Source organism: Nycticebus coucang, chromosome 3 (assembly GCF_027406575.1).
Source record: "Nycticebus coucang isolate mNycCou1 chromosome 3, mNycCou1.pri, whole genome shotgun sequence".
Classification (NCBI taxonomy): Eukaryota; Metazoa; Chordata; class Mammalia; order Primates; family Lorisidae; genus Nycticebus; species Nycticebus coucang.
Genome location: NC_069782.1, coordinates 64,748,909 through 64,963,703, shown reverse-complemented (window position 1 = coordinate 64,963,703; position 214,795 = coordinate 64,748,909). Strand labels below are relative to the sequence as shown.

Genomic DNA, 214,795 nt, shown 5'->3' with positions numbered 1-214,795 from the left:
AATTAAGAAAATTAAAAAGTATGTTAGATTCAGCCAACTGGTTCTTTTAAGAAATTTAATTGATCACAGTAAGGCATTCGGGCTATAAAAACCTTCTGTACAGTGGTTTATAAAGTGATTCCCATCCCCTAAAAGCCACCCATACATACAACACGGATATCATTACATCAATCCCCTGAAATGAGCAACATAGTCCAGTCCGTGCAAATGATCTTTGTACACAAAGACAGGGCATCTCAGAGACACTTACCCCTAGTGCAGTCACTGAGCAAATACAGCAACCAGGGTTTGCACAAATAAATAGTTTATGTATATACATACACACATAAGTGATAACAGTTCCAACAAATCTACAAAGTGCCAACATGACAGAAAGCCCCACTGTCATCTATATAGGGACTTGATTTACATGCTTCAGAAAGAGAAAGCCCCTCATAGCTTCCCACATGGTGGGGCATAGTGTTTCATCTTTATGTAGTGAACCATCGCCAGTCCCATCCAACATCTTTGTGCAGGAATCTCAGAGGGGCTGACCACTGCCTCTTGGTCATTTATGCGATCATCACACTTGTGGTGATTTCAGAAAGAAGTCTTGTTTTGGAAGAATCCCATTGAATGACCAAATGGGAGCTGCGCACCATCACCAGAAAGATGGGGAGATGAATGGCTAAGAGGTATTTGCATAGAAGTGGAAACACCAGCTGGGCAGACATAAAAAAACCAAAGTACAGGTCTAGGTAATCCATAGCCATGGCTTTGACCTAACTCCCTTCCTCCATGAGCATTGACTGATCTCGCTGTGTTCATCAACACAGGTTTTCCCTAGCTTAGGATCCTATCCCAGCCCGTACGACAGGAAACAGTACAAAGTAATAACACAAACACCAAATTCACACAATTACACAAGGTTCAACCCTGAACTTGATAAAGTGCAAGGAGCCAAAAGGAACAGAAGGGTCTGGGGTGGGAGTGGTGTGAGGCTGGGGCCCAGATGGCTACATGCTGGCTAGAAGAGGCTTTTAGAGGGTTCAGGCTGCTTATCCTCTCACACAAGGTAACCGGGTGTCTCAGGCACTTAATAAATATTAGGGGTGACTGGTGGTGGCTCAGGCTCTTTCTCCAGGCACTAGAACACTTTTAGCAAATGAATTGGTCTTGGTTGGTATCACCCCACCACCCTGGATTCAAGCAGATCAGAACCAGTGACACTATGAGTTCCTTTCTAGACTTAAGAAGGGCATAGACCTGGCTAGAAAGACACTGAGTGGCTCCTGATTGGGGGTGACAGGGCAGAGGCTAATGCAGGCTGAGAAGCAAGGCTCACAGGAAGAGGTAAACACGTGGCTCCTGAGTTTGAGGGTTTGGCCTGAAGACTGGCAGACACAGCAGTGCCCAGGGCCTGGCCTCTCTCTTGGTGTGACCGCCCTGTCCTTTTGTCTTCTATTCAAGGACTGGTGGCACAGAGAAGCTAAAATCTTCCCTGGAGAGAAACCAAGATGACACCCAGCTCCCTGGGCCTCTCCCTTCTCCTTCATACAGAAAGAAACCAAAATTCCAACCAAAACCCATTTCATGGGTGCTTTCAGAAGCCTATGTGGCCTCCCAGATGAATAAATATATAAAACAAAGTTCTGGTCAACAGACCTCAGGGCTTCGGCTGCTAGCAGTGCCTTGGTCTTGTCTTTTCTTGAATGAAATAGAAGGCCACTGTCATGGGGGCCTCAGGAAGGGTGTTAGGCAGTCCACGCAGGGTCTGGGGAGAAAGTGTTTTTCCTGCTCCTGAGTGGCAGCAGGTTCCAGGGACGGAAAGGACTTGAGGCCAATGTTCATGCCACATCATCCTCCAAGCTGACCATCTGTCTCTGTCAACAAAATGGTAAATACTGGAAACAGTCAGTCCCATATTCAGGAAACATCTTTTACCCTCCTGAACCAGACAGCTGCCTCCAATCTGGCACCTAGGCTGCCACCCTCACTACCACAGTCTGTTCCCTCATAGCCATCAGAGGGTGCCTCTGAGCTCCTAAGTCAGTCACTGCCCTCCCCTGCTCAAGAACCTTCCACAGCTCCCAACTCACTCAAGGTAAAAGTCAAAGTCCTCACCACTGGCTCCCAAGGCCCTGCCTGGTCACCTCCTCCCTCTTGCCCTCATTTCTCTCTCTGCTCCAGCCACACTGGCCTCCTCAAACACACCAACCATAGCTGAACCTCAGGGCCTTTACCTGGGCTATTTTCTTGGGAAAAAAACGCAGGACCACAGGGGGCAGAGGCTCATGCCTGTAATCCTAGCACTCAGGGAGGCCGAAGTGGGTGGATTGCCGGAACTCAGGAGTTTAAGACCAGCCTGAGTAAGAGTGAGACCACATCTCTAAAAAATGAAAACATTGTGGAGAACGCCTATAGTCCTAAGCTACTTGGGAGCCTGAGGCAAGAGAATCACTTGAGCCTGAGAGTTTGAGGTTGCTATGAGCTATGATGCCAGCACTCTACCCAGGGAACAAACTGAAACTCTGTCTCAAAAAAAACAAAGAAAAAAAAAAGGTAGAAGAGGCTCAATGCCTGTAGGTCAGTGAGTAGAGTGCCGGCCACATACACCAAGGCTGGAGGGTTCGATCACGGCCCAGACCTGCTAAAACAATGACAACTGCAACTAAAAATAGCCAGGCATTGTGGTGGGCACCTGGAGTCCCAGCTACTCAGGAGTCTGAAGCAAGAGAATTGCTTAAGCCCAAGAGTTTGAGGTCACAGTGAGCTGTGACGCCACGGCACTCTACAAGGGCAACATAGTGAGACTCTGTCTCAAAAAAAAAAAAAAGTAGAAGAGAAACCACACGGGGTGGTGCCTGTGGCTCAGTGAGTAGGGCGCCGGCCCCATATACCGAGGGTGGCGGGTTCAAACCCAGTCCTGGCCGAAATGCAACAAAAAAAATAGCCGGGCATTGTGGTGGGCACCTGTAGTCCCAGCTGCTCGGAAGGCTGAGGCAGGAGACTCGCAGAAGCCCAAGAGCTGGAGGTTGCTATGAGTCCTGTGACTTCATGGCACTCTACCAAGGGCGGTAAAGTGCGACCCTGTCTCTACAAAAAAAAAAAAAAGAGAGAAACCACACGACCCCAGCTGAGAAGCCTACCCCTACCACCTTATCTAAAATTAAATCCCCTTCCATCACCCACAGATCCTTCTCTGAAATCCTTCTGACTTCCCTTTGTCCCATCTCCATCTGATCTGACCTATGCTTATCTGATGTCCTTCATCCCCCACTAGGAGAATGTCCGCTGACATTCTGTGAGAGCACCCAGAAGCATCCACCCCGTGGACCCGCAGCTGTTGAGGATTTGACTCAGGCCTTGAGGTGGGCAGGACCCCCAGGGGAGCTCTCACCGAGGGGTAGGCGTAACCGTCCTGGCTGCGGCAGATGTGCACCTCATCCTCCGTGGTCTTCTGATACACAGGGTTGTCAAAGTTGATGCTATTAATGCTCTTCAGCCTCCAATTCTTCCAGACCAGGAAGGCCCCAAAGCAGAGCAGGACAAGGATTGCTGCAAGGAAAGACAGACCCAGTCACATGGCTGTCCCCACAACACGAGACCCTGCTCCATGGCCAGAGTGAGGCCAGCGGCACTGACATCATCTGATGGCTTGGACTTTTTTTGTTTTTTTTTTGAGACAGAGCCTCAAGCTGACGCCCTGGGTAGAGTGCTGTAGCGTCACAGCTCACAGCAACCTCCAACTCCTGGACTGAAGTAATTTTCCTGCCTCAGCCTCCCAAGTAGCTGGGACTACAGGCACCCGCCACAATGCCCAGCTATTTTTTGGTTGTAGTTGTCATTGTTGTTTGGCAGGCCCAGTCTGGACTCGAACCTGCCAGCTCTGGTATATGTGGCTGGCACCTTAGCCGTTTGAGCTATAGGCGCCAAGCCATGCTTGGACTTTTTTTTTTTTTTCTTTTTTTGCAGTTTTTGGCCAGGGCTGGGTTTGCAGTTTTTGGCCGGGGCTGGGTTTGAACCCGCCACCTCCGGCATATGGGGCCGGAGCCCTACTCCCTTGAGCCACAGGCGCCACCCCTATGCTTGGACTTTTTAAAAACTTTTTTTTTTTTTTTAATTTTTATAGAAGTCTTACTACGTTGCCCAGGCTGATCTCAAACTCCTGTCCTCAAGTGATCATCTTGCCTCAGCCTCCCAAAGCACTGGGATTACAGGCATGAGCCCCTACACCTCTTTTCAATGGATAATGTTTATGTTCTTGATTTAGAGCAGTGCTCACTCGTGGTAAAAACAAAATCTGTCTATACTCACATTAATAATAATAAATCTCTAACATGAAGCCCCAGGATCAGCCTCACTCCAGGTGGAGCTGACGATTGATTCTTCTAGGTTTCCATCTGGGATTAACTATGCATGGGAGGTCAGGTGTGGTGGCTCATGCCTGTAATCCTAACACTCTGGGAGGCCATGGTGGGTGGATTGCCTGAGCTCACAGGTTGGAGACCAGCCTGAGCCAGAGTGGTATTATGGCACCGCTAAAAATAGCCAGGTGTTATGGCAGCACCTGTAGTGCCAGCTACTTAGAGTGCTGAATAAAGAGAATCTCTTGAGCCCAAGAGTTTAAGTTTTCTGTGAGCTATGATGCCATGGCACTCTACCGAGGGTGACAAAGTGAGACTCTGTCTCAAAAAAAGAAAAATGCATGGGGCTGCAAAAGAATGTTTTTCTGTATACGGGTCACAATTCCCTCTTCTGTTTCAATGCTAATGGAGCCAGTTTGTTCTCTACATCAATAGTGAGCTTTAGCTGAGTACGATGGCCAACGCCCATATCCTGGCACTTTGGGAGGCCGAGGCAGGAAGATTGCTTGATGCTTGGAATTTGAGAACAGCCTGGACAGAATAGCAAGACCCCATCTAAAAAAAAAAAAAAAAGGCAACCCTCAATAGGGGTGATGATCACTGACCATCTCTTTGTACCCTCAATAAGGCAGCCCCAGCCATCTCTCAGGGTTCTTATTGGTGCTGACTTGGATCAACCCAGGGGCAGAGGGGTTTTTAACCATTTTTAGCCAGTGGTGGGTAGAGATTTGGGCTTCACCATCATAGGTGTCAACCTGTAGCCAGCTAACTGCAAGCCATCAGGGGATGCCTCCACAGGATGACCTCAGTAAAGGAAAAAGCAACATGGAGCTAACCAACCCAGGAGAAGCAGGGTGAGGGAAAAAAAGTGGAGCTCTCATACCTGTCCCCCTGCAAGAGAACTGATTTGTCAGGAGGTGCCCATGAATCCCTGGGTTCTGGCTGAGGCCTTCCCTAGACCAGGCACACAACCTGGCTCTAGGTCCCTCACCTGACACCTTCACTGCCTGACTTGACTTCTTGTCAGCCCCAGGGGTGTGAACCTTTGTTCACAGGTGTTTCCCCAGTTATTATGAGGAATAGGGCCACGGCCTCCAGGGCCAAACTGGCTGGGCATGAGGTTGCGCTGCTGGAGACCATGACCCAGGCAAAGCTGGAGGACAGGCTGGTGCTTACCGATGGGGAGGACAGTGGACAGAGCACCCACACTCCCAGGCTTCTCCTTATTCCCTCTGCCAGCAACGTCACCCAGGACTGTGGGGGAGAAGAGAAAAAGTTTTCTGAGTTCCACAGAAAACAGACCAGGTGTGCCACAACAGTCATGTGCAGGAAAATGCCTGACACATCTCCCTATCCTGGGAAGTTCAAGGACACTTAGAGAATCTCCCTAAGTGTGAGAGAGGCATCTCTCACTTATCTGGTAGTCACTGGGGTTTGGGGATTTACAAGCCAGGCACAGTGGCTCACTCCTATAATCTCAGCACTACTGGGATGCCAAGATGGGAAAATCACTTGAGCCCGGGAATTCAAGCCCAGCTGGACAGAAAAGCAAGATCCTTACTCTACAAAAACATTAAAAATTAGCCAGGCGTGGTGGTGAGTGCTGATAGTCCCAGATACTGGGGAGGCTAAGGCATGAGGATGCCTTGAGTCCAAGAGTTTGAGGTTGCTGTGAGCTATGATGATGTCATTATACTCTACCCAGGGTGAGAGAGTGAGACTTTGTCTCAAAAAATAAATGAATAGGGTGGTGCCTATGGCTCAGTGAGTAGGGTGTTAGCCCCATACACCAAGGGTGGCAGGATCAAACCCGGCCCTGGCCGAACTGCAACAACAACAACAAAAATAGCCGGGCGTTGTGGCGGGCACCTATAGTTCCAGCTACTCGGGAGGCTGAGGCAAGAGAATCGCTTAAGCCCAGGAGTTGGAGGTTGCTGTGAGCTGTGATGCCATATCACTCTACCCAGGGTGACAGCTTAAGGCTCTGTCTCAAAAAAAAAAAGTCTGGGTGGCCCACCTGTGACAGGACTTTTCTAGCAAGAAACTTCTTTTTTTTTTTTTTTTTTGTAGAGACAGAGTCTCACTTTACCGCCTTCAGTAGAGTGCCATGATGTCACAGGACTCACAGCAACCTCTAGCTCTTGGGCTTCCGCGATTCTCCTGCCTCAGCCTCCCGAGCAGCTGGGGTTACAGGCGCCCGCCACAACGCCCGGCTATTTTTTTGTTGCAGTTCAGCCGGGGCTGGGTTTGAACCCGCTACCCTCAGTATATGGGGCCGGCAGGCACCACCCTCTAGCAAGAAACTTCTAAGCAAGAAACTTTCTTGCCTCCCTCAAGTGTAACAATTTTGTGGCTCACTTGTGGCTGAACAAAAGCTTCAGCTGTTCTAGGGAAAAAAAAAAATCATGAAACTTGCTGGTGTGCTCTTTTTTTAATATATATATATATTTTTTATTGGTTTGGATTTATTGAGGGTACAAAGAATTAGGTTGCATCGATTGCATTTGTTAGAAAACTCATGTGTTCCTTTTGTCCTTGCTTGAAAAGTCCACAAGCCTGGCTCGGAGCCTTTGGCTCAAGTGGCTAAGGTGCCAGCCACATATACCTAAGTTGGCGGGTTCGAATCCAGCCCAGCCCACCAAACAACAACGACAGCTGCAACCAAAAAATAGCCAGGAGTTGTGGTGGGCGCCTGTAGTCCCAGCTACTTGGAAGGTGGAGGCAGGAGAATCACCTAAGCCCAGGCGTTGGAGGTTGCTGTGAGCTGTGATGTCACAGCACTCTACCCAGGGTGACAGCTTGAGGCTCTGTCTCAAAAAAGAAAAAATTCACAAGCCACATCTCTGGGCAGCTAATGTTGGGCTTGGCGCCCTCCAGTGGACAGATAAGGAACTGACCAGCCAGGCTCGGACAGCCCCCAAGCAGGACTGTGAGGACTGAAGTCGGGAGAGTGGAGCCCCAAAGTGAATGGGGTACCATAAAACTCAAGAATCCAATAATATTTTAATGTAAATATTAAAATAGCCAGGCATTGTGGTGGGCACCACTCGGGAGGCTGAGGCAAGAGAATCACCTAAGCCCAGGAGTTGAAGGTTGCTGTGAGCTGTTACACCACAGCACTCTACCATGGATGACATAGTGACTGTGTCTCAAAAAAAAAAAAAAAAAAAAAATCACATTGGCCAGGAGTGGGAGCTCATGCAGAACTCTGGGAGGCTAAGGCAGGTGGATTGCTTGAGCTCACAAGTTGGAGACCAGCCTGAGCAAGAATGAGACCCCATCTCTACTAAAAATGAAAAACTGAAGCAAGAGAATCACTTGAGCCAAGAGTTTGAGGTTACTGTGAGCTATGATGCCATGACAAAGGGTGACGAAGTGAGACTCTGTCTCAAAACAAACAAACAAAAAACTAGCATTTGGGAGGCCGAGGTGGGTGGTTTGCTTAAGCTCAGGAGTTGGAGACCAGCCTTAGCAAGAGTGAGACCTGTCTTTACTAAAATAAAAAAACTATCTGGGCGTTATGGTGGGCACCTGTAGTCCTAGCTACATGAGAGGCTGAGGCAAGAGGATCTCTTGAGCCCAAGAGTTTGAGGTTGCTGTGAGGTCTGATGATGCCACAGCACTCTACCCAGGGTGACTGCATGAGACTCTGTCTAAAAAAACCCCCCAAAACAAAAAGAATATATTCCTTGCCTCACCCTACTCTTAAAAATGAGGCAGAGAACAGGTTTCACTAAAATTTCAAGCTCTGGGTTCCTGTGCTTGGCCAACACTGAGGACCAGCACCCTGACGGGTTCAGGCCCTTTATACCAATGACCCCAACCTCTAGTCTGCAGACCGGTACTGGCCTGTGGACACCTTAGGAACCAGCCCACACAACAGGAGGTCAGCTTTATCTGTATTCACGGTTCTGCCTCTTTTCAGATCACCCCCTCCCATCTATGGAAGAATTGTGCACTGTGAAACCTGTCCCTGGTGCCAAAAAGGTTGGGGACCACAGCTTCACACATTTAGCTCACCTGATGTCTTGGAGGTGGAACACACCATTATTAGGCCCACATTGTAGGCATAGAAATGCTTCAGAAATACATGGGCCAAGTCAGAGATAGTCAGCAAGGGAGCCAGGACTCCTTTCACACCCCCTCTCATCACTGAAATGCTTGTGGCCTCTGAAGGGGCCCAGCCAGAGAGGGCCCAACTTTTACCTTGAAATGACATCGTCAGTGTCTCTGCTGTGGTGAGCCGAGAGGCATCAGGAGTAGGCCAGGTGGCTGTATGCTTTGGAGCCATAGTTTTAGAGGTGACCATAGGCCTGCCCATGGAGGTCCCCTGGGTGGTCACTAAAGACACAGCCTCTGAAAGAACAAATACACATTTCCTGAGTGCTGCATGCTACAAACTCTGTGCTTCTAATAATGGATCAAAAACAAGGGCCCGTGAAAATAACATCCATGGATATCTACATTATGATCATACTATTTTCTTTTTTTTTTTTTATTGTAGAGACAGAGTCTCACTGTACCGCCCTCGGGTAGAGTGCCGTGGCGTCACACGGCTCACAGCAACCTCCAACTCTTGGGCTTACGCGATTGTCTTGCCTCAGCCTCCCGAGCAGCTGGGACTACAGGCGCCCGCCACAGCGCCCGGCTATTTTCTTGTTGTTGCAGTTTGGCCGGGGCTGGGTTTGAACCCGCCACCCTCGGCATATGGGGCCGGCGCCCTACTCACTGAGCCACAGGCACCACCCGATCATACTATTTTTGTTCAAGAGAGACTTGCAAGTGCTAAGAAGGTGGTCTTGGCCAGGTGTGTTGCCTTATACCTATAATCCCAGCATTGTGGAGGCTGAGGCAGGATGGTTTTGCTTGAGGCCAGGAGTTCAAGATCAGACTGAGCAATATAGTGAGTCACCATCTCGCTCTCTTTTTTTTTTTTTTGAGACAGAGTCTCACTTTGTTGCCCTTGGTAGAGTGCAGTGGCATCACAGCTCATAGCAACCTCAAATTTTTGGGCTTAAGCGATTCTCTTGCCTTAGCCTCCCAAGTAGCTGGGACTACAGGTGCCCACCACAATGCCCAGGTATTTTTTGGCTGTAGTTGTCATTGTTGTTTGGCAGGCCTGCCTGTGTTCAAACCCACTAGCTTCTGTGTATGTGGCTGGTGCCCTAGCCACTGAGCAACAGGCGCCAAGCCAGAGACCCCATCTCTTAAATAAAAAAATAAAAATTATCCAGATGTGGTTGTGTGTGCCTATAGTCCTAGTTATTCAGGAAGCCATGGCAGGAGGATGGCTCAAGCCTAGGAGTTAGAGGCTGAACTGAGCTATGACCACACCATGGCACATAGCAAGACCCTGCCTGTCTCAAAAAACAAAAAAACAGGGTGGTGCCTATGGCTCAAGGAGTAGGGCGCAGGCCCCATATATCAGAGGTGGTGGGTTCAAACCCGGCCCTGGCCAAAAACTGCAAAAAAACAAAAAAGAGGCTTGGCGCCTGTGGCTTAAGCGGCTAAGGCACCAGCCACATACACCTTAGCTGGCGGGTTCGAATCCAGCCTGGGCCTGCCAAACAACAATGATAGCTCCAACTAAAATATACCCGGGTGTTGTGGCGGGCGCCTGTAGTCCCAGCTACTTGGGAGGCAGGGAGGCAAGAGAATCTCTTGAGCCCAGGAGTTGGAGTTGCTGTGAGTTGTGATGCTACACACTCTACCCAGGGAGTCAGCTTGAGGGTCTGTCTCAAAAAAAAACAAACAGGGCGGCGCCTGTGGCTCAAGGAGTAGGGCGCCGGTCCCATATGCCGGAGGTGGCGGGTTCAAACCCAGCCCCGGCCAAAAAAACAACAAAAAACCAAAAAAGAGGCTTGGCGCCTGTGGTTCAAGCAGCTAAGGTGCCAGCCACAATACTTCTGAGCTGGCAGGTTCCAATCCAGTCAGAGCCTGCCAAACAACAATGACAGCTCCAACCAAAAACTAGCCGGGCACTGTGGCGGGCACCTGTAGTCCCAGCTACTTGGGAGGCAGGGGCAGGAGAATCGCTTGAGCCCAGGAGTTGGAGGTTGCTGTGAGCTGTGATGCCATGGCACTCTACCCAGGGCAACAGCTTGAAGCTCTGTCTCAAAAAAAAAAAATGAAAAAACCAAAAAAGATGTTCTGGACCTGGACCTGTTGGCCTCAATTTGAGACTGTCTCAGATAAGAAGAATTCAAGAATGGGGTGTATTTCTTCTCTGTGTGCACCCATTAGAAGTCAGACCACTTCCTCAGGGGGCCAAGAAAGACAGAACTAGGCATCAAAGTGACCCTGGGTCTAAATGCCCAGCATGGTGTTAATTGCCCAGCATTAGAGAAAAGCAAAGTCCTTGTGACTTTTAAAGAACCCGTTTCACAGATGTGCATGGAGAGTCTTGGCAAGGGCCTCACAGGAGATAGAAACAAGGCCTGTACCCCTACCTGTGAGACAGCTCCTCATGTCCGTGGCTAACAACATGCCATCCGGGCAGGCACAGGTAAACTTGGGCGAGTGTGGGTTAATTTGTGGGGCCGGAAGACACAGGTACTGGCAGCCACCATTTCGGAGAGTGGGCCTCTCACACCAGTTTACCCCTAGGGCAGAAAGAGTGAGGAGTCAGAGTGAGAATGAGATGGCCAGACAATTCTAGAAAATTCCAAGAGAAGCCATGGGAAAGTCTCAAGGTAGGGGTACAGACAGCCACCCCAACCATACCTTTCGGCTGTGTGAAGTTGTGGAAGAGGACAATATCCTCAGGGGACAATAGGTTTTCAGCCACCAAATTAATGTCCGAGCCCGTGAGGCGATTGGCACTGAAAATGGCTTCATTGATGATGTCTGTCCAAAACACTTTGTCCTATGCGGGTAGTACGGAAGATGGCAGATCCCATTAGCCACTGAGAAAGGACACAGACCACTATCTCCACCACTATCAGGGTTTCATTTTGGTAAAATACACAAAACATAGTATGTACCACCCTAACGCTCCTTTTCTTTTTTGTAGAGATGGGGGGCTTCCTTTGTTGCACAGGCTAATCTAGGACTCCGGGCCTCAAGTGATCCTTCTGTCTTAGCCTCCCAAAGTGTTAGAATTGTAGGTGTGAGCCACTGCACTCGGGTACCATAACGCTTTATAAGTGCATAATTCTTTTTTTTTAAGAGACAGTCTCACTTTATCACTCTTGGTAGAGTGCCATGGCGTCACAGCTCAGAGCAACCTCCAAATCCTTGGGCTTGGGCGATTCTCTTGCTTCAGCCTCCAGAGTAGCTGGGACTACAGGCGCATGCCACAATGTGCAGCTATTTTTTTGTTGCAGTTTGGCTATGGCCAGGTTCAAACCCACCACCCTCGGTATATGGGGCCGGCGCCCTACTCACTGAGACCCAGGCACGGCCCTATAAAGTGCATAATTCTGTAGCATTAAGCACACTCACAATGCTGTACAACCATCACAACCATCCACCTCCAGAACTTTCTCTTCTTCCCAAACTGAAACTGTCCCCAGGAACCACTAACTCCTCCCCATCTGCCTCCCCAGCGCCTGACACCCACCATTCTCCTTTCTCTATGAATGTGATGACAAGAGGGACCTCCTATAAATAGGATCACATAGCATTTGTCCCTTTGTGACTGGTTATTTCACTGAGCATATTGTGTGTCAGACTTTCCTTCCTTTTTAAGGCTGAACCATATTCTACTGGATGAAATATTACTTAAATAATAAGTTAAAATAATATTTTATCATATGGACGGACCACTTCGTGTTTATCTGTAGGTTATGCCCCCTTTTGGCTGATATAAACAATGCAGCTGTGAACATGGAGGAATGAATATCAGGGCCTGCTAATGCTGTGGCTTGTGTGCTTAACAGCAGCCCTGGCCTCTACCCACTAGATGCTCATAGTAACCTCCACTCAGTTTTGGCAACCAAAAAATCTCCAGAAAATCGGGCGGCGCCTGTGGCTCAGTTGGTAAGGCGCCGGCCCCATATACCGAGGGTGGCGGGTTCAAACCCAGCCCCGGCCAAACTGCAAACAAAAAAATATCTGGGCATTGTGGTGGGCGCCTGTAGTCCCAGCTACTCGGGAGGCTGAGGCAAGAGAATGGCTTAAGCACAGGAGTTGGAGGTTGCTGTGAGCTGTGTGAGGCCACGACACTCTACCGAGGGCCATAAAGTGACACTCTGTCTCTACAAAAAGAAAAAAAAAAAATCTCCAGAAATTGCCATGTTACCCAAGGGGCAAAACTGCTTCCACATGACAACCATTGGTTTAGGCATGTTAAGATTCTTTTGGTAAAAAGAAAGAAAACAGAAATAATTACAGGTTTAAGACTCTTGCTGATACCAGTGGTTTTCTCTGCTTATACTGGCTTGAATGAATGAGACAGGTGTGTCACCCTGCCACTCGAGCACCCATATCTCATACATGAGTTGCTTCAGTAATTAACAGTCAGCCGTGGATTCACTCATGCTCCCAAGTCTCACCTCAAAGATGGCCAAGGAGAAGGGATGGGCCAGTCTCTTCTTGTCCTCCAACACTGTCTTCCGGTTGCCACCATTGACATCAATACTGGAGATGGAGTGGAGTTTGGAGTCAACCCAGTACAGGCGACCACTGGAAAGATCTAGAGTCCATAGGTAGAAGAGGAGAGGTCACATGCTGATGCAAAATTGCCAGAGGGGGTCTTTGGAGCAGAGAAACATACAGAAAAGCAGCTCTGAGCACATGTGAGCCTGAACCCCATGCTACGCCTGGTGGCATTCACCCTACTATCTCCTCCGTGGGGTAGGTAGGGACAATGTGGGTTAGAATCAGCTCAAGGAGCTCAGTGGGGCTGTTCAGGAGCATCCTGGCCTTTCACCCACCTCATCATACAGAGTGTGCCCAATGCCAGTGGGGACGGCCGTTCTGTGAACATACCCAGGGTGATGCCATTGGGCCATTGGATGCCTTCAGTCACCAGAGAGTACACATCCACACCATTCAGGCCCCCTTTTTTGATCTTAGCAGGGGTTCCCCAGTCAGTCCAGTACATGAAGCTGCGGGAAAACCGAGAGAGCAGATATAAGGCTGGATGTCGGGGCGGCGCCTGTGGCTCAGTCGGTAAGGCGCCAGCCCCATATACCGAGGGTGGCGGGTTCAAACCCAGCCCCGGCCAAACTGCAACCAAAAAATAGCTGGGCGTTGTGGCGGGCGCCTGTAGTCCCAGCTACTCGAGAGGCTGAGGCAAGAGAATCGCTTAAGCCCAGGAGTTGGAGGTTGCTGTGAGCTGTGTGAGGCCACAGCACTCTACCGAGGGCCATAAAGTGAGACTCTGTCTCTACAAAAAATAAAAATAAAAAATAAGGCTGGATGTCGTCGGTGGGGTGGTCCTGGCTAACACTGAAGAACAGATTCAGCCTTAAACGACCAGGCCTAGACTTAGGAACCAGCTTGGGGACTGTGAATTTGTTTTTTGCTTTAGTTCTTAAAAGACAGATACACTCGGGCGGCGCCTGTGGCTCAGTCGGTAAGACACCAGCCCCATATACCGAGGGTGGCGGGTTCAAACCCGGCCCTGGCTGAACTGCAACCAAAAAATAGCTGGGCGTTGTGGCGGGTACCTATAGTCCCAGCTACTCAGGAGGCTGAGGCAGGAGAATCGCCTAAGCCCAGGAGTTGGAGGTTGCTGTGAGCTGTGTGATGCCATGGCACTCTACCGAGGGCCATAAAGTGAGACTCTGTCTCTACAAAAAAAAAAAAAGAGACAGATACACTGCTAGGTCTTGAACTCCTGGCCGCAGCCACCCAAGTAGCTGGGACTACAGATACCCACTACTATGACATCTGGTTAACTGTTTCTATTTTTAGTAGAGATGGGGTCTCGCTCTTGCTCAGGCTGGTCTCAAACTCCTGAGCTCATGTCATCCTCCCGCCTCAGCCTCTCAGAATGCTAGGCAGACATGGTTCAAACCCAGCCCTGGCCAAAAAAAAAAAAACATTGCATGATTTCTACTGAGTACATGTCGCTTTCCCCACTATTGTAAAGTAAAAAAATTTAAAGCGGACCATTTGTGAGTATTGAATTCACAGTTGTTACTTTGTATGAAGTAAAGGGAGAAAAGGGAAAGTAACCTACATTTCTATGTACTGGGCACCAATTTAAAAAATCGTGCCCTTGGGGTTCAAACCCAGCCATGGCCAGAAACTGCAAAAAAAAATAAAAAATAGGGCGGCGCCTGTTGCTCAAGGAGTAGGGCGCCAGTCCCATATGCCAGGTGGCGGGTTCAAACCTAGCCCCAGCCAAAAACCAAAAATAAATAAATTAATTAATTAAATTAAATTAAAAATAAAAAATTATGCCCCTCCCAGTGGATAAACTCATTGTATAGTGTACAGGGAACTGAAAATGCAGCGAGCCAGGCAGCCAGCCATGCACAGCATGCTCCTTTGTGAATAATCAGAAACAGGCTTGGTGCAGCGGCTCACACCTGTAATCTGAGCACTCTGGGAGATTGAGGTGGGAGGATCCCTTGAGGCCAGGAGTTGAAGACCAGACTGAGCCAGAGGGAGACCCTGTGTCTAAAAAATAGCCAGGCGTGTGGCGGGCGCCTGTAGTCCCAGCTACTCGGGAGGCTGAGGCAGGAGGATCATTACAACTTAGGAGCTGGAGGTTGCTGTGACCTGTGACATCACAGCCTCTAGCCTGGGCAATAAAATGAGACTCTGCCCCCACACGCACACACACACACAAAAAGAACAGAATATAAACACACGCATATGATTTGTGTCTGAGTGGAGTGGATCTGAATGTCTCTGTCTCTGTCTGTGTCCTGGTAGTTGTGTAGCCACATGTCACCCTAACTAGTGCTCCTTGATACCAACAAGCATTTGTCTAACTCAATCAGGGCCTGCCAGCCCCAGCTTCAACTGAAAATCCTGTTCCATCTAAATGTACTCTCTTCCTTGCCCAATCTTCGGTTCCCTTCTGGATACCGTAGGAAGATGGCCACATTTGTCTTCTCCAATGTCCCCTCCCCCAGACAGACCTTCCACGGATTTTTGCCACCAGCAGGATGTACCTCATCCCAGGTTGTCAGTGCTCCTGGGAAATTGTGAAATCCTGCCTCTCATGTACCCAGATGGCAGATAGAGGCTGCTAGGTACAAAGCACACAGGGCAGGATGAGGCTTCCTGCCAGGGGCTGCACATGGTGGTGTCCTGCCCCCAGAGTTGCTGAGTCAGCACGATGCCTGCGTGGTGGTCAACCTGGGTGACACCTTCCTCTGTGTCCTATCCCCAAGCTTCACACATGCAGAAGACTACCCAAAACTAACTTAATGGAGGACCTTGGTATTTTTTTTATTTATTTTTTCAAGACAGAGTCTCACTATGTCACCCTGGGTAGAGTGCCGTGGCATCACAGTTCATAGCAACCTGTAACTCTTGTGCTTAAGAGATTCTCTTGCCTCAGTCTCCCAAGTAGCTGGGACTACAGGATCCCACCACAATGTCCAGCTAAGAACTTAGTATTTTTTTCTTCTATACTATGGCCTAAGGGACTCTCCCACAAAACACTAAATTTGTGCTTTTTTTTTTTGTAGAGACAGAGTCTCACTTTATCGCCCTCGGTAGAGTGCCCTGGCATCGCACAGCTCACAACAACCACCAACTCCTGGGCTTAGACAATCCCCTTGCCTCAGCATCCCCAATAGCTGGGACTACTGGTGCCCGCCACAAGGCCCAGCTATTTTTTTGCAGTTTGGTGGGGTCCGGGTTTGAACTCGCCACCCTCGGTATGTAGGGCTGGCGCCCTGCCCACTGAGCCACAGGCACGGCCCAAATTTGTGTTTTCATTTCTCATTCAACTTGTAGCACATGGCCAGGTATAGCAGGATGTGCTTATAGTTCCAGCTACTTGGGAGGTAGAAGGATCAATCACTTGAGCCCAGGAGTATAAGGTTGCAAGAAGCTATGATGATGTACTTTACCCAGGGTGACAGAAAGAAAAAAAAAACAACTAAAACACACACACAAAATGCCAAAACAATTTTTTTTTTTTTTTTTCACAAAATCCATTTTAATCACCCTCTCCAATCCACAACACTCTGTAATTACAAGTCTCTTACACTCAAGGACAAAAAATCTCACTGAGAAAGCAACATTAAGCTTGCAAGCGGAAACATGAAAATTCATGAAACGCACAATTAAGGATCCAATGACAATGTTAACTCTCCCCTTTGCCAGCCCAGGCACTGAGAATTACCAACAAATGGGCACTTCTAAAGCCTGAGGTTTCTGTCTCAGACGCTGGGAGCCCTGAGCACATCATGCCCATTCTCACCATGGATTCCTGTTTGCTGCTGCCAAAGGGTGTCCTGGAGTCCAGCAACTAGTATCCGAGCCCTAGCGCCAAAACAATTTTTTTGTTTTTTTTTTAGAGACAGAGTTTCACTTCATCACCCTTGGTAGAGTGCTATGGTGTCACACAGCTCATAGCAACCTCCAGCTCCTGGGCTTAGGCGATTCTCTTGCCTCAGCCTCCCGAGTAGCTGGGACTACAGGCGCCCGCCACAACGCCCAGCTATTTTTTTGTTGCAGTTTGGCCGGGGCTGGTTTGAACCTGCCACCCTCAGTTTATGGGGCCGGCGCCCTACCCACTGAGCCACAGGTGCCGCCCATGAACAAAACAATTTATAATGTTGGATTCACATTAAATTCTGATATGTATTAAAATTAGCATTTTAGGCCAGGTGCAGTGGTTCACGCCTATAATCCTAGCACTCTGGGAGGCCTGAAGTGGGTGGATCACCTGAGCTCAGGAGTTTAGACTAGCCTGAGCAAGAGTGAGACCCCGTCTCTACAAAAAAAATGAAAAACTGGGTGGCGCCTGTGGCTCAGTGGGTAGGGCACCAGCCCCATATACCAAGGGTGGCAGGTTCGAACCCAGCCCCAGCCAAACTGCAACGAAAAATAGCCAGGTATTGTGGCAGGCACCTGCAGTCCCAACTACTTGGGAGGCTGAGACAAGAGGATCGCCTAAGCCCAGGAGTTGGAGGTCGCTGTGAGCTAAGGATACCACCGTACTCTACTGAGGGTGAGAAAGTGAGACTCTGTCTCTAGAAGAAGAAAAAAAAAAAAAAAAAAAATATATATATATATATATATATGAAAAACTAAGGCAAGAGGATCAATTGAACCCAAGAGTTTAAGGTTGCTGTGAGCTATGATGCCATGGATTGTCTCAAAAATAAAATAAGGGCAGTGCCTGTGGCTCAGTGAGGAGGGCACTGGCCCCACATACCAAGGTTGGCGAGTTCAAACCTGGCCCTGGCCAAACTGCAACAGAAAAATAGCCGGGTGTTGTGGTGGGCGCCTGTAGTCCCAGCTTCTCGGGAGGCTGAGGCAAGATAATTGCCTAAGCCCAAGAGCTGGAGGTTGCTGTGAGCTGTGATGCCACAGCACCCTATGGAGGGTGATAAAGTGAGACTCTGTCTGTAAAAAATAATAATAAAAAACAAATAAAAATAAATAAAATAAAATAAGTAGTTTAGATTCCTATCTTTCCTTTCCTTCCTTCCTTCCTCACTACAGCCTTAAACTCCTACTCTCAAGCTATTCTCCTGCCTCAGTTTCCTGAGTAGCTGGGACCCAGCTACTCAGCTTGCTACCCAGCTTGGCTTTTTAAAGTTTTTTTGTAGAGATGGGGACCAGGCTAGTCTTGGACTCCTGGGTTCAAGTGATCCCCCTGCCTGGACTTCCCAAAGCACTGGGATTATAGATGTGAGCCACCTCACTCAGCCTAGTATTTTAGTCTTTGGTTTGAATTTTTCCCTGAGGTCTGTTTCTAGCTCAGGTAATATAACAGGCATCCAATAGGACCCCCCCCTCCCCCCACTAAGGCTTGTACTCCAGGCTGCTATTCCTTTCCTGATAGTGTGAGACTTTGATGCCAGGTCTTCCCTGAAGCTCAGGACACTCCATCACCTAACTTAATCTACCCGGGACACATAATATTCTTCCAAGTCCTAATCATCTCTTTCCTTTTTTTTTTTTTTTTTTTTTGAGACAGAGCCTCAAGCTGTCACCCTGGATAGAGTGCCATGGCATCACAGCTCACACCAACCTCCAACTCCTGGGCTCAAGCGATTCTCCTGCCTCCGCCTCCCAAGTAGCTGGGACTACAGGCACCCTCCACATCGCCGGGCTATATTTTGGTTGCAGTCGTCATTGCTGTTTGGTGGCCCAGGCTGGATTCAAACCTGCCATCTCAGGTGTATGTGGCTGGTGCCTTAGCCGCTTGAGCCACAGGTGCCAAGCTAGCTCTTTTCTTTTTAATAACTAATTGCAACCTTCAGCATTATAAATACATACCCATGAACAGGATCCACCACGATGGCCCTTGGCTTAGATCCTTTCTCCTTAAATAGTGTTTTCCTCTTCACACCCTTTGTATCAGCCACAGAGACAGTACCCAAAACAGAGTCGGTCCAATAGAGGTTCCCATGGACCCAATCCACAGCCAGCCCGTCAGGGGCCTGAAGGTCTCCACTGACGACGGTATCATAGGAAGAGAAGCCGTGGGCTCCATCAATCTGGGTGCTGAGGCACAAGGAGGGAAGAGTGAGAGTCAGGGCTGGGAGCCCTGTCACACCAGGGTGCCAGGGCCACATGCAGGGCTGACTGACTCTCACCTGTAAATCTTTCTCTGGGACAGGTCGGACCAGTAGATTCTGTTGCTGGCCACCTCCATGTCCAGAGCAACCACGTTCTTGAGGTTGGGGATGAGGCTGGTATACTCGCTCCTGTCTAGCGTCATCTTCCTTACCTCATGACGATTGGTGAAGAAGAGGTAGGCAATGGAACCTAGGGACACAAGAAGGGCAGTGAGAGGAGCTAAGGATGCAGCCTGCTGCAGGGGTGGTGGCTGAACCCACACATCTGTGCAGGATTACCCGTGTGTTTAGATGCTTTGTCATCTGGGGACATGCTGATGCTAAAGGGATTGGCCAAGAGTGGCCAATTCCTAGCCACTTTAAAGATTCATCTCATCTGCAAAGGGACCAGCCCATATACCTGTCACCTCTATTGGGCTGTCCCACTCCAGGCCATTATCCTTTTGCCCTAATTATCCCAGGGCCAGAAACCAGATAACCAGGGATAGCCCCAGGTCCTTAGAGCCTCCTAAATGATTCTCACAAGCCTGTATTTAACCCACCTCCACGGATGAAGGGAGTGAGGCTTAGGGGGGAAGTGACTGGCCGAAGATCACACATCAAGTGAGAGGCAGAGGTGGGAACTTTTTTTTTTTTTTTTGGCCGGGGCTAGGTTTGAACCTGCCACCTCAGGCATATGGGACCCGTGCCCTACTACTTGAGCCACAGGCGCCACCCCAGAGGTGGGATCTTAACTCAGGTCTCTCCAACTGCAGGGCTGTGCTCTCACCATAAAACCGACATTTAGCCAACCACTTCTGTGACTGGACCTCACTTCCTATAGGAATGGCACTTTTATAAACACCAATATGTATGAAATGGGTTCAAAAGTAAAATCTCAAAACCTAGAGTGTATTTCATGAATTTACTGAAGGCACCACATACATACTCCACCCCAGGAGAGACCAAAATACACATGAGGCTAAACAGAGGGAGGCCAGAGAGCTATCAAAGGGGATCATCTCAGAGGACAAGACTTAAAATGCCAAAAGAAAGCTAGGCGCAGTGACTGATACCTGCAATCTTAGCATTTTGAGAGGCCAAGGCAGGAGGATCACTTGAGCTCAGGAGTTTGAGACCAGCCTGACCAAAAACAAGACCCCATCTCCACTTAAAAAAAATAGAAAAACTAAGGCTGAGAGTGGTGACTCATGCCTGTAGTCCCTGCACTTGGAAGGCTGAGGCAGGTGGATTGCCTAAGCTCAAGAGCTCGAGGGTGGCGCCTGTGGCTCTGTAGGTAAGGACGCCAGCCCCCTATACTGAGGGTGGCGGGTTCAAACCCAGCCCCAGCCAAACTGCAACAAAAAAATAGCTGGGCTTTGTGGTGGGCGCCTGTAGTCCCAGCTACTCAGGAGGCTGAGGCAAGAGAATCTCCTAAGCCCAGGAGCTGGAGGTTGCTGTGAGCTGTGTGACACCACAGAAGTCTACCGAAGGCGATAAAGTGAGACTCTGTCTCGACAAAAAAAAAAAAAAGAGTTCGAAATCAGCCTGAGCAAGAGCAAGACCAGCTAAAAAATAGCCAAGGGTTGTGGTGGGCACCTGTAGTCCCAGCTACTTGGGAGGCTGAGGCAAGAGAATCACTTGAGCCCAAGAGTTTGAGGTTACTGTATGACACCACACACTCTACAGGGGGCAAGAAGGTGAGGCTCTGTCTTAAATAAATAAATAAACAAACAAACAAAATGCCATCAGAGACCCCTGAGGAAGAGGGTGACGCTCTAAAATATTTTTGCAGGAGGCGCCTGTGGCTCAAGGAGTAGGGCACACGCCCCATATACCTGAGGTGGTGGTTCAAACTCGGCCCTGGCCAAAAACTGCAAAAAAAAAATAAAATAAAATAAAATATTTTTGCAAAATGGATTCTCGTTGGGATAACATATTAAGGACATCTGTATGTTCAGACAATTCCCCTGGGTCAGTTACACATCTGGAAATACAGAATACTTTGACCTGGGAAATTCTAAGAATTGGTGCATGGCTCCAAGTACAATCTAAACTTTATTCATGATAGAAAAGAAATTCAACTGCTGGGCAGCACCTGTGGCTCAGTGAGTAGGGTGCTGGCCCCATATACCGAGGGTGGCAGGTTCGAACTCGGGTCTGGTCAAACTGCAACAAAAAATAGCCAGGCGTTGTGGCGCCTGTAGTCCCAGCTACTTGAGAGGCTGAGACAAGAGAATCACCTAAGCCCGAGAGCTGGAGGTTGCTATGAGCTGTGATGCCACCGCACTCTACCAAGGGCGACAAAGTGAAACTCTGTCTACAAAAAAAAAAAAAAGGATGGTGCCTATGGCTCAGTGGGTAGGGGCACTAGCCCCATATACCGAGGGTGGCGGGTTCGAGCATGGCCCCGGCCAAACTGCAACAAAAAATAGCCAGGCGGGGTGGCGCCTGTGACTCAGCGAGCAGGGCGCCGGCCCCATATAATGAGTGTGGCGGGTTCAAACCCAGCCCCGGCCAAACTGCAACAAAAAAATAGCTGAGCGTTGTGGTGGGCGCCTGTAATCTCAGCTCCTCGGGAGGCTGAGGCAGGAGAATCACCTAAGCCCAGGAGTTGGAGGTTGCTGTGAGCTGTGTGACGCCATGCCACTCTACCGAGGGCAATAAAGTGAAACTCTGTCTCTAAAAAAAAAAAAAAAAAAATAGTCAGGTGTGTGGCAGACGCCTGTGGTCCTAGCTACTTGGGAGGCTGAGGCAAGAGGATCGCCTAAACCCAGGAGTAGGAAGTGGCTGTGAGCTGTGATGCCAAAGCACTTTACCGAGGGTGATAAAGTGAGACTCTACAAAAAAAAAAAGAAAGACATTCAACTACTAATGTAATTTTGTTTCATACTATGTTTTTGTTATATTTTGGTCTGTTTTAAATGAATTTGCTTTTCTGGGTGTATGTCTCAGCATGAGGGGCTGTGGGCAGCTTGGGCTTTTCCATCTTTTGCCTTATGAAGTCACTCCCTAGGTTGTCCCAGACAGGAAGGCTGCTTCCTGCCCCCACTTGCAGGGCCAGGAACTCCTAAGGAATAGGACACATGTGGGCCAGCCCCTGACAAACCCAAGTCCTGCCCAGGCTGCATGTTCACCTGCCAGAGGTCTTAGGAGTAAACAGCCTCTTGGTCAGGGGACCTGAGTTTGTACAAAGTTCAGATGATGAAATTTCCTACTTCGCAGGCTTGTGAGGGTTGAGGCCACCTATTCTGGTCACCTCCCACACTCACCCACTGCTTTGCAGGCCTTGGTGTGGGGGTCCAGCTGGAAGCCGTCTTCACACTCGCACTTATAGCTGCCCTCCAGGTTCACACAGATCTGGCTGCAGGTGTCAGGGTCCTGACACTCGTCAATATCTGGGAGACAGAGAAAGGTTTTGGGTGATCATTGACAAAAGCTTCAGATAGAGCTGTGGGACCCAGACTAAGACCCGCAACTCACAAAGATGTGGGAGATAGCCCATCCCCTCTGAGGAACATTAAGGAAATGGCCAAGTGTCATTCTCAACAAAGAGGATCCCCAACTCATCATAGAGCTAGCTAAGAGAGTGAAGCCCCATCAGCCGAGATTTCTTTTTGTGTTGTCATTGTTGTTTTCTTCTTTGAGAAAGAACCTTACTCTGTTGCCCCAAACTAGAGTACTGTGGCATCAGCCTAGCTCATACCAGCTTCATACTCCTGGGTTCAAGTGATCCTCCTGCCTCAGCCTCCTGAGTAGCTAGGACTAAAGGTGCCTGCCACGACCCTTGACTAATTTTTCTCTTTTTGTAGTATAGACAGGGTCTGGCTCTTGCTTAGGCTGGTCTCGAACTCCTGAGCTCAAGTGATCCTCCCGCCCCATCCTCCCAGCGTGCAAAGATTTCAGGGGTGAGTCACTGCGCCCAGCCTGAAATTTCTTAATTATTAATCCCAAAAGGCAAAAATCTCTAAGAAACCAAGTGCTCTTGGGCCTGGGCTAAATATTTATGCCTATGGTGTCTCATATGTCCCTCCTGTAGAGTGGGGATTGCTTTCGTGCCCACTTAGCAGATGAGGAAACTGCGGCATCTGGAGTTCAGTCATCATGTCAGGGAGGGTACAGGAGATCCAGGGTTTGGCCCTGCTCAGGAATCACCTTCACATCTTCGCTGGTCCACCAGCCGGAAGCCGTCAGGACACAGACACTCGTAACCGATCTTGAGGTCATTGCAGATGTGGGAGCAGCCTCCATTGTTGTCCAAGCACTCGTTGGTGCCTATGCCAGGCAGGGGACACAGAGCAGTCACTCTCTGACCTGAAGATGCCCCTCCTTGCCACCCTGTGGCAAGACCTGAAGATGCCCCTCCTGAAATAGCCACCCTGTGCTATTTCACCATCTTTATCCCAAACACAATTATAAAATACACACACACAAAGAGAATGTATTTGTATATAAATATAGCTGAAATACAGCTGGGGAACTGAGGTAGGGCCGGGTTAAAAAAAAAGAAAGAAGGGCGGCGCCTGTGGCTCAAGGAGTAGGGCACTGGTCCCATATGCTGGAGTTGGCGGGTTCAAACCCAGCCCCGGCCAAAAAACACAAAAAAAAAAAAAAGAAAGAAAGAAAGTTCACTAGAAAGTGTATGGCTCAGAGTCCAAAACTTTTTCTCTCTGGCTTTTTATTTTATTATTTGTGGGAGGGTGGTTTATTTGTTTGTTTTGAGACAGAGTCTCACTTTGTCACCCTCAGTATAATGCTGTGATGTCACAGCTCACAGCAACCTCCCACTCCTGGGCTTAAGTGATTCTCTGACTCAGCCTCCCAAGTAGCTGGAACTATAGGAATCCACCACAACGCCCGGCTATTTTTTGGTTGTAGTTGTCATTGTTGTTTAGCTGGCCTGGGCTGGGTTTGAACCCGCCAGCCTGGGTATATGTGGCCAGCGCCCTACCCACTTGAGCTATAGGTGCTGCCTATTTTATTATTTTAAGAGACAAGGTCTTGCTTTGTTGCCCAGGCTGGGCTGCAGTGGTGTCATCACGGTTCACTGCAGGATCAAACTCCTGGGCTCAAGTGACCCTCCTGCCTCAGCTTCCTGAGTAGCTGGGTGCTGGCCACCATACCTGGCTGATTTTTTATTTTTGGTGGAGACAGGGCCTGCACTCTTGCTCAGGCTGGTCTCAAACTCCTGGCCTCCAGCACTCCTCCTGCTTCAACCTCCCAAAATGCTAGGATTACACGTGTCAGCCACCATGCTTGGCTTTCTCTTGTCCTTGACAGAGAAAATTCACAGCCCAGCTCTGTACTATACAATTATTCCTAATAAGGTCTTAACTACCCATCCCATGGCAGTCTGAGTAAAATGAAAAAAACCTCTCAGGAGAGAAACAGGAAACCAAAAAAAAGAATTCACATATCTTGTTTTCCTTAAGAGAAACCCTCCAAACAAAATACCTCTTAAATTGTCACTGCTATGGGTCAGAGTGCAGCAAACAATTTATCAGCTTCCCAGCCTCCCAATAGCTCTACAATGTGTGCACGACTGACTACCTTCACATCTGATGGATGTGAACGCTGAAGCAAAGAAGTAAAGCCACTTATCCCCAAACCTTCTCCACATCAGTCTTGTACCAGAGCCCAAACACCCTCTGCTCAATGAGGCGGGGCAGGGGTGTGGGGGGGATAGTCCTCAAAGCCTCAGTTTGATCACGTGTCAGTCCCATACTGCACCCTGAGGCTTACCACACTCTTTAATGGGCTCATCCGACCAATCCTGGCAGTCCCGTACCGAGTTGCACACTTTGTCAAGGGTTATACATTCACCACTGTGGCATTTGAACTTGTTGGGTCCTTCACAAAATGTCACTATGAGAGGGAAAGAGAGGAGGGTCAGGTATATATGAGGTGGAGGAATCTGCTTAGCACACTAATATGAGGGTTCATTCCCACAGGGATATATACAAACGTACTCATTACTAAAACATAATGATCTAATTTAACACCTAAGAAACCACTAATCAGCTTAAGAATTAGAGCAGGGGCTGGGAAACCATGTCCCATCCCTGACCCAAAACGGTTCAGATCGTTTATTTTTTATTTATTTATTTATTTATCTATTTATTTTAAAGACAGAGTTTCACTTTATTGCCCTCGGAAGAGTGCTGTGGTGTCACAGCTCACAGTAACCTCCAACTCCTGGGTTTAGGCAATTCTCTTGCCTTAGACTTCTGAGTAGCTGGGACCACAGGCGCCCACCACAACGCCCGGCTATTTTTTGTTGCCGTTTGGCCAGGGCCAGGTTTGAACCTGCCACCCTTGGTATATGGGGCTGGCACCCTACCCACTGAGCAACAGGTGCCGCCCTGGATTATTTATTTCAATAAAGTTTTATAGGCACAGAGCCACAGCCATTCATTTACATGGGTCTGTGGCTGCTGTCTCACTGAAAGACAAAAGTTAAAGTGTTGCAACAGGCTGGGTGAGGTGGCTCATGCCTATAATCCAAGCACTCTGGGAGGCCCAGGCAGGTGGATTGCTTAAACCCAGGAGTTCGAAACCAGCCCAAGCAAGAGCAATACCCCATCTCTACTAAAAATAGAAAAAAATCACCAGGTGTTGTGGCAAGCACCTATAGTCCCAGCTACTTGGGAGGCTGAGGCAAGAAGATTGCTCAAGCCCAGGAGTTTGAGGTTGCTCTGAGCTATGACACCATAGTACTCTATCCAGGGGAACAGAGTGGGACTTAGTCTCAAAAAAAAAAAAAAAGTTGTGGCTTGGTGCTTGTGGCTCAAGTGGCTAAGGTGTCACATACACCTGAGCTGGCAGGTTCAAATCCAGCCCAGGCCCGCCAAACAACAATGATGGCTGCAACCAAAAAAAAAGTAGCTGGGCATTGTGGCGGGTGCCTGTAGTCCCAGCTACTTGGGAGGCAGAGGCAGGAGAATCGCTTGAGCCCAGGAGTTTGAGGTGGTTGCTGTGAGCTGTGACGCCAAAAAACAAACAAACAAACAAACAAACAAAAACACATGTTAATAAAGAATGTATTATTTAATTTTGCTTGTTTTTCTGGCAGTCTCCTGCAACTTGGCTTCTTGGTCTCAATACTAAAATTATGAGTTTTTGCTATGTTGCGGCTAGTGGCTGTAGCTTCTTCTCCTGGCTGTCTGTGTCCCACTATGTTGCTCCCCACTGCTGACCTGCTGACCTCCATGCTCACAGCAGCAGGACTGAAGAGGCAGAAGCAACCCAAGTGTCCACATTAACAAAATGTGGTCCAACCATACAATGAAATATTATTTAAGTTTATATTAATTTCTTTTTTTTTTTTTTTTTTTTTTGTAGAGACAGAGTCTCACTTTATGGCCCTCGGTAGAGTGCCGTGGCCTCACACAGCTCACAGCAACCTCCAACTCCTGGGCTTAAGCGATTCTCTTGCCTCAGCCTCCCGAGTAGCTGGGACTACAGGCGCCCGCCACAACGCCCGGCAATTTTTTTTTTTGGTTGCAGTTTTGGCCGGGGCCTGGTTTGAACCCGCCACCCTCGGTATATGGGGCCGGCGCCTTACCCACTGAGCCACAGGCGCCGCCCTTAATTTCTTTTTTTTTTTTTTTTTTTGTGGTTTTTGGCCAGGGCTGGGTTTGAACCCGTCACCTCTGGCATATGGGGCTGGTGCCCTACCCCTTTGAGCCACAGGCACCACCCAATTAATTTCTACTAAAGTATTATTTAATGTTATTAAGTATAAAGTAATATTCCATACAATGGAATTGCTCAGCCTTAAAAAAGGAAGGAAATTATGATACATGGTACAAATGGAATAAACCTTGAGGACATTATGCTCAATTAAATAAGCCAGAAAGCATGATTCCACTCATAGGAGGTCCCTAGAGTTGTCCAATTTACAGAGACAGCAAGTACAAGGTGGGTGTCAGGGTCTGGGGAGGTGGTGTGGAGTTAGCATTTCAAAGGGCCAGAGTTTCAGTTTGGGAAGATGAGAAAGTTCTGGAGAGGAATGGTGGTAATGGTTACACATTAATGTGAATATACTTAATATTGATGAGTTGTGGGCGGCACCTGTGGCTCAGTCGGTAAGGCGCCGGCCCCATATACCGAGGGTGGCGGGTTCAAACCCGGCCCCGGCTGAACTGCAACCAAAAAATAGCTGGGCGTTGTGGCCTGTAGTCCCAGCTACTTGGGAGGCTGAGGCAAGAGAATCGCTTAAGCCCAGGAGCTGGAGGTTGCTGTGAGCTGTGTGACACCATGGCACTCTACCGAGGGCCATAAAGTGAGACTCTCTCTACCAAAAAAAAAAAAAAAATGGGCAGTGCCTGTGGCTCAATGAGTAGGGCGCCGGCCCCATATGCAGGAGGTGGTGGGTTCAAACCCAGCCCCAGCCAAAAAAAAACTGCAACAAAACAAACACAAAAAAAATTGACGAGTTGTTCACTTAAAAATGGTTAAGATGGTAGTTTTATGTTATGTGTATGTTGCTGTAAATACAAATTAAAAGGAAATCAATTTGACATTGATGTACCTTTGCTTAATTCTAGAGTTTTGCTGTTAGGTTTTGCTACTAGGTGTTGCTGTGCATGTTGCAAAGCCACCAGTCTCTGCTGCATGGGTACATCTGTCTCCTGAGTACATTCCCAGGAGTGCACTTTGGGAATTCAGTGATTTACATGGAATTGAATGGAGGATTCTACTACAAGCTCAAAGACATGTGCTCTGCCCACAGTGACCTTAAGAAATCTCACACCTGTGGCTCCGTCAGTAAGGCGCCGGCCCCATATAACGAGAGTGGCGGGTTCAAACCCAGCCCTGGCTGAACTGCAACCAAAAAATAGCCGGGCACTGTGGCAGGCGCCTGTAGTCCCAGCTACTTGGGAGGCTGAGGCAAGAGAATCGCTTAAGCCCAGGAGTTGGAGGTTGCTGTGAGCTGTATAATGCCATGGCACTCTACCAAGGGCCATAAAGTGAAATTTTGTCTCTACAAAAAAAAAAAAAAAAGAAATCTCAAAGTCCAGGCTGGGCAAGGTGGCTCACGCCTGTAATCCCAGCATTTGGGAGACCAAGATGAGTGGATTGCCTGAGCAAGAGCAAGACCCCGTCACAAAAAAGAAGAAAGAAAGAAATCTCAGTCCTGAATGTGAAGCTATCATTATGTGCATTTTTCACATAAGCAGAAACGAGGCTCAGAGAGTTATGTAACTTGCCCAAGGTCCCCAACCCGAGCACGCTGGAGCAAAGCTGTCCTGGAAACCACCCTCTGACTTTCCAGAACATTTGCAAACAGCAAGGCACTGGAGATGGGTAATGGGAAACCGGCAGCCTGAGCTCACCATTGATACAGCCATGTTCATCACTCATGTCCTTGCAGTCATATTCCTGGTCACACTGCCGGCTGCCATGGACACAGGTCCCGTCCAAGCACTGGAATTCGTCAGGGCGGCAGGTGGACACAGCTGGAAAAGACAGAGAGTGTTCATTAGGTTAAAAGGAAAATGATGAGCTTCCTGCCTACTCTGGGAAAAACCTCCCCAGATACACCTGTCCTAATATTTTCCATTTTAACACAGATGCATTTCAATGCAGGTTTTAGAAGATTTTCTTTTACCACAGGACTTTCTGAGGATCAATAAAGAATTGTGAAATTTAAAAGAAGAATCGTGGGACATTATAATTAAAATAACAGCATAGTGTGAAAAATAGGAAGAAGGCCAGGCGAGGTGGCTCACACCTGTAATCCTAGCATTCTGACAGGCCGAGGCGGGTGGATCGCCTGAGCTCACAAGTTCAAGAGCAGCCCAAGCAAACTCGAGACTGCGTCTCTACTAAAAATCGAAAATCTGAGAAAAGAGAATCACTTGAGGCCAAGAGTTAGAGGTTGCTGTGAGCTGATGATGCCACCGTACTCTACCCAGGGCAACAGCTTGAGACTCCGTCTCAATAAAAAAAAAAAATACTGTAGCTTACAGCTCATTTCCTTTATCAAAAAGAGACCAATGGGAGACTCCTGTGGCTCAGCAGGTAGGGCGCTGGCCCCATATACCGAGGGTGGTGGGTTCAAACCTGACCCCGGCCAAACTGCAACAACAACAACAAAATAGCCGGGCGTTGTGGCGGGCACCTGTAGTCCCAGCCACTCGGAAGGCTGAGGGAAGAGCATCACCTAAGCCCAGGAATTGGAGGTTGCTGTGATGTCACGGCACTCTACTGAGGATGATAAAGTGAGACTGTCTCTAAAAAAAAGAGAGAGAGAGCAACTAGGGGTTAAAGACAGAGGGTACTTTGGGGATTTACGTTCTCCTTAATGTGATCAGAAAGAGTGAAAGGAAAACAACATGGAACCAACTTTCTTGGCAAATGATTTAAAAGTGCTTAACTATTTATTTTCTATTACACACCTGTAGGAGGCTGAGAACGGAAGGGACCCCACTCCCCATACATACCACAGTTCTCCTCATCGGACTTGTCCTTGCAGTCAGGACCGCCGTCACAACGCCAGCTGGAGTGGATACACTCGCCGCTATGGCAGTGGAATTCGTGGGAGGAGCAGGGACCATTGTTCCCTTGGGTGGCTAATGTGTCTTGGCCCCCACAGCGGTCTGGCCACTCATCTGAGCCATCCTTGCAGTCAGGGTCACCATCACAAGCCCACAGATCAGGGATGCAGGTGGAATCGTTACACTGGAAGTTGGCAGGGCTACAGGTGGTCACGGGGCATGAGGCCTCATCTGTGCCATCTAAGCAGTCCCTGTCCGAGTCACATACAAACTGCTGGGAGATGCACTTGCCATCATGGCAGCGGAATTCATCTTGGGAGCATGTCTTGGCTGCTGTGGGGACAGATGGAGAGAGACCACCTTGTCACCTTGGATCCCCTCCCTCCCACAGACACCAGCCCCTTCTACAAGCAGAGGTGCTGTGCCCATAGAGGACAGACCCTGGTTAGCAGAGGCCTAGAGAGGTGGGCCAGGGAGTTTTCATGGCCTGAACTCTGAGCCACTGCCCTCTCTGTGCCTCAATTTCCTCATCTGTACATGCCCTCCTTGTATGGATGTGAGGACTAGCATATTCCTAGGTGTAAAGCTCTGAAGCTGGGTCCCACAATGTGGTCACACTACCTATAGGATCACTATCATTATTATGGGTTGAGTATCCTCATCTGAAATGCTTGGCACCAGAAGTGTTTCGGATTTTGGAATATTTCCATTATCCTCACTGGATATTTTGAATATCTCAAATCCGAACATCTGAAATCCTAAATGCTGCAATGAGCATTTCCTTTGAGTGTCATTTTGGTGCTTGTACCAAGCCCCCAAGACACAGAGCCATTGCCATGCTGCCAACATGCAGCTCCTCTGACAACCACCCAAAGGCCCCAACACACTCATCAGCACAGGCGGGGCCAGCCACAGGGATACAGCCCGGGATGTGGGAGCTGTCAGGCAATACTCACGACAGCCTTGCTCATCCGAGCCATTTTCACAGTCCACTTGGCCATCACATCTCCAGAACTGAGGGATGCAGCGATTGACATGGCCCCCACAGCTGAAGTCCACTAATTTGCAGGTAACAGACACTATAGGAGAAATAGGACAGAGCCTTCATTCAAATGGCAAGACCAGTCAGCCTCACTAGTCCCATTGTTGCAAAGTGAAAATCCCAAGATGTTTAAGAGAGCCTCAGTCCCACCCTTAAAAAAATTAACTAGGCCGGGCTTGGTGGCTCACACCTATAATCCCAGCACTTAAAGAGACTGAGGCGGGTGGATTGCCTGAGCTCACAGGTTCAAGAGCAACCTCAGCAAAAGCAAGACTGCATCTCTAAAAAATAGCCGGGCATTGTGGTGGGTGCCTATAGTCCCAGCTACTTGGGAGGCTGAGACAAGAGAATCACTCGAGCACAGGTTTGAGGTTGCTGTGAGCTAAGACCAAATCACTTCTGGGCTCAGGATATCTTCCTTCTATGGCTTTCTGAGTGGCTATGCAACCATGCTCAGCTGGGATTACAGGTGCATTCCACCATCCCTAGCCAATGCCATCCTTTATGGGTCAAAACAAAGGGCGTATAATGGAGAATAATAAAAATTATGGGTGGTGCCTGTGGCTCAGTGGGTAGGGCACCGGCCCCATATACTGAGGGTGGTGGGTTTAAACCCAGCCCCGACAACACTGCAACAAAAAAATAGCCATGCGTTGTGGCAGGTGCCTGTAATCCCAGCTACTTGGGAGGCTGAGGCAAGAGAATCACCTAAGCCCAGGAGTTGGAGGTTGCTGTGAGCTGTGACACCACAGCACTCTACTGAAGGCGACAAAGTGAGACTCTGTCTCTACAAAAAAAAAAAAAAAAAAATTGGATGATTAGTGCTCCCTTCTGCAGCACATATACTAAAATTGGAACAATACAGAGAAGATTAGCATGGCCCTGCACAGGATTACACACAAATTTGTGAAGCGTTCCATATTAAAAAAAAAAAAAAAATTGGATAATTAGGTGACGAAAAGGTTTTGTGATGAGATAGAAGTAGTGGCCATATAGTATTCTGAATTAGTTAATGCCAGTGAGCTGGTTAATTTCATACTAAGTGGGCGGCGCCTGTGGCTCAGTGAGTAGGGCGCCGGCCCCATATGCCGAGGGTGGCGGGTTCAAACCCAGCCCCGGCCAAACTGCAACAAAAAATAAAAATAGCCGGGCGTTGTGGCGGGCGCCTGTAGTCCCAGCTACTCAGGAGGCTGAGACAAGAGAATCACGTAAGCCCAAGAGTTAGAGGTTGCTGTGAGCCGTGTGACGCCACGGCACTCTACCCGAGGGTGGTACAGTGAGACTCTGTCTCTACAAAAAAAAAAAAAAAAAATTTCATACTAAGTAAGCTTTACCTCAATTGAAAAAAAAAAGTTATTTAATAGCTTTAAGGAAAGCTCCAATAAGTTCTCTCCTCACCTCCCAATTCACTCCAGCCACCATCATCAAAAATGGTTAGGATTAAAATGAATATAATAAATGATTAAAATAGATACAATAAAAAGGTTAGGAGGTGATTTCCTCCCAAAGGGGACTCACTGCAGGTCTGCGGGAATTCATCAGAGCCATCAGGGCACTCGGGGCTGCCATCACAAACCCACTTGTAGGAGATGCATTTCCCATCTTGACATTGGAACTCATTCCTCTCACATCTGTCTTCCTCTAAGAGAGAAGAAAAGGGGAAGGGAGTTCTTTTTTTTTTTTTTTGGCCAGGGCTGGGTTTGAACCCACTGCCTCCAGCATATGGGGCCAGCGCCCTACCCCGTTGAGCCACAGGAGCCACCTCGGAAGGGAGTTCTTAAATTCCAGAATCAGAAACTGGACATACCTCTGTGTCTACTTCGCCAACTCAAGAATGAACCAGAAATGTAATTCTATCAGGAACAGACGGAATCCCACGAAATTAAACATGCACCACAAATAAAATTTCATGAACTCTAAAGTATAGTGAAGGATGCAGAGAATAAACCCCAAGGAGGGAATTAGCAACAAAGATGTTGACATGATGTTGCTGGTTACAAAATATGAACCCCATTTGGAATAAAATATTAGAACTTTCCTGGACGCTAATAAAGAAATGAAAAGTACTTGGCAGATTAAAAGGCTGTATTGAAAACAGTCATGAGGAAAATTGACACAGCAAAATCATTAAGGTGGAAGAGAACTTCAGGAGCTGTCTCCAGTGGGTAGAAAGGAAACATAAAGAGATAAAGAATTATAAGAAATTATAAATATAGGCTGGGGGCAGTGGCTCATGCCTGCAATCCAGCACTCTGGGAGGCTGAGATGGGATGATCGCTTGAGCTCAGGAGTTTGAGTTTCTATGAGCAAGGCTGGAGCAACAGAGTGCCATTTGGTCTCAAACAAACAAAAAAACCTCTTGGGCTCAAGTAATCCTCTTACCTCGGCCCCCAACATAGCTGGGACTACAGGTGCCAACCACAATGCTGGGCTAATTTTCCTATTTTTTAGTAGAGATGGTGGGGGAGGGTCTCACTCTGGCTCAGGCTAGTCTCGAACTCTTGAGCTTAAGTGATCCACCCGCCTCAATCTCCCCCCAAAGTGCTAGGATTACAGACGTGAGCCACCAGCTAAATCAATTAATGTTTTGTTTCGTTTTTTGAGACAGAGTCTCGCTTTGTCACCCTTGGTAGAGTGCCGTAGTGTCATAGCTCACAGCAATCTCAAACTCCTGGGCTTAAGTGATCCTCTTGCCTCAGCCTCCCAAGTAGCTGGGACTACAAACACCCACCACAACACCCGTCTATTTTTAGAGATGAGGTCTTGCTCTGGCTTAGGCTGATGAGCTCAGGCAATCCACCTGCCTCAGCCTCCTGAGTGTAGGATTACAGGCATGAGCCACTTTGCCCGGCCTAAATCAATTAATTTTTAATGTTAGCCATAACAGAAAAAAAAAAAATCGTTTACTGGCTTATGCAAATTTAGCCATTAGCTCATTTTGCACAAAGGTAATTAATAAAGGCATTGTACTTGAAGCAGAAACTACCTCTCCAGAAAGTTACTCCATTCTTGGGAGAATCTTCAAGACAAAAAAGGACAAAGTAGAAGGGAAGAGGAGAGAGGGGGAGGGAGGGGGGATATGGGAGGAGGGAGAGTATTTGGGGGGACCTCACCTAATGTGCATGATGCAATGGTACATTTCAAAACTATTAAGAAATGAGTATAATTGTGATGGATGTGTTACTTAGTTCAATGTAAGCCTTTCACATTGTATATCGAAGCAGTACCCTGAACCCCATAAATGCATCAATGTACAAAGTTATGGTTTAATAAAAAATAATTGATTAAAAAAAAAAAAAGACGGGCGGCTCCTGTGGCTCAGTCGGTATGCCGGCCCCATATACCAAGGGTGGCGGGTTCAAACCCGGCCCGGCTGAACTGCAACCAAAAAAAAAAAATAGCCGGGCGGGCGCCTGTAGTCCCAGCTACTCGGCTGAGGCCAAGAGAATCTCTTAAGCCCAGGAGTTGGAGGTTGCTGTGAGCTGTGTGAGGCCACGGCACTCTACCGAGGGCTATAAAGTGAGACTCTGTCTCTACAAAAAAAGAAAACAGAAAAAAAAAAAAGACAGGCTCGGTGCCTGTGGCTCAAGTGGCTAAGGCGCCAGCCACACACACCTGAGCTGGTGGGTTCAAAGTCTGCCTGGGCCCGCCAAACAACAATGACGGCTACAACCAAAAAATAGCCAGGCATTGTGGCAGGTGCCTATAGCCCCAACTACTTGGGAAGCGGAGGCAGGAGACTCGCTTGAGCCCAGGAGTTGGAGGTTGCTGTGAGCCTGTGAGCTGTGATGTCACGGCACTCCACCCAGGGCAACAGCTTGAGGCTCTGTCTCAAAAAAAAGACAACAAAAGGAGAGAGTAAACTTTTTTTTTTTTTTTTTGTAAAGATAGAGTCTCACTTTATGGCCCTTGGTAGAGTGCCGTGGCATCACACAGCTCACAGCAGCCTCCAACTCCTGGGCTTAAGCGATTCTCTTGCCTCAGCCTCCCGAGTAGCTGGGACTACAGGCACCCGCCACAACGCCCAGCTATTTTTTGGTTGCAGTTCAGCCGGGGCCGGGTTTGAACCTGCCACCCTCGGTATATGGGGCCAGCACCTTACCGACTGAGCCACAGGCGCCGCCCTAAACTTTTTTTTTTTTTTGAGACAGAGTCTCACTTTGTCACCCTCAGTAGAGTGCAGTAGCATCATAGCTCACAACCTCAAACTCTTGTGATCCTCTTGCCTCGGCCTCCCAGGTTGCTGGGACTACAGGTGCCCACCATAATACCTGGCTATTTTTAGAGACAGGTTTTGCTATTGCTCTGGCTGGTCTCTGGCAATGTTACTGAGAGTGAACATTTTAATGATTCTTCTACTTTGCCCATGAGAAAAACCTCTCCTGCTTCTATCTGGATTGTGAAGGAAGAACCAAGATCTTTCACTCATTGTGTCATTTAGAGTTTTTTATATGTATGTATTTAGGTGATTCATTTTCCCTTTCATATTTTCTTTAAACATCCACGATTTGTTTTGATCCAAGGTGGAATTGCCTAGGACACACAAACAATCTGAACTTGCTGGTTTTTAAAAGGCTTCAAGGTAGAACATTAAATATAGAACACATCACTTTCTTAAAGTGAACAAGAAAGCTTCAAAGATTTATGGAGCATCTTCGGGAGTAAAAAGGAGATGTAAGATGGCACAGAGAGCTGATCACATGTGAAGGTGGTTCACAGACAGTAGAGAGAAGAGAAAACACAAGATCCTTCCCACCCATGGCTTCTTCCTTCTGTCCTATTTCCTCTTGATACACATATCTGCAGACACCTGTTTCTCTTATGAAAGGCCTGAAACCCCTTCGAAGAGTGAAGAAGAGAGTGTCCTTGAGGTCACAAAAAAATTTTTTTTGAGCCAGAGTCCACTATGTCACCCTCAGTAGAATGCTGTAGCATCACAGCTCACAGCAACTTCAAACTCTTGGGCTTACGTGATTCTCTTGCCTCTGCCTCCCGAGTAGCTGGGACTACAGGCACCGGCCAAAACGCCCGGCTATTTTTTTGTTGCAGTTGTCATTGCTGTTTTGCTGGCCTAGGCTGGGTTCGAACCCGCCAACTTCAGTATGTGGGAGGCACCCTACTCACTGTGCTATGGGTGCTGAGCCAAGGTCACAAAACATTATCAACTGTCCCCAAACTCTCAGCAATGAGAATTACATTGCTGTTCCAAGAAAGGAAAGATTTCCTTTCTTGGAACTACATGTGATACAACACACCTTCATCTTGGTACATAATGTGTCCCTGCACGGGATCCTGTAAACACGACCTCAGACAACACATCCCTGCAGTCCCCTTCTGATGCCCATCCCTTGGCTCAAACTATCACTATTAGTTCTCAGTTCAGTTTTGATGCTGATCTTCAAAAAATCTGGATTAGGCACCTTTATAAGCTCCTAAAATGCTCCTTTCTTGCCCCTACCAATGTATATCAAAATGGCCTGTTGGCTCAGCACCCATAGCACAGTGGTTACAGCACCAGCCACATGCACCCAAGCTGGCGGGCTCAGACCTGGCCCGGGCCTACTAAACAACAGTGACAACTGCAACAACAACAACAAAAAATAGCCGGGCATTGTGGCAGGCACCTGTAGTCCCAGTTACTTGGGAGGCTGAGGCAAGAGAATCACTTAAGCCCAAGAGTTTGAGGTTGCCGTGAGCTGTGACACTACAGCACTCTAGTAAGGGCGACAAAGTGAGACTCTGTCTCAAAAAAGACCTGTTTACTTATGTATCTTCTAGCCTAGATATAAACTCCTTGAGGAAAGGGGATGTCTTTTTCATCCTTGCAACATGACGTAGTCTCACCCTAATGCCTGACATAGTCATAAGCATTTTGATTATTAGGTGTACCAAAAATCAGGGCGTAGCCCATCACCTGGTCAGGGAAAGGGATGCTGTTCTGCTGTACATCTTTAAGGAGGCAAACAGGACCAAACTTATTTATTTATTTTTTTTAAGACAGAGTCTCACTTTGTTGCACTTGGTAGAGCACTGTGGCATCATAGCTCACAGCAACATCAAATTCTTGAGCTCAAGTAATCCTGAGGAGGCCTCTTGCCTCAGCCTCCCAAGTAGCTGGGACTATAGACACCAGCCACAATGCTGGGCTAGTTTTTCTATTTTTAGTAGAGATGGGGTCTTGCTTTTGTTCAGGCTGGTTTCAAACTCCTTGAGATCAGGCAATCCACCCATCTTGGTTTCCTATAGTGCTAGGATTACAGGCATGAGCCACCACTCCTGGCCTACAATATCTGACAAAATTTAAAGTTCAAAGTCCACCCTGTACACCAGTGTTAAGTTCAAGAAGTCCAACAAATAAGACACCTAAAATCCTAGCATTCCGGGAGGTCAAGGCCAGAGGAACCCTTGAGCTGAAGATTTTGAGAACAGTATGAGTAAGAGTGAGACCCCTATCTCCACAAAAAATAGAAAAATTAGCCAGGCATCAATAGTCTCAGCTACTTAGGAGGCTGAGGCAGGAGAATCGCTTGAGCCTGGAAGTATGAGGTTGCCGTGAGCTAGGCTCAGCCCACAGCACTCTAGCCTGAGCAACAGAGACCCTGTCTCAAAAAAGAAAAAAAAATCCAAGCTGGGCAAAATGTTAGCTGGATGTGGTGGCAGAGCCCTATAGTCCCAGCCATTTGAGAGACTGAACTGGGAGCATTGCTTGAGCCCAGGAGTCAGAGGTTGCAGTAAGCTATGATTGTGTCACTGAACCCCAGCCTGGGCAACAGAACAAAACCCTGTCCTTTATTTATTTATTTATTTATTTATTTATTTTGAGATAGAATCTCACTTTGTCACCCTCAGTAGAGTGCTGTGGTGTCAAAGCTCACAGCAATCTCCAACCTTTGGGCTCAAGCGATTGTCTTGCCCTAGCCTCCCGAGTAGCTGGGACTACAGGCACCCGCCACAACGCCTGCCTATTTTTAGAGACAGGGTCTCACTCTGGCTCAGGCTGGTCTCAAACCCATGAGCTCAGGCAATCCACCCGCCTCGGCCTTACAGAGTGCTGGGATTATAGGCGTGAGTCACTGTGACTAGCCTAAGACCCTGTCCTTTAAAAAAAAAAGAAAGAAAGAAAGAAAAAATAATAATAAAATAAAAAAATAAAAAGAAGAAGAAGAAGGGCAGCACCTGTAGCTCAGTGGGTAGGGTGCCGGCCCCATATACCGAGGGTGGCGGGTTCAAACCCAGCCCTGGCCGAACTGCAACAACAACAACAAAAAAAATAGCCGGTCATTGTGGCAGGCGCCTGTAGTCCCAGCTACTCAGGAAGCTGACGCAAGAGAATCGCCTAAGCCCAGGAGTTGGAGGTTGCATGAGCAGGGTGATGCTACGGCACTCTACCAAGGGTGACAAAGTAAGACTCTTTCTCTACAAAAAAAAAAAAGAAGAAGAAGAAGCAGGGCCCGGTGGCTCATGCCTGTAATCCTAGCATTTGGGGAGGCCAAGGTGGGTGGATTGCTTGAGCTCAGGAGTTTGAGGCTGCTGTGAGCTATAACGCCATGGCACTCTACCCAGGGTGACAGAGTGAGATGTCTATAAATAAATAAATAAATAAATAGGTCCAGCACCCAAAGCACTGTGGTTATGGCACCAGCCTCATACACCGAGGTTGGTGGGTTCGAACACGGCCGGGCCAGCTAAAGCAACAATGACAACTGCAACAACAACAACCAAAAAAGAAAAAAATAGCTGGACGTTGTGGTAGGGGGCTGTAGTTCCAGTTACTGGGGAGGCTAAGGCAAGAGAATCGCCTAAAGCCAGGAGTTTGAGGTTGCTGTGAGCTGTGACACCACTGCACCCTACCGAGGGCAACATAGCAAGACCCTACTTCAAATAAATAAATAAATAAATAAATGAAACTTTGGGTCTTCCAAGTTTAAGTCCAGTACCCCTATCAGAGAATAGGAACCAGCTAGTCAAGGCATAGGGCAGGGGGTGGAGGGCAAATGAGGATAGAGATGATAAAGATGGAGAAATACAGAGAGAATTTAGAAAATCAACAACTTGGTAACTGTGAATTATAGGGAGGCCATGTCTAAGGTGACCACAGAGTTGGGTCCCAGATGACAACGAGAATGTGTTAAAAATAGGGAAGAAAGGGGCGGCGCCTGTGGCTCAGTGAGTAGGGCGCCGGCCCCATATGCCGAGGGTGGTGGGTTCAAGCCCAGCCCCGGCCAAACTGCAACAAAAAAAAAAATAGCCGGGCGTTGTGGCGGGCGCCTGTAGTCCCAGCTGCTCGGGAGGCTGAGGCAAGAGAATCGCCTAAGCCCAAGAGTTAGAGGTTGCTGTGAGCTGTGTGATGCCACGGCACTCTACCGAGGGTGATAAAGTGAGACTCTGTCTCTACAAAAAAAAAAAAAAAAAAAAAAATAGGGAAGAAAGAAGTGAATGACTTGAACTTTGGAATCTGCTGCCCTCACAAGCACTGACAATTCTACTGCCCAACTACTGATCCGCACAGGATGTCCTCCTGGGTGGTACTGTGACAATACCTGCCACACCCCTCTAACTCAGAGCAGAATTGGGATTATGCTCAAAGGAGGAAATGACTCACTTCTCACTGCTTACACAGGGATTGGATAAAAAGCAATTCAGATTCCAAGCTACTCAGAAAAAATAAAAGGGAAGTCCAGGCAAGGGGGCCTTGGTAATAAAGATCTCAAGAGATGAGCTTCTATTACTCCACCAGTGACCATAGTTTTGGTGATCACTAGTGATCACTACTCCATTGATCTTATCTCCAACCTTTGTTTGCATAAAGACACATTTTACCAACAAAATGTGCTGCTGGAAAGGCCAGAAATGTTAATAACAGCTGAAGGCCCATAAAGTGGGGATAAGGAAAAAACCCTTCTATGGACATTAAGCTTTCCCCTGCCTATAATTCTCCAAACATTTGTCAGCTACAAGTAGCAACATGTATTATCAACTGCTTGCCTCTTCTCATTGCTGAGCAGTATTCCAATGGACGGTTATATCACCTGTGTGTCTGGCATTTATTCATTATGTCAGTATCTGGGCAAGGCCCCTGTTTTTGTTCTGTTCTTTAATTCTTACAATACTCTCTAGGAAATGGAGAAAGCTATTTCCCTCTATTTTTTTTTTTTTTTTTCCCGTAAAGATAGAGTCTCACTTTACTGCCCTCGGTAGAGTGCCGTGGCGTCACACGGCTCACAGCAACCTCCAGCTCTTGGGCTTATGTGATTCTCTTGCCTCAGCCTCCCGAGCAGCTGGGACTACAGGCGCCCGCCACAACACCCAGCTATTTTTTTGTTGCAGTTTGGCCGGGGATGAGTTTGAACCCGCCACCCTCGGTATATGGGGCCGGCGCCCTACTCACTGAGCCATAGGCACCGCCCTATTTCCCTCCATTTTATAAATTAGGAAACAGAGCTAAAAAAGTCAGTTTCCCCCATGTCATTCTAGTTAAATGGCCTGCAGAGCCATTTAAAGCCAAGCCATCTAACTACATTTCTATGCTACCTGTCAGGAAATCTACAGAAGTGTGTTCAAGACCACACTGATGGGAAGATACCACTACTACCTATTCCTGTTGAAACAGGTAATCTGGCTCAGCGCCTGTAGCTCAGCAGCTAGGGCACCAGCCACATACACCACCAGAGCTGGTGGGTTTGAATCCAGCCAGGGCCTGCCAAACACCAATGACAACTACAACCAAAAAATAGCTGGGCATTGTGGTGGGTGCCTGTAGTCCCAGCTACTTGGGAGGCTGAGGCAAGAGAATCCCTTAAGCCCAAGAGTTTGAGGTTCTGTGAGCTATGATGCCACAGCACTTTCTCCAGGGCAACATAGTGAGATTCTGTCTCAAAAAAATAAATAAATAACAGGTAATCTAATAGCCAACCAACCCTCCAGACAGTATTTTATTTATTTATTTTTTTATTTATTTATTTTTTTTTTTTTTGGAGACAGAGTCTCACTTGGTCACCCTTGGTAGAGTGCCAGGGCATCTTAGCTCACAACAACCTCAAACTCTTGGGTTCAAGTAATCCTCTTGCTTCAGCCTCCCAAGTAGCTGGGATTATAGGTGCTGGCCACAATACCTGGCTATTTTTTTTTTTTTGTTTGTTTGTTTTTTTGTAGAGACAGAGTCTCACTTTATGGCCCTCGGTAGAGTGCCGTGGCCTCACACAGCTCACAGCAACCTCCAACTCCTGGGCTTAAGCGATTCTCTTGCCTCAGCCTCCTGAGTAGCTGGGACTACAGGCGCCCACCACAACGCCCAGCTATTTTTTGGTTGCATTTCAGCCGGGGCCGTGTTTGAACCGGCCACCCTCGGTATATGGGGCCGGCGCCTTACCGACTGAGCCACAGGCGCCGCCCTATTTTTTTTTTTTTTTTGAGACAGGGTCTCACTTCTTGCTCAGGCTGGTTTCAAATTTGTGAGCTCAAGCAATCCACCTGCCTCGGCCTCCCCAGTGCTGGGACTACAGAGGTGAGCCACTGCGTCCAGCCTCTCCTCCAGACAGTATTTTTTTTTTGCAATTTTTGGCCAGGGCTGGGTTTGAACACGCCACCTCGGCATATGGGGCCCAGTGCCCTACTCCTTTGAGCCACAGGCGCTGCCCCTCCAGACGGTATTTTAACAGTAGATTTGGGGGCACCCATAGCTCAGTGGTTAGGGCACTAGCCACATGCTCCACAGCTGCAGGGTTTGAACCCGGCCTGGGCCTGCAAAATAAAAACAAAAACAAACAAAAAATATCAGCGGAGTGTTGTGGTGGGCACCTGTAGTCTCAGCTACTAGGGAGGCTGAGACAAGAGAATCACTTGAGCCCAAGAGTTTGAGGTTGGTGTGAGCTATGATGCTACAGCACTCTACCGAGGGTGACAAAGTGAGACACTGTCGCAATAAAAAAAAAAAAAGTAAATTTTACACTGGGCACAGTGACTCATGCCTGCAATCACAACACTCTGGGAGGCTGATACAGGCAGATAGCTTGAGCTCAGGAGTTCTAGACCATTCTGAGCAAAAGCAAGACCCTGTATCTACTAAAAAAAAAAGAACAAAAGAAAGAAAAAAAAATTAGCCAGGCATTATGGCAGATGCCTGTACTCTCAACTACTTGGAAGGCTGAGGCATGAGAATCACTTCTTTTTTTTTTTTTAAGAGACAGTCTCACTTTATCGCCCTTGGTAGAGTGCTATAGTGTCACAGCTCACAGCAACCCAGCAACCTCCAATTCCTGGACTTAGGAGATTCTCTTGCCTCAGCCTCCCGAGTAGCTGGGACTACAGGTGCCCGCCACAATGCCCAGCTAAGGATCACTTAAGCCCAGGAGTTTCAGGTTGCTGTGAGCTATGATGATGCCACAGCACTCTACCCAAGGTGACAGACTCTGTCTCACAAATAAATAAATAAATAAAAAGTAGATTTTGCTGCTACAAGCACACAGCCAGATAACAGCCTTCAAACTAAGCCCTCACAGCCCAGCAAGTGGGGAGACAAAGAGTGCCAAATGACAGCACACTGGGGTGTGTCCCCACAGAACAGCCTGAGCAAGAGGACAGATGTAGTTCTCCCTCAAACACCACGGCCCAAAGAAACCACACATCTTTCTAGTTCTTTCAAATAAGGTTTAGGTTTTTTTCACATTAGATCATCTGAATTTCAGCAAAAGCAAATCAGAGCACCAATCCTCAGATACCCCTGTGCTATGGTTGCCTGAAATGATAATAGGCACTGCACCCTCTCAGAAAAAAAACCCTATAAACTCTCAACCTTCTGATCTCTCGTGTCCTAAGTGACAAGTCAGGAACAAGGTTATCGAAACAGAAAAGGAGAATAATCATTTCTATTTTTTTCCCCAGCACACAAATGAGGTGGTAAATGCTTTCGATGTTTTCTTACCATACTAGTGTTGCTACACAGGGAAATCGAAATTGTAGCTAGAATCATTTCCTTATACATATATAAAAAAAAAATCCCCTGGCTGGAGAAAATAGACTCAGATAAAAATGAATGAGAAAGGAATTATGACTGCTCCTTCCCAAACGGGATGTGTATTTTCCCTAGGGTGACTCAGAGGTAGGTTGCGTTGCAGCTTCTTTGGAAGGGGCAGCCAACTCCTTTGCTCTTGGTTAGTTATTAATACTTCAGCAGTCCCTTAGCAACAAAAGGCCATTTGCTTGACAGCAGGATAGAGTGTAGATGCTATTAATGTACTTTACGTGGAATGCAAAGGAGACTTCAAAAGGTCCCTCTCAAAGCAAGGAGAAAGAAGCACCTAGATTTGGATTTTATGTGGAGGAATTCTATATAGAGAAAAGCAGAAATGAGGAACATAATACTACAGGTTTTCAATCTCAATGAAGCTCTTGTTATCTTTTTTCCCTTGAAAGAAAGATAATGAAAAAAGAATTCCCTGGGACTTGTAGCAAAAGCAGACACAACTCTCAACCCAATTGCTCTACTTTTTCTTTCATTTATTTATTTATTTTTTGAGACAGAGTCTCACTATGTCACCCTTGGTAGAGTGCCATGACATCACAGCTCACAGCAATCTCAATCTCCTGGGCTTAAAGGATTCTCCTGCCTCAGCCTCCCAAGTAGCTGGGACTACAGGCACCTGCCACACACCTGGCTATTTGTTGTTGTTATTGTTGCAGTTGTCATTGCTGTTTAGCTAGCCTGAACCGGGTTCAAACCCGCCAGCCTTGGCATATGTGGCCAGCACCCTACTCACTGAGCTACGGGCACTGACCTGCTCTACTTTTTTTTAAGTGTGGGTGAGCCCTGGACTCTTTGACACTCCACCTACCACTGTTTACTGATTTTTAACTGGCTAGGTGGTGAGGGTGTGCAGTTCAGATTTCAACTTCTATTCCTAGAGGAAACAGACAAGAAACTCCTCCAGGGGAAATTCCTTGAACCCAGAACTGCTAGGGCTTCTATAAACACTGATCCAGGAGCTCTCAGAAGTCTGGGGATATCAGAGCTCCTCTCTCCTGGAGAATAGAATAAACATCATATAGTCAGTCAATCGGTGGGAAGAAACTACATTAACGGGGTCTTTCGTAACACTTTACTTGCAACACCTTCTCTTAGGTAAGGAGTTGACCAGTGAGTGAAATACAAGTTAATCTAGTGCCCCTTGACCAAGCCACATCCCTTTGGCTTTATACTGGATGGCTGAATAATGGCAATAACAATCCTATTTCTCTGCATCCTCCCTCCCTTCCCTCCCAGAGGAAACTGGCATGTTACAGATTACAAGAGAGTTCAAAGCTCTCTCGGCTCAAAACGAACCACTTTCCGGGCGGCACCTGTAGCTCAGTCGGTAAGGCGCCGGCCCCATATACCGAGGGTGGCGGGTTCAAACCCGGCCCCTGCCAAACTGCAACCAAAAAAAAAAAAAAATAGCCGGTCGTTGTGGTGGGCGCCTGTAGTCCCAGCTACTCGGGAGGCTGAGGCAAGAGAATCGCTTAAGCCCAGGAGTTGGAGGTTGCTGTGAGCTGTGTGAGGCCACGGCACTCTACCGAGGGCCATAAAGTGAGACTCTGTCTCTACAAAAAAAAAAAAAAAAACGAACCACTTTCCAATGGAAAAAAATATATATTAAAAAAGCTTCCTACAATCCCAATCCTTTCACAGGTTGAGTGGTTCTGAGGAGGAGAGGAGCCTTTTAGTTATTGTCCAAGACAGGGCTCACTGCCTCTCCGCAGCTACTTTTTTTTTTTTTTAAAAAGCAGTGACTCAGGATCATGCACCTATTAGCCTCTTGTCGAAATCTAAATCCGATCCCACCGCCCCAAAACGAAAAATTGCCACTTTAGCAGCTCAAGCGAACCCATTTAGAACCTCAGAACAAATGCACCTTGGCCCGCGTCGGGCTCGTTGCCTCTGCCCCCAGCCCACCCTGGCTGAAGGTCTGGACCCAGGAGAGGCAGGAGAGATGCTAAAGCCACATTTTAGCCTCCGGAGGCACCGCGGCCTTGAGAACCTGTCTGTGAACTTGACCCGGGAGGGCGGCCCCCCAAGAGCAGGCAAGGACCAAGGTCCGCCCTCAGACTGCAGCGGAAACTGGGGCCTTGGCCGAGGGGACCCGAGTCTACGTTCGCTCACATAGGGGCCAGAAGTACCGTCGCCTTTGCGACAGGGAACTGTGACCTGACAGACTCCCGACCTCCCCAGCAGCCGCCTAGCCCAGAACCCGGTGGGTCGCGACTTCCGCGCAAGCCCCGCCCTTCAACGATTGCACCTCCGCCTGGGATGCCTGCCATTGGACGAGGGGAGTGGCTCGAGGCTCGCCTGTTCGGATGGCACCCAATGGAAGCTGTGGGGCAGGCCCAGAGGGCGGAGACAGGGCGGAGGGAGGCGGTCCGGAGATTGACGCTCCAGAGATACCCGAGAAGCAGCGCCAGGCTGCGGGAGGTGGCAGCGACCCCCGAGGTGCGCCAAGTTGATCTGGCCGCTGCGGTTACCCCGGCCGTGGGGACCCCCGCTCCAAGCTGGGAAACCGGTCCTCGACTCACCCTTGCCTCTAGAATAACTGACTGAGTTGAGGGGTGTCCCTCCTTTTAGGAATGGAGCCTCCCCCCACCTCTGAGGAAGAATGAAGAGGTCCCTCACCCTGCAGAGACTTGAGCGGAAGAGCCACGCCGCTTGTTCTCTGAGCCCGCCAGACTCCTTCCAACCCTCGCGCCCCCTCTAGCCGCCTGGAAAAGACCTCCTTCCTGCCATGTTCCTACATGTCTCCCAAGAATGGAGTGATTAATTTTTCCTCTCCCCTCGCCCCACAGTAAGAATTCCCAAAGGGCACGCACCAGCGCCTGGAGCAAACCCTACCTGCAATCCCCGCCGCGGCGAGGAGCAGGGCGACGGCCCAGCGCAGCCTCCAGCCACCGAGCCCCATTCTCGCAGCCTCTTCCCGTAACGTCCCGATCTGGATTACGACGCCGCGGTGTCTAAGCTGGGAACTCAAGCTTCGCACGGCTGCATGTGTACCCGAGTCATTCGCCGCAACATATCTAGGCGAGGTTTCCCGTGAGGGGAGGAGTTTTCAGTGGGGTGATTTTCAAAAGTCTTCACCTCACCGCGGGAGGAGGAGTTTCGAACCGCCGATGTGACTTCTGCTTCTTAACCCTTGAAGTCCTGGCTCGAATTCCAGTCCTCCCAAAGCGGCTCCAGGGCAGGCGGCTGAATTCCTTGCACAAGTACTAGGGTCTTGGGTCAAGAGCCGACCTACAAATCCAAAATGCGTCTCCTGAAACATTCGTATGAAATTACTCAACTTTTAACTGCCACCTTTCTGTTTGCTTCCAGAGGAAAGATAACAACTGTCCTTTCATATAGCCTAAGGATAATCTTCTCTCTGCCTTAAAAGGAAAAATTAAAAATATTAACACACACACACACTTCTACATTGCCTCATTTTCTAGGAATTGTATGAAGGTTTTTAGCTTAGTTTTTATTTTTATGTTGTTTTAGATGGTTATTCCAATTTGCCTTATGAACAGTGATCAATGAGAAATTTAAATTATTTATTTATTTATTATTTTTTTTTTTTTTTGTAGAGACAGAGTCTCACTTTATCGTCCTCGGTAGAGTGCCATGGCATCACACAGCTCACAGCAACCTCCAACTCCTGGGCTGAAGCGATTCTCTTGCCTCAGCCTCCCAAGCAGCTGGGACTACAGGCGCCTGGCACAACGCCCAGCCATTTTTTGGTTTGCAGTTCAGCCGAGGCCGGGCTCGAACCCGCCACCCTCGGTATATGGAGCCGGCGCCTCACTGACTGAGCCACAGGCGTCGCCCGAGAAATTTAAATTATTTAAACAAAAATTGTTTTGTGGGCAGAGCCTGTGGCTCAAAGGAGTAGGGCACTGGCCCCATATGCTGGAGGTGGTGGGTTCAAACCCAGCCCCAGACAAAACTGCAAAAAAATAAAAAATTGTTTTGTGGGATCCAGCACTTGGACAAATTATGAACAAACACATCTCAAAAATCAATTGACCCGATATTTGGGGTAAGGATATAAATATTGATTTATCCTTTTAGGAACAGTTGAACACACAAGGAGGGTGGCTTTCTCTTCCCAAAGCAAAAATCCAAACAAAACATAGTTTCACAGTTGAACTTGACTGCCTACATTACAGACAGCTGATGTGAAGAAAAACTTTTAGAACCAAGGAGTCTTTTTGGCGATTCATTGGGTTGCCAAAGGCCCCTTGCCAAAAAGGCAAATGTCAGAAACTTGCCTGAACCCCACAAAAGATTTAACAGTCTTACAGAGTTCCCCCAGGAATGAGCTGGAGTTCTCTGGGATTTTGAAAACTGAATTAATTAGCAGGCATCCTCAAACTTTTTTTTTTTTTTGTAGAGACAGAGTTTCACTTTATTGCCCTCAGTAGAGTGCCGTGGCATCACACAGCTCACAGCAACCTCCAACTCCTGGGCTTAGGAGATTCTCCTGCCCCAGCCTCCCGAGTAGCTGGAACTACAGGCGCCTGCCACAACACCCGGCTATTTTTTTGTTGCAGTTTGGCTGGGGCTGGGCCTGAACCCGCCACCCTCGGTATATGGGGCCAGTGCCCTGCTCACTGAGCCACAGGCGCCGCCCCATCCTCAAACTTTTTAAACAGGGGGCCAATTCACTGTCCCTTGCTGGACTATAGTTAAAAAAAAAACAAAACTATGAACAAATTGCTATGCACACTGCACATATCTTATTTTGAAGTAAAAAAAACAAAACAGGAACAAATACAATCACACAGCTTCATGTGGCCCGCGGGCCACAGTTTGAGGACCCCTGAATTAGAGAGTTCTAATGTCTCAGCAGGATTGTAAGAAAACCCAGGAGAAGGGCGGCACCTTGGCTCAGTTAGTAGGGCACCGGCCCCATATACCGAGGGTGGTCAGTTCAAACCCGACCCAGGCCAAACTACAACAAAAAATAGTCAGGCATTGTGGGGGGCAGCTGTAGTCTCAGCTACTCAGGAGGCTGAGGCAAGAGAATTGCCTAAGCCCAAGAGCTGGAGTTTGCTGAGAGCTGTGATGCTACGACACTCTACCAAGGGCGACAAAGTGAGACTCTGTCTCTAAAAAAAGAAAGAAAGAAAACCTAGGGGAAGAGGCAGAAAAGAGAAAAAGTTGACAATTCAAACTTCAGAAAGAAAAACAGTGATTAATCCAGAAGAAGAAATTTATAAGAACTGGGCAGTTGGGCGGCGCCTGTGGCTCAAAGGAGTAGGGCGCTGGCCTCATATGCCGCAGGTGGCGAGTTCAAACCCAGCCCTGGCCAAAAACTGCAAAATAAATAAATAAATAAATAAATAAATAAAAAGAACTGGGCAGTTAAGGACCCAAATGCAGAATCAGACAAAACATAAACAAATAAATTATCTTTCTCAGCCTGTAAAGGAGGCCATAATAGGGCGGCGCCTGTGGCTCAGTTGGTAAGGCGCCGGCCCCATATACCGAGGGTGGCGGGTTCAAGCCCAGCTCCGGCTGAACTGCAACCAAAAAATAGCTGGGCGTTGTGGCGGGTGCCTGTAGTCCCAGCTATTCGGGAGGCTGAGGCAAGAGAATCGCTTAAGCCCAGGAGTTGGAGGTTGCTGTGAGCTGTGTGATGCCATGGCACTCTACCGAGGGTGATAAAGTGAGACTCTGTCTCTTAAAAACAAACAAACAAACAAAAAAAAAAACAGGAGGCCATAATAATGCTTGTTTCAGCCAGGCAAGGTGGCTCATGCCTGTAATCCTAGCACTCTGGGAGGCAGAGGCAAGTGGATTGCCTGAGCTCACAGGACGGAGACCAGCCTGAGCCAGAGCCAGACCTAATCTCTAAAAATAGCCGAGCATTGTGGTGGGTGCCTGTAGACCCAGCACTTGGGAGGCTGAGGTAGCTGTGAGCTGTGACGCCATAGCACCTACCTAGGGCAACAAAGTGAAACTCTGTCTCAAAAAAAACAAAATGCTTGTTTCTCCTATTTGACAGGTTCAGTGTCAAGGCTGAATATAATTAGCAATTGTGAGGGAGAGTTTACAAAGATATGAAAGTGCTATGAATTGTTGCAGCATTGCTAAATGTGTCCCCATTAAATCCCATCACTTATGCTTTGGTTAAAAAAAAAAAATCAGGGGCGGCACCTGTGACTCAGTGAGTAGGGTGCCGGCCCCATATGCTGAGGGTGGTGGGTTCAAACCCAGCCCCGGCCAAACTGCAACAAAAAAATAGCCGGGCATTGTGGCGGGCACCTGTAGTCCCAGCTACTCGGGAGGCTGAGGCAGGAGAATCGCCTAAGCCCAGTTGGAGGTTGCTGTAAAGCCGTGTGACGCCACGGCACTCTACCGAGGGCAATAAAGTGAAACTCTGTCTCTACAAAAAAAAAAAATCAGGGGGCAGCGCCTGTGGCTCAGCTGGTAGGGTGCTGCCCCCATATACTGGTTCAAACCCAGCCCTGGCCGAACTGCAACAGGAAAATAGCTGGGCGTTGTGGTCAGTGACTGTCGTCCCAGCTACTTTGGTGGCTGAGGCAAGGGAATCACCTGAGCCCAGGAGTTGGAGGTTGCTGTGAGCTGTGACACCATACTGAGGGCAATAAAATGAGACTCAGTCTCTAAAAAAAAAAAAAACACTTAAAAAAAATCAGAATAACTTTTTTTTTGAGACAGAGTCTCACTTTGTCTCCTTCGGTAGAGTGCCATGGCATCATAGCTCATAGCAACCTCAACTCTTGGGCTCAAGTGATTCTCTTGCCTCAGCATCCGAAGTAGCTGGGAGTACAGGTACCTGCCTGGCTATATATGTGTGTGTATGTGTGTATGTATATATATATATATATATTTTTTTTTTTTTTTTTTTTTTAAAGAGACTGGGGTGGTGGGGAGGATTTCACTCTTGCTCAGGCTGGTCTTAAACCCCTGAGCTCAGGCAACCCACCTGCCTCAGCTTCCCAGAGTCCTAGGATTACAGGTGTGAGCCACTGTGCCCAGCCCAGAATACTTTCCATTGTTTTTTTGTTTGTTTGAGACAGAATCTTGCTATGTTGCCCAGGCTAGAATGCTATGGCCTCACATCTCACAGCAACCTCAAACTCCTGGGCTTAAGAGATCATCCTCTTGGGTGGCACTTGTGGCTCAGTGAGTAGGGTGCCAGCCCCATATACCGAGGGTGGCAAGTTCAAACCCAGCTGAATTGCAACAAAAAAATAGCCGGGTGTTGTGGTGGGCACCTGCAGTCCCAGCTGCTCAGGAGGCTGAGGCAGGAGAATCGTGGAAGCCCAAGAGCTGGAGGTTGCTGTGAGTCCTGTGACGTCATGGCACTCTACCGAGGGCGGTAAGTGAGACTCTGTCTCTACAAAAAAATAAGAGAGATCATCCTCTTGCCTCAGCCTCTCCAGTAGTGGGGATTATAGGTGCCCACCACAATGTACTGCTAGTTTTTCTATTTTAGTAGAGACAGGGTCTCACTCTTGCTCAGGCTAGTCTTTGACTCCTAAACTCAAGCAATCCACCCACTTCTGCCTCCCAAAGTGCTAGGACTGTAAGGTAAGCCATCACTTTCAGCCTTCTTTTTTCCCCTTTCTTTCTTTTTTTTTGAGACCGAGTCTCATTATGTCGCCCTCAGTAGAGTGCTGCGCTGTCACAGCTCACAGCAACCTCTAACTCTCTTGGGCCTTTTTTTTTTATAGCTGTGTACATTAATGTGATCATGGGGCATCATACACTGGTTTTATAGACCGTTTGACCCATTTTCATCACACTGGTTAACATAGCCTTCCTGGCATTTTCTTAGTTACTGTGTTAAGACATTTATATTCTACATTTACTAAATTTCACATGTACCCTTGTAAGATGCACCACGGGTGTAATCCCACCAATCACCCTCCCTCTGCCCATCCTCCCCCCTTCCTCCTCTCTTTCTCCCCCTTCCCCACATTCTTAGGTTATAACTGGGTTACAGCTTTCTTTTTTTTTTTTTTGTAGAGACAGAGTCTCACTTTATGGCCCTCGGTAGAGTGCCATGGCATCACACAGCTCACAGCAACCTCCAACTCCTGGGCTTAAGCGATTCTCTTGCCTCAGCCTCCCGAGTAGATGGGACTACAGGCGCCCGCCACAACGCCCAGCTATTTGGGTTACAGCTTTCATATGAAAGCCATAAATTAGTTTCATAGGAGGGCTGAGTACATTGGATACTTTTTCTTCCATTCTTGAGATACTTTACTAAGAAGAATATATTCCAGCTCCATCCATGTAAACATGAAAGAGGTAAAGTCTTCATCTTTCTTTAAGGCTGCCTAATATTCCATGGTGTATGTATACCACAATTTATTAATCCATTCGTGGATCGATAGGCACTTGGGCTTTTTCCATGACTTAGCAATTATGAATTGGGCTGCCTTCTGATACAAATATCTGTTATAATGTGATTTTTGGTCTTCTGGGTATATACCTAGTAGAGGAACTATAGGATTGAATGGCAGATCTATTTTTAGATCTCTAAGTGTTCTCCAAACATCTTTCCAAAAGGAATGTATTAATTTGCATTCCCACCAGCAATGTAGAAGTGTTCCCTTTTCTCCACATCCACGCCAACATCTCTGGTCTTGGGATCTTGTGATATGGGCTAATCTTACTGGAGTTAGATGATATCTCAAAGTAGTTTTGATTTGCATTTCTCTGATGATTAAAGATGATGAGCATTTTTTCATATGTCTGTAGGCCGTGCACCTGTCTTCTTCAGAGAAGTTTCTCTTCAAGTCCCTTGCCCAGCCTGCAATGGGATCACTTTTTCTTTTCTTGCTTATACGTTTGAGTTCTCTGTGGATTCTGGTTATTAAACCTTTGTCAGAGACATAACCTGCAAATATCTTCTCCCATTCTGAGGGCTGTTTGCTTTCTTTACTTACTGTGCTCTTGGCTGTGCAGAAGCTTTTTAGTTTGATCAGGTCCCAGTAGTGTATTTTTGAAGCTGCTTCGATTGCCCAGGGGGTCCTCCTCATAAAATACTCGCCCAGACCCATTTCTTCAAGGGTTTTCCCTGCACGCTCTTCTAGTATCTTTATAGTTTCATGTCTTAAGTTTAAATCTTTAATTCAGTGAGAGTCTATCTTAGTTAATGGTGAAAGGTATGGGTCCAGTTTCAGTCTTCTACGGTTGCCATCCAGTTCACCCAGCACCATTTGTTAAATAGGGAATCTTTTCCGCACTGAATGTTTTTAATTGGCTTGTCAAAGATCAAATAATGGTAAGTAGTTGGATTCATCTCTTGGTTCTCTATTTTGTTCCAGACATCTACTTCTCTGTTTTTGTGCCAGTACCATGCTATTTTGATCACTATCGATTTATAGTATAGTATGAGGTCGGGTAGCGTGAACTCTCTTGGGCTTAAGCAATTCTCTTGCCTCAGCCTCCCAAGTAGCTGGGACTATAAGAACCTGCCACAATGCCCTGGTACTTTTTGGTTGTAGTTGTCATTGTTGTTTGCCAGGCCCTAGGCCAGGTTCAAACCCACCAGGTCTGGTATATGTGGCTGACACCCTAGCCGCTGAGCTACAGAAATGGAGCCTTTTTTTGTTTGTTTGTTTTTTTTTTTTGAGACAGAGTCTTACTCCTTTCCCCAAGCTAGAGTCTAGAATGCCCTGGCATCAGCCTAGTTCATAGCAACCTCAAACTCCTGGGTTTAGGAGTTTGACTCATCCTCCTTGCCCAACAGAATATCCTGCTCATTTTTCTATTTTTATTAGAGACAGGGTCTCTTTCTTGCTCAGACCAGTCTCTAACTCCTGAGATCAAGGGATTCTGCTGCTTCAGCATCCCAGAGTGCTAGGATTACAAGTGTGAGCCACCACCTCCAGAAGTGATTTCCCTTTATTAAAATTAAAAGACATAAAAAGCTCAGTTTGGATTGTGTGTCTAGCTCTCTCTTTATCTACCCGGTGATAACACTTGCTCCCCAATAGGACTAGACAGAGTTACCAGAAAGGAACTCTCTTCCCAGAGGAGACTTGGTTTAAATTGTCCCTAGAGCTGCCCTGAAACAGCCACAAAAGATCTGAAAAGGGCATTCTTGGCTGGGTACAGAGATATAGCATTCTGGGAGCCTGAGGCGGATGGATTGCTTGAGGTCAGGAGTTCAAGACCAGCCTAAGCAAGAGTGAGACCCCATCCATGCTAAAAAAAAAAAAAAGGGTGGCACCTGTGGCTCAGTCGGTGAGGCGCCGGCCCCATATACCAAGGGTGGCGGGTTCAAACCCGGCCCCGGCTGAACTGCAACAAAAAAATAGCCGGGTGTTGTGGCGGGTGCCTATAGTCCCAGCTACTCAGGAGGCTGAGGCAAGAGAATCGCTTAAGCCCAGGAGTTGGAGGTTGCTGTGAGCTGTGTGATGCCACGGTGCTCTACCGAGGGCCATAAAGTGAAACTCTGTCTCTACAAAAAAAGAAAAAATAGAAAAAACTAATGGCTTGCTGGTGGGCATCCGTGGTCCCAGCTACTCAGGAGGCTGAGGCAAGAGGATCACTGGAGCCCAGGAGTTTGAGGTTGCTGTGAGCTATAATGACACCATGGCACTCTACCCAGGGTGACAGAGTGAGACTCAGTCTCAAAAACAAAAATAAAAAAGTGCATTTCCAGGGTGTCAAAACCTGGCCAAGGTTTGAAAGACGTATTTCTCTGCCTGTGACTTCCCCCTTGAAATGTCAAGATCTCTTCTCTCTCTGCCACGTATGGCCATGGTCATATATAGACCTGAGGACAATGTCTCTGTTTAATTTTTCTTTTCTTTTCTTTTTTTTTCTTTTAGAGACAGAGTCTCACTTTATTGCCCTCAGTAGAGTGGTGTGGTGTCACCTGCCTCAGCCTCCGGAACAGATGGGACTACAGGTGCTCATCAGAACGCCTGGCTATTTTTTTGTTGCCGTTTGGCTGGGGCCAGGTTCGAACCCACCACCCTCGGTATATGGGGCTGGCACCCTACCCACTGAGTCACAGGTGCTGCCCTTGGTTTAATTTTTCTATTTCTATTTCTTGAAACTTCCGTTCTCTCTCTTGTAACTAGCTCACAAAGGTTCTTGTGAAGATTAAGTAAGTTATTACACATAAAATGACTAGAAGCTAGGCAAGGTAGCTTGTGCCTGTAATTCCAGGAGTTCTAGACCAGCCTGAGCAAGACTAAGATCCCATCTCTACAAAAAAAATAGAAAAATTTATCTGGGTCTCTGGTGTGCCCCTGAAGTGCTAGCTATTTAGAAGGCTGAAGCAGGAGGATCACTGAAGCCCAGGAATGTGAGGTTGCTGTGACCTACACTCATGCCACTGCACTGTACACAGTACTACAGACAGTCTGACTCAAAAAAAAAAAAAAAATTGACTAGAGCCAAAATTGGTGCATAATAAACACCATGTATGGGTTTGCCTTTGCTTTTGCCTTTGGCTGCTTTTGTGTTACAATTGCATCATTTTTTTTTTTTTTTTAGACAGAGTCTTAAGCTGTCGCACTGGGTAGAGTGCTGTAGCATCATAGCTCACAGCAAACTCAAACTCTTGGGCTCAAGCAATCCTCTTGCCTCAGCCTCCCATGTAGCTGGGACTACAAGCACCTGCCACAACACCTGGCTATTTTTAGAGACGGGGTCTCGCTCTTGCTCAGGCTGGTCTCGAACCTGTAAGCTCAGGCAATCCACCTACCTCGGCCTCCCGGAGTGCGGGGACTATAGGCATAAGCCACCTAGCCAAGTTTCTGAATCTTACTTTTGTCATGGCTTTGGTAATTGGAAATTCAAATTTGTCCTAGGCTTCCAGTCCCTTCCTTACAAACAAAACACCTAGGCCAGGTGGTAAGCCTGTAATCCCAGCACTCTGGGAGGCCAAGGCAGGTGGATTGCTTGAGTTTAGGAGTTTGAGACCAGCCTGAGCAAGAGCAAGACCCCTTGGGCATTGTGGTGGTGCCTGTAGTTCCAGTTTCTGGAAGGTGAAAGCAAAGAGAATCACTTTGAGCCCAAGACTTTGAGGTTGCTGTGAGCTATCACACTCTACCCAGGGAAACAGAGTGAGACTGTCTCAAATCAATCAATCAATCAATCAAACAAACAAAACAGAACACCTAACTCAAAAGCAAACCTGTATCAAGAACCCAGAGAGTGTTGGTTTAGGGAGACTCAAAACACATACAGACACCACCTCATCTCAAGGACTTTAGGAGTGAGAACAGGGCAAGATATTTCTATAAACAGGATCACATGAAGTACAAAAAAATACATACTTCTTGTATCAGAAGTTGGGAGCCTACTAGACTTAAGTTTATTTTATTTATTTATTTTTATTTTATTTTATTATTATTATTATTATTTTTGTAGAGACAGAGGCTCACTATATTGCCCTTGGTAGAGTGCCGTGATGTCACAGCTCATAGCAACCTCAAACTCTTGGGTTTAGGCAATTCTTTTGCCTCAGCCTCCTGAGTAGCTGGGACTACAAGGCGCCCACCACAATGCCCAGCTAGCTGTCGTTGTTTAGCAGACTCGGGCTGGGTTCGAACTGGCCAGCTCTGGTGTATGTGGCTGATGCCCTAGCCACTGAGCTACAGGTGCTGAGCCTATTTAAGTTTATTTTATTTATTTATTTATTTTTGAGTACATTGTATACTTCTTTATTTTAAAATAAAAAGATTAAAACACTCTGTAGGGCTCTGATACAAAAAGAACACAGGACAGAAGATAAATACAAGGCCTCCACTTTAGGAATTATGTTGTTCAAAACAATGGTGAAATCGACAGACTACCATGGATACTACATTCACAAGCAGGTATTTTACATATATGCTATGTTAAGATTAATTTATTTAAGTTTATTTTGAGTAAGTGAAACATTCCATGGTTCAAAGATAAAAAGACTGCCTAATATCAGGAGTAAGACAAGGAATGCCCCCTTATTACCACTTCTGTTCAACATAGCATTCAAAGATCTAATGAGAGCAATTAGGCAAGAAAAGGAAATAAAAAGCATCTAGATTAGAAAAGAAGAAAGAAAATTATCACTGTTCACAGATGACATGCTCTGTGGGGTGACAGAGCTCCCCACATGAAGCACATGAAGTGAGCCTGGTAAGGGTTTATTGGCTTTTGCTAACACAGAAGCCATCTTTTCTGTGTGTAGTCAATTATTCCTGGGCCCATCAACATTGCAAGAGCGAGCTCACACCTGTAGCAAAGCTGCTGACTCTCTCGCGCCTCTGATCACGCAACATGCTCTTATATGTAGAAAACCTTAAAGATTCCACACACCCACCCCAAAGCCTGTTAGAACAAATAAATGAATTCAGCGAAGTTGCAAGATACAAAATCAATACACAGGGTGGTGCCTGTGGCTCAGTGAGTAGGGTGCCGGCCCCATATACCGAGGGTGGCGGGTTCAAACCCAGCCCCGGCTGAACTGCAACCAAAAAGAAAAAAAAACAAAATCAATACACAAATAATAGCTGCATTTCTAAATCTTGGCAAGAAACAATCCAAAAAATAATTTTATTATTTTTTTGAGACAGAGTCTCACTTTGTCACCCTTGCTAGAGTGCCATGATATCACAGCTCACAGCAGCCTCAAATTCTCGGGCTTAAGCAATTCTCTTGCCTCAGCCTCCCAAGTACCTGGGACTACTGGTGCCCACCACAGTGCCCGGCTATTTTTAGAGACAGGGTCTCAATCTTGCTCAGGCTGGTCTGCAACCTGTGAGCTCAGGGCAATCCACCAGCCTCAGCCTCCCAGAGTGCTAGGATTACAAGGCATGAGCCACCATATCAGTGCCCCCCAAAATAAATTAGCTGGGGTGCAGTGGCTATCCTAGCACTCTGGGAGCCCAAGGCAGGTGGATTACCTGAGCTCAGGAGTTCAAGACCAGCCTTGCAAAAGCAAGACCCCATCTCTACTGAAAATAGAAAAACTATCCGGGGATTGTGTCAGGCACCTATAGACCCAGCTACTCAGGAGGCCGAGGCAGGAGAATCACTCGAACCTAGAAATGTGAGGTTGCTGTGAGCTGTGATGCCATAGCACTCTACCCAAGGCGACAGAGTGAGACTCTGCCTCAAAACCCCCCCAAACAAATAAACAAGAAAGTCTGCTACTTGGACGTAGGCCAATGGAATAGAAGAGAGCTCAGAAATAAGAGGCATGAAATGGCTCCTGCCTATACTCCCAGCACTTTGGAAGGTCAAGGCAGGAGAGGAGGAACAGTCAGATGCTATGTCTATTTTGGCTGAGATTCCATGGGTGTTCCTAAGACCAAGATCAGGCTTCCATTGACCAAGAGTGTCTCCAGCCATGGGGCCTCCTAGGCATGGCAGACTCAGGCTTCAGTCTCCAAGCAGTGGGCACATCAGCTGTGCATCAGCTGGGAACAGACACATGTTATCTGGCATTTCCGTGGCTGGAAGATCCAAGGTTGAGAGAAAGACATTGGCAAGAACAAAGATGGGCTGGACTCCAGGACTGCAACTATCCAAGTAGCAAGCGGTTACATCTGGATCCATGCACCACTAGGTCCTGGTCTGTTCTGGAGGCAGGTAGGAAAAGTTGCTTTTCACTCTTTGCCTTTTGTAATGCTAGACTTCTTTACAAGGATGTCATAGTCACATACTCCTAGTGTGATTAATGAGTGCAAAGTGACATAAGCTAGTCATGAAAGGACAAATGCTGTGTGATTCCACTTACGAAAGGTCCCTAGAGTCATCACATTCATAGAGACAGAAAGTAGAATGGTGAATTTCAGGGGCTGGGGAGAGGGACAGGCAGTTATGTTCAAAGGAGACAGATTGGTGGGGCATGGTGGCTCACATCTGTAATCCTAGCACTCTGGGAGGCCGAGGCGTGTGAATTGCTTGAGCTCACGAGTTCAAGACCAGCCTGAGCAGAAAGCAAGACCTCAAGGTCTTTCTCTTAACCTTGGAGCTATGACACCACAGCATTCTATCCAGGGTGAGAGCTTGAGTCTTTCTCTCAAAATAAATAAATAAACTGGGCGGCGCCTGTGGCTCAGTGAGTAGGGCACCAGCCCCATATACCAAGGGTGGCGGGTTCAAACCCAGCCCCTGCCAAACTGCAACAAAAAAATAGCCGGGCGTTGTGGTGGGCGCCTGTGGTCCCGGCTGCTCGGGAGACTGAGGCAAGAGAATCACATAAGCCCAAGAGCTGGAGGTTGCTGTGAGCCGTGTGACGCCACAGCACTCTACCGAGGACAGTAAAGTGAGACTCTGCCTCTACAAAAAAAATAAATTAAATAAATAAATAAATAAATAGGGCGGTGCCTGTGGCTCAGCGGGTAGGGCGTCGGTCCCATATGCCGGAGGTGGCGGGTTCAAACCCAGCCCCGGCCAAATTAAAAAAAAAAAAAAGAAGGAAATCACCATAAAAAATAAATAAATAAATAAATAAATAAGAAAAGGAGATAGACTTTCAGTCTGGGAAGAGAAGAAAGTTCTGGAAGTGGAGGGTGGTGATGGCGACACAATAATGTGAATGTGTTTAAAGCCACTAAGCTGTGTACTGAAAAAGGGTTACAAAGGCGAATTTTATATTATGGGTATTTCACCACAATTAGAAAGGAAAAAATTAAAAAATAAGGAAGGAAAGGAAGGAGGGAAGAAAGGAAAAGAAATGGAAGGGAAGGGAAGTGAGGAAGGAAGGAAGGCGAAAGCTAAGAAAAGAAAAAGACAGGAGGGGGAGAGTGGGAGGGAGGGAAAGAAAAAGAAAGAAAAGAAAGCAACGTCCCTGAAGCCACATGGCCAACCTTGGCTTCTAGGGCTTCTCTGCGTCAGCAATGAGGAACCTCAACCCTTGAGTTCAATGTCATGTGTGGCAGAGCCTCACACATCTCCCTTTCAGTTTGACCTTACCCTGCTGCCAGGAGCCCACAGGAATCCAAGGAGAAAAAGCCAGTCAGAAATCCCAGCAGGGCCTTCCAGACCTTCTGCATCTTAGGTTTGATGCAGACCTGCCTGGAATTTGGCTCTGTCCTCTCGGTTGAAGTGACTGGAGCTCAGTCTTAGGGTGGGGAAGAGACATCATCTCTGTCTCAGGGTGCACAGAACACGGCTAGGTGCTTGCAATTAGAGCACTCTCCCTTCCTTTCTTTCTTTTTTTAATTTTAATTAATAATTTTTTTGAAACAGAGTCTCACTCTGTCCCCTGAGTAGAGTGTCTGGTGTCAGAGCTCACAGCAATTCATACTCTTGGGCTAGAGAGATCCTCTTACTCTAATAGCTGGAACTACAGGTGCCTGCCACAATGCCCCACTAGTTTTTCTATTTTTAGCAGAGATGGGGTCTCCCTCTTGCTCAGGCTGGTCTCTAACTCATGAGCTAAAGCAATCTACCCACCTCTGCCTCCCTGAGTGCTAGAATTATAGGTGTTACCCTACAGACTGTCTGGGAACATCATTTTCTAAAACTATGAACGATACTTAGGGCAGGTGTGATGGCTCAGGCCTGTAATCCTAGCACTCTGGGAGGCCGAGGTAGGTGGATTGCTTGAGCTCATGAGTTCAAGACCAGCCTGAGCAAGGATGAGACCCCTATCTCTAAAAAATAAAAATAGCGGGGTGGCGACTGTGGCTCAAGGAGTAGAGGCGCCAGTCCCATATGCCAGAGGTGGTGGGTTCAAACCCAGCCCTGGCCAAAAAAATAAATAAATAAATAAAAATAGCGGGGTGTTGTGGTGGGCACTTGTAATCCCAGATACTTGGGAGGCTGAGGCAAAAAAGTCACTTGAGCCCAAGAGTTTGAGTTTGCTGTGAGCTATGACACTAAGGCACTCTACCAAGGGTGACAAAGTGAGACTCTGTCTCAATTAAAAAAAAATTTACCTTAGCCGGGCGTTGTGGCGGGCGCCTGTGGTCCCAGCTGCTTGGGAGGCTGAGGCAGGAGAATCGCGTAAGCCCAAGAGTTAGAGGTTGCTGTGAGCCGTGTGACGCCATGGCACTCTACCGAGGGCCGTACAGTGAGACTCTGTCTCTACAAAAAAAAAAAAAAAAAAAAAAATTTACTTTTGTTTACTTAGTTTTAACTGTGGGAAAATACCCCCAATATAAAAATTTACTATCATAACCATGGTTTTTTTGAGACAGAGTCTCACTTTGTTGCCCTCAGTAGAGTTGTGGTGTCACAGCTCACAGCAACCTTAAACTCTTGGGCTCAAGAGATTCTCTTGCCTCAGCCTCCCTTGCTGGAACTATAGGCACCCATACCACCTGGCTACTTTTTTTTTAGAGTGTGCCGTGGCATCATAGCTCATAACAACCTCCAGCTCTTGGCTTAGGCGATTCTCTTGCCTCAGCCTCCCAAGTAGCTGGGACTACAGGCACCCACCACAACACCCGGCTATTTTTTTGTTGCAGTTTGGCCGGGGCTGGGTTTGAACCCACCACCCTTGGTATATAGGGCTGGCATCCTACTCACTGAGCCACAGGTTTTTTTTGTTTTGAATTGCAGCCATTCTAAGGAATGTGAGGTGGTATCTCATAGTGGTTTAGCCCAATTTGTTCTTTTATACTGAATTCCCTATATTTAATTTTTTTTTTTTTTTGCAGTTTTTTTTTTTTTTGGCCAGGGCTGGGTTTGAACCCACCACCTCTGGCATATGGGGCTGGTGCCCCACTCCGTTGAGCCACAGGTGCCGCCCATATATTGAATTTTTTTTATCTGCTTGTGGGCTCTATGGTCCTGAACATGTCCCAGTTGATGTGACAGGACTACTTGTGATTTGACTTGCCGTGCTCTAGGACAGAGGTCTTACATGCCATTAAAGCCCAGGCAGGTAAATCTGGCTGCAGAAGAGAGAATAGGGAACTCAAGGTACTGAGCCAGACAACAGTGTATGTGCCCAGATGGCTGTGGCTCTCGTTCAATGTTGCCGAAATGGAATTTGCCTAGTTCTGGTCTTGCCAGAAGTTAGGATTATTTGGAGTTGTGTTGTGCTATCTCTTGATCTTTATATCTTTTCTTTGTATACCATTATGTTCCTTTTCTTTTTTACATGTAGAATCCCAATCTTGTCTCTAGCTGTCACATGCCCAGTTAAAAATAGCTTCCCAGGAGGCTGAGGCAAGAGAATCACTTAAACCCAAGTGTTGGAGGTTGCTGTGAGCTAGATGCCATGGCATTCTACCAATGGCGACAAAGTTAGACTCTGTCTCAAAAAAAAAAAAATAGGTTCCAGACTCTCTGTTCCCAGTAGCCTTGTATATCAGTTCTAACTCATGAAAGAAGTGGAGATTTCTTCCCCAGAACAAATACAATCCCTGCAAAGAGAAATGCTCTGAGATTCGCCATTGGCCCTTGGGCCTTCTTCTCTTTCCTCCTCTCTAGATGTTATAGAGGTGCCTTGAATTGAGCTTTCTGCCCTCTCGCCTGCACAAACGTGAAAGCTAATACACTCAGGACTGTGGGGGGGGAAAGCACAAGAAGCCAGGGAGTGGCTAGGGTTAATGTCCCAGACTTCCTGCCACATTGCGTGCAAATAACAAACCCTACTTATTTAAATCAATTGTTCTGGGCGGCGCCTGTGGCTCAAGGAGTAGGGCGCCGGTCCCATATGCCGGATGTGGCGGGTTCAAACCCAGCCCCTGCCAAAAACCAAAAAAAAAAAAAAAGTTAAATCAATTGTTCTGGTGCCTGAACCGGAGCGGGCAGCCGCGGGTCCGGCCCAGTCCGCCCCTCGGAGCTGCCGGGCTGCCCGATGCTTCCGCCCGGCTACCGCGGGCCGGGCTGTGCGCTTAGTGCCGGGCTCAGGCCCCCCGGAAGCGCCGGCGGGGGCGACAGCGGTCTCGGCCCCGCGGAGATGGAGCGTCTGGAGGACGAGGCGGCGGCCTCGGGAAGGAGGATGGGGACTAACCAGCAGCTCAACGTGTACGACATGGTTGGACTGCTGTGGATCATTCCTTTTCTTCCATAAGTCTGCTACATATATGAAAATAAATATAGAACTTCCACAGTTGACCACCTCCCCACACTGATCATCTCCTTAAGGTGATGTAATGTTCGTAGACTGGATATGTACCACATGTACTCAATGGAAGACCACCTCTGTAAGTTGTATCTTGACTACTTGGACTGTGTAACAGACAATATTAATTTACCCTCTATAACTTGACCAGTTCAGTTCACTTTACACCAAGACGTAGAAACTGTGGACTTTGCCCCTTAGTTGCATTATTTTTTTCTTTAGTATAAGTTTGTTTTTTTTTTCATGTCGTATTACTACTGTATGTTAAATCAGGCCTAATGTCCTGCTGTTCATCATGTGTTGGGAAAGATTTTTCAATGTGAAGGCCTGATACATCCTGCAATTACTGAAAAATTTTATAGTTAATTGAGACATAATGGCCCAAAAGAAAGAACTCAAAGAGCTGACATTGAAGGAAAAGGTTGATCTTTTACATTTTCTGGAAAGCAGCAACCAGAGAAAGACAGCAGAACATTTTGGTGTTAGCAAGACCACAGTAAAAAAAAAAAAAAAAAGACCACAGGTAGCAACATCCAAAAATGTAAACATGAGTACTTAGAGAAATACAGTAAAGACAATGGAGACCCATAGCGGAAAAAGGGAAAACTTTGCTGGATGAAATCAATCAAGCCACATTAAGCTGGTTCAAGCAAATGAGGGCAGTTAATGCCCAGATCTCTGGGCCAATGATCCAAGAAGTGGTGAAGAAATTCGCACAGGAATTCAGGGTGGCTGATTTCCAAGCATCAAGTGGTTGGCTTGAAAAATTTAAACTACAAAACAAGATCTCCCAAAAAGTCTTGTGTGGTGAATCCAATGACATTTCAGTAGAAGTTGTGGAAGAGACTCCAAAGGAAGAGGATGTCAGGCATCTGATAATGCAGTTCAAGTAATTTGCTGCAGAAAAATGCCCAGGTATATTGAGTGCTGTGGCCAGCGTTGAGAGTGCTTTCTGCACTTACGTTTGTAATAAGAGATAGGTCAAGATTGACAAATTATTTTCTTCAGAAATAATTAAACCATGAGAAAACAGTAATTGTATTGATTTTATATAATACTGTCTGTATGATTTTACTGTTTTGATTATATATGATTTCATATGATATTCTCTAATAAATGTACAAGAAAATAAAGTACATGCATGTATCAGTATAGTAGCCTAGTTCCTTGTGTTGACCACCTCTATATGTTGACCAGTTTATTACAGTCCCTTGGGTGGTCAACTTATAGAGGTTCTACTATAATTGTATGGGGGTCACCTATATAAACTTCTTTCTTATGGAGGAATAGTATAATCCTCAAAAGGTTATTTAATTGTGCATGGTGCTCCTGAATTACTGCTTGCTGTCTTCTTAGTGATTATGTTTCTCTTTGTACATTGGGGTACTCTTTCCCCAATAAAACATATGGTGAAAGTTTAAATAAATAAATAAATAAATAGTTCTGTTACATGCAGCCAATTGCCGTCCTAACTGATATACGGGGAGGGTCTGAGGTCAAAGTGCTGCCTGCCCTTCTGGGACTTTGGATCTTGATTTTGTGGATAGTGGTTGACAACCACAAACCCTAGAGAACCAACCCTAGCAATGGCATTTAACAGGTGATGTTAGGCAAGTTCTTTTACCGTTCTGAGCCTCAATTTCCTACTTTAGTGGATGAACCCTATTCTTTTTTTTTTCTTAGACAGAGTTAATTGGTTATCAAAAAGCCTTCATGGTACCAGGCACAGTGGTCCATACCTATAATCCTGGCATTTTTTTTTTTTTTTTTTTTTTTTTTTTTTTCTTTTGGCCGGGGCTGGGCTTGAACCCGCCACCTCTGGCATATGGGACCGGCGCCCTACACGTTGAGCCACAGGCGCCGCCCTAATCCTGGCATTTTGGGAGGTGGATTGCTTGAGGTCAAGACCAGCCTGGGAAAGAAAGCAAGTCCCCATCTCTTTTTTTTTTTTTTTGTAGAGACAGAGTTTCACTTTATTGCCCTCGGTAGAGTGCCGTGGCGTCACACAGCTCACAGCAACCTCCAACTCCTGGGCTTAGGCGATTCTCCTGCCTCAGCCTCCCGAGTAGCTGGGACTACAGGCGCTCGCCACAACGCCCGGCTATTTTTTTTTTTAATTGCAGTTCGGCTGGGGCTGGGTTTGAACCCGCCACCCTTGGTATATGGGGCCGGCACCCTGCTCACTGAGCCACAGGCGCCACCCAAGTCCCCATCTCTTAAAAAGAAAGAAAAGGCCTAGCTGGGTGTTGTGGTGGGCACCTATAGTCCCAGTTACTCAGGAGACTGAGGCAAGAGAATTACTTAAGCCCAAGAGCTGGAGGTTGCTGTGAGCTACAGCACTCTACAAATGGCAACAAAGTGAGACTCTGTCTCTACAAAAAAAAAAAAAAGGAAAGAAAACTCCTTCATAGGTGTCATGGAAATACGCTTTGACAACAAACCTTTGTAGGATTCTCATAGGGAATGCCTAGTCATGTGGGGGGGGGGGTTCCAAGAAACCAAGGAGGTGGCTACAGTGGTCTGGAGCAGCACTGGCAGTGGGGCTGAAACAGGCAGGGCTGAGGATGGAGGGAGATGGGCAGATTGGATTGAGGAAATAAGAAGGAGAATGAGTGCAGTTGAGAGAAGGACTGGCTGGGAGGGCCTGAGGGAAGTGGATGGCAGCTGACTTGCCGTGCTTGGCAGCTAGTGGCCACCTGTGAGAAGAGGACATAGGAGCAGGATCAGATGTGGACGGACCCTGAGTTGGGCTGTGGATACTTCACTCATTAATATTCTGAAAGAAGGGCCAGCAGCAGTAGCTGATACCATCAATCCTAGCACTCTGGGAGGCCAAAGTGGGTGGATTGCCTGATTTCACAGGTTTGAGACCAGCCTGCGCAAGAGCAAGACCCCATCCTAAAAAATGCCAGGCATTGGCTTGGCGCCTGTAACTCAGTGGCTAGGGTGCCAGCCACATACACCAAAGCTGGCAGGTTCAAACCCAGCCCAGGGCTGCTAAATCACAATGAAAACTATAGCCAAAACAGCTGGGCGTTGTGGCAGGCGCTTATAATCCCAGCTACTTGGAAGGCTGAAGCATGAGAATCGTTTAAGCCTGAGAGTTTGAGGTTGCTGTGAGCAATGACCCCACAGCACTCTACTGAAGGCAACAAAGTGATACTCTGTGTCAAAAAAAAAAAAAAATCACTTGAACCCAAGAGTTCGAGGTTGCTGTGAGCTATGACCTTACAGCACTTTACTGAGGGCAACAAAGTGAAACTGTCTCAAAAAAAAAAAAAAAAAATCTGCAAGATAAGAACTTTCTTACTACAGTTGAAATTCATGACATAAACTAGAAACTAATTATTCTATTGATTTAAACACTGGTAAGGAATCAAGAAGTGATTTTTTTTTTTTTGAGACAAGATATTTTGAGTCTCAAGCTATTGCCCCGGGTAGACTGCCATGGTGTCATCCTAGCTCACAGCAACCTCCAACTCTTGGGCTCAAGCAATCCTCTTGCCTCAGTTTTCTTATTTTTAGTAAGATGGGGTCTTGTTCTAGCTCACGCTGGTCTTGAACTTGTGAGCTCAAGTAATCCACCAGCCTCAGACTCCCAGAGTGCTAGGATTATAAGCATGCACCACCGTGCCCAGCGTCAAGAAGTGGTTCTTAAAAGGGATAGGTAATGAGGAGTTAACCAGCTTGAGGAAGTGCCCAACATCATCTTCCCCTCCTCTACTGCCAGGGAAAATAGCAGTTTAAATGTCTTGTGTTGGCTTGGCGCCTGTTGCTCAAGCAGCTAAGGCGCCAGCCACATACACCTGAGCTGGCCGGTTAACAACGACAGGTGCAACCAAAAAATAGCCGGGTGCTGTGGCGGGCGCCTGTAATCCCAGCTACTTGGGAGGCGGAGACAGGAGACTCGCTTGAGCCCAGGAGTTTGAGATTGCTGTGAACTACGATTACACAGCACTCTACCCAGGGCAACAGCTTGAGGCTCTGTCTCAAAAAAAAAAAAAAGACATGTCTTGTGTTTAGGGTATGTTCTGACACATTTTTTTCTAAATATTGATGTAGAAGTGGTATCATCACAGTACATGTCTGAGATTCTGTATGTGCATCCCAAATGGCAACCTGCTGGACATTTCATTGTGCAGCTTGCTATTTTATCCTTTACAATGTTCTAAAGCTTTTTCCACGTTTGTTTAATTAGATCCCAATCGCTTAAAATTGTTTGATGTTCCAGTTGCTGTCACTGCATAATAAATCACCCTAATAGTTTAGTAGTGTAAAACAACAGTGGGTTGTGTCTCGTGGTTTCTGTGGGTCAGGAATGGGAGGAAGGGCTCAGTTGGGTGGTTTTGGCTAAGGGTCTCTGAGACAACGGTGACAGTGGAAGGCTAGGAGTAGAGCAGCTGGGGACTGATCAGCCATCTTTTTCACCTCATGTAGTCTTATAGCATAGATTTGGTTGGGCTTCCTTACAAAACGGTGGCCTCCAGGCAGTTGGGCTGTTAAATGGTCATTGATGATTCAAGACTAAGTATTCCAAGAGGTAATGTGGAAGCTGTGGTGACCCAGTAATCACCCAGTGCCAGTTCCATTGTACTCTGTTATTAGTGAGTCCAAGCCCACCCAAATACAAAGAAAGGAAAAGTAGATTCCATGATGTGGTGGGTAAGAGACCAGACTCTAAGAGAGCATGTGAGATGGGAGATGATATGGCCCTCTACCACATATGATATCCTCTCCCAGTCCAGGCTATGTTAGGGCACTCCAGGGAATCCCATCGTACCCTAACTATCTGGCATTTCTCTCAACATCTTTTTCAGAGTCTTACTTTGTTGCCCTTGGTAGAGTGCAGTAACGTCACAGTTCACAGCAACCTTCAGCTCTTGGGCTTAGGTGATTCTCTTGCCTCAGCCTCTCAAGTAGCTGGGACCATAGGCGCCTGCCACAACGCCCAGATATTTTTTATTGCAGTTGTCATTGTTGTTTAGCTGGCCTGGGCTGGGTTCGAACCTGCCAACCTTGGTATATGTGGCTGGCACCGTAACCACTGTGCTACGAGTCTGCATTTCTCTCAATATCTTTTTTTTTTGTAGAGACAGAGTCTCACTGTACCGCCCTCGGGTAGAGTGCCGTGGCGTCACACAGCTCACAGCAACCTCTAACTCTTGGGCTTACGTGATTCTCTTGCCTCAGCCTCCGGAGCAGCTGGGACTACAGGCGCCCACCACAACGCCCGGCTATTTTTTTTTTGGTACAGTTTGGCTGGAGCTGGTTTTGAACCCGCCACCCCCGGCATATGGGGCCGGCGCCCTACTCACTGAGCCACAGGTGCCGCCCTTCTCTCAACATCTTGATCACCCAAGTCTTGCAGAGACCTGTTGCCTACTGCTCAGTCCACCACCCTTTCCAGGGGGCCATTTCAACCTTCCAGACCCAGAGGTGACAGTCCTGAGGACTCTTGTGCCTCCCCAATCTGCAGATCTGTGTAGCCCTACACAAGTGGCTTGACCTCTCTGAGACCCACTGTGTCATGGGATTAAAGTCCCCAGCCCACGGACTTATTGGGAGAAAGTGGTGGAAAAGGTGCTGAGCAGCAGTGCTGAGATAGAGGGAAGGGCCATCCAGATAGGTGCTGAGAGCAAAGGTCAGGAGGGTTGGCAGCCAGCAAGCAGCTGTCACTAGGAGTTCCAGCTGGTGAAGGCCACTGTCCATACCAAGTCCAAGCTGGTTATAGGCTGAGGCCAAGCCCAGTGTGGTATAACCAGGGAAGATGTGATTACAAACCTGCCTACTCACTGCAGTCATAGCCCATGTTCTCTGTGACAGCCAGCTTGGCATATGTGGATGCTGAGCCAAACAAGCTGTTTGGTCCCTTCATTGTTTTCTCTTAAAACTTATTTTAGGGCAGCACCTGTGGCTCAGTGAGTAGGGCACTGGCCCCATATACTGAGGGTGGTGGGTTCAAACCCGGCCCTGGCCAAATTGCAACAAGAAAATAGCTGGGCTTTGTGGTGGGCACCTGTAGTCCCAGCTACTCGGGAGGCTGAGGCAAGAGAATTGCCTAAATCCAGGAGTTGGAGGTTGCTGTGAGCTGTGACGTCACAGCACTCTACTGAGGGCAATAAAGTGAGACTCTGTCTCTACAAAAAAAAAAAAACAACCCCAAAACTTATTTTAATTGTTATGGTAGCAAATAAAGATGTGTTTGAAGGAAGCAGACGTTTCCTGAGCATTATCAGGTTTCTTCCCCTCCCAGTGGGCTCAGGGAGGTGTAGAGAGTGGCCTAAGGTCACACAGCCTGTGGCAAGGCCAGGATTCGAGCCCCTAACCACTAATACGGGAAGGTGAGCAAGGACTAACTGCCAGGGCTGGCTCAGTGGCAAGACGTTTCTTTCTCTATGACTTAGTTGGCTCATCTGGGAACTGGAGATAACCCTTTAAGCAGGTAGCTAGCTTACATGCCATTTATGCCACCTATTGACTTCATAAGCTCCCTTTCCCAGAGGCTCCAGCACAGAGCTCCCCTCTTTCACAGCAAAACCCACAAGTTCAGCTGGGCCCATAAGCACCAGAAAAGAGGCTACCTCTCCCAGCTCTCTTTGCATCTAGGTGTGGTCATTTGACTAAGTTCTGCTCAATTGGCACATGAGAGTGATGTGTCAGTCACCTCCCTTTTTCCTCTACCTTATCTCCTGACAGCTGGAGTGTGGATTGGATAGATGGAACCAGCACAGCCACTTTTAAGCTATGAAGAGACACTGAATGTAGTGGTGGCACATAGTGAAGCTACACGACACAGGAGCTGGTTTCTTTTCTTTTCGTCTTTTTTTTGGTAGAAACAGTCTCACTTTGTCACCCTCAGTAGAGTGCTGAGGATCAGTGTGAGGCATCATAGCTCACAGCAACCTCCAGCTCTTGGGCTTAGGCGATTCTCTTGCCTCAGACTCCCCAGTAGCTGGGAACACAGGCGCCCGCTACGACGCCCGCTACGACGCCTGACTACTTTTTGTTGCAGTTTGGCCGGGGCCGGGTTTGAACCTGCCACCCTCAGTATATGGGGTCGGTGCCCTACTCACTGAACCACAGGTGCAGCCTGCCCTTCTTTTCTTTTTTTTGGCCGGGGCTAGGTTTGAACCCGCCACCTCTGGCATATGGGACTGGCGCCCTACTCCTTGAGCCACAGGCGCCTCCCTTCTTTTCTTTTTTTTTTTTTATTGCAGTTTTTGCCCGGGGCCGGGTTTGAACCCACCACATCTGGTATATGGGGCTGGCACCCTACTCCTTTGAGCCACAGGCACCACCCCATTCTTTTCTTTTTTTTTTTTTAATGCAAAAGGAGAGAGTTTATTAAAAGATAAAGAGAGGAAAGAGAAAGAGGGGGAATCTTCACAATGGAACAGGAGCCCAAGTGAGCAGCCCCAGAGAAACTGGTTTCTGATACTGTGAGGCACCAACCTCAGACTCTGACATTAGATAGGCAGTCATATCTCACATCTAATTTAACTCAACATTATCTTGGGTTTTGCTGTCATTTGTGAACAAATTATACCATCATGTATATACTTTTGCCATACTCTGGTTCCAAATGTACATTCTTCCTCTTTAAGGAACTTGTTTTTAAATAGGCTGCATCCTAAATATCATGAAATTATGTGTTTGGTGAGCTGTCTTTTGTAAACATTAAAATAAATTCAAACCTATTAAAACAAAGTCAAAGCTATAAAATAATTAATGTGGACTTCCAAAATGGTGAGTGGGGCGGCGCCTGTGCTCAGTGAGTAGGGCGCGGGCCCCATAGACCAAGGGTGGTGGGTTCGAACCCGGCCCTGGCCAAACTGCAACATAAAAATAGCCACATGGGGCGGCGCCTGTGGCTCAGTCGGTAAGGCGCTGGCCCCATATGCCGAGGGTGGCGGGTTCAAGCCCAGCCCCGGCCAAACTGCAACCAAAAAATAGCTGGGCGTTGTGGCGGGCGCCTGTAGTCCCAGCTGCTCGGGAGGCTGAGGCAGGAGAATCGCTTAAGCCCAGGAGTTGGAGGTTGCTGTGAGCCGTGTGAGGCCACGGCACTCTACCGAGGGCCATAAAGTGAGACTCTGTCTCTACAAAAAATAAAAATTAAAAAAAAAAAAAAAAAAGCCACATGTAGTGGCGAGTGCCTGTAGTCCCACCTACTTGGGAGGATGAGGCAAGAGAATTGCCTAAGCCCAAGAACTGGAGGTTGCTGTGAGCTGTGACACCATAGTGCTCTATTGAGGGCAACAAAGTGAGACTCTGTCTCTAAAAAAAAAAAAACCAAAATGATGAGTGGAGATCTCCCTAAAAGCAACAATAAAGCTAACAGAGTTGAACAAGGCTACTGTTTCAGACTCTGCAGGTTGATAAAGGCATTCAACAAATTCAGAAGTGTTTATTCAAGCCTGGACACAGAGGATCTCACCTGTATTTCCAACACTTTGAGATGCCAAGGTGTTTGAGACCAATCAGGACAACAGAGTGAAATCATCTCTATAAAAAGTAAAAATTGGCTTGGTGCCTGTGGCTCAAGCGGCTAAGGTGCCAGCCACATACACCTGAGCTGGCAGGTTTGAATCCAGCACAGGTCCCCCACACAACAATGACAGCTGCAACCAAAAAAGACAAACAAAAAAATAGCCGGGTGTTGTGGCGGGCTCCTATAGTCCCAGCTACTTGGGAGGTGGAGGCAGGAGAATCATTTGAGCCCAGGAGCTGGAGGTTGCTGTGAGCTGTGATGCTACAACACTCTATCCAGAGCAACAGCTTGAGGCTCTGTCTCAAAAAAAATAAAAATTAGGGTGGTGCCTGTGGCTCAGTGGGCAGGGCCCTGGCCCCATATACTGAGGGTGGTGGGTTCGAACCCCACCCCGGTCAAACTACAACAAAAAATAGCCGGGCATTGTGGCGGGCGCCTGTAGTCCCAGCTACTTGGGAGGCTGAGGCAGGAGAATCGCCTAAGCCCAGGAGTTGGAGGTTGCTATGAGCTGTGATGCCATGGCACTCTACCCAGGGTGACGTACTAAGTAAAAAGGAAAAATTAGTACTCTCCTTGCTGGAAGGAATGACTGATACAACTGATATGGAGCAAGAGCAACAGAACCTCAGGCCCTTGGACATTGTTGGAGACAGCAGGAATCTCAATGTGGAGTGAATGGGGAAGATCACAGCTTACCAGCTGACTTAAGGTTGGGATCCTGACTAAGATAAACTAGCCAGAAATGGAAAAGGAGGCCCAGAGAAGAGAGAGCCATAGCAGGCCCTACATAGCACTAAGGGTTTAGGTAGTAGTATGCAGACTCGTAGAGGGGGCCCGATTCACAGATCCCTGCTCAACGGAGGCCAAATATACACCCAGAGAAAAGCACAAGACGAACTACAGGCAGGAAGCAAAGGTTGGTCCAAACTGTTTGAACACAGAGTCTTTGGCACAGGGCCTCAGGGACTCAAAGGGTCTGAGCACAACCTCTGACCAATCACTGGCTTACTGCTCAGCTAGACTGACCCAGGGGCTTCCTTAAAAACAAAAACAAAAGGCTGGGTGTGGTAGCTTACCCTTGTAATCCTAGCACTCTGGAAGGTTGAAGTGGGAGGATCACTTAAACTCAGGAGTCTGAGATCAGCCAGAAGAGATCCTATTTCTACCAAAATAAAAAAAGAGGAAAAAAAAAAGAAAAACAAAAACTAAAAGGTAATAAAAATGTCAAGTGCCATGGCACAGGCCCATAGTCTCAGCTGATGGAGAGGCTGAGACAAGAAGATTGCAGGAGCCCAGGAGTTGGAGGCTTGCAGTTGGCTGGGTGAGAGAGTGAGACTTTCTTTCAAAAAAATAAGACAAGCATGATGACAATGACTCATTGTCAACAGATCATTTTTATTTTTATTTTTTTTTGAGACAGAGTTTTACTTTGTCACCCTCGGTAGAATGCCATGGTGTCATAGCTCACAGCAACCTCTAACTCTTGGGCTCAAGAGATTCTCTTGCCTCAGCCTCCCAAGTAGCTGGGACTACATGTACCCACCACAACACCTGGTTATTTCTAGAGATGAAGTCTTGCTCTGGCTCAGGCTGGTCTTGAACCTGTGAGCTCTACCCACCTCAGCCTCCCAGAGTGCTGGGATTACAAGGCCTGAGCCACTGCATCTAGACTTATCAACAGATCGTTTTTTTTTTTTTTTTGGCCAGGGCCAGGTGCTCTACTCCTTGAGCCATAGGCACACCCTTATCAACAGATCTTAATGAAGGCTCCTCGGCACCCATAACCACAGGCACATATACCAAGGCTGGAGGGTTCTATGGCAACTGCAATAAAAAATAGCCAGGTGTTGTGGTGGGCACCTATAGTCCCAGTTACTTGGGAGGCTGAGGCAAGAGAATTGCTTAAGCATAAGACTTGGAGGTTGCTGTGAGCTGTGATGCCACAGCACTCTACCCAGGGCGACATAGTGAGACTCTGTTTAAAAAAAAACAAACGAACAGATTTTAATGAAGAAACAAAAATGGCAAAAAACCCAAGGTGATTTCTGGACTTGGAAGCCCTCTATAACCACCTGGGAGCCCACCACACCTGGTACTTTCTGCATCATGACCAAGTGGTCTGTGTGGCGCCAGCCCATTTATGTGACAGTCTCCTCTGATCTAGTAGTGGTAGAAGGCAGTGAAGGGACTGACCACCTACCTCCTCTGCAGGACAAAGCCCAGCTGAGCAACTGCCAGAAACCTGCAGCAGCACATGGTAGGGACAAGTGCCTGCGCTGATGGCCAGCTGGCCTGTGGCCTGGACATGTCTTGCTCTTTTGCTGGGGCCTCAGTGTCCTATTTGTGGCCTGGACATGTCCTGCTCTTTTGCTGGGGCCTCAGTGTCCTATTCCGTGGAATGGGCCTCGTGAGACCTACTGCTGGTGGTGGGAGCCCCAGAAGCTGGGAATGAGTCTGTTAGTAAGAAACACTGTGAGTTTTGTCGTTGGCTTAATTTATTACTGTTTGACATCCAGTGACACTGACATACCCCACCCGCCAGGCCCCCGGCGAGTCTGACCTGTCTGTTAAAATACAGTACGAGGAGTGGACGGCTACACACATGCATCCACGGCTTAACTACAGTGATTCCAAACTGCGCTGCAACAGTACTGCCAGGAAAGGAAAAGAAAAACAAGTATCGTGTGTTCCCCAATTCATAATTCTCTCTTAAAACAGTTAATGCTGTTACAAACGCTACTGATGCCAGGACAAAGCCAGACACAAACAGTCCTATATCTTCTCTGCCGTATAAATATGGAAGATTTTTTTGTTTATGCAGTTTTATCCCAAGTCTGAAACTACGCCTGCTGCTATCCGTTACTGCTAAGGGGCTACCCCATCTCGGCTCTGGATCGAGGGGCTTGGGGTTGAGACTGGAATGTCGCAGCTCAGTCTTCCTCGCTGCCACTTCCTGAGCGGTCCTGAGGGGACAAGAGGAGAGAATGTGAGTCAGAGTCCCTTGCCAGGGGCCTAACTGGGCTTTAAACATGTATGTTTAATGAAACATCCACACAGGCAACAGGAGCCTGGCTGTCATGGCTGCTCCCCAACAACTTCATTTTTCTCCTGAGGATGTACCTGGAGGACACCTTGGGCCTTCTGCTATCCCAGGCTGTGCACGCCAAGCCCTGAGCCCTTGACCTATAGTTTCAGGACTAACTCGGCTCTTCCTGACCATGAAAGATCTTTGTTCTTCCATAAACTTTTCTTTTTTTGAGACAGAATCTCACCATATTGCCCTTGGTAGGGACAAGTGCCTGCGCTGTGTGGCCCTCACTGTGTGGCCCTTGGTAGAGTGTCGTAGTGTCACAGCAAATAGCAACCTCCAACTCTTGGGCTTAAGTAATTCTCTTGCCTCAGCTTCCTGAGGCAATGCCTGGCTTACCACAACCATTCCTTACCACTATGCCTGGCTATTTTTTAGTTGCAGTTGCCATTGTTTAGCAGGCCTGGGCTGGGCTCGAACCCGCCAGCCTCAGTGTATGTGGTCGGCGCCCTACTCAACTGAGCTACAAGTGCCGAGATGTAACTTTTTTTTTTTTTTTGCAATTTTTGGCCAGGGCTGGGTTTGAACCCTCCATCTACGGCATATGGGGCTGGCGTCCCACTCCTTTGAGCCAAAGGGGCCACCCTAAACTTTTTTTTTTTTTGGAGACAAAATGTTAATTCTGTCACCCAAGCTGGAGTAGGAGTACAGTGGGGCAATCACAGCTCACTGCAGCTTGAACTCCTGGGCTCAAGTGATCCTCCTGTCTCAGCCTCCTGAGTGGCTGGGACTGTAGGTGCCCGCCACCACGCCCAGCTTGTTTTTATTTTTGTTCTGAACCCACTAGTGCTGTCTGGAATTCCTTTCGCACAGGCCAAATTGGAAGAAGCAAAGAGGGCGGCACCCCAAGGGTAGCGGGTTTGAACCCAGCTCCAACCAAACTGCAACAAAAAATAGCCAGGCGTTGTGGCAGACGCCTGTAGTCCCAACTACTCAGGAAGCTGAGGCAAGAGAATCGCCTAAGCCCAAGAGCTGGAGGTTGCTGTGAGCTATGACATCACAGCACTCTACCAAGGGCGACAAAGTTTTTTAGAGACTCTGTCTCTAAAAAAACAAAAAAAAAAGGAAGAAGCAAAGAGCAGTGACCCAGAGCACAGTGTCTGTTATGTGGGGTAAGGAAACCCCTGAGGGGACTTATCTTCCATTCCAGCACAGGAGCACTGGTCTCCTGGGTGGTGATGGGGACAGTGGGCCACCCTGATGGCTATTGCCAGAAGGGTAAGGCCTCATCTGTTCTCCTCTAGCACCCAGATACCTACTCAAAGGTGCTGGCTCCAAGGTCACAAAGACGTAGGCTTGAGTGGCAGCTCTGTGAGGCACTGGCTATGCGACTGAGGACTAGCCACATGAGGCCGTGTCTCGGTTTCCCATGCTGCCACTCACAGAGCTGTCGTCCAGGGCCAGCCCTCACCTCCTCCTGCTCCTCCTCACTGTCATCGTCGCTCACTACTGGCTTGGCCCGGGACCCCCGGCTTGGCCGCCTCCGGCCCCCCTTCAGCCGGTCCTGTGCCTTCTCCTTCCGACCAAGCTTGATCTTCACTTTCACAGAGCGGGCTGTAGGGGCCAAGAAGAAAGGGGGGGGGGATGGAGATATGAGCTCTAGAAACACAGTGCCCTCAAGTCGGATGCCTGGGGGCACCTCTAGTAGCCATGAACCCCAGGCTCCACCCCCTCACCCAAGACTCACACTCAGACTCGGAACCTTCCTCCTCGCCTTCCTCCTCCTCCTCACTCTCTTCACCTTCACTGTCATCCTCTTTCTCAATCTTCTGCCTCACGCTGGTGAAGACTGACTGTAGGACGATGGAGTCTTCGTAGATCTAGGCAGAGAAACAAGGGGTTTGAGGGGGCCCAGCTGGAAGGCTACTCACTCGCTATCTGGTACAGCCTTCTGAGGACAAGGGCTACAGCCTAGCCAGGGCAGAGGGCCCTCTTGGCCACCTTCTCTCAGGATGCACAGAGAGCACCAAGTTCTGAAATGCTTCGGGACAAAAGGCCAGGGCCACTGGACTGGGAATGGCCACAGGTACCTCCCTCCCTTTGCAGAATCCCAGTGAGCACCCACTTTTAAAGGCTTTGAGAAGGTCCGTGGTAATGTTAGAAATGCAAGTTCCGTGCTAATGCCAGCATTTCTGCCTCAAGCTTATCAGAGCAAAACCCCTCAACTACTCAAGAGGATCTCTTGGGCCCATGAGTTTGAGGTTGCTGTAAGCTATGACGCCATAGCACTCTACCCATATTACAGAGTAAGATTGTGTCTCAAAAAACAAAACAAAAAAAAAGACAATTAAAATAAAATAAAATTCCAAACGTATACCCAAATGCTCTCAGAGCCATCCTGGCCGAGGGGCCTGTGCTTATCTTTACCTTCAGCAACACAAGGCACTTTTGTCTTCAGTAACACTCTACAAGTGGTGGGAACTTCTTGTTAGCCCATCAGTTCACAGAGACCCATGAGTGTGTGGGTTCAGGGCCAGCAGTGATGGTGAACCAGGCTGGGCACCCCCAGCTCCCATAGCCCCTGGCAATGACCCTCACCAGGGAGCCCTCCAGGTTGAAGGTCTGCGCATTCTGGCACAGGAGCATCACGTCCTTCTCCAGGTCATTGAGGCTGCGGTACTTGTGGTTGCGGATGCGCTCCTGAGGGAGATGGACAAAGCAGGCCTTACTCTAGGGCCCAACCCACCTGCCCTACTGTGTGCCTGGGACCCTACTGCCCATGAGGATGTGGCCAAAGCCTTGGGCCTCTTCTGTACAAACTCGGGAGCCCAGCTCACTGGAATTGAGAACTACACACTGAGGCTCAGGATTGTGGGTACGCTCCCAGGCACCCCTGGTACCAGCTGCCTGCTGACATCCCATCTGGGCCACTGGGATGTTTATAGCCACAAAGACCCCCAAAGCCCATGAATAAGGCCCCAGCCAGGTGGCCTGAGGTCCTACACAGGCCGTCCTGATCCTCCCTCCCACACATCATGGCTCTCAGATAGGGGTGGGTGCAGGGCACACACACGACGCCAAGGTTACCTTTATCTTCTTAAAGTCCACGGGCTTGCGGATAAGCTCGTAGTACTCAGGCAGCTCCTTGCGTGAGGGAAGCTGGATAAACACCTCGCTAAGCTGCCGTCCACTGCTGCTGCAAGGCAGGACATAGTGAACATTACTCCCAGGCCTGCCTGCCTGCCGGAAGCAGCCCCCACTCCTTGCCCAGCAGCTGCACAGGACCTGCATTGTTTGAGGACAGTTCTTTCTCACTCATGTGCTGTCTTGTGGCTTCTGACACATTTCCAACAGACAACCACATATAGAGATGCACTTACTAGTGTTCTGTCTAAACTACTCAGCTCAGAGGAAATTGCTGCCGTGCCCTGGGCCAGGTGTCACATGTGTGCAAGGGCCCCACAAACTGTGCTTATGAAAAATGTGCCCGCTTATGGTGGAAGCATTCACACAAATGTTTTCAGAATCTTTTTCCCAAGAGTTGTGTTGTGTGTCCCGTGACCTTCAGAAAATCTGACATGACCCTGAGGAAGACAGAAACCCCTTCTAGGAGGCTAAAGGAAGGTGAAAGCTGTCTTCCAGGCCTTTCCACTGACAAAGTGCTTGTTTCCTACACAGGAGCAGAGAAGAGAGCTAGTGGCCACAACATGCAACCAGGCCCTGTGCACCTGTCTTCTGGCTGTTACCAGGGTGTGCTGATGCCTGAGCCTTGATCAGAGGAAGGGGTGGGTGAGGACAGGAGCTGACCTGACAGCCTGGAGGAAGGGCACAGCCAGGGACACAGCCCTGAGAAGAGAGGGAGGGTGGGAGCTGATACTTGAACTAAATGGTCAATGGGAACCACGAGAGAAAAGGATTCTCACTTGCAGTTTCTCTTTCTGTCTTGGTTACCCTCATTCTGTCCTGAAGCACCAGTGTCCCCAGCTGGCCTGTCCCAGGTGCCCTGCTAGGTTGGGAGAGTTGAGTCTAACATGGCTTGGCCACACTCTGGCTATGGTTTCGTCCAAGCTGCTCTGCCTAAAAGCTGCACATGGTCCTGGCTCCCTTGGGCTGCTCCACAACTCAGGTTTTCGATACCAGAATCAGGAGACAGCTGGCAGTGCCATTCTGTCATTGACCACTCTGTCTTTTGTACCCACTGGCAAGAACAGACGCTTCTCAGAGATAGTTGATTGTGTCCTTGGTGCAGCCACTGAGCCCAGCCGGTGGGCCCTGACAGCCTTCTTTCCTCATGTTCATTTCAACAAAATTTCAGAGATCAGAGCAGCCCACCCAGTGCACCCCACTGTCTGCTGTCTGTTTGGGTGTCCTGTGAGCACCCTATTCTGATGTTTAATGTCCTAAAAGATAGGAGTGCAGATAAGGCAGCTTTCCCGGCACTCTCACGAGGAGGCTCTGGGCTTCTTGATGTCCTTCATGGGTGGGGCGGCTGGGACTGCCTCCCCAAGGCCACAGGCAACTGTGTTTCTATGTATCATGAAGGCCCTGATCCAGTCTCCAACACTGGAGCCTCCTGATATGCAGACGCCAGACGGGGACTGGAATCCTGCCCTTGCTCTTGACAACCATCATTCTGTTCATTCCATCCTTGTGCAGGGTCAAGCATACTTCACGCTCACCAAACTCTCAAGTACCAATGTCATGCCAGTTGTTCTGTGGAGGGAACTGAGGCACACCCAGCCTAGCCAGGATGTAGCCTGCCGCAAGCCTCTTTGCCTTCCAGACTTTTCTCTCCCTGCCTGGGTACATGGATTATGGGAGGTCTGGCACGTGCACAGAAAGTCCTTTTCCCCAAATTTGGCCACAGGTACAGAATTTTTAAAGCTAGTTTATAATCCAGGAACATGAGAACACACAGCCAAACGCTTACTGCCCTGCTTCCAGCAATACCTGGGCTGGGGAGAAAGACGCAGACTGTCCTGTGACCTGGGTAACATCAGTCCTGTTGCTCCAACAGAACTGGGGCCTGTACCGCACCTCCTCTCCCTCTCCCAAGCCTGGTCTACCTTCTACGTAAATTTTTAATTTTTTTTTCCCTTTCATTTATTTATTATTATTTTGAGATAGTCTCACTTTGTGGCCCTCAGTCCAGTGCCATGGTGTCACTGCTCACAGCAACCTCCAACTGTTGGGCTTAAGTGATTCTCTTGCCTCAGCCTCCCAAGTAGATAGGACTACAGGTGTCTGCCACAATACCCAGCTTTTTTTTTTGTACAGACGGGGTCTCACTCTGGTTCAGGCTGGTCTTGAACCTCTGAGCTCAGGGCAATCCACCTGCCTCAGCCTCCCACAGTGCTAGGATTATAGGAGTGAGCTGCCACGCCCAGCCAATTTTTTTTTTTTTTGAGACAAGAGTCTCACCTTGTTGCCTGTGGAAGAGTACAGTGGCATCATAGCTTACAACAACCTCAAACTCTTGGGCTCAAGCGATTCTCTTCCAAGCAGCTGGGACTACAGGTGCTCCCACCACAACGCCCGGCTTTTTTTTTTTTTTTTTGTAGAGACAGAGTCTCACTGTACCACCCTTGGGTAGAGTGCCGTGGCGTCACACGGCTCACAGCAACCTCTAACTCTTGGGCTTATGCGATTCTCTTGCCTCAGCCTCCCGAGCAGCCGGGACTACAGGCGCCCGCCACAACGCCTGGCTATTTTTTTGTTGCAGTTTGACCGGGGCTGGGTTTGAACCCGCCACCCTTGGCATATGGGGCTGGCGCCCTACTCACTGAGCCACAGGCGCCGCCCGGTTTTTTTTTTTTTTAAGAGATGAGGTCTCGTTCTTGCTCAGGCTGGTCTCAAACCTGTGAATTCAGGCGATCCACTCGCTTCGGCCTCCCAGAGTGCTAGGATTACAAGTGTATACCACCACGCCTGGCCCTTCTATGTAATTTTCTAAACAAAGAGCCCTTCTCCTTCCTCCCAATGGCAAGGTCTGCCCATGATACAGACACAGGCATGACCAATGCAAGTTCCCCAGCACAGGAGTCTCTCTTAGCAAGTGTATATGCTTTACATTTTCTCTTCTCCTTTTTTTTTCCTATGGCAGTTTTTGGCCGGGGCTGGGTTTGAACCCACTACCTCCGGCATATGGGGCTGGCGCCCTACTCCTTTGAGCCACAGGTGCCACCATCTTCTCCTTTTTAGACATGCTAGCTGTGAGCCGCTCAATTCACTTCACTGCCCACTAATGGTGCAGACTCCTGGGAAAAGTATGTCCTTGAGGAATAAAGCCCCCCAAGTTACTAGTCTCAGAGATGGGAGTGTGGATACCCTAGAACTGGGTATGTGTTGGGGAGGGGCAGGGTACCAAGACCATGTGGGACCTCCTGGAGGGCTGCTGCCATAAGCCTTTAGATATCAAAATGCTGAGATGCCTTTTTTAATCCTTTAAGTCTTCAGGAAGGTTCCCATCTCCACCCTCAAGGGTTGCTACATTGGGTTAGGTGCGACAGCCTCCCTGGTCATTCACTGACCTTCTCAGCTCTATACTAGAAGGGACGTATCACAGCCTCCCCTCACAAGGAATAAAACCCAGGTCCTCCCCGCCGTGGGCACCCCTAGCTCTGCCTCCCATGCCTACTCCAGAACCTTAGAGGGCTACTCCCTTTGGCCCCTGGAAACACGGCACCACCCTCCCTCAGTGCAAAGGTCACCTCCTACTCTAGTTCTCTAACCCTTAAGGCTACATCTCTAACACCAAGGCACCAAACCTGGGGACAGGCTCAGTCCTGCCCCCCAGGGGTGATTCTGGGCTCTAGCTAATCTATCTAACATCTGCTGCCACTTCCAGGCAGCAGGTCTGTGTCTGGGGTTGGATATTAGGAAGCCGTTGGCTGTGGACACTCCTGTACAAGTATGTGGTTTGCAGTTCTTTGGGGAATTGGTCTGGGAGGGAAAGCCTGGGTACTGGGAGGGGAAATGCTTAAGGGAAAGCCTGGGTACCGGGAGGGGAAATACTTAGCTGTGATAGAGACTAAGGGGCCAGCATTCCTCTTCCTCGTAGTCATCTGCGTCCTCTGTGGCTTTAACATTCACATGCTTGGTGCAATGAGGCCAATCACCATTTTCAGGGCTGTTGGGGGTTCACTAGCCTCCTTTAAGTAGTGCTCATTCCCACCTTTTGTTCATTTCCCCCTACAGAGTCCTTTGTTGGACATATTTATTGCAAATACCTCCTCTGTCTACAGTCTGCATTCTTGTTTTGTTTTTTTATTTATTTGGGACAGAGTTTTACTGTCTTGCCAAGGCTAGAATGCTGTGGAATTTGCCTAACTCATAGCAACCTCAAACTCCTGGGTAAGTGATCCTCCTGCCTAAACCTCCTGAGAAACTGGGACTACAGGTGCCCGAAACAACACCTGGCTAATTTTTTAATTTTTATTTATTTTGAGAAAGAGTCTATGTCACTCTTGGTACAGTGCTGTGGTGTCACAGCTCAAGCAACCTTGGGCTTCAGCGGTTCTCCTGCCTTAGCCTTCCAAGTAGCTGGGACTACAGGTGCCTGCCACAATGTTAGGCTATTTTTTTTTTTTTGTCATTGTAGTTGTCACTGTTGTTTGGCAGGCTGGTGGGGATTCAAACTCGCCAGCCCCAGTGTATGTGGCCGGCACCCTAGCCGCTGAGCTATAGGTGGCGAGCCAATTTTTTACTTTTTTTTTTTTTTTTTTGTAGAGACAGAGTCTCACTTTATGGCCCTCAGTAGAGTGCCGTGGCCTCACACAGCTCACAGCAACCTCCAACTCCTGGGCTTAAGTGATTCTCTTGCCTCAGCCTCCCGAGCAGCTGGGACTACAGGGGCCCGCCACAACGCCCGGCTATTTTTTTGTTGCAATTTGGCCAGGGCTGGGTTTGAACCCGCCACCCTCGGCATATGGGGCCGGCGCCCTACCGACTGAGCCACAGGCGCCGCCCCCAATTTTTTATTTTTAATTTTTTGAGACAGAGCCTCAAGCTATCACCCTGGGTAAAGTACTGTGACATCATATCATAGCTCACAGCGACCTCAAACTCCTGGGCTCAAGCGATTCTCAATTTTTTATTTTTATTTTTGCTTTTTTTTTTGGTAGAGACAGAGTTTCACTTTATTGCCCTCAGTAGAGTGCCGTGGCATCACACAGCTCACAGCAACCTCCAACTCCTGGGCTTAAGCGATTCTCCTGCTTCAGCCTCCTGAGTAGCTGGGACTACAGGCGCCCGCCACAACGCCCAGCTATTTTTTTGTTGCAGTTTGGCTGGGGCTGGGTTTGAATCCGCCACCCTCGGCATATGGGGCCGGCGCCCTACCGACTGAGCCACAGGCGCCGCCCCCAATTTTTTATTTTTAATTTTTTGAGACAGAGCCTCAAGCTATCACCCTGGGTAAAGTACTGTGACATCATATCATAGCTCACAGCGACCTCAAACTCCTGGGCTCAAGCGATTCTCAATTTTTTATTTTTATTTTTTTTTGGTAGAGACAGAGTTTCACTTTATTGCCCTCAGTAGAGTGCCGTGGCATCACACAGCTCACAGCAACCTCCAACTCCTGGGCTTAAGCGATTCTCCTGCTTCAGCCTCCTGAGTAGCTGGGACTACAGGCGCCCGCCACAACGCCCGGCTATTTTTTTGTTGCAGTTTGGCTGGGGCTGGGTTTGAACCCGCCACCCTCGGCATATGGGGCTGGCGCCCTGCTCACTGAGCCACAGGCGCCACCCTCAATTTTTTATTTTTAATAAAGACAGAGTCTCACTCTTGCTCAGGATGGTCTCAAACTCCTGAGCTCAAGGGATGCACTAAGCTTGGCCTCTCAGAGTGCTAGGATTATAGGCGTGAGCCACCAAACCTGGCTGTCTTTTTTGTTTATTTTGTTTGAGACAGTACCCCTTGGTAGAGTGCTGTGGCATCACAGCTCACAACAAACTTCAAACTCTTGGGCTAAAGTGATTCTCTTGCCTCAGCCTCCCAAGTAGCTGGGACTAGGTGTCTGTGACTATAACCAGCTATTTTTAGAGATGGGGTCTCATTCTTGCTCAGGCTGAGCAAGACTCCTTGCTCAAACTCCTGAGCTCAGACAATCCACCTACCTTGGCCTGCCAGAGTGCTAGGATTACAGGCATGAAACACCGCTCTGGCCGTCTTTTTGTTCTTTTTTGTAGAGACAGAGTCTCACTTTATGGCCCTCGGTAGAGTGCCATGGCATCACATAGCTCACAGCAACCTCCAACTCCTGGGCTTAAGCGAGTCTCTTGCCTCAGCCTCCCGAGTAGCTGGACTACAGGCGCCCACCACAACGCCTGGCTATTTGTTTTTTTGGTTGCAGTTCAGCTGGGGCCGGGTTTGAACCTGCCACGCTCGGTATATGGGGCCGGCGCCTTACCGACTGAGCCACAGGCGCCGCCCCGTCTTTTTGTTCTTAACGGTGTGCTTTGACAAATGGATCTTCTGTTGTAATTTAGTCCAATTTACCAATATTTCTTTTTAAACTTGGCAATTCTTCTGTTATGTTAAAGAAATCTTTGCCTATCCTGAGGTCCCTCAAGAGGGATTCTGTTTCCTTCTAGAAACTTTGCTATTTTCCCCTTTTCCATTATTAGAAGTGAGAAGTCACTGTGGTTGGCTTCCTTCATACCATTTGTCATTGTCCCCATCATGTCCTGTGTGTCTGCCTTCCCCATCTAGAACACAAGCTTCCGGGGTACAACACAACCTGGGTCTGATCATTTGCCACTCTGCCAATGGCATCCAGAGCAAAGCCTGGCACACAACAGGTGCAAGATAAACATAGTGATTAAAGGCAGAAATGAATGAAGGTGGCTCAGGATCGAAATTTCAGGGTCACACAGCAGGAGCTGAAACCTAGGTTTCCTCCTGACAGCCCCCTCTGAGGGATGTTACTGCCCCCACTCTGAGTCATCATTTATATACCACCCAGTCCCAAAAATGATCCCAGGAGCAACTACCAGGAGCCCCTGCATAGAAAGCAGGCTGGTGCTTCCATCAATGTCCTGTCTTCTTGAGACTTGCTCTGAAGAAAAGCTTCTGAAGACACAGAACTGCCCAGAAACCCATCTCATGGTTGCCAATGGTGGAAATTGGAATGAAAGATCCTGGAAGAATCTCAAGGTCATCAGGATCAGCCCCGTGAAGCCAAGTCAGACATGAAGGAAGGAAGCAACTGCTGCAGCACTACTGCCTTCCAGCTGGGCCTTCCTTTGGTTTGGTAGCACCAATGACAATCACACTGCTGCTATTATGCCACCTCTAGACATCAACTCCTGTAGCAGGGAGTCTGCCTACTTCACTTGCTACCCTGTCCCCATCACTGGAAAGGAACATGAACTATAGCAGGATCAACATAACCACCGCCTTGCCTGAAAAAACCCCCTCTTTCTCCTGAGTATAGCCCAGTGGTAGTTTCTTACTAAATACTGGTAGTGGTAAGTCTGACTATGCAGGTGGAGGACCTTCTCCTAGGAACCTGAGAAGGCTTTGGTTGGGGATCTTTAATATTTAACCTGCCCAGTGACGTCCTCTGTGTGGAATGCACCCTATTCCACACCAACAGAGGGGTTCCGGTGGAGACTTCCTGTCACCAAATCCAAATCCCTGCACCCAAGGCAAGGGCAATGACTCAGGTAGGACCAAACCAGACAGTAAGAGCTCTTCCCTGGGACTTTCTAACGGATAGGCAAAGCCAGATTTCTCAATCTTCTTGGATTGGGAGGTTCTGAGGATGGAGGCCCTAGGTGGCTCCATCATGGTCATGGTCGAGCCAAAATGACAACTCTGTATGGGAAAGGGAAAAGTGGCAGGAAGGCTCTAGCTCCAAAGGTTTTCATTTCTTTAAGACAGAGTCTCACTCTGTTGCACAGGCTGGAGTGCCATGGCATCATTGAGGCATCAGTACCTCACACTAACCTCAAACTCTTCAGCTTGAGTAATCCTCTTGCCTCAGCCTCCTTAGTAACTGGGACTACAGGAGTACAACACCACACCTCATTAGTGTTTCTATTTTTAGTAGACTGGGTCTCACTCTTGTTCAGGCTGGTCTCGAACTCCTGAGCTCAAGTGGTCCACCTGCCTTGGCCAGGATGTTAGGATTATAGGTGTGAGCCACTGCGCCCTGCCTAGTTGCAAAGATCTCAATCTTTACAGTCTGCCAGGGGAAGCTGACAGCTCCTCCACAGTCTTCAAACCAAAATAACTCCCCCTGGCTGGGTGCCCATAGCTCAGTGGTTAGGGCACCAGCCACATACACTGGGCCTGGTGGGTTCGAACACAGCCCACGCCTGCTAAACAAACAAAAAATAGCCGGGCATTGTGGCAAGTGTCTATAGTCCCAGCTACTAGGGAGGCTGAGGCAAGAAAATTGCTCGAGTCCAAAAGTTGGAGGTTACTGTGAGCTGTGACGTCAATGCACTCTACTGAGGGCAACAAAGTGAGACTCTGTCTCAATTAAAACAAACAAACAAAAACAGGCTCAGCACCGCCTGTGGCTCAAGCGGCTAAGGTGCCAGCCACATACATCTGAGCTGGTGGGTTTGAATCCAGCCCAGGCCCACCAACAACAATGACGGCTGCAACCAAAAATTAGTCGGGCATTGTGGCGGGTGCCTGTAGTCCCAGCTACTCGGGAGGCGGAGGCAGGACAATCACTTGAGCCCAGGAGTTGGAGGTTGCTCTGAGCTGTGATGTCACAGCACTCTACCCAGGGCAACAGCTTGAGGCTCTGTCTCAAAAAAACAAAACAAAACACCCCCCAAAAACTCAACTGCTCCCTTTCTGCTTGAGGGGTTTTAAGTTCAGAGCTGAGAAGTCCTGATGGATCTGTGCCTTCCAGCAAATAAGTGGATATGTCCTTAAAGCAAAATAACATAAGAAGGAACAAAGAGAACTAGAAGAGATCAAGAGCCCCAAATAGAAGCCAGAGCCATCAGCCCATATCCTCTTAACATGTGGGAGAACCAGATAGGCTGTGACAGCTCAGTAAGGACACACAGAGAATTGTGACAGGCACAGGAAAAAGTATGTTGCCTGGTCTACATGGTGCAGCTTCCCGTCACATCTCTCATCCATTATTGTAATCAAGTGTTAGCAAGTACTTTCTATGAACAGCCAGAGTAAATATGTTATCCCTGGTGGGCCATAGTCTATGTTGCAATTTCTGAATTTTGCCACTACTGCATGAAAGGAGCCACACAAGATGAATGAATAAGATTCTGCTGTGCCCCCCAAAAACGTCATTTATGAATACTGAAATATAAATTTCTTTCTCTCTCTTTTTTTTTTTGAGACAGAATCTCACTATGTCATCCTTGGTAGAGTGCCCTGGCATCATAGCTCACAGCAACCTCCAGCTCTTGGGCTTAGGCGATTCTCTTGCCTCAGTCTCCTGAGTAGCTGGGACTACAGGCACCTGCCACAATGCCTGGCTATTTTGTTGTTGCAGTTTGGCCGGGGTCGGGTTTGAACCCACCACTCTCAGTATATGGGGCCAGTGCCCTATCCCCTGAAACAGAGACGTCATCCCTGGCTATTTTTTTGATTGCAGTTGTCACTGTTTTTTTTTTTGTTGTTGTTGTTTTTCAGTTTTTGGCTAGGGCTGGGTTTGAACCCACTACCTTCCGCATACGGGGCTGGTGCCCTACTCCTTTGAGCCACAGGCGCTGCCTGCAGTTGTCATTGTTGTTTAGTAGGCCTGGGCCGGGTTCAAACCCACCAGCCCCGGTGTATGTGGCTGGCGCCCTAACCAGAGAGCTATAAGCGCCAAGCCTAGAATATGAATTTCATTGAATTCATATCATAAAATGCATACCACAAAATGTTCTTTTGATTGTCTCAAAATTATCTAAACAACCATTCTTTTCTTTTTTTTTTTTTAGTTTTTGGCCAGAGATGGGTTTGAACCTGCCACCTCCAGCATATGGGGCCGGCGCCCTATCCCTTTGAGCCACAGGGGCCACCCCCTTTTATTTTCTTATATATTTTTTGAGACAGTCTCACATTGTAGCCCTCAGTAGAGTGCCTGGCAGCAAAGTTCACAGCAACCTCCAACTCTTGGCTTAAGCAATTCTCTTGCCTCAGCCTCCTGAGTAGCTGGGACCACAGGTGTCCTGCCACAATGCCTGGTGGGTTTTTTTTGTTTGTTTGTTGTTGCAGTTGTCGTTGCTGTTTTAGCTGGCCAGAGGCCGGGCTTGAACCCGCCACCCTCAGTATATGGGGCCGGCGCCCTACCCACTGAACCACAGGCGCCACCCACCATTCTTTTTTTTTTTTTTTTTTATTGAGACAGAGCCTCAAGCTTTCACACTGGGTAGAGTGCCGTGGCATCACAGCTCACAGCAACCTCCAACTCCTGGGCTCAAGCGATTCTCCTGCCTCAGCCTCCCAAATAGTTGGGACTACAGGCACCTGCCATAATGCCCTGCTATTTTTTGGTTGTAGTTGTCATTGTTTGGCAGGCCCAGGCTGGATTCGAACCCGCCAGCTCTGGTGTATGTGACTGGCGCCTTAGCCGCTTGAGCCACAGGCGCCTAGCCCCACCATTCTTTTTTTTTTTTTTTTTTTGTAGAGACAGAGTCTCACTTTATGGCCGTTGGTAGAGTGCCGTGGCCTCACACAGCTCACAGCAACCTCCAACTCCTGGGCTTAAGCGATTCTCTTGCCTCAGCCTCCCGAGTAGCTGGGACTACAGGCGCCCGCCACAACGCCCAGCTATTTTTTGGTTGCAGTTTGGCCGGGGCCGGGTTTGAACCCGCCACCCTTGGTATATGGGGCCGGCGCCTTACCGACTGAGCCACAGGCGCCGCCCACCATTCTTTTTTTTTATTTGAGACAGAGTCTCATTTTGTTGCCCCAGGTGGAATACAGTGGAATCATCACTCACAGCAACCTTAAACTCTTGGGCTCAAGTAATCCACTTGGCCTCAGCCTCTCAAGTACTGGGATTACAGGCCCCTGCTGAAATGCCCAGCTGGTTTTTCTATTTTTAGTAGAGATGGGGTCTTTTTCTTGCTCAGGCTAGTCTGGAACTCCTGAGCTCAAGTAATCCACCTGCCCAGGCCTCCCAGAATACTAATATTATAGGCGTGAGCTGCCACACCTGGCCAACTAAATAACCATTCTTAATTCACAGGCTGTACATAAACAGGTGGTGTTTTTCTTGCTGATTTGCAGATTTGGTTTGCTGACCCTATGCTGTGAATCTTCTGACCGTGGCAAACATGTCAAATGGATCACAGCACTGCCTCTTGAGCTCTGACTGGTGAAGGCAGGCACAAACCATCAAATGAGGGTGGTGCTCAAGATAGAGACCATCTGCCAAGTCTAGAGGTACTCCTGATTGGCCTTCCATTAAATAAAAAAAAATGCTTTTTGTTTTTGTTTTAAAAAGAAAAGAAAAACCCCACCTAAAGTACAGTGGTGTTGTCATAGAGCTCACAGCAATCTCAAACTCTTGGGCTCAGTTGATCCTCCTGCCTCAGCTCCCCAAGTAACTGAGACAATAGGTGCACACCACAATATCTAGCTAGTTTCTTCTATTTAGTAGAGACAGGGTCTCACTCTTGGCCTCAAGCAATCCTCTGGCCTCAGCTTCCCAGAGTGCTAGGATTACAGGTGTGAGTCACCATTCCTGGTCCAACTTTATTTTGTACGTCAATTCTTTGATATATTATAAAATATTATCTAGGCTTGGCACCCACAGCTCAGCTGTTAGGGCACAGGCCACATATACTGTGGCTGGTGGGTTAGAACCTGGCCCAGGCCTGCTAAACAACAAAAAAATAGCTAGGCGTTGTGGCAGGTGCCTGTAGTCCCAGCTACTTGGGAGGCTAAGGCAAGAGAATTGCTTAAGCCCAAGAGTTTGAGGTTGCTGTGAGCTGTGACACCATAGCACTCTACCCAGGGTGACACAGTGAGACTCTGTCTCAAAAAAAAAATAATAATAATCATTAAGTATTATCTTGAGGATTAGAAAAATGAGCCTCCACCTGCTGGGTGTCCACCTCTAGGAAGGAGTGGGTTTGGGTTTTATCTGTATGACACAGGAAACATTCCAACTCATGGAAAAGTAGGAAGAAATGAAACTCACCAATGAAATCAGCCAGTTAAGATGGTTTGAAGGGCTCTGCTGCAGGGTCTGAGCACTAAAGAGCTCTCACCTGGCTGCAGGTTAGGATGCTGAAAGTTTCCAAAGTGCCAATATTTTTTTTCCTTTTTTTGGGAGACAGTCTCACTTTGTTGCCCTTGGTAGAGTGCTATGGCATCATAGCTCACAGCAAGCTTCAGCTTTAACTCTTGGGATCAAGCAATTCTCTTGCCTGAGCCTCCGGAGTAGCTGGGACTACATGTGCTTGCCACAACGTCTGACTAGTTTTAGAGACTGGGTGTTGCTCTCGCTCAGGCTGGTCTTGAAGCTCTGAACTCAGGCAATCCACCTGCCTTGGTTTCCAGGAGTGCTAGGATTACAGTTGTGAGTCACCACGCCTGGCCAAAAGTGCCAATGTTTCTAATAAACTGATAGATTCTAACGAGGCGACACCATATCTGGGGTCACTTTTTCTTACTATGGGTTTAATACACTTAAAATTCAAGTTTTTTTTTTTTTTTTTTTTTTGAGACAGAGCCTCAAGCTGTTGCCCTGGGTAGAGTGCTGTGACATCACAGCTCACAGCAACCTCCAACTCCTGGGCTCAAGCGATTCTCCTGCCTCCGCCTCTCAAGTAACTGGGACTACAGGTGCTGGCCACAATGCCTGGCTTTTGGTTGTAGCCATCATTATTGTTTGGCGGCCTGCCTGAATTCGAACCCACCAGCTCAGGTGTATGTGGCTGGCTCCTTACTTGCTTGAGCCACAGGCGCCAAGCCTAAAATTCAAGTTTTTTTTTTTGGTAGAGACAGAGTCTCACTTTATTGTCCTTGGTAGAGTGCCATGGCATCACACACCTCACAGCAACCTCCAACTCCTGGGCTTAGGCAATTCTCTTACCTCAGCCTCCCGAGTAGCTGGGACTACAGGTACCTGCCACAACGCCAGGCTTTTTGTTGCAGTTTGGCCGGAGCCAGGTTCGAACCTGCCACCCTTGGTATGTGGGGCCGGTACCCTACCCACTGAGCCACATGCACTGCCCTAAAATTCAAGTTTTAAGAAACCCTGATGCTCATCCAGGTAGCCCAGGTGTGGAAAACACTTAGTTTGACACTCTTACTCCAGAGGCAGGATGACAAGGCCCGTCCAAAGCTGAGTTGGACTGTAACACAGTCAGGGCACAGACTACACTTTCACATGGTGAAAACGAAGCACCAAGACCCGTGGCAATGCCAAGAATATTTCTCACCACAAGGGAGAAGATGCCATTGAAAGACAAAGCAAATTTGGCTTGGCCTAGTCGCTGAGAACAGAGGCAAGTGGACTCAGTCATAAGGCCAAGGACACTTTCGGCGAGCGTCAAGGGCAGCCTCAAGAAGCATGCTGTGTGCTCTTCCCAATCAGCTAGTGTCCCTGTTGTGACAATGGCAGCTCCAGGGGTATTAGGTGGTTGTGAGCCAGAGGATGGCTCAAGCCCCCTTAGAAGTGGCAAGATCCTGATACCAGCATAAGGGGCCACAGAGACCCTCTGGCCTACCAAAAAGAATGGGGTGAGTATACACAGGGGCATCAGGAAGAAGGGGATGGGACCCACCCCGAGCCCTACCCCCTCAGACCTCTTCTCCTCAGCTTCTTCTCTGTACTGCCCTTTTTTTTGAGACATAGTCTCAAGCTATCGCCCTGGGTAGAGTGCCGTGGTGTCACAGCTTACAGCAACCACAAACTCTTGGGCTTAAGTGATTCTCTTGCTCCAGCCTCCCAAGGAATAGGGACCAAAGGCGCCCACCACAACACCCAGCTATATATTTTTGTTGTTGTTGTTGCAGTTGTCATTGTTGTTTTAGGTGGCCGGGACCGGGTTTGAACCCGCCAGCTGGCGCCCTATCCACGGGCACTGCACCCCCCCCGCCCTTTTTTTTTTTTGACAAAGTTTTACTCTGTTGCTCTGGGTAAAGTGCTATGGGCTCATAGCTCACAGCAAACTCCTGTGTTCAAGAGATCTTCCTGCCTCAGCCTCCTGAGTAGCTAGGACTATAGGTGCCTACCACCACGCCTAATTAATTTTTCTATTTTTAGTAGAGATGAAGTCTCCCTCTTGCTCAGGCAGGTCTGAACTCCTAAGCTCAAGGGATCTTCCCAGTTCAGGCTCCCAGGCTGCTGGGATTACTGGGTGAACTACCCCATCTAGGCTGTGTTGCTTAATCTGAACCTTTGTTTTTTAAGAGACAGAGTCTCACTTTATTGCCCTCGGTAGAGTGCTGTAGCATCACAGCTGAAAGTAACCTCCAATTCCTGGGCTTAGGCAATTCCCTTGCCTCAGCCTCCCGAGTAGCTGAGACTACAGGTGCTTGCCACAATGCTGGGCTATTTTTTTATTGCAGTTTGGCCGAGGCCCCACTCACTGAGCCACAGGCACTGCCCAAATTGAACCTTTGTTAACTTAGCTGTAACATGTTTCACTTCTGAGGTTCAAAATTTTTCATTTTATCTTTCTAATCTTTGATCTGGTTATCTCTTAGCTTTATTTAAAAATTTGCCTATTTTGGGTGGTTTCATATTTATTCAAAAAAAAAAATTTTTTTTTTTTTTGAGATAGAGTCTTACTATGTTGCCCTTGGTAGAGTGCTGTGGCATCACAGCTTAAAGCAATCTAAAAACTCTTGGGCTCAAGAGATTCTCTTGCCTCAGCCTCCCAAGTAGCTGGGACTACAGGTGCCCGCCACAACGCTTGGCTACTTTTGTTGTAGCTGTCGTTGTTTGGCAGGCCCTGGGCCGGGTTCAAACCCACCAGCTCTGGTGTATGTGGCCAGCGCCCTAGCCTCTGAACTACAGGTGCTGAGCCTATTCAAACTTCCTATTCTTCTCCGTTGACTCCTGACCTTATGCCAGCTTTTTTCTCTTAACCTTCCCTTTGTACCTCCTGTTTTACTGTCTACCACAGCTGGTTTTGCTAACAAACATTTCTTCACTGCCCTACTGACAACAGTAGCACTTGCCCGTGGAAATGAGTGGCCTTCAGGGGCACAGGAGTGAATGTGCCAGCTGCTCACCCAGGCCTCCTATCCTGACTCTGGATACCTGTGTTTCAGGCACCTGTACCTATCTCGACCTAAACTTTTTTTTTTTTTTTGAGACAGAGCCTCAAGTTGTTGCCCTGGGTAGAGTGCTGTGGTATCATAGCTCACAGCAACCTTCAACTCCTGGGCTTAAATGATTCTCTTGCCTCAGCCTCCCAAGTAGCTGGGACTACAGGTGCCTGCCACAACGCCCGGCTATATTTTTGTTGCAGTTTGGCGGGGACCAGGTTTGAACCCGCCACCCTTGGTATATGGGGCCGGCGCCCTACCCACTGAGCCACAGGCTCCACCCATCGGCCTAAACTTTTATATGTTAAATATATATTTCTAATTTCAACTGTTTTGAGTTTTGTGTTGTTTTTTTTTTGAGACAGAGCCTCAAGCTGTTGCCCTAGGTAGAGTGCTGTGGCATCACAGCTCACAGCAACCTCCAACTCCTGGGCTCAAGCAAATTTCCTGCCTCCGCCTCCCAAGTAGCTGGGACTACAGGCGCCCACCACAACACCCAGCTATTTTTTGGTTGCAGCCATCATTGTTGTTTGGCGGGCCCGGGCTGGATTTGAACCCACCAACTCAGGTATATGTGGCTGGTGCCTTAGCCGCTTGAGCCACAGGTGCCAAGCCTGGTTTGAGTGTTCTAAACTAGCTGTACATTTTCTTTATGGTGTATAAATGTCTCTGCCATAGGGGCAGAAGCCTAGAGCCAGTATCACAAATGGGGCAGGTGCAGATTCTTCCAGCAAATTATGAGGCGGACTTAGAACCTCAGCACAGACAAGAAACCCAGCCAGAGGCTGTTTAGAGGTAGGTTCCAGGCTGGGCACCAAGCAGACAGGGCTGACCATGGGACCTTGCACTCCTGGCCTAAGGCAGAGTGTTCCCACACCCTGGTTGGGGCCTTAGTTTTCTTTTTTTTTTTTTTTTTGTAGAGACAGAGTCTCACTGTACCGCCCTCGGTAGAGTGCCGTGGCGTCACACGGCTCACAGCAACCTCTAACTCTTGGGCTCAAGCGATTCTCCTGCCTCAGCCTCCCGAGTAGCTGGGACTACAGGCGCCCGCCACAACGCCCGGCTATGGGCCTTAGTTTTCTTTTTTTTTTTTTTGGCCGGGGCTGGGTTTGAACCCACCACCTCCGGCATATGGGACCAGCGCCCTACTCCTTGAGCCACAGGTGCCACCCGGGCCTTAGTTTTCTAAAGCCTGAGGGCTCCAGGCCCGCCCACACTCACGCATCACCTTTTTTATTTTTTGTAGAGACAAAGTCTTACTTTACCGCCCTCGGTAGAGTGCCAAGACGTCACAGGACTCACAGCAACCTCCAGCTCTTTGTGTTTATGCGATTCTCTTGCCTCACCTTCCTGAGTAGCTGGGACTACAGGCACCTGCTACAATGCCGGGCTATTTTTTTGTTGCAGTTTGGCCAGGGCTGGGTTTGAATCTGCCACCCTCGGTATATGGGGCCGGCGCCCTATTCACTGAACCACAGGCGCCACCCCATGACCTTGTTTTTTTGAGATGGAGTCTTGCTTTCTTGTCCTCAGTAGAGTGCTGTGGCATTGTAGCTCACAGTAATCTCAAACTCTTGGGCTCAAGAGATCCTCTTGCCTCAGCCTCCCAAGTAGCTGGGACTACAGGCACCCGCTACAATGCCCAGCTATTTTTTTTAGAGATGGGGTTTCGCTCTTGCTCAAGCTGGTCTCAAACTCCTGAGCTCAAGCAATCCACCTACCTCAGCCTCCCAGAGTGCTGGAATTACAGTGGCTATGGGCAAGAGCCACTGTGCCCAGCCCCACCCATAACCCTTTATACTTGCCCTTCCTTTAGGGCAAGGGGAAGGGGAGGGCTGCCATTAACACTTTTATTCCCAGGATGCCTTCTCCTGCTGAATGTTTCACTGTTTTTCTCTAAAAAGGTACAACCTTTCAACACTAAAGAGGCACCTGCTTTTGGATTCTTTTTTTTTCTGAGACAGAGCCTCACTCTGTTGGTCTGGATAGAGTGCCACAGAATCATCACAGCTCACATCAACCTTAATCTTTCAAGCTGAAGCCACCCTCTTGCCTCAGCCTCCCCAAAAGATGGGACTATAGGCACCTTCCCAGTTTTTCTATTTTTAGTAGAGATGGGGTCTCACTCTTGCTCACACTGGTCCCAAACTTCTTAGCTCAAGCAATCCGCCCACCTCGGCCTCCCAGAGTGTTCGAGGAATATAGGCATGAGCCATGGCTCATGACCCTTGCTCTTAAATTCTAAACAAGGAGGTGCAGGGCTTCCAGGAGGGCAGAGAGAAGGGACAAACAGATCCTGGGCAGTGGCGGCCAGCCCCTGAGCTAAGCCCAGGCTGGAGCTGTCACTCAGAAGCTGGCCAGCTGCCCCTCTGCCTGTAGCTCAGCTCCTGGGCTCAGGGCCCTGTACCCACTCCAGCCCAGCTCCACTTTTGCACAGTGCAGGCAGCGCTGGTTTCTGATTGTATGCTGGCCCACGTTGTGTCAATCGGGCTCCTCCTAGACCCAGTGCAGGGGCTTCTACTCTCATGCTGCAGGCTTGGAATCTGAAGCACAGTTTGCAAATGTGATATTCTAATCTTTGACACCTGAGCCTCTATAGCAGTGGTTCTCAACCTTCCTAATGCTGCGACCCTTTAATACAGTTCCTCATGTTGTGGTGACCCCCAACCATAAAATTATTTTCACTGCTACTTCATAACTGTAATTTTGCTACTGTTATGAATCATAATGTAGATATCTGATATGCAGGATGTATTTTCATTGCTACAAAGGGGTCGTGACCCACAGGTTGAGAACCATGGCTTTACAGCAACCACAGGCAGGAAAAAGGGAACAGGACCCTTAGGGCCCATCCATTGGATCTCAGAGCCCTGGTGAGGTTTAGCCTGGGCAGCTCAGTGAGATCACCATCTTTCTGACCTAAGTATAAACTGCAGCCCTGAAACTGTCAAGTGTGTGCCTCTTGAGACAAGACTTAGTACAGTCATAAGTTCAGTTTTAACACCACCCAAGGTCTTACTGAAGCAGTGGCTCTGGCCTATCACTGTGATAGGTAAGCAAGGGGCCAGCAGTGGTCTTACACAGAGTGTTTTCTGGGGCCCATCTGTGAGACAGTGCTGAGCAACAAAAAGTGATTCTCTGAACCCTTCCCAAGGCTAAACAAGGGGATGTGCCCTGTGATACATACACTCACTGACATGGCACTTACAGATGGTGTCCTAAGTGCCTCGGCCTCCAATAGCTGATGGCTTCTTTTTTTTTTTTTGTAGAGACAGAGTCTCACTTTATGGCCCTCGGTAGAGTGCCGTGGCCTCACACAGCTCACAACAACCTCCAACTCCTGGGCCCAAGCGATTCTCCTGCCTCAGCCTCCCGAGTAGCTGGGACTACAGGCGCCTGCCACAACGCCCGGCTATTTTTTGGTTGCAGTTTTTGGTGGGGGCTGGGTTTGAACCCACCACCCTCGGTATATGGGGCCGGCGCCCCACCGACTGAGCCACAGGCGCCGCCCCAGCTGATGGCTTCTTAAGGACCCGGGGACAAAGGCACCTACTGGCAGCACACATGGCCCTGAGACAAGTTCCAAACCTGACTCAGGAACTCACAGCTTTTCTGCATATTTCTATTTAGAAATAAAAGTTCCTACATACAACTTAATTTCTTCACTCTGGTTTTAATTTTTGATAGGATCCTAAATATAGAGTTTGAAGCTGCTATGATCACGCCATTGCAAAACAGCCTGGGTAACAGAGCAAGACTTGTCTTAAAGAAAACCCCCCAAAATAAAAATCCTTAGGAGGAAGACAAAAAAAAAATCTCAAAATAATCCATCAAAAGTAACACTTGGCAAGATTCTACTTGATGGAAAGGTTGACTCTGCTTCTCCACAGTGACCAGCCCCAATACGGGAGGACGTAATGGGCAGAGCCATTTCTTTCTTTCTTTTTTTTTTTTTTTTTGAGACAGAGTCTCACTTTGTCACCCTTGGTAGAGTACTGAGGGATCATAGCTCACAACCACCTCAGACTCTTGGGCTCAAGCGATTCTCTTGCTTCAGCCTCCCTAGTAGCTGGGACTACAGGTGCCCGCCACAACACCTGGCTATTTTTAGAGACGAGGTCTCACTCTGGCTTAGGTTGGTCTCAAACCTGCGAGCACAGGCAATCCACCCGTCTTGGCCTTCCAGAGTGCTAGGATTACAGGCTTGAGCCACGGTGCTGGCCTCTTTTTTTTTTTGAGTCAAGAGTCTAGACTAACTAGACAAACTAAAAATGCCGCAGCATCATAACTCACAGCAACCTCAAACTCTTGGCTCAAGCGATTCTCCTGATCCACAATGTCCAGTTAGTTTTTCTATTTTTAGTAGAGATGGGTTCTCTCCCTCTTACTTAGGCTGATCTTGAACTCCCAAGCTCAAGCAATCCACCCATCTCGGCTTCCCAGACCACTACAGGAATGAGAATGAGCCACTGCACTTAGCCCAAGTTTACTTTCTTTTCTGGAAAGGAACTATTTAAAGTTGAGATAAAAAAAAAGCCAACTGTTATGCTGTATGTAATTTTATTCTACTCAAGTTATTCCCAGCATGGGATAGGTGTGCTGGGTGGAAGGGTTGGGCATGACAGTCGGGTGGTGCTGGACAGGTGTGTCATAAGGAATGTAACTTTGTCCCAAATGCGGTCTGGACTTTGCCCTGGGCTTCTGGGAGGTGATTTCTAAATCCTTGACATGTTGCACCTGACAGGGTATCTTTGTTTCCCTGGGGCCTTTGGGACCAGACATTTTCAGGAGCTGGGTAACTTCAAGTATGTGAGTGTAGGAAGATCTGGGTCATGCAGTTTCATCTAGGCCTGCAGAGGGGTAGAGACAGAAGTAAGTCATATCTGCATGACCAATCCCAATAAAAACTCTCGACACCAAAGGCTTCTCTGGTTGGCAATATTCTGTGTATTGCCACAATGTTGTCAGGAAAAGTCAGCTATCTGTGACTCCACTGGGAGGGAACAAACAGAAACTCTGCCCCTATAGCTATGCTGGGTGCCACCTGGGGCACACCTTCCCTCAGCTGACTTGAACCCTGAGCCCTGAACTGGAAAGCAGAGAATAATGGTTTCCAGTGAATTCTGGAATTCTAGAGAATTACTGAACCCCCGAGTGGTTGTAATACCTTGCATTTTCCCTGGTTTTAGATTTATATAAATGAATGTATGTCAGATATATCCACTGGATCTGTTTATTTTGTATCTAATCAACTATGAAATTATCTGCTGAATGAGGTCACTTTCTGACCACAGAAACGTGACTATCTTTCCTGAGTTGATGTGCCCCATGTGATCTTTTCCCAAGTGACCACCAGCAAACGACACTACAGTGAGTGGATGCACCCACTCCAATTGTCAATAAAACATTTCTCCATGCTAGCACTTGGGAGGCTTTCTTAGATAAGCACATTTGTTGGCCCAATACAGTAACTCCTAGTCTAACGGGCTGCTCCCAAGTCTGGTAAGTCCATCCAGTCTTTTTTTTTTTTTTTTTTTTAGATTTTATTTTATTTATTTATTTTTGTGTGTGTGTGTGGTTTTTGACCAGGGCTGGGTTTGAACCCACCACCTCCGGCATATGGGACCGGTACCCTTCCCCTTTGAGCCACAGGCGCCGCCCATCCAGTCTTGGAGAACATGATGTGGGGTGTGTTTATTTTTATTTTTGAGTGAGTCTCAAGCTGTCGCCCTGGGTGCCATGGCAACACAGTTCACAACAACCTCCAACTCTTGGGCTCAAGCAATTCTCTTGCCTCAGTTTTTCTATTTTTAGTAGAGACAGGGTTTCGCTTTGCTCAGGCTGATCTCGAACTGGTGAGCTCAAGCTATCTACCAGCCTCAACTTCCCAGAGTGCTAGGATTATAGGCGCGAGCCACCACGCCTGGCCAAGATATGTTTATTCATTCATTCATTCATTCATTTATTTTTTAGAGACACAGTCTCATTTTATCGCCCACGGTAGAGTGCCATGGCGTCACAGCTCACAACAACCTCTAGCTTTTGGGCTTAGGCGATTCTCTTGCCTCAGCCTCCCGAATAGCTGGGACTACAGGCGCCTGCCACAACGCCCGGCTATTTTTTTTGTTGCAGTTTGGCCAGGGCCAGATTTGAACCCGCCACCCTTGGTATATGGGGCCTCTGCCCTACTCACCGAGCCACAGGCGACAACCTGGTGTGTTTATTTTTTTATAGATGGCGTCTTGCTCTGTCTCCCAGGCTGGAATGCAGTGTGTTCATTGCTCACTATAGCCTCAGACTCCTGGACTCGAGCGATGCTCCTGCCTTAGGCTCAGGCATGAGCACCTTGCCTTTTTCTTTTTGTGAGACAGGGTCTCACTCTCTCTCCCAGTGGTGTCATTACACCTCATTATAACTTCAAACTCTTAGGCCCAAGTGATTCTCCTGCCTCAGCCTCCCAAGTAGCTGGAGCTACAGACGTGTACCACCAAGCCCAGCTAATTTTTTTTACTTTTTGTAGAGACAGGGTCTTGCTGTATTGCCCAGGGTGGTCTTGAACTTTTGGTCACAGGCAATTCTCCTGCATCAGCCTCCCAAAGTGCTGGAATTACAGGTGAGCCACCATGCCTGGCCTTTTTGCTTTTATTTAAAAAGTTTAACTTGGTTCAGTGTCTGTGGCTCAAGCGGCTAAGGCACCAGCCACATACACCTGAGCTGGTGGGTTCGAATCCAGCCTGGGCCCGCCAAACAACGACCGCTGCAACCAAAAAAATAGCTGGGCATTGTGGCAGGCGGCTGTGGTCCCAGCCACTTGGGAGGCTGAGGCAAGAGAATCGCTTAAGCCCAGAAATTGGAGGTTGCTGTGAGCTGTGATGCCACAGCACTCTACCCAGGGCGACAGCTTGAGGCTTTGTCTCAAAAAATAAAATAAAATAAAAAAGTTTAACTGCATTATAATGCAATGTAGGACAGCACATGTATTTCAAGCATGTACACCTTGGTGGATGTTTTCATGCACACATCCAGCTCTGCACATAGAAAAGGCGGCCCCAGGAAACTTGCTTGTTAGTTCCTACCCGAGGTAACCACCAATCATCACTGTGGATCAGCTTTTGTGTGTTTTTTTTTTCTTTTTTGAGACAGAGTCTCAACTTTGTTGCCCTGGTGTCAAAGCTCACAGCAAACTCAAACTTCTGGGCTCAAGAGATCCTCTTCCCTCAGACTCCTAAGTAGCTAGGAGTACAGGCGCCTGCCACAATGCCCAGCTATTTTTAGAGACAGGGTCTTAGCTCTAGCTCAGGTCTCGAAATCTTGAGTTTAAGTGATCCACCACCTGGGACTCCCAGAGTGCTAGGATTACAGGCATAAACCCCGCACCCAGCCTGTGGATCAGCTTTTGAACTGCATATAGTAGGTACCCTTAAATGCCTGGCTTCTTTCATTCAAAATATAAGACCTTCCCAGGTAGCAGTGATATATCTGTTTGCATGGCTATGAGTATTTCCCTTGTATGATCAGGCCACTGTTAGTCCATTCCCCTATAGACAGACATTGGGACTGATTCCTGTTTTTGGATATTAGGACCAAAACTGCTGTAGGTGTGTTCGTACATATGGACACATACACTCAGCTCTCCTGGGTACACAAGGACCATAGTTGCCTGCTCAGAGGATATATTATATAGGTTGTGATTCAGAAAGTACTGCCAAAGAGCTACACACTCATATAAGCAGGGGGTGAGGTCTGAGGGCTCCATGTCCATGTCCTCCAAACACTTAATGGCATTTTGGCCACCCTGTTGAATGGGTAGACCCATTTCACTCTGATTTTAATGTCCATTTCCTTGATGTTAGAAGCTGACGCTGAGCACCTTTTCCCATGTTGATTAGTCATTGGGTTTGTTCTTTTTTTTTGAGAGACAGAGTCTTACTTTGTTGCCCTCGGTAGAGTGCTGTGGCGTTACAGCTCACAGCAACCACCAGCTCTTGGGCTTAGGTGATTCTCTTGCCTCAGCCTCCCGAGTAGCGGGAACTACAGGTGCCCACCACAACGCCCGGCTATTTTTTGGTTGCAGTTTGGCTGAGGCCGGGTTCGAACCCGCCACCCTCGGTATATGGGGCTGACGCCCTACCCACTGAGCCAAGGGCACTGCCCTCATTGGGTGTGTTCTTTAGGGAGGTACTGTCCTTGCCTTTTGCTCATCTTTTTTTTTTTGAGACAGCAACCTCAAACTCTTAGGCTCAGGTGATCCCTTTGCCTCAGCTTCCTGAGCAGCTGGAACTAGAGGTACCAACCAAAATGTTCAGCTAAGTTTTCTATTTTTATTTATTTACTTATTTATTTTATTATTATTATTTTTAAAATTAGAGACAGAGTCTTACTTTGTCACCCCAGGTAGAGTACGGTGGCATCATAGCTCACAGCAATCTCTAGCTCTTTGGCTTTAGGTGATTCTCTTGCCTCAGCTGCCCAAGTAGCTGGGACTATAGGTGCCTGCCATAATACCCAGCTATTTCTTTGTTGCAGTTTGGCTGGGCCAGGTATGAACCGGCCACCCTCAGTATATGGGGCCAGTGCCCTACTCACTGGGCCACAGGTGCTGCCGCCTAAGTTTTCTATTTTTTTTTTTTTTGGCCGGGGCTGGGTTTGAACCCACCACCTCCGGCATATGGGACCGGCGCCCTACTCCTTGAGCCACAGGCGCCGCCCAGTTTTCTATTTTTAGTAGAAACAAGGTCTCGGTTTTTTGCTCAGGCTGATATCAACATCTTGAGCTCTGGCAAACCACACGCCTCAACCTCCCAGAGTGCTAGGATTACAGATGTGAGCCAGCCACTGTGCCTGGCCCTTTTTATCCATCTTTAAATTGGGTTGTTTTTTCCCAGTCTATGATAGTTAACTTCCACTGTCTCCCTGAAGGGGTCCTTTGAAAACCAGATGTGCTTAATTTCTTTTTTTTTGTGTGTGTTGTTTTATTTTCCTTAAATAAGTAGTTCTTTTTTGGGGGGCCGGGGCTGGGTTTGAACCCACCACCTCCGGCATATGGGACCGGCGCCCTACTCCTTGAGCCACAGGCGCCGCCCAATGTGCTTAATTTCAATGAAGTCTGATTTGTCAATCATTAATGGTCAGTGGTTAGAAAGAAATCCATAATCTGCTCCAAGACTGTTTACATTTTCTACCATGCTTTCTTTCAAAGCACTGTTTCACCTTTCCTATTTTGTATCTATAATCCATTTCAAATGAACAGGTACTTACAGTGTGAGGCAGGGTCAAGGTCCAATGTGTCCTAGAGCTATCCTTTTTTTTTTTTTTTTTTTTGTAGAGACAGAGTCTCACTGTACCACCCTCGGGTAGAGTGCCATGTCATCACATGGCTCACAGCAACCTCTAACTCTTGGTACGCAATTCTCTTGCCTCAGCCTCCCGAGCAGCTGGGACTACAGGCGCCCGCCACAACGCCCGGCTATTTTTTTTTGTTGCAGTTTGGCCGGGGCTGGGTTTGAACCCGCCACCCTCGGCATATGGGGCCAGCGCCCTACTCACTGAGCCACAGGTGCCACCCCCTAGAGCTATCCTAAAGGTACCAACAGTATTTATTATGAAGTCTACCCTTGGGCGGCACCTGTGGCTCAAGGAGTAGGGTGCCGGTCCCATATGCCGGAGGTGGTGGGTTCAAACCTAGCCCCGGCCAAAAACCACAAAAAAAAAAAAAAAAAAAGAAAATGAAGTCTACCCTTTCCTGACTGACCTTGAAGGGTCTTACTCATTTTGGTAATTTTAAGGTTCCCTTGCAAGCATATTATTAACAATAATAATATTGCTAATTTATAGGGGGTCTATCATTAACATTAGATTTTTGCAGATTCCCTACTTCATTTTATGTATTTATAAATACATCTTTAGAGACAAGGCCTTGCTCTGCTACCCAGGCTGGAGTACACTGGTGTCATCACACCCCACTGCAGTCTCCAATAATCCTCCTCCCTCAGCCTCCCAGCATGCTGGGATTATAGGTGTGTGCCACTGTGTCTGGCCAGATTACCTATTTTAAATAAGAAAGAATTCCATATTTTAAGTCCTCCACTTACCTTCCTCTTTGTGGATTTTGCCTCAGAGGCAAAGATTGTAAATCAATGTGAATAGGTTTTTCTCAATACTGACACACATCACATTTTCAGATCTAGAGTATGTCTCCTTTTACTTCAACATGTTTCTTTTTTAATAATGTAAGGGCAATTTGTACCCATTAATCTGGATACTACAACTATCACCACCCACTAAAGTTTAACACTTAGTAAGATTCTTCCAAACTGATGCATGAGTGCTCACATCACAACACCTTCCCTTCCAACAGATAAAATCTCCCATGTTTTTCCTCACGACCAACTGCACAAACCACCAACCCCTTACAGGGAGGGTAAGTCACATTGGCTGGTGGGTCCCAGAACATGGAATCATACACTGAAGGGCAGAAGAGCCAGCGAGTCCCAGAGGTGCAGTCTTGCACCCCTGGCCACTTCCACCTCTACACAACCTGCCCCGGGCTGGCAGAAAATACACATCCCATCGGAGAGCAGCCAAGAACCATTACTTTCTTCTTCCTTTTACTGAAGTGGGATGCACAAATGGATGTTATGATCTATTTCTCTGGGCTGCGGCCACAGCTGAAGTCTCATGCTGTCTTGTATTTGGTATGTGTGTAAGAAGACAGGACCCCAGAGCCTGGCACAGAGCCCAGCAGAGAGCAAGTGCAGCCTGTCTTCTCAACACACGCCTGACACGAGATAGCAGAGGAAGAGAGGGGGCACTAGGTCAGGAGTGGACTGCCTCTCATTCTGCTCCAGACATGCAGCTTCCCCATTCTGTACTTCTTGGCCATGTGATCGATGCCCCCACTGTCCCAGAACCTGCAGGGCACAGTGCTGGAGCACTGTCTCCTAGACTATCGCTTCCTCAGGGCCCCTTGCTAGCATCACCTTCCCTGAGACCCACGCCCCTGCCCCTCTTGGTAGGGAGACACAGAAACTCAATCACGTGAAGGACTGAAGATGGACGGTCAGAGCCCAGAAACCCAAGAGGCCCCTCCAGGACTTAGCCGCCCACCTCCTCTGCTTACCTGTCCTTGTACTTGATCACTGCGTCCACGATCTTCTTCATTTTCTTAGTGAGGTTAGGTGGGTTTGGGGAGAGCTTCTCGGCAGGTGGCCGCCCACGCTTCTTTTGCTTCTTACTCTCATCATCCTTGTCACGGCTTCGGGTGCTGGTGGTTGGCGTGGAGGAGCCGGCGTCACTGTCCCGTTTGCGCTTCCGTGAGGATTTCTTCTGCCGGACCTCCTCTTCAATCTCCTCCAGCGTCCCCTCCTCAATGGCCTTCAGGGTCAATAGTAGTAAAATAGGACAGCCAGCACCCAGGTTGACAAGCTGAGGCCGCGACGCACACCCAGGGGCCCGGCTGGGGCAAGGAGGAGGGCCCTGGCCCTGGGTGTCCTTCCATTGTGGCTGGCTCAGGGCACAATACACATACGAGGGCTCTCAAGGGTTCTCTGGGCTGTAGTGAAAGGCCAATGCTGCCCCAAGAGGGCACCCCACCCACCCAAGCCTGCACTTAAAAAATGAATGGTTATACTGTGTCGCCCTCAGTAGAGTGCTGTGGCGTCACAGCTCACAGCAACCTCAAACTCTTGGGCTTAAGCGATTCTCTTGCCTCAGCTTCCCCAGTAGCTGGGACTGTAGGCACCCACTACAATGCCCAGCTATCTTTTGGTTGTAGTTGCCGTTATTGTTTGGCAGAGCTGAGCTGGATTTGAACCCACCAGCTCCAGTGTATGTAGCTAGCGCCCTAACCACTGAGGTACAGGCACCGAGCTAAATGGTTGTTACTTTCTGGCAGATTAAATAAAGGTGGATCCTACATAGACATCCGTCTGAAGGTGACACCATTTATGCTTTTGCTCCAGACTCTCTACAATTATATTTTTTCAGATTAAAAAAAAATTATGTTTTTAAGAGACAAAGTCTTACTATGTTGCCCAGGCTGGACTTGAACTCCTGGACCAAAGTGATTCTCCTGCCTCAGCCTCCCAAACAGCTAAGTTTGCTCTTTTTTAAACTACCTGGCAGCAATAACCCATAGATATGGTGACAAGCATGTCATGTGCCAGGAAAGAGGGAGAGGAGGATTCTAAGGATGGCAGAACATACCTGTCATGTTCAGGGTGATGGAAAGGACCTTCCAGGGGATGCAGTAGCTCAGAGCTGGTGTGATGCATGGGGAGAGGCATTCAGGCCAAATGAAAAGCAAAGAAGGTGCACAGCAAACAAGAGGGGCTGAGAAGGCCCCACTACAGAGCCAGGAGGAGGAGTACGTTTATCAGGAACACCAAGTTCATGTCCAACTATCACCTCAGAATGTGACCCTGCTTGCAAACAGAGTCTTTGCAGATGTAGTTAGATAAGGATTGAGATGTTATCATCCTATGTCAGGGTGGGCCCCAAATCCAACGAGTATGTATTGATAGGAGACAGAAAGGGAAGCCCAGAAAGACACACAGGAGAAGACCATGTGAAGACAGAAGCAGAGACAAGAGTGATGGTACAACAAACCAACAGATGTCAATGTCACCAGAAGTGGAAAAGCCAAGAGAGGATATTTCCCCTGGACCTTCCAAAGGAACATGGCCCTCCTGGCGCCTCAATCTCAGACTCCTGACAAAATATATTTCTCTGTCTTAAGCTGCCACGGTCATGGTGTATTATGGCAGACCTAGAAAAAGAATACAGACAGCCCCGCAGGCCAAGGGCCGGGAGCATCTGAAGGCACTGGAGTGACTGCTTAACAAGTGGTACCAATTATATGCCAACCAATATTACAAGAGAATGCCTGTTTTCTATTTTTCGAAACCATGGATTTGAATATAACATAGAAGATGGGCACAATGGAATAATAGCAGTCTCTAACAAAGAATGAAGTTGGAGCCCTACCTCACACTACCTATAAAACTTAACTCAAAATGGATCTTACGTGAATCTATGTGCAAGAGATAAAACTACACAATTCTGAGAAGAAAACATAGGGATAAATCTTTGTGACATTTGGTTTGGCAATAGTTTCTTAGATAAGACACCAAAACACAAATAAAAAAGGAAAACAGATAAAGAGTAAGTACAATTAGGGCGGCGCCTGTGGCTCAGTGAGTAGGGTGCCAGCCCCATATACTGAGGATTCGAACCCAGCCCCGGCCAAACTGCAACAAAAAAATAGCCAGGTGTTGTGGCAGGCGCCTGTAGTCCCAGCTACTCGGGAGGCTGAGGCAAGAGAATCGCCTAAGCCCAAGAGCTGGAGGTTGCTGTGAGTTGTGACGCTACAGCACTCTATCAAGGTCGACAAAGTGAGACTCTGTCTCTAAAAAAAAAAAAAAGTAAGTACAATTAGAAACTTTTTGTGTGTCAAAGGACATCACCAAGAAAGTAAAAGGAGAACCCAAAGAATGGGACAAAATATTTACTATTCAGGAACTTATAAGGAACTCTTTTAATTCAGTAAGTACATTTTTTTTTTTTTGCAGTTTTTGGCCGGGGCTGGGTTTGAACCCACCACCTCCGGCATATCAGGCCAGAGCCCCACTCCTTTGAGCCACAGGCGCTGCCCAGTAAGTACATTTTAAAAATGGGCCAAGGGGGCTCGGCGCTTGTAGCACAGTGGTTATGGTACCAGCCACATGCACCAAGGCTGGTGGGTTTGAACCCAGCCCGTGCCCGCCAAACAACAATGACAACTACAACTAAAAATTAGCTGGGCGTTGTGGCGGGTGCCTGTAGTCCCAGCTATTTGGGAGGCTGAGGCAAGAGAATCGCTTAAACCCACGAGTTTGAGGTTGCTGTGAGCTGTGATGCCACAGCACTCTACCCAAGGCAACAGCTTGAAGCTCTGTCTCAAAAATAAATAAATAAATAAATAAATAAATAAATAAATAAATAAATAAATAAATAAAATAAAATGGGCAGAGGACATGAGTGGACATTTCTCTATAGCAATATACAAATGGCCAAGAACAGATGAAAAGATACTCAATGCCATCAGCCATCAGGGAAATGCAAATCAAAACCACTATGAGATGCATTTCGTGTCCATGAGGATGGATGAGAAACCAGCACATGGTGCTGAGGATGTGAAGAAATGAGCTCTTACACATTGTTGGTGGGAATGTCAAATGGTGCAGCCACTGGAGGAAACAGTCTTTCCTCACGTGGTTAAATACAGAACTATCATTTGAGGCCAGGCACAGTGATGCACTCCTATGGATTACTTGAGTTCAAGAGTTGAAGACCAGCCTGAGCAAGTGTGAGACCCCCATGTCTACTAAAAATAGAAAAAATTAGCCAGGCCTGGTGGTAGGCACCTGTAGTCCCAGCTATTTTGGATGCTGAACCAGGAGGACTGCTTGAGCCCAAGAGTTTGAGGTTGCTGTGAGCTAGGCTGATGCCACAGCACTCTATCCAGGGTGACTGAGTGAGACTCTTGTCTCCAAAAAAAAGAAAAGAACTACTATTTTTTTTTCTTTTTTTAGAGACAGAGTCTCACCTTGTAGCCCTACGTAAAGTGCCTAGGTAGTGTCACAGCTCACAGCAACCTCCAGCTCTTGGGCTTAGGTGATTCTCTTGCCTCAGCCTCCCGAATAGCTGGGACTACAGGCACTCGCCACAACGCCCGGCTATTTTTTTGTTGCAATTTGGCCGGGGCTGGGTTTGAACCCGCCACCCTTGGTATATGGGGCCGGCGCCCTACTCACTGAGCCACAGGAGCCGCCCAGAACTACTATTTATTCTAGCAATTTCATTCAAAAGAAATCAGAACACACATTTATACACGCAAGAAAAATACATGAACGTTTATAGTAGTAGTCATAATATCCCAGAAATGGAAAGAACCCAAATGTCCACCAACTAATAGATGGAAAACAAAATCTGTCACATACACACAAGGGAATAAAAGAATAAAGCACTAACATACCTTAGATATGGATAATCCTCAAAAATACTATGCTAGGTAAAAAAGCCTGACACCCAAGAATCACAAATATGACTCCACTGATAGAAAATGTCCACAACAGGCAAAAGTACAGAGACACAAAGTGGATTAGACATTGCCTGGGGCTAGGAGAATGAATGAATTGAGGGGAAACGGTAAACTGGGGCACAGTTTCTTTTATGTTCTAAGAGTGACTCTGGTGATTGTTGGGCATCTCTGTGGATACACTAAAAACTATACTAAACTTGGGTAGCACCTGTGGCTCAGTAAATAGGGTGCTGGTCCCATATACAAAGGGTAGTGGGTTCAAATCCAGCCCTGGCCAAACTGCAACAAAAAAACAGCTGGGCGTTGTGGCAGGCGCTTGTAATCCCAGCTACTAGAGGTTGCTGTGGCCACAGCACTCTACCAAGGGTGACAAAGTGAGACTCTTGTCTCTAAAAGAAAAAAAAAAAAAAAAACAAAAAAACTATACTAAACTGTACACTAATAGGGTGAGTTGTATGGTATGTCAATTGTACCTCAAAAAAAGTAAAAAAAAAAAAAAAAAAAAATCAGTATATGGGTTAATTTTTTTTTTTTTTAAGAGACAGAATCTCATTTTGTCACCCTCGGTAGAGTGCTGTAGTGTCACAGCTCACAGCAACCCCCAGCTCTTGGGCTTAGGCAATTCTCTTGCCTTAGCCTCCCGAGTAGCTGCAACTATAGGCGCCCACCACAACGCCCAGCTATTTTTTTTTGTAGAGACAGACTCTCACTTTACTGCCCTCGGTAGAGTGCCATGGCGTCACATGGCTCACAGCAACCTCCAGCTCTTGGGCTTATGTGATTCTCTTGCCTCAGCCTCCCGAGCAGCTGGGACTATAGGCACCTGCCACAACACCCGGCTATTTTTTTGTTGTTGCAGTTTGGCCGGGGCTGGGTTTGAACCCACCACCCTCGGCATATGGGGCCGGTGTCCTACTCACTGAGCCACAGGCACCGCCCAACGCCCAGCTATTTTTTTTTTTTTTTTTTGTAGAGACAGAGTCTCACTTTATGGCCCTCGGTAGAGTGCCGTGGCCTCACACAGCTCACAGCAACCTCCAACTCCTGGGCTTAAGCGATTCTCTTGCCTCAGCCTCCCGAGTAGCTGGGACTACAGGCGCCCGCCACAACGCCCGGCTATTTTTTGGTTGCAGTTTGGCCGGGGCCGGGTTTGAACTCGCCACCCTCGGTATATGGGGCTGGCGCCTTACCGACTGAGCCACAGGCGCCGCCCAACGCCCAGCTATTTTTTATTGCAGTTTGGCCGGAAATGGGTTCAAACCCGCTAACCTTGGTATATGGGGCCAGTGCCCTACTCACTGAGCCACAGGTGCCGCCCCATATGGGCTAATTTTAAAAGGTTCCCACTGCATCAGAAATGCAGGGCGGGCTTTAGCACCTGTAGTTCAGTGGCTAGGGCACCAGCCACATACACTGGAGCTGGCAGGTTCGAATCCAGCCTGAGCCTGCCAAACAACAATGACAACTACAACCGAAAAACAGCTGGGTGTTGTGGCAGGTGCCTGTAGTCCCAGCTATTTGGGAGACTGAGTGAAGAGAATCTCTTAAGCCCAAGAGTTGGAGGTTGCTGTGAGCTGTGACGCCACAGTACTCTACCCAGAGCGACAAAGTGAAACTCTGTGTCAAAAAAAAAAAAAAAAAAAAAAAGCAGGGCTGGTCACACTTCCACAGGCACCCATATTTCGTCTCTTTACAGGTCTGCTGGACCCTGGAGCCCTCTGTATACTAAGGTGGTAAGGGACAGACGCCTCCTGTAAGTTTCAACCAGTTCCCCAGTTTGTTTCAACAGTTCCCTAGCCCCTTTTTATGTACAGCCCAGCCAGCAGATTCACAGTCTAAGGTGTTCTGACCTCCCTAAAGGGGACAGGGGTTGCTTGCCACTCGGGTAGGGCTGCACTGCTTATTCCTGGGTGTGGCCCTCAGCATAGTACAGTCAAAAGCTACCACCTGCCTTCTCAAAATTGTTGCTCAATGGCATTTTTATGACACAACTTCAAGGATGAATTCTGAATCGTCATCTGTACTCAGTGCCCCTGAGGTAGGATGGGGTCCTATTTTGTCACCACAGCCACAGCATTGGGCACCTGGCACACTGTGCTCCGGCTATGGTGAAGAGAGAAGGCTGAGTCAGGAGGCCCACGGGGCACTACATAGCTCTGACTCAGAGTCTGTGGCTGCTGCTGCAGGGCCAGGTGCCGTCTGCTGAGAATGAACCCTCATGGCAGTTCCACAGACAGCTGCGAGCCTTGTGTACTGCCAGCTGGATTCAGAGGCCCGTGCAGGCCGGGAACTCATACTTTCTTCCCTCCCCACATGTAAGCAAGGAGAATGCAGCTCACAGCGGTAAGGCTGCCTGCCTACTCTCCAGCCAACGTCACCCTCACTTCACATTGTGGCTTCCCTCTTTGTAGGTACAGGGAAACCCGCCATCTTGCTGAGCTCAGCAACACATTTTTCAACCTCATGAAGTGGCAAAGCCTTGCACTGGAAAGAGCAATTATATTCAACAGCAGGTTCTGAGCTGCTCAGGAGTATGTGGGTTCAGCAGCAGAGTTATTAGCAGGACCTGATCATTCCTGGTCCACGTTAGTTAGAAGCCTCTCAGATGCTAATGAAGCCCGACCCACAACAGCGGAGGGGACACTCTCAGGATGTGGCCCAAGGCTTGCACCCTGGTGGCCAGGGCCCTGCACTCATAGCGTTGCCTGTGGCCAGCATGCAAAAACTGCCAGCCCTCTCTGGCATGTACCTTAAGCCACTGTTTCTCCGTCAGGGAGTCGCTGTAGTCCACCTCCTTGCGGTGGCGGGAGCCGCGGCCAAACATCTTTTCCTCTTCTTCCTCACAGGTCAGCCGCTCCACCTCAGCGTCATCCTTGATGATCCATGAGGGGAGTTCATCCTCCTCCATCAGGCGCGGCTTGCGCTTGGGATTGCGGGCCTCCTCACGCCTGCGGTCCAGATCCATGCGCTGGTGAGCCCAGACCAGAGGACATAGCGAGAGAGGCATCAGCACGAGGCAGGGCCAAGGGGCCAGGAGGGGACATCTGGGGTTCAGAAGGGGCTATGAATCTGCCTGAGGGACAAGCACTGCCTCAGAGTTAAACAGCAGTTCTGGGTTTTTGGATGGCTAACTCAGCCTGGTTGCTATGTCATACGCTGACTAGGGACTCTACTTAGAGGTGACAGAGAAAACCCTAAATGATAGAAAGGTCGTAGAAGAGAGGCTGCAGACCCCAGTAGAGTGTGGAAAGGGTGGCAGTTCCAAAGCACAGCATGGTAGAGGCACAAGGCCTATAGGATGAGTGTCCCCCCTACCCATGTCAATGTCAACCTTGTGTTGTCACAGTTTTCATACTGGGGGTCTGTGCCAAAGACCCTTGTTAGCCCCCTGAGTTGACTCCTTCTGAAAGGGAACTGAGCCCTCAAGAGCCAACAGCATACAAACTCAACAGGACATGTCATTTGATGGCCACACACAGAATGAGGCACATGTATGTGCCACGATCCCCATCTCTACAACGTGCTTTTGAGACCAGATATGAAAGATGGGTCAGTTGGATATGAAAGCTGACCTCACCCTCATGACCCGCTGGGGACCTGACCACTGCTACCTGTTCTGCATGTGGAACCATCAGAAAGGGGCCCGTGGGTCCCCATTGCGCTCACCATGAACAGATCAAACTCCTCCTCATGCCGAGCAATCATCTGGTTGACGGTCTCGTCATCGGGCACCTCATCTTCCTCCTACAAAATTGCAAACCATAAGTCTCACTGTGGAGAGGCCAAGGTGGGTGGTGGCCATGCTCGGAGGCGAGCAGAGACATCCGTGGGAATGAACTGGCGGTCCTGGCACCGCTGCGGTGGATGGGGAGCCACACGGCAGCGAAAGGCACTCACACGCACACGCACGCTCCGTGGGACCAGGGCCCTTGCTGGCCATCTCAGCCGAGAAGCCGAGGATTGAATGGGCATGGAGACTGAACTACCCCTCTCACCTTTAGAGGTGGTTCCTCCAAGTCGGGGTTGACGCCCGCTGGCGGAGGGGCAGTGTGGGCGAAGCTGGCACTGCCGCTGCCCGTGCTGCAGTGTCTGCTCTGTGGATAAATAGAGGACTTCAGTCTCCAGGGCTGTCAATCCGGTGTCTTTCACCAGCAGTTTAGGAAAAAAAACCACTTCAAAGAAAAAGCAAGTACTCATCCTCTTTCCTTTCAGCCCACACTCCCTTTACTCCAAAGGGATGCAAAAAAAAAAAAAAAAAAAAGTGCAAAAAAGGTTAAAAAAAAAAAAAATTAAAGCCGCTCAGGCATCCACCACTCACACTGGGGAGGGGTCGGGGCCAGTGCTGGGCTCACCTCATCCTGCTCCTCGTGTTCCAGGATGGCCTGTAGGAAGGCGCGGCGCTCATGGCTAGAGGACTTCTGGTCAAACATGCCAGCCTGGATCACCTTCTGGTCCACGTTGAGCTTGTACTTCGCTGCGGCCAGGATCTTCTCCTCTACGCTGTTGACCGTGCAGAGACGGAGCACACGCACCTCATTCTGCTGCCCGATGCGGTGGGCTCGGTCCTGAGCTTGCAGGTCCTATGAGGAGAGGTGACCTGTCATTCCAAAGCAAGCCTGGGAGACCCTGAAGGGGGAAGGCAGACTTCTGACTCTGGCAGGTGAGGTGGGGCCTTCTGAAGTGTATGTCAACCAAAGCCTGGAGATTCTGTCCACCGTAACCTGCTGCTGCATAGGCCAAAAGCTCAGGAACACAACTCACAAGGAGCCTGGCCTCCCACATGTCCCTGGGGAGGGCCCCTTACTGCCTTCCTTCAGAAGCAGTGCTTTCTACCTCCTGGGATCTGACAGATGTTTGGGAACAAAGTGCCAAATCCCCAGGAAGTTATAGTCTAAGGCAGCTACACCAATCCTGGCACAGTCATACCTGGCCGAGCACCACCTACAACACAAGGCCAAAGCCTGGCAGCACCATGATTGTGGTTGTTAGCTGCAGGCTGTGCTGTTTCCTCACTGTGCACCCAGGCTCCAGCCTCACCTCTCTGAGACTCAGAAGTCACTCTGCTGATATCCACAAGTATCCTCTCTCTCTTTTTTTTTTTTTTTGTAGAGACAGAGTCTCACTTTATGGCCCTCGGTAGAGTGCTGTGGCCTCACACAGCTCACAACAACCTCCAACTCCTGGGCTTAAGCAATTCTCTTGCCTCAGCCTCCCGAGTAGCTGGGACTACAGGCGCCCGCCACAACGCCCGGCTAAAGTATCCTCTTTTGTGGATACTGTGCTTATTACATGGGTAAATCAATGGCTTGTGCAGTCATCTCCTAACAGAGTAGGAGCTTTGGCTATGCTGGGAGTGCTTTCAATCATTATCCCTAATGCAGAACTAGGAAGACTCCCAGGAAGTCCAGTCTGTGGGTCTAGGAGCTGCAGGGCATGCTGGGCACCAGTGAAGAGCTTAAACTCAAGATTGGCACCCAGTGGGGAAAACGGGCCACACCTGGTAAGGTGTAGGGGTACCTTGTGTCCACCACTCAGACCCCACTGCGAGTATACTTCCGGCAAGGACAGCATTCAATGAAGTCCCTTTGGCCCTGCAGTGGCCTCTGAGGCCTCATCGTGTGGTAGAAAACAGTCCACAGGGCATCGGGAGGCACACCTGGGCCACCTGTCAAGAAACTGGCCCATTGCCAGCATTAGGATTGGGGTCTGGGTCCTGGCAGGAACTACATTCCAAACTGATCACAGGGACACTAGTGACCACAAGGCCATTCACCCATAAGATGGGATACGATTGAGATGAATGCCAGTGTCCCCTAGATGCAGGCAAGGGTATGTTCAGAACCCATCAGTGGGAATGAAACCACTTTGGCAAAAGCAACCAAATGTGAGGGACACTCCCTTGGATCTGTGGTCCTGGCACAAGTGCTCTGAGAAAGGGACAACAGGAGCCCAAGGAGCTGGGGATAATCTGAAAAAAAAAAACAGAAAAGCCAGACGTCTGCCAATTGGGGCTTGAGTAGGGACATCCCAGGGCGGCCATCTGCCAGGACAGCTGGCAGATGATTAGACGACTGGATAGCATCACACAACATGACTAAGGGAGAAAATGGTCAACACGACTGCAAAAGGGAGGAGGCATATGCTAGGCCACACAGCATCTGTGTGAAACTTGGCAGGCACGTGCCCTGCAGACAAACAACAGCAGGCTCAGAAGACACTGGGATTGGAACAAAAGGGAGAAGGAGACTCTTGACTTTGTGTCATTCTTATTTACATTTAAGAAACAAAATGTATTATTTTCATGATGAAACACAGGGGCAAATTTTACTCATTTTAAAACTGTTCTATCTATGAAATAGTATGTCCAACATTTGTGGGCACAGAGGTCCACACAGAGTATGTGGTTAAGTGCCAGGAAGAGGCAGGAAACAAAGCACACAGTCTGCACCAAATTTTGTTGTAAAAAGTGCAAGTGTGTACGGACTCACAAAACAAGACTGCAGGGGCAGTGCCTGTGGCTCAGTGAGCAGGGCACCGGCCCCATATACCGAGGGTGGTGGGTTCAAACCCGGCCCCAGACAAACTGCAACAAACAAATAGCCAGGCGGTGTGGCAGGCGCCTGTAGTCCCAGCTACTCGGGAGGCTGAGGTATGAGAATCGCCTAAGCCCAGGAGTTGGAGGTTGCTGTGAGCTGTGTGACGCCACGGCGCTCTACCAAGGGCGATAAAGTGAAACTCTGTCTCTACAGAAAAAAAAAAAAAAAAAAACAAGACTACAAGGGCTAAACCACAGTGGCTGCCATAGGATTAGGTCATTTCCATTTTCTTCTCATTTATGTAATTCCAGAATTTTCTTTCCAAAAATACCAATGGAACACATTGCTTTCCCCACCAGAGGGAAAGGCTCACTTTCCTCACATTTGGGGCGCCAGCCTGCTTTTACCTGGTGAGGATTCCAGTCACTGTCAAAAATGATCACAGTGTCAGCTGACTGCAGGTTCAGCCCAAGCCCCCCGGCCCGGGTACTGAGCAGGAAGATGAAATACTCGGAGCCAGGCTCGTTGAAGGTTTTCAGCAGCATGCCCCGGTCCTCTGCTTTTGTGGTTCCTAATGGGCACAGGGGAGGATAGGGTCAGCAGGATGACCTCAGGGGAGGCGGGGAGGAGACACCAAGAACTTCTAACAACAGGACCAGTGCTAACCAGTGTCCCCAGGGGCCACATGAGCCAAGGCTCTGCACACTAAAAGTGGCTGTGACTATGATTAGAGAGTGACTGAGATTTACAGTGTGTTATGACTAAATGCCACACTTCTCATCCCAGGATAAAAAGGGCCCCACCTGCATATAAGGGGAGGGCTGGCAAATTGAAGGAGGCTGGGAGGGAACACAGGGTCAGCACTGCCACCACACCTGGTACCGTCTTTCTCTGCCCCACGATGCTCCCATGGGGCAGGGTGGGAGATACAGCAACAGTGCTGGTAAACCGTAACTTCGAAATGCAGAAGGGGACCTTAGACTGGATAGAGTGACAGGGGAAGAGCCTCTGGCTAGAGAGCTGACACCTGTCCTACAGGAGATGGGCTTTACTGGTTCACAGAGAAATCTACTATGGACAAGAGCATGGAGAATCCTAATGGGGGCACAATTCCCACCAAGCAAGACCAGTGTCCTCTGTGCCCTAGAAAATCTGAGGAGAGATGCTAGTGAGGGGCTCCATGTGACAACCTATGACATAGACCAGCAGTTCTCAGGAAGGTTGAGAACCACTGACACAGACCCTTAGCACTAACAACATCAAGGGGGCAGTTCAAATTAAAGTTGCCAGGGGCTATGGGGAGTCATTTCAATGATGTAATGCAAATGGACCACTTTACATGACAATGTACATGGCAGCACCTCCAAGTACTATGCACAGTATCCAAGACCCACACCCACTGGATCCTAGCACCCACTGCCTGCCTTCCCTCCCTTGGGCTGCAGATGTGCTTCTGGCTTCCCCAGCTCCCCAGATGACACTGCCAGTAGGAGATCAGTCAAGCTCCTTCCCTTCCTCTGCTCTCCTACAAGATTTTCTGCTCCTGTGTTTGTGACCATGCCAAGTGCTGGAGTGCAGCTTTGGCTAAGAAGGCTAGTGTCTTTGTCCCTACAGAGCACCACAGACAGAAGGAGAAAATAGGGCAGCCAGGAGAGTCCTGGGGACAGTAGGAAATGGGCTCTCTCCTGGGGGTTAGGGATGGCGATAGGAAGAGGGGATAACACTCAGGAAGCCTTGGCCCTCTCAAAGACAAAAAAAGGCTGGAGCCTGGTGAGAGGTGTGTGTGTGTGGGGATGTTCCAGGCCGTGTGTACCCTGGCAGGGTTTGGTTTTCAGGATCAAAGCAGTAAAAAGTTTCTGATGAAGGCAGGGATGGGGGGCATTGGGTGGGACCTATGACCAGACTTGTGTTTTGTAAACTTACCCCAGAACTCTGAGAAGGAACCGAAGGTCAGAGGGGCATGTGGGACTTGTTAGGATGCAGGTTCACAGAGACAGACAGAGGACCCATCAGCCCAGCAGAAGAAGCTGGTGAGAGGAGACAGACCTTGCACAGCTTAGACAAAGGCTGCAGAAAATTGTGTAGAGAAGACATCTGCAGAGCCTTGTCTGTTCCAGTGGCTCCCCAGCTCATGTTTTGTTAAGTCCTCAGGCTGACAGGAAGGAGAGCCTGGTCTAGGGCCAAGGCCATCTTGACCCACTGCAACTAGGGGACAACACCTGATAGCCTGCACCTCTAACAGCCTCTTCCTGCCAGAGCCCCCTTGAGCAGAGGGGCTGAGGGAAGGTAGAAATACACATGATGACTTTCCACAGCGACCAGAGGACACAGGGTTTGCGTGAGCACACTCAAAGCAGCTGCTGCTCTTGCCCCTACGGTGCCTGCTTCCTGTTCTCAGCGCTTGCTATTGGGTCTGATTTCAGCCCCAGACCTTACCCATGACATGTGGTGCACATCAGCTAAACGTGAGCAAGCCCTGGACCTCTGTGTGGGGCAGGACAGGTGGCCTCTTTGCTGGAAACACCAAGCCAAGAGAAGGGAAGCCTGAGGATGAAGCTAAGACGGAGGACAGTCCCCCCTCCACACTATCTGTGCACCTGGATCCTGCTGTGCCTGAAGCAAGTCAACTCCTGCATTTCAGTTGTGAGTCTATCAATGCTTTTTTCCTTATGCCCTTGTGATACTGGTCTCTTCCAACTAAAACAGGTCTGTTGGGCAGGTCTCCTCACTGGACTCAACATTGTAGGGGAAAGACCACCAGCCTGGTGGTAAGGAGGCTCGGCCTACGATCCAGTCATGACACCTCCATGGCCAAAGCACTCAGGGTGCAGTGTGGCCCACGCTGGCCGCCAGACCTAGAGTGCTTAGGACAGAGCACTGGCAAGAAGCTCTGGCAGCCTCAGATGTCCCTTAACAAACACCTCCCTGGTCCCTACTCACCATCGAGCCTGAGGTATTTAAAGCCGCGATATGCAAAATAATCCTCCATGATTGTCATGAGAGAGGTCATCTGGCAGAACAGCAGCACTTTGTGGTTGGTAGCACGGAGTTTAGGAAGAATTCTATCAAGAAGCTCAAATTTACCGGAGGCTCTGTACAAGTCCAGTCTGGCAAGTGGAGGGAGGTGGGAGAAGGCACAGAAAGTTTAGGATGGCACCTTTCAGGCAGGCACAGGAGGAAGTACATCGTTCATCTCTGGGGATCAGGTAACAGGCTCAAACACCAAGGTGGCTCCCTAAGTGGAACCCCACGAAGGTTTCAGCAAAGCCATTTCAGCCCAACTAAAATAAGGGCACCAGGAGCGGTGGCTGAGGCCTATAATCCTAGCACTCTGGGAAGCTGAGGAGGGTGGACTGCCTGAGCTCATGAGTTCGAAACCAGCCTGAGCAAGTGCGAGAACTCCTCTCTAAAAAACAGCTGGGCATTGTGGTGGGCACCTATAGTCCCAGCTACTGGGAAGGCTGAGGCAAGGAATCGCTTGATCCCAAGAGTTTTTTTTTTTTGTTTGTTTGTCTTAATTCCTATCTTGTGGGAAATCTTTTTTTTTTTTTTATAGAGACAGAGTCTCACTTTATGGCCCTCGGTAGAGTGCCGTGGCCTCACACAGCTCACAGCAACCTCCAACTCTTGGGCTCAAGTGATTCTCTTGCCTCAGCCTCCCGAGTAGCTGGGACCACAGGCACCCGCCACAACGCCCGGCTATTTTTTGGCTACAGTTTGGCTGAGGCCGGGCTTGAACCTGCCACCCTTGGTATATGGGGCCAGCGCCTTACCGACTGAGCCACAGGCGCTCCCGGATCCCAAGAGTTTAAGGTTGCTGTGAGCTATGACACCATGGCACTCCAACCCAGGGTAACAAAGTGAGACTGTCTCAAAAATAAAAAATAAAGACACATCGCGCGGCACCTGTGGCTCAGTGAGTAGGGCGCCGGCCCCATATGCCAAGGGTGGCAGGTTCAAACCCAGCCCTGGCCAAACTGCAACAAAAAAATAGCCGGGCGTTGTGGCGGGTGCCTGTAGTCCCAGCTGCTCAGGAGGCTGAGGCAAGATAATCGCGTAAGCCCACGAGTTAGAGGTTGCTGTGAGCCGTGTGACGCCACGGCACTCTACCTGAGGGCGGTACAGTGAGACTCCGTCTCTACAAAAAAAAAAAAATAAATAAATAAAGGCACATCACCACATTGAACACATACTTTATAGTCTAGCCCATACTTAAAAGAATTAAAGGAGGTGGCGGCGCCTGTGGCTCAAGGAGTAGGGCACCGGCCCCATATGCTGAGGGTGGTGGGTTCAAACCCAGTGCTGGCCAAAAAAAGGAATTAAAGGAGGTGCTTTTGGCAGTTACCCTGGGACAACAGGCTTGAATAAGGGCAGCTCCCAGGAAGTTGGAGACCGTGCTCAAGAAGCTCTAGGAACAAATGCCGTGTGGACAGTGTCTATCCCTGCTAAATTTGGAACTAAGGGCCATCTCAGCTTCTCTCATTCACTTCAGCTAACATCCCCTGGTTTATAGATATGGAAACTGAGGTTGGCAGGGGCAGTATGATATGCCTGGTAACATGCCACAGCCAGACCTTGAACCCAGTGGTGTAGAATCCCATTGTGGAATTTGGTATGAAAAATGTGATCACCAGAACTTTTTGCCCTTTTTTAAAAAATTAAGATTATTTTATTCATTATTTTTTAATTTAATTTAATTTTTTTTTTTTTTGAGACCAGTCTCAAGCTGTTGCCCTGGGTAGAAGTACCATGGCATCACAGCTCACGGCAATCTCCAACTTTTGGGCTTAAGTGATTCTCTTGCCTCAGCCTCCCAAGTAGCTGAGACTACAGGCGCCTGCCACAACGCCCAGTTATTTTTTTTTTTTGTTGCAGTTGTTGTCGTTTTAACTGGCCCAGGCTGGGTTGGAACCTGCCAGCCCAGGTGTAGATGGCCAGTGCCCTACTCACTGAGCTTTGGGCACTGCCCACATTATTATTTTTTTAGAGATAGGGATCACTGGTTTAAGTGATCCTTCTGTGTGTACCACCATGCCCAGCTGATTCTTTTTACTTTTTGCAGATCACTGTGTTGTCCAAGCTGGTCTTTAACTACTGGTCTCAATGATCCTCCCATCTCAGCCTCCCAAAGTGCTGGGACAACAGGCATGGGCCACTGCACCTCAACAACTAAGAAGGACCAACCAAGATCTTCTTACCCTTTCATTAGCTGCCTCTGCTCTTGTGAACGAATGGCTTAATACCCCAGGGCAACAACGGTGGCTTCAGCTTTAAGAATTTTTTTTTTTTTTTTTTTGCAGTTTTTGGCCAGGGCTGGGCTTGAACCCATCACCTCCGGTATATGGGGCCAGCGCCCTACTCTTTTGAGCTACAGGTGCCGCCCAAAGAATGTTTTTAAGCAAGGCTCTTTGCGTGGTGAAAATCTAGAGATAGCATCCATGTCCAGTATCAGGGGCTTAAAGAAGTATGGGCTGTATATTACAAAGGATGCTTTAGAAAACACATCCATGTGGTATAAAGAATATTTCCATATCAGTATATAGCTCAGAGAGTTTGTAAAGTTCTCAAAGGCGACAAGTAATGGAGATAGCAGAGAGGGATTTGAACGCCAAGCCTGCCTCAGGAATCCTGCCTCTCAGGGTTGATGTTAGCATGGAGGACTCTTACTCTCTTCTCTGAGTTCTTCTATACTTTCTAAATTGTATGCTTTGAAGCTGAACAAACATGACAACAGGAATAAAGTCACCCACAGAAGAGAGAAAAACACCTCCAAACGGACTGCCTGCCTTCCCCATCCAGCCAGGAAGTGTCTCACCCTTGGACGATGCCGCCAGTGAAGCCCAAGTGCTCGGAAAAGGACTCCTGCAAAGGAAGGAAAGACAGGTCAGTGCCAAGCAGAATGGCCTTGGCTACTTGGAAAACTCGCACAGTGTGTGTACAGTGATCACCCGTAGCAGTTCTGAGGCAGACACAGATGCTAGACACAAATCTAATCCACTGACATCCTTTCCCTCATGTGCCTCAACCGAAGGCAGGGAGTCACCATATGACATTCTTCATCACTCTCCTGAGCACCTGAGGGCAGTGTGGGGTCACAGTCATCCTTGTGCTGAAATGGAGCCTCAGGGGCTTTCTTGGGCATGTAGGGGTCTGGAGTGACCCAGACACTTCATGCCAGGAACTATAGAACCGATAATATAGATTCTCTCTCTATATACTTTTTTTTAAGAGACAGAGTCTCACTTTGTTGCCCTCGGTGGAGTGCCGTGGCATCATAGCTCATAGCAACCTCAAACTCTTGGGCTTAAGCGATTCTCTTGCCTCAGCGTCCCAAGTAGCTGGGACTACAGGCGCCCACCACAACGCCCAGTATTTTGTGTTGCAGTTTGGCCAGGGCCAGGTTCGAACCCACCACCGTACCCACTGACCCACAGGTGCCACCCCCTCTATTTTTTTTTAAGAATCCAGATTCTCAAAGGGTATTGTGGCCCAAAAGGGCCCTGACCTCCACACCTCTCTATGAAAACATCCAGCAGACACAGCATGGCCCCACTTGTGGGGAGGACATATCCCCAGAGAAGACCATTCAAATACTCCCCTGGCAGTCACTGAGGGGGAGCTTTCAGGGACTTTTTGTTTCTATTAAATAAAGCCTGATACTGTTGGGATGGTTACAATGAGTACTGGAAAACAAAAAAAAGAAACATGTGTGCAGGCATTGCCTATTCACAATGTTCAAAATTGTTATTTTTCTTATTATTTGAAACAAAGGCTCACTCTGTCATCCTGGGTAGAGTGCTATGGCATTATATCTCATAGCAACCTCAAACTCTTGGGCTCAAGCAACCCTCTTGTCTCAGCCTCCCCAGTAACTAGGACTACAGATGCCTGCCACAACGCCTGGGTAGTTTTTTCTATTTTTAGTAGAGACGGGGTCTCACTCTTGCTCAGGCTGTTCTCCAACTCCTGAGCTGAAGAAATCTACCCATCTCCAACTCCCAAAGTGTTAGGATTATAGGTATGAGCCACCATGCCTGGCCCTCAAAATTATTTTTAGAAAACATTGTTAAGGAGATGCAATCTAGCTCTGCCTTGGAGCTTAGCACAGATAGGTGGCTCCGAGCTATCCAGAATATGGAGGGAAGCCCTGAGGTGGGAGTGATGCCATCACACTCCAGGGTGCTGCTTGGGGCCTCACCTCAATGTGCTGGAACATGTACGGGTGGTTGCAGATCTTCCTCAGTTGCATGATGGTGTTCATCAGCGTCTTGGTGCCGCCCTTGCCCTGCAAAGGCAGATTAGAAAGTCCCAAAGGGCTTTTGTCCCCAGGACAGGGTGGAGTTGGGGCTGGTGAATGAGGAAGGTGGCAGAAGGAAGGCTCTGGGGAAGCTTGGGTTGGGGAGTGTGTGGCTTGTGGCATAGCAGTTAGGAGTGAGGGGACAGCTACCTTTGGAGGTCCAGAGGCCTGGGGGATACAGAAATCACCTGGAACACTGACAGCAGCACTGGGGGTATAGTGTGGAGGGGCCAGTGGGACAGAGTAGAAATCAGACTGGTGAAGAGCCAGGCCAAACCCCGAGTGCTCTGTGACACGAGCTGAGTGCTGTACATTCCAGGGAGTCACCAGTGGATTTTAGCCAGGAAGCCATTAGCCATTAGTCATTCTAATGACTTAGAATGCTCCTTGGGCTACAGGCAGAAGAAAGAGCTGGGGGTAGGCACTTGGGTGGAAACCCACTGCTGTAACAGGTCAGATGAAGAAGGGCCCAAACAAAATGCCCAGGGGAGAAACTAGAGGCCAGGCCAAGGTTGAGATACTGCAGCAGAATCAAGGGGCCCAGTGCATTCCTTGGGAGGGCAACATCAGAGTTGGTGATGTCTGGGACCCTTGGCTTTCTCCAAGGAGAGGTCCACCTGCCCCCACGCATCTGCAATGAGACCCCACGGCAATATAACAACACGGGAAAGGGGTGCAGTGGCCTCAGCTATCACACAGCCCTTCCCTGGAGGGAAGTGTGGAGCTTCCTAGAAAGTGTCAACCTGCTGGGCTGAGCACCATGACCGAAGACAGCAAAGGGGACACAAAATGGCAGGCAAGAGCCTGACACAGATTGTCAGCCAATATCAACAGGGATAGTCAGATGCCTTCAGGATTGTGAGCATGTTGGGCCTCAACCAGAACAAAGCCACCAACGAGGCCTGGCAGTGAAGGCCCTGATAGTGAGTGTGCACTATGACCCACCTACCTTGAATACCTAGGTAGGGCATAGGGGACTCCAGGGCCTATCTTCTTTTTTTTGGGGGGGGGGAGGGGACTTTTTTTTTTTTTTTTTATTAAGAGGGCCTACCTTTTTGTCCTTCTCTGAGCCATCAGTCAGCAGCACACCCTTGGCCTGCATGTGCCGGTACAGCACCCGCTGCAGTGCAGACATGTCACACTTGATGACGTACTCCACCTGCAGGATGGGCAACTTTCACCAGGGCCTCAGGTCCTGACAACCTCTCAGCCCCACTGCATTGCTTATCTCTGAGCCCCATAGGAGGCGTGCTGGTTCCAGAACGTGAGCTGTGACTGGGGGTGATGATAAAGAGCTCCCACAGCTGGTAGGGGAAGGAAGACACGGGCTAAGGGAGAAGTGCCAGGACAGACATGCAGGCAGATGCTGAGCCAGGAGGGCAACTTGGCACCTTCCAGAGGCCTCTCCACAGTTGCCCAGGAAACAAAAAACAAATATGGTTAGAGAGAGGGGCACCTGTGGCCAGGAACCCCAAGTCTCATAAGCCTTGCTGCAGGGCCTGCGCCCTAAGGCATGGCTGCAGCCGCCACAAAAACCCAGAGCCATCCTGTGTGGGAAGCTGGCCCAGCCCTAGCCATGGCCTCCACATCCCATCCTAATGTGGCTAGGAGGACCTGCCCAAGAGTCTGGCCACTGATAGGACCTGGAGTTTTATGCTCTAACCTGATAAACTTACCCTTGCTTTTAGAGACCCACTGGGTCTCAGGATCCAGCCCCAAACTGGATCGAGTAGGACCAGGCTGGGATCCCCAGTGAGAGTCAGGTACCTGAGTATAGCCACCCCTGGGAAAGCCTTAGGCAGAATGCCCAACAGCAGCTGCCTCTGCTCCAAATTTCATTACCTTTTCAGGCAACTGGGCTTCAACTTCCTTCTTGAGCCGCCGGAGCAGGAAGGGCCGCAGCACTTTGTGGAGACGCCGGATGATGAGGATGGTCTCCTCCTCATTCAGATCCACCTGGAACACCCCCAAGACATAATAAGCAAGTGTCACCTCCAAAGGAGGAAGATGAGGGTCTTGCCAGCAAGTGGGGTAGACAGAGTTCCTTAGAGCCACCTGGGTTTACAGGCTGCTTTATGATTTCTGGGGGCTAACAGGGAACCCTCTTCCTTAGGAAAACTGCTCGGATCTGATTCCCTCCATGTAATTCCTGGGCCATTAAACTGCAGGTCCCATGACACCATTCTCTGTGCGTCTTACCAAGAAGAAATGCAGCAGCACACTGTGCAGCTTCCCTAAGAGTCACAAACTTCTGTCTCCACAGAACCACCACCACGGCCACGACAAAGGCAGAGGACACTGGACAAGCCAGGATGACCAATGTGTGGCTCACCCTGGGGCTTTTATACCCATGGAGGCTCTGCACTGGAGAGCCCTGAGTGCTTTCTTGTGCAGCCTGGGTGGGGTGGAGTCAAAAGAACTCTGCTCTCCCACAGCATCTGCTGCTCCTCTAAGAAAGCAAATTTTTAAAAATTAAAACAAAGGCTGGGCATGGTGGTTGTCATCCTAGCACTCTGGGAGGCCAAGGCAGGTGGATCTCCTGAGCTCAAGAGTTCAAGACCAGCCTGAGCCAGAGAGAGACCCTCGTCTCCTAAAAAAAAAAGAAAAGAAAAAAAAACGGGCACTGTGGGGGGTACCTGTAGTCCCAGATAAGTGGAAAGCTGAGGCAAGAGACTCCAAGAATTTAAGGTTGCTATGAGCTTTACATCACAGCACTCAACTCCAGGGTGACTGAGTGAGACTCTGTCACAAAAAAAGAAATAAAATTAAATTAAAAAGAGGCTGAGCGTGGTGGCTCAAGATCTGTAATTCTAGTGCTCTGGGAGGATGAAACAGGAGGACACTTGAGCTCAGGAGTTTAAGACCAACTTGAGCAAGAGGGAAACTCTGTCTCTACTACAAATAGAAGAACTAGCTGGGCATTGTGATAGGTGCCCTGTATTCCCAGCTCCTAGAGAGGCTGAGGCAGGAGGATCACTTGAGATCAGGAGTCTGAGATTGCTGTGAGCTAAGCTGATGACACAGCACTCTAGTCTGGGGCAACAGACTGAGACTATCTCAGAAACAAAACAAAACAATTAACCAAAGGCAGAACAAAGTAACAGTATGTCTGAATTTTTCTTCTATCATTTCCTGGTAATATCCTAATAGAAATTTTTCTCAACTCAAAAAGTGATGAAACTGCAGTAATCTGTTTGTGGCCTGAAAACTGGGGGCTCCTTTATTATGACATTCCAAGAAAAGCCTCAGTTTCTCCTTCAGAAAATCCTTTCCTTCACCAGTGCCAGGGAGGCTGGGGACCATACACACAGTGCAGAGGCCCCTGTTGTCCTAAGAAAAACCTCGTAGGTGGGGATGAAGGGCAGCCTGGCTGCCTGGGATGAGGCATTTACAGGTGACCAGCTGCAGAAAACTTGGCCCATCCCATAGACATGACAGACCCTGACAACATCATAGACTTTAGGGTTAGGGCTTAGCACAAGCATAGGGACAACGTTCACCAACATAAAGATCTAGCCCCCAACGAATGCTGTGCCACAGTGGGCTCTCTCAGGCTGATGGTGCCATCCATGGCTGTCAAGCCATATCAGCCACAGGATGCTGAAAACAGTGTAAAACCTAACTTCACCGTGTGATTTCCTTAACTGAAAACATTAAAGTTTCCTGCTGCCCTGAGAAGGAAATGTAAACTTCTTTTTTTTTTTTTTTTTTGTAGAGACACAGTCTCACCTTATCACCCTTGGTAGAGTGCCATGGCGTCACACAGCTCACAGCTCCAAATCCTTGGGCTTAGGCGATTCTCTTGACTCAGCCTCCCAAGTAGCTGGGACTACAGGCGCCCACCACAACACCTGGCTATTTTTTAATTGCAGTTTGGCCGGGGCTGGGTTTGAACTCGCCACCCTCGGCATATGGGGCTGGCGCCCTACCCGCTGAGCCACAGGTGCTGCCCGGAAATGTGAACTTCTTAAAGGGACCAACAGGACACTGGAGACTTCTGACTGCATTCTCCATACCCTTCTAGTCCCATGACCACCTCAGGGCCATATTCCTTGCTGTCCCGTCTCTGTGCCTGGAGTACAGAGTCAGGGAAGCCTGAGTGTCCTGTCACCACTGCTATCTCTGCCCCGCTCTGTGCACACGTGGACTGTGGCCTGGCACATGGCACAGGCCCTGCCCACTGTGGAGGACACTCAGTGCACACTGGCCAGGGAAAGCAAGCTAAGCCCAGAACTGTCAGCACAGGCATAGCTCTGCTGTCCACAGCAGAGTTTCACTCAGAGGTCCATGGCCTCTTGCCCTGCCACAACCAAGAGGCCAAGCAGGCACACTCACCTTTTCACCAGTCATGGCAAAGGGTGCATTGAACCACTGCTCGAAGGTGCTGCAGCTCTTGAAGATGGTGGGCAGCAGGAAGTTGAGCAGTGCCCAGAGCTCGGGGAGCTTATTCTGTAAGGGTGTGCCCGTCAGCAGCAGGCGGCGGGGGGCCACATAGTGAGTGTTGAGCACCTGTGTCAGCTTGCAGTGGTGGTTCTTCATGCGGTGGCCCTCATCCACAATCATGTACTTCCAACGAATCTGTGGGTTCCACAGTGGGTGGTCAGGGGAAGGGAGTGGAGACAGTAGGGCGGCCCCCGTGTGAATGGAGAATGTCTTATTAGGCACCCAGATGCCAGGAAGGCCTCAAGTGGGGAGTACAGGCTTGGTATCATCCCTGAACCAGGTTGACTCAGAGTTAGAGACATACAAGGCAGCCTGTACAGAGCACGTGGTCGAGATAGATGGGAAAACGTGTCCATGATGTCAGGTAAACAGAGCAAGTTGCAGTAAAGTATGTTGAATTTCTAAAAAATTCCCGTATTTGGTATGTAACCAGCTAAGTGATAAACAAAAACAAAATAATAACTAATAAATAAATAAATAATTCCCATATGCTAATCTACAGCACAAAAAGACGCCCAACACATTTTGGCAGAACACACATCTCAACGACCGGAGAGTTCATCCCCCTGGAAGGGGGGTGGTCTTAAAGGGATTGGGTTGGTGATAGGTACATTTCCAGTGAGAAGCTATGTTTCTAAAGGCAGATGAGTGGCTCGGGTACATTCTGAGTGTGGAGCAGGGGCCAGAGCCCAGAGTCTGCTGGCCCCTAGTCACATGTCACACAAACACAGCTGGTCACTGAGTGCATCTACAGGTGGGAACCCCAGATTTAAACTTCAGTTTGGGTCTCCATATGATCACCACATACCCTAGGCCACATGGGGACACAGTGAGGTCTGAGCCAGGTGTGCTGGTGGGGAAGGGACACGCTGGTATCTCCCACATGGAACATTCCACATCACACAGTACAACCAGGTAAGCACAGGGTTTTCAGTCTCACTTTCAGGCCTGAGTGGGGCTGGCTTTGTACCACAACACAAGGGGTAAGCCAAACAAGTGCGCTCACAGTGCCAGCCCAAGGCAGGAGCCTATGGGCAGGACACCTGGATCCCCAGGCTTCATCCTCTCACGTGTTAGCTCAAGGAAGTACAAAAGGCACCCATATAAAGCCCAGTATTATCACCGCCACCATGCATTGGGAGGTGTGGTGACTAGTAAATATCTCTTCCATCCTGGGGTCAAAATCTCCACAATTCAACATTCACTCCACCAGACAGAGAGTACCTTCTACCCCCTCTCAGATTAAGAAGAGGCGTTTGGGTGGGCAAGGGACTTGCCCGTTCATATCCAGGTCATGGCATATAGTAATTCTCAGCAATCACTGATGGCCAAGCTGGAGCTGCCTTCACAGTTACGTCCCTAAAGAGGCTTTCAGGTCTGTTCAGCCCTCACTGACCACTCCAACTCAAGGGCCCAAGGCCAATAGGCCACAAAGCACCTCAGTCAGAGTGCTAGAACCCCTGTCACTTGCCCAAATGCTGAACTTTGGCCCCTGGGCAATATATAGAAGACATGGCCCCCAGGGAGGAAAAGGAGAGGAGTCCAGAGATAGGTGACACCATCTGGTCAGGACACACTGTGAGTAGCAAGTTCTTTGGTAGAAGCCCTGGGCGGAGCCAGTGCACATGCTCTGTGGACAGTCCCACCCTCTGGACATGACCCAAGGCCAGCCTGGACACGGTGAGGCAAGTCCAAGATTATCCTGACTTGATTCTTTCCCAGGTACACAAGGCAGCTGTCTCTTTATACACATGTGGCTGACCCCCTGGGAAATTATTTGCAGGAGGCACTAAGAAAGACAACATGACACTCGTGACAAATGTGGTCAAGCAGTGACAGTACTCAACAGTGTACGAGTGTTTTGCGTGAGGACATGCTACCTTGGCAAGGATGTGCTTGTCTTTAATGATGTACTCATATGTAGTCAGCAAAACATTGAACTTCCCACTCCGGAGCTGTGGGACGAAAGCCCGTCTTGCTGCTGGGGAGCCCTGCAAGAGAAATAGGATACACGCTGCTCAGCCTCTGGCAGCCAGGTGGTGTGGGCACCCCCTGCAGCTTCCCAGGGATGAGGGAAGAGGACTCTTCCTTGCCAGAGATGACACGAAAAGATGCTGGCTAAAGCCAATGGCCTGTATACTAACATTGACACACACAGCACAAACCGGAGGGAATGAAGAAGGTCCATGGGCCAGTGGCAGCCCAGGCCCTTAGGAACTGTGCTGCCTGCACCACCACCTGCCACATTCCTGGTGGCCAACCAGCTTACCTTGTCCTGGGCCGCCATCTCAAACTCCCAAACTGGCAACCGAGGCTCCCCCGACTACGGTCCTATCTACACACTGACCACATGATCACTCTGACCTCCTCCCCAATGAGCAAGTCTACCCTGCCCCTTCTAAGCTCTAAATCCCTATCTCAGCCTATACACTGGCCTCTCTCCAGCCCCATGTTCCACACATACTGCACTTCACTGGGCCCAAAAGCTCCTGCCAGCAGAGCCACATGGTACCTCTAACCCATCGGCCACTCAGCCCCTGGATACACCAACCTCTCTGCCCATACCCCACTTCCTACCAAAGAGCTGAAGTGTAAAGCACCTGAACCTGGAAGGTCAGCAGCTAGGGGTACAGTCAGGGGAAACTGCCTCGGTTTCCCCACCAGGACAATAGACCCAGTGACAGTGCCCATATCACACAGCGCTTGTGAAAAGAATGAAAACTCATCTCCAGGAGGTACTCAGAGCAGGCCTGGTTTGGGGCCCAAGTCACCCCAGCATCCTGTCACACAGCAGCTGGGCATACACTCATTAAGTCCTCATATAGGAATAGAGGTGGAAACAACGAAATCTTCCTGGGAACATGTTAGTGTCACCATTATTACACAAATAAAATAATTTCTTTCTTAATTTTCAAAAACAAGAATTCATCTCCCTCAAATAAATAAGTGATCCCAAGCCTGCAGTGATGCCATGATCCAGTACGTATGAAATGAGAAACGCACACCTGAGCGTCACCATACGAATGCGGTGGACCTCCCTTTCTCTACTACCTGTATCTCCCACATCCCTTCCCTGTCCAAGCCATGAGCTACAACAAGAGGAAATCTCTTCAGGCTGGGACTTACCTTGTAGGACACCTTCACCACAGAAGGGGCCCACTTGTCAAATTCATATGCCCAGTTAGACAGTGTTCTGTAGGGAGAAGAACATGAGAGTCAAGTTCCAGTTTCCCAGTGAAAGCACACAGCTGCCCTCAGAGCTGCCAGAGGAACTGATCATGTGTCCAAGGGTGGCTGAGTGAGGAAAGGAGGGCCGTAAGGACTTAGGAAGGCCCCGCCACAGAGGGCACGGGCAGGCCAGAGGGCAAGGAAGAGGGAAAGGCGCTCTCAGTGGAGTAGCAGGGACACAGAAGGGTGGCACTGAGTATAGAGAAAAGCTTTTACAGGGATAGGAAAAGCCTGGAACTAACCTGGCCAGGGCCAGACAGCTGGACCACAGAGATCAATTTGCTGCCACTGCTGTGGAGTAACAGGCTCCTGCGAGAACACACTACGTGCTGTGGGCCTGCTGTTGGGAAACACTAATAAACTCAGGGCGCCAGGTCATAGGCCCAGGGCAGTGTGAACAAACAGACAGAAGTGTGCACACAGGGCTAGCACGGGGACACTGATTTCCTAGTGCTGTCTGCCAAGAGGACCTAGAAGCAATGACAACCCAGAAACAAAGAGCATGTCCACAATATGATATAGGTTTCCAAAACCACCATCACAGGGAAGCCATGACTCCTCAGAGAAATGGCAGATTCCAGGGCAGGGCCAGGAAATGGAGAAGATTTGTCTGGAACATTTCAATGCCAAAAAGGAAAGACATCCTCAGAACCCCCCATGATGACCAGGACATGTAAAAGGGACAAAGAAACCAACTGAAAGAGTGTTCAGTGTCTGAAGCTGGAATGATCTGAGCAACAACAAAAAGATAAATGGTTCAGCGCCTGTAGTCAGGGCTATGCTCCTGGGCCAAGCCAGTCAGAGCAGACTACCCTCCAGGCCAGTGACTGGCTGTGTGCTGGTTATGTGTCCTGAGTTACACCAATGAGAACCAGTCCCTGGGCTTCTGGGAAAACCATGGAGCAGCCAAACCTTTATGCAGTAGGTACAGCGCCAGGAAGAGGGTGCCCAGAGCAGCTCTGAGAGGCCAGAGGAGCTGAGAGGTAGTGACTAAGTTTCCTCAGGATGCTGCCAGCATGCCCAGACCCTGCCATACCTGAGAGCACCCGTGCCTGTGCCCAAGAGCTCCAGGGCCCCTCAGAGGGCATCATGAGGGAGTAGAAACAATGTTTGCTCTAAGGAGCCTCAAACAACCTCTCCCTACTCTTCTAGGAGGTTTCTATTCCCCATATATGCTCTCTGCTGGTTGTGGGGCTTGATGAAGACACCATAGACATCCTGGGAAAACAGCCCCAATTGGGATGACATATTGAAACCATCAAAAACTGCTTAGCCAGATGTTGTTGCAGGCACCTGTAGTGCCAGCCACCGGGAGGCTGTGACAAGAGGATCACTTGAACCCAAGAGTTTGAGGTTGCTATGAGCTGTGATGATGCCACAGCACTCTACCCAGGGAAATAGTGAGACTCTGTCACACACACACACACAAAAACACAAAACAAAAACAACATCAAGGAAAAAAAATAAAATAAAAACTCCAAACAACAATCTGTAACACCTTAGGCTGAAGCCACATGCAGACCAACAGGCCAAGTTGTGTGCTCCTTTCCAGTCTGCCCAAGCTCGGGTTGCCTTTCTAACACCCAGTATCTCAGAAAATGACTACGTTTGGAGACAAGGCCTTTACAGAGGTAATGAAGTTAAAATGAGGCCAAACAGGCTCTGATCCAATCTGGCACAGAAACACACAGAGGGATATCCCATGTGAGGACACAGGCAGAAGGTAGCCATTTGCAAGCCAATGAGAGAAGCCTCAGAACCTTGATCTCAGACTTCTGGCCTCCAGGAAAATAAACTTGTGTTGTTTAAGTCTGAGGTCCCCGACCCTGATATCAGCCCATGGCCTGATGAGAAGCAGGTGAGCAAGCAAAGCCTCATCTGTATTTATAGCCACTCCTCATGGATCGAATCACTGCCTGAGCTCCTTCTGCTGTCAGATGGACAGGGCATTAGATGCCCATAGGAATGCAAACCCTACTGTACAGTGCACACATGAGAGGTCGAGGTTGTGCGCTCCTAACGAGAATCTCATGATCTGCGGTGGAGATCTATGTGTTTGAATCATCCTGAAACCATCCTCAGTCTCCCCTCCTGGTTTCTGAAAAAAATTCTTCCATGAAAACAGTCCCTGGTGCCAAAAAGGTTGGGGACCATTTGTTTAAGCTACCAAAACATAGTACTGAACTGCAAATTAAGATAAAGATCTGGGTGAGGTCTGTGGCATTGCTGGAGCCAGGCAGCAGGGCCTTCCTACAAGAAACCCCAACCCCTGGAGGTGTGTGCACTCACGAGAGAGGTACGATGATAAGAAAAGGCCCGTTGATGCGCTTGTGCTCCATGAGGTACGTGATGAGTGCGATGGTCTGGATAGTCTTACCCAGGCCCATCTCATCTGCCAGGATGCCATTTAGGTTGTTGTTGTACAGGGACACCAGCCACTCCAAGCCTTTGATCTGCAAGGACACAAGCGGCCATGCCAGGACTGAAGTCCAGGCTGGACTCAACAGCCTTCTTTGTGCTTCAGAGATTCAGTCACAGTTAGGCACAAGTTGTGTCTAAGCCATATCCCATAGGAGGCCACCATTACTAAGTATATGGCTCTGAACCAACCTGATCCTTTTTGATGTAGCCTCATCCTTAGCAATAATGTCTGAGATATCACAGAGTGGCTGTGATTATGTCTGTATATAAAATATCATTGGTGTGCATTTGAACAGTTAATTTTTTTTAAGAGACAGAGTCTTACTTTGTCACCCTCGGTAGAGTGCCGTGGCATCACAGCTCACCACAATCTCCAGCTCTTGGGCTTTGGCAATTCTCTTGCCTCAGCCTCTCGAGTAGCTGGGACTATAGGAGCCTGCCACAACACCCGTCTATTTTTTTGTTGCAGTTTGGCCGGGATCAAACCTGCCACCCTCGGTTTATGGGGCCGACGCCCTACTCACTGAGCCACAGGCGCCACCTTGAACAGTTAATTTTTATTATTTTGTTTTAATAATATTTGTTATTGTGCTTACTTTCTGTTTGTTTTTTTAAAGAGGGTCTCCCTCTGTGGCCCAGGCTAGAGTACAGTGGTGTCATCACAGCTCACAGCAATGTTGAACTTGTGGCATCCTGTCACTGGCAGACTCAAACCTACACACTCGGAGAAACCTGCACACACCATGAGACACTTGGGTTTAGGAGACCATTAGGGCTACTCAGTGATCAATCCACTGCCAAAAAATCATATCATGATTAAGGGAGGGCTTTCCAAAGGTTGGGAGCTTTTTGAAATAAAGGCAGTAAAGAAAAGATGGCTTTCAAATTGAATGCAATGTTATAAAGGAAAATTTGGAAATTTTCATAAAAGACTAAGGAAGTCGATGTACATTATCTATTTAATGCAGCAGCAGCAGCGGTGGCAGCCTTCCCCCAGGACTTAAACGCAGAAGGAAACTGAGATGCTTCCTGCAGCTGCAGCCGATTCTCCAGGACTCTTTTTTTTACCTTGAGCACTTGCCTCATGAGACTTAATAGAACGGTGGTTTACTGTCCCCTCTCTTCCCATCTCCTTCCTCCCTCTGGTTTTCTGTCTTCCTCTTCTCACCCTCCTCTTTCTTTCTCCCTTTAGCCATCACTTCTGGGAAGTAAAGAACTTGACTTAGTGCCAAAAAAATAAAAAGACTAAGGAAATAATGGCCAAGTTCTAATTCTTTTCATTACACTGACCTTTGGGAGGTTCCACTGGCCACAGAATTTGCCTACTTAGAAACTGATACTGACATAGAAGTTTTGAGAGTTTAATTAAGAAAGGAAGGGAAGGCTTGGTGCCCATAGCACAGTGGCACCAGCCACATGCACCGAGGTTGGCAGGTTCAAACCCACCCTAGGCCTGCTAAACAACAATGACAATTGCAACAGGAAATAGCCGGGCACTGTGGTGGGCGCCTATAGTCCCAGCTACTTGGGAGGCTGAAGCAAGAGAATTGCTTAAGCCCAAGAGTTTGAAGTTGCTGTGAGCTGTGATGCCACAGCACTCTACCGAGGGTGACATAATGAGACTCTGTCTCAAAAAAAAAAAGGGAAGGCGGCACTCATAGCTCAGTGGGTAGGGCGCAGGCCACATACATGGAGGTAGGTGGGTTCGAGCCCAGCCTTCTAAAACAACAATGACAACTGCAACAAAAAGAAAAAATAAACAGGCATTGTGGTGGGTGCCAGTACTACTCCCAGCTACTTGGGAGGCTGAGGAAAGAGAATCGCTTAAGCCCAAGAGTTTGAGGCAGCTATGAGCTGTGACACCACGGCACTCTACCAAGGGCGACACAGTGAGACTATGTCTCAAAAAAAAAAAAAAAAAAAAAGATAGGAAGGGAAACGGGTCACAACCCAGTAGAAATCAAGGCATCATGTTCTTTGGTTAGAGTTATACCACTTGCCTTCTGGGAACTTATAGATGAGGTCGGGATGTGGGGCCACAGAACAAAGGAACTTCTCTTGTAAGTAGCTGTATTTCATGACTCTTCCAAGCCAGGCTCTGTGAAGAACTTCAAAGCCATCATCACCTCACCCTCATGAAGAACCTGTCACCAGTTTCCAACCTCCCTGTCTCACAGTGCACAACTGCAACTTCACTCCTCTGGCAGTGAACCTGCCAGATCATGTCTCCACTTTAAAGATGAGGAAATTGAGGCTGAGAGGTGAAGAGCAAGTTGTCCAAAGACAAAGAGTAGAATGTGAATTCAGGTTTGCCAAAGTTCACTGCTTCCCACTACCCCACAAACCTGGCAACAACTTCATCAAGGCTTCCATGCAGCACTGGCCTCCCCACCGCCCCCTGCCTCACCTGGTACTGTTTAAGGACACCGTTGACCATAAGCGCCGACTGCTTGTCTACTCTCTCAGTGACAGCATGGGCCACAGCGTAGTATGACTGAAGGCCACGCGCAAGGGCCTGGGACACACCATACTCGTCATCAACATCTTGCTTGGCATTCCTGAGAGTAAGATGGAAGCACCAGGTGAGGACACACATTCCTGTTTGTGACAACATGCTCCTGACACAAGCTCTATGGAGAAACCCTTTCTGTCTAGTGACCTGTGGCCAGAACTGTAACATCCCCAGAAGCGCAGCCAGACAGTCTGAGGCCACACAACAGGAATGCCGTCATTTGTCACAGCATATAAAGAGACACTGCTTCTAGCCAGAGGATGAAATGACCCACCCTTTCTACTAAGAGTTCATGAGCCTAAAGGGAGAATAAACGCACCTGAGCACCTTCACACAAAACCACACTTATACTTTAGTGACTTGTGACCTAGTGCCAACTTTCCTTTAAAAAGAGACCTTAGTACGTATGATCTAATTTCTTTCATTTATCTTACACTTGCTTTCCGTTTGTTTGTTTAAAGAGATATTCTCCCTCCCGGCTAGAGTACAGTGGTGTCATTAGAGCTCACTGCAATGCTGAACTGGTAGCCTCAAGTGTACCTCATGTCTCTGACTCCTGAGTAAATGAGACTCCAGGTGCACATACTGCCTAAGTAATTTCTAAAGTTTTTTGTAGCAATGGGGTCTTGCTATGCTGTGTTGGCTGGTGTCTAATTCCTGGCCTCAAGCAATCCTCCTTGCCTCAACCTTCCACAAAGGTGAGCCACTGTGTCCAGCTGCTTTTTGTATGTTATCATAAATTGTTCACAGTAGGCTCTGTGTTTCCTCAGCTTAGTGGGGCTTTTTCCCCTTGTGTGTTTCTTCTATTGATTTCAACACATCCTATTTTTGGCTGTTTACATATCTAAAGGACATGTAAAACCCTCAGTCATCTCTATCTTTCGAACAATACCCTTTAATTCCTTACCCACTAGCAATGCTGCAATTTGTGTGTTAATTGTAACAGATTTATAAGATCAAGATAAGAAATAACCTAAATGCCCATTAAGAGATAGGCTAGATGTAAAGGAGAACATAAAATATAAAGTCAAGACAATGCTGACACCTGGGGGGCACAGTGAGGATGTTCTCTGTGTATAGACACAGGATCAGATTGCCTCTAAGAGACAGTTCAATGAAAATAGCAAGATGGGCCAGGCACAGTGGCTCACACCTATAATCCTAGCACTCTGGGATGCTGAGGCAGGTGGACTGCTTGAACTCAGGAGTCTGAGACCAGCATAAGCAAGAGCAAGACCACATCTCTAGTAAAAATAGAAAAAATAGCCAGGCATGGTGGCAGGCATCTATGGTCCCAGCTACTTGGGAGACTGAGGCAAGAGGATCTCGTAAGCCCAAGAGTTTGAGGTTGCTGTGTGCTATAACACCGTATCACTCTACCCAGGGTGACAGAGTGGGACTCTGTCTCAAAAATAAGAAAATGCAAGATACACAACAGTATGCCCCAGATGTATGCGTGCAAACAGGAAAAATATATATATTTTGTTTGTTAGAGAATATCTCTGGAAGACAACACATGATGCTGGAGAGTTTCCTCCAGGGAGAAACAAGGTACAGAGCAGGGAGCTGGGGTACAAGGAGAAAGGCAAGGAAAGTTTTTTATACCGTACGCTGAAGTGTACCCTATAAGTCTTTGATGAGCCATGGGAGTGCACTGCCTATATTAAATGCCTATAAAAGTAAATGAAATGTTGGGTGGCGCCTGTGGCTCACTGGGTAGGGCACTGGCCCCATATACGGAGGGTGACGGGTTCGAACCCGGCCCCGGCCAGCTAAAACAGCAGTGGCAACTGCAACAAAAATAGCCAGGCATTGTGGCAATCCCAGCTACTCAGGAGGCTGAGGAAAGAGAATCACCTAGCCCAAGAGCTGGAGGTTGCTGTGAGCTGTAATGCCACAGCACTCTACTGAGGGTGACTCTGTCTCAAAAAAAAAAAGGTAAATGAAATGTGACACAAATAAAATTGGTTTGTGTGTGATCCCATAGTGGCTATTGGGGAGACAGTGGTGAATGCCATCTAGGCACAGTCCAGCCTTCTGGTCACTCTCCCAGGGCCTCCTCATAGGAGGATGGCAGAGGAGGGCATGTTGGGAACTCTTACTCAATGATATGCCTTGCGTCCACCTCAGAGACGTCGTCACTATCTGGATCTGGAATCTTCTTCTTCTCCTCCACAGGCAGGGTGGGAGGCTGAGCTGGCTGAGGCTGCTCTTCCTCCTCCTCCTACCAAGAGACAAATCCAAATTACCTCAATTCTAACCACAGAGAAGGGGCACTGGGCTCCTCAGGAGAGAACATAATTTTAGAAGCAGGTGATGTTCTTATAACTCTCACTCCCCTTTTTGTCTGGAAACATGTGATGTCTCATATTTACTTATTTTTTTAAATAAAAATGTGTTTTTAAGAGACAGGAAGACAGGGTCTTGTGACATTGCCCAGACTAGACTCAAACACCTGGACGCAAGGGATCCTTCTACCTCGGCTTCTCAACTTGGGACTACAGGCACTTACCACTGTTCCCAGCTACATTTTCGTTTTAATTCCTGAGTACGTTATTTTTAGTTTGTCTAGCACAGATTCCAGACACTTTTAAGGATATCTCAGAATATTTTGCGCTTCTTTTGCTATTAGAAATAGACACATAATCACCCCATCCTCATTATACAACAGACATCACACATTTATTCTTTGCTTAACATAGCAAAGTCACTGTTCAGTTGATTTTCTTGGATTTCCTACGTATAAAGCATTTTATTGCCAGCTTTCAAGACTAAACAGTTTTACTGACATGGCTCAAAAATCTAAAATACATCTAATAACAGGCATCTTACTGTTCATTGAAAGTTTTCCACAAATTTGTGAATTAAGTATGAGGGCTGTTTTATTAAAGGGCTTTTAAGCATTTACTGAGAAGATGATAATGAGATTTTGCAAGACATTAATAAAATACACGTGAATACATTTCCCAATATTATCTCATTTTTTTTATTCCTTTTTTTTTTTTTTGTAGAGACAGAGTCTCACTGTATAGCCCTCGGGTAGAGTGCTGTGGCGTCACACGGCTCACAGCAACCTCTAACTCTTGAGCTTACGCGATTCTCTTGCCTCAGCCTCCCGAGCAGCTGGGACTACAGGCGCCCGCCACAACGCCTGGCTATTTTTTTGTTTGGCCAGGGCTGAGTTTGAACCCGCCACCCTCGGCATATGGGGCCGGCGCCCTACTCACTGAGCCACAGGCGCCGCCCCATTTTTTTTTATTCCTATGTATGCGGATTATTTTCTTCATCTGTAATGCAACTGCTACTAAGTTTTTAAAAAGTATCTATGGGCTCAGCGCCTGTAGCTCAGTGGCTAGGGTGCCAGCCACACACACTGGAGCTGGCAGGTTCGAATCCAGTCCGGGCCTGCCAAACAACAACTATGACCAAAAAAAAAAAAAAAAAGCCAGGTGTTGTGACAGGTGCCTACAGTCCCACCTACTTGGGAAGCTGAGGCAAGAGAATCAGTTAAGCCCAAGAGTTTTGAGGTTGCTGTGAGCTGTGATGCCATAGCACTCTAGCCAGGGCAACAGCTTGAGACTCTTGTCTCAGAAAAAAAAAAAAAAAAGTATCTATGGCTCAGCACCCATAGCTCAGTGGTTAGGGCAGCGGCCACATGCACTGGGGCTGGCGGGTTTGAACCTGGCCTGGGCCTGCTAAACAATGACAACTAGAACAACAACAAAAATAAAAAACAGCTGAGCATTGTGGTGGGTGCCTGTAGTTCCAGCTACTTGGGAGAATGAGGCAGGAGAATCACTTAAGCCCAAGAGTTTGAGGTTACTTTTAGCTGTGACACCACGGCACTCTACCAAGGGTGACATAGTGAAACTCTCTCTCAAGAAAAAAAAAAAAGTATCTATAATGAATCTGTTAAATAACTCCAATCCAAATCCATTAGTATTTCCCTTGGGTCATGAAAAATGATTTACATAGATCACTAGGAATAAACAGGTGATAATATCACCAACGGTGTAGGCAAAAAATCAGCAGATACAGACTTACTGTGGGATTAAAATAGGGTGGGAGTTCTGGCTAAATCTAAGTGGTCAGCAAATTCTCTCCCCAAAAGGCTATAATAAAGGTGAATATAACTAGCAAAAGTAATCATTTCAGAACTCTTCAAGTTGACCAAAGGTATACTACAGTCTGAAAAGCATTAAATGCTGAAAAATGCTGAACTTTGGGTAAGAAAAGCGGGAGTTTATATAATGCTTTCACTTGAGGACACTTTTATCTCTCTTGCCTCCTGGCTCAGTCAACATGAATATCCTGGCAGAGTCAGCAGGCCACGAGGCCTTGGAGTGAGGTGGAAAGAATGGGGGGACTTAGTCACTGTAGCAGTGAGTAATGCCTATGCTCAGCAGTGCTATTTGTGGAGGTGAGGATCTCAGCCATGGTAGAGGAACTCATCCTAGAAAAAGTTCTACATGTCTCATTGCTGAATATCACTTTGGTCACCTTTGAAGTACTCCCCTTGGCTATTTGGCGACCATAGCAATATTCAGCAATGAGGCATGTAGCACTTTTCTGGGATGAGTTTGCAAACTTAATTGTCAAACCTCGTATTACTGGCTGAGGTTGCAGAGGAGATGCCAGAGGGCCCAAATATGGGGCCCTTATTAAAAGGATTTGTTGGGTGGCGCCTGTGGCTCAGTGGGTAGGGCACCGGTCCCATATACCAATGGTGGTGGGTTCGAACACGGCCCCGGCCAAACTGCAACAAAAAAATGGCTGGGTGCTGTGGCAGGTGCCTTTAGGCCCAGCTACTCAGGAGGCTGAGGCAAGAGAATTGCCTAAGCTCAAGAGCTGGAGCTTGCTGTGAGCTGTGTGATGCCATGGCACTCTACCTAGGGTAACAAAGTGAGACTCTGTCTCTACAAAAATAAATAAATAAATAAAAATAAAAGGATTTGTTCTGTGAAATTTGGATTCAGTAAAAAGGCCATACTTAATGATCCATAAGGCCACATGTGGTCCCACGGCTGCAAGTTCCCCACCCCTGGTCTACAAGAAAACAGAAATCAGAGAGAACTTGACAATGATCTGTGCTTAGAATGTGCTCCCCTATGCACACTGATCTACTAGTAGGAAACAGAAGGCTGACTGGCTCAAGGTGTCTAAAGCACAACCTGCCCAATTGCTGGATGACCATTAAGTTATGAAAAAATGCCCCCCATCCCACTCCTGAGAACTAGGACCAAAACTTAAAACGATAAAATAAAATCAAAAACTAAACATACTCAGCAGACAACAGAGGTAACACAGACTGCAAGGGAAGCAGATTTCAAAGATTTAACCTAGGGAAGATACTAAATGGGCTAAAAACAAGATACTACCACAACCCCAGGGATGGAAGTCAGAATCCAGAGTGGCTAAGGCAGGCTTCAGCTAAACATTAAAAGACGAACAAAAAACGGGAGTATAAAACACTGATACATATCCAGGAAAAAATAAATGAATTTACTATCCCTGTTCTCAGATGTTGGAATTAGCATACATACAAATATGTTCAGAGACATTATAATATGTTCATAGAACTAAAGGAAATTAGATTTAAGTACAATGAATCAACAAATACAGAATTTCAGTTATCAGAAAGAAATTTATAAACTTCCGAAATGTGATGAAAAACACAAAACCAAGGTGGCACCTGTGGCACATACCAAGGGTGGAAGGTTCAAACCCGGCCCCAGTGAAACTGCAACACAAAAATAGCTGGGCGCTGTGGCAAGCGCATGTAGTCCCCGCTACTTGGGAGGCTGAGGCAAGAGAATCGCCTAAGCCCAGGAGTTGGAGGTTGCTGTGAGCTGTGATGCCATAGCACTCTACCGAGGGTGATAAAGTGAGACTCTGTCTCTAAAAAAAAAAGAAAGAAAAAGAAAAATACAAAAATGGTCATAAAAGAAGCTGAATGGGTGGCATCTGTGGCTCAGTGAGTAGGGCGCTGGCCCCATATACCAAGGGTAGCAGGTTCAAACCTGGCCCCTGCCAAACTGCAACAACAACAAAAAAATAGCCAGGCATTGTGGCAGGTGCCTGTAGTCCCAGCTACTTGTGAGGCTGAGGCAAGAGAATCGCCTAAGCCCAAGAGCTGGAGGTTGCTGTGAGCTGTGATGCCATAGCACCCTACCGAGGGCGACAAAGTAACACTCTTGTCTCTAAAAAAAAAAAAAAAAAAGAAGAAGAAGCTGAACAAACAAGGAGAATAAATCCAAAGAGACCATTCATAAAAGCCTAAGACAAATAAAAAATGTAAAGAGGAGAAAGAGGAAAATGACAATAATACTAGTGACTAAATTTTCACCTGAAATAAGAAATCAGTAAGTAGTTCAAAGAGCTAAAAGAAAAAAAAAAAAAAAACACCTGCCAACTAAGAATTCTTTGTCCAGCTATACTTTCCTTCCTCAACAAAGGCTAAAGAAAATATATTCCCAGATGTAGACAATTTACTGCCAGCAGGTACACCTTATAAAAAGACACTGAAAAAAGTCTTACAAGGTAAAAGGACAGGATAGCAAATAATATCTTATATCCAAAGGAAGAAATAAACACTGGAAATGGGAAATACATAGATCAGTAGAAGAGACTCTAACAATAGGCTTGGTACCCGTAGCTCCATGGGTTAGAGCACTGGCCACATACACGGGGGCTGGCGGGTTCGAATCCAGCCCAGGCCTGCTAAACAACAATGACAACTACAACAACAAAAAATAGTCAGGTGTTGTGGCAGGAGCCTGTAGTCCCAAATACTTGGGAGGCTGAGGCAAGAGAATTGCTTGATCCCCCAAGAGTCTGAGGTTGCTTTGAGCTGTGATGCTCCAGCTCTACCAAGGGTGACATAGTGAGACTTTGTCTCAAAAAAACAAACAAACAAAAATCACATGTAATAACACAAAAGACAAAGACAGATGTTTACTAATAACAAAACGTTAAACATATATCACGATGATATGACCATCATAACTGTACACACACCTAGAACAGCACATCAAAATATATGAAACAAAACCTGAAAAGTTAGAGAAATAGGTTTTTCAACAAAAATTGCTGGAGATTTTATAACCTCAGTCTCACCATTTGATAGGATTACACAGAAATCAGCAAGGATATAGATTACAAGAATATCACTATCCACCCATTCAACAAGTATATGAAGAACACTTCACCTAAAGAATGCAAAATACATGGGCAGCACCTGTGGCTCAGTGGGTAGGGTGCCGGCCCTATCTATCAAGAGTGGTGGGTTCAAACCTGGCCCTGGCCAAACTGCAACAAAAAAATAGCTGGGCGTTGTGGCAGGTGTCTGTAGTCCCAGCTACTCAGGAGGCTGAGGCAAGAGAATCGCCTAAGCCCAGGAGTTTGACATTGCTGTGAGCTGTGTGACACCACAGCACTCTATCGAGGGCGATAAAGTGAGACTGTCTCTATTAAAAAAAAAAAAAAAAGAATGGAAAATACATACTTTTCAAATGTACATAAAACAAATCTCAATGAATTTAAAAGAATGAAAACCATACAAAGAGTACTTCCTCAAGAGAATTTTACATCAGGAGAAGGAAAAATTCTGGGCAATCCCAAAATGCTTCAAATTAAACAACATACTTGTGAATTATCTGTGATTTTAAAAGAGAATCGCGGCTCGGTGCTTGTGGCTCAAGCTGCTAAGGTGCCAGCCATATACACCTAAGCTGGTGGGATCGAATCCAGCCTGGGCTGCCAAACAAAATGACAGCTGCAACCAAAAAATAGCTGGGCGTTGTGGTGGGCGCCTATAGTCCCAGCTACTTGGGAGGTGGAGGCAGGAGAATCGCTTGAGCCCAGGAGTTAGAGGTTGCTGTGAGCTGTGATGCCGTGGCACTCTACCCAGGGTGACAGCTTGAGGTTCTGTCTCAAAAAAAAAAAAAGAAAGAAAAAGAAAAGAAAGAAAAAAATCACATAGCCAGGCGCTGTGGGACCTGTGGTCCCAGCTACTTGGACTGAGGCAAGAGAATCACTTGAGCCCAAGAGTTTGAGGTTGCTGTGAGCTTGACACCAAGAGCGACATACTGAGACTCTGTCTAAAAAAAAAAAAAAGAATCACAAGAGAAAAAAGGGATTTCTGAATAAATAAAATAAAACAATGTAACTGAAATGAAATGTACATATTCCTAGAAAGACAAAAATTGCAAAAATTGTAAAAACTTGACTCAAAAAGAAATAGAAAATCTAAATAGACTCTCTAACAAATAGAATTTGGCATTAAAAATTTTACTGCAATGAAAAGACGGAGTCCAAATGACTTCACTGGTAAATTCTACTTTCTTTCTTTCTTTTTTTTTTTTTTGAGGCAGAGTCTGTCGCCCTCTGAAGAGTACTGTAACATCATAGCTCACAGCAATCTTAAACTCTTGAGCTCAAGTGATCCTCTTGCCTCAGTCTCCCAAGTAGCTGAGACTACAAGCACCCACCACAACACCCAGCTATTTTTAGAGATTGGGGGGTGGTGTGGGGGGGGTGTCTCAGTCGCGGCTCAGGCTGGTCTTGAAACTGTGAGCTCAAGCAATCCACCTGCCTCAGTTGTGAGCCACCATACGCTGGCCTTTATTTATTTATTTATTATGTGGGGGAGACAGAGTCTTACTATGTAACCCTCAGTAGAGCACTCTGGCATCATAGCTCATAGCAACCTCAAACTCCTGGGCTCAAGCAATCCTCTTGTCTCAGGTTCCCAAGTAGCTGGGACTACAGGAGCCTACCACAACGCCCAGGTGGTTTTTCTATTTTTAGTAGAGATGGGGTCTCGCTTTTGCTCATGCTGGTCTCAAACTCCTGAGCTCAAGCAATCCACCCACCTCCGCCTCCCAGAGTGCTAGGATTATAGGTATGAGCCACTACACCTGGCCTCTATCAATTATTTAAAGAATAATACAATTCCTTACAAACTCTTCCAGACAAGAGGAGGTAGAGCCATTTCCTATCCCATTTAATGAGGCCAAATACTAACATAATACCAAAGCCAGAAAAAGACATCATGAGAAAAGAAAACTGTAGACCAATGCTCCTCAAAATTATTTACACCCAAAGTCCTCAATAAAAAATTACCAACACTGTAATATGTAAGATTATATACCATTACATACTAAAAATGCAAGACTGATTTAACATCCAAAAGTTCTAACCTGGACAATATAGAGAGATCTCATCTTTACTTAATTTTTTTTTAAAAAATTAGGAAGGATGGTGCGGTGCCTGTGGCTCAGTGAATAGGGTACCAGCCCCACATACCAGGGTGGCAGGTTCGAATCTGGCCCCAGCCAATCTGCAACAACAACAACAAAATAGCCGGGCACTGTGGTGGACACCTATAGTCCCAGCTACTTGGGAGGCTGAGGCAAGAGAATCGCCTAAGCCCAAGAGTTGGAGGTTGCTATGAGCTGTGATGCCATGGCACTCTACCAAGGGCAACAAAGTGAGACCCTGTCTCTTAAAAAAAAAAAAATTTGCAAGGAATGGTGATATATTTCTATAGTCCCAGCTAATGTACCTGGGATCACTTGATCTCCAGGAGTTTGAGGTTATAGTAAGGAATGATCGTGCTACCACACACTCCAGCCTGGCCAAAGAGTAAAACCTTATCTCTAAAAAATTATAATAAATTAAAAAAAATTTTTTTTAAATCCAAATATGGGGGCTCAGTGCCCATAGCGCAGTGGTTACAGTGCCAGCCACATACACCGGGGCTGGCAGGTTTGAACCCAGCCCTGGCCTGCTAAACAACCATGACAACTGCAACAAAAAAATAGGTAGGGGGCAGCACCTGCGACTCAGTGAGTAGGGCGCCGGCCCAATATACAGAGGGTGGTGTATTTGAACCACCCCGGCCAAACTGCAACAACAACAACATCAAAAATAACTGGGCACTGTGGCAGGCGCCTATACTCCCAGCTACTCTGGAGGCTGAGGGAAGAGAATTGTCTAAGCCCAAGAGTTGGAGGTTGCTGTGAGCTGTGATGTCACAGCACTCTACCAAGGGCGACAAAGTGAGACTCTGTCTCTTAAAAAAAAAAAAATAGCCAGGCATTGTGGCAGGTGCCTGTAGTCCCAGCTATTTCGGAGGCTGAGGCAAGAGAATCGCTTAAGCCCAAGAGTTTTAGGTTGCTGTGATCTGTGATGCCATGGCACTCTACTGAGGACAATATAGTGAGATTCTGTCTCAAAAAAAAAGCGGACACAGTGGCTCATGCCTGTTATCCTAGCACTCTGGGAGGCCAAGGCAGGTAGACAGCTTGAGCTCACCGGTTCAAGACCAGCCTGAGCAAAAAGCAAGATGCCATCTCTATCAAAAATAGAAAAACTGAGGCAAGAAGATCACTTGAGTCCAAGAGTTGGAGGTTGCTGTGAGCTATGATGACACAGCACTCCATCCAGGGTGACAGCTTGAGACTGTGTCTCAAAAAAATAAAATAAAGAAAGAAATCCAAATATGGGCTAGTTGCAATGGCTCAGGCCTATAATCCTAGCATCATTAGACTGTTAGAACTGACTTCAGCCAGGCCTGGGGACTTCGCTGCCCCGTTCCCTACAGGAGATGCAGCGAGAGCACAAGGTGAAAGATACATGGGGGTAGGAATCGCTGCTCCTGAGCTTTGAGGCCTTGAAAGCCAGGAATCAGACTTACCTCTTCCTCTTCTTCTGAATCACTTTCTTCACTATCAGATCTTGGTGCAACTTCATACCTAGAAAAAATATTAGGAGTTTAAAATAAATGTGCTCAGAATCAGCAAGACTCCCTTTCCCTAGCAAACCAGCCTGAAATCCAATGCAAGCAAAATCACGCCCAGTTGCCAACCCAGGAAAAGGCCCACTGCCGACTCAAGATCCCAGCTGCATCTGCACGAGGCCCAACTCACCCCGGGTTCATCTCGAGCCAAGCCTCCAGCTGCCCTGCCTTTGGGGCATCTGTGCCTGTGAGGATCTTGCCACTCTCCACGTGGATCACCTTCACAGGGAGGTCGCTCATCTGGCTGGTCTCATCCAGAGGCTGCAAAAAGTCACCCATGTGACTTGAGGTTCTGGGGCCGCCATACCTCAGGAACCCAGAGTGGAGCAGAACTAATTGTTGCCAACTTGGGAAGTGTCCACCCAACTCCACACCCAGAAACGGAACGTAAACATGGCCAGTGGTGGTAAAAATGGGTGAACTGTATATTCAATAAACTCAGTAAAGACATATAACTCAACAGTCCTGGCCACATGACAGTTCTTTCTTCAAGGTAAATGACCTATAAATTTTATTTTAATTATTTTGTTTGAGACAGAATCTCATTTTGTCACCCTTAGTAGAGCGTTCTGGCATCATAGCTGACAGCAACTTCAAACTCTGGGGCTTAATCAATCCTCCAGCCTCAGCCTACAAAGTACCTGGGATTACAGGCACCTGCCAGAACATCTGGTTATTTTTAGAGATGGGGTATTGCTATGGCTCAGGCTGGTCTTGAACTCCTAAATTCAGTTAATCCACTTGCCTCAGCCTCCCAAATGGTGGGATTAAAGGCGTGAGCCACCATATCCAGCCTGACTTATACATTTTAATTTTCTTTTTTTTTTTGGTCAAACTTTTTTACATTTTAATTTTCAAATAGGCCAAACACAGCATAGTGTAGGCACTCTCTCTACCCTTGTACCTAATTCTGACAATTTCTCTCTTCACAGGCATCCTTTGGTATTCATTTCTTGTATCCTTCCTATTCAATTCCACACAGGAGAAAAAGGGCTTTCATCATTTTTGTTTCTTCCTACTTTTTACACAAACGGCTCTACTATTTTTATTTCTTTCCATTTTTTACAAACAGCTCTACTATTCACATTCTTCTGGCTGTTGATTTTTTCCTCCACTTCTACTGTATTTGTAGACTTCATCAAGGGTCTTTTTTTATTATGAAAAATTAACTTGAATATTTGAAAAATAAAATAACTTCCTCTTAGCAACAAATATAAAATTTCTCCTGTTGAGATATCAACTTTGGATGAACACCTTCCTGCCCCCATTTCCTCTTTCTTATTTCCTAGAGAAAACTTCCAGGATGAAGACAAAGTTCTTGGCTTTCATCTTCCAGGAACTTATGATACCTTATGATACCTTCCAGGAACTTATGATACCTCCAAAAATGCTTACTGTCACCATTATTCACACAGTAAAGCGGTACTAGTCCCCAAAGGTTAAAAGCTCCCTTTTAGAGTCGCACACTGTGGAGGGTGACAGCAACTCTTTATCCCAACAATGGGCTCTACAGGCTGCTCAACCAGGAACTTTCAACTCTGCATCCTCCCTGCGATCACCAGGGGAGGGGTTAAAGATGCTGATGACCATGTCTTTTCCCTACACCCAAAATTCTGAATGACCTATTCTAGGGTAAGGCTTGAGTATCCCTACTTTTTTTGTTTTTGGAGACAGGGGCTATGTTTCACAGGCTGGAGTACAGTGGCTTTTCACAGGCATGTTCATAGCTCCTGCACACTTGAGCTTCTGGGCTCAAGCAATCCTCCCACTACATGAATTTATACTTGAGTCTTCAAAATGGCCTTAGGCAGAAGTCTTTGCACTGTAGTAAAATGCCAGCACAAATTCTAAAAAAAATTCAATATCGCATTTTAAATAAAATCACTTGAAGTATGTATTTGAGTTAGCCACCAGTCATTCACTTCTGGGAATCAAGCCTATAGTACTGGACTATAGACTAAATTTTCTATCTACAAAATTCTTTTGAAGCCCTAACCCACAATGTGACGGTATTTGGAGATGGGGCCTTTGGGCAGTAATTAAAGTAAGACAAAGTTATGTGGGTAGGGCTCTCAGGATGGGATTAGCATCCCTGTAAGAAGAGGCATCAAGCTAGGTGTGGTGCCTCATTGGCTCATGCCTGTAGTTGGGATCTCAGTTAGGAGGATAAGGCAGGAGGATTCCTGAGCACAGGAGTTCAGGGCCAATCAGGGCAATATAGCAAGAACCTGCACAATGAAAAAAAAAAAAAAGATAAGACACTAATCTCTCTCTGTCTACCATGTGAGCATGGCAGCCATCAATAAACCAGGAAGAGAGTCCTCACCAGAAACCAGCCCAGCTGGCACCTTGATCTTTGACTTGCAACTCTCAGAACTGTAAGAAATCAATTTCTGCTGTTAAAGCCCCCTGGCTTATGGTATTTTGTAATGGCAGCCCAACACATGATGTACAAGGATGCTCACTACAGCAACATGCACAGCATGACAAAAGGGAAAAACTGACAGGCGAACAGCTGAGCAAACAGGACACAAGGACTGCTTTGTGCCACATCTCTGGAAGCAGCCTAAATAGCTATCAATTTGACCGATTAACTGAAATTGAATACATGGCACAAAAATATGAATTGGCTTGATATAGGAAGTTGCCCAAACCACCCACTAAATGGAAAAGGTCTAGCTATGTCTAGACTCACCCCAACAGTTTCAAAACTAAAAGAATATAAGCATAAAGATTTCCAAAAAGGTATATAGAAGATGTCAACTAGAAAGGCATATGGAAGGCATCAGCTGTGCCCCTGAGAGAGCACAGTTCATGTACTCATCTGAATTTTTTCTATAAGAATTACTTAATTCAGGGCGGCGCCTGTGGCTCAGTTGGTAGGGCGCCGGCCCCATATACCGAGGGTGGCGGGTTCAAATCCGGCCCCGGCCAAACTGCAACCAAAAAATAGCCGGGTGTTATGGCAGGCGCCTGTAGTCCCAGCTACTCAGGAGGCTGAGGCAAGAGAATCGCTTAAGACCAGGAGTTGGAGGTTGCTGTGAGCTGGGTGAGGCCACGGCACTCTACCGAGGGCCATAAAGTGAGACTCTGTCTCTACAAAAAAAAAAAAAAAGAATTACTTAATTCAGGCGGCACCTGTGGCTCAGTGTGTAGGGCGCCAGACCCATATACCGAGGATGGTGGGTTCAAACCCAGCCCCAGCCAAACTGCAAAAAAAATAGCTGGATGTACTTAGCCCTACTATGAAACTAATTTATGGCTTTCACATGAAAGCTATGACCCAGTTATAACCCAAGAATAGGAGGATGGGGGAAAGGGAGGGGTGGGATGGGGGAGGTGGTCGGAGGGAGGCCAATTGGTGGGATTACACCTGCGGTGCATCTTACAAGGGTATATGTGAAACTTAGTAAACGTAGAATGTAAATGACACAGTAACACAATAACTAAGAAACTAAACACAATAACTAAGAAACTTAACACAATAGAATGTAAATGACACAGTAACACAATAACTAAATAACTTAACACAATAACTAAGAAAATGCCAGGAAGGCCATGTTAACCAGTGTGATGAAAATGTGTCAAACAGTCTATAAAACCAGTGTATGGTACCCCATGATCGCATTAATGTACACAGCTATGATTTAATTAAAAAAAAAAAATAGCTGGGTTTTGTGGCAGGTGCCTATAGTCTCAGCTACTCAGGAGGCTGAGGCAAGAGAATCGCTTAAGCCCAAGAGTTGGAGGTTGCTATGACTCTACCGAGGGCAACAAAGTGAGACTCTGTCTCAAAAAAAAAAGAAAAAGGTGAAGCATACACAGGAAGCCTCCCAAGGGTAATCCAACATTTTTTTTCCCTCTGTTGCACACTGGAAGAATAAGAATTGTCTTGGGCCACATATTAAAAATACAAACACTAGTGAAAGCTTACGAGCAAAAAAACAGGTCCATGCATACTTTTCATGATACATGATGCCACAGATAAGCAAATAGTCCTTAAGTAATCTGCACGTGGCCCATGGGCCACAGGTTGAACACCCCTGCAGACTTTCTTGTACCTGTCCTATAAGTCTGAAATTATGATAAAAAACTTAAATTTGTGTAACACCTGATTGTTCACAGTCAGTTACAGATTAAACTCCTTGTTCTCCTCACTACTGAACTTGACTAGTCTAAAAAGAAAAAAAGAAAAGAGGGCGGCGCCTGTGGCTCAAGGAGTAGGGCACCGGTCCCACATGCCAGAGGTGGCGGGTTCAAACCCAGCCCTGGCCAGAAAAGAAAAAAAAAAAAAAAGAAAAAAAGAAAAGAAAAAAAATAGTGCCATGCATGCATAGAAAAAGGTCTGAAAGAAGACGGAAGGAGCAGGATGGGATGTGCTGGGATTCTCACCCTCATCATGAACAGTATTTGGAATTTGGAAAAAAGCTTAAAACATGGTGCAGACCCAAGCCAAGGGGCTGGGTTTGCACTTCCACAAGACACCTGCTTCTAAGTGGCACCTGTGGCTCAAGTACCCAGGCCCATATACAGGAGGTAGTGGGTTCAAACCTGGCCCCGGCCAAAAACTGCAAAAAACAAACAAACAAAAAAAAAAACCAAGAAACTGCTTCCATACCTCACCATCAGGCCCAATGGCAGGCGTCTGTCCTTCTGCATTTTCTGCCTTCTGGAAGTAAAGGGAGACAGAATCAGGCCCTGACCCAGCAGGCCAAGGCTGCCCATGCAAAGACAGCCACCTCCAGCCCTCCTGACTCACCTTCTTTTTCTTTTTCTTCTTCTTTTCCTTGGCAACCTGGGCGGCCTTGTGCTGCCGAACCAACTCAGTGAGGTTAGCCACATACTCGTCCGTCTGCTGCAAGAGGTAGGCCAGGCGCTTGTCCTTCTTCTGATCAATGAGCTTGCGGTAGCCCTCCTCGTCTTCAGCCTGCGGGAGCATGAACGTTACACCATTTGTTCATGAGACATGTACATGAGTCAGCACCCGAGACAGGCAAGCCCAGGACAGGGCCCCACTGTGGCTGCTGTTATCCCTCAACAAGAGGCGCATTTAGGGAGTGCTTACCTCATGCTGGCACTGCACTACAAGCCCTTAGTAACTATCATCAAATACTAGACTCCAAAGACACCTGGTAGGCAGACCCTAGCCTGCCAAGAGCCATTTCCAGAGGCCACAAGCGAGTCCTGTCCTCTCTGTCCACCAAACATACACCAAATCAAAACACTTCTCCCCACTTGGCCTGAGCCATTCACTCCCACAAACTCAAACTCCTACAGGAACCCGTATCAGATCACAACACCCCCTAAAGGAATGCCCCCAAAAGCTCAGAGTTAAATCCAGCTTTCCTGATAGCCCCACAAGGCCCCATGTGACCTGCCGTTGCCAGCTCTCGAGCCTCACCTACTACCCCCATAATGATGTCCAGGGGATCCGAGGCCACTTGCTATGTCTTGCACTTTGCTGACTTCTTGGGACTCCCCCCAATATCTGCATTCATGAATCATACTCTCCCTTTGTTCCTCTGTCCCAAGGCCTTCTTGTACCACCCCATCCTTTTCCGCAACCAGTCTCATTCTCTTCACTGTACTTTTTACCATCCAAATCTGGCTTGTTTATTTCAATTGAGTATCCATCCCTTCAGTACAAGCACTAGCCCCATGAGGGCAAGGATTGTGTCCTGCTCCCAGCTATGTCCCCTGTACACCCGGCAGTGCCTGGGACAGAGTAGGCTGTCACTATCTTCCTGATCTGTGACTCAGTCATGAACAAAGGATCAGAACATTTATTCTGGGGGTAGAAAGTAGGGAGTCTGGATTCTACCATCTGTGGCTCTCACAGTAGCCTGGGGAGGTGACACCATTTTTCCTTCCCAGAAGAGAAGACAGAGCAGCCATCTAGCTACTTGGGGCCACTCTAATGGTCACAGAGACCAAAAATATGAGTCCAGAACTCTTGACTCCCAATTACAGCCTATTCTTTCCCCTGCCTCACTTCTAACTCTGAGGAATAAAAGGCCCCAACGTAATCCTGGGCAACCAACACTTGGTAGCTGCCACACTCAGTGTACACACGAAGTCACCAAAATCAAGAAGCTAAAACCTTACCATAAGCCTCCGCATTCTCTCCTTCTCGATTCTTTCATTTTCTTTCTTCTGTTCCCGCTCTGTGTTAGCATGATACGTGGCCACAGCCTTGGTGAGCTTCTGGATTTTTCCTGTGACTGATCTGTGATATTCTTTGAAATCCTTGGCATGCTGCAGAATGCTATTGAGGTATTCCTGCAGGGACACATGCAAAAGAAAAAACCTTGACTACTCAACAATGGTCACCATAACATCCCCTCCAAGCCTCCAAGGCAAAATTTAAACAAAACTTGTTCAAAAACAAGAGAACATAATCAAAATTAATAAAGGGACACTGCTTCACCTTTCCCTCTGTGAAGATAAAATTCAGTTCTGACCACATGGGGGTGAGAAAGGCCCTTGTGCACACAGCTGAGTATGCAGGGCAGGTGACCTTGCCACGAGAAGGCTGTCACTACACATGAAACATCTCAAAAAACACTCCATCTGTCTGACCATGTTATTTAATTGGTAGGAATTTATTTTAAAGAAATATCCTAGCTTAGCGCCTGTAGCTCAGCAGCTAGGGCGCCAGCCACATACACCAGAGCTGGCGAGTTTGAATCCAGCCCAGGCCTGCCAAACAACAACAACTACAACCAAAAAATACCCGGGCATTGTGGCGGGTGCCTGTACTCCTAGCTACTTGGGAGGCTGAGGTAAGAGAATTGTTTAAGCCCAAGAGTTTGAGAGTTTGAGGTTGCTATGAGCTGTGATGCCAAGGCACTCTACTTAGGGTGACACTCTGTCTAAAAAAAAAAAAAAAGGAAATAACCATGATTAGACTAAAAAAATCCAAGGCAAGAATGCCCATACCAGTGTAATTTTTATTTTGAAAAGTTGAAAATATGCTACATGTCTCCAAAGAGAGAAATAGTGACATAAATTACCGAATACTAGACATAATGACATAGAATACAAAATCAATGTATTTCATAAAAAGAAGGCTATTAAACTTTATTATACACAAGAAAAGAGCCTGCAATGCTACACACCAAAATGTTAACACTGAGTGTTGATTTTTTTCTACATTATTTTAAAAAGACATTAATTGGGGCGGCGCCTGTGGCTCAGTGAGTAGGACGCCGGCCCCATATGCCAAGGGTGGCAGGTTCAAACCCAGCCCCGGCCAAACTGCAACAAAAAAAAAAAAAAAAAAAAAAGACATTAATTGTAGAAAATCTTTTAGAAAATAGTAACAGAATTATTTCCCAAATCCCATCTGACTTAAGATTTAGAGTCAGGGGCGGCGCCTGTGGCTCAGTGAGTAGGGCGCCGGCCCCATATGCTGAGGGTGGCAGGTTCGGACCCAGCCCCGGCCAAACTGCAACAGAAAAATAGCCGGGCGTTGTGGCGGGCACCTGTAGTCCCAGCTGCTCGGGAGGCTGAGGCAAGAGAATCGCGGAAGCCCAAGAGTTAGAGGTTGCTGTGAGCCGTGTGACGCCACGGCACTCTACCCGAGGGTGGTACAGTGAGACTCTGTCTCCACAAAAAAAAAAAAAAAAAGAAAAAAGAAAAAAAAAAAAAAGATTTAGAGTCAGACTCAGCGCCCATAGCTCAGTGGTTAGGGTGCTTGCTGGCCACACACACCCGGGCTGGCAGGTTCAAACCTGGCCCACACCTTCTAAACAACAATGACAACTACAACAAAAACAAAATAGCCAGGTATTGTGGGTACAGCCAGGTATTGACTGTAGTCCTAGCTACTTGGGAGGCTGAGGCAAGAGAACTGCTTAAGCCCAAGAGTTTAAGATTGCTGTGAGCTGTGATACCGTAACACCATACCAAGAACGACACAGTGAGACTGCCTCAAAAAAAAAAAAAGATTTTCAGAGTCTAGTCTCCTTGACTTATATTGTAAAAATCTGAGTCAGCTCAGTCCCTCCCCTGCATGGAACGCTCCATGGCACCCACCTCACTCAGAATAAAGGCCCCAATCCTCCCTGAAGGCCACAGAGGACTGCCTGACCTGTCCTGCCATTGCCCTGCCCTCACCTCCTCTGAGATCTTTGCTTTCTATGAAAGTCACGGGCATAATCCACTACCCTCTGCCTGGAAAGCTGTTTGCCCACATAGCAGTCCTGCCCCTCCCTCAGGTCCCTGCTTAGCTCTCACCTGCCCAGACAGGGCTCCCCCAATCGCATCTACAATAGTTCCTCCTTCACTCTCTATTCCAGCTGGATTTTTCTTTGCACCCTATCACCTTTTATTACCTGTCCTGCTCCACTGTTTGGACTCATCTTGCAGCATATTCTCAATGTCTACAATACTGTTACAATAAACAAAAAAGAGACACCATCCAGCATGTTGACAAACAAAGCAAACAGTCCTGTGGTAGCAAGTGTGCCAGGATAAGCCAGGGACCCAGGCATGCAGGCCTAAGGGACACACCTGGTGCTTCTGCCGGCGCTTCCGCTCCTGCTCGATCTTCTGTTGCTTCTCCAGCTTCTCAGTGATGCGGGCCTCGCGCAGGGACTGCCTCTTGCTGCGCTTGTAGGCCTTGGCATTTAGGGCAGTCTCGAGGGCTGTGTCCCTCCTCATGCAAACCACCACCTCCTGGCGCAGCTAGAAGGGAGAGGAGAGGCTAGTATCACGTGTAGCTTTGTGGCAACCACAATGACATATCACACACTACACAAGAGCCCTCCTCCCTAAGGGAGCCTTGGGGTAAGAGCTTTAAGCACGGAGTCCTTGGGCAAAGGGCAGGTGACTGTTCCTAGACACTCAGAAGCCAGTTCTTCTCGTACTCCACATAGAGCAACATAACTGCACATGGAATTTCTTTTTTTTTTTTTTTTTTGTAGAGACAGAATCTCACTGTAGCGCCCTCGGTAGAGTGCCGTGGCCTCACACGGCTCACAGCAACCTCTAACTCCTGGGCTTACGCGATTCTCTTGCCTCAGCCTCCGGAGCAGCTGGGACTACAGGCGCCCGCCACAATGCCCGGCTATTTTTTGGTTGCAGTTTGGCCGGGGCTGGGTTTGAACCCGCCACCCTCGGCATATGGGGCCGGCGCCCTACTCACTGAGCCACAGGCGCCGCCCCTGCCATGGAATTTCTTAGGCAGCATTCAAAGGTATAGCACCTTCAGGAAGAGACCCACACAAGTCTCCTGCTTCATGATGGCAAATGTCACATTAGGGAAGAAAAACCACACTATTCAACATGTAAACAGCCCTCATCCCACCTCTGTGCAGGATGTGACAGGAAGGAAGGGATAGTGAACAAAAAGTTTGTGGATGAACACAGCTGCTTTTCACAACCCAGGTACGTTAGGTTAGTAATGGCCCAGCAAGCAGGTCTTGGAATCTAAGCCCTAGCACCGGCAGAAAGGGCCCTTTTCCTAAACACACAGCCGTGTGCCTGAGCCTACCTGCCTCTGGAAGTTCAGCAGTCTGAGGGCCTTGAGCTCAATGGTTGCTTTGGTTCGCAAATCCCCGGCCAAGGACCCGGGAAGGTTTTCAAGTTCCTGAATTCGGTGTGCGATGCGAGCCTGCAGCCTAGGTACAAAGACAGGGATAGGGATGGGTGGAGAGAGAGCTGATCTGAGTGCACAGATGCCCACCAGGTCCTGGACTTTAAGCTAGAGCCGCAGAAGAATGAATCCCTCCTTTAAGGGGGGGTATCACTGTTCACGAGACAGGAGATGCCCCAAATGGATGCCAGACACAATGCAGAGCAGAGAGGGAAGCAGCTGGAGAACCACATTCCTTAGGACTAGGCACTGGCAACGCAACAAAAAAAATTTCCTGATGGGCCATGGCTGGCTCATGACATTTCAGCGAAGCGAGTGGCCCCAGTATCAGGCAGTTGAAGGGTTCCTATCCCAGCCCTGGCAGGGATGAGACATGTGGTGGAATCTGCTTAGCCCGTGCTCCTCAGAGCAAGCCTCCAGTCTAAAAGTCACATGGGAAAACCTCCCTGCTCAGTCTTTCCACATATACTTACTGAGCTCCTACTATATGCCAGAAACCATTTCAGGTGTGGGGACTCAGCACTGAACAAGACTAGCAAGGATGTCACTCTCATGGAGCTCTCAGACTCATTAGAAAGACAGGCCAGGAAAGTAGTAAAAAATTAAATATCAGTCTGGGTACGGTGGCTCATGCTTATAATCTTAGTATACCGGGAAGCCAAGGCAAAAGGATTGCTTGAGTCAGGAGACTGAGACCATCCTGAGCAAGAACAAGATCTTGGGGCGGCGCCTGTGGCTCAGTGAGTAGGGCGCCGGCCCCATATGCCGAGGGTGGCGGGTTCAAACCCAGCCCCGGCCAAACTGCAACAAAAAAATAGCTGGGCGTTGTGGTGGGTGCCTGTAGTCCCAGCTGCTCGGGAGGCTGAGGCAAGACAATCGCGTAAGCCCAAGAGTTAGAGGTTGCTGTGAGCCATGTGACGCCACGGCACTCTACCCGAGGGCGGTACAGTGAGACTCTGTCTCTACAAAAAAAAAAAAAAAAGAAAAAAAAGAACAAGATCCTGTCTCCACATAAAGTAGAAAAAATCAACTGGGTGTTGTGGCACACACCTATAGTCCCAGGTACTCAGGAGGGGAGCAAAATTATGTTTCCAAAAAAAAGAAAGAAAGAAATAGCTACTGTAATTCCAGAGAGTGATGGCAAGTGCTCTGAGGAAGGGACTGGAGGTAACAGAAAGCAAAGAGGCCTGAATGACAAGAAGGAGCCACACACAGCTTGTGCAAAGGTCCTGAGGCGGGAATAAGCCTAACTTATTTATTTTTTTTTTTATAGAGACAGAGTCTCACTTTATGGCCCTCAGTAGAGTGCTGTGGCCTCACACAGCTCACAGCAACCTCCAACTCCTGGGCTTAAGCGATTCTCTTGCCTCAGCCTCCCGAATAGCTGGGACTACAGGCGCCCGCCACAATGCCCGCTATTTTTGGTTGCAGTTTGGCCGGGACCAGGTTTGAACCCGCCACCCTCGGTATATGGGGCCGGCGCCCTACCAACTGAGCCACAGGCGCCGCCCGAGCCTAACTTATTAAATAAACAGAAACAAGTGAGATATGTGAGGACAAAGTGTTGAGCAAGGTCGAACATAAAGGAACATTTACTCTGCAGACAATGGGAAACTAAAGGCAGGTTTTAACCCAGGAATAGATCTGATGTAAGTTAACTGCAAGAAGAGACTTCAGACTGCCCTGTGGGAAACAGACCACACAAGCAAAGATGGGAGCAGAGATGAGGAGGGAGGTAGAGAGCAGGTGGCAGTGGCAGTGGCAGTGGCAGTGGCAGTGGCAGTGGCAGCTGTGATGGGTCTGGAGCCTCAGTTTCCAGGGACGGGAGAAGAGCTGAGAGGCTTCTCAAAGGGGCTGTAGGTTTTGGGCCCAACCAGCTGGTAGATGGTGGGTACATGGAACAGAAACAGAAGGAGAAAGTAAGAAATTCAAGGACATGTGGACAGGCTAGGCAGAGGAAGGTGTGGAAATCAGGGGAAAGAGGTGAGAGCTCCAGGGCATGTCACAGCTAGAGACACACTTTGGAAACAGTCATTCAGCAGAGATTTACAGATGCATCCAGGGATACAACAGTGGACAAGGCATAGCCCCTACCCCTGTGGAGCTTATGTCTGCTTACCAAGAGAAGGAGGACCTGAATGCAAAATTCTAAACACAATGAGAAATTAGAAGGGGACCAGGTGAGGTGCTCACCCCTCTAATACTAGCACTTTGGGAGGCCAAGGAGGGTGGGAGTTCGAAAGCAGCATGAGCAAGAGTGAGAAAAATTAGCTGGGCCTTGTGGCAGGAGCCTGTAGTCTCAGCTACTGGGGAGGCTGAGGCAATAAGATGGCTTTAGACTAAGAGTTTAAGATTGTTGTGAACTATGATGCCATAGCACTCTACCCAGGGCAACAGAGTGAGATTGTCTCCAAAAAAAGACAAGTGAGAGAAAAATTAAAAGGGGAAATGCGGGCGGCACCTGTGGCTCAGAGGAGTGGGGCGCCGGCCCCATATGCCAGAGGTGGCAGGTTCATACCCAGCCTTGGCCAAAAACTGCAAAAAAAAAAAAAAAAAAAAAGGGGAAATGCATGTTGCTCAGGAAGCAAATTCTGGGGGATCCCGCAGTTGAGTGGGGGGTAGAGTAGTAAGGACCTACTATGCACCATGCATCTCACAGCACCTTGGCATCCAGAAGGCCTTGGCAATGGCAGTTGGCAGCCACCAACATTGGATAGGAGTTACCACAAAGCTTGCCAGATTGTTTGAGTGCTGATAAACCCAAGGCTGAAGAACACCCTCCATTTCTGCGAATATGGGCACTTTCATTCAGACCGTGTCCCTTCAATCTCTGCAGAGGACAGTTTTACAGCATCTATGGAATTTTCCAGCGTACACTCCCTGGAACCCAACAGTGCCACTTTAAGGGGTTGACAAGCACACAGATGTGGAATCAGAGCTCTACAAGTGTATTTACCATGGCATCATCTCAATTCACAGAATTTCTCCCACCAGGTACACAGCAAACGCAGGCAGAGGATGGAGACCTCCAAGTGGAGCTGTGGACAGGGGGGCCCTCACCTGTACTCCCGCTCCTGCAGGATCTCCACGGGGTCGAGGCCCCGCGGCTTCTGGATGGGGGTGATTCGACTCTGTTTCTGGTGCAGCGGCACCATGGGGGCAGGCTGGGCCGGCTGCCCTGGAGACTGCGTCTGGGGTGGCATCACAGGTGAGGCAGCAGGCGGGACAGCAGGGGGAGCAGGTGAAGGGCGACCCGTAGGCTGTGGGGGGATCAGTTTCTGAGGGGTACTGGTAGGGGCAGCAGCATTTGCCATGGGTCCTGGTGGAAGGCAAGAGGGAGGGCCTGTGTTACACTGAGGCCCATTCCAGGGGGTAAATGAAACCCTTCTGAAACCCAGGTGCAGTGGTTCATGCCTATAACCCTAGCACTCTAGAAGGCCGAGGTGCAAGATTGCTTGAGCTCAGGAGTTGGAGACCAGAAATGAGCAAGAGCAAGACCCCATCTCTACTAAAAATAAAAACTAGCTGGGCCTTGTGGCAGGCACCTGTAGTCCCAGCTATTTGGGAGGCTAAGACAAGATCATGACTTCACGGCATAAAAAAAAAGAAAGAAAGAAAGAAAAAAAGAAGAAAAAACAGAGAAAGAAAACCCTACAAGGCTCCTCTATGCCCTGTAGACAAACTCCTTCCCTCCCACATCTCAGGCACCTGCCACAGGTCTCACTCAGGGGTCTCCTGTCTCAGGGCTTAAACCTGCTGGAGATCTCAGTCTCAGCCCCATCACCCACACTCTTCACTAAGCCAAGTCACCCACCTCAAGGAGATGCTCATTCCTGTGCTGACCCTGGGCTTTGTCCGCCTGTGCTGGAGTTCACAGGGCACATTTCCCTGTCCTCCTCTCCTACAGTTCCAAATGAAGCAAAACTCACTCTCCAATACACATTGCTAAATCACAGGCTCCAAGAAGACAGCAAATGAGTCCCTTTCATCCATGGCCTGGACCCAGACAGGAGCCTGAAACACTTACTGAACAAGTACATTTACAGAAGGCCAGGGTTATGAGTGAAGGGTACATACCATCAGAGGAACCCTGTGAACTACCAGGGACAGGAGAGACCAAAAGAGAACCACAGGAAAAAGTACAGGCTTTGATTCAGATTGACTATTCCTTTCTCTAAGTGGGGTCTTCTCAAAGACTACACAACCCAAGTTCACAATGAGGAGTCAGGGCACAGACCAAGACGGAAAGGGAAAGAGACTTACCTTCAGGCCAGGGCTTGGGAGGCCCTCCCGGGGGCTGACCTGGCATCCCGGGGGGTACGCCTGAGGGCCCTGGGGGGGGCATGTTGGGCCCTCCGATACCTACCAACAGGGAGAGAGAATAAAATACATGCTGTGTTTATACCTGCACCAGCCCCATGGGCAGCCCCAGATCTAGGGGACACACACTCATCAACAGACTCCTGGGTGTGGCTCTGGGGGGTAGAGAAGAGCTGGAGAAACAGCATTTATCAGGACCATGACCTGCCCCCTGGGCACCCAGAAGTGCTCGTGGGCCCCATGCAATCCCACAGAGGGGACATGAGCAAGCAGACCTTACCATGAGGCCTGCTATAATTTGGAGGTGCTGGTCCCGGGCCGGGGCCGGGGCCGGGGCCAGGGCCAGGGCCAGGGCCAGGGCCAGGTCCCGTGGCAGACACTGAGGGTGGAGGTAGCGTTGGCATCTGCTGCTGCATCCCAGGCATCGGCCGCTTTCCTTGCACGGCCATCTGCAGGTGGTCAGGCAGTGGCTGCCCCCTAGCCAGCATCTTGTAGGCCATGATCTGAGCCCTGAGCTGGTGCAGCTGGTTCTGGTTAAATGGCGTCGGGCCCCGGTTTTGTTGCCCCAAGGCCTGGGGGTCGGTGCCATCCAATGGGGCTCCTCCTGGCCCTGATGACATCTGGGGGCCCGAGGATGGGCCACTGGCTGGAACTGGACTGGAGGCATGCTCAGAACCACCCAAGGGCGAGGGGTAACCTGCAGAGAAATGCCAGCCCATTGGTCAAATCAACAGCGCAATACCTGTGATTCTAAAGACAGAGATGGTGACCTTTCCTGATATACTTACACCAGCTCTACCCTGACTTCACTCTTGAAAGTTAAATAAGGGGCATCCAGAGGGCACACACTCGGGTCACCTTGGTGGCCTGTATGGATCATCTGGCGCTGCCCACATCTCAGTAAGGTGCTACTGGTTAATGCTGAGCACCAATGCATGAAATCCCAGTTCCCTCCAGGCCGGTCCTCCTCCCTACACACAGGCAACATACACGTCCTCAAGTAGGGCAAGCCTACCACTCATTTCCACTCCCTGTGGAGCTCCTGCACTTCCTGGCCCCGGTGACAGGAAGGGCCTGCCAACTCATCTACTCAATCACTTCTCAACTACCCCTGTACAGAAGAGCCACATGTAGGGCTATGCTCGTTAAGGCAGTCTTGGGCCCCAGGAATGTATACTTCTAGTCACTAGAAATATACCAGTCAACTCCTGGTGACACCAGGGCTCCTGCCCTGCAGATCCCACCCTACCAAACCTGGTCTGTGTTCACTCTCCTTGGGCTGCCTAAGCTGAAAGGGCCAGAAAAGCACCCGACAAACTCAGAAGAGAGAACTCTCTGTGGTGGGGCTGCCCACTTGGCCCAAATGTCCTATATCCTCCCTGAATCCATCTGTGGGAGGTCCAAGGAGGAAAACAGTCCTAGGGTATGGCAAACACAAGTCAAGAAGGGAGACAGAACTGTACCTTGGGAGTGCTGGTCCATGGGGCTGGGTGGGGGCCCCATGCCTGCGTGGCCCCCGGACCGCATGCCCATGCCTTTCATCTGGTTGTAGCGTGGGTCATCTGGCATGCCCTTTTCATGCATTGACTCCAGTGGCTAGGACAGAGACAAGGGCAAGGCAAAGTCCACAAGCAGGAAGAGGAGGCAGCAGAGCAAAACACCACTGAAGAAGTTCAATGTCACTAAGAACAGCCACTCAACCCAACCAAAGCAACTACTAAATCACCAACGCAACCATGTAGCTTGGTTCCAAGGCATGGCCCTCACACCTACTTAAGTGTCAAGGCATACATACAAAATAAATGCCACCCTTGGGCAGCGTCTGTGGCTCAGTGAGTAGGGCACCGGCCCCATATAACAACAGTGGCGGGTTCAAACCCAGCCCCAGCCAAACTGTAACAGAAAATAGCCAGGCGTTGTGGTGGGCGCCTGTACTCCCAGCTACTAGGGAGGCTGAGGCAAGGGAGAATCGCCTAAGCCCAAGAGCTGGAGGTTGCTGTGAGCTGTGATACCACAGCACTCTGCTGAGGGCAACAAAGTGAGACTCTGTCTCTACGTCACACAGTAGACTGGTCTAAAGGCAGAGGTACAGCTGGACCAGGGACCTTGGTGGAAGGAGCACATGTCAAAAGACAGCCAAAATTCCACAAGTAAAGGACACACGTGATAGCTCCTTCTTAGGGAACAGGTGTAGCAGGGACCCTAGACTTCCTGCTCAGCCTCACCAGGAGACTGACCATAAATCTGAGGGTCAAGGACCCTCTTCCTGGGAGACTATAAATCAATGTGGCCTGTTTTAGCTCTTAGTCCAAGCAGCCGCTGGCCTCCAGACCACAGTCCCCCAGGGCCCTGGAGCACCCCATGAGCTACAGAGGTGAGCTGGACATACCAGAGGCCACATGCATTCAGCCTTCTTTTTCTTTTTGTAGAGACAGTCTCACCTTATTGCGCTCGGTAGAGTGCTGTGACATTACAGCTCACAGCAACTCCAACTCTAGGGCTTAAGCGATTCTCTTGCCTCAGCCTCCAGAGTAGCCTGCCAGAACGCCCAGCTATATTTTTGTTGCAGTTTGGCCAGGGCCAGGTTCGAACCCGCCAACCTTGGTATATGGGGCCAACGCCCTACCCACTGAGTCACAGGCGCCACCCACATTCAGCCTTCTTTTAGGGGCCTAACCATTTTTCTTTGTTGATGAAAGAAAAGTTCAGATCCATGTCCTCAAATTTCCCATGCAGATCAAGTGAGGGACAGATTAGGGTCGCTCATGGCTGGCTGTGGGGGCCAGGATGTGCTGCTTACTACTCCTGGCTCAGGACTGGATCATGTGACTACAGGGGGCTCAGGGTCCTCCATGCCTGACCTCTGGGTTCATAGCAGTGAGCTCTGGAATTGGGGTCTGTATCAAGCCAGGTCACCTCTGTCTAAAGGGCTTTCCTCTCTGGCTCTTGGTCCAGAGGCTATCTAGGGTGGGGCAGGGATGAGGGCAGCAAGAAACCTGGCCCACAGCAAGGGACATAGATGCAGGGGCCTAGGGCACTCTACCTTGTGCATCTGGTGCATGTTGTCCTGAGGGTACCCTCCAGGCCCCTGGGTTGGGATAGGGTGTCCTGCTGAGGGCGGCCCAGGGCTGGGCCCCATCATGCTGTGGGCAGAGCCCGGTGAAGGACCTGGACTAGGGCCCAGCATGGCTCCAGGTGAGGGACCTGGGCCCGGGGAAGGTCCCGGCCGAGGAGTTCCACCCAGGGGTGGGTCTGGAGTAGACATCTTCACAGGAGCTGTGGATAGTGGTCTCCTGCTGAAAGAAGTCCTGGTCAGTCTGGGCTTCGTGGCCAATAGCTAGGCGCCTCAGAGACAGCAAAGGAAGACCACACAGTTACATCAGATTCATGACTCCACCAACCAGGAGTCAGGGCCTTTGACCCCTGCCACCCAAATCTTTTCTCTGTGATTGTTCTCAGAGGAAATAATCCATCACAGGCATGCGAAAGCAGATCAGAGTCCCTACAGAAGGGGGCGACAAATATAAAACACAGGTGACACTGCCTCCCCAGGGCCTTTAGCTTCTCTTGTCATCTTTCTGATCACAACAAAGAGGGCATCTCAGGTAGGTGCCAGTTTACCCTTTGCACCCCTCCAATATATGCTGATCTTCTTATCTATCAAAAAGTGAGAGCAGGCCGGACACAGTGGCTCAAGCCTATAATCCCAGCACTCTGGGAGACTAAGGCAGGAGGATCACTTGAGCCCAGAAGTTTGAGGTTGCTGTGAGGTAGACAGATACCAAAGCACTCTAGCCCAGGTGACACAGAGACTTTGTCTCAGAAAAACAAAAACAGAGGCCAGGCATGGTAGCTCACACCTGTAATCCTACCACTCTGGGAGGCCAAGGTGGTAAGACTGAGGTCAGGAGTTCGATACCAGCCTGAGCAAGAGCAAGACCTCATCTCTACCAAAAATAGGAAAGAAAGAAAAAATTAGCCAGGCGGTGTCATGGGCACCTGTCAAAAAAAAAAAAAATCCATAGCTTAAACAGTCTGAGACTGGGGCGGCGCCTGTGGCTCAGTCGGTAAGGCGCCGGCCCCATATACCGAGGGTGGCAGGTTCAAACCCGGCCCCGGCCAAACTGCAACCAAAAAATAGCCGGGCGTTGTGGCGGGCACCTGTAGTCCCGGCTGCTCGGGAGGCTGAGGCAAGAGAATCGCTTAAGCCCAGGAGTTGGAGGTTGCTGTGAGCTGTGTGAGGCCACGGCACTCTGCCGAGGGCCATAAAGTGAGACTCTGTCTCTAAAAAAAAAAAAAAAAAAGTCTGAGACTGTAACTCCATAAATTCAATAACTAATAAACATTTATGTCAAGTGACACTGTTTTTCCATTGAAAGCAGTGAAACCCAAGTTTCCTTTAAAATAAATAAACCAGGCCAGGCACAGTAGTTCACACCTGCAATCCCAACTATTTTTTATTATGTTTTTTTTTTAATTTTTTTTTTTTGTAGAGACAGAGTCTCACTGTACGTACCACCCTGGGTAGAGTGCTGTGGCGTCACACATCTCACAGCAACCTCTAACTCTTGGGCTTACGCGATTCTCTTGCCTCAGCCTCCCGAGCAGCTGGGACTACAGGCGCCCGCCACAACGCCCGGCTATTTTTTGGTTGCAGTTTGGCCGGGGCTGGGTTTGAACCCGCCACCCTCGGCATATGGGGCCGGCGCCCTACTCACTGAGCCACAGGCGCCGCCCTGCAATCCCAACTAATTGAGAGACTGAGGTGGGAGGATCACTTAAACCCAGGAGTTTGAGACCAGAATGAATAATATAGTGAAACTCCATCTCTATTAAAAAAAAAAAAAAAAAAGGTAAAACAAAATAAAATAAAGGGATTTAAGTTTTTTTTTATTTTATTTTTTTGAGACAAAGTCTCACTATGTCACCCTTGGTAGAGTGCTGTAGCATCACAGCTCACAGCAACCTCCAACTCTTGGGCTTAGGTGATTCTCTTGCCTCAGCCTCCCATGTAGCTGAGACTACAGGCACCCGTCACAACTCTGGGCTATTTTTTTTGTTGTTTTTATTGTTGTAATTGCCATTGTGGTTTAGTAGGACCAGGCCAGGTTCGAACCCACCAGCCCTGGTGTAGGTGGCCAGCGCCCTAACCACTGAGCTATGGGCGCCAAGCTGGATTTAAGTTTAAAAAGTAACATGATATAAAGAAAAATATGACACAAACAATGGTACTCTGACATCTCAAATACTTCAACAAGAATATTGAAATGTCTAACGTTTGATGAATATTGCTACAAAGTAAAAAACTGATACCCAGAACTACGACCCAGAATTTCTAATATCCAAAAATTAGCTTAATTTCTCGGTATGCACTATGGTAGAGGTAAAAAAAAATAAATAAAATTAGCTTAAAAAATATATAATTATGTTAGTAAATTACATTTGCCATAAGTCCATGGATTGATAGATTTTATAAATGCTTTCTATGGTTAAGTGTTCAAATTTCACTTGTTCTGTAGTACATGTATAGTTATACGGTCTGCTGTAGCATAAATGTTTGTGTCTCCCCCTAAAATTCTTAGTAAGGCCAGGCATGATGGTTCACACCTGTTATCTTAGCTGAGGCAAAAAAAAATCACTTGAGCTCAGAAGTTTAAGACCAGCCTGAGCCAGAGTAAGACCTGTTTCTACAAAAAATAGAAAAATTTGGTCAGGCATGGTGGCTCACGCCTATAATCCTAGCACTCAGCACTCTGGGAGGTATAGGCAGGTAGATTGCTTGAGATCCGAAGTTCAAGACCAACCTGAGCCAGAGCCCATCTCTAAACATAGCCAAGCGTTGTTGTAGGCACCTGTAGTCCCAGCTACTCAGAAGGCTGAGTGAGGCAAGAGGATCACTTGAGCCCAAAAGTCTGAAGTTTCTGAGAGCTATAAGGCCATGGCACTGTACCAAGGGTGACAAAGACCCCCCCCCCAAAAAATTAACTATGTGTGGTGGTATGCTCCTGTAAGTCCCAGCTACTGAGGAGGCTGAGGCAGGAGGATTACTTGAGGCCAGGAGTTGGAGGCTGATGTGAGCTATGATGCCACAGCACTCTAACTTAGGCAACCAGAATGAGACCCTGTCTCAAAAAAAAAAAAAAAAAAGAAAAGATAAAAGAAAAAAATTAACGTGTTAAAAACCTAATTCCCAATGTCATGAAATTAGGAGGCAGGGCTTTGGGGAGATGACTGGGGGGCGTTAATGAATGGGATTAGTGCCCAAGACCCTTAACCTTCTTCCACAGAAAGACACAATAAGGGCGGCGCCTGTGGCTCAGTGAGTAGGGCGCCGGCCCCATATGCCGAGGGTGGCAGGTTCAAACCCAGCCCCGGTCAAACGGCAACAAAAAAATAGCTGGGCGTTGTGGCGGGCGCCTGTAGTCCCAGCTGCTCGGGAGGCTGAGGCAAGAGAATCGCGTAAGCCCAAGAGTTAGAGGTTGCTGTGAGCCGTGTGACGCCACGGCACTCTACCCGAGGGCGGTACAGTGAGACTCTGTCTCTACGAAAAAAAAAAAAAGAAAGACACAATAAGGCTCTGTGCCTGTGGCTCAAGCAGCTAAGGTGCCAGCCACATACACCTGAGCTGGCAGGTTCGAATCCTGCCCGGGCCCGCCAAACAACAATGATGGCTGCAACCAAAAAATAGCCGGGCGTTGTGGGGGGCGCCTGTAGTCCCAGCTACTTGGGAAGTAGAGGCAGGAGAATCGCTTGAGCCCAGGAGTTAGAGATTGCTGTGAGCTGTGATGCCACAGCACTCTACCTAGGACGAAAGCTTGAGGCTCTGTCTCAAAAAAAAAAAAAGACTGACACAATGAAAAGATGCTGTCTACAAAGAAGCAGACCCATAAGGACACTAAATCTACTGGCACCTCGATCTTGGGACTCCCAGACTCCAGAACTGTGAGGAAAAAATGAACATTGTTTATAAGCCACCAGTCTAAGGTAATTTGTTACAGCAGCCCAAATGGACTAGAACTGGCCTTAGATAAAATTCTCTTTAATTTAATAACCTATCCTGATCATGGAGTGATATGCCCTCACTGCTGATATCTAGAAAACACAAAAAGTATACAGCAACTTAAAATCATTCAAACCCCAGGGCAGCGCCTGGGGCTCATTAAGTAGGGCACCGGCCCCATATACCGAGGGTGGTGGGTTGGAAACTGACCCCAGCCAACCTGCAACAAAAAAATAGCCAGACAGGGCGGCACCTGTGGCTCAGTCGGTAAGGCGCCGGCCCCATATACCGAGGGTGGCGGGTTCAAACCCGGCCCGGGCCAAACTGCAACAAAAAAAAATAGCCGGATGTTGTGGCGGGCACCTGTAGTCCCAGCTGCTTGGGAGGCTGAGGCAAGAGAATCGCTTAAGCCCAGGAGTTGGAGGTTGCTGTGAGCTGTGTGATGCCATGGCACTCTACCAAGGGCGATAAAGTGAGACTCTGTCTCTACAAAAAAAAAAAAAAAAAAAAAAATAGCCAGACGTTGTGGCAGGCACCTGTAGTTCCAGCTACTCGGGAGGCTGAGGCAAGAGAATCGCCTAAGCCCAGGAGCTAGAGGTTGCTATGAACTGTGATACCACGGCACTCTACCAAGGGTGATAAAGTGAGATTCTGCCTAAAAGAAAAAAATCATCCAAACCCCATCAGTCACAGAGGCTAAGCACCGTACCACCTATGCAGAGGGCAAGAAGAAACTTTGGTCTCTTGTCCCCTCGTCCCCAGCAGGGTGAGAGGTCTATGGAAGAGAAAGCTAGGAGGCTCCCAAGGCCCTGAGAATACAGCAGGGTGGCCTGGCCAGGTACCCAGCCAGGCAGGGCAGAGAGCCCTGGTGAAGCAGCTGGGACCCCACCTCCATTCTAGACTATTCTACATGTAGACAGACACACACTCCATGGAATTTCTCAGCACACCCTAGGCAAGCATTCCTTCATATAATCTTACTATGCCTGTTTTTATCATTTAGTAGTCTTTGACACATAAATTCTAATGGCTCCACTGCGCTTCCTCACCCTGATGTGCCCTGTGTTTTTTAATAGCCCCTCTCTTGTGGGGCATGTCACAAATCCGAGATTTGTTTCTGTTGCCTTTTGAAATGAATCCTTTTGCCCCTAAACTTCCTTGTGTACTTCTGGTTGTAAGGATAAATTCTATTGGAAGGCATATCTGATGCTCTCAGAAAAAATATTTTTTGGGTGGAGCCTGTGGCTTAGTGAGTAGGGTGCTGGCTCCATATACCAAGGGTAGTGGGTACAAACCCGGCCCCGGCCAAACAAAAAATAGCTGGACGTTGTGGCAGGCGCCTCTAGTCCCAATTACTCAGGAAGCTAAGGCAAGAGAATTACCTAAGCCCAAGAGCTGGAGGTTGCTGTGAGCTGTGAGCCACGGCACTCTACCAAGGGCGACAAAGTGAAACTCTATCTCTAAAAAAAAAGAAAAAAGAAAAAATACTTTTTTAAATTTGAAAAGTAGGGGCATTTTCAGCTTGGCGCCTGTGGCTCAAGCGGCTAAGGCACTAGCCACATACACCTCAGCTGGCAGATTCAAATCCAGCCCAGGACCCGCCAAACAACGACAGCTGCAACCAAAAAATAGCTAGATGTTGTGGCAGGCGCCTATAGTCCCAGCTACTTGGGAGGAGGAGGCAGGAGAATCGCTTGAGCCCAGGAGTTGGGGGCTGCGCTAAAGCCATGATGCTACAGCACTCTACCCAGGGTGACAGCTTGAGGCTCTGTCTCAAAAAAAGAAAAAAGAAAAATTGGGGCATTTTCGTAGATACTAAAGCAAAACCCGAAAACTACTATTAATACTTTATTACAGGCTAATGGCTGATCAAAGGAAGAACCAGATAACTCAGCAGGGCAGGAGCCAGTGGCTGGCACTCCAGCCAATCTGGAAACAACAGACATAGTGAACAAACCTGAACAAACCTCAACGAGCTACAATGAAAAAATGTCTCCCCCACCCCGGCCCTGATTGGTGCCAGGGCTTTATTAAACCTAACAAAGGTACCAAGAATTCATGTCTCATATCTTCAGCTAACCAATCCCTTCCCCACAAATCAAAAACCCAATAAGCTCAGGAAAAACTAAATGCTTTAAATAGTTTATTTGAACAGCCAGGCACAGTTATTCACACTTGTAATCCCAGCAATTTGAGAGGCCAAGGCAGGAGGATCCCTTGAAGCCAGGAGTTTGAGACCAGCCTGAATATCATGGCGAGACCTCATCTACAAAAATATAGAAACACACTCCACACACTACAGGCAGGAAGCTGAGCACTGAAGAGATGGCCAGGACAAGGTGGAGGACACCAGCTACTCAGCACTCCCCTCTGGGTTCTATGTTCCCCTCAAGGTCACTCTCCAGTCCCCCAGAGCTACAATAAGTTAGGGAAAAGGACAAGCAAGCCATATACTTTACAGACACTGCATCATTTGTTGCTGATAGCTTCTTCCTCACATGTAAGTCTTCATACTAAGTCCAGCAAACTGAAACTGACAGCAAAATATAATCCAGGCCATCTGGGGCAAATCATGTTTTCCCTCTATGAAGGTGAACAAGCCAGTGAGCACACACAGGCAGTGAATCTGAAGTTATAGCTCTGCTCACTGTACTTTACACTTAATGGTGGAAGTTCTTCCCGTCAGATCATAGGATGCTGTCACCTCCTTCAGGAAACAGCTTCAACTCACAGCAGTGCTAACTTTGTCAATGACACACACAAGCTCGCTAAAGATGCTACCTCAAAAAAGATTTTGTGCCTGAATGTGGTAACTCTGCTTTTGAGAAGCATGGGCTTTTCTGAGAGGCGTTTTTTATTTTTTTTTTGTTGAGACAGAGTCTTCCTCTGTCACCTGGTCTGCAGTGCAGTGGCATCAGCCTAGTCCACTGAAACGTCAAACTCCTGGGCTCTTGCCTCACTCTCCTGAGTAGCTGCGGACTTTAGGCTTGTGTCACCACACCCAGCTAATTTTTTTATTTTTCTTTTTCTTTTGAAACAGAGTCTCACTATGTTGCCCTGGGTAGAGCGCCATGGCATCAAAACGCACAGCAACCTCAAACTCTTGGGCTTAAGCAATTCTCTTGCCTCAGCCTCCCAAGTAGCTGGGGCTACAGGCACTGCCACAACGCCCAGCTATTAATTTTTCTGTTTTTTGTAAAAACAGGGTCTCGATCTTACTCAGACTGGTATTGAACTCCTAGGCTAAAGTGATCCTCACACCTCAGGCTCTCAGAGTGCTAGGATTACAGGCGTGAGCTACTGCACCCCAGCCATAAGAGACTTTTAAAAATGATATCTACCAGGACTGGGCACGGTGGCTTACGCCTGTAATCCTAGCACTCTGGGAGCCCGAGGCTGGTGGATTGCTTGAGCTCACAGGATCAGCCTAAGCCAGGGTGAGACCTCATCTCTAAAAATAGCCAGGTGTTGGCCGGGCATGGTGGCTCACGCCTGTAGTCCCAGAGCTGTGGGAGGCCGAGATGGGTGGATTGCCTGAGCTCAGAGGTTCAAGACCAGTATGAGCAGCAGTGAGCCAGAGTAAGACACCGTCTCTACTAATATCAAAACCAGCTGGACACTGTGATGGGCGTCTGTAATCCCAGCTACTGGTGAGGCAATGGGAAAGAGAATAGCCAAAGGAAGAACATTAAAAAAAAGAAGAAAATTGGGTGGCACCTGTGGCTCAGTGAGCAGGGCACCGGCCCCATATACCGAGGGTGGCGGGTTCAAACCCAGCCCCGGCCAAACTGCAACAAAAAAATAGCCAGGCGTTGTGGCAGGCGCCTGTAGTCCCAGCTACTTGGGAGGCTGAGGCAGGAGAATCGCCTAAGCCCAGGAGTTGGAGGTTGCTGTGAGTTGTGTGATGCCACGGCACTCTACCGAGGGCAATAAAGTGAAACTCTGTCTCTACAAAAAAAAAAAAAAACTAGGGCAGCGCCTGTGGCTCAGTGAGTAGGGTGCTGGCCCCATATGCCGAGGGTGGCAGGTTCAGGCCCAGCCCCGGCCAAACTACAACAAAAAAATAGCCGGGCTTTGTGGCGGGCGCCTGTAGTCCCAGCTGCTTGGGAGGCTGAGGCAAGAGAATCACGTAAGCCCAGGAGTTAGAGGTTGCTGTGAGCCGTGTGACGCCGCGGTGCTCTACCAGAGGGCGGTACAGTGAGACTCTGACTCTACAAAAAAAAAAAAAAAAAAAAAGAAAATTCTTCTTTTTTGTTGTTGAAAACAACAACAACAAAAAGTACTTCAAACAAAGAAGAATGAACAAGCAAGCTGAAATTTAAAAAAATTAAAAAAAAAATAGCCAGGTGTTGTGGCTAGCATCTGTAGTCCCACATGCGCAGGAGGCTGAGGCAAGAGAATCGCTTAAGCCCAAGAGTTTGAGGTTGCTGTGAGCTGTGACACCACAGCACTCTACCCAGGTTGACAAAGTAAGATTCTGTCTCAAAAAAAAAAAAATGTTATCTGTTCCTGCAGCTAAGACTATGGTGAAGTGGAAAAGTATGCTGGGCTACTGTCAGCAAGCTCATTTCGGGCCTGAAAGCTCCCTTACCAGAATTACAGTAAAAAGTTGTGGTGCAGATACCATGCAAAACCACCCTGAGCACTTAATAGCACATACCCAGGCTGCTGCCAACTGTGCTTACAAGAACTAGCTGACCTAAAGCATCACAGCAGAGAACAGGGAGCAGCTCTGCGGTCTTTGGTCTAATATCGAGGAAAGCAGCATTGGATTTTATTTACTTTCACTGAGTTGTAGGTGTCCTGGTCACAGAATGGTAGGTGAACAGCCTGCAGAATCCTAGAGCAGACAGGACACAGCACTTCTAACCCCTAGGCCCTGCCCAGTATCATCACTCCAGGGAAACCACTATTTTGACTATCACTATAGATTAGTTTCACTTGTAACTAAACTTCAGCTAAAAAAAGATCATACAGGATCATTTTACTTGTATCTAGTAAGAGTCATCCATGTTGCATATGACAATCATACATTCTTTTCACCTATCCATTTTCATTTTCACAGCCATTGTGACATCAGGTTTTAGCCAGCACAAATGAAGTTGCTATCAACAATAGTACCTGATAGGGCGGCGCCTGTGGCTCAGTGGGTAGGGCGCCGGCCCCATTTACCGAGGGTGGCGGGTTCAAACTCAGCCCTGGCCAAACTGCAACAAAAAAACAGCTGGGCGTTTTGGCAGGTGCCTATAATCCCAGCTACTCAAGAGGCTGAAGCAGGAGAATCACCTAAGCCCAGGAGTTGGAGGTTGCTGTGAGCTGTGACGAGACCGTACTCTACAGTGGGGAATAAAGAAAGACTCTGTCTCTGGCGGGGCCTGTGGCTCAGTGAGTGGAGCGCTGGCCCCATGTGCCGAGGGTGGCGGGTTCAAACCCAGCCCTGGCCAAACTGCAACAAAAAATAGCCGGGCGTTATGGCGGGCGCCTGTAGTCCCAGCTGCTTGGGAGGCTGAGGCAGGAGAATCGTGTAAGCCCAAGAGTTAGAGGTTACTGTGAGCCGTGTGACGCCACGGCACTCTACCCGAGGGCGGTACAGTGAGACTCTGTCTCTACAAAAAAAAAAACAAAAAAAACAGTACCTTATGGACACACACACTTATTTTCCTTGGGTGTTCAAGAGTGGAACCCGTGGTCACAGGGAGGCATAAATTTAGCTTTGGGTGATATTGCTAGTTATCCAAAATGATTGTACAATCTACACACACTGCCCCACCCCCAAACAGTGGGAGAGCACTCCTGTTGCTCCACTTCCACACAAATACTTGGTGCTGTCAGTCTTTATAATTTTTAACCACTCTGGTGAAAGCATAATCATATCTTATTATGGTTTTCATTTGCATTTTCCTCATGACTACCAGCGTTAAGCATCTTTCTGTATGCTTACTTCCTTCTAGATATCCACTTTTATAAAGTGTGTAATTTTCTGCTGATATTTTATGGAGGATATGTAATTGCAATTCCCTTCTAAACCAGTCTCTGACCTGCCTTGGCAGTATTTTTTTTTTTTTCATAGACAGGGTCTCACTCTATTGCTCAGGATGGAGTGTAATGGCACAATCTTTAGTTCACTGTAACCTGGAACAACTGGACTTGAGCAATTCTCCTGCCTCAGCCTCCCCTATATGTGGAACTATAGGCACATACCACTACAGTCAGCTAATTTTATATTTTTTTAAAGATGGGGTCTCACTATGTTGCCCAGGCTGCTCTTGGACTCCAGGGCTCAAGCAAACCTCCCACCTCAGCCTCCCAAAGTGTTGGGATTACAGGTGTGAGCCACTGTACCAGGATACCTTTGTACTCTTAATGGAGTCTCATGATGAAGAGAAGTTCTTTATTTTAATGATGGCCAATCCATCAAGTTTGTTCTTTGATAGGCCAGGTGTAGTGGCTCACGCCTATAATCCCCACCGTCTGGAAGGTTGAGGCAGGTGTATCGACTAAGCTCAGGAGTTAGAGACCAGGAGGCTAAGGCAAGAGAATGGCTTGGCCAAGAGTTTGAGGTTGCTTTGAGCTATGATGTCATAGCACTTTACCCAGGGTCACAGAGTGAGACTCTCTCAAAAAAAAGTCTTTGATGGTTAATGTTTTAGGGGCCTTACCTAAGAAATCTTTGCCTACTTCAAGGCCATTAAGATACAGGAAAGGAGGGGATAATTCCGAATCCAGAGGGATTATTGAGTTGCGAGTTGCCTTCACCTCCTAATGACTTACAACTGGTGAAGATGTCTCACTAACAAAGAAATTATGAGTAAATCAGAGAAGGGAAGCAGGAGCCTGGGCCCACTTGGAGATAACTCTCTGAATTCACCCACTGGGCCCTCAACTGCCGCACTAGGATAGGGACTATCACTGGCCTTGCTGACAGAGGTTTTTCTGAGCCTCAGAGGCCACACAGTGGGTTAGTGGAATAGCTAAGGCCACAAGACCAAGCCCAAACTGAAACACACTACCATGGAACCTGGACTCCGAACATGAACTCTGTGGCTTTGCTGGATAAATTCCCCAGTACTCTATTTCCTCCCTGTAGGTTAGATCAGACACCCACGTCCTCCTCAAAGGTGGCAGCATCAAGTGAGCTAACACATACAAAATGCTTCCACTTAGGAAGTACCTACTATTCTGCTTCCCTCTCCTGTCAGGTTTACCAAACAGTTGTTCAGTGCTTGTCAGGTCTGTACTAAGAGTGTCACACAAGTCCTCCCATCAAACCCAGGAAGTAAGGGCTCCTTTACCTGCAGAGGTGAGTAAACTGAGTCATAGAGCATTCTGGAGAGCTTCCTTTATAAACTTAGCCTCCCCCCAGCACAAACCTCCAGGGATGCCCCTGCCCAGCAGTGGCCAGGAACAACACACTGGTGTCCCCTTCCGGGATGCAGAGGCTACACAAGGCAGAAGCAGCTAGCTAATGTGCACCACAGCTGCAAGGAACAAACAAGGACACACTGTTAATGGTGACATGCACATCCAGGCAATCAATAAGTATGAAATTGAGCTACTACAAACACTTCTTTACCCTCCTGGCTCCCACTGTCACAAACATGGTGTTCTTAGCCCTCATCAAACTGCTTCTGGAAAAAAAAAAAAAACACAGAAAAACAAAGTGCTCCTTGCCAGCTGGCCCCTACCTGAGGGCTGGGGTGGGCCCAGCCTTGCTGAGAGTTGGGGAAGGTGTGGGGCCAGGTGCCACCTTGCTCTGAGATGCCAACACAGGAGGGCCCAACAGGCTCAACCAGGGAACAACCACCTCCCACCCTTCCTCCCCCATCACCAAACACCCCTGGCCTGTCTATACAGGAAACTAGTAAGTTAACATTTTCAGCAAATGCCATCGGTTCCATGGTCATCTCTAAGGCCTCTTTCAGGTGGCTTCATGGTGCTATCTAGATTTGGTTGTGAGGCCCTGTATGACAAGTCACTAAAGGCCAAGTTCATCACACCCAAGCAGATAAGAAAAGCAAAGGACAAGGAGACCTAGGGCTGAGAACAGCCAGCACGTGTTGGGGAACCAAATCCAGGCATGTGCAGCCCTTGGATCAGGTCCTCTTCGTACACAAGGTCAGCCACAAAGAGGGAACATAGCCTGGGAGGAGGCCAGAAGTGAAACTACTTACTCTAGGACAAGAACCTAAAGGCTAAAAGCTAAGACAGTCAAATCTCCCGGAAGCCACAAGATTAAAAACAGGCTCCCAGGGCGGCGCCTGTGGCTCAATGAGTAGGGCGCCGGCCCTATATGCCGAGGGTGGCAGGTTCGGACCCAGCCCCAGCCAAACTGCAACAGAAAAATAGCCGGACGTTGTGGCGCGCGCCTGTAGTCCCAGCTGCTCAGGAGGCTGAGGCAAGAGAATCGCGTAAGCCCAAGAGTTAGAGGTTGCTGTGAGCTGTGTGACGCCACAGCACTCTACTCCAGGGCGGTACAGAGTATGGAAGTGACATGACTGTAACACCTCAATTTCTTTGAGAAGCCCCCAACTGCCCAGTGATCAGAACCCCCACACAATCCATGCTGCAGAAATCTTGGCACCTTTGGGAAAAAACAAGATAGCTCTGAACACATAGACATGGAGGATGGTCCAAAGTAAGGTGGGCTTGACCCAAGCCCCATTTTGCCACAAAAAAAAAAAATCAATATACACATATCACTCCATGCACAAAAGCCAGTCCAAAGAAACAGGCACCAAACTGCTATAAACACAGCCCCATGTTGGGGAAACTTTCCATACCACAGATGCTGGGTGTTTTTTGTTTCTGCCTAATTTTTTCACAATAAGTATCTATTACTTTTATATTCAGAATTTTTTTTTTTTTTTGAGTTAGCTGCTGCCCACGCTGGAGTGCCACAGTATCAGCCTAGTTCATTGCAACCTCAAACTCCTAGGGGGGTTCAAACAATTATCCTGCCTCAGCCTCCTGAAAGCTGAAACTACAGGTGCCTACCATGACACCTGACTAATTTTTCTATTTTAAGTAGAGATGTGGTCTCACTCTTGCTCAGGCTGGTCTCAAACTCCTGAGCTCAAGTGATCCTCTTACATTGGCCTCTCAGAGTGCTAGGATTACAGGCTCTATATTCAAATTCTTAAAAAAAAGTTTTTTTTAAGTAAGCCAGGCGTTGTAGTGGACACCTGTAGTCCCAGCTAGTTGGGAGGCTGAGGCAAGAGAATCACATAAGCCCAGGAATTGGAGGTTGCTGTGAGCTGTGTGACGCCACGGCACTCTACCAAAGGCGATAAAGTGAGACCATTTCTACGAAAAAAAAAAAAAGAAAAAAACTTTTTTTTGGGGGGGCGGTGCCTGTGGCTCAGTCGGTAGGGCGCCGGCCCCATATACCGCGGGTGGCGGGTTCAAACCCAGCCCCGCTGAACTGCAACCAAAAAATAGCTGGGCGTTGTGGCGGGTGCCTATAGTCCCAGCTACTCGGGAGGCTGAGGTAAGAGAATCGCTTAAGCCCAGGAGTTGGAATGGAGGTTGCTATGAGCTGTGTGAGGCCACGGCACTCTACCAAGGGCCATAAAGTGAGACTCTGTCTCTACAAAAAAAAAAAAAAGAAAGAAAAAGAAAAAAACTTTTTAAGTAAAAATAACTTAGGTCAGAAAAATACCCATGGGGGCGGCGCCTGTGGCTCAGTGAGTAGGGCACCTGCCCCATATGCCCAGGGTGGCGGGTTCAAGCCCAGCCCCGGCCAAACTGCAACAAACAAACAAAATAGCCGGGCGTTATGGCACGCGCCTGTAGTCCCAGCTGCTTGGGAGGCTGAGGTAAGAGAATCGCGTAAGCCCAAGAGTTAGAGGTTGCTGTGAGCCGTGTGACGCCACAGCACTCTACCTGAGGGCGGTACAGTGAGACTTTGTCTCTACAAAAAGAAAAAAAGAAAAATACCCATGAAATAAAAACCCAGGAAAGATGCCTAGGAAGTAAGTGCCTGGGTAGAAATAAAAGAGAAAAATTAATAAACCTAAGAGGCACATTATTTTCATTACTTCTCAAAACTTGATCAAATTTATCATGTAATATAAAAACATCTGTTACATTCAAATGTGGAACCAGACTACTTGAGAACCAGAGATCTGGTCTCTTATTTCACGTCACTCTTAGTTTTTGTCTTATGAATAAAAATGACTGTGGCGACCAGCCCCAGTAGGGCAAGCTGCTGACAGACAAAAGGACCCCTGAGAAACCTGCTTGCTGAGATTATGGGGGTTTTTTTCCCACCTCAGAACCAGCATTACATTTAAGTTGGGCACTAGGATATTTCCTATTTTGTTCTATGATCTTGGGAAAAATTGTCCACAGACACATTTGCAGCAGATACAATGCCAGAGTCAAGTAATGACAGAGTGCCTGGGCAGAATGGCTTCAGCAAAACCAGCCCATTTATTACATGTGAACATAACCCGCTAACAGCCTATAAGCAAACCTTCCCCATCTGATTTGATGGCTCATGGCACTCTTGTTTTGTTTTTGTTTTTTTGTAGAGACACAGTCTTACTCGGTAGAGTGCCATGAAGTCACACGGCTCACAGCAACCTCCAGCTCTTGGGCTTATGCAATTCTCTTGCCTCAGCCTCCTGAGAAGCGGGGACTACAGGCACCCACCACAACACCTGGCTATTTTTTTGTTGCAGTTTGGCTGGGGCCAGGTTTGAACCCGCTACCCTCGGTATATGGGGCCGGCACCTTTCCGCAGCCCAGCACTCTTGTTTTTGTATCCTGAAAATTACACATGAGGCAAGGCATCTGTGGTCTTAGGGAACAAGCAGAAATGGCTTATCCCTGAGAGTGACTGGGCTCCCCCAGTGCTGTTCTGTGGCATTTTCCTTGCGATATAATTAAGTAGCAAAACCCTGCCCTACATTTAAAAGAGAATAATAACATTTCAGAAATGAAAATGCCATGTCCTGATGATAAATTACAATGTTTTCTCAGTTCTACACAAGGCAGGCATGCCAAATCATTATCAAGTATTATTTTCAGTACCAGGAATTATGGACCATTTTATTCATTGGGATTTCCGGTTTTATTCACTTGAAACCCACTTAAGAGAACCTACCCAACTAAATGCACCAAAGAACCTAAAGACAACCAGGATGGTTCTCTGTCCTCAGGGAACTCTCTGCAATCCAGCAGGAAGATGTACTGTCTGCAATGCAAGATGGAAAACGCTACCCTATCAATTAAGTGGGCGTTTTTCAAACACGTGACCGTGATCCAGTGTGACGATGTAACCCAGCACATCAAGTAAGACAATAGGAATACCTCCTTGTGAAACACAGCTTCTATTTTTTTTGTTTGTACAGAACAAGGGCTGAACATGGTGGCTCACAGTTATAATCCAGCACCTTGGTGGCCAACACAGGACTGCTTTGAGGCCAGGAGTTTGAGACCAGCCTGGATTCCCTGCACTCACAGGTTTGTCTCAAAAAAAAAAAAAAAAAAAAATAGCTGGGCATTGTGGTGGGCACTTGTAATCCCGGCTACTTGGGAGGCTAAGGTAAGAGAATCGCTTAAGCCCAAGAGCTGTGATGCCACAGTCCTCTACCAAGAGTGACAAAGTGAGACTCTGCCAAAAAAAAAAAAAAAAAGCTGCTCAAGGCCCACTGAAGACCCACTGCACATGTCATGGCCCAGGACACAGTCTGTTGTTGCCTGCTATATCTTCAAAAGGCAATTTTGAGCACAGACCCATACCTGTCACTCATGACAAGCCACCCCAGCAGAGGACTCACTGATGATCACTCATCAAATACCTATGGAGTAATGATTGTGCTAAGCAGGGATCCCGACCCTGGGTGTGTCTGGCAGAGAAAAACAAAGTTCTTGCCTAGAGGAGGAGATATTGAGTAATAGAGACAAACATGCAAATAAGTATGACACAGTGTCACAGGAGGTGGAAGTGCCATGAAAAAACAACCAAGAGTTCACAGGATTAACCGATAGGAGGCACTCTGAATCCCAGAGGTGGTCTGGAGTGGCCTCCATGTGGTCATCAACAGGCAGAGGGAACAGTAAGTGCAAAGGCCCATGGGTGCAACTATGCTTGGCATGTTCCAGGGCACAGTCAGTGGGCTAATGTGGCTGAGGCAGACACAGGGAAATCACTCTTTGTTTCTCTGCATTCTCATCATCGCCACTGACAGCAACTCAGAGAAAAGCAGTTTTCTCCTACCACTGTCACAGCACAGAACACTTCCATGACCAGATGTGTGAGTTTTTACCATCCAAGCAATTCTCCATTTCTCTAAATTCCAGCTGGAGTTGGCATGAGATCTCACAAGAGCTCAGTCCCACAAGACTGTCACCACTTCAGATACCAACAGCATGTCTCGGCCTCTAGTACTTCTGACCAACCAGCTTATAAAACAAGGATCCCCATGATTCCTTCATCAGAGGGAATCATTAACATGCTAAATGAGTTCACAGAATTAAGGAAGGCAGGGCTGGGCGGCGCCTGTGGCTCAGTGAGTAGGGCGCCGGCCCCATATGCCGAGGGTGGTGGGTTCAAACCCAGCCCCGGCCAAACTGCAACAAAAAAATAGCCGGGCGTTGTGGCAGGCGCCTGTAGTCCCAGCTGCTTGGGAGGCTGAGGCAAGAGAACCGCGTAAGCCCAAGAGTTAGAGGTTGCTGTGAGCCGTGTGACGCCACGGCACTCTACCAAGGGCGGTACAGTGAGACTCTGTCTCTACAAAAAAAAAAAAAAAAAAGGAAGGCAGGGCTTTTTGTTATTTGTCTGTTTTGAGATAAGTCTCAATCTGTGCCCTGTGTAGAGTGCTATGGCATCCTAGCAACCTCAAACTCTTGGGCTTAAGCAATCCTCTTGCCTCAGCCTCCCAAGGAGCTGGGACTACAGGCTCCCACATTACACCTGGCTAGTTTCTTACTTTCTTTCTTTATTTTTTTGAGACAGAACCTCAAGCTGTCACCTTGGGTAGAGTGCTGTGGCATCACAGCTCACAGCAACCTCTAACTCCTGGGCTCAAGCGATTCTCCTGCCTCTTCCACCCAAGTAGCTGGGACCACAGGCAGGCCTGCCACAACGCCTGGCTGTTTTTTTGTGGTTGCAGCTGTTGTTGTTTGGTGGGCCCTGGCTGGATTCGAATCCACCAGATCAGGTTAGCTACTTGAGCCACAGGCACCGAGCCAATATTCTGAAATTAAAAAAAAAAGAGACGGGTGGCGCCTGTGGCTCAAGGAGTGGGGCGCCTGTCCCATATGCCGGAGGTGGTGGGTTCATACCCAGCCACGGCCAAAAACCACAAAAAAAAAAAAAGAGACGACACAACTGAGGGACAACCAGAAGGAAAAGATGCACAGCACAAGGTATGGGGCAGGAGTGGCAGGCAGAGCTTCCCTGCCTTCTCTGCATAGGCCTCCCTCTAATCACTTGGTCTTTCTGGTGACCAGCTCCACTCCTCCGCATGTGGAGGGGAACACACAAAGATCAAATATATTTCATATCTCAGAGGATAGGGGAATTTGGGTGGCAGCAGATAGGGTAGATGAGGGTCACAGGCCTTGATGGTCATAGTGAAGAGGCAAAACTCTAGATGCATCTAGTGCAATGAAGAGCTGCTTGAATATTCTGGGCAGAGGAGTGACTCAGTCTGATACTGGCTTTAGATTTCTCCAAACACACTGATGGATACATGGATGTGTGGGTAAGAAAAAGAGTAGTGTCAGTGGCGCCTGTGGCTCAGTGAGTAGGGCGCTGGCCCCATATACCAAGGGTGGTGGGTTCAAACCCAGCCCCGACTGAACTGCAACCAAAAAATAGCCGGGTGTTGTGACGGGCGCCTGTAGTCCCAGCTGCTCGGGAGGCTGAGGCAGGAGAATCGCAGAAGCCCAAGAGCTGGAGGTTGCTGTGAGTCCTGTGACATCATGGCACTCTACCAAGGGCGGTAAAGTAAGACTCTGTCTCTACAAAAAAAAAAAAAAAGAGAGAGAAAGAGTAGTGTCAAGGATGACCAGGTTGACCAGGAGGGCCTTGGCTGGCATGTGCTGTTAGGAATTTTAAAAGGCCTCCATTCCGGGCAGTGCCTGTGGCTCAAGGAGTAGGGCGCCGGTCCCATATGCCGGAAGGTGGCAGGTTCAAACCTAGCCCCGGCCAAAAACCAAAAAAAAAAAAAAAAAAAAAAGCCTCCATTCCTTGAAACTGACCAAATCCTAGAGCAAGCCTCGGCAGAGCCCAGAGAGCTGGATTTCACCCCAACTGGAATCCCCTTGATATAGGACTGGTGGCTGGAGGTGGTTATTTACCAAGACCCAGGAGACCCTGTAAGAAAAGAGGAATTTTTGCTGAAAGAAGTTAAGTCCTTCGCCCAAAGTCACACAGACTAACGTTCTATCTTAAGTCTTTCTGACTCCAGGGCCTGACAGACTGATTTGGGCTTAAGATCAAAAGGTGTAGGACAATCCTAGCATTCTGGGAGGCCAAGGCAGGTGGACAGCTTGAGCTTAACCTGAGCAAAAAGCAAGACTCCATCTCTATGGCATGGTGCCAGTAGCTCAGTAAGGGCACCAGCCACATACACCAAAGCTGGCTGGCAGGTTCAAGCCCAGCTTGGGCCTGCTAAACAACAATGACAACTCCAACCAAACACTAGCCAGGGCTCGGCGCCCATAGCACAGTGGTTAGGGTGCCAGCCACATACACCAAGGGTGGAGGGTTTGAACCCAGCCCAGGCCAACTAAACAACTCCAACAAAAAAACACGGATGCTGTGGCGGGTGCCTGTAGTCCTAGCTACTTGGGAGGCTGAGGCAAGAAAATTGCTTAAGCCCAAGAGTTTGAGGTTACTGTGAGCTGTGATGTAATGGCACTCTACCGGGGGCAACACAGTGAAAAAAAAAAAAAAAGACCCCATTTCTAGTAAAAATACAAAAACTGAGGTAAGAGGATGGCTTGAGCCCAAGAATTGGAGGTTGTTGTGAGCTATGATGACACAACACTCTACCTAGGGCAACAGCTTGAGACTCTTGTTTCAAAAAAAAAAAAAAGGAGAAGGTGGTGGTGTAGGACAAGGCCAGGTGCCATGGCTAATGTCTGTAATCCTAGCATTCTGAAAGGCCAAGGTGGGAAGATCACTTCAGCATAGGCGTTTGAGACTAGCCTAAGCAACCGAGTAAAAGCCTGTCTACAAAAAAAATTTACTACAAAAAAAAAAAAAGTAGCTAGGGCACCAGCCACATACACCTAAGCTGGCAGATTGGAATCCAGCCCATCCCGCCAAACAATGACGGATGCAACCAAAAAATAGCCGGGTGTTGTAGCAGGGCGCCTATAATCCCAGCTACTTGGGAGGCAGAGGCAAGAGAATTGCTTAAGCCCAGGAGTTGGAGGTTGCTGTGAGCTGTGATGCACAGCACTCTACCCAGGGTGACAGCTTGAGGCTCTGTCTCAAAAAAAAGAAAAAAAAAAAAATTTAAATCAGCCAGGTGTGGTAGTGCATGCCTGTAGTCCCAACTCCTCAGGAGGATGAGATGGGATGATTACTTTAGCCCAGGAGTTCGAGGATGCAGTAAGCTATGATGCACTCCAGGCTGGGTAACAGAATGAGACCTACCTCTATTAGAAAAAAAAACAAACAAAAAAAAAACTACTAGGATTAGAGTCGAGAAAAGGTACTAAGGCTCAGCACCTGGAGCTCAGCGGTTACAGTGCTGGCCACATACACCGGGGCTGGCGGGTTCGAACTCAGCCTGCGCCTGCCAAACAACAATGACAACTACAACAAAAAAATGGCTGGGCATTGTGGTTGGCACCTGTAGTCCCAGCTACTTTGGAGGCTGAGGCAAGAGAATCGCTTAAGCCCAAGAGTGTGAGGTTGCTGTGAGCTGTGTTGCCATGGCACTCTACATAGGGCAACATAGTGAGACTCAGTCTCCAAAAAAAAAAGGCACCAAGAGCAAGCAAAGATAACCACTCCAACAGGCAGGACACCCAGATGTTCTAGGGATGTGGGTAAGGCCCATGAGTGCACCTGCACTCCGTGCAGTGCAAGCATCTCATTTGGACCATCGTTAGGGCCAGTCTCAACACTGTGGGCACAATGCATCTCTTTACTGGGACTTTTAGAGCAAGCCATGGTGGCACACGTCAGACCCTCCCTCTCAAGTTTACCACCAAAATAGATGAAGGGGCAACTGCATGTCAGACACCTGATTCCTGAGCCAGTGGAGCATGACCTGCTAGTGAAAGGAGAATTTAAACACTCCAAAAAGCAGGGCACAATGGTGCATGCCTGTGGTCACAGGTACTCAGGAGGCTGTGGGGAGGATCACGTGAGCCCAGGAGTTCAAGACCAGCCTGGATAACACAGTCAGACCCTATAGCCACAAAAACAAAATATACAATCAAGGGCGGCACCTGTGGCTCAGTGAGTAGGGCGCCGGCCCCATATGCCGAGGGTGGCGGGTTCAAACCCAGCCCCGGCCAAATTGCAACAAAGAAATAGCCGGGCGTTGTGGTGGGCACCTGTAGTCCCAGCTGCTCAGGAGGCTGAGGCAAGAGAATCGCGTAAGCCCAAGAGTTAGAGGTTGCTATGAGCTGTGTGACGCCACGGCACTCTACCCAAGGGCGGTACAGTGAGACTCTGTCTCTACAAAAAAAAAAAAAAAAATATATATATATATATATATATATATAATCAAAAAACCACCCCAAAGAGGCCAAGGCAGGTGGACTGCCTGAGCTCAGGAGTTCAAGTCCAGCCTGAATAACAGCAAGACACTGTCTCTACTAAAAATAGAAAACCAACCAGGTATTGTGGTGGGCACCTGCAGACCCAGCTACTCAGGAGGCTGAGGCAAGAGAATCTCTTGAGCCCAAGAGTTTGATGTTGCTATGAGCTGTGGCACCATGGCATTCTACCCAGAGTGACAAAATGAGACTTAGTCTCAAAAATTTTTAAAAAAGGGCAGCGCCTGTGGCTCAGTGAGTAGGGAGCCGGCCCCATATGCCGAGGGTGGCAGGTTCAAGCCCAGCCCCGGCCAAACTGCAACAACAAAAAAATAGCCGGGCGTTGTGGCGGGCGCCTGTAGTCCCAGCTGCTCGGGAGGCTGAGGCAAGAGAATCATGTAAGCCCAAGAACTGGAGGTTGCTGTGAGCCGTGTGACGCCACGGCACTCTACCAAGGGCAGTAAAGTGAGACTCTGTCTCTACAAAAAAAAAAAAAATTTTTAAAAAAGGCTTGGTGCCTGTGGCTCAAGAGGCTAAGACACCAGCCACATACACCTAAGCTGGCAGGTTTGAATCCAGCCCGAACCCGCCAAACAACAATGATGGCTGCAACCAAAAACTACCCTGTTTCCCCAAAAATAAGACAGTGTCTTATTTCAAGGTGTGCTCCCAAAGATGCGCTAGGTCTTATTTTCAGGGGATGTCTTATCTTTCCTATAAGTAGGTCTTATTTTCAGAGGATGTCTTATTTTTGGGGAAACAGGGTAGCTGGGCGTGTAGCGGGCACCTGTAGTCCCAGCTACTTGGGAGGCTGAGACAAGAGAATCGCTTAAGCCCAGGAATTGGGAGATTGCTATGAGCTGTAATGCCTCAGCACTCTACCCAGGACAACAGTTTGAGGCTCTGTCTCAAAAAAAAAAAAAAAAAAGCACACACTGGAACTGGAGGGAAATCCATGGATCTCTTCTCTCTGCTTTGCTCAAAACTTGATCTCCCAACAAACCCAGCCACTAGGCGGCCCCTAAAGGCCCCTTCCCACATATGAAAAAAAGTCAAGGCCATGATTAACATGCCATAACATCCATACCCCGAAAACTTAATAATATAGCAGCATAAAGGTAACAACACTTCAGCCAAGACACACTGGTCACACTAACCAGCCTAGCACTTCTTAGTTGTAACCCTGGTAAGGTTAAGTAGCAACTGCAGTTCAACTTGGTGATTCTGATGTCTCCCCAATATCCCAACAGTGGTAACAGTTCCCTTCATAGGTGTAACACATCCCTCTCATTGATTTTTTTTTTTTTGGGGGGGGTTTTGGCCAGGGCTGGGTTTGAACCCGCCACCTCCGGCATATGTGACCGGCGCCCTACTCCTTGAGCCACAGGCACCACCCTGATTTTTTTTTTTTTTTTTTTTGAGACAGTCTCACTTTGTGTCCCTGGGTAGAGTACCATGGTATCATAGCTCACAGAAACCTCAAACTCCTACGTTCAAGCAATCCTCTTGCCTCAGCCTTCTGAGTAGCTGGGACTACAGGCGCCCACCACAATGCCCAGCTATTTTTTACTCAGGCTGGTCTCAAACTCATGAGCTGGCTCGGCGCCCGTAGCACAGTGATTACAGCGCTGGCCCACACACCAAGGCTGGCAGGTTAGAACCCAGCCCAGGTCAGCTAAACTGCAACAAAAAAATATTCAGGTGGGCCCAGGCTATATTCAAACCCACCAGCTCTGGTGTATGTGCCTGGCACCTTACCCACTTGAGCTACAGGCACCGAGCCAAGCCCAAGAGTTTGAAGTTACTGTGAGCTGTGACGCTACAGCACTTTACCGAGGTAACCATAGTGACACTCTGTCTCAAAAATAATAATAATAGGGTGGCGCCTGTGGCTCAGTCGGTAAGGCGCCGGCCCCATATACCGAGGGTGGCGGGTTCAAACCCATCCCCGGCCAAACTGCAACCAAGAAATAGCCAGGCATTGTGGTGGGCGCCTGTAGTCCCAGCTACTCGGGAGGCTAAGGCAAGAGAATCGCTTAAGCCCAGGAGTTGGAGGTTGCTGTGAGCTGTGTGAGGCCACAGCACTCTACCGAGGGCCATAAAGTGAGACTCTGTCTCTACAAAAAATAATAATAATAATAATAAAATAAAAAATAAAATTCATGGGCAGCACCTATGGCTCAAAGGAGTAGGGCGCTGGCCCCATTTGCTGGAGGTGACGGATTCAAACCTAGCCCGGGCCAAAAAAAAAAAACTGCAAAAAAAAAAAAAAAATTCATTTGGCTTGGTGCCTATAGTTCAGCAGCTAGGGCAACAGCCACATACACTGGAGCTGGTGGGAACAAACCCAGCCCAGGCCTGCCAAACAACAATGACAACTACAACCAAAAAATAGCCAGGTGTTGTGGCAGCCACCTGTAGTCCCAACTACTTGGGAGGCTGAGGCAGGAGAATTGCTTGGGCCCAGGAGTTTGAGGTTGCTGTGAGCTGTGACGCCACAGCACTCTACTTAGGGCGACATACTGAGACTCTGCCTATAAATAAATAAATAGATAAAATTTGTGAGCTCAAGCAATCCACCTCAGCCTCCCAGAGTGGTAAGATTATTGGCAAGAGCCACCACACCCAACCCTCTCACTGTTATTCAAGGTGGGGGGTGGGGGGGCAGCGCCTGTGGTTCACTGAGTAGGGCGCCAGCCCCATCTACTGAGGGTTGAGGGTGGCGGGTTCAAACCCAGCCCCAGCCAGCTAAAACAACAGGTTCAAGACCAGTCTGAGCCACAGCAAGACCTCATCTCTAAAAATAGCTGGGCGTTGTGGCGGTCACTGTAGTCCCAGCTACTCAAGAGGCTGAGACAAGAGAATCACAGGTGCCAGGTGGGTCATTGTTAAGCACTTTGTTCAATTCTCACAAGAACCATCTGAGGTGGCACCCTTGTCCTACCTGTTTCACAAGTAGGGGGCCCTCCCTAGGAAGTGCTTTACTTGCTATAAAGCTAGGATTTAGAAAGCTGAGTGTGAATGTAGGAGTTCTGATTCCAGGAGGGCTCCATCCTCACCACCACCCTATACTCCACACCAAGCCCTACCAGGTTGGGGCTGGGGGGAGCAACTAAAATTTGGGAAACAACAACCCAGAAAATTCAAAACCTACCACAGGCTGGGTATGCACACTTGTAATCCTAGCACTTTAGAAGGCCAAGACAGGAGGACTGCTTGAGGCCAGGAGTTCAAAATCAGCCTGAACAAGAGAGGGACCCCATTTCTACAAAAAAAAAAAAAAAAAAAATAGAAAAGTTAAAAAAAATTGAAAAATTAGCCAAGTTTGGTAATATGTGCCCAGCTACTTGGGAGGCTGAGGCAAAAGGATCCCTGAGCCCAGAAGTTTGAAATTACTGTGAGTTATGATGACACCATTGCACTCCAGCCCAGGAGACAGAGCAAGACACTATCTCAAAAATAAATAAGATAGGGCAGCGCCTGTGGCTCAAAGGAGTAGGGCACCGGCCCCATATGCCGGAGGTGGCAGGTTCAAACCCAGCTCCAGCCAAAAACTGCAAAAAAAAAAATAATAATAATAATAAAATAAATAAATAAGATAAAATGAAACCAGCAACAGCAACTAACATGTATCACTTACAAGCCACTCTCAAGTCATGTGTCAAGTGCTTTACACAGATGATCCTTCCAAGGACCCTCCTCATTCATTCCACAAAGGCTCACTCAGGACCATGTGCTAGGCCCCAGATATTCAGGAGCAAACCGGGCAAACAAGCTACACAGGAAAGGACCGAGGTGATGTGCAGGTGTAGCAGATGGGAATAATGATTGGTCCAAGGTACTAAGCAGAGTCAAAATACAAGCCTGCACATCCTCCATGATTGTGAGTGAAGGACCCATCTTCTGTGCAGCTTCCCTGATCCCTGCCTCCTTCGGATCCCCTGCCTGTATCCTTCTCACATTGCAGGTTGTAAGGATTCAATGATAGGTCAAAGGGCTTTGTTCCCACCTTTACACCAGTTCCTCTACAAGACTGGAGGCATGCACCTCTAATCTCCCAACACCCAGTGGGGACCCAACAAGTATTTCCTCAACCATGACAGAGGAGCTTGAACCAGACAATAACTATAGTCCTTACCATCTGCCAGGAACCATCATTTTACAGCCCTTTCACAAATGAGGTAACTAAGAAATTCAGAGAGATTAAGCCACTTGGCCTAAAGTCACACAGCTAAGTGACTACCAGGGCCAAGAATTAAACTTGAATCCAGCCTGTCAATCCAAACTGAAAACTTGTTTCAAATTCCTGAGAAGTGGAGCTTCCCCTTATTCCAATTCTGTTTTCCCCAAAGAGTCACTGACCAAAAAAATAAATAACTAAAAATCAAGATTGTAGTCTTGAGGATAGGCACAAAACACTCACCTAAAATGTCCATGTTTTAAATAAAAGCCTTAATCTTAACCAACTGACTGGGGGGAAGGGAGAACGCGAAAGAAAAACAATGCTTTCCACAACAGTTTCCTCCGTCTTCCCCAACCAGCCGCGGAACCCTCTTACCCCACATCCCGTCACTTGGGGCCAGAAACATTTCATGTCACTAATTGCAAAAAACTGGGGGAGTCATTTGCCTTTCCTTGACAATCTGGAATGAGGGGATTTTTAATAAAATTTTAGGTCTGCTGGCGGCGCCTGTGGCTCAGTGAGTAGGGCGCCGGCCCCATATGCCGAGGGTGGCGGGTTCAAACCCAGCCCCGGCCAAACTGCAACAAAAAAATAGCCGGGCGTTGTGGCGGGCGCCTGTAGTCCCAGCTGCTCGGGAGGCTGAGGCAAGAGAATCGCGTAAGCCCAAGAGTTAGAGGTTGTTGTGAGCCGTGTGACGCCACGGCACTCTACCAAGGGCGGTACAGTGAGACTCTGTCTCTACGGAAAAAAAAAAAAAAAAAATTTTAGGTCTGCTAACATAAGGAGGCTGCTAATGAATGCTCGCGTCCAAGCAACGCTGGACATAGCTGGGGGTTTTGCTAGAGTCCCGATAACAGCCTAGTCAAAAAGGCAGCCTTTGGGTCGGACCCGTTACAATACAGCCAGAAAAGCCCCGACGCCTGCCTATTGTTGCAGCCGCCACAACACAGTCCGCGAATGGGGGCCGGAACCCAGGCCAGCCAGGGGAAGGTAGAGGACCAATCTTTGTCCGGCGACTCAGGAGAGAGCGCGCACGGGGGAGGTGTGGGGGGTGGGACGCGGCCTCCACGCGGGCGGGACCCCACTGGCCCGCAGATACTTTAGCCACCACGGCCTCGCTACACTGTACCTTACCCTATGCGCGCGGCTGCCAGCCGGGTTTCTTGATCCTCCAGCGCCACCGTATCCTAGCCCTGTTTCAGGCGCCTGCGGCCCCCTCCCCCTCGGCGCCCCAGCTCCATTCAAACAGTCCTCCCAAGCCCTGCGCCACGCTCCCCCGCGGCCCGAGTTTCTTACCGGGAACCGCCAGCGCCGTAGCCTTCCCGGCGCCGCCCCCGCCCCTCCACGCGGGGCCAGGGACTGAGAGGGCGTCTCGCCTCTCCTCACGAAACAAAGAAGCCGCCGCAGCTAAGGGAGAGAAAGCTTCGCGCGCGCGCCCGCCCTACTGGGCGGCCCCTCCAATACACGGCGCCCGCGCCTCCGCTGCGCGCGCACTCGCCGCTCCCCTCACTGTGCCGGTGGACTGTCTCTTCAGTTTCCGCTGTCCGCCCGGCTTTCCGCTCCCCATGCGCGTGCGCGCCAGCCAAGGGGCTTGAGAAGGTGGGTGTGGCCAGAATAATAAACGCGCGGTCGAAGCGCCTCCCTACTCTGTGCGGCGTACTGAAGCCTGCGCGTTGGCAACTTCGTCCTCCGCACGCCGCGCGTCCTTTCGAGGCCGAGCATGCGCAGAGCGGGCGCCACTGCGGAGGTGGCGGCGGCGGTGGCGGCAACCGGGAGACGCGGGTGTGGGGGGGTGGAATGGGGTGGCGGTGGGGTCTGTGGCGAGGGCATGTGGAGGGGCTTTTAGGCTCCGCAGTGGATACCTGGGGCCGTGCATGGGGGCGGGAGTCAGACAGGCTGGGCCTGGACAGGGCAGAGTCGGCTCGCAGGCTAAGGGCGGGCCTGGGAACCGCTTTGATCCCTGGTTTGGGGCGACAGGGCCTGGCGGGGATCGCGAGCGTGGCCGCCTGTTTTGCAAAACCTACCGAGTGCATAGCCGGCGGGCGCCCGCAATCCCAGCTACTAGGGCGGCTGAGGCAAGAGAATCGTTTGTGCCCAAGAGTTGGAAGTTGATGTGAGGTATGAAGTCACGGCACTCTACCGAGGGCGACAAAGTAAGACTCTGTCTCAAAAAAGAAAAACCTACCGAGTGCCGGTCATTAGCTTAGCCAATACTTAACTGACCTCCTACTGGAGGTCGTGGAGCCCACGATCTAGTGAGGGAGGAAGATAAGAACCAAGATTAACAAGTAAAATGCTCAGTGTACGGAGGAGACGTGGGTAGGGAGAGAGAATCTTGGAAATTTTTTTTTTTTTTTTTTTGTGGTTTTTGGCCGGGGCTAGGTTTGAATCCGCCACCTCTGGCATATGGGACCGGCGCCCTACTCCTTGAGCCACAGGCGCCGCCCGAATCTTGGAAATTTTAAATAGAGCACCTAAGAAACCACCTCGCTGCGAAGACGATTTTTGAATACAAACAGAAAAGGAGCAGAGAGAACCTTGTTCCATGTGTGAAAGCCCTGAGCCTCTTTGCTGCTTCTCTGTGTTTTTAAAAGAATTATGCCAACTTGACAAGCACTCCCCAAAGTCAGGTCCTACAATCTGGTTTCTCAGCCTGGAATGTCCTCACTCTCTCCTCTCAGGCTTGCTCTTCCTCGTTTTCTAAGTCTCAGCTTACCCCCTTAGCCTTGCCTCTTTTGCCCTTCCTGCACATTTCTTAAGTAGCCTGTCTCACTCGTCTCAGTATAAATGTCAAAGATACTGCCAATTTTAGTCGCTAGTGAATACACATCTAGCATGGACCTCCCTCCACTAAGAGTATGTTAAGGGCAGAGCCTGTGGCTCAGTGAGTAGAGCGCTGGCCCCATATACCGAGGGTGGTGGGTTCGAACCCGGGCCCAGCTAAACTGCAACAACAAAAAAAAATAGCCAGGCCTTGTGGCAGTGCCTGTAGTCCCAGCTACTCAGGAGGCTGAGGCAAGAGAATCGTCTAAGCCCAAGAACTGGAGGTTGCTTTGAGCTGTGACGCCATGGCATTCTACTGAGGGCGACAAAGTGAAACTCTGTCTCTGTAAAAAAAATAACCTATGTTGAAACAGCAGTAGAAGGCAGTTCCCATAGCTCAGTGTATGGGTAGGGCACTTGCCACATACGCCAAAGGTGGCAGGTTGGAACCCGGCCCAGGCCTGCTAAACAACAATGACAACTGCAACAAAAAATAACTGAGCGTTGTGGCGGGCACCTGTAGTCCCAGCTACTTGGGAGACTGAGGCAAAAGAATCGCTTAAGTTCAAGAGTTTGAGGTTGCTGTGAGCTGTAACAGCACAGCACTCTTCTCAGGACAACAGTTTGAGACTCTGTCTCAAAAAGAAACAGAAGTAGAAATAAACTACCTGGGCCAGGTGCTGTGGCTCATGCCTGTAATCCCAGGCCTTTGGGAGGCCAAGCTGTGGTCCCAGCTACTGTCAGGCTGAGTTAGGAGCATTTTTTCAACCCAGGAGCTATAGTGGGCCACAGCAATACAGCCTGTGTGGAGGTTGTTTAGAGTCAGACCTTTTGAAAAAAAAAATAGATTGGGCTCAGCGCCTGTGGCTCAAGCAGCTAAGGCAGGCAGCTTCACCTGGTAGCTTTCTGATCCTTAGGCAGTATTGTTGAGTAGTGCACATAGTAAGTGAGCAAACTATCTGAATCCGATTCCTCATTCGCTCAAGTAGTGCTTCTTTTTTCGTTAGACGCAGAGTTGCTCTGTCACCCAAGCTGGAGTGCAGTGGTGTCATAGCTCAAACTCCTGAACTCAAGTGATGCTCTTGCCTCAGCCTCCATCACCACACCTGACTAAATTATTTTTTTTAGAAATGGGGTCTCACTGTGTTGCCTGGTCTTTTCATGAACGCATGGCATTAAGCAATCCTCCTGCCTCAGCCTCCTCAGTCACTAGGGCATGAGGCACAGTGCCTGGCTCTCAAACAGCATTTCTTATACCCCCCTGGACATGCAAGCCCTGAGCTAGAAAAGAGCAGAGAGCCTTCCTGGGACCAAGTTATCAGGTGGACACCTCTGAGGATGGGATTTATGTCAAGATCCAAAGGATGAGCAGTAGCAGGGAGGAGTTGGCATTAAGTAGAGGAAACAGGATGTGCAAAGACTCTGAAGGAAAAAAAGATAAGGGAATGGAACATGTCTGTGTGACTAGGAGGGGAGCTTAGCAGCAGCCATGCCAGACAAAACCTTGTGAATCTGATGATGATGTCTTGCTTTTCCTGGAGCATGGTGGGAAGATGACCCACTATGAGAGCTTTAATTAGGATAATCTCACAGCTACTCTGGCTGCGGAGCCAAGACTGGGCTGGAGAGTAAGGAGGGGAAATGATGAATCTGTTTAGGCCCTTGTGGTGGCACAGGGTGGAAAACTTGGCACCTTGGACTGGAGTGAAGATGGTAGAAGTAGAAGGGTGGAAGAACGTGGAGGTAGAAGAGATAGAACTTCTAAGAGTGAGCATGAGAGGTGAAGAAGGAGAATCAAGTGTGTAGTCAGTTACCACAAATTTTTTTTTTTTTTTTTTTTGTAGAGACAGAGTCTCACTGTACCATCCTCGTGTAGAGTGCCATGACTTCACACGGTTCACAGCAACCTCTAACTCTTGGGCTTACGCGATTCTCTTGCCTCAGCCTTCCGAGCAGCTGGGACTACAGGTGCCTGTCACAACACCCGGCTATTTTTTTGTTGTTGCAGTTTGGCCGGGGCTGGGTTTGAACCCGCCACCTTCGGTATATGGGGCCGGCGCCCTACTCACTGAGCCACAGGCACTGCCCCAGTTATCACAATTTTTAAAAACTGGAAAACATGGGCGGCATCTGTGACTCAAAGGTGTAGGTGCCGGCCCCATATGCCGGGGGTGGCAGGTTCAAGCCCAGCCCTGGCCAAAAAACTGCAAAAAAAGAAAACATTTAGTTTTTTTGTGTAGCTGGCTGATTAAGACATGGAAACACTGGCAGAGAAAAAGGATCAAGGGTCCTCTTTTGAACCAGGTCCTCCTTTACATGAGCCTATAGTCCAAACTACATGAGGCTGAGGCAGGTGGATCATTCAGCCCAAGAGTTTGAATCTACCCTAGGCAACATAGCAAGACCTCATTTTGGCCAGGTGTAATAGCTGACCCCTGTCATCCCAGCACTCTGGGAGGCTGAGGCAGGCAGATTGCCTGAGCTCATGAGATCAGCCTGAGCTAGAGCAAGACCCCATTTCTAAAAATGGCCAGGCGTTGTGGCGGGCACTTGGGAGGCTGAATCAAAGAGAATCGCTTGAGCCCAAGACCTTGAGGTGACTGTGAGCTATGATGCTATAGCACTCTATACTGGGGGCTACAAAGTGAGACTGTCTCAAAACAAAAATAAAATAAAAACCTCATCTCTTTGAAGATAATCATGATTAGTAGCCAGGTATTGTGATACATGCCTGTACTCTCAACTACTTCATAAGCTGAGGCAGAAGAATTGCTTGTCCCCAGACATTCAAGTCTGCAGTGAGCTATAATCATGCCACTGCACTCTAGCTAGGGCAACACAATCAGACTATATCAAATAAATTAAGTAAATAAACACATTTTTAAGTCCTCTTTAGTTTTTAAACAGAGGATGCCGGTGGAGAACAACCCTGTAGACAAGTAGTGATTCTCTTTTTTTTTTTTTTTGCAGTTTTTGGCCAGGGCTGGGTTTGAACACACCACCTCCAGCATATGGGGCTGGTGCCCTACCCCTTTAAGCCACAGGCACCACCCACAGTAGTGATTCTTGTCAGTGCATTGAAATCCTTGTTTAAACAAACCTGATGCCTTTAGTGCTTATATTTATGCCTGTGATACATTTGAGTTAACTTTTGTATATGCTAGGAAGTAAGGATCAAGTTCATTGTTTTCCATAGAGATGTCTAGTTATTCCAGCACGAGTTGTTCTAGATTGTTCTCTTCCCCATTGAATTCCCTTGATGGGCAGCACCTGTGGCTCAGTGATTAGGGTGCCAGCCTCATATACCGAGAGTGGTAGGTTCAAACCTGGCCCTAGCCAAACTGCAACAAAAAATAGCTGGGTGTTGTGGCGGGCCCCTGTAGTCCCAGCTACTCTGGAGGCTCAGGCAAGAGAATCGCCTAAGCCCAGGAGTTGGAGGTTTCTGTGAGCTATGACTTCATGGCACTCCATGAGGGTGATAAAGTGAAACTCTGTCTCTAAGAAAAAAAAAAAAGAAATCCCTTGTAACTTTCGTCAAAAATCAGTTGACTGGGTCTGTTTTTGGATTCTGTGCTCATTATCTATGTATCTGCGTTTATGCCAAAACTACACTCCCTTAATTACTTCAGTTTTATTTTTATTGTTTTGTAGAGACAGTCTCACTCTATCGCCCTCAATAGAGCGCTGTGGTGTCACAGCTCACAGCAACCTCCAACTCCTGGGCTTAGGCGATTCTCTCAGCCTTCCGAGTAGCTGGGACTATAGGCACCCATGACAACGCCCAGCTATATTTTTGTTGGAGTTTGGCCGGGTCTGGGTTCCAACCCACAACCCTCTGTATATGGGGCCAGCGCCCTACCCACTGAGGCACAGGCAGTTTTATAATAAGCCTTCAAATCAAATAGTCCTCAGGCTTTGTTCTTTTTTCATATTGCTTTGTCTACTTTAGGTCCCTTGCATTTCTGTGTAAATGTTCTTTACTTGAGCCAGCTGTTCATTCTCTTGCCCACGTCAGACTGCCCTATCGTAAGCCTTGCCTAGCTGACAGCAACCTCAAAGTCCTGGGTTCAAGCAATCCTCCTGCCTCAGCCTCCTGAGTAGCTGGGACTACAGGCACCCACCACAATGCCTAATTTTTTTTATTTTTAGTAGAGACAGATCTCAGTCTTGCTCAGTCTGATCCAGAACTCCTAAGCCCAAACAGTCCACCTGCCTTGGCCTCACAGAGTGCTAGGATTATAGGCATGAGCCACTGCACAGCATGTAAGTAATTTTTTTTTTTTTGAGACAGAATCTCAAGCTGTCGTCCTGGGTAGGGTGCCATAGCACCATAAGTCACAGCAACCTCCAATTCTTGGGCTAAAGTGATCCTCTTGCCTCAGTTTTTCTATTTTTTTTTTTTTGCAGTTTTGGCCAGGGCTGGGTTTGAACCTGCCACCTCTGGCATATGGGGCCAGCGCCCTACTCCTTTGAGCCACAGGTGCCGCCCAGTTTTTCTGTTTTTAGTAGAGACAAGGTCTGGCTTTTGCTCAGGCTGGTCTTGAACTCATGAGCTCAGTCTATCCACCCGCCTTAGCCTCCCACAGTGCTAGGATTACAGGCGCAAACAACCACGCCCAGCCTCTATGTGAATTTTAGACTCAGCTTGTCATTTTATAACAAAAACAACATGAGATTTTGTTTGGAATTACATTGAAGCAGATGAACTTGAGCAAGATCACCATCTTTTTGTTTTGTTTTGTTTTCTTGCAAAATTACTGTCTTAACAATATAAAGTATTTGAGTCCATGAACATGGTATACCTCTCTGTTTATTTAGGTCTTTTCTAATTTCCATTAAACTTTCTCCTTTTGGGCCTTTCCTGCTCCACTGAAAATACTGACCACTGTCAAGGTCACAGTATTGCTGCTGAATCCAGGGAAGAGTTCTCATCTTCACTTTCCTTGACCTCCGTCCTAGAAACAATCTCATTTCCAGGCTTCCAGGGTATCACTCTCCTTGATTTGTTCCTAGCCCATTAACTGCTTTTTCTCTGTCTGTCGCCTTTGTGGATTCCTCTTCTTCATGCTGACCTCTTAATGAACTTAATGAACTTCCCCAGGACTATGATCTCTGTCTACATTCATACCTTTGTATCCAGCTTTATGACTTTAAAAGGCCATCTGGGCTTGGCGCGTGTGGCTCAAACGGCTAAGGTGCCAGCCACATACACCTGAGCTGGTGGGTTCGAATCCAGCCCAGGCTGCCAAACAACAATGACGGTTGCAACCTAAAAATAGCTGGGCATTGTGGTGGGCGCCTGTAGTCCCAGCTACTTGGGAGGTGGAGGCAGGAGAATCACTTGAGCCAGGAGTTCGAGGTTGCCATGAGCTATGATGCTGCAGCACTCTACCTAGGGTGACAACTTGAAGCTCTGTCTCAAAAAAACAAACAAACCAACCAAAAAGACCATCTACATACTAGATATTGACCAAAAAGAATTTAAAACCAGTACTCAAACAAATCAAATACTGGTAAATAAATGTTCATCGCTGCTGAACTATTCACAGTGTCCAAAAGGGGAAAACACACTACATGGCCCTTAACAGATAAATAGATACATAAATTCTGCTATGCATGCCTGGTACCATATTATACAGGAGTTTCTTATATTTTTGACTTTGAAGAATGGTGGTCATGACTGGGGACGGTGGCTCACTCCTGTAATCCTAGCACTCTGGGAGGCCAAGGCAGGTGGATAGCTTGAGCTCACGAGTTCAAGACCACCCTGTGCCAAAGTGAGACCCCCTACTCTACTAAAATAGAAAAACTAAGGCAAGAGGATCGCTTGAGCCCAGGGCACTCTACCCAGGGTGACAGTTTGAGACTGTGTCTCAAAAAAAAAAAGCAGCACCCGTAGCCTGTGGGGAGGGCGCCGGCCACATACACCAGAATTGGCAAGTTCAAACCGGACCTGGCCAGCTAAAGGAACAATGACAATTGCAACATGGTGGCTCACACCTGTAATCCTAGAATTCTGGGAGGCCAAGGTGGGTGGATTGCCCTGAGCTCAGAGGTTCGAGACCAACCTGAGCCCGAGTGAGACCCCTCTCTATAAAAAAGAAGCCAGGCATTTTGTTTTGCAGGCGCCTGTAGTCCCAGCTACTTGAGAGGCTGAAGCAAGAGAATCGCTTAAGCCTAAGAGTTAGAGGTTACTTTGAGCTATGATGCCACAGCAGTCTACTGAGGGCCACAAAGTGAGACTCTGTCTCAATAGAAAGAAAGAAAGAAAAAGAAAGAGAGAGAGAGAGAGAAAAGAAAAGGAAAGAAAGAAAAGAAAAAAATAGGGGTGCCTGTGGCTCAGAGAGTAGGGCGCTGGCCCCATATACCGAGGGTGGCAGGTTCAAACCTGGCTCCAGCCAAACGGCAACAAAAAATAACCAGGAGTTGTGGCAGGAGCCCGTGGTCCCAGCTACTCGGGAGGCTGATGCAAGAATCGCCTAAGCCCAAGAGCTGGAGGTTACTGTGACCTGTGACATGGCACTGTACCAAGGGCAACAAAGTAAGACTTTTTTTTTTTTTTAGAGACAAAGCCGGGCATTGTGGCAGGTGTCTGTAGTCCCAGCTATTTGGGAGGCTAAGGTAAGAGAATTGCTTAAGCCCAAGAGTTTGAGGTTGCTGTGAGGTGTGATGCTACAGCAACTAGCTACAGAGGGTGACATAGTGAGACTCTGTCTCAAAATAAAACAAAAAAAGAATGGTGGCCTTCTCTAGTGATCTTATTAACTCATAGGATATGTTAGCCAGGGCCAGAGAAACAGAATCAACAGTACATAGATAAATAGATTTAGAAGTTTATTTATTTATTTATTTGGAGACAGAGTTTCAAGCTATTGCCCTGGGTAGAGTGCTGTGGCGTCACAGCTAACAGCAACCTCAAACGCTTGGGTTGAAGCAATTCTCTTGCTTCAGCCTCCCAAGTGGCTGGGACTACAGTCTTTTGGTTGTAGTTGTCATTGTTATTTGGCAGGCCTGGGCTGGATTCAAACCTGCCAGCTTCGGTGTATGTGGCTGGCACCCTAGCCGCTGTGCTATAAGTGCCAAGCCTATTTATTTATTTATTTATTTATTTTTTGTAGAGACAGAGTCTCGCTTTATGGCCCTTGGTAGAGTGCCGTGGCGTCACACAGCTCACAGCAACCTCCACCTTCTGAGCTTAAGCGATTCTCTTGCCTCAGCCTCCTGAGTAGCTGGGACTACAGGCGCCCACCACAGCACCCGGCTATTTTTTTTGTTGCAGTTTGGCCGGGGCTGGGTTTGAACACGCCACCCTCGGCATATGGGGCCGGCGCCCTACTCACTGAGCCACAGGCGCCGCCCAAGCCTATTTATTCATTTATTTACTTATTTTTAAGACAGAGACTTTCTCTGTTGCCTACACTAGAGTGCAGTGGTAAAATCATAATTCATTGCAGGCTTCAAATTTCTGGGCTTAAAACGATCCTGCTGTCTCAGCCTCCCAAGTAGCTAGGACTATAGTCATACCTCACTATGCCCAGCTAATTGTCTTATTTTTTGATAGAGACACGGTCTCATTACATTGTTCAAGTTAGTATCAAACTCCTGGGCTCAAGCAATCCTCCCACCTCAATCTCCCAGAGTGCTAGGATTACAGGCCTTAGAAAGGTTTAATTTTTCTTGCAAGGGTAGGGACAGAGTCTCACTCTGTTGCCCAGGGTAAAGTGCCCTAGCGTCATAGCTCATAGCAACTTTACACTCCTGGGCTCAAGTGATCCTCTTGCCTTAGCCTCCTAAGTAGCTGGAATTACAGGTGCCCGCCACAATGCCTGGCTAGTTTTTTCTATTTTCAGTAGAGACAGGGTCTCCCTCTTGTTCAGGCTGTTCTTGAACTCCAGAGCTCAGGCAGTCTACTCACCTTGGCCTCCCATATTGCTAGCATTACAGGTGTGAGCCACTGTACTTGGCTTGAGGCTTAAAATTAAAAGATTACCCAAGTTCATTATATAAAGGTGTAAAATACATCCCCTTAAGTTGCTACTGTAAGGTGGATACATGTTTAGTAATATCTTCAAACCATCCTTGGAAGATGAAATCATTTATTAACAAAACATGGATTTATTAATCAAACATGGCCTATTGCCCTCAAATCCATGCCTCACAAGAAAGTGATTTTTCTAAACCTAGTAGTCAGATGTATACTGCAGAAAATAAGAGGGAGAGGGCAGGGCCTGTGGCTCAGTGGGCAGGGCACCGGCCCCATATACCGAGGGTGGCAGTTTCAAACCCAGCCCTGGCCAAACTGCAAACAAACAAACAAAAATAGCCGGTCTGAATTATGACACATTGGGTCTCCATTAAGAATAATCAACATCTCGGCTTGGCACCTGTAGTATAGTGATTATGGCGCCAGCCACATACACCGAGACTGGTGGGTTCAAACCTGGCCTGGGCCAGCTAAACAACAATGACAACTGCAACAAGAAAATAGCTGGGCATTGTGGCGGGGTCTTGTGGTTCCAGCTACTTGGGGGGCTGAGGCAGGAGAATTGCTTAAGCCTAGGAATTTGAGGTTGCTGTGAGCTGTGACACCACATCACTCTACCAAGGGTGACATAGTGACACTCTGTCTCAAAAAAAAAAAAAAGAATAATCAACATCTAAGGCACAATAATTGCTTTAAAAAAAAAGAGTGATCAATAGCCAGGCATGGTAGGTTCAGGCCTATACTCCTAACACTGTGGGAGAGGGAGGCAGGAGGATCCCTTGAACTCAGGAGTTCAAAACAAGCCTAAGCAAAAACAAGACCCTGTTACTACTGAAAACAGAAAAAACTGAGCGCCTGTGGCTCAGTGAGTAGGGCTTTGGCCCCATATACTAAGGGTGGTGGGTTCAAACCCTGCCCCGGCCAAACTGCAACAAAAAATAGCTCGGTGCTACAGCGGGTGCCTATAGTCCCAGCTACTCGGGAGGCTGAGGCAAAAGAATCACCTAAGCCCAGGAGTTGGAGGTTACTGTGAGCTGTGACGCCACAGCACGCTACTGAGGGCAACAAAGTAAGACTCTGTCTCTAAAAAAAAAAAATGAAAATAGAAAGATTAGCCAAGCATGGTGGCAGGCACCTATAGTCCCAGATACTCGGGAGGCTGAGGCAGCAGGATTACTTGAACCCAGGCGTTTGAGGTTGCTGTGAGCTAGACTGACACCACAGCACTGTAGCCTGGGCAACAGAGTAAAGAGTCTATCTCAAAAATTAAAAAAGATGTTCGGAGCCTGTGGTTCAAGCAGCTAAGGTGCCAGCCACATACACCTGAGCTGGCGGGTTCGAATCCAGCCCAGGCCTGCCAAACAACAATGACAGCTGCAACCAAAAAATAGCCAGGCGTTGTGGCAAGCTCTTGTGGTCCCAGCTACATGGGAGGCTGAGGCAAGAGAATCGCTTAAGCCCAGGAGTTGGATGTTGCTGTGAGCAGTGATGCCATAGCACTCTACCCAGGGCGACAGCTTGAGGCTCTGTCTCAAAAATAAATAAATAAATAAAATTTAAAAAGAAGGCTGGGTGAGATGGTTCATATCTGTAATCCTAGCACACTGGGAGGCCCAGGCAGGTGGATTGCTTGAGCTTAGGGGTCCAAGACCAGCCTGAGCCAGAATGAGACCCCCATCTTTACTAAAAAAATAGAAAAAGAAACTAGCCAGGAGTAATAGTACACATCTATAGTCTCAACTGCTCCAGAGGCTGAGACAAAAGTATTGCTCAAGCCCAATAGTTTGAGGTTGCTGTGAGGTATGATGCCACGGCACTCTACCTAGAGTTATAGAGACTCTCAAAAAAAATAAAGAAAGAAAATAGGATGGCACCTGTGGCTCAGTGAGTAGGGCACCGGCCCCATATACCGAGGATGGCAGGTTCAAACCCAGCCCCGGCTGAACTGCAACCAAAAAATAGCCGGGCGTTGTGGCGGGCGTCTGTAGTCCCAGCTACTGGGGAGGCTGAGGCAGGAGAATCGAGGAAGCCCAAGAGCTGGAGGTTGCTGTGAGTCCTGTGACATCATGGCACTCTACCAAGGGCGGTAAAGTGAGACTCTGTCTCTACAAAAAAAAAGAAAAGAAAAAGTGGGCGGCGCCTGTGGCTCAGTCGGTAAGGCACTGGCCCCATATACCGAGGGTGATGGGTTCAAACCCGGCCCCAGCCAAACTGCAACCAAAAAATAGCCGGGCGTTGTGGCGGGCGCCTGTAGTCCCAGCTACTCGGGAGGTTGAGGCCAGAGAATCGCTTAAGCCCAGGAGTTGGAGGTTGCTGTGAGCTGTGTGAGGCCACGGCACTCTACCAAGGGCCATAAAGTGAGACTCTCTCTCTACAAAAAAAAAAACAGAAAAAGTAGCACTGTGGCGGGCGCCTGTAGTCCCAGCTGCTCAGGAGGCTGAGGCAAGAGAATCAAGTAAGCCCAAGAGCTAGAGGTTGCTGAGTCCTGTGACGTCATGGCACTCTACCAGGGGTGGTAAAGTGAAACTCTGTCTCTACAAAAAAAAAAGAAAGAAAGAAAAAGTAGCCAGGCATCACGATGGTTGGCTGTAGTCCCAGCTACTCTGGAGGCTGAAGCAAGAGGATCACTTGAGCCTAACAATTTGAGGTAGCTGTGAGCTACGGTGATGCCATGGCATACTATCCAGAGCAACAGAGAGAGTCTTTGTCTCAAAAATAATAATAAATAGGGCGGCGCCTGTGGCTCAGTCAGTAGGCTGCCAGCCCTATATACCGAGGGTGGTGGGTTCAAACCTGGCCCTGGCCAAACTGCAACCAAAAAATAGCTGGGCATTGTGGCGGGCACCTGTAGTCCCAGCTACTTGGGAGGCTGAGGCAAGAGAATCATCTAAGCCCAGGAGTTGGAGGTTGCTGTGAGCTGTGTGATGCCATGGCACTCTACCAAGGGTGATAAAGTGAGACTCTGTCTCTATAAAAATAAATAAATAAATAAAGAGAAAAAAAGAGGCGCGGCACCTGTGGCTCAAGCGGCTAAGGTGCCAGCCACATACACCTTAGCTGGCCGGTTCAAATCCAGCCCGGGCCCACCAAACAACAATGACGGCTGCAACCAAAAAATAGCCAGGCATGCATCGTGGCGGGCGCCTGCAGTCCCAGCTACTTGGGAGGCGGAGGCAGGAGAATCGATTGAGCCCTGGAGTTGGAGGTTGCTGTGAGCTGTGATGCCACGGCACTCTACCCAGGGTGACAGCTTGAGGCTCTGTCTCAAAAAAAATAAAAATAAAAAATATAGAGAAAAAAAGAGAAAGAATAATCAACAATGTTTTGGGTTTTGTTGGGAATTTGCTGTGGCATCATAGCTCACAGCAACCTCAAATTCTTGGGCTTACGCGATTCTCTTGCCTCAGCTTCCCTAGTAGCTGGGACTACAGGCATCTGCCACAATGGCCGGCTATTTTCTTGTTGCAGTTGTCATTGTTGTTTAGCTGGCCAGAGCCAGGCTCAAACCCTCCAGCCTCGGTGCATGTGGCTGGCGCTGTAACCACTGTGCCACGGGCTCTGACCCAGGATTTGGGGGTATTGTTTTGTTTTGTTTTTGAGACAGGGTCTCACTCTGTCCCGTGGGCTAGAGTGCAGTGGCATCATCATGGCTCACTGCAACCTCAAACTCCTAGGCTCAAGTGATCCTCCTGCCTCAGATTCCCAAGCAGCTGGGACTATAGGTGTTCACCACCAAATCTGGTTATTTTTCCTATTTTTTGTAAAGAAAAGGTCTCACTCTTGCTCAGGTTAGTCTTTTTTTCTTTTTTTTTGAGACAGAATCTCAAGCTGTCACCCTGGGTGGAGTGGCATGGCATCATAGCTCACAACAAGTTCAAACTTGGGCTCAAGAGATCTTCTTGCTTCACTTTTTCTTTCTTTTTTGCCTTGGGCTGGGTTTGAACCCACCACCTCCGGCATATGGGACCGGCGCCCTACTCCTTGAGCCACAGGCACCACCCCTTGCTTCACTTTTTCTAATTTTTTAGTAGCGATAGCATGCGGGGTGGTCTTGATTTTGCTCAGGCTGGTCTCGACCTTGTGAGCTCAAGCAGTCTACCAGACTAAACCTCCCAGAGTGCTAGGATTACAGGTGTGAGCCACCATACCTGGCCAACTCGGGCTAGTCTTGAACTCCTGGGTTCCACAATCCTCCTGCCTCTTCCTCCCAAAGTGCTGTGACTACGTTGTGAGCCACCATGCCCTGCCAAAAATGTGTTTTATATATACAGTTGCCTGTCTGTACATGTGAATTCAACATCTGGAGATGCAACCAACCACAGATTGAAAATATTTGAAAAAAAAAATTACATCTGTACTAAGCATGTACATACTTTTCTCTTGTCATTATTCCCTACAACAACTACTTACATAGTACTTACACGTTGTATTAGGTATTATAAGTAATGTGGAAATGACAAAGCATATGAAAGAATGTGCATAGGTTATATGCAAATATGACACCATTTTATACCCAGGACTTGAGCATCTGAAAATTTTGGTACTGCAGGAGGCCCTGGAACCAATTCCCCAAAGATACTAAGGGATGAATGTGTATCTGTGCATGTGTATGTATGCATAAATATACATGTATACATTCATATATTGTTCAACTTACCATGGGGTTACATCCAAATAAACTGATTCTAAATTGAAAATATATAAGTTGAAAATGCATTTAGGTGTGGAGCTGTAGGTCACACTTGTAATCTCAGTACTTTGGGAAACTGAAGTGGGAGGATCATTTGAGCCCAGGACTTCAAAGCTACAGTGACCTGCACTCCACTGCACTCTAGCCTGTGTGGCAGAGACACTGTCTTTGAAAAGTAAATATGGCTGGGCTCAGTGGCTCATGCCTGTAATCTCAGCACTTGGGAGGCCGAGGAGAGTGGATTGCCTGAGCTCACAGGTTCGAGACCAGCCTGAACCAGAGAGAGACCTCATCTCTGAAAATAGCCAGGTGTTGGGCGGCGCCTGTGGCTCAAGGAATAGGGCGCCGGTCCCATATGCCGGATGTGGTGGGTTGAGGCCCAGCCCCGGCCAAAAAAGAAAATAGCCAGGTGTTGTGGCAGCACCTGTAGTCCCAGCTACTTGGGAGGCTGAGGCAAGAGAATCACTTAAGCCCAAGAGTTAGGGTTGCTGTGAGCTATGATGTCATGGCACTCTACCAAGGGGGACAAAGTGATACTCTGTTCTCCCCAAAAATAAAAAAAGTAAATACATTAAAGAGAAAAAAAACAAAATGTATTTAAGACACCTAACCTCCTGAACATCATAGCTTTGCCTATCCTACCTTAATTACGCTGCTCAGAACAATTACATTATCCTGCCATTAGGCAAAATCATCTATCACAAAGCCTATTTTATGACAAACTGTTGAATATCTTATGTAATTTCTTTCTTCTTTGTCACCCTCAGTAGAGTGCTGTGGTGTCACAGCTCACAGAAACCTCAAACTCTTGGGCTTAAGCAAGTCTCTTGCCTCAGCCTCCTGAGTAGCTAAGCATACAGGCACCAGCCACAGAACTCAGCTTTCTTTTTTTTTTTTGAGATGGGGGGTCTAGCTCTTGTTCAGGCTGGTCTCAAACTCATGAGTTCAGGCAATCCACCCACCTCAGCCTCCCAAGAGCTGGGATTACAGGCATGAGCCACCTCGCCCGGCTTTCTTCTTCTTCTTCTTCTTCTTCTTCTTCCTTCTTCTTCTCCCTTCTTCTCCTCCTCCCTCCTCCTCCTCCCTCTCTCCCTCTCCCTCTGTCCTTCTCTCTCCCTCTTCCTCTTTCCCTCTCCTCCTCCTCCTCCTTCTTCTCCTCCTTCCTTCTTTTTTTTTTTGAGACAGAGTCTCACTCTGTCACCCTCGGTAGAGTGCTGTGGTGTCCCAGCTCACAGAAACCTCAAACTCTTGGGCTTAGGGGATTCTCTTGCCTCAGCCTCCCAAGTAGCCGGGACTACAGGTGCCCGCCACAGCACCCACCTATTTTCTGTTGTTGTTGCAGTTGTCATTGTTTTAGCTGGCCTGGGCCAGTTTGAACCCACCAGCCTCAGTGTATGTGGCCGGCACCCTACCCACTGAGCTATGGGCGCCACCCATGCCCGGCAATTTTTAGGACAAGGTCTCACCCTTGCTCAGTCTGGTCTCAAATCCGTGAGCTCAGGCAATCCACCTACCTCAGTCTCTCAAGAGTGCTAGGATTACAGGCGTGAGCCACCTCTCCCAGCATGTTTCTTTCTTTTGACAAAATAAAGTTGGCCATATGGAGTATGTGTGTTTTGGGGTTGCTTTTGTTCTTGTTTTTTTTTTAGGACAGAGTCTTTCTTTGTCACCACCTGTGCTAGTGTTCAGTGGCTTCAGCTCATATCACAGCAACCTCAAACTCCTGGGCTCAAGTGATCTTCCTGGCTGAACTTCCCTAGCAGCTGGAAGTACAGGCGCCACCACAACAGCTAGCTAGTTTTTCCATTTTAGTAGAGACAGGGGCTCCCTCTTGCTCAGGCTGGTCTCAAATCTGAGCTCAAGTGATCCTCCTGCCTCAGCCTCTCAGAGTGCTACGATTAAAGATGTGAGCCACCACATCAGGCTAGGGAGTGTGTCTTAATCTGCTTAGGTTGCTATAATGAATGTAGACCAGGGAATTTACAAACAATAGAAATTGCTCAGTTCTAGAAGATAGGAAGTGCAAGATCAAGGTGCCAGTAGATTTGATGTTGGGTGAAAGCCTGTTCCTCCTTGGTGGCACTGTTTATGTGTCCTCACATGGCTGAAGGGCAGAAAAGTTCCTTCAGGCCACTTTTAGCAGAGCACCAGAACCATTTAGGAGGATTTCACCCTCATGACTTCCCACCCCAACTCTTTTTATTTTTTATTTATTTAATTAATTAATTTATTATTGTTGGGGATTCATTGAGGGTACAATAAGCCAGGTTACACTGATCCCACCCCAACTCTTAATACCACAATAGAGGCTGGGCATGGTGGCACCTGTAATCCTGGCACTAGCAATAATCCTAGCTCTAAGAGGCAGAGGCAGGTGGCCTGAGTTGAGGTGAGACTCCCCCTTCCAAAAATAGAAAAAACTAGCTGGGCCTTGTGGTGGATGCCTATAGTCCCAGCTACTCACTACAAGAGGGTAGCTGGAGTTTAAGGTTGCTGGGAGCTATGATACCACGGCACTCTACCCAGGGCACAGAGAGAGACTCTGTCTCAAACCCCACCCAAAAACAAAACAAAAGAAAAAATATACAATGGAGGCTGGGTGAGGTGGCTCATGCCTATAATCCCAGCACTTGGGATTTTTAATAAAATTTTAGGTCTGCTGGCGGCGCCTGTGGCTCAGTGAGTAGGGCGCCAGCCCCATATGCCGAGGGTGGCGGGTTCAAACCCAGCCCCGGCCAAACTGCAACCAAAAAATAGCCGGGCATTGTGGCGGGCGCCTGTAGTCCCAGCTACTCGGGAGGCTGAGGCAAGAGAATCGCTTAAGCCCAGAAGTTGGAGGTTGCTATGAGCTGTGTGATGCCATGGCACTCTACCGAGGGCCATAAAGTAAGACTCTGTCTCTACAAAAAAAAAAAAAAAAAACTGATTTAACTTTTATTCTAGAATTTTATATTCCATGTAAGATATTTAGGAGATAGCAAAAAGAAAACATAAGCCATTCTCCCACCATCCAGAAGCAATCACTGCTGGTTCTCATCTATCTAGCAGTCTTGTCCTCTGCCTGACAGTGTGATCTTGCACTGAGGTCATGTGCATGTCTGACTGCCACCCAAGAGGAGGTTGCATTGTGTAGAGTTCTAAATAGGTGGAGTCCTTTGGTAGGATCCTTTTTTTTTTTGAGACAGAGTCTCACTTTATTGCCCTGGGTAGAGTGCTGTGGGTCACAGCTCATAGCAACCTCCAACTTCTGGGCTTAGGTGATTCTCTTGTCTCAGCCTCCAGAGTAGCTGGGACTACCACCCTTGGTATATGGGGCCGGCACCCTACTCACTGAGCCACAGGTGATGCCTTTTTTTTTTTTTTTTTTTTTGTAGAGACAGAGTTTCACTTTATGGCCCTAGGTAGAGTGCCATGGCATCACACAGCTCACAATAACCTCCAACTCCTGGGCTTAAGCGATTCTCTTGCATCAGCCTCCCGAGTAGCTGGGACTACAGGCGCCCGCCACAACGCCCAGCTATTTTTTTGTTGTTGTTGTTGTTGTTGCAGTTTGGCCGGGGCTGGGTTTGAACCCGCCACCCTCAGTATATGCGGCCGGCACCTTACCGACTGAGCCACAGGTGCCGCCCTTTTTCCTTTTTTTTGAGACAGAGTCTCAAGCTGTCACCCTGGGTAGAATGCTGTGGCATCATAGCTCACAGTTACCTAAAATTCTTGGGCTCAAGAAATCCTCATGCCTCAGTTTCTTAATTTTTAGTAGAGATAGGGGCTTGCTTTTACCTAGGCTGGTCTCAAACTCATAGGCTCAAGCTACCCACGGCCCCGGCCTCCTGAAGTGCTCATCCTGAGGATGAGGCTATAAGAGTGCCTGGGCTCACCCGGCACAGGTAAATGTCGATGGACTCAAGCCATCTTGCTCGCCACTCACGACTCTGTGCCTCCTTCCTTCTAACACATTTTAATTCCCAATAGGAGAAAAATCATTATATTGCCTCTCTTTTGCATCCTGTAAAAACTGACCAGGAGAGTAAGAGATCCCTTTTCTACACAGCTCAGTTAAAATCCTAAAATCAGGGGTGGCGCCTGTGGCTTAGTGAGTAGAACACTGGCCCAATATACCAAGGGTGGTGAGTTCAAACCTGACCTCAGCCAAACTGCAACAAAAAATAGCTGGGCATTGTGGCAGGTGCCTGTAGTCCCAGCTACTCAGGAGGCTGAGGCAAGAGAATCGCCTAAGCCCGAGAGCAGGAGGTTGCTGTGAGCTGTGAGGCCACTGCACTCTACCAAGGGCGACAAAGTGAGACTCTGTCTCTAAAAATAAATAAATCCTAAAATTATCTTAGCTCAGTGGCAGAAAGGGTGAGCCTGGGTCATGAAGAGAGATTAAAGGATGATTATGGACTTTTCTCATGAAGCTCAACAGTTTGGGACCTGAGGTAGCTCTTGCAATCCTGAGGGACAGGCACAGCTTGGTTGGTGGCAAATAGACCATACCTTTTGCTGGTAGTTACGAGGAGTTTACCCTTCACTCCCAAACCTTTCCTCAATGAATTAACAGGACAACTGGTGAGGGTGAAACTTCAGTGGGGAGTACAGGGCTAACTGGTATCTGCAGATGGCTGTATATATTTCTAGACCATAAAGATGTGTTTTTATTTATTTTACTTTATTTTTTTAGAGACAGAGTTTGACTCCATCACCCTCCGTAGAGTTCTGTGGCCTCACAGCTCACAGCAACCTACAGCTCTTGGGCTTAAGTGATTCTCTTGCCTCAGCCTCCCAAGTAGCTGGGACTACAGGCACTCGCCACAACGCCTGGCTATTTTTTGGTTGTGGTTATCATTGTTGTTTGGCAGGCCCGGGGTGAGGTTCGAACCTGCCAGTTCCGGTGTATGTGGCTGGCACCCTAGCCGCTGAGCTACAGGCGCTAAGCCAGCTTTTATTTATTTTTTATTTTGGGGAATTCATTGAGGGTACAAAGAACCAGGTTACACTGCTTGCATTTGTTAGGTGAAGTCCCTCTTATAATTGCATCCCACCCCCAAGAGGTGTGTCACACACCTTGATACCCCACCCACTTCCCTCCTTCCCTCTCTCTGCTTCCCTATTCCCTGCCCCTTGCCATGTACTAGCATCAGTTGTCCTCATATCAGAATTAAGTACAATGGATTCTTTTTTTTTTTTTTGAGACAGAGCCTCAAACTGTTGCCCTGGGTAAAGTGCCGTGGCATCACAGCTCACAGCAACCTCCAACTCCTGGGCTCAAGTGATTCTCCTGCCTCCACTTCCCAAGTAGCTGGGACTACAGGCACCACCACAATGCCCGGCTATTTTTTGGTTGCAGCCATCATTATTGTTTGGCAGGCCCGGGCTGGATTCAAACCCACCAGCTCAGGTGTATGTGGCTGGCATCTTAGCCACTTGAGCCATAGGCGCCAAAGCCAGTATATTGGATTCTTACTTTTCCATTCTTGTGATACTTTACTAAGAAGAATGTGTTCCATCTCCATCCAGGTTAATACAAAAGATGTAAAGTCACCATCTTTTTTAGTGTCTGAATAGTATTCTATGGTATACACACACCACAGCTTGTTAATCTGTGCTTGGATTGGTGGGCATTTAGATTGTTTCCACAGTTTGGCGATTGTAAATTGAGCTGTGATAAACAGTCTAGTGCAAATGTCCTTATGATAAAATGATTTTTTTTTTCTTCTGGGTAGATGCCCAGTAATGGGATTGCAGGATCAAATGGGGCGGGGGGGTCTAGTTTGAGTTAAGATTTGTTTTTCTTCTTCTTTTTTTTTTTTGGCAGTTTGGCCAAGGCTGGGTTTGAACCCACCACCTCTGGCTTATGGGGCTGGCGCCCTACTCCTTTGAGCCACAGGTACCACCCAAGATTTTTTTTTTTTTTTTTTGTAGAGACAGAGTCTCACTGTACCGCCCTCGGGTAGAGTGCCGTGGCGTCACACAGCTCACAGCAACCTCTAACTCTTGGGCTTACGCGATTCTCTTGCCTCAGCCTCCCGAGCAGCTGGGACTACAGGTGCCCGCCACAATGCCCAGCTATTTTTTTTTGTTGTTGCAGTTTGGCTGGGGCTGGGTTTGAACCCGCCACCCTCAGCATATGGGGCCAGCGCCCTACTCACTGAGCCACAGGCGCCGTCCCCCGAGATTTGTTTTTCAAAAAAAAGATCATTGTGTGTTCAAGGTACAAGTGTTACTGTAATTCAGAAGGATTTCCGTGGTGGGGTATGATAGCTTATGACTGTAATCCCAGTACTCTGAGAGGCCAAGGCCAGTGGGAAGACCAACCTAAGCAAGATGTCATCTCTACTAAAAATGGAAAAACTGGCCAGGCACGGCTGCTCACACCTGTATTTCTAGCACTGTGGGAGGCAGGTGGATTGCCTGAGCTCACAGGTTGGAGACCAACTTGAGCAAGAGCAAGACCCCATCTGTAAAAATAGCCGGGCATTGTGGTGGGCGCCTGTAAGTCCCAGCTACTTGGGAGGCTGAGGTAAGAGAATCACTTGAGCCCAAGAGTTTGAGGTTGCTGTGAGCTATGACACCATGGCATTCTCTTGAGGGCAACAAAATGAGACTTGTTTTTTTTTTTGAGACAGAGCCTCAAACTGTCACCCTGAGTAGAGTGCCGTGGCATCACAGCTCGCAGCAACCTGAAACTCCTGTGTTCAAGCGATTCTCTTGCCTCCGCCTCCCAAGTAGCTGGGACTACAGGTACCTGCCACAACGCCCAGCTATTTTTTGGTTGTAGTTGTCATTATTGTTTGGCAGGCCCGGGTTGGATTCGAACTCTCCAGCTCAGTTATATGTGGCTGGCGCCTTAGCCACTTGAGCCACAGGCGCAGAGCCAAAGTGAGACTTCTTTTTTTTTTTTTTTTTTTTTTTTGTAGAGACAGAGTCTCACTTTATGGCCCTCGGTAGAGTGCCGTGGCCTCACACAGCTCACAGCAACCTCCAACTCCTGGGCCTAGGCAATTCTCTTGCTTCAGCCTCCCGAGTAGCTAGGACTACAGGCGCCCGCCACAACGCCCAGCTATTTTTTGGTTTGCAGTTCAGCCGGGGCCGGGTTTGAACCCGCCACCCTCGGTATATGGGGCCGGCGCCTTACCGACTAAGCCACAGGCGCCGCCCAAAGTGAGACTTCTTAAAATAATAAAATAAAAATAGAAAAACTAGCCAGCCATAATACTGCATACCTGTGCTGGCTACTCAGTAGGCTGAGGGAAGAGCCCAAGAGTTTTTTTGGTTGCTGTGAGCTAGGATGATGGCACTCCAACCAGGGTGACAGAGTGAGACCCTGTCTCACAAAAAAAAAAAAAAAAAAGGATTTACCTTAATTATTAGCATGATATTTCAGTGCCTGAGGGTTAGGAAAACCTAACAGTGCCAAGCTACTCATCCCTCACCCATCCTTGACAGCCGCCTCGTCATTCTTTTTTTTTTTTAAGAGATAGAGTCTCACTTTGTTGCCCTCAGTAGAGTGCCATGGCGTCACAGCTCACAGCAACCTCCAGCTCTTGGGCTTAGGTGATTCTTTTGCCACAGGCTCCTGAGTAGCTGGGACTACAGGCACCGGCCACAATGCCCGGCTATTTTTTTTTTTTTTGCAGTTTTTTTTGGCTGGGGCCGGGTTTGAACCTGCCACCTCTGGTACACGGGGCCAGTGCCCTACCTCTGGTACATGGGGCCAGTGCCCTACTCCTTGAGCCACAGGTGCCTCCCCTATATATTTTTTTTTTTTTAAGAGAGAAACAGAGGCATGATTATAGGTCATGAGACTACAGTTGCATGCCATCAGGCCTGGATAATTTTTTTTTTTTTTTTTTTTTAGTTTTTGGCCGGGGTTGGGTTTGAACCCGCCACCTCCGGTATATGGGGCTGGTGCCCTACTCCTTTGAGCCACAGGTACCACCCAATGTTTTTTTTTTTAATTTTTTATTGTTGGGGATTCATTGAGGGTACAATAAGCCAGGTTACACTGATTGCAATTGTTAGGTAAAGTGAATTTTTTTTTTTTTTTGAGACAGAATCTCACTATGTCACCCTCAGTAGAGTGCCGTGGCTTCACAGCTCACAGCAACCTCAAACTCTTGGGCTTAATCGATTCTCTTGCCCCAGCCTCCCAAGTAGCTGGGACTACAGGTGCCCACCACAACACCCAGCTATATTTTTGTTGTAGTTGTCATTGTTGTTTAGTAGGCCCTGGGCCAGGTTTGAACTTGCCAGCCCTGGTGTATGTGGCCAGTGCCCTAACTACTGAGCTACAGGCGCCAAGCCCAGCCTGGCTAATTTTTCTTCTTATTTTGTAACAATGGGGTTTCACCATGTTGTCCAGGCTGGTCTTGAATTCCTAGGCTCAATAGATCCTCCCACCTCAGCCTCTCAAAGTGCTGGGATTACAGGCGTGAGCCACTTTGCCTAGCTATATTCTGAAATGTTTAAATCCTTCTGAGGTTTTGTTTGTTTGTTTTTGAGACAGTCTCACTCTGTTGCCCAGGCTAGAGTGCCATGCCATCAGCCTAGCTCACCTCAATGTCCTGGGTTCTAGTGTTCTTTTGCTTCAACCTCCTGAGTAGCTGGGAGTATAGATGCCCTACACAATTCCCAACTAATTTTTCTATTTTTGGTAGAGACAAGGTCTTGATCTTGCTCAGGCTTGTCTTAAACACCTAAGCTGAAGGCGCCCTCTCAACTCAGCCTCCTAAGAGTGCTAGAATTACAGACATGAGCTATTGTGCTCAGTTTTAAGTTTCCTTTGCTAAACCTTAAGATGATTCTTGCTGTTTCCTTTTCGAGCTTGAAGTTAAAAACAAACATAACCGAAGATAATACTAGATTTCTTTTTTTTTTTTGTAGAGACAGAGTCGCACTGTACCACCCTCGGGTAGTGTGCCGTGGCGTCACACAGCTCACAGCAACCTCTAATTCTTGGGCTTACACGATTCTCCTGCCTCAGCCTCCCGAGCAGCTGGGACTACAGGCGCCCGCCACAACGCCCAGCTATTTTTTTTGTTGCAGATTGGCCGGGGCTGGGTTTTGAACCCGCCACCCTCGGCATACGGGGCTGGCGCCCTACTCACTGAGCCACAGGCCCTGCCAATACTAGATTTCTATACATAGAAAACAATTTCAAAAGTGGCCCTTATGTAAACAGACAATTCTAAGGAGGATACAATTCAAAGACAGATGTACAAGAATATTCATTATATTGGACAGTGCCTGTGGCTCAGTGAGTAGGATGGTGGCCCCACATACCGAGGGTTGCAGGTTCGAACTTGGCCCCGGCCAAACAAAAAAATAGCCGTGCATTGTGGTGGGTGCCTGTAGCCCCAGCTACTGGGGAGGCTGAGGCAAGAGCTGGAGGTTGCTGTGAGCTGTGATGCCACAGCACTCTACCGAGGGTGACAAAGTGAGACTCTCTCTTAAAAAAAAAAAAAGAATTTTCATTATAGTCATCTATAGAAAGATTTAGCCAGTAAGAAAATAAAAAAAATTTTTTTTGAGACAGAGCCCTGGGTACAATGCTATGGCATCATAGTTCATAGCAACCTCAAACTCCTGGGTTCAAACAATCCTCTTGCTTCAACCTCCCAAGTATCTGGGAATACAGGCACCCACCACAAGGCCCAGCTAGTTTTTCTAGTTTTAGTAGAGACAGGATCTCACCCTTGTTCAGGCTGGGCTAGAACTCGTGAGGTCAAGCAATCCACCTGCCTTGGCCTCCATGAGTGCTAGAATTATAGGCATAAACCACCATTCCCGGGCAGTGCCCGTGGCTCAGGGTGTAGGGTGCCAGCCCTATATGCCGAGGGTGGCGGGTTCAAACCCAGCCCCGGCCAAACTGCAACAACAAAAAAAATAGCCGGGCGTTGTGGCGGGCGCCTGTAGTCTTAGGAAGCGATTCTCTTGCCTCAGCCTCCTAAGTAGCTAACTGGGAGGCACCAGTCAAAAGGCCCAGGTATTTTTTGTTGTAGTTGTCATTGTTTGATAGGCCCAAGCCGGGTTCGAACCCGCCATTCCCGATGTTATGTGGCCTGTGCCCTAGCTGCTGAGATACAGGCACTGAGCCATCAATTATTATTTATTATGGGTTATGGGAAGTACTGTTGTTTAAGGTAAGTGTTAATCACTATTATTTAAGATAAGGGTTAGTATGGTTCTTACTTTTAACTTTTATGTATGGAACTGTGATTTTGGAAATGAAAGAACAGAATAGCCTTGGAGAGGCTATTCACACTGTTCTCCAGAATCACTGGCCTTCTGACAAAAAGTTTTTGTGGACCTATCCCTGTCTCTGCATATTGGCGGCCAGAACTTTGTCCAGTAACATAAATGCCTGTGTCCCCATAGCTACCACAGAGTGGTATTATCAAGGTTTGGGATTTTGCCTACCTAATGACACAAAATTGGTGGCTCATGGTAGTTTTAACTGGCATTTCTCTTATAAGTGAAGATAAGCATCTTCCCCCCAACCCCCCACCCCCGGAGGTGAAAGTGAGTAATTCATGAGAGGGTGAACATGTTTTTAAAGGTTTTAAAGTGACTTGTATTTGCTTTTGTTTTGCTGTGATGAGGCTGATGACGTCCTCTGCCCATTCTCTCTTTGGTTGTTAATCTTATTTTCTTATTTATTGACACTCTTTTAAAGAGACACGGCTCTCAGTTTGTTGTCTAGGCTGGAATGCAATAGAGTGATCATAGTTCACTGCAGCCTCAAACTCCCAGGCTCAGGCAAAACTGAGTGATCCTTCTCATCTCAGAACTCCAGGAAGGAGTAAGCAGGGGTGGTCTTCTCAAGGGAGGACATTGCCCATCCACAAAGAACTACTCTCAGCCTCCTCTGCTACTAGGAAAGGCACAGAATCCAGGGATGGAGGTAGCCCCATAACCTATTCAGTTCTAAAGCATAGCAAACTGATGCATGTGAGCAGTGGCACCACTTCTGCATGCAACAAAAGGAACTTGAGGCTAGCTGTTGCCATGGGGCTAAGTAAAGTTAAGAAGGCATGTTCTAGGCAGGGCTTATGGCTCACGCCTGTAATCCTAGCCCTCTAGGAGGCTGAGGCAGGTGGATTGCCTGAGCTCTCAGGTTCTAGACCAGCCTGAGCCAGAGCAAGACCCCTGTCTCTGAAAAACAGTTGGGCGTTGTGGCGGGCGCCTGTAGTCCCAACTACTTGGGAGGCTGAGGCAAGAGAATCGCTTCAGCCCAAGTATTTGAGGTTGCTGTGAGCTATAACATCACAGCACTCTACTGACTGTTTCAAACCCCCCCCCCCAAAAAAAACAAGCAAAAAAGGCTCGACGCTTGTAGCTTAAGCGGCTAAGGTGCCAGCCACATACACCAGAGCTGGCGGGTTCGAATTCAGCCCGGGCCTGCCAAACAACAATAACAACTACAACCAAAAAAATAGCCAGGCGTTGTGGCAGCACCTGTAGTCCCAGCTACTGGGGAGGCTGAGGCAAGAGACTCGCTTGAGCCCAGAAGTTGGAGGTTACTGTGACCTGTGATGCCAGGGCACTCTACCCAGGGTGACAGCTTGAGGCTCTGTCTCAAAAAAACAAACAAACAAAAAAAGGTGTTCTCAGAATTGAATCTGTGATCTGTGGTGCCCTCTGCTGGTCTTTCTTTCTTTCTTTTTTTTTTTTTTTTGTAGAGACAGAGTCTCACTTTACTGCCCTCAGTAGAGTGCTGTGGCGTCACACGGCTCACAGCAACCTCCAGTTCTTGGGCTTACGTGATTCGCTTGCCTCAGCCTCCCGAACAACTGGGACTACAGGCACCCGCTACAACGCCTGGCTATTTTTTTTGGTTGCCATTTGGCCGGGGCTGGGTTTGAACCCGCCACCCTCAGTATATGGGGCCAGCGCCCTACTCACTGAGCCACAGGCGCCGCCCTCTCTGCTGATCTTTCTAATCTTAACAGCGGGAAAGATACTTTTCTTTCTTTTTTTTTTTTGAGATGGGAGTTTCACTATGTCACCCTAGGTAGAGTGCCATGGCATCACAGCAACCTCCAACTCTTGGGCTTAGGCGATTCTCTTACGTCAGCCTCCCAAGTAGCTGGGACTACAGGCACCCGCCACAAGGCCCAACCATTTTTTTTTATTGTTGTCATTGTTGTTTAGCAGGCCCTGGCCAGGTTCCAACCCACCAGCCCAGGTGCATTTGGCCAGTGCCTTAACCACTGAGCAACAGGCACCAAGCCAAGAAAGATACTTTTCATACTGAGGACATGATGGACAACTGCCACACCTGCCTGCAAAGTGGAAAGGAGTAAAGCTAATCAAGGATATACCAGGTGGGCCTGGTGGCTCATGCATGTAATCCTAGTACTCTGGGATGTCAAGCCAGGTGGAATGCTTGTGCTCAGGAGTTGAGACCAACCTGAGCAACAGCGACACTCCACCTCGGGATGGGGGAAAAAAAAATAGCAGGGCATTGTGGCAGGTGCCTGCAATCCCAGCTAATCAGGAGGCTAAGGCAAGAAGATCGCTTAAGCCTAGGAGTTTGAGGTTGCTATTAGCTATGTGCCATGACACTCTACCATGGGTAGACAAAATAAGACTCTGTCTCAAAAAAATAAATAAATAAAAATAAAAACTCGGGCGGTGCCTGTGGCTCAGTCGGTAAGGTGCCGGCCCCATATACCGAGGGTGGCGGGTTCAAACCCAGCCCCGGCTGAACTGCAACCAAAAAATAACTGGGCGTTGTGGCGGGCGCCGGTAGTCCCAGCTACTCAGGAGGCTGAGGCAAGAGAATCGCTTAAACCCAGGAGTTGGAGGTTGCTGTGAGCTGTGTGATGCCACGACACTCTACCGAGGGCCATAAAGTGAGACTCTGTCTCTACAAAAAAAAAAAAAAAAAAAGGGAAAAATTCCCCTGTGACAAAAAAAATAAAATAAAATAAAAATAAAAACTCAAAGTTGGGGGTCATGGGAAGGAGGGAGGGGAAAAGAGGAGGAGGGGAGAGGATTGGTGTGCTCACACCTAATGGGCACAATATAAGGGTATATGGCACCCCTTCTGGGTATGGGACACATCTACAAGAGGGACTCTACCAAATAAATGCAAATATTGTAACGTAGCGCCTGTGGCTCAGTGAGTAGGGCGCCGGCCCCATATGCCGAGGGTGGCGGGTTCAAACCCAGGCCCGGCCAAACTGCAACAAAAAAATAGCCGGGCGTTGTGGCAGGCGCCTGTAGTCCCAGCTGCTCGGGAGGCTGAGGCAAGAGAATCGCGTAAGCCCAGGAGTTAGAGGTTGCTGTGAGCCGTGTGACGCCACAGCACTCTACCCGAGGGTGGTACAGTGAGACTCTGTCTCTACAAAAAAAAAAAAAAGTATATATATATAGATATATACACATATACGTATATTTATTTATATTTATTTTAGAGACACAGTCTCACTTTATCACCCTGGGTAGAGGGCCATGGCGTTACAGTTCACAGCAACCTCCAATTCCTGGGCTTAGGAGATTCTCTTGTCTCAGCCTCCAGAGTAGTTGGGACTACAGGCGCCCGCCACAACACCTGGCTACTTATTGTTTTTGCAGTTTGGCTGGGGCCAGGTTTGAACCCGCCACCCTCTGTGTTGGCAACCTGTCCGCTGAGCCACAGGTGCCGCCCGTATATTTATTTATTTATTTATTTATTTATTTATTTTATTTTATTTTTTTTTGGCCGGGGCTAGGTTTGAACCCGCCACCTCCAGCATATGGGACCGGCGCCCTACTCCTTGAGCCACAGGCGCCGCCCCGGCCCGTATATTTAATTTTATTTTTTTGAGACAGAGCCTCAAGCTGTGGCCCTGGGTAGAACGCGGTGGCATCACAGCTCACAGCAACCTTCAACTCGTGGGCTTAAGCGATTCTCTTGCCTCAGCCTCCTGACTAGCTAGGACTACAGGCGCCTGCCAC

At 48.2% G+C, this 214,795-nt stretch overlaps 2 protein-coding genes and 1 non-coding gene across 15 annotated transcripts; 1 reads left to right on the top strand and 2 right to left on the bottom strand.

Moving 5' to 3' along the window:
* Window positions 1-462: 462 nt before the first annotated feature.
* LDLR (low density lipoprotein receptor) lies at window positions 463-45,587 on the bottom strand. The gene is made up of 17 exons (XM_053583265.1): window positions 45,393-45,587; window positions 32,054-32,176; window positions 30,450-30,572; window positions 29,440-29,826; window positions 28,330-28,452; window positions 24,734-24,856; window positions 23,147-23,266; window positions 22,264-22,389; window positions 19,031-19,202; window positions 18,711-18,938; window positions 13,278-13,396; window positions 12,842-12,981; window positions 11,070-11,211; window positions 10,796-10,948; window positions 8,553-8,702; window positions 3,380-3,537; window positions 463-1,862 (listed from the first exon to the last, which is right to left on the bottom strand). The coding sequence occupies exons 1-17, from the start codon at window positions 45,457-45,459 to the stop codon at window positions 1,827-1,829; spliced, it is 2,490 nt and encodes an 829-aa protein (XP_053439240.1). The 5' UTR covers window positions 45,460-45,587; the 3' UTR covers window positions 463-1,826.
* LOC128582763 (U6 spliceosomal RNA) lies at window positions 31,357-31,461 on the top strand. The gene has a single exon (XR_008379208.1). It is a non-coding gene; the product is annotated as a U6 spliceosomal RNA (small nuclear RNA).
* A 26,919-nt stretch (window positions 45,588-72,506) lies between the features above and the next one.
* Window positions 72,507-186,980, bottom strand: SMARCA4 (SWI/SNF related, matrix associated, actin dependent regulator of chromatin, subfamily a, member 4). 13 transcript variants are annotated; one of them, XM_053583220.1, is made up of 35 exons: window positions 186,714-186,980; window positions 160,547-160,799; window positions 158,967-159,099; window positions 157,784-158,200; window positions 157,447-157,545; window positions 156,244-156,502; window positions 153,082-153,208; window positions 152,100-152,273; window positions 149,691-149,864; window positions 148,345-148,512; window positions 148,204-148,254; window positions 143,716-143,846; window positions 143,484-143,541; window positions 134,887-135,008; window positions 132,680-132,830; window positions 130,141-130,304; window positions 127,750-127,816; window positions 126,504-126,614; window positions 124,516-124,758; window positions 122,023-122,136; window positions 121,232-121,339; window positions 120,082-120,168; window positions 118,699-118,745; window positions 115,824-115,990; window positions 113,291-113,454; window positions 110,700-110,927; window positions 110,343-110,441; window positions 110,014-110,091; window positions 109,098-109,315; window positions 102,388-102,651; window positions 76,146-76,254; window positions 75,657-75,758; window positions 74,806-74,938; window positions 74,530-74,672; window positions 72,507-72,993 (listed from the first exon to the last, which is right to left on the bottom strand). In XM_053583220.1, exons 2-35 carry the CDS (start codon window positions 160,766-160,768, stop codon window positions 72,961-72,963), a joined length of 4,965 nt encoding a protein of 1,654 aa, XP_053439195.1. In that variant the 5' UTR covers window positions 160,769-160,799; window positions 186,714-186,980; the 3' UTR covers window positions 72,507-72,960. The 13 variants fall into 13 exon arrangements, with proteins under 13 accessions (XP_053439195.1, XP_053439203.1, XP_053439194.1 ...); XM_053583228.1 differs by having other exon boundaries at window positions 76,146-76,251; window positions 102,388-102,641; window positions 109,097-109,315; window positions 160,547-160,796; XM_053583219.1 differs by having other exon boundaries at window positions 160,547-160,796.
* Window positions 186,981-214,795: the final 27,815 nt, after the last annotated feature.

Coding starts and splice junctions, on each gene's coding strand:
- LDLR (XM_053583265.1), bottom strand. CDS start 45,459: ATGGGGCTCGGTGGCTGGAGGCTGCGCTGGGCCGTCGCCCTGCTCCTC. Junction 24,857..28,329: donor TGAACATGGCTGTATCAATG/GTGAGCTCAGGC, acceptor TCCCTCTCATAG/TGACATTTTGTGAAGGACCC. Junction 23,267..24,733: donor TGAGCCCATTAAAGAGTGTG/GTAAGCCTCAGG, acceptor TGCCTGGCATAG/GCACCAACGAGTGCTTGGAC.
- SMARCA4 (XM_053583220.1), bottom strand. CDS start 160,768: ATGTCTACTCCAGACCCACCCCTGGGTGGAACTCCTCGGCCGGGACCT. Junction 152,274..153,081: donor TGCTGAACTTCCAGAGGCAG/GTAGGCTCAGGC, acceptor TCTCCCTTCTAG/CTGCGCCAGGAGGTGGTGGT. Junction 118,746..120,081: donor ACATGTTCCAGCACATTGAG/GTGAGGCCCCAA, acceptor CTTCCTTTGCAG/GAGTCCTTTTCCGAGCACTT.